Source organism: Oncorhynchus tshawytscha, linkage group LG22 (genome assembly GCF_018296145.1).
Source record: "Oncorhynchus tshawytscha isolate Ot180627B linkage group LG22, Otsh_v2.0, whole genome shotgun sequence".
Taxonomy (NCBI): domain Eukaryota; kingdom Metazoa; phylum Chordata; class Actinopteri; order Salmoniformes; family Salmonidae; genus Oncorhynchus; species Oncorhynchus tshawytscha.
Window position 1 is genome coordinate 29,249,495 of NC_056450.1, and position 269,252 is coordinate 29,518,746.

Genomic DNA, 269,252 nt, shown 5'->3' on the forward strand with positions numbered 1-269,252 from the left:
TACTAGCCTAACACTCTAACCACTAGGCTACCCTGCCGCAAGACTTCCAGGAATGCTTGTGAACCAGACTCGGCAAACCCACTGGGCAGACCAGGCCAGGGTTTGGGGTTTGAGAGGTCACCGTTTGAGGGAATCACCTTTGTCAAGTCGGTGACCATCCTTGGAATTGTAACAGATGTGATTAAATTGAGTCCACAAAGTGTCTTACTGTATGGTAACTGATTCCATGTCAGCATCGCTTCAGACTGTAGTGTATTTATTTAATTCTCAACCTTTATGTTGCTTTTGTCAGTAATCATGTAAAAAACAGTGTACAGAAAAGTGTTAGACTATACAGTTCACATAAGTTACTGGGTAAACAATATAAAAAGGATTAGACTATATGTACATCAGTTCACATAAGTTACTGGGTAAACAATATGAAAAGGATTAGACTATATGTACATCAGTTCACATAAGTTACTGGGTAAACAATATGCCAACAATATGCCAAGCCGTATAACGCACTTGGTATTGACCCCATGACTGGTGTCTGGGGTACTTGCTCATTAAGTGACAGTTTTCCAGATACAGAGTAAGCTTCTAAAATGTCCAGTGTAGAAATCCCCTAAAATAACGACCCATCACTAGATCACGGGCAGTGAGAGAAGAGAAAAATTCTTCCTTAGGGATGGATTGAAATTTGCAGAACGGATACCTGGAGGAGAATGAGGGGTGACACTTTTTAAATTTCAGCCATGCGGAGGATTTAGCATTTTAAAATCTAGTGCAGGGGAGGGTCATGTAATTTGTAATTGATGACATTTCAGTATTTCTCAGTGTTTTTGAATTAGTTGCTTATTAAGCTATATATCGATGTGCATCTCTGATTCAGGCTGGGCGCGCAATATCAACTGCACCTATAGAGTATTTAGTGTGGTCTCAATCAAATGATCCATAGCCTATAGTCTATGAAATGCATGTTCGGAGAATCACAGAGCAAAGTTATATTTCTACGACCGCTGCTGAGATGGTGTAAATACAACTGAGCTGCATAACACAATGCAATGGATATTCCAACCCTGAGTCCGGCCTGCTCTTCTCTTGCTGATCAAAAATGTTTTTGTATGCTGTCTAACCAATGGCTGTGCTGTGTAGGCATAAGGCAACAGTTCGGGAGGAGGGTAAAAGGCTTTTTTTATTAGACTTAGTCCAAAAAAATCTTGCGTGTGTACTAGCCTATAGCCTATGTTCTGTTCAGTTTGAGAAGGAGAGTGCGAAGATGAGGAGGACCGGAGGGTCAACTTTGATAGCTTGTTACTACTATAATTGATTTTTATTAAAAATAATATGTTTCTTGCCTATGATGTATTTAGCAGAGTTATTGACCTCACAATAAGCCAGATTCAAGTAACTTTCATTGTGGTGCTGAAACTTGAAGCAGCAGCTGCAGGACACTCAATCAGTAATCGACAGCTCATGGTGATGAAAGGCAAATTCAAGTAGGCATAATTAATTTAAACCGTTTTAATTTTAATTAGACTTTATGTTGGAGCCTATTTCTTCCTATTAAAGAAATAAGAGGCTAAAGGCTGCTATATCAATAGATTTGTCAGTCAATTTCTCCACCCACCATGCACTCTTTAATTAAACAGCCTACCTCATTGTCAGTGAAGGCCTGTCACGTTAAAACCAAGACTTGAATTAAGGGGTATGAGAAGGTATACCATAGGCCTCGCTTTATTAAAGAAAATGGCAAACAGCACAGGCCTACTCCTTGTTAGCCTAAGGTTTTTAAGAAAATAAAACTGATCTGAAATATAAAGTGATCTATAACAGTGCTTTGGTCCTCGATGCTTTATGCTAAAAAACAGCTGTAAAAAACCTGGGAAAGACTTGATACCGATGCATATGGGAATATCATTGTTTAGTTTCTTTGAGATTCAAAGGCTGAGCTACAACCTCCTATTGCCGAGGAGACAAAAACTAGGCTTTGCTTGGGAAGTAATCTAATTCTGTCACTCTCCATTGATTAAGATATTCACTTTCTGTACAATAGAAGATGTATAAACCCAGACATATTTTATGGAAACACTTGTGACCTTATCTCGTTTTACACGTTATTACACCAACCTCGTGACAAACTCAAAAACAACTTTATATCGAAGGAGTGACTTTTATATTTATTGGCCTGCACATGCGCAGTTTGGCGAGACGACCGTTAGACCCGATGGCGTGTTTCTGCGCATGAGGTTAGCTAGGCAACGTCGCCATGACATCGACTACAAGCATGATCGGAATATCTATTGGGGAAGCAGTTTTCTGCCTGTCTTTGATAAAATGCTGTCACGTGGGTGGAATAAATTACCCTAACCAGAAGGCTCGTTCGAGGGCAGCACTTTTGTCAAGTCGGTGACGCCTTTCAAAGTGTGTTGCATTATGCTTAGAAACATTGTCCAACTTGCGACTACATGATCTTTACAAAAATCATGTGACCAAAGGTCATGCACTTTTTGATGAAGTCGCCTTACAGTCGCTGCACTTCTCACCAACTGCACCATGCAGCCATCACCTGCATTGTGGGAGGCAGTATTTGCCAACTAATCATTAGGGTGTTTTTGTTTGACCCATGCTGACGTGGCCAAAGACGTGACAGAAACAGGAATCACCTTTTATGCAATTCTAAAGCTACAAACGAAAGTGATATTTGAGACCTCTCTAACCAATTCATTGTACACACATTATGTTTTCAGTTTGTGAGTGTGTGACATGGGGATATAGAAAGGTTTGAGACATTTATACAGAAAAACGTTTATAGGCAATTGCAGCTATGTTGATCTGAGCCTTATTGTTGGAAAACCATTACCATGGACGACTTTCGTACACTGATACACCTCCCCGACTTCACTCGCCACATTGTATCTACAGTCGGCTTCATTAGGCTTACTGCTTGAACACACCCAGATACTTTTTCATCATCCCAATAGTTAGAGAAAGGACAGTGGAGGCTGCTGGGGGGAGGACGGCTCATAATAATGGCCGGAACGGGGCAAATGGAATTGCATTATACCATTCCGCTCCAGCCATTACCACAAGCCAGTCCTGCTCAATTAAGGTGCCACAACATCCTATGGGTAAGGATCACTGAGGTATAATAAAAACTGAGTCCAAGATGTCCGCTTGTTGTTTTCAACGTAATCTACTCATGTTCGCATACCGAATCATGGACCATCTATATCTGGGTTGCATCCGGTTTATACTGACCAACATGCAAATCGGAACTAGGAAATGTTGACATTTACGACTTGCTAACTAACTGGTTGTAGTTATACACCTGCCATGTCCAATCAGTTAGCAAGTCGAACATGTTAGAGTTTTCTATTCCGACTATCATATTAACATGGCAACAGGGAGCAGCACCATCAGCAACAATGCCTTCTGGTCATCATCCAAAAACATGCTGTGAGTAATTGGGGGAAAAACGGCCTCTGCAACAATTATTTGAATAATTCAATGGATGTTTTGTGGACCAAGGTGATGGCTAAAGTGTCTTATTAGGAATTTTCTAATCTGCCTTCTCTATGAGGCCGTGTATGGAAATAGGCTTTATGGGCCGTGTCAGTACCGAAATAAAACTGTAGGAGCAGTCGAAACTGTGCTTCTAAACGAACTCTGGTCCCTTGGTAAGGATTATGGGTGTGATACTAATCTGATCCTAGACCCGTGGTTTAGTCAACCTATCAGAGAAGAGGGCATCAAGAAAATACGGAAGTAAATGTCATCTCACTCCACCTTCTCTGGTCATGTGACTATATAAACCGCAAAACAACACTGGTGATCGAAATATAAGTCTGTAAATAGTTGTCCTGCACGAAAGAACTTGCTAGATACATTGTTTACACTTTACAGGAAATTATAACTGAATCCACACCTGTCTAACAGGCAGGCCGTTTCAATGCATTACAGAGAACCGAAAACGCTGCGGAGATGGACGCGTACGATTTGTTTACAAGTTGCAGAAAGGGCGACATTTCCAGAGTTAGGTAAATGGAGTCTGTGGAATAGAAATGCGTAGTTCGCTGCAACGGGATATCTAGCTTGTTTAGCTATAAACAAAGACAACCTTGTGGTCAGTAGTAGTGTTACAAATATTTAGCAAATTTGTCAGTGAGCTAACGTTAGTGCCTATGTTAGCATACGCTATGCTATTTGCGTTGGTCTGTTGAAGTCATGCCAGTGGCGATATTGTGTTTGTGTGTTTTGGTATTACTAGGTTCAATTTATGTGCATGAAAGTAGGTTTAGCTAGAAACTATAAATACAACTCTTGTTTATTCTGCGCACATATCTGGCAACTTCCAACCAGGAAACTTTTCATCTTGACCGATATGCAAATTATAAGAATTTGTTCTTAACTGACTTGCCCAGTTAAATAAAGGTTAAAATAAAAATAGGTTTGCTTCCATACTCTTCAATTAGTGAAGAGTGCAATAAAAAACCACTATTCCTCTAAAGTGGGCTATATGGTGTTAACGTATGTTACATCAAACAAGGTAGTGAATTTGGAATACAGTTAGGATTGTACTGTTTGTATGGAATGCGAACATGTGGAGACCAGCATTAAGATGAAGACCGTTTCTGCCATAACCCGTCTTATTAACTGCCTGTATTGGCCTATTGACCTTCCATTTTCCTGTCAAGGTATCTTGTTGAACAGAGAGACGTGGACCTCAATGTAAGAGACAAATGGGACAGCACCCCGTTGTAAGTACAGAGTTAAATTGCAGAATATAACCTGCACACAATATATTTGACAAGATCATTGTTAAGAATGTAATGTAACTTAACAATGTATTCTTCCACAGGTACTATTCTTGCCTCTGTGGCCATGAGGAGCTCGTCCAGTACCTGTTGGCTAATGGTAAAGCTGGAATTTGCCCCAAGGGTCAAAACACATTTACATGGTTTAAAAACAGGGTCTTGTTATATTGCAGCCTTATTCTAAAATGGATTAAATTGTTTTCCCCCGTCAATCTACACACAATACCCCATAATGATGAAGCGAAAACAGGTTTAGACTTTTTTTTATGGATTAAACTGAATATAACATTTACATAAGTATTCAGACCCTTTACTCAGTGATTACAGCCTCAAGTCTTCTTGGGTATGTCGCTACAACCTTGGCACACCTGTATTTGGGGAGTTTCTACCATTCTTCTCTGCAGATGATCTCAACCTCTGTCAGGTTGGATGGGGAGTGTCGCTGCACAGCCATTAAGGTCTCTCCTGAGATGTTCGATTGGGTTCAAGTCCGGGCCACTCAAGGACATTGAGACTTGTCCCGAAGCCACTCCTGCATTGTCTTGGCTGTGTGCTTAGGGTCGTTGTCCTGTTGGAAGGTCTGAGGTCCTGAGCACTCTGGAGCAGGTTTTCATCAAGGATCTCTGTACTTTTCTCCGTTCATCTTACCCTCGATCCTGACTAGTCTCCCAGTCCCTGCCGCTGAAAACATCCTGCCACCACCATGCTTCACCGTAAAGATGGTGCCAGGTTTTCTCCAGATGTGATGCTTGGCATTAAGGCCAATGAGTTCAATCTTGGTTTCATCAGACCAGAGAATCTTGTTTCTCATTGTCTGAGAGTCCTTTAGGTGCCTTTTGGCAAAGTCCAAGTGGGCTGTCATGTGCCTTTTACTGAGGAGTGGCTTCCGTCTGGTCACTCTACCATAACGGCATAATTGGTGGAGTTCTGTGGCGATGGTTGTCTTCTGGAAGGTTCTCTCATCTCCACATCGTGTTGTTGGTCTCCTCCCTGACCAAGGCCCTTTTTAATTTTCTTTATTTAACTAGACAAGTCAGTTAAGAACACTTTCTTTTCATTGACGGCCTAGGAACAGTGGGTTAACTGCCTTGTTCAGGGGCAGAATGACATTTGTACCTTATCAGCTCTGGGATTTGATCTTGCAACCTTTCAGTTACTAGTCCAACGCTCTAACCACTAGGCTACCTGCTCCCCTGATTGCTCAGTTTGGAGCGGCCAGCTCTAAGAACGGTCTTGGTGGTTCCAAACTTCTTCCATTTCAGAATGATGGAGGCCACTGTGTTCTTGGGGACCTTCAATGCTGCAGAAATGTTTTGGTACCCTTCCCCACATCTGGTGCCTTGACACAATCCTGTTTAGGCACTCTACAGACAATTCCTTCAACCTCATGGCTTGGTTTTTGCTCTGACATACACTGTCTACTGTGGGACCTTATATAGACAGGTGTGTGCCTTTCCAAATCATGTCCAATCAATTGAATTTACCACAGGTGGACTCCAATCAAGTTCTAGGAACATCTCAAGGATGATCAAGGGAAACAGGTGCACCCGAGCTCAATCTCATAGCAAACAGTTAGAATACTTATGTAAATAAGGTATTTCAGTTTTTTTATTTTTTTTTATACATTTGCAACAAAAAAAAATCATTTTTTTGCTTTGTCATTATGGGGTATTGTGTGTAGAGTGATGAGGAAAAACAATTATTTAATCTAATTTAAAACAAGGCTGTAAAGTAAGAACATTTTGAAAAAGTCAAGGGGTCTGAATGCTTTCCAAATGCACCGTTAACCTATATGCAATTAATTGTGTCTTGGAGGTGACCTGTACACTGTTCCATTTGGGCTTTCAGGAGCAAAGTGTGAAGCCAACACATTTGATGGAGAGCGATGCATGTATGGGTCTCTGAGTGACTCCATCCGACGTCTCCTAAAAGAGTACAAGTGCATCACAGCCCAAGCCATGCAGAGGGACTATTATGACCACTTCCTTCTCACGTAAGGCGCTGTAACGCTACAATGCATCTTAACTGCATCATAATGTTTTATAGCCGTTAGCTTTGTGTTTTCCTCATTTGGTGTTGCCTGTACTTCTGTTTGTCTGCTTATATTATACAGAAGCAGTGAAACTCTAACATCAACACTCATTTGGCCCTGCTTTCTCCCTGTCCTCCCCTTCTGTCTGTGCTGTCTGTATCTAGGTTACTGGAGCAGGGCCAGTATAGTGACGTCAAGTTCCTGGTTCACGGTGAGACATTTCAGGCTCACCGCTGTGTGCTGAGCGCTCGCTCAGAGTACTTCACAGCCATGTTTGAAACCAAATGGAAAGGAAAGAACTTGATCCCCCTCAAACACCCTTTGGTAGGTGTTGTGTTACACCACCTCTTTCAGATAGGCATGGCAGCAATACGTTGGATTGGACAGGGGACGGGGGACGGGGGGGGTTATCGATTGAAAATGTGTTTACTTTACTTTATTATATGCTATTTACCTTGTTATTGTGTTAGGAGTCATTACACCAAGCACAATTGCAAACCATTTAATACAGGGATTATATGAAGTATGTACTAAAAAGATTGTTTCAGTAAGAATTTCTGTGGAAACAAACTCAATCAGGGCTGTATGCATAAATGCTACCAAAACATTCACTGGGCCAAAAGGGAATCTAAAGTAACAGTGTAAACACAGTAAAAGATCCATATGAATTAAGAAGAAAAACATGTTTCACCCTGTTTCAGATCAACCCAGCAGCCTTTGGTGCCATCCTGCAGTATTTTTACACTGGTGGGTTTCTCTTGGTTGAGGTGTATGAATGCAGAATTAGGCTAAGATCACAAATTAACATAATGGAAGTTGACATATCAGACATGTTGACAATTTAATTAAGATTAGGCAAACATGCAGTATGTAAAATGGCATTTTGCATTCAAAGATGTCTAAGTATGTCATAGTCATCCCAGTGATTGTAAAGGATGCCTGATTGATTGATGACTGATATGTATGTTTCGATCCAGTCAGAAGATTAGGGTATTTTCAGTCTTTTCTTTAAAGAGGTGATGATATGGCATCCATAAAGTCTAACATGATTACATCATAAAGAGCCAGGATACACTGTCTTTCAAAGTTGTGTAGCCTACATTTAGTGTTACAAAGCTATGAGCTAACCGGCTTTCGCTTCCAGGTCGTATGGACATTGATGTGAGCCACGTGGAGGACTGCAAGCGGCTGGCCAAACAGTGCAAAATGGGCGACCTTATTGATGAGTTGGAGAGCAAGTGTAAACAGGTGTATGAGTTTGGTATGCTCCTGCTTCTTAAATCTCCTGAAATTAGGCCTACACGTTTACATTGTTACATGGTGTCTCACCTGTCTCTCTGTGTCTGCCTCCATGCATAGTCTCCAATAAACCAGGGACCTGTGTAAAGGTTCTCACCCTGGAGCCTCACAGCTGTCAGCATCAGGAGGAGATGGCTCAACTGGCCGACTGTGCTCTCCCTGCAGAGTTAAAAGTAAGAACATTACAAACTAGCCTGGTCCCACATCGTTTGGGATTTAGCCAACTCTTCTAACTATCATTGTTAGCATGGCAAGAATAGTCAGAGGTGTTGGCTAAAGCACATCCCAAACAGATGTGGGACCAGCTAATCATATTAAAGGTTGCCACTTATGATTATCCCTTGATGTAAATAAACCTTTTGTTCATAATAAGTGAATTGTCAAGGATCTTTGTCATTTTGTTTTGTTTTTCTGTAGGTGGGATTTGGCGAGCTTCCATTTGACAGAACTGACAACTTCCCTAGCTACCCTGACATTTGCTTCAGGGTTGAAGGTTATGACTTCCTGTGTCATAAGGTGTGCTCCACATACCTCTAACAAAGTACAAAGATGTATGAGTTAATCGTCAGGCTATGACTTTGGAATTAGTCATTATTTATGCATCTCCTCAGTTAATTATTATGGGCTAAAAAGTTGTCTTTATCCCCTCTGGACAGGCATTTTTCTGTGGACGCAGTGACTATTTTAAGGCGCTGCTGCAGGACCACTTCAGTGAGGGAGAGATGATGCAGTCCCAGCCCAGCACCCCAGTCCTCACCATCCACAACATCTCCCACGAGATCTTTATCCGTCTCCTCTATTACGTCTACAGCGACGACACAGAGGTCAGTTCAGACAGAATTCCTGCAGTGATGATATTTCTATGAACTCACCAGTCTTGTCTTTCTCTCCTAATGTATTGTACTACTCTCTCTGCCTGGGTCCAGCTGTCCCCAGAGAATGTGTTTGATGTGCTGTGTGTGGCTGATATGTACCTGCTCCCCGGGCTGAAGCGTCTGTGTGGTAAGACGCTGGCCAAGATGCTGTGTGAGGATAACGTGTTGCACATGTGGAAGACAGCCAAGCTCTTCAGACTGTCTCGTCTGGAGGACCAGTGCACGGAGTACATGGCTAAGATCATAGAGAGGGTGAGTGTCTGTCATTCTAGGCTGTGCAATGATGGTCGTTGCTGTGTCCCATCTGACCTCTTCCCCTCTCCTCAACAGCTGGTAGAGAAGCCTGAGTTTGCTGACATGATCAAGGAGGATGCTGGGGCGGTGGAGGACCGACACGAGACTGACTCCATCCCTCTGGTGGACGACATCCGCTTCCACATCACCAGCAACGTTCAGACCTTCAGTGCCATTGAGGAGGCCAACGTGAAGCTGGACGCCCTGGATCAGCTGCTCTCCACCATCGGTCTGGAATGCTAATGAGAAGGTGTGGTGGTGTGTTAGGGCTAGTACTGGCTAAGCTAGCTGCTAGCCACAACCAGTGGCAAGAAGGACTTGTATTGGACTGTTGAGGGGTATTGGGAGAGACATTAAATAGCTTTCACATTATACACACAAAAATAGTGTTTTTCACCAGCAATGGCTTCAAATAGTTTAAATGCTTCTGGGCCAGACCAGGTGGTGGGCAAAGCACTTTTTTGCGAATAATGTGAAAGCTGATAATGCAATAATTTGTGTATTGGGTACATTCTAGTATTGACCTGAGTTTGGTCTTTGACATTCATGTCGGGACTGGAGGTGTCAAGTTGCTATTGAGTATCTAGACAAGGATAGTGTTGCTGAAGAAGTTGAGGATGATGTTTCATTGGAATGACAGATACAGAAGCCCATGTGATGAGGATGAAGAGTGAGGAATGGAGTGTGGACTCTGATTGTAATATATACTTTCGTTTGCGGTTTTATTTTGAAGTAATGTGTCTTTTTCTTGGAACAAAACAGTTGGGGAATGACAAGTCATCTGACCACAAACATAGTAGACCCAATATCACAGAAGATATTACAGTATGTTGGCTTAGAAATGTAGCTATTAAAGAACCTTCGCATTTGTGTGAAAAATACCCAATTATGAAAATCTCTGTTTTTAAACAAAGAGACTCAGAGAAAGAGCAAATATTTTACTCGTGTGATGAATTAGAATAATTATAGAATTCTGAATGACAGCAAATGTTTCCCCTAACATGGACATCACTCTTATTTTTACTTTCAAATTTTCCTGACTGGTATGAATGTGTTAAACAATGTTTTAGCGGCTTGCTTTTCTTAAGAGGCAAGACATTTTGATTATTTTTCAACTTGCGCTAGTATATTGTAGGCCTAAATGCATGCTGATTTACTCTTGTTGTGTATGCATGATTTATCTTTATAGAATGTAGCTTTTTATTTAGGTGTTAGGAGAGAGGAAACCATAGCTAGTTACATGGCTATGTTAAATATTGTTTAAATCTCAAAAATAATGAAAAGAAATTCAGCCTCATATGACAATGTATTGAAACTTTTTACTGTTAATCATGAGTAAAGTAAAGAATTTGTTTTTCTGATTTAGTTTTGAAAAAATTATGACTGGAGTCAAAGACCCAATAAGAGAATTTACAAAATGTAAGTGTTTTTTTAATTTTTAGTTGGCAATGATTCAGAGATCTCATGACACAACTTGTAATCTACTTGATTTGATAACTAGATATTGAATCCTGTCAGTCACATTCATGCAGCAAATGCATTTAGCCTCAATTTGCATGCAGTGTGGGGAAACCACAGTAAGAAGGAAGTGAGTATTTTCACATACAGCAGTCACAATGATCCTCATTTCCTTAAAGCATACTTGCATGTACAAGCAGACAGACAACTAACCACAAGCAATACAGTGCAATTTTGATTTATTTATTTTGAACTCAATCTAAGTCCCAATATCTCTTATCTTTAACTATGACATTCCACTGCTATGCATATATCACTTTCAAAATACAAATGTATTTTTCATTGTCAACTTTACCACATATACTACTGGATAAGCATAGGATTGTGCTGTAAATAACATTAAACACCTGTACATGCTGAACAGACAAATACATGTTATTTGTTTGTGAAGCTTGTGTGATTGAAGCTTCTTATGCGGACTGTTCTCTAAGAGGATAGCACACGCTATAGTTAGTAATGATTTCCCATTATATGCACAAAGTAGGATCAATCATTTATCCAGTTATTATTTTCCAGAGAACGCATAGAGCCCCCGAGTTGATTATCCATTTTATATCATGGCTATAATTTAGCACATTTACCGCTAGAAATGTGTTCATCATCCACTTAGATAGCTATGCAGCTAGCTAGCTAGTGACGGTAGTTGCCTTGGTAACCAAACAAACGTGCTAGTTTAACTAACCAAACCATCAGTCGTAGTTTGCTATTATGAAAGTCGAATTCTACAATGCCAATGATGTTTTCAATTCGAATTTTGCTTTCAAAAGCAGCTCAAACAGCACATGTAAGAATGAACTATAGCCATTGAATTATACCGTGCAAATATACCATGCGTTATATAGGAAAATAATGCATGTTCTAGAATGCCCTTCAAGTTAATCCAAAACAAGTATTCAACAATGCCATGGTATAATTAACCAATAAAGTCCGAGGGGGTGTGGTATGTGACCAATATACCACGGTTTAGGGCTGTTCTTAAGCATGATGCAACAAGGAGTGCCTGGATACAGCCTTTAGCCGTGGTATATTGGCCATATACCACAAATCCCTGGGGTGACTTGTTGCTATTATAAACTGGTTACAAATGTAATTAGAACAGTGAAAATAAATGTTTTGTCATACCAGTGGTTTACGGTCTGATATACCACGGCTTTCAGCCAATCAGCATTCACAGCTCGAACCACCCGGTTTACAATTGGATATAACTTGTTTTCTCTGGATGTTGACGTGATTGTGTGTGGTAGTAGGATGGTCCATGACAGTGCTTCCAATTTTATTTTTATTTTTTACTGTATTACTGTATTTACTGTATTACTGTATTTAGCTTTTATTTGAAACAAATGTTTTACCATTGTCACATTGTTAGCAATATTGACTCCACATACTTTTTATTTTAAGTGAAATAATATATTATGGACAAAGCTGTCAGTACAATAAAAAGTGAAGAAAAAATGCATTTCCATTGGTGTTTTTGTTCTTTTTGAAAGTTACTTGTACATATTATTAAACACATTTTCCTTAGTCTAAAGATCTGGCCCGCAGGTGATTTAAAAAAAATGTTACATACAGTACATTCGGAAAGTATTCAGACCCCTTGACGTTTTCCACATTTTGTTATGTTACAGTAAAATTGATTAAATTAAACATTTTCCTCAATCTACACACAATACCTCATGAGGACAAAGCAAAAAAAGGTTTTTAGACATTTTTGCAAATGTATAAAAAATGTAAAACGTACCTTTATTTACTTAAGTATTCAAACTCTTCGCTATGAGACTGTTTCCATTAATCATCCTTGATGTTTCTACAACCTGATTGGAGTCCACCTGTGGTAAATGTAAGTAATTGGACATGATTTGGAAAGGCACACACTTGTCCATATAAAGGTCCCACAGTTGACAGTGCATGTCAGAGTAAAAACCAAGCCATAAGGTCGAAGGATTTGTCCGTAGAACTCCACGACAGCATTGTGTTGAGGCACATATCTGGGGAAGGGTACCAAAAAATGTCTGCAGCATTGAAGGTTCCCAAGAACACAGTTGCCTCTGATTCTTAATTGGAAGAAGTTTGGAACCACCAAGAAAGATCCTTCCTAGAGCTGGCCACCCAGCCAAACTGCTCAATCGGGGGAGAAACGCCTTGGTCAGGCAGGTGACCAAGAACCCGATGGTCACTCTGACAGAGCTCCAGAGTTCCTCTGTGGAGATGAGAGAACCTTCCAGAAGGACAACCATCTCTGCAGCACTCCACCAATCAGGCCTTTATGGTAGAGTGGCCAAACGGAAGCCACGCCCCTGGGAAAGGCATATGGAGTTTGCAAAAGGGCACATAAAGGACTTTCAGACCATAAGGAACAAGACTCTCTGGTCTGATGAAACCAATATTGAAGAATGCCAAGCATCACATCTGGAGGAAACCTGGCACCATCTCTACGGTGAAGCATGGTGACAGCATCATGCTGTGAGGATGTTTTTCAGCGGCAGGGAATGGGAGACTAGTCTGGATGGAGAGAAAGATGGAACGGGAAAAAGTACAAAGAGATCCTTGATGAAAACCTGCTCCAGACCGCTCAGGAACTCAGGCTGGGGTGAAGGTTCACCTTCCAACAGGACAACGTAGGAGTGGTTTCGGGACAAGTCTCTGAATGTCCTTGAGTGACCCGAACTTGAACCCGATTGAACATTTCTGGAGAGACCTGAAAATAGCTCTGCAGCGACGCCCCATCCAACCTGACAGAGCTTGAGAGGACCTGCAGAGATGATTGGGGGAAGCAGGTGTGCGCAGCTTGTAGGTTCATACCCAAGAAGACTCAGGGCTGTAATCCCTACCAAAGGTGCCTCAACAAAGTACTGAGTAAAGGGTCTGAATGCTTATGTAAATGTGATATTTCAGTTTTTGTAATAAATTAGCAACATTTTTAAGTTGGGAAATCTCTTCTAAACTATTCCCATGTATAATATAGAGATGTGATTATAAACAAATGTAAGAAAGGTTTTTAAATTATTGTTTTAGTGAAATATTATACCTGTTTGTGCTTTTTTGCAGTCAATTTGCAGTCTACAAATTATTTGTAATAATGTTTCGGCTACCTGACCATCTGCTCAAGAAAAAGTTGGCCCCCTGCTGAATCTATTAGTTGATTATCCCTGTTCTTGAAGATAGAGAATTAAGTGGAATATGAAGTCCTGGTCTGTCAATACTTTCCAACACCCTCAAGGTGGTGCCCTTTCTTCATTCAGATTGTCTGTTGCTCATCAGAGATTGAGCCTTTAGGATAGAAGAGTTGTTTGTCAATTGCCAAGACATATTTTTGGGGGGTGGGAAACAGTAATTTAGGGTAAACATACTGATCTAGCATCCTCATACAATAATGCAAACCATTTATCTTGTTACCAAGGCTCTATACTCCTGGCAATGTTTTCTCTCTGGGTGCACAGCCAGGGACTCTCATAGGGTTCTCTGTCTCCAACCCTCATTTTAATCCCAGTTTATCAGAAGCCCACAAAGGTGCGGAGAAGGTCAAGGGAAAGAGGGATGGTTGTGTGTGTGGTGGCATACCAAGGCCACTGTACCCCCTTCCCTGATTGTGTTTGTGTGTGTGTTCACAAACAGATTGCCCTTGCCTGCAAGTCTCCAGTGTTCTGCCTCCCTTTGTGCATAATCATTCTCATTTGAAAGGGATGCAGAGCTATATGTCACCTTAATGGAGCTCAGTGGTGGCAAAGGTTTTCAGTGGTGGCAGACATAGAATAGGCCAAAGCGCAACAGGGAATAAGTTGTGGGCAAAGCTGTTGTAAAAGCATGTTGAAGTGGGGTACAACCTAAAACTCAACCCATTAGCCAACAAAACCCTTGGCTGGGTTCCCACACATATTGAAAAGACAAAATAAACAATAATTTGTTACTACCCCAGTGAGTTGTCTTCACAGAGGTTTTATAGTTGTTCCTTAGCAACTCAGGGGTTTAGAGGTGATGGGAAAGTTCCCTTTCGGAGACTTTTAGACTAGAATACTCTGTGACAAGTGAATGTTAACAAGGCTTAAGTGTACCGGGATTGCATAATGTTTTTGTTGTACTTATCAGCAAATTACATGACTCAACCTCATGTATAGATCACAGTTATGCATACTGTTGCCCTGTGCAGCGCTCAACTTTTCACCCATAGTCTCTCATGTTATTAATCAAGTGGGGAATTATCTCTTTGTGGGTCATTTTGTGATGTGCAATTTGAAACCTTTGGTTTGTCGTTTTCTTTCTGAGAATAAGGAGGATCCTCATACTGTAGTTTTCTTCAGGGGCTCTCATTTTCAGCAGGAGTGAAACAATTGCCATGGCAACAGGAAGAGAGAATGGGATGTCTGAAGGAGCAAGAACACAGGGACCTCAACAAAATGTCTGCATCATTGCCCTGATATTTCTTATTATAAAGATGATTACTTCTGTACAAATTCTCACTTATACCAGCATATGTTCAATCCAGTGTACTTCATGCCATTTATCATAACAACAAATCATATCATTGATAAACCGAACTGGAATATGTTCCGGGATTCTTCCGATGGCATTGAGGAGTACACCACATCAGTCACTGGCTTCATCAATAAGTGCATTGATGACGTCGTCCCCACAGTCACTGTACGTACATACCCTAACCAGAAGCCATAGATTACAGGCAACATCCTCACTGAGCTAAAGGGTAGAGCTGCCGCTTTCAAGGAGCGGGACTCTAACCCGGAAGCTTATAAGAAATCCCCTATGCCCTCCGACGAACCATCAAACAGGCAAAGTGTCAATACAGGACTAAGATCGAATCGTATTTCACTGGCTCCGATAATCGTCAGATGTGGCAGGGCTTGCAAATTATTACAGACTACAAGGGAAGCACAGCCTCGAGTTGCCCAGTGACACGAGTCTCCCAGATGATCTAAATTACTTCTATGCTCGTTTCAAGGCAAGTAACACTGAAACATGCATGAGAGCATCAGCTGTTCCGGATGACTGTCAATACAGTCACATACGCAGGATTGTAGTACACAAAGTGACTATGTCAAACAAACCGACCATCTGGATGAGCGTTTCAGACAGCGGAGTTACCCAGAGGAATGGCTGCATGACGCAAGGGAATGTTATAAAAAATATTACCCATGATGACAGCCTCACGCCCAAACCTCCCCGCCCTCCTGACCAACGCATTCAATGCATCCTTCAGTACTCCCCACTTGGTAAACAGTTCAAGCACATCATTAAAAAACACTGTTACATCTTGAGTACTGATCCACAACTGGAAAAGACGTTTAAAGAACCCCCATGGGTAGTCTTCAGACGCGCCCCCAGCATCAGTCAAATGGTGGTGAGGTCTGATCTTCCACCAGTGCCACGAAGTATCTTTCTAGACAATGTGCCGGACGGTAACTATAGATGTGGCAGATGCACCCAGTAACTTCACAAACAAAATCACGATGTTCAATCACCCTATTACGGGCAAGGCCATTAAGATTAAGGGCATCATTATATGTTCCACAAAAAAAAAGTTATATACCTTATCAAGTGTATTTGTGGTCTATGCTATGTAGGAAAAACAAAATTAGCTCTAAAAACAAGGATAGAACACAGGAGTAATATCAGGACCCTTGACCAGAGAAGCCCTGTGGCTGCCCATTTTATGGAGGCTTGTCGCAACATTAGCTCTTTGAGATACATTGGCATCGAACATGTTAAGACTCCTAGGAGGGGCGGAGAAACTGATGATCTACTATTGAGAAGATAATTGTCTGATCAGGCCTGATCACTGACAACAACGAGACAGCCTACAGGGAGGAGGTCAGAGACCTGTCCGTGTGGTGCAAGGACTACAACCTCTCCATCAACTTGATCAAGACAAAGGAGATGATTGTGAACTACAGGAAAAAGAGTACCGAACACACCCCCATTCTCATCTACGGGACTGCAGTGGAGCAGGTTGAGAGCTTCCAGTTCCTTGGTCTCCACATCACCAACAAACTAACATGGTCCAAGCACACCATAACAGTCGTGAAGCAGGTAAGACAAAACCTATTCCCCCTCAGGAGACTGAAAATATTTGGCATGGGTCCTCAGATCCACAAAAGGTTCTACAGCTGCACCATTGAGAGCAACCTGACTGGTTGCATCACTGCCTGGTATGGCAACTGCTCTGCCTCCGACATGACTGGGGCCAAGCTTCCTGCCATCCAGGATCTCTATACCAGGCGGTGCCAGAGGAAGACCCTAAAAATGGTCAAAGACTCTAGCCACCCTAGTCATACGATTCTCTCTGCTACCGCACGGCAAGCGGTACCGGAGAGCCAAATCTAGGTCCAAGAGGCTTCTAAACAGCTTCTACCCCCAAGCCATAAGACTCCTGAAAGTCTATTTGCATTGCCCCCCCCTTCTTTTAGCTGCTGCTACTCTCTGTTTATAATCTATACATAGTCACTTTAATAATTCTACCTATGTACATATTACCTCAATTACCTCGATTAACCAGTGCCCCCACACATTGACTCTTTACCGGTACCCCCTGTATATAGCCTCGCTATTGTTATTTTACTGCTGCTCTTTAATTATTTGTTACTTTTATTTCTTATTTTTGTAGGTGTTTTTCTTAAAACTGCATTGTTGGTTAATGGCTTGTAAGTAAGCAGTTCACTGTCAGGTCTACACCTGTTGTATTTGGCGCATGTGACAAATACAATTTGATTTGATTTGATTTAGACACGATTATGCAACAGGATTTACACTATATTAAAGTAATATTTTTTAAATGATTTTTTACCCCAATTTGTCATCTTAAAAAAAGCAGGACAACAAGACTATCGTTCCTAAGTAACATCTGACCACAGCCTTGACCCTGCTCTAAAGACATTGTGTTTTTTTCCTAAACAACAGAATTTAGTTTTCCTCAGTGTGGTCATGAATCATGTTGTCCAATTAGAGAAGCAACTGATGCTCTGTCCTCGTGCATCTCCTCCACTGTTTTAAAGGCCGTTGTTTGCAAGGACAATTTCCACAGTTTTTATGCCCAAAAAACAGGAATAAAAAAGAAAGAACAGAGAGGAACCAAGCAGAGGAGAAGATGAGGATTTATTGCCTACCATGAAAAGGGAGACATGTCAATTGGTGAAATGGGTTGTTGGTTAGTGACTCACAACCCTGACTCACTCAAGAGTTATCTTTCCCGGAGGGCCCTAGGAGCAGAGGAGAGAGAGCTTGGCTGAACCAAGTTGAGGGACAAACAGTTCCTTTAACTCCTGTTTCTTCATACAATGTTCTGTTTCGCTTTAGAACAGAACAAACTATTGGCCTATAGTGCGCCGCTGAGGTATTAAAGTTCGATGCGGAAGTAAGGTGCGGTGTGTAATACAATAGGCCCACACTTCTTGGCTTTGTGACATTAAGCAAATCAAAATGTATTTGTCATGTGCCGAATACAACAGGTGTAGACTTTATAGTGAAATGCTTACTTACGAGCCCCTTCCCAACAATGCAGAGTTAAAAAGTATATTGTAACACAATAACATAACAATAACTAGGCTATAAACAAGGAGTACCAGTACCAAGTCAGTGTGCAGGGGTACGAGGTAGTTGAGGTAATATGTACATGTAGGTAGGGGTAAAAGTGACTAGGCAATCAGGATAGATAACAGAGTAGCAGAAGCGTATGTGAAGAGTGTGAAAGTGTGTCTGTGTGTGTGTGTGTTTCGTCAATATGTGTGTGTGTGTGTGTGTGTGTGTGGTGTGTGTGTGTGTGTGTTTTCGTCAATATGTGTGTGTGTGTGTGTTTCATCAATATGTGTGTGTGTGTGTGTGTGTGTGTGTGTGTGTGTGTGTGTGTGTGTGTGTGTGTGTGTGTGTGTGTGTGTGTGTGTGTGTGTGTGTGTGTGTGTGTGTGTGTGTGTGTGTGTGTGTGTGTGTGTATGTGTGTGTTGAAGTGTCAGTGTAGCATGTGTGAGTGTGTGGGTAGAGTCCAGTGAGTGTGCATAGAGCTGGTGCAACAGTGTCAATGCAAATAAAAAGGGGGTCAGTGCACATAGTCTGGGTAGCCATTTGATTAATAACTGTTCAGCAGTCGTATGGCTTTGGGGTAGAAGCTGTTCAGAGTCCTGTTGGGCCCAGACTTGGCGCTCCGGTATTGCTTGCCAATGCTGTAGCAGGGAGAACCGTTTATGACTTGGGTTGCTGGAGTCTTTGACCATTTTTAGGGCCTACCTCTGACACTGCCTGGTATAGAGGTCATGGATGGCAGGGAGCTCGGCCCGTATGTTCAGGGCCATACTCAGTACCCTCTATAGCGCCTTACGGTCAAATGCCAAGCAGTTGCCATACCAAGCACTGATGCAGCCAGTTAAGAGGCTTTCAATGGTGCAGCTGTATAACTTTTTAAGGATCTGAGGGCTCATTGCAGATCTTTACAGCCTCACAATTGTGTTGGTTTGTTTGAACCATGATAGGTCCTTAGTGATGTGGATACAGAGGAACTTGAAGCTCTCGACCCGCTCCACTACAGCCCCGTCGATGTGAAAGGAGAGGTGTGCTCGGCCCTCCGTTTCTTGTAGTCCACAATCAGCTCCTTTGTCTTGCTGACATTAAGGGAGAGGTTGTTGTCCCGGCACCACACTGCCAGGCCTCTGACATCCTCCCTATATACTGTCTCATCGACATTCTGGGTTAGCCCTATGTGGTTTTGGTTGCAATAACAGAATCTACCCCTTGACAACAGTGCCAGAAAACATTCACTGGTGGAAATTTACTACCGTTCTCTTTCTCTCATGTCTGCAGTCCCTCCTCAGAACAGTACGTGGGAGAAGAGAGAGGTGTTTTTTTTTTAGTTCAGCTACATTTCTTCACTCTTAAGCAATATATACTTTGTGACTTCAGTTGCCATGGCTTGTGTTTGGAGGACATGCAGTGCTGTTCCATACAGTACATAGTCTACCATCTGTCTGCTTCGTGTGCCACGGAACAGCTCTGCTAGTTTTAATATACATGTAACACACAATTAGTTTATATGGAAACTTCAATAGATACCAAACAGATGCACAGTGCTGCCGATGGTCCTGGAGTTAAATATGGTAAGGTTAGTGAAGCAGCATATGTGTTGGACATGAAAAGCAGACTTCAGAGCATTACGAGTAACACTGCTGTCCCTGTAGCAAATTGCTGGGATACAGCTGTCAATGTGTTTAATTTGAGTACAATTATGTGTTCAGTAAAGACAATATTACAGTATAAACTAGAGTAAAGGACATAAAGAACATCCTGGCCTGTGTTCTTGTCTTGGTGTTTGTCTGTCCTCCCAGGAGACAAAGGGACAGACCGCTGCTGTCACTGCCAATGTCCTAATTTTCTATTAGTTACGGATTACCACCAAAGAGAAAGAGTGGTAAGCCCCCATACTTAGCCAGAGACTGACCTGGAAATCTCTCTCTCTTTCTTTACTCTGTCCCTCACCCTCTCTCTCTTTCTCCCTCTCTCTTTCTTAAGTCTGTCCCTCACCCTCTCGCTCTCCCTCTCTTTTTTTACTGTCCCTCATGTCTCTCCTTTCTCTCTCCCTTTACTCTGTCCCTCTCTGGTTCAATCTCTGTCTCTCTGTTTGATTACTCTTGCTGTCTATCTCTCACCTATCTCTTGCTCTCTCCCTCTTCCTCTCTCTATCATAAATCTGTCTCATCTCGTTCTCTCTTTTATTCAATTCAAGGGTCTTTATTGGCATGGGAAACATATGTTAACATTGCCAAAGTAAGTGAGGTAGATAATATACAAAAGTGAAATAAACAATAAAAATAAACAGTCAACATTACACTCACAGAAGTTCCAAAATAATAAAGACATTACAATGTTATATTATGTATATATACCGTGTTGTAACAATGTACAAATGGTTAAAGTACAAAAGGGAAAATAAATAAGCATAAATACGGGTTATATTTACAATGGTGTTTGTTCTTCCCTGGTTGACCTTTTCTTGTGGCAACAGGTCACAAATCTTGCTGCTGTGATGGAACACGGTGGTATTTCACCCAGTAGATATGGGAGTTTATGGGTCCAGGGATTATATAATAAAGGGTACTGTTTAGACTGTACATGCCCTGACAAAGTTGAGCTAAGCTTTTGCCAAGAGGATCACATTACAAGATTGTGTCCAGAAAGGCGAGGGATTTAGGCCCTGGTGTGGGAGTCCTTTCATGCTCTTCCTTTCCCCTTCCCCAATGTCAAACCATGACCAAGCCCACGCTGAAGCTAAAGATGAGTATAACACGTCATTAACAGTGATTATAGTGCAGGAGGCTTATCTAATAGGAATTCTGTTTATCTCCGTGCTCTGCGTTGAGGCTCCTCTTGGCAGTGTGTGAGAGTCAGATGCTTACACTTCACATGACTTATTAGCCCAAGCAATATGGGATGAAACCTTGCATGCTCAATTAAAGCATTAGCCACCAAAACACAGACGGGGGGAGTTAAAGTGTGTCCTCCACGTATATAAGGGACATCAGGCTCCTCATATTGCAGAACACAACTAGTGCATGCGAGCGACAGTGTATGGTTGTGTGTCTCTGCTAGACATCTCTGTGTATGTTTGTAAGTGTATTTGTATGTCTCTGCTCTCATACGCATGTATAGATATTTGGCTATGGGGCTACATTTTGTGTGTGTGCTGTGTACTGTATGTGCCATTAATGTATGTGTGTGCATTTATGGCTGTGTGTGTTTGTGTGTGTGTGTGTGTACATGCTCCCTTTGAAGTGAGTGACAAGGTTGACAGTGGTGGAACAGGCCGGCTGGCTGTGGACAAATACTCAGACAGCAAATCGTCTGCATGTGAGAGAGAAAGAGGATTACACCGTCACCATGTGACCGCCATCAGACAGACCTCTAACAATAGACAGGCTGAGGAGGACCTATCCAGGACAGGAACCTATAGGACCTTGCTGGTAAACACATCCATGGAAAATCACTGGAAAACATCCCTCCGTACACTACCGTCACAGTCAGATAAGGTCTTGTTTTGCAAAGATTTGGATTAGAAAGTGCTTGTTGTCATCAGTTAACCCATCAGTCCCAAGACCCCAGCAGAAAGCAGCTTTTCATTTATCAGATTTGTATTTATTTGCATGTCCAGCCCTTATATTTAGTTTTACAATTAAGTATTTTACAATTTTCCTTTCAGGACAACCAGGGATAAAAGTAGAACACATAACAACTTGACATAAACAGTTGCATTCCCGAGTTTCATTGGACAAATATCAATAAAAGAATAAGGTCAGCCAAAGCAAAAACCTGATCAAAATGAATTCATATGAATTTCATTTATTTATTTATTTATTTTCACCTTTATTTTACCAGGTAGGCCAGTTGAGAACAAGTTCTCATTTACAACTGTGACCTGGCCAAGATAAAGCAAAGCAGTGCGACACAAACAACAACACAGAGTTACACATGGAATAAACAAACGTAATAGAAAAGTCTATATACAGTGTGTGCAAATTAAGAAAGATTAGGGAGGTAAGGCAATAAATAGGCCATAGTGGCGAAATAATTACAATATAGCAATTAAACACTGGACTGAAAGATGAAAAGAAGATGAATGTGCAAGTAGAGATACTGGGGTGCAAAGGAGAAAAATACATCAATAAATAATAGTATGGGGATGAGGTAGTTGGGTGGGCTATTTACAGATGGGCTATGTATAGGTGCAATGATCTGTGAGCTCTGACAGCTCTGACAGCTGTTGCTTAAAGTTACTGAGGGAGATATGAGTCTCTAGTTTCAGTGATTTTTGCAATTCATTCCAGTCATTAGCAGCAGAGAACTGGAAGGAAAGGCGGCCAAAGGAGGAGTTGGCTTTGGGGGTGACCAGTGAAATATACCTTCTTGAGCGTGTGCTACGTGTGGGTGCTGCTATGGTGATCAGTGAGCTGAGATAAGGCAGGGCTTTACCTAGCAAAGACTTATAGATGAGCCAGTGGGTTTGGCGACGAATATGAAGTGAGGGCCAGCCAACGAAAGCATTCAGGTCGCAGTGATGGGTAGTATATGGGGCTTTGGTGACAAAACGGATGGCACTGTGATAGATTGCATCCAATTCAACACTCTACAATTTGAGTAAAGTGTTGGAGGCTATTTTGTAAATGACATCACTGAAGTCAAGGATCGGCAGGATAGTCAGTTTTATGAGGGTATGTTTGGCAGCATGAGTGAAGGTTGCTTTGTTGAAAAATAGCATGCTGATTCTAGATTTAATTTTGGATTGGAGATGCTTGATGTGAGTCTGGAAGGAGAGTTTACAGTCTAACCAGACACCTAGGTACTTGTAGTTGTCCACATATTCTAAGTCAGAACCGTCCAGAGTAGTGATGCTAGACGGGCGGGCAGGTGCGGGTTGAAGAGCATGCATTTAGCTTTACTTGCATTTAAGAGCAGTTGGAGGCCACGGAAGAAGAATTGTATGGCATTGAAGCTTGTCTGGAGGTTTATTAACACAGTGTCCAAAGAAAGGCCAGAATTATACAGAATGGTGTCGTCTGCGTAGAGGTGGATCAGAGAATCACCAGCAGCAAGAGCGACATCATTGATGTATACAGAGAAGAGAGTCGGCCCGAGAATTGAACCCTGTGGCACCCCCATAGAGACTGCCAGAGGTCCGGACAACAGGCCCTCCGATTTGACACACTGAACTCTGTCTAAGAAGTAGTTGGTGAACAAGGCGAGGCAGTCATTTGAGAAACCAAGGCTGTTGAGTCTGCCGATAATAATGTGGGGATTGACATAGTCGAAAGCCTTGGCCAGGTCGATGAAGATGGCTGTACAGTATTGTCTTTTATCGATGGCGGTTATGATATTGTTTAGCACCTTAAGCGTGGCTGAGGTGCACCCATGACCAGCTTGGAAACCAGATTGCATAGCAGAGAAGGTACGGTGGGATTCGAAATTGTCGGTTATCTGTTTGTTAACTTGGCTTTCGAAGACTTTAGAAAGGCAGGGTAGGATAGATATAGGTCTGTAACAGTTTGGGTCCAGGGTGTCTCCCCCTTTGAAGAGAGGGATGACCGTGGCAGCTTTCCAATCTTTAGGGATCTCAGACGATACGAAAGAGAGGTTGAACAGGCTAGTAATAGGGGTTGCAACACTTGCGGCGGATACTTTTAGAAAGAGAGGTCCCAGATTGTCTAGCCCAGTTGATTTGTAGGGGTCCAGATTTGGCAACTCTTTCAGAACATCAGCTATCTGGATTTGGGTGAAGGAGAAATGTGGGAGGCTTGGGCAAGTTGCTGTGGGGGGTGCAGAGCTGTTGACCAGGGTAGAGGTAGCCAGGTGGAAAGCATGGCTAGTTGTAGAAAAATTCTTATTGAAATTCTCGATTATCGTAGATTTATCGGTGGTGACAGTGTTTCCTAGCCTCAGTGCAGTGGACAGCTGGGAGGAGGTGCTTTTATTCTACATGGATTTGACAGTGTCTCAGTATTTTTTGGAGTTTACGCTACAGGATGCAAATTTCTGTTTGAATAAGCTAGCCTTTGCATATCGTAGGGGTTATTGTTGCATATCGCGGGGGTTATTTGATGCTAATGCAGTACTCCACAGGATATTTTTGTGCTGGTCAAGGGCAGTCAGGTCTGAAGTGAACCAAGGGTCATATTTTCTCTTAGTTCACGTTTCACCTGCACCTGCTTCTCGACTCACAGCGTCATCGTTACACTCAAGGGCACATACAAGAGATTTTTTCACCTGGTCGGCTTGGGGATTCAAACCAGCAACCTTTTAGTTACTGACCCAACACTCTTAAACTAGGCTACCGACTAATGGTTGCTATCTCTGGATGCAGAAGTAATAGACAAATGCAATGGTACAACCCAGAAGTCTCAACCACAATGTTTAATAGGGGCTAGAAGTCCAAAACGCGCCAGCGTTATGGTGGGTTTATCTAATTGTAAGCTATCAATTAAGGAATCAGTAAATTGTATGTAAAGTCTCCGGCTAGATAGTGATCTGGCACATTTTCCTAAGGATGATACTCTAAAAGTTTTCTCTTTCTTGTTATTTCATGCCTTACGCTCAGTATCACACAAAGTTAGAATATTAAAGCTGTTACCATGTATTTCCTATGATAGTGACTAGTATCACTGGAACAGTCAGTCACAGATGACTTTTTGCATGCTTAATTAACCAAGTAAACCTATTGAATAATTGACCAGTTGTGTGACCTGAATAGTTGTATTTAAGCTCACTGTGCTTCTGCCCACAAGAAGTGATGAAGTACATTGGTATAATTGAGTTTTGGTTTGGTTAGAGCACAAGGCTACAGTACAAAAGTCTATGAGCTCAAAAAGTTAAAGATAAGATCAAGACAAGATGGATGCTTGCCTTGATTTGAACTGCCTTTGATTTGAACTGCACTTGATTTGAACTGCCCTTGATTCGAATGCAAATGCAGCTGCTACAAGAAACAGAATTTATGGAATGGGACATTTAGCAAAAAGCCGTGCCTAAAACAAAATGTATTTAAAGCCTGTTGTCTGCCGTTACTGAATTTGCACTGCCTGCACAAGACAGATCCAAGAAACTGTCATTATAAACACCTTGTTACCAAACCTCCAGCATTAAGCTTATTCAGAATAACACCTCCCTTGGCAGTTAGGTAAATAGTGGTCTTGCATAAGGTAGGCTGTTACACAACTATAAGGCTGATATGGAACAACACAGATATGATATCACAAAGCAATCTCATCAGGCGATCAAGATTCCAAATACAGCTTTAGGAGTGTTCCCACCATTTTGTTCATGTCACTGGTGAAAAAAATCCATATTCTCGTTTCATGTAACATGTCCGGCAGCTACTTTAGATGCAAGTTCAGTTGCAGTCGCAGTCACAAACACTAGTCCAAAACAGAGTAGTCTTGAAACAACTTCCTCTTTCTCCTCCATTTCCCATTTCGCTGAGAGAAAATAGTGGGTCCTGCTGACAGAGCATATTGTTCTCTTTGGGGAAATGGGTTCTGAAACTCAGGGGACTGGGCGGCCTGACAACAGTCTTTGCTTTATAAGAGGCACTTTGGCTAAAAGTCTGCGCCAAGGTACCCAGTACAGGCCACCATGGCTGCTGCCCATCTGCACAAACAATAAAGAAAGGATCTTTTTGATTCAATTCTGAAGATGAAGAAAAAACCCTGCATGTAGCCTTGAACCGGCTGCTCAACGTTACACAAGAAATGGGTCATTGTTAGAGTGCCCGAAATCACATAATTTCCAGATTGAGGCATACAGTTTAGCAACAGATAGCATGCTTGGGAGTAAAATATCACTTTCTGTGGTTCAGGTATAGAAATGTAACCTCTCTGTAGAATGCATAGCATTTGGTGTGACTAGTTTCCCCCTGTGGTTTGCTGACTGTTCCCCTTACCCCCTGGCTAGTGTGTCCCACAAAGCTCCGCCATGCCAACACGTGGTCTTGCCATCTGTTTGGGTAAGGTTGGTTGTCTGTCAGCATTGGATTAGTCTACTAAAGTGCAATGAACCAATATGCACTGAGCTGAACAAACATACAAAGTTGTGTTTTCATATTAGGCTACCTTGAAAAATGGGCTAGGCCTGATGTTCTTAGGTTGTGCAATACTGAAGACACATGTGATGGAACTTACATTCAGGACCCTTTTTCCTATTATCAACAAGGTCCTTGCTTATGTTTTAGGTATTATTGTTCATGGCTATGTGGGTTATAGTTATTGTAATGTTTCACTGGTTACCAAGCCTGTGATGAAAACGCCACAGCAGTCCCTCATGTCCTTTGTCCTTTCCATTCCTTTCTTGGCTGAGTTTGTGAGTCCGCATGCGTGCCTTGCTTTGAGACTTGATCGAGCCAGATGAGGTGAGAGCGCCGAGCGATTCAAATTAGCGGGAACCTGTCACTTTAAGAATAAACTCTCCTGTTGCATGGGGAAGCTGGTGATTTTCCACTCAAACTCATATTAAACGAGCACCCGCTCTCAGAAACAAAGGTCAGAGAGAGAGAGAGAGAGAGAGAGAACTCGTGTAATTCATTTCCGATGCAATTGTTTTATTGAGCACTCACAGCACAACACAAGGGACAACTCGAGCTATAAAATTACCTGGCAGGTAATTAAGCATCATCTTTACCCATCAGAGAGATAAGTAATAGCAAGATTGTTGTTTCTATGTTCTTAATGTATAGGCTAATATTCACATTATTTTCATGATATAAGTCATATTATGATTTATATTATCTGAATAGAGCAGCCAATGTATGTTCTGTAACAATTTCTCAAGGTTTTGGACTGAAATATAAATGTTGTTCTTTGATGTTTTCAGATATAAAAATAAGTGTCCTCTTGGGAATCTCTCTCCCTGCTTGATAATGTTTTATTTGAAGTGATGCTAATAATTGCTGTGTGTATAAAACCTAATTATGCGGTGCGTGTGTCTGTGAGCGCACATGATGTGTAGGCTAAAAACACCATAGCTTGGACATCAACCCAAGGGTGCCTTATATTGCTTTTGGACGTCAAACTATTTAATTAAAGCCAATGTTTTTAGGTATATTTGATTTGTCATAAAATTATGACAAAATGCAACATTAAAGTATAGGGATATTTTGGTTGCCATTGCCTTTGTGAGTGCGCTTCCGCGTTTAAAATACTATAAATTAATAGGCAATATTTCCTACACTATAGCATTGCTTTTTTATAATGCGATGCATTCTAAGAGGTCAACTTTTGGGGTTTGGGTGGATGTATTGCCTTCAAGCCTTCGCACTCCTTTACGATGTTACTCTCTGTCTCTCCCACGTGTGCCTTCTTAATCTAACCTAGTCTATATTCGAAGAATTGGTTTTGTCAAAGTGGAACGATGATGAGGACTGTTATTTGAAAGACGATGCTGTTCGTGAATTAGTTGTGACGGTTTAAGATGGTTTTAATACCCATTAACAGGTTGTACATTTTAACCCACTTATTTTGTCTTTACTCTGCCCGACAGAGTCGCAACTCCCGACAGAGAAACAGGCATTGATTGAGATTGAGGCGTGTCCTTTTTGGTACCATATTTTTTAGGAACAACAATGTTGTAGTTTGCCATCCGTTGATGAGAATGGATTGACTCTCGCCCTCCATTGGCTTTTGTTCGACTTTAAAGAGGTGACGTTTTATGAATCAGATAATGACATTTCAAATTTGCTGCTCCTTTTGGATAAATACTTATTGATGTGTTGGTTGAGTCTTTGAGACACTGACACAATAGGCTGTAGTAGGCTAGTCTACAAACTAATGTGTCATAAAGATGAAGATGGCTTGTGTTTTTGTTTTGTGTGTCAAGAGTGGATTATGAAACTAGGCATTGCTCTATTTCCTAAACATTGTCTTGGGTCAGTAGCCAAGCATACACTTACAGTGATGCTGCAAATATGTTACTTTCTCACAGAAGCCTGTTTCCAAAGAATCAAAGGATAATGTGAAATCAATAGATATGTGCATTTTATTTTCATTGTATAACTGCATATTACCATTTTGATTCTTCATCTCATATTGTTTTCATTATATGATCAATCATTATATCTACCCTTTTATTTTTTTAAACTCAAATGAGCCCTTGTTGAAGAAGACATCAAAAGGGGTAACTGTATTGATATTTCTGTCATATGAATGTGTAATACACTGCAGCTATACTGATGTGTGCACCTTATTACTGATCCAGTATGCACTATTCCACACCTATCAAAATAACAGTGCCATGGGGTTAAGCATCAGGCTACATTATCCCACATCTCTGTTATCTGACATACAGTGCATTCGTAATTTATTCAGACCCCTTGACTTTTTCCACATTTTGTTACGTTACAGCCTTATTCTAAAAATGGATTTTCCTCATCAATCTACACACAATACCCCCATAATGACAAAGCAAAAACAGGTTTTTAGAAATGTACATAAATATCACATTTACATAAGTATTCAGACCCTTTACGCAGTACTTTGTTGAAGCACCTTTTGACAACGATTACAGCCTTGAGTCTTCTTGGGTTTGACGCTACAATACATGGGTATTTGGGGAGTTTCTCCCATTCTTCTCTGCAGATCCCCTCAAGGTCTGTCAGGTTGGATGGGAAGTGTCGCTGCACAGCTATTTTCAGATCTCTCCAGAGATGTTCGATTGGGTTCAAGTCTGGGCTCTGGCTGGGCCACTCAACTGCATTCAGAGACTTGTACCGAAGCCACTCCTGCATTGTCTTGGCTGCGTACTTAGGGTCGTTGTCCTGTTGGAAGGTGATCCTTAGCCCCAGTCTGAGGTCCTGAGCGCTCCAAAGCAGGTTTTTATCAAGGATCTCTCTGTACTTTAGTCCGTTCATCTTCCCTCTATCCTGACTAGTCTCCCAGTACCTGCCACTGGAAAACATCCCCACAGCATGATGCTGCCACCACCATGCTTCACCGTAGGGATGGTGCCAGGTTTCCTCCAGATGTGACGCTTGGCATTCAGGCCAATCTTGGTTTCATCAGACAAGAGAATCTTACTTCTCATGGTCTGAGAGTCGTTAGGTGCCTTTTGGCAAACTCCAAGCGGGATGTCATGTGCCTTTTACTGAGAAGTGTTTTCCGTCTGGCCACTCTATCGGGTTCTTGGTCGCCTCCCTGACCAATGCCCTTCTCCCCCACTCAGTTTGGCCGGGTGGCCAGCTCTAGGAAGAGTCTTTGTGGTTCCAGACTTCTTCCATTTAAGAATAATGGAGGCCACTGAATTATTGGGGACCTTCAATGCTGCAGAAATGTTTTGGTACCCTTCCCCAGATCTGTGCCTTGACACAGTCCTGTCTCGGAGCTCTACGGACAATTCCTTCGACCTCATGTCTTGGTTTTTGCTCTGACATGCACTGTCAACTGTTGGACTTTATATAGACAGGTGTGTGCCTTTCCAAATCATGTCCAATCAATTGCATTTACCACAGGTGGACTCCAATCAAGTTGTAGAAAGATCTCAAGGATGATCATTGGAAACAGGATGCACCTGAGCTCAATTTCGAGTCTCATAGCAAAGGGTCTGAATACTTATGTAAATAAGGTATTTCTGTTTTTCTATTTTTAATGCATTTGCAAAAAAAACTTAAACCTGTTGTCATTTTGTCATTATGGAGTATTGTGTGTAGATTGATGAGAAAAAACAGTATTTAATACATTTTAAAACAAGGCTAAATGTAACAAAATGTGGAAAAAGTCAAGGGGTCCGAATACTTTCCGAATGCGCTGTAGCTCTCCCTCCTGATATGTAAAATGGACATTTGTTATTGGATTTTTTTTAACCTTTATTTAACTAGGCAAGTCAGTTAAGAACAAATTCTTATTTTCAATGACGGCCTAGGAATAGTGGGTTAACTGCCTGTTCAGGGGCAGAACGACAGATTTGTACCTTGTCAGCTTGGGGATTTGAACATGAAACCTTTCGGTTACTAGTCCAACGCTCTAACCACTAGGCTACCCTGCCACCCTTTTAATGTATTCCATTTGCTTAAATACAAATGTTGTGCAAGACAAAACCCCAGTTGTTTCCAATGGGAACCGGAGAGCTGCTTTGGGATGCTTGGCTGTTATTTGATGAATGTTTCTCTTTTCTATAATACCATGCTACACGGTAACATCCTGTCATGTTGATATAGAGGGTCCGCCCTCACAGATTAACTTGATTTGAACTTTATCTGCTGAATGTAAAGAGTAAAAAAACAACCTCCCCTTGGACTCTTGTCTCCAGGCAAGCTGCGTCAGTTACATTTGATCTTCTTAGAGCCATCCCAGAATTCGAAGCCAGGACAAGCATTCCAACTCCATAAATCTATTATATTACATAATAACGATTGTGTGCGGTCCACTGTATATCCAAATAAGGGTGGTATGGGGTGGTGTGAGTAGAAATTATAGAAGCAAAGCTACAAGTGAGCCTACATATTAATTGGTTTGGACAACGTTTAATACTCCACTCTATGTATTTGAGGAATGGTTTGGCTGTTATAAAACATGCAGACAAGTCTTCTTTTTTTTCAACCATGCCCAGCGCATGAGGGGCGCATGATTTGTCATAAACAGAAGATATACCTTTGACTAAAGGTCTTATCAAATAATTTGATATTTTACAGTCTTTGATTCTGTCTTTAATGCTTCAGTCTCAGAAGATAATGTCAACAGTCTAAGAACACAATGCAGTGGAATAAAGTAAAATAAACAAAAATCCTTCATCCTCTAATGATATCAAGAAAAGTTAAGGGTCTGCAGTTTCATATAAAAATGTTGCTTGACTTTACATTGACTGACAATTTAAAGCAACTGTATGAAACAGGAGCTCTGTCACACTCCTCCTCCTCTCTTGTCTGCCAATTTGTAACGGAACACAATACAAATCTCAAGGAAACTCATTCACAGTATAACTTTGGTTTCTTTAACCTCTCTGGGATATGTGGGACGGTAGCCTCCCACCTCGTCAACAGCCAGTGAAATTGCGGGGCGCCAAATTCAAAACAACAGAAATCCCATAATTAAAATTCCTCAAACATACAAGTATTTTACACCGTTTTATAGATAAACTTGTTGTAAATCCAGCCACAGTGTCCGATTTCAAAAAGGCTTTACGACGAAAGCACACCAAATGATTATGTTAGGTCAGTACCTAGTCACAGAAAAACACAGCCATTTTTCCTGCCAAAGAGAGGAGTCACAAAAAGCAGAAATACAGATAAAATGTATCACTAATCTTTGATCTTCATGAGATGACACTCATAGAACTTCATATCACACAATACATATATGTTTTGTTCGATAAAGTTCATATTTATATCCAAAAATCTCAGTTGACATTGGCGAGTTATGTTCAGTAGTTCCAAAACATCCGGTGAGAGCCACATCAATTTACAGAAATGCTCATAATCAACATTGATAAAAGATACAATGGTTATGCATGGAATTTTAGATCCACTTCTCCTTAATGCAACTGCTGTGTCAGATTTTTTTTAAACTTTGCGGAAAAAGCACACCATGCAATAATCTGAGTACAGCGCTCAGACAACAAAACAAACCATACAGATATCCACCATGTTGTGTAGTCAACAGAAGTCAGAAATAGCATTATAAATATTCACTTACCTTTGATGATCTTCATCAGAATGCACTCCCATGAATCCAAATTCCACAATAAATGTTTGATTTGTTCGATAAAATCCATTTATGTCCAAATATCTCCTTTTTGTTCATGCGTTTAGTACACAATACAAACACACGAGGCGCGGGCAAGTCCAGACGAATGTTCAGACAAAGTCATATTACAGTTTGTAGAAACATGTCAAACGAAGTATAGAATCAATCTTTAGGATGTTTTTATCATAAATATTCAATAATGTTTCAACCGGAGAATTCCGTTGTCTGTAGAAATGCGATGGAACGCAGCTAACTCTCACGTGAGTGCGTGTGATCAGCTCATGGCACTCTGCCAGAGCTCTGCCACACCTGGCTCATTCAGCTCTCATTAGCCCCCACTTCACAGTAGAAGCCTCAAACAATGTTCTAAAGACTGTTGACATCTAGTGGAAGCCGTAGGAAGTGCAATATGACCCCATAGACACTGTATATTCGATAGGCAATGATTTGAAAAACTACAAACCTCAGATTTCCCACTTCCTGGTTGGATTTTTTCTCAAGTTTTTGCCTGCCATATGAGTTCTGTTATACTCACAGACATCATTCAAACAGTTTTAGAAACTTCAGAGTGTATTCTATCCAAATCTACTAAACATATGCATATATTATCAACTGGGCCTGAGTAGCAGGCAGTTTATTCTGGGCACTTTATTCATCTAAGCTACTCAATACTGCCCCCCAGTCCTTAAGAAGTTTTAACATTATGTAACAGAAAGTTTCTTTGCACTATGCAAAATAATGTGAGTTGTTGTATTTTTCCAGAAGTGGCAAGGATATTTGCAGTTTGGAAATATCATCTGAAGTAACTACTTCTGTCTGTGTGTGTGTGTGTGTGTGTGTGTGTGTGTGTGTGTGTGTGTGTGTGTAAATCCTGTAGTCAAGTTTAACACTGTTTTTTAATTACCGTGCCAGCTATTGTACACGTGAGATCCTTTATGAGTATATTATGGTGTCTAAACAGAACAGGGAAGAATACAGGAACCATCACCTTATTAGGTGTTGTTATAGAGTGTGCTGTACCTGGTTTACGTTTCAGAGATAACCTGGCACACGTCATGTCGAAATGGAGCAGAAGGCTCCCAAATACACCACAGAGAAACTTCCCTGATTATATCCTGCCCCCAATTTTAAGAAAACTATATTTATATTCACAAACAGTTCCCATAGAGATATTTGAACGTTTTTGCTGTGATGTGAAATGACACAGTCATAAGCAGTTATAATAGGAAATGTCCCACATTTCCAATGCTATGTGGAAGTGGGACATTAAGACAGTATTACATGAAAACTTAGCATGGTCAGCCAAGCCAGTCATCAGTCCCTTCCTTCAGTCCCTGTCCAGCCACCACCCCTTACTCACATAATGTTTTAAGAGGGCTTCTTTCTCCTGCCTGGAAGCTGTCCCATGAGGCTTGATTTCCTCTGCATGCTCATGGCCTACTACTCCGCTCACACCCTCCCTCCCTCTTCCTATCCTGTCATCTGTTTCAGTTACATGAATAAGAGGTGCCTGTGACACATGCAGGGCAAAGCATTCAGCCCCAGTCCCTCACTGTGTGTGTGTGTTGTGGGAGGGTGTTGTAAGTGGGAAGTGGAAATTTACAGTCCCGAATCAGTATCTGGAGAGTTGGTCCGCGACTGCGAGGCTGTGCCCAATCTCCACATAGGATTTAATTGTCTTTAGCTGAGGGCGGGACTCGCTGTCAGCTTCACTTCTTGTGAGCAGTGTTGGCATAAAGACATTCAGTACAGAGGAATGGTGACAGCTGAGAGAGAAGCATACTACATATATCCACAGCCATGAAGGAAATGTAAGTCTTTTGGAAATACTCAACTGAAATAATAACATAGCCTTATCTAAATCTTTATGTCAAGTGATTATTAAGTTCTGTTTTTGGATGCTTTTTGTTTAATCTGAATGGACAATTTCATGTAAGTACTTAGAAACCCTCGAATTAGCACATTTTAAACGGCTTTGTTAATGCTTTGTTTGAGTGTGAAAAGGGGGAGCTACTTCACAAAGACTAAGGATTGCATTCAGTCCTTTATTTCCATTTGCCTTTTATCTTTTGCAATGCATGTTTGTTACAGAATCTTTCTTTATGTTTGATTGAATGCTAAGTTGGTGATGTGTCTAATGCGGTGTTTTCAGATAATGACAGTGTGATGTTTTAGAAGGGTTTGAGAATGTCTGGTCAAGGGTGTCTGGGTGAGTCATGTGGCAGATCCCACGGACGGTTTGCCTTAAGTCTGACGGCAGACAGCCTCCCAGCACCCAGCAGGTGAAAGCACATAGAGCAAGAGAGTGATAGAGAGAGGAAGAAAAATAGAGTGCGTGAGAGCTGATACGGTTATGTAATGAGGTTTGAGAGTGGAAAGCAATTCAAGTTGACTTGTCATGCATAACAGAGACAGAGAGAACCTGGAAAATGACAGCGGAATTAGCAGAGCGATGGAGAGGACCTTAACTGGAACTTGATTTAGTAATGAGGGGCTGTGTGGTTGTAGCTCAAACAGCCATTTAAAGGGCAATTTCACATTTTGTCAACTTCATATTCAGCACCACCCCAACATCAACTTATGTGGAAATTTTGCATTTCTATGTGTTGTCGTAAAAAAAGATAGAGGAAGATAAGTGTTTCCAGTGACATCATCAGTGTGCATCGTGTGATTTTTTACCAATTATGAGTAGGCATTGCCCACTAATTGTCTACTAATTAGTTGATGATGTCATTGGAGACACTAATCTGCATATCTTTTTTAATACAAAACATAGAAATGATCCACTTTCACATACGTTGATGTTGGGGTGGTGCTGGAGATTATGAATATGAAGTTAAAATGAAATTTCCCTTTTAATCATTTAATGAACTAATAAGTAGTTATTTAAGACTGCATAACAAGTTAACTTTTTTATCAGACTCTGAAAAACAGAAGCACAGAGCGGTCACTGGTCAATGAGTGCAGCTTTGCATTAGATTTTCACAATGTGGTATTTGTCTGTGAGTAGCTACAATGTGTGTGTTCTATTTCTTAGTCTGCCTGTACAGTGGCTACAGGATGTAACTTTCTGGAGTGCAAGTCACACGACAAGATGAATGAAGATACCTTATGGTTTAAAGACCTATGGCTGCCTTTCAACTGAGAGTAGTTTGGATAGATTGTTCTGTAAACTGGTAATAGATGTATGTACTTGAAAAGCAAAAGCAAAAATTATAACCACAAATGGTACTAAGTGTTAAGTGGCAAGTCCATGCGCTCGTGTAGGTTTGAAAGTTAAAAAGCCTTTAATGTATGGGCTGATATTATTCAAATACACCAATGCGTATAGGCTTACATTTCATCAGGGTGTCTGACAACACTATGTATTGTTGAGAGATCCAACTATAAATCAACTTTGAATTATACTGTTACTTTCAGAGGCTTAAAGAGAAATGTTTACTTATTGGAGAAAGATTTGTTCTCTAGCTATTGTTCTGTGAATCTTTTGGAAACAAAGCACCTAGTCCACTGACTCGTAAGCTTTTGTGAGGCACACAATCTTCAATGACAGATTTCCATTGGAGCCAGCCTTTAATGTTCTCAGTTTCTGTGTTTCTGCCAACTGCATTTCAGTCTGAGCCTGCCTCAAAAGGACAGGAAACCTTACTCTGTTACACTGGTATTATCAGACTTACAATTAATCAGAGCTGCTTTTTTCATTCTTCCTGTTTTATACGACACCATTCATTGTATTCCTGCAGGAAGCTTAAATCCATTTGTGTCTTACCATGTCCAAGGAATTTCTCCTGCCCTGCCATGCTTTGATTGTTTTACAGCCCTTTGGCACAGGCAGGGAAACGGGATACCTGAGACAGTAATTCCAAATCCTGTCTTTCTTGGAAAGGCTGTTTACAGTATAAACATTCAGTGAACTTAAGCTGTGGGATCTTCCAGAACCCGTCCAAGCTTTCAGAATGGACACGGATATAGAAACGGCCTTCAGAAAGTATTCACACCCCTTGAATTTTCCACATTTTGATGTGTTACAGCCTGAATTTAAAATGGATGCGCAATACCCCACAACATCAAAGTAGAATTATGTTTTTAGAAATGTTTACAAATGACAAAAAAATGAAAAGCTGAAATGTCCTGAGCCAATAAGTATTTAACCACTTTCTTATGGCAAGGCTTAATACGTTTGGGGCGGCAGGTAGCCTAGTGATTAGAGCATTGGATCAGTAACCGAAAGGATGCTGATTCAAATCCCCAAGCTGACAAGGTAAAAATCTGCCCCTGAACAAGGCAGTTAACCCATTGTTCCCCAAGAGGCTGTCATTGTAAATAATAATTTGTTCATTTTGTAAAAATGTGCTTAACAAGTCTCATAATAAGTTGCATTAACGGTGGTTAATATTATTTTTTAATGACTACTTCATCTCTGTACCCCACACATACAATTATCTGGAAGGTCCCTCAGTCGAGCAGTGAATTTCAAACACAGATTCAACCACAAAGACCAGGGAGGTTTTCCAACGCCTCGCAAAGAAGGGCACCTATTGGTAGATGGGTAAAAAAAAGCAGACATTGAATATCCCTTGGTGCATGGTGCGGTTATTAATTACACTCTGTACGGTATCAATACACCCAGTCACTACAAAGATACAGGAATCCTTCTTAACTCAGTTGCTGGAAAGGAAGGAAACTACTCAGGGATTTCACCTTGAGGTAAATGGTGACTTTTAAGCAGTTACAGAGTTTAATGGCTGTGATAGGAGAACAGTGAGGATGGATTGTGGGAAGGGTAGGCTGTTGCTTCTCCTTGTATTTGTGTTCGTCATGTATTGTTCGAGCTGCAGTACCAGCAGACCTGTGTGTTTGAGTGGTACTTAAAATACTATTTCTGTGTATTTGAGTATTTTCAAATACACAACCAAAAATAAGTACTTTTATTTGAGTATTTTAATGGTTATTTGTAAAATAGTGTGCCAAATGTTATTTGGCAGTATGTTCAATGCTTATTTCAAATACCGTTTTCAAATACCTGGGTTAAATGCATGGGAGTGTATTTGAGTCAGTGTAAATTCGTTTTTCATATACTTTCCAAGTGTATTTTCAAATATATTAAAATATTAAACTACTTTTCAAATAAAATATATCTGAATACTTACTTTGAAAGTATGTGAAAGCAATTGAGCTATTTGACATATTATTTGAACCCAGGTCTGATTACCAGGACATGTCTCAATATGATGTCCCTGGTTAATTAATGGATACAAAATTATACATAATCAAGATTTCTTATATTATGCACATAGAAATTATATTTGTACAGTGCAAGTGAAGAGATTATTCAACCCAGAGAGATTTGCAATGCAAGATGGAATGTATATCTAATGTAGAGTAAATAAAAGAGAACTGTGGCGAGGAGGAAGCGATACAGTAACTCCTGTAGCAGTTCTCATTGCAGGCTCTATACTGACACATAGCTGTATCACTGTATCACGCCATGGCTGACGATACAGCACGTGAGAGACCCTCATCTTGCTAATGCGACGTCCTATCTCTGCCTTATCCGGCTCACGTCTCTCTCTCTTCCTGTTCATCTCTCTCTCTCTCTCTCTCTCTCTCTCTCTCTCTCTCTCACTTTCTCTAATTCTCTCTCGCTTTCCTTGTCCTTGTCCTCTCTCCTCTCAACCTCTATAGCATGGCACAGAAAGAGAAACTCCAATGTCTGAAGGATTTCCACAAAGACACGCTGAAGCCTTCGCCAGGGAAGAGCCCGGGCACGCGGCCGGAGGACGAGGCAGAGGGCAAGCCCATCCAGAGGGAGAAGTGGGCCAGCAAGCTAGACTTTATCTTGTCCGTGGCCGGAGGCTTTGTTGGTTTAGGGAACGTGTGGCGCTTCCCGTACCTCTGCTATAAGAATGGTGGAGGTAGGCATTCAAATGAACATGGGCCCTTTCTCCATACAGACAGGTCTTAAAGTTGGGGATCACTCAAGTTTGATAATAGTTTTCAGGAACCTATAAAAAAAACTCAAGTCGGAGACTGCAATTACAGGATTTTGATTTGTTTGTGAAATGTCTGTGGGTGAGCACATACTGTAGACCCTGACATTTGTAGGCTAACTGTCTGTTCCCTTTCCCTCTCTCTCTCTTCCTCTCCTCCACCCAGGTGCGTTTCTCATCCCCTACACCATCTTCCTGTTTGGTGGAGGCCTGCCGGTGTTCTTCCTGGAGGTGGCTCTGGGCCAGTATACCTCTGAGGGAGGCATCACCTGCTGGGAAAAACTCTGCCCCATCTTCACTGGTGAGTCACTACACTGCTTCCCATTATCCTAATACCATTCTCCCCTATTGCCATTAAGGCCGGTCGTCATCCGGGAAAGTAGGCAGGGAAAGGAGGTTGTGTAAGCCTTCTTGGACATGTACTGTAGGTGGTAACGTCAGCGACTGACAGAGGGATTAGCGAAGAGCCTAAACACAGTTTCCATTAGCGTTACTCAGGCGAGGCGCCAAACCTGCTTTGTGGCTGCTTAGTGCCTTGTCACATTGCAGAAAAAAATCCCTACTGAAAATAATGATGTTACCAGACCTTGATCTAGCCTCGATGTTATTCACGTCCTGCTTTAAAATGTTAAAATAAACGTATTCCAGTGACAACTACTGCAGTAGTTCTGTTTTTCTGACTGCTCTTACGAAACTCCCTAGCAGCGTCCAACAGCACTGATTGTGCTGTTGGTCTGTGGGTTGCTAGACTCAGTACACAGACATTGAGTTCTGCTGAGGTCTCCCTCCCTGTGTTCTGATGGGTAATTGGACCATAGTTACTTCACATATGGATGTGCTTCAGCCAACTTTCTCTGACTGTGTTTTTGACATGCATAAGGATTTAGCTAAAGCACACAGTGCTGCTGATCTACGAACAGGTTAGTTGTGGATTGCCTCATTTGCATTGGAGCCTAGAGTGGACATAATCAAACACCAAACATTGAACACTCTAAAAGGCGCTGCATGGTCAATCCGATGTCTTCATTGGCCGTGCAGCATTTACGGTGATACTGCCTCTGCAGAAGTCAGGGCATTCATACTTCTTGCGCTTCGCGGAGAAGAGCTGTTGTGAAGGAAGTAGTCAAGGAAGTGAGTTTGTGTTTATACAGGACCTCCCGCCCCCACCTACCGTCAACCAATCATGTCAATGAGGAGGTATACAGAGTTATACGGAGCCCCCAGTATTGTTACAACATTTGGGAGGCACACGGCGATGTAGTACGGAGCTCAATTTGGCCTCTGCTTGCCTCTGGAGGCTCCACAATTGCCACACCCTCCGCAATTGCACACCCTCCATACGGAGCCTTCGACCACATCGGATCAAGCATAAATTGGCTTTTAGACTGGCCTATTTTTTTGTAATGGTGGCAGCTATGTACATACATGCACACGCACATGTATTTTCAGCCTTGGTTGTGTAAAGTAGTGCTGAGTTCTGTGTTACCATGGCAACAGAGAAGGTTAGAGCGAGTTGCCTAGCAATGGGATCTGCCCCAAAATGATAAATATCTCATGCAGTGGATCAGCAAAGAAACACATTTTTTTTCATGAAATGATGGACGGTGTAGATCTTGGCAGCAGGGGGCCACCTGTTTTGTTTCTCAGCACCACGGATATGTTATCGGATATTACTGTGGCATGATGTCGTTATTACCATCCTGGCGTCATGGTTTGGCAATGTAACGTATCTCCTTATCAGTGTCCTGCAATAGGTTTACACTGTGATATGCTACTGGCAGACCAGTTCTAACATGTAGACCAGTAGGTAGAGAAACAGTTCCCAGCCATAAACTGCTATTCCATGAAGCCAGGAGCGGCAGGTAAAAACAGACAGCTGAAGACTGGGCGTGCAGCCAATCGTCAGCATCTGTTGATGAGCTTGAATAATCAAGGAGTGCTGAGGCAGCTGCCTAATTGACTGACGGGTTGTGTGAACTGGCACACACATGCACGTGTGCATGCACGCACACACACACTCACTTGCGCACACACACATACACTCACACGTCCGCACACACACGCGCATGCGCACGCACACGTTTGCTTACCCACATATAGACTAGAGAGTGACAGATGCCCACAGGTGGCCTATAGGCCGGCTGCCATTGTCCCTCTTAGTGTTTTATCACACCGTCAGAAGGCCTGCCCTGCCTCACCCACCACACACACAACCCTGACTGGCGGAGGTAACGCCACTTTACAAATAGATCAGAGGAGTGGAAGTCTACAGGGGATTTCTGCGACTAAAGTCATTATTACCAGAGTTAGTACACTCAAGCCAGGGAAACATCCTCTCTTTGAAATAGGAGTGTGGAGTTGTGAACATCCGAGTCAGTGGATTGGTTTCTAATGATTTTATAGACATAAATGCAGTCAAATGGCACTAGGTCAGTGCTGTTCACTAAAGTGCTTCAGCTCCAATGTTGGCTTTACTTAGTTTAGTGTGCAAGAGGATTCAGTGACACATATTGAAGCCCCTATGGCACTGTTCTGCTACAATAAATGCATTGAAGGGTTTGATTCCAATATACGATAAACGGCAATTGAAATGAATGGTCCTTTTTTCTGTGTATCAATTATGGTTGTTATCATACTTTCAAAACATTTGCTTTAGAATATATATTTTTTTGCATTACAAAATATCCGACACTCTTGTTTCATACGAAAACGTGTTATATCCAGAGCCGTGTTTAGAGAGCAGGGACATTGGTGTTTCTGCATTATGATGTATTTACATGACACTACAACATTTTATTCCATGTTAGCACGCCATTAACATTACGCAAGGAATTGTGAAGAAAAAAAATGCTATGTAGCCTAACTGAATGTCTAGAATTATTTTTAAAAATGCAAAAAGTTAGCCCAACTCTCTAAATATATGGCTCTGGCTAAATCCACTGTCCAGATGTGCTGAACCTTCCAAACTGTTTTTACTGCTGAACAATCATTATCATTATATTTGTCTGTTCAGTCGTAAGTTATTATATGATACTATTATATGTACATTATTATGAAGTGTATATAATCAAACTCAAAATCTTCCCTTGATTTATCCTCACGAAACAAACCTGTAAAAACCCTATAAAATTGTTCCAAAAGTTGCTTAAATGTCCAAAAAGAAAACGTACTTTCCATACATTGTTCACTCTCTGGATACAATAAATTGGATATGAGATAGGGTATTTGCGTAATATAGTTTAAACAAATTAATTATTTTAATATGTGTTTATTTATGTATCGATACTTTATTACATGTGGAGGGCGGCAGGTAGCCTGCCGGTTTAGAGCTTTTGGTTAGTAACCAAATGGTTGCTGGATCAAATCCCTGAGCTGACAAGGTAAAAATCTGTCATTCTTCCCCTGAGCAAGGTAGTTAACCCACTGTTCCCCTGGTGCTGATGATGTGGATGCTGATTAAGGCAGCCACCTCTCTGATTCAGAGAGGTTGGGTTAAATGCAGAAGATGCATTCAGTTGTACAACTGACTAGGTATCCTCTTTTCCCTAATTGTTTAAACCCCCATTTTCATGGTGATTTCATCATGGCTGTGACTTATTCAAAGAACACTAGTTCTCTGTTTACTCCCAAGCTTCTGCACTGGTTTACTGATATAACAAAGAATCAATCCAGTATTGGTTTTAATGAATCATTTCTCTTCTCTGTAGGTATTGGCTATGCCTCTATCGTGATCGTCTCTCTCCTGAACATCTACTACATAGTGATTCTAGCCTGGGGACTCTACTACCTATTCCAGTGCTTTCAACCGGAGCTGCCCTGGGCCAAATGCAATCAGCCGTGGAACACAGACCGGTGTGTGGAGGACACAATCCGCAAGAACAAGACCTTGATGCTGGCTGCCAATATCACCAACTTCACCTCCCCCGTCACTGAGTTCTGGGAGTGAGTACTCACTGTCTGACAGCTGGGTTGACTCTGTACTGACAGACAAACACAAACACTTGCACACACACACACGCACACACACACACACACACACACACACACACACACACACACACACACACACACACACACACACACACACACACACACACACACACACACACACACACACACACACACACACACACACACACACACACACACACACACACACACACACACACACACACACACACACACACACACACACACACACCTTTCATGCATACACACACACGTGAACACAGACAGGTTTACAATGCCAAAAACAAACTCAAATATAAGCAGTGCAGATACTGTGCCTCTTCCTTGTTTGCTGTAAACTTATATTTGAATGGGCAACATTTCCAAGAAATCCCCCCTCTATCATGAGGTTCATTCTATCTTTAAATTGGATAATTTCACTGTACTATATTTGGATTAATTTTTTAAATCCTCTTCAATCAGTGTAGATGAAGGGGAGGAAACAGGTTAAGCCTTGAGACTATTGAGCCATGGATTGTGTATATGTGCCATTCAGAGGGTGAATGGGCAAGACAAAATATTTAAGTGCCTTTGAACGGAGTATGGTAGTCTCACCGGTTTGTGTCAAGAACTGCAACGTGGCTGGGTTTTAATTCTCAACAGTTTCCTGTGTGTATCAATAATAGTCCACCACCCAAAGGACATTCAGCCAACTTGACACAACTATGGGAAGCATTGGCGTCAACATGGGCCAGCATCCTTGTGGAACACTTTTCGTCACCTTGTACACTCCATGCCTCGACGTATTGAGGCTGTTCCACAGAAATCGAACACATAGAATGAAAATAACATTCTGTCATATTCTTTTAAAATTGTCTCACGGCACAGTTCATTCAGGTCCAAGGTGAGCTAGAGCAGAGGAGGGTTGGTGAAAACTAGACATCGCAGACACACTATTACCGTCACATCATGTGGATGTTTGCTTTTCGCTGCTGTGATGTAACCTCTGTTGGCATAAAACCTTGGAATGGACCCACATGAATTATGACATGTCACACTTGCCCTACTTTTTAAAATGTTTTTATAGAGTGGAAAATGTACTGTACTGTATCGTTCAGGGGTCTACATAAGCCTACAGTTCTGTCCCATCAGAACAGTCAATAACCTGGATGCTGTCTGCCCCCTCTCTGCTAAGACGCAATGTGCTGAGCATCTCCTCTGGAATTGATGACATCGGGCCACTGAAGTGGGACCTAGCCCTGTGTCTCCTGGCAGTGTGGATTGTCTGCTTCTTCTGCATTTGGAAGGGAGTCAAGTCCACTGGGAAGGTGAGTAGTAGCACGATGTGGTTGTTATCAGGCTTGTTTGTGGTCTCTTAAAAAGTGTTTGCAGATGTCGGATCTTAATTTGATCAACCCTGTTGCAGGACAACTTTATCACGAAAAATGTATCAACCCCTACAAAAATGTCCATTAATTATAATCCACATAATATTTCACATTTCCTGTTGCTGCAGAATTATTTTCCTGGTGCAAACTGGCTCAAGTTAGTATCCTACATGTGTATGTATACACCCAAAAAAGGGAATGACTTAATATGTATTGTCTGCTCCCTAAGGGCATTAACCTGGGTGCTAGGTGTTTTCTGTTGTAGCCAACTTGTCTCTGTCACTAACAAAGCAGTAACGGTCTGTTGATGATTGCAGAAACAGGCAGGTTGGTTTGTTTGATTAAGGACCGTGAGTTACTGTACTGTACATTAGGTTTTGGCCAGACTCAATGCTGACAGTGTGTTAGTGTGCAGTACAGTACAGCAGATCCTCTCAGAGCTCTGTCTGTCTGTCAATGGAGCGGGACAGTCACTGGGCTGTGTCCAACACTGATTACTGAACCACTTAAAGGACCACTGTGGCTTGTTGGGATACCGATCAACTGTCTATTTGGCGAACTATTACGGAAATACCTAATTTGTGGTTTCAGCTCTGTACAGAACACAGAATGAGCCACTTCCATTATGGTAAACAGTTGCATATCCAGCATTAAATCAAATCAAAGTGTATAGGTCACATACAAATGGTTAGCAGATGTTAATGCGAGTGTAGCGAAATGCTTGTGCCTCTAGTTCCAACAGTGCAGTAATATCTAACAAGTAATATCTAACAATTCCCAACAACTACTTACTGCACACAAATCTAACAAGTAATCTAACAATTTCCCAACAACTACCTAATACACACAAATCTAAAGTAAATGAGAATCTGTACATATAAATATATGGATGAGCGATGGCCAAGCGGCATAGGCAAGGTGCAAAATGGTATAACATACAGTCTTGCCTATGCCGTTCGGCCATCGCTCATCCATATATTTATATGTACATATTTTCATTCACCCCTTTAGATTTGTGTGTATTAGGTAGTTGGTGGTGAATTGTTAGATTACTTGTTAGATTTGTGTGTAGTAGGTAGTTGTTGGGAATTGTTAGATATTACTTGTTAGATATTACTGCACTGTTGGAACTAGAGGCACAAGCATTTCGCTACACTCGCATTAACATCTGCTAACCATTTGTATGTGACCAATACAATTTGATTTGATTTAATGCTGGATATGCAATTGTAAACCTTATTAAAGTGGCATTATTTAAAGTGGAATTGTTTAAAGTGACTAGTGATCCATTTATTAAAGTGTCTAGTGATTGGGTCTGAATGTAGGCAGCAGCCTCTCTGAGTTAGGGATTGCTGTTTAACAGTCTGATGGCCTTGAGATTGAAGCTGTTTTCAGTCTCTCAGTCCCAGCTTTGATGCACCTGTACTGACCTCGCCTTCTGGATGGTAGCGGTGTAAACAGGCAGTGGCTCAGGTGGTTGTTGTCCTTGATGATCTTTTTGGCCTTCCTGTGACATCGGGTGCTGTAGTGTTCATGGATGCGTTGTGCAGTCCGCACCCCCCTCTGGAGAGCCGTGCGGTTGAGGGCGGTGCAGTTGCCATACCAGGCTGTGATATAGCCCAACAGGATAATCTCGATTGTGCATCTGTAAAAGTTTATCAGGTTTTTGGGTGACGAGCCACATTTCTTCAGCCTCCTGAGGTTGAGAAGGCGCTGTTGTGCCTTCTTCACCTCACTGTCTGTGTGGGTGGACCATTGCAGTTTGTCTGTGATGTGTACTCAGAGGAACTTAAAACTTTCCACCTTCTCCACTGCTGTCCCTTCGATGTGCATAGGAGGGTGCTCCCTCTGCTGTTTCCTGAAGTCCATGATCTCCTTTGTTTTGTTGACGTTGAGTTAGAGGTTGTTTTTCTGACACCACACTCAGAGTGCCCTCACCTCCTCTGTGTAGGCTGTCTTGTCGTTGTTCGTAATCAAGCCCACTACTGTTGTGTCGTCTGCAAACTTGATGATTGAGTTGGAGGTGTGCATGGCCACGTAGTTATGGGTGAACAGGGAGTACAGGAGGGGCCTGAGCAAGCACCCTTGTGGGGCCCCAGTGTTGAGGGTCAGCGAAGTGGAGATGTTGTTTCCTACCTTCACTACCTGGGGGCGGCCCATTAGAAAGTCCAGGACCCAATTGCACAGGGCGGTGTTGAGACCCAGGGCCTCCAGCTTGATGAGCTTGGAGGGTAGTATGGTGTTGAATGCTGAGCTGTAGTCAATGATTAACATTCTTACATAGGTATTCCTCTTGTCCAGATGGGATAGGGAACTGTGCAGTGTGATGGAGATTGTATTGTCTGTGGACCTGTTGGGGTGGTATGCAAACTGAAGTGGGTCTAGGGTGACCATTAAGGTGGAGGTGATATGATCCTTGATTAGTCTCTCAAAGCACTTCATGATGACAGAAGTGAGTGCTACAGGACGGTAGTAATTTAGTTCAGTTATCTTTGCCTTCTTGGGTACAGGAACAATGGTGGACATCTTGAAGCATGTGTGGACAGCAGACTGGGATAGGGAGCCATTGAATATGTCCATAAACACACCAGCCAGCTGGTCTGCACATGCTCTGAGGACGCAGCTAGCGATGCCGCCTGGGCCAGCAGCCTTGTGAGGGTTAGGAGAAGGAGGGTGGGGGCGCAGTCCTTGTTAGCGGGCCGCGACCGTGTCACTGTATTATCCTCAAAGCGGGCAAAGGTGTTTAGTTTGTCTGGAAGCATGCCGTCGGTGTCCACGACGTGGCTGGTTTTCTTTTTGTAGTCCGTGATTTCCTGTAGACCCTGCCACATACGTCTCGTGTCTGCGCCGTTGAATTGCGACTCCACTTTGTCCCTATACCTGCATTTCGCTCTTTTGATTGCCTTGCAGAGGGAATAACTACACTGCTTATATTTAGCCATATTCCCAGACCTCTTTCAATGGTTAAATGAGGTGTTCAGCACTTTCAGTTTTGTGCAAATGCTGCCATCCATGCACGGTGTCTGGTTATGGTAGGTTTTAATAGTCACAGTGGGTACAACATCTCCAATGCACTTCTTTCTAAACTCACTCACCGAGCCAGCATGTAGACCGATGTTGTTTTCTGAGGCTGACCGGAGCGTGGATTCCGATTGGTCAGACCAGCGTTGAATGGTTCTAGTCACTGGTACATCTTGATTGATTTGCCGAAGGGAGGGCGGGGGAGGGCTTTGTATCAGTGGTAGCAGTGGTCGAGTGTATTACCTCCGCGTGTGTATTACCTCCGCGTGTAGTGAAATCAATATGCTGATAGAATTTAGGCAGCCTTGTTCTCAAATTTGCTTTGTTAAAATCCCTAGCTACAATAAATGCAATCTCAGGATATATGGTTTCCAGTTTACATAGAGTCTAGTGAAGTTCCTTGAGGGCCGTCTTGGTGTCTGCTTGAGGGGGAATGTATACAGCTGTGACGATAACTGATGACAATTCTCTTGGGAGGTAATATGGCCGGCATTTGATTGTAAGGAATTCTAGGTTGGGTGAGCAGAAGGACTTGAGTTCCTGTATGCCTTTATGGTTACACCATGAGTTGTTAGTCATGAAGCATACACCCCCGCCCTTCCGCTTCCCAGAGATGTGTTTATCTCTGTCGGCGGGATGCATGGAGAGGCACGGTGGCTGAACCGATTCCTACAAAATATCCAGAGAGAGCCATGTTTCTGTGAAACAGAGAATGTTACAATCTTTGATGTCTTTCTGGAAGGCAACACTTGCTTGAATTTCATCTACCTTGTTGTCAAGAGACTGGACATTGGCGAATAGTATACTTGGGAGTGGTGGGCGATGTGCACGTCTACGGAGCCTGACCAGGAGGTCGCTCCGTCTGCCCCTTCTGTGGCGCTGTTGTTTTGGGTCGGCTTCTGGGGTTAGACCCATTGTCCTGAGTGGTGGTCCAAATAGAGGATCCTCTTCGGGAAAGTCGTATTCCTGGTCGTAATGTTGGTAAGTTGATGTCGCTCTTACATTCAATAGTTCTTCCCGGCTATATGTAATAAGACTTAAGATTTCCTGGGGTAACAATGTAAGAAATAATACATAAAAAAACTAAATACTGGGTTGTTTCATAAGGACTCGAAGCGAGGCAACCATCTCTGTCTGCGCCATCTTGAATTGTTCATTACCATATCTTAACAAGGGAGTGGCTTAAATCTACACTGTAAAAGGCTGCCATTATTACCATGTAATACATATTCTTATCCCCACGCACCTAGAGCAAACACAGAGCTCTACAGGTCACCAGGTTATGTTATGGAGGCCACTACTTATAAGACGGCAGCTGTTACTTCAATTAAAAGGGTATTGTAAAGTATATATCCATGCACTCACTCCAGCTTCCCACCCAAACTGAAAACACCTCACACAATGCCATCCACAACAGTCAACTATCTTTGTGCAGTTGTGTCCTTCTGTATATTCCATGCTCCCTTTCCTATTTGTTTAAACCAATTTATTTCCTAGCAAAAAACATTCCATTCTGTAAAATGGCCAACTGCGCCACCTTTTATATTTTGAAACCTTGGCCTCAGTTGATGGGCTATCTCTGGAGCCCTAAGGAATTAACCATTGACACAGGATCAGATATTTCTTCATCCTTTTCCCGTTACTTCCGGCGGCGACAGAGATGGCCGCCTCGCTTCGCGTTCCTAGGAAACTATGCAGTGTTTTGTTTTTTTACGTGTTATTTCTTACATTAGTACCCCAGGTCATCTTAGGTTTCATTACATAAAGTCGAGAAGAACTACTGAATATAAGATCAGCGTCAACTCACCATCAGTACGACCAAGAATATGTTTTTCGCGACGCGGATCCTGTGTTCTGCCTTTCAAACAGGACAACGGAATGGTTCCCATGCAGCGACCCAAAAAAACGACTCCGAAAAAGAGGGAAACGAGGCGGTCTTCTGGTCAGACTCCGGAGATGGGCACATCGTGCACCACTCCCTAGCATACTTCTCGCCAATGTCCAGTCTCTTGACAACAAGGTTGATGAAATCCGAGCAAGGGTAGCATTCCAGAGGGACATCAGAGACTGTAACGTTCTTTGCTTCACGGAAACATGGCTCACTGGAGAGACGCTATCGGAGGCGGTGCAGCCAGCGGGTTTCTCCACGCATCGCGCCGACAGAAACAAACATCTTTCTGGTAAGAAGAGGGGCGGGGGCGTATGCCTTATGGCTAACTAGACATGGTGTGATGAAAGAAACATACAGGAACTCAAATCCTTCTGTTCACCTGATTTAGAATTCCTCACAATCAAATGTAGACCGCATTATCTACCAAGAGAATTCTCTTAGATTATAATCACAGCCGTATATATCCCCCCCCAAGCAGACACATCGATGGCTCTGAACGAACTTTATTTGACTCTTTGCAAACTGGAATCCATTTATCCGGAGGCTGCATTCATTGTAGCTGGGGATTTTAACAAGGCTAATCTGAAAACAAGACTCCCTAAATTTTATCAGCATATCAATTGCGCAACCAGGGGTGGAAAAACCTTGGATCATTGTTACTCTAACTTCCGCGATGCATATAAGGCCCTGCCCCGCCCTCCTTTCGGAAAAGCTGACCACGACTCCATTTTGTTGATCCCTGCCTACAGACAGAAACTAAAACAAGAAGCTCCCACGCTGAGGTCTGTCCAACGTTGGTCCGACCAAGCTGACTCCACACTCCAAGACTGCTTCCATCACGTGGACTGGGAGATGTTTCGTATTGCGTCAGATAACAACATTGATGAATACGCTGATTCGGTGTGCGAGTTCATTAGAACGTGCGTTGAAGATGTCGTTCCCATAGCAACGATTAAAACATTCCCTAACCAGAAACCGTGGATTGATGGCAGCATTCGTGTGAAACTGAAAGCGCGAACCACTGCTTTTAATCAGGGCAAGGTGACTGGTAACATGACCGAATACAAACAGTGCAGCTATTCCCTCCGCAAGTCTATCAAACAAGCTAAGCGTCAGTACAGAGACAAAGTAGAATCTCAATTCAACGGCTCAGACAAAAGAGGTATGTGGCAGGGTCTACAGTCAATCACGGACTACAAGAAGAAATCCAGCCCAGTCACGGACCAGGATGTCTTGCTCCCAGGCAGACTAAATAACTTTTTTGCCCGCTTTGAGGACAATACAGTGCCACTGACACGGCCTGCAACGAAAACATGCGGACTCTCCTTCACTGAAGCCGAGGTGAGTAAGACATTTAAACGTGTTAACCCTTGCAAGGCTGCAGGCCCAGACGGCATCCCCAGCCGCGCCCTCAGAGCATGCGCAGACCAGCTGGCCGGTGTGTTTACGGACATATTCAATCAATCCCTATACCAGTCTGCTGTTCCCACATGCTTCAAGAGGGCCACCATTGTTCCTGTTCCCAAGAAAGCTAAGGTAACTGAGCTAAACGACTACCACTCACTTCCGTCATCATGAAGTGCTTTGAGAGACTAGTCAAGGACCATATCACCTCCACCCTACCTGACACCCTAGACCCACTCCAATTTGCTTACCGCCCAAATAGGTCCACAGACGATGCAATCTCAACCACACTGCACACTGCCCTAACCCATCTGGACAAGAGGAATACCTATGTGAGAATGCTGTTCATCGACTACAGCTCGGCATTCAACACCATAGTACCCTCCAAGCTCGTCATCAAGCTCGAGACCCTGGGTCTCGACCCCGCCCTGTGCAACTGGGTACTGGACTTCCTGACGGGCCGCCCCCAGGTGGTGAGGGTAGGCAACAACATCTCCACCCCGCTGATCCTCAACACTGGGGCCCCACAAGGGTGCGTTCTGAGCCCTCTCCTGTACTCCCTGTTCACCCACGACTGTGTGGCCACGCACGCCTCCAACTCAATCATCAAGTTTGCGGACGACACAACAGTGGTAGGCTTGATTACCAACAACGACGAGATGGCCTACAGGGAGGAGGTGAGGGCCCTCGGAGTGTGGTGTCAGGAAAATAACCTCACACTCAACGTCAACAAAACTAAGGAGATGATTGTGGACTTCAGGAAACAGCAGAGGGAACACCCCCCTATTCACATCGATGGAACAGTAGTGGAGAGGGTAGCAAGTTTTAAGTTCCTCGGCATACACATCACAGACAAACTGAATTGGTCCACTCACACAGACAGCATCGTGAAGAAGGCGCAGCAGCGCCTCTTCAACCTCAGGAGGCTGAAGAAATTCGGCTTGTCACCAAAAGCATTCACAAACTTCTACAGATGCACAATCGAGTGCATCCTGGCGGGCTGTATCACCGCCTGGTACGGCAACTGCTCCGCCCACAACCGTAAGGCTCTCCAGAGGGTAGTGAGGTCTGCACAACGCATCACCGGGGGCAAACTACCTGCCCTCCAGGACACCTACACCACCCAATGTTACAGGAAGGCCATAAAGATCATCAAGGACATCAACCACCCGAGCCACTGCCTGTTCACCCCGCTATCATCCAGAAGGCGAGGTCAGTACAGGTGCATCAAAGCTGGGACCGAGAGACTGAAAAACAGCTTCTATCTCAAGGCCATCAGACTGTTAAACAGCCACCACTAACATTGAGTGGCTGCTGCCAACACACTGACACAACTCCAGCCACTTTAATAATGGGAATTGATGGGAAATGTAAATATATCACTAGCCACTTTAAACAATGCTACCTTATATAATGTTACTTACCCTACATTATTCATCTCATATGCATACGTATATACTGTACTCTATATCATCGACTGCATCCTTATGTAATACATGTATCACTAGCCACTTTAACTATGCCACTTTGTTTACATACTCATCTCATATGTATATACTGTACTCGATACCATCTGCTGTATCTTGCCTATGCTGCTCTGTACCATCACTCATTCATATATCCTTATGTACATATTCTTTATCCCCCTACACTGTGTATAAGACAGTAGTTTTGGAATTGTTAGTTAGATTACTTGTTGGTTATTACTGCATTGTCGGAACTAGAAGCACAAGCATTTCGCTACACTCGCATTAACATCTGCTAACCATGTGTATGTGACAAATAAAATTTGATTTGATTTGATTTGAATTGGGGATATGGTAATCGAATCCTAGATCTGTAGTTGGGGGTAACTTCTACTTCAAGCATCCTCTCCAAGTTCCATTATGTTATGAAACCTTAAATCAGCTCATAAATCTATAATAGCCTCTTATCTGTTTTCTCTAGGTGGTGTATATCACAGCAACTTTCCCTTTCGTCATGCTTATTGTGCTGCTGGTGCGTGGAGTGACTCTGCCAGGGGCATCTGAAGGGATCAAATTCTATCTCTACCCCAACCTGACCCGCCTACAGGACCCAGAGGTAGGAGCCATAACTCTTACCCAAACCCTCACCCCCACCCCTCTACACATCTTCCCTGACTCTGTGCAATCCCCTCTGCCTGCCCCCAATGACATGACTGCACATATCCCCTTTCAGCATCAATGCATATCTGTTTACTTACACGTCTATCAGGGCCTCTCACTGACATCTCTACATCATAAAGTAATCTAGACTGCGGAAAAGGAACCGGTACACAGCCTTGGTTAGGGCTGGTTGAATTATTAGTGACACTATAATCAATGAGAGAACATGTGCTCGCTCACAATGCAAGACTCGCTAGAACTCTCCAACCATCCAGGTTTATGACATGCACCACCTGACTCGTCGAACATCTCATTCAAAAAACATGGGCATTAATGTGGAGTTGGTCCCCCTTTTGCTGCTCTAACAACCTCCTCTCCTTTGGGAAGGCTTTCCACTAGATGTTGGAACATTGCTGTGGGGACTTGCTTCCATTCAGCCACAAGAGCATTAGTGAGGTCAGGCACTGATGTTGGGTGATTAGGCCTGGCTCGCAGTCAGCGTTCCAATTCATCCCAGTCAAGTTCTTCCACACCGATCTTGACAAACCATTTCTGTGTGGACCTCGCTTTGTGCACGGGGGAATTGTCATGCTGAAACAGGAAAGGGCCTTCCCAAAACTGTTGCCATGAAGTTGGAAGCACAGAATCATCTAGAATTCCATTGTATGCTGTGGCGTTAAGATTTCTCTTCACTGGAACTAAGGGGCCTAGCCCGATCCTTGAAATCAGCCCCAGACCATTATTCCTCCTCCACCAAACTTTACAGTAGGAATTATGCATTCAGGCAGGTGGCGTTCTCCTGGCATCCTCCAAACCCAGATTCGTCCATCGAACTGCCAGATGGTGAAGCGTGATTCATCAGTCCAGTCCAATGGCGGCGAGCTTTACACCACTCTAGCCGACGCTTGGCATTGCGCATGGTGATCTTAGACTTGTGTGCGGCTGCTCGGCCATGAAAAAACATTTCATGAAGCTCCTGGAGAAGAGTTGTGCTGAACTTGATTCCAGAGGCAGTTTGGAATTTGGTAGTGAGTGTTGCATCGAGGACAGATGATAATTACGCGCTTTGACACTTAGAGGTTCAGTTAGTTCTGTGAGCTTTTGTGGCCCACAACTTTGCGGGTGAGTCGGTGTTGTTCCTAGACATTTCCACTTCACAATAACAAAGTTGACCAGGGTAGCTCTAGAAGGGCAGAAATTTGATAACTGACTTGTTGGAAAGGTGGCATCCTATGACAGTGCTACGTTGAAAGTCACTGAGCTCTTCAGTAAGGTCATTCTACTGACAATGTTTGTCTATGGAGATTGCATGGTTTTGTGCTCGATTTTATACACCTGTCAGCAACAGTTATGGCTGAAATAGCTAAATCTACTAATTAGATACATACTTTTGTGTATGTAATTCAATTAGCTCACTGCTGGAGTTAAGATGTTGAGTTTTGATGGAAATGTTTCTTTTTATCCCCCAATTTTGAGAGTGCACTGAAGAGCAATTCAGTGCCCTCAATTTGATTTGAGCTCGCAACATGTTTAATCAAGTAGTTATGTGTCTTAGCCTCAGTAGCTTAGTTACTTGTAAGTTTGATCAGACGCAGAAGGAAAAGGTCATAGTAAAATGCCTTAATTGCCAAATCTCATTGCTTATTAGGTTAATCTAACCCAATTATGTCCCAACAAAGATGAAAAGGGTTGCTGGCCATGTGACCAGAAGTGTATGATGAATGGCGAACTGAGCCGCCTGGTATCATGTTGTTGTTGTCTCAGGTGTGGATCGACGCAGGAACCCAGATATTCTTCTCCTACGCCATCTGTCTGGGGGCTATGACATCACTAGGGAGCTACAACAAGTACAAATACAACTGCTACAGGTGAGCTTCATTGTCATGGTGACGGGGGACTGCTGTAGTAGTAGAGAGAGCAACTCGTGTCAAAGGCGGTTGCGTAAGAAAAAAATGGGAACTTCGGTTCCGTCTGTGTAAATTAACATCCTCCATGACATATGTGTGACATAGGGACTGTTTGCTGCTGGGAGGCCTGAACAGCGGTACCAGTTTTGTGTCTGGCTTCGCAATATTTTCCGTCCTGGGCTTCATGGCACAAGAGCAAGGGGTGGACATTGCCGATGTGGCAGAGTCAGGTATGAGGGTCAAAGGTCAACGGTGAACGTAGTAGTGATGGTGGGCACTGCTAACGAACAAAACAGATGATTGGAAAGTTTTTTTTAAACGATTTAGCCAAAAAGACACCCAGATTTGAAAGAGGGAAAAAACTAAAATGCGCCATTTGAAAAGATAAGTTTTGGAAACGACAATGCTGAAATGTAGAGGTATCGGCAATTGGACACTCCTTGAATAAAGGCCTGAAAGAAACAGAATTGTTGCTTTTTCTATGCTGTGTTTTCCACAGCGAATTTGGCTCTGGTTGAGCACTGTGCCGTGTGTCTGAGCTACCATGTAAAGCTGGGTTAAATAAAGAGCCACTCTATAAAACCACACTCATAATCACAGCTATACTCTACCATTCACAGTCACCTGGGCTCAAAGGCACCAGGTGCACCAATGTTCCACTCTAGGGTTTTTAATCTATTTACAATATTTATGTTTATTTAAAAAATCATTACATCTTATGGTGAGGGGTCATCCATAAGTTTGGAAAGTGTGGATTGAATTTATTTAATTAAGAAATTGTTTACAGTCACTATAATGTGCAATAAGCCAAAATAAAATAAGACAATTCTGTTCCAATTAAATTGTTATCATTTATGTTGGGTAATACAGTAGACTGCTCACAACCAGTGAAATAGTTGTGGAAAATGACAGTGCCAAGTATTGCTATGTAACTGTAATGTTAAGTACTGTACTGCAGTGAGCTGTGGATCCCTGAGGTGGCTTTAACTAAGCGGTTCTGTTTCTGCCCACCTTGATATTGTATTTTATGTGGATTCCGAAGGAGATGCATCTTCTTTCAGCATGCTCGCTCTGTCCAGTTCAGTGTTGCTATTGTTCCTTCCTTGACAACAACCTGGTTCAGAGAGAAACTGTTTCCATGTACTTTAACTTGAATTAGTAAGAGGAGATAATTATATTGTACTGTGACTGTTATAGCTGTGTCTGCTGTGTTTGTCAATTGGAATGATTGAAAATCCATGTCTGATTGTTTTTTTATTGTTGCTATAATTCATGCATATTTATTGGAAAATGATTAACTTGAAAAATAGGTCTTATTTTCTTAAGGTTACAGTAAATGTAAATTATTGTGGATAACAGTAAATAATGACAAATGTGAGGTCTAACTAAAGCTGTGCAATACTTTATTGTGTTGGATGGACTTGCAAGAGTTAATGATATATAGTTGGTTGAGTTCAGTTTCCTGTCTGTTTGTATATGTTCAAGTGCCTTTCAGAATCCTGTTGAATTAGCTTATGCTTTTGAGCAAATCGCTATCTGCTTTGTCAGTATTTGTTTAGCAAGTAAACTAATGCAGGATGCTAGAGTCACACAGCATATGAACGGTAGCAGATATTTAGTGGATAGTTCCTCAACCTATCCAGTCCTTACAGAACAGAAACGCATAGCATATACCAAAGGTTTATCACTTAGTCTCTTCCAGTACTGTAACATTAGCATTCCAGATACTTTGAATGTCTTTAGTTTAATGTTTTTATCCCCCCTCATACCGTCCAAGCTCAAATTAGATGGGTTGGTTAATTCTCTTCCCTCTCTTTCTCCCCTTCACCCCCTTCCCCTCCCCTCTTCTCTTCCCCTCCTCCCCCTTCCCCTCTCGTTCCCCCTTCTCCCCCTTCCCCTCTCTTCTCCTCCTTCTAGGTCCTGGCCTGGCCTTTATTGCCTACCCTAAGGCTGTGTCCATGATGCCCTATCCCACGTTCTGGGCCATCCTATTCTTCATCATGCTTCTGCTACTGGGCCTCGACAGTCAGGTCAGTACTAAACCAATAGCTAGCATACATTACTATTGCTGGTGGTACGTACCACAGTACGTGACAGTACATGTCCCTAGATATAAGGACCTTGTAACAATGTATATCTACACTGTAATTACAATACGTTGTTAGTGTATCTACACTGTAATTACAATATGTTAGTATATCTACACTGTAATTACAATATGTGGTTAGTGTATCTACACTGTAATTACAATTTAGTGTATCTACACTGTATTTACAATATAGTGTATCCACACTGTAATTACAATATGTCGTTAGAGTATCTACACTGTAATTACAGTATGTTGTTAGTGTATTTAAACTCTAATTACAATAGGCCTATGTATTTACAGTACCATGTAAATATATAGGAAGTAGGTACACATACAGATGTGTAATGTGGTATCTTTTCGATTGGTATAGTTCCTTTGAGTACCCAGTACAGTATTCAGTTGTGCTCCAAATGGAGCACAGGGCTGCAGTCAGGTCAGACATGGGTATAAAAGAGATCAACATCAACGACCCCTGGTTTCAAAATAACTTCCAGACAAGAAAGGCGACCCAACACGTTTCACAGCAGGCAGTATTTTTAACCAGTGTTTTCCCAGAGTGGACTCTACTGTTAAAAACAGCTGTTACATCTTGAAGGCTTGAACGCAAATAGTAAACAGTTTTTGTAAAAGTGTGTGAAATTAAATGAATCTCTGAACGCATAGTAATTTAGTAGGTAGAACCAAACAATCTAGTCCTATAGCCTTCCTCTGAGGTGTCCCTGCAGCCCAGAGTCCCGGGGCGTTGATTAAGATGAACGGAGGCAAGGCCAGGGAGACAACACAGGAGTGGCATCAGTGGGGTTCTCTCACTATCACATTTCCAGCTTCCAAGTGTAATTTTACTCTGTGCTAAGTCAGCCCTCCTCATGGCCAATGATATATCTCAGCCAAACAGGAGATCAGGATGATGGTCCAAACTTGAAATAAATACTTGTGCTTCTAGCACTACTATTTCCATAGGCAAACTGAGCAGTAGGAGAGTGGCCGTCATTCTTGGCCATACATTTTATGCAGATTAGAGGTGCTGAATAAAGTATTGTTTCATTCCTTGTATGCCATAGTTATGAGGAGTGGGCTTGTTGTAAGATGTGGGGAAAACTGTTTTCAGTGTATGCTGAATAACCAAGTCTATTTCACTAAATCAGAGTAGTGTGACTCCAGATACATTTACCGTGACGACAGCAGTACTGCCTATTAAATAATTCAGCCCATGACAAGACAACTGGAGTAGCTTGAAGTGGAGAGGGTTTCCATGAAGAATAGACTAGAGAAAGAGAGGGAGGGAGGTGGAGGGCGAGAGAGAGGTAGAGACTGGGAGACAGTCAGTGTTGTTTTGCATCAACAAACCAATAGGAGGCCTTCCCAAGAGAAGACTTGTTTAGAATGTCTCATTACTGCACAACAAAGACAGCAGTCATTCTCTAGTCCAGTCTAATCAGTGATTTGAGAAGAAAGAAAAGTGAACATATAGAGAGGCAGACATTACTTTTTGTTAAGCTTTTGACAGACCACTGAGAAATTAAATTGGTTCCAGGCTCCACATTTTTAAAATGTTTCCATATTCCTGTACGCTGACTGTACAAAACATGACCAGATGAAAGCTATTGTCCCTTATTGATGTCACTTGTTAAATCCACTTCAATCGGTGTAGATTAAGGGGAGTGTGAATGGGCAAGACCAAAGAGTTAAGTGCCTTTGCACGGGGTATGGTAGTAGGTGCCACGTGGACCGGTTTGAGTGGGTCAAGAACAGCTGCTGGATTTTTCATGCTCAACAATTTCTCAGGGTATTTGCTCATATGAGATCCAGGGCTATAAATATAGGTTGTTACTTTATAATGTATTTATTTAGTATTCATGTTTTTGTAATGAGGCCTAAAAGCAATATCAATTATAGTGGTAATGGATGTCCGAGTTCTGGTGGGACATTAAGGTTGATATGTTGCTTTCTGTCTCCCCAGTTTGTGGAGGTGGAAGGACAGATCACCTCCCTGGTCGATCTGTATCCAGCCGCCCTAAGGACAGGTTACCGCCGCGAGATCTTTATAGCTGTAATGTGCTGCATAAGCTATCTTTTGGGACTTACCATGGTAACGAAGGTAAGTACACCAACAGCACTTTAACATACAGTGCCTTGCGAAAGTATTCGGCCCCTTGAACTTTGCGACCTTTTGCCACATTTCATGCTTCAAACATAAAGATATAAAACTGTATTTTTTTGTGAAGAATCAACAACAAGTGGGACACAATCATGAAGTGGAACGACATTTATTGGATATGTCAAACTTTTTTAACAAATCAAAAACTGAAAAATGGGGCGTGCAAAATTATTCAGCCCCCTTAAGTTAATACTTTGTAGCGCCACCTTTTGCTGCGATTACAGCTGTAAGTCGCTTGGGGTATGTCTCTATCAGTTTTGCACATCGAGAGACTGAAATTTTTTCCCATTCCTCCTTGCAAAACAGCTCAAGCTCAGTGAGGTTGGATGGAGAGCATTTGTGAACAGCAGTTTTCAGTTCTTTCCACAGATTCTCGATTGGATTCAGGTCTGGACTTTGACTTTGGCCATTCTAACACCTGGATATGTTTATTTTTGAACCATTCCATTGTAGATTTTTCTTTATGTTTTGGATCATTGTCTTGTTGGAAGACACATCTCCGTCCCAGTCTCAGGTCTTTTGCAGACTCCATCAGGTTTTCTTCCAGAATGGTCCTGTATTTGGCTCCATCCATCTTCCCATCAATTTTAACCATCTTCCCTGTCCCTGCTGAAGAAAAGCAGGCCCAAACCATGATGCTGCCACCACCATGTTTGACAGTGGGGATGGTGTGTTCAGGGTGATGAGCTATGTTGCTTTTACGCCAAACATAACGTTTTGCATTGTTGCCAAAAAGTTCAATTTTGGTTTCATCTGACCAGAGCACCTTCTTCCACATGTTTGGTGTGTCTCCCAGGTGGCTTGTGGCAAACTTTAAACGACACTTTTTATGGATATCTTTAAGAAATGGCTTTCTTCTTGCCACTCTTCCATAAAGGCCAGATTTGTGCAATATACGACTGATTGTTGTCCTATGGACAGAGTCTCCCACCTCAGCTGTAGATCTCTGCAGTTCATCCAGAGTGATCATGGGCCTCTTGGCTGCATCTCTGATCAGTCTTCTCCTTGTATGAGCTGAAAGTTTAGAGGGACGACCAGGTCTTGGTAGATTTGCAGTGGTCTGATACTCCTTCCATTTTAATAGTATCGCTTGCACAGTGCTCCTTGGGATGTTTAAAGCTTGGGAAATCTTTTTGTAACCAAATCCAGCTTTAAACTTCTTCACAACAGTATCTCGGACCTGCCTGGTGTGTTCCTTGTTCTTCATGATGCTCTCTGCGCTTTTAACGGACCTCTGAGACTATCACAGTGCAGGTGCATTTATACGGAGACTTGATTACACACAGGTGGATTGTATTTATCATCATTAGTCATTTAGGTCAACATTGGATCATTCAGAGATCCTCACTGAACTTCTGGAGAGAGTTTGCTGCACTGAAAGTAAAGGGGCTGAATAATTTTGCACGCCCAATTTTTCAGTTTTTGATTTGTTAAAAAAGTTTGAAATATCCAATAAATGTCGTTCCACTTCATGATTGTGTCCCACTTGTTGTTGATTCTTCACAAAAAAATACAGTTTTATATCTTTATGTTTGAAGCCTGAAATGTGGCAAAAGGTCGCAAAGTTCAAGGGGGCCGAATACTTTCGCAAGGCACTGTATCTCTATATCTCTAAGACATGTTGTTTTTACCTTACTTGTAAGACACATTGACATACTACGACTAGTGGCAGGTAGCCTAGTGGTAAGAGCATTGGGCCGGTAACCGAAAGGTTGCTGGATCTAAATCCCGGAGCTGACAAGGTAAAAATCTGTTGTTCTGCCACGGAACAAGGCAGTTTACCCAATGTTCCCTGATAGACTGTCATTGTAAATAAGAATTTGTTCTTAACTGACTTGCCTAGTTAAATACAATTTTTTTTAAATCACTTCTGGGACCGTTGTAATTAAATTATGTTCACATACAGAAACATCTCTTCAATATAAGCTAACGATACACACTGTCGTTTCTACTACACACAGTTCAGGTTAACATATAAGATAAGATCACCACAGTTTTTCCACATACTTTGCCGTTGTCACAATTTTGCGACCCAATATGGGGTTTCTACTAACGACCTCTCATATCACATCCTGTGTGCTTGACATCACGAATGGAACAATTTGGAATGCTATGTTCCAGTTAACTTTACTTCAATTATATCTCATATCTCACCACCTGTTGAACTCTCCTTTCATTGGCCCAGCGCCCGCATTCTGATGTATCAACCTCCTCCACTTTTCCCTACCCATGCCCACCCCATCGCTCTCCCTTTCTGTATTTCTCTCTCACTCTCTTTTTGCTATGTGCTTTCTTTTCAGGGTGGCATGTATGTGTTTCAACTCTTTGACTACTATGCAGCCAGTGGTGTGTGCCTTTTGTGGGTTGCATTCTTTGAATGTATTGCTGTAGCCTGGGTATATGGTAAGTTTTTTTTGTTGCCCTTTTTGCCAAATAAAGTGTGTAGCCTACATTTAGGAAACACATGTTAAGATACTGTGTTTTTAAAGTGTTAAACAAAAACAATAACACATGAGTTATGACCTTGCTTGGGGTAAACAATAACCTTGTTTCCTTTCACGCCAATTGTAAATCACTTGAATTGGCTTTTACGCATGGCCCATTGGCTTCTATTGAAGGCAAATTACTAAGAACTATGCCGCCTCATCACAATGACCTTTATAATGAAGAGGTGAACAGGAGCACAATGACCCAGCTGCCATTCCTAGAGGTGTTTTTAGTTACGCTGTTATAGCCCTTATTAAGAGAGCAAGCATGCCGGTATTGCTAAGAATAGCTTATCATGCAATGGCACATAGGCCATAACAGGGGTTGTCTGTCATTGCTGAGTAGAACCTGTTCCTAGTTTTGTAACGGTTAACAGTAAACTAGGGCTGGATTCAATCTGTATCACGGAAGTATCGGAGTATCTGTGTTAAAATGTAAAGGTCATTTCCTATTGAGCTGACATATGCAGCGTTTACCGTGAATGCAGTCTCTGCTAACGTGGGAACATTGCCCTTAAATTTAAATCGAGCAAAAGTGTGGCTCTTCCTTGAAACTTCTGCAATACGGATTGAATCCAGCCCCTACAGAGAGATTGTTTATGCCATAATATGTGACTTCATGGAAAAGCCGACAGGTAGATTAGGGTGTTTATAGAGGCTATGATGGCGCCACATCCTGTACTGTAGCTTTTGTCATTGGTCTAGAGATGAAGAGATACTGATTCTGTTTTAAGTTAATACATCACCCTGATGTTTTACCTCGAGAAAATGCACGTTTAATATGATGGTTACCTTTATTGTATAGGAGACTAGGAGTGTGTCTCTTACAACAAGTCTGTTCTTCTGTATGGTTGACAGGCGCTGATAATTTCTATGATGCAATTGAAGACATGATTGGCTACCGACCAAACCCGTGGATGAAATGGAGCTGGACCTTTATCACTCCCGTCCTCTGTGCGGTGAGTGTTCAACAGCCCGACACTGTTACAGTGTGATCAACAGCCCAACCCTGTTACAAAGTGTTCAACAGCCCGACACTGTTACAGTGTGATCAACAGCCCAACCCTGTTACAAAGTGTTCAACAGCCCAACCCTGTTACAAAGTGTTCAACAGCCCGACATTGTTACAGTGCGATCAACAGCCCAACGCTGTTACAAAGTGTTCAACAGCCCGACACTGTTACAGTGTGTTCAACAGCCCGACACTGTTACAGTGCGATCAACAGCCCAGCGCTGTTACAATGTGTTCAACAGCCCGACACTGTTACAGTGCGATCAACAGCCCAGCGCTGTTACAATGTGTTCAACAGCCCGACATTGTTACAATGTGTTCAACAGCCCGACATTGTTACAATGTGTTCAACAGCCCGACACTGTTACAGTGCGATCAACAGCCCAGCGCTGTTACAATGTGTTCAACAGCCCGACACTGTTACAGTGCGATCAACAGCCCGACACTGTTACAATGTGTTCAACAGCCCGACACTGTTACAGTGCGATCAACAGCCCAGCGCTGTTACAATGTGTTCAACAGCCCGACACTGTTACAGTGCGATCAACAGCCCAGCGCTGTTACAATGTGTTCAACAGCCCGACACTGTTACAGTGCGATCAACAGCCCAGCGCTGTTACAATGTGTTAGCCCAATGTTACAATTGTTCAACAGCCCGACACTGTTACAATGTGTTCAACAGCCCAACGCTGTTACAATGTGTTCAACAGCCCAACCCTGTTACAATGTGTTCAACAGCCCAACCCTGTTACAATGTGTTCAACAGCCCGACACTGTTACAATGTGTTCAACAGCCCGACACTGTTACAGTGCGATCAACAGCCCAACCCTGTTACAATGTGTTCAACAGCCCGACACTGTTACAATGTGTTCAACAGCCCAGCACTGTTACAATGTGTTCAACAGCCCGACATTGTTACAGTGCGATCAACAGCCCGACACTGTTACAATGTGTTCAACAGCCCGACACTGTTACAATGTGTTCAACAGCCCGACACTGTTACAATGTGTTCAACAGCCCAACCCTGTTACAATGTGTTCAACAGCCCGACACTGTTACAATGTGTTCAACAGCCCGACACTGTTACAATGTGTTCACAGCCCGACACTGTGACAATGTGTTCAACAGCCCAACCCTGTTACAATGTGTTCAACAGCCCAACCCTGTTACAATGTGTTCAACAGCCCGACACTGTTACAGTGCGATCAACAGCCCAGCGCTGTTACAATGTGTTCAACAGCCCGACATTGTTACAATGTGTTCAACAGCCCGACATTGTTACAATGTGTTCAACAGCCCGACATTGTTACAGTGTGATCAACAGCCCAACCCTGTTACAATGTGTTCAACAGCCCGACACTGTTACAATGTGTTCAACAGCCCGACACTGTTACAATGTGTTCAACAGCCCAGCACTGTTACAATGTGTTCAACAGCCCAGCGCTGTTACAATGTGTTCAACAGCCCGACACTGTTACAATGTGTTCAACAGCCCGACATTGTTACAGTGCGATCAACAGCCCAGCGCTGTTACAATGTGTTCAACAGCCCGACATTGTTACAGTGTGATCAACAGCCCAACTCTGTTACAAAGTGTTCAACAGCCCGACACTGTTGTGTTGTGGTTCTGAAAACATGAGGAACCTCTTTGATCAGAGTGATGATGTACTGTAGAATGTCTCCGTGAGGGACCATGTCCTAAACCATTTTTCTTGTTGTTCCCAGGGTTGTTTTATCTTCTCATTGGTGAAGTACAAGCCACTGACCTATAACAAGGTGTATGAGTACCCAGACTGGTCCATCGGCCTGGGCTGGTCTCTTGCCCTGGCCTCCATGATCTGCATCCCCATGGTAATGGTCATCAAGATCCTCCAGTCCGATGGCCCGCTCATCGAGGTACGCCAATACAAAGATGATGCTAGATAACCTAGAAGATGTCCCAAGTCATTGATAAAGGGTGTAGCAATTGTGGGAATGGCATGCGGTATGCAATTGCATAACTTGTATTATATGGCACACAAGATATAAGATATTCACATGATACAGTATACCATGTAATATGATTTTATGGCATGATATAAGGATGATTTTCCCTCTCCTCCTCACAGAGGATTAAGGCAGTGGCGGCCCCAGTAAAGGGAGGTGCGAGTTCTCGCCCCAAAGAGTACAGCATGAAGGGCAGCGAGCTGACCCAGCCTCTGGACCCCAATGGGAACGACGGCCTGATCAATCCCACCCACACCATTGTAGAAACAATGATGTGAGCACTCTCTGTGAGAGGACATGCTGATTGACGTGCTTTCTATGTTTTTATCATATATTTGCTAACTTTGATAGTGGTAGAACCAGGTTTACATTGTTCTATATATCCGCACTAGGAATATTCTGGTTTGGTTTCTATGACGATGATGATGATGATGATGATGGTGAAGAGAGCTACATTATATATATTGTCGTTGAGTTGTTGTAGTTTTTTCTCTCTGTATTTTTTTTATGTTGTTGTTACCGTTGTTGTCACCGTTGTTGTCGTTGCTGTAGTGGGTGGTGATCTCAGTTCAGGCAATATTTTGAGATAGAACATGTTGTTCTATGTTAATTAACTTTCTATTGATTGTTGAGAATTGAGAAGGTGTTTGTTCGGAAATACTAGAAAAAAGTAATTTTCACTTATCACAAATAGAGTAAACTAAACGTGTAACATGTTAGGTAGCAAACTATTAAGATAATTTCCTCACATTATTGTGGCAGTATCCTTGTCTGAGGTCATTTTTTATCTGTTGTCGTTGTTGTTTGTTTTGAGATTCAACCGAATTTTTTTTAGTTGCGCTCGTGGACACCAGCCAGTCACATCTGCTAGTAGAGTAGACATCCACACCACCTGAATGTATAGTGACAACATGCAGTGTAAATATAGAAGTTCATACGTCCTTAAGGTTAACTATGGCCATGCCCAAATACTGTACAAAATGTTCCCGGAAGGATCACATGTCCTTAGGAGGGAGGCAGGAAAGGAGGTGGGGAAAATAAGGAGGAAATGAAGGATAAAAGGGAAGAAGCATTTTAAGAGTATTTGTACATTGCCTACAGTCTGCCCCAGTGCATTTATTGAAACCTCTCTTTGCACTTTATACGTTGAGTTTCACCTTTATTGTAGTGATCTCTTATGATAATGGTCCACAGGAGGCTGCTGAGGGGAGGACGGCTCATAATAATGGTTGGAATGGAATGGTATCAACCAAATGGAAACCATGCTGTTAATATATTTGATACCATTCCATTGATTCGGTTCCAGCCATTACTATGAGCCTGTCACCCCCATTAAGGTGCCACCAACCTCCTCTGTAATGGTTGCAAGAACCTACAGTTACATTTGCACCATTTCAAAAGGAAAGTATATAGCTTCAAACCTTTTTGGTATTGTTCACTTTATTATCTATCGGTACAAACAGGAGCATTAGACTCTCACTCACTTGCTATAAATATATCAAATAAAAGGTGGAACATTTCCATCAAACATTCTGTTTCTTTAGGAATAAACCTGTGAGAGTTGTGAGAACCATAACTTGATTGGAGTAAAAAATGTAACCTTAAATATCAAAATGTTTTTTCTAAAAATGTGAAATAATCGTTTTTTTCTCTCCAGTGCACTCATTTTAATATAGCAGCAATGGTCACTAAATATCTGTATCATATGAATCTACTACCAGACTCTGGATTTTATCATGTTCATTTTAGGCAATTGTATTTTAGTATTTTACTTGTTTGTATTTTAGTATTTTACTTGTTTGTAAATCACATATGCCTTTTTGTATTAACCATTTTATACTGTACATCATATGAACATTGTCACTGATGAGGACTGATGTTTTCTGAATACAGTCAGCAATTTGTATTTTAATGTTAAATGTTATGAGCCTGAATTAATATTTGCAGCGTGTAATATTCATCAAAGAAATGGCCTTTACCACTCAAATTATTTGATTTCAATTTGAAAACAGATGTAAAAATACAAAAATTGATATGTGACCAACCTAAAAAATATGAATGTTTAAAGTTCAAGTGAGATTATTTTACCCAATGCATGTACATGAACATCCACAGTACAGTGCTTGGTCAGAAAGATTACTAGTCCAGAGGGCGATAAATAAACCCTGTTGGAAAATCAAGTGTACCAAAGTATTTTTGTCTAACGTCTGTCCTTCTTTAAGATGCTCATTGCATCATCTCTTCCTAGATTGAAAATAAACTTATTTTTCTTTACACGTCTTTGAGTGAATTATTCATTTGTTCTGTGAAGTGCATTTAAGTAACTTTCCCTAGGGTCTACTGGCCTGCTTCTCTCTCATCTTCTCTCTCATACAGACTGCTATGGAAATACTACACACATTCACTTCTAACATGAGGATATTATTCTACATTCTTCCATATTCATATTCCATATTCATATCCTACATTTATATATTGAAAAGGACTTAAAACAAATGCATTCAAATAAGGAGGCTTTAATAACCACGCAATAAAAATTGTATCTTGTGTAATTATCGAATTATGTTGGTGTTAATAGAGTAGACTCATATTTAATTAAACAAATACAATTGTACTGTTGTTATGGTGCTGACAGACACCCTGCAGGAATTGAGTGCCTGGGCTTCTATTTTAAGACTTTTTCCTGTAATCACACACCCTGTCAAAATGACCACTCACAGACCACTTATGCTTGGTCACAACAGTGAAAGTTACTGATGCGCTATAGGATGTGGCAGCTCTGACCCCTCAGATGACCTTGATAGACACATCCTATACGTTCCTCTCAGAATTACTTCACTTTCAACATCAGGTCCAATGCAGCTGTTTTTATCTCAGTATCAAATCCATTATGTGTAACAATTAAAAGCACCTTACTGTAATTGTTTTCAATTCAAATGGTAAAAAAAAAAGGTTCTTAGCAAAGAGCAGTTTCTCAAGCAAAAATTGTCCTAGGACTGTCAGAGTGGTTTGAGTGGGGAGGGGACCAAATAAAAGTAACTGTTATTAGCAGAGAGGTTTGGAACTCTCTTGATGATCTATTAACTAATGCCTGGTGATGTCACCATGTAGGCGAAAACTCCATCCCACCAAAACAGGCAGAGATTTCTGGCAGATTTTCAGTTCTTACACTCGCTCTTACACTAAAAGGGCATTATCATCACGTTCACAGTATTATTCCAACCTCATTGTGTGGAAATATACAAACAATTTTTAGGTATATCTACTACTGGGTCGGACCCCCCCTTTGCCTCCAGAACAGCCTGATTTCTTTGGGGCATGCTAACTTTGCGCAAATGGTCTCAAGGGATCTAACGTTGCCAGGAAAACATTCCCCAGACTATTACACCACCGCCACCAGCCTGTACCGTTGACACCAGGGAGGATGGGGCCATGGACTCTTTCTGCATAAGCCAAATCCTGACTCTGTCATCAGCATGACGCAACAGGAACCGGGATTCGTTGGACCAGACAATGTTTTCCCCCTCCAGTGTTGCTGATCATGTGCCCACTGGAGTTTCTTCTTCTTGTTTTTAGCTGAGAGGAGTGGAACCCGGTGTCGTCGTCTGCTGCAATAACCCATCCGTGACAAGGACCAACTGGTTGTGCGTTCCGAAATGCCGTTCTGCATACCACTGTTGTACTGCCCCGTTATTTGCCTGTTTGTGGCCTGCCTTTTAGCTTGCATGATTCTTGCCATTCTCCTTCGACCTCTCATCACAAGCAGGACTGCCGCTGATTGGATGTTTTTTGTTTGTTGCATCATTCTCAGTAAACCCTAGACACTGCCATGCGTGAAAATCCCAGGAGGCCAGCTGTTTCTGAGATACTGGAACCGGGGCACCCGTCACTGACAATCAGACCATGCTCAAAGTCGCTTAGGCTACTTGTTTGGCCCATTCTAACATTTAATCAAACAGTAACTGAATGCCTCGATGTCTGTCTACCTGGTTTACATAGCAAACCACAGTCACATGAATCAAACCATCTCTGTGAACTGGGTGGTGTACGTAATAAACTGTCCACTGAGTATGTAAAACACAGAAACATTTTGATTGCACTGGGCCTCTAATGTAGCTAGTTTTAGCCAAAATGGTTATTAAAAGGTAGGTGAAACCTTAGAATGGCAGACAGTGGCGTAGTACAGTTGAGAAGTCCCTCTGGTGTTGTGGAAAACTCTGACCCTGTTGCCAGTGACAGAAACATATGGGTGTAGCAGAAGTGGTTCAGTGCACTACGCTCATGTGATGAGTAATGTAATACCTGATTAATACCGAAAGGAATAATATGACTTCATCTCCACCTTGCTGATCAATACTGTTTTGTTCAGCAAGTGCTGCTTCAACAAATCACAACACATCTTGCACCCAACTCCCCAAAATAGCCAACTATATTTATTTGAACTTGAGTCCTACTTTGTCCCCTTGGGTTGGCCCTACGGCAGCCAGTGTGACAGCTCATTGACACTTCTGGTAAACGATCCTAGTTGTCCTCTCTGCCATAAATCCACTGACCGGTGGAAATCATGTGACAACTACACCTCACCCACAAAGACGTGACGTTCACATCTACAGAGAAGTGGGAGTGTGGCAGGTCTGAGACCATTGCAGATTGATGTTCAGCTTGTTACCAGGCATCAACAGTGTGGGGGAGGCTGGCCAAACATGGTTGGAGTAAGGTCTTTCTTTCTAGATATAGTAATGAAATCCTTAATTAACCAAACTATTCAGGACATTATGTTCCTTCTGCAAACGTTCCTTCACTTGATGTCCAATGAGGATCCATGTAGTGTTTGCTCAATACCTAAACTAGCAAAGATCACGGCTCAGCTAGAAGAATTCAAGAAAGAAAAAAAAATACATCCCATCAGTCATATCTTTATTTTCAGAAAAAGCAGGAAATATCTCATTAAAGAATAAAATCATCCATTTCATGTACATCTCACAAAACAAATTCCTTCAAATTGGCTCACTCCACCCCCCCCTACTTAAATAGCAATGATTGGCTGCAGCTGGGGGACCATGTAAACAGAAGAACTGTACAGAGAACAGATACTGCACTCAGTCACATCTTAGATACAGAAACCACACGCAGAATGTCATTACAAATAAAAACATTATACATAGGGAGACCATGTACAGACCGTGTACTGAATAATATTCAGAAGCACCTCAAATAAAATGTATAAAAACAAAATAGTCCTCTGTATCAAATGGGACATTTTTCATGTGTGATGAAATAATCTAAAAACATGGTTTCCTTCCTGAGGATTAAAAAGCAGATAGTTGAGCCCTGAACGGGACAGCATGACTGCAGTCTCACTACATCTCTACACCAGCCGTTACATTAAATTAAACAAATCATCTTATTTCCACTGAGGCAGCTTGGTAAGCAGGCCAGGGCTAGACATGTTATGTAAGAGCTTTATAAAACCATACAATGTCATGATAAAACGGAAACATCTCCGGGGAACATTCTGTCTGACAGAGTAGGAAAGCGATGGCAATTGTACAGCGCAGAAATGTTCCACAATTCCCCCTTGTGAACAATGTGAGCTTTCTACTAGGTGGGGCATTAAATCCTATAACTACATGCTTACCAACATGGGTGGGAGTAACAGCCATGGAGGTTCAGAAAAATACTCTAATCCAAGGCCACACCTTATTGAGTTGGGGCCTTAACGGATACATGAAAATGGTTTTAAAGGAAATCACTCATCTCAATTGAAATGTATTTTATTCCACATTTGGCAGGGGACGTGATCCACTTAAGAGTCTGTTTGTGGGGAAACCACACCCTGGACTCCTGAGAGTTGATAGTCTGGTATAATGCCTTCTGAAACGTGTATACATAGGACTAGAGCCAGGAGCTTTTCCTAGTCAGGACAAACTCCTGGCCTCACATGGGAGATGCTGATATTGAGGGTGAAATCTAAAGAGATGTGACCAGAACAACACAATCAAGTAGTGTGTTTATGATAAGGAACACTCCTTTAGTGGGTGACAAAGCTTTTCAAAATAATGTGACTATCACCAATCGTGGTACAATATAATCTAGTGCACGGATCTGATTTGGGTGAACTACCAGTGCACGGATCTGATTTGGGTGAACTACCAGTGCACGGATCTGATTTGGGTGAACTACCAGTGCACGGATCTGATTTGGGTGAACTACCAGTGCACGGATCTGATTTGGGTGAACTACCAGTGCACGGATCTGATTTGGGTGAACTACCAGTGCACGGATCTGATTTGGGTGAACTACCAGTGCACGGATCTGATTTGGGTGAACTACCAGTGCACGGATCTGATTTGGGTGAACTACCAGTGCACGGATCTGATTTGGGTGAACTACCAGTGCACGGATCTGATTTGGGTGAACTACCAGTGCACGGATCTGAACTGAACTACCAGCATGGATCTGATTTGGGTGAACTACCAGTGCACGGATCTGATTTGGGTGAACTACCAGTGCACGGATCTGATTTGGGTGAACTACCAGTGCATCTGATTTGGGTGAACTACCAGTGCATTTCTGATTTGGGTGAACTACCAGTGCATGGATCTGATTTGGGTGAACTACCAGTGCATGGATCTGATTTGGGTGAACTACCAGTGCATGGATCTGATATGGGTGAACTACCAGTGCATGGATCTCATTTAGGTGAACTACTAGTGCATGGATCTCATTTAGGTGAACTACTAGTGCATGGATCTCATTTAGGTGAACTACTAGTGCATGCTAGCAACAAAAGTGTGGCTTGGTAAAATAAATAGAGAACTTGATTACATAAAACCGTTGACAAGAACCTTGCGAAACAAAAACACTGATCCCAAAAGTATGAATTACACACTTCTGCCCTGTCTATCCAGTAGCTATTAACAGTGTGAGAAATGTAATGAGAAAAAGAAACATTCTGAAATCTAACTTTTGTTGTGGACAAAGTAGAAGGTGTGATAAAACAGTCGTTTGTAAGTATTTGTCCTTCATATGATGGCCATTTAATAACAGGGATAAAGCCTGGACCTGAGTCACCAAGTCCATCTTCACAAACATTTTAGACTTCAGGATAGAGTGGGGGATCTAAAATAGAAATATATGCAATACTTGGCAAGTAAACAGTGAGTGACAGTTCAGCATTCTATCTATTTGGAGGTGCTAGTTAGCTGTTTTTTGCTTGGGGTTGGCAATGTGGGCCAGGAGGGGAAAGAGAAGGCAGCCAGCCAACCCATGGCTTAAATAATAGTCCAGCACAGCATGTGCCCACGTTCGTGTGTCAAGTGTGTGTGTACATGTAACTGCACCAATACCCAGCAAAAGGTCACAGAGCGTCAATTAAACACACAATAAATAAAATAAAAAATAAATGCTGAGGTGGTGTGCCAAACACACCTGCTTCTATGGGATGGAAGTGTTTCTCTAGGATTTCTGCAGAACTGAGCAACGCTAGTGTTGTCATCCAGAAGCTGTTACGTGATGACATGTGTTTTTTCCAGAACAGCCCTAGGAGCCTGACAGAGTCTCCTCTGCTCTGCTCTAGATCACATGATTAGACTGACTAACACTGGTCACACAGTGTGAATGACAGTGTGTCTGTGTGAATATTCACATACAAATGTATGCTCATGTGTGAATGTGGTGGTTGTGTGTGTGTGTGTGTGTGTGTGTGTCTGTACAAGAGATATGAAACTAAATCAGTGTGTGTAATGTGCAGTGCCTATTAATACATAATCTCCCACCTGGACCTTGGTCACAGGGCGATACTGTTGGTCCTGTAATATGGGAAGTCCAACAGTGAATCAGACGGGTCCTCGCAGTCCTGTAGCGGCCCATTATCTGCCTGTGCCAGGGGGTTCCTTCTGATTACCAGGTCCAAGCGGTCTCCTGCTTCAGTGATGAGGGGGACGGTCAGGCAGCAGTCAAAGTCTCTGGTCCTTACTCGGTTCACCTGGAACAGGAGAGGTCAGGTAACATATCACACAGGTGTAGATACTGTAGAAGGGGAACAAATTACATTAGTTGAACAAAGATGTGTACCTGCAGAATGCGGTCATAGGGTTTCAATCCGGCCTGGTCGGCAGGACCATCTGGTCGGATCATGTTGACATAGGCACCCTTCTCCAGGAGGCCGTCTGACACACTGAAGCCGAAGTCTCCACAGTCTGGGTCCTTCCTCAGGGTCACCTAAAGGACAGACAGTAAGGCCCATTCACTTGACTCGTGCAAGTCGCCAAGCTCTCCATTGGGTCCGGCACAGTGTGGGGTGTAAATTTACTTAAAGTCGGAGTGCAACGACTCTGACCCCAAAGGACCTTGCTCGCCGCAACCCTCTTGCGGAGCACAATGCCTCCTCCGTGGAAAAACAATGGCTCTCTCAGTACAATGCTATTCTTGCACAAGTCATGTGAATTGAGCTTTACAGGTTACGCATCTACAGGCTCAGTCACTCATATGTTTTTTTTGCAATGTAAATGATGCAGAACCTAAGATTAATGTGGGATTATGACTGTCAAGGGTAATTAAACCAATATCAACAATTATGTATTCAATCTTCAATGAATGTTTGTTTTTAAGGGCGTTCAGTTTCAAAGTGCTTGTGCCCTTTACTCAACCTACCACCCAAGCCAACAGTACATTACAGCACAACAGAACAGACTTCTATACATATAGCGTTTAGGTCACGTCTGCCATTTCCAAGCAGCAGTCTGAGCCATCAGAAAAGAGTCAGGAGTCAAAGCATCTGGCTCAGCGTGCGGTTTTATGTCTTTATCTATTACCCCACACTTTACAAGTCCTGACTGGCCTGGCATCCACTGGGTCCAGTTAGACCCCAGTCATGGGCAGAGTTGTGTGCAGTGGCATGGTTTCATGGGTGCGAAGGGAAGCCAGGCTTCCACAAAAAATGTTGTTCAATTCGCAAGAGGCTGAATATATCTCACAGGAGAAAGCATCCGATGGAGTGAAACAGCTTCCTTCTGTCTCTCTACATTAAGCACATTATCTGATACTGTCCGGTCCAAACAAGTATGACATTGTTGCCACCTGTAGCGTTAAATGCAAGGGAAGCCAGTGAGCATTTGGTCTCCCTTGACATTCACAGCTCAACTATGAATGGTCCTGGTGAAAGAAATCAAAGAAATAGTGTCAAGGGAAGCTAGTTTGGATTTGGCATCTCTCCTATCAAATTACTTTGAGAGCATAGGTCATTAAACAGCATCTCGTGTTGTCGTCCTCCAGTGGCTAGCTAGCTAAAATTCTCTCTTTCCTAAATTAGCCATGGATAGAGATGGGAATTTGGAGTTGTGGTTTTACTTAATTCTCTGTACTGGCCAATGATTATAATGGCGATTCTGATCCAACCATTAATTCATACATTGTTGTGCCCCTGGCCTGAGATGGAAGTTCATTATGCAGCTAGAGGTGGAAGGGTAATATTAACGAGCTAACGTTGCCCATGAATGGAAGTTAGGCGAGCAAGCATTTTAGCCAGGTAGTCTAGGACAACAAAAAATTAAAGCCTGTACTGTATGACAGCGTGATAGACCGTTTCGTCAACATGAAAGAGAGGATGGCATTGGCATTTCTCTGCAAGTTGGGTGACTCAACATGTTTTTCTACTCAGAACCATGGACAGCCACATATTTTGCTTATGTTGGACTAAATTAAAATAAGATAAATGAAAACAATTCTGGTATCTTTTAGTTGTCACTGTTTTAGACTAAACAGAGGTGATTTGATGTTGAAATGAAGTTGAGATGGTGCTGGAATAGTGGAGGCAACTCCTGTTATTTTGCGACTTGTGGTAACTCTGGTTCTAAATCCATAGTTTTTGTTGTTTTCATTTATTTTATTTTAATTTAGTCCAACATAAGCTAAATATGATGTGGCTGTCCATGGTTTTGATTTCTGTCTGAAAATGTTGGAAATATTAATTTACTTAACCATGCTGTAGGTCATGTAACTTTCTGTTACATGTAATATGCGTCTCAGACTTCACCGGACAGAGGTTGCTATCCGGTTTTGTTACAAAACAAAGGTGTGGTTGAATTTGTTCTGCCATTGTCTTATTGTCTTGGCCTGTAGGCCTATATATCACAGTGGCAAGGCATATGAACTGACAGCAAACAACGCAATTATCAGAACACATACAGTGTAGGTTGTAATATGGTCTTGTGGTGGCTTTACCCACGCACTGCGTGTTAAAACACCATGTTGAGGCCCATACTGAACACTTGGTCACCACCACACGCACACAGCTGATTCCATTAACGTTCTTTATATTGTTGTGTGGTTCTAAAAAGGAAGGAACAATACAAGCATTAGGACCCACTAAACACTAAGAAATAGATATACAATAATAAAAAGACAAAATTGTGGCATAATATGAACATAAACGAATGCAAAGGTATAGCAACACTGTTGAAATGCAATAGGCTACTTATAATATGGCAATACAAATACATGCATTAGCTACAAGCTAACCATAAAACTTCACTCAGAAACACTCAGACTAACAAATAGGCCTTGTCCTGAGTCAGACATTGCACACACCTACACATATTTCACATGTTCAAGAAAAGAAAACAGCATGTTGAAGTCAGTCATTACACAATACTTATTCTTCTCGAGACGGTCGGTGAACAAGCTCTACCAAGAGGTGTGCAGGGCGGAGCCCTGGAGTGCGTCCAAGTGCCCTGATTGGTTGGATGAACAGAGGTGTGAATGGGTGATTGACAGGGCTGCAGGCCAATCAGTTTGAGAGGGGCAGCCTTTTGTATAGCCGCACCTGGATTTCTTTGGGGGTTAAGTCCTGAAAGGGCCTAGTCCTATCCTGCAGGATAGGCAGGAAAGTGAAGGGACCAGGGCAGTGAAGGGTATCCAATTAGGGGACCATAGGGGCCAGGAGGGTGCCGGCACTGGTATACATAAGTGGCTTAGGGAAGGGAGGTGCACAGAGGCGCAGAGACAGCTTTGGGCAGCCCCATGGAACACCACAAGTGTTGCAAAGGACCCTCTAACTCTAGTCCATCTGTTGGCGCTGAGTAAAATGCCAGAGGCTGGTCATGGCTGGAGGTGGTGGCTTGCCTACTGCTGCGGAGGATTGTGGCATGCCGGCCACAACTGTCGTTAGCAGCTCATTGGCTGTTGCTGCTGAGGTTGGTGACTGCCTCACCACTGCTGAAAGCAATGGCACCCATGGTGGAGCAGGTGAGGACCCCTGGGCGAGGCTCATCAGGGATCTGGAGGCAGGGGCAGACTGGGCCCTGAAGACGGGCAGGAGGTTTGGCATGTAGCACTGAGGGATCGGACTGCTTGTCAACTGAGACTGGGGGCTGAGGACTAACTGAGGGCAGAAGCTGCAGACCTAGTGTGGCAAAGAACCTTTAGCCTGGTGGAGCAGTGGACTGAGGGTTGACTAGAGCTGTAGACTTTGAAACTAAAAAATCTTATGGCTGGGAGCCTAGTGCCAATAACTTGGGCCTGACAGGTAAAGTAGCTCTGGATCTAAGAAGGAAAACCCACTCTGGACCTGACAGGGAGACTCTCACACTGACTCTGGACCTGCCAGGGAGAACGACTAATAGCTAGGAGAGCAGTGGAGCTCTGGGCCTACTAGAGGAACTGGTAACTCTGAGCCTAACCGGGTAAAAGCCTGATGACGCACCTGGGCTAGGTACTGAGGGCAGACTTATGCTGGGGAGACAGACCTAGCATGGCGGGAGACTGATGATATAGTGCTAGGGACCGAGAGCTGACAGTCTGGAGACAGTGAGCCGAGTGCAGCAGCACTTGGGGCCTTGCAGGGTAGGAGGCTCTAAGCCTGAACACTTAACACCTTCCAGGTAGGCAGGAAACTGAATCTCTGACCCTACCAGGAGGGAAGGGAACTGGACATCTTGGTCAGGGGGGACACCAGGGGTGACTTCTGGTGGGACACTGGAAGTGTTGTGTGTCGAGTCCCGAAGCGACATCTGGTAGGTCTGGCAGTAGCAGGACCCTTGGGGCTGGAATTAGCATGGTGCTGGCAACCCGGGGTGGATAAGCCTGCACTTAACCTTGCCAGTAGCTGCAGGCTGTGGTTACATACTAGGAGCAGGCATAGCATCCACAGCTTGGCTTGGGATCTGGACCAGGAGGCGTTCCCAGCGCACTGGTAGATACAACATAGGCGGGGCCTCCCGAGTGGCACAGTGGTCTAAGTGGTGTGCACTAGAGATTCTGGGTTCGAGTCCAGGCTCTGTCGCAGCCGGCCCCGACCGGGAGACCCATGGGGCGGCGCACAATTGGCCCAGCATTGTCCGGGTTAGGGGAGGGTTTGGCCGGCAGGGATGTACTTGTCCCATTGCACACTAGCAACTCCTGTGGTGGGCCGGGTGCAGTGCACGCTGACACGGTCACTAGGTGTACGGTGTTTCCTCCGACACATTGGTGCGGCTTGCTTGTGGGTAAATGGGCATTGTGTCAAGAAGTAGCGCGGCTTGGTTGGGTTGTGTTTAGGAGGACGCACGGCTCTCGACCTTCGCCTCTCCCAAGTCCGTACGGTAGTTGCAGCGATGGGACAAGACTAACTACTAATTGGATACCACAAAATTGGGGAGAAAAAGGGATGTAAAAAAATATATATATTATTTTTTTATTTTTTTAAGATACGTAGGCTCCAGCCGGGTAGGGACTGGAGCGACTACGCCTTGTGGGCCACTTCGGAACGTAGTAGAAGTCCCAATGCTCCCATTGAGGTGGTGAACACTCTGGCCCGGGGAGGCCTGGAGTAGAGTCTCTCAGGTAAGCAGCTGGGCTGACTATGGAAGTATCAGCAGTGGTGGTGCTTCTGAGGCCATGACGATGTTTCTAGCCAGGGGGGCCTAGAGCGGTTGCGGTCAGGAGAATAACGGCAGTAATGGTGCTCCCGTGGTGGTGACTCAGGCCGGGAGGACCTAGAGTACGCCCTCCTGAGCTCTTCCTGCTCATAGATCAGTAGTCCCTCTGCAGCTCCTAACCACCTAACCACTGAGAAGGCCTGGAGCAGGGCTTGTAGTAGTCTCTTGGATGAAAAAGTGAGGAAGGCTCAGGTGCGTGACTGCTTCGTATGGCGGGGGTGGGCTGAGGTGGGTGGTGATGGTTGTCTCGTGGTGAGATGCACAAACTCCTCTTTGGTTATCTCAACATCTTAACTGTAGCAGGATAGAATCTGTCTCGATTTTTTTTTAAACTATTGGTAGCTAAATTAAAAATTGGCTAACAGGAGCTCGGCTGTGAATGCCCTCACCCGCTAGTAACTTATGCTGATTGCTTAGGTTCTTCTCACTACAGTGTTGTCCATGCTGAGGCCCATACTGAACATTTGGTCACCACCACGCGCGCACACCGACACAGTTGATTCCATTAATGTTCTTTATATTGTTGTGTGGTTCTAAAAATGGAGAAACAATACAAGCATTAGGATCCACTGAAGAGACTAAGAAATAGAAACACAGTACCAGTCAAAAGTTTGGACACCTACTCATTCCAAGGTTTTTGTACATTGTAAAATAATTGTGGAGACATAACTATGAAATAACACATATGGAATCATGTAGTAACCAAAAAAATGTTAACCAAAAATAGATGTTATATTTGAGATTATTCAAAGTAGCCACCCTTTGCCTTGATGACAGCTTTGCACACTCTTGGCATTCTCTCAACCAGCTTCATGAGGTAGTCACCTGGAATGCATTTCAAGTTAATTTGTGGAATTTCTTAAATTCTTAATCTGTTTCAGCCAATCAGTTTTGTTGTGACAAGGTAGGGGTGGTATACAGAAGATAGCCCTATTTGGTAAAATACCAAGCCCATATTATGGCAAGAAAAGCTCAAATAAGCAAAGAGAAATGACAGTCCATCATTACCTTAAGACAGGAAGTTCAGTCAAGGCGAAAAATGTCAAGAACTTTGAAAGTTTCTTCAAGTGCAGTTGCAAAAACCACCAAGCACTGATGATGAAACGGGTTCTCATGAGCACCACCACAGGAAAGGAAGACCCAAAGTTACCTCTGCTGCAGAGGATAAATTCATTTCTTCAGTTACCAGCATCAAATTTCAGCACAAATAAATGCTTCACAGAGTAACAGACGCAAGTAACAGACGCATTTCAACATCAACTGTTCAGAGGAGACTGAATGAATCAGGCCTTCATAGTCGAATTGCTGCAAAGAAACCTCTACTTAAGGACACCAATAAGAAGAAGAGACTTGCTTGGGCCAAGAAACATGCGCAATGTACATTAGACCTGTGGAAATCTGTCCTTTGGTCTGATGAGTCCAAATTTGAGATTTTTGGTTTCAACCGCCGTGTCTTTGTGACGCAAAGTAGGTGAACTGATGATCTTCGCATGTGTGGTTCCTACCGTGACGCATGGACACTGCCAGTGATTCATTAAGAATTCAAGGCAAACCAGCATGGCTGCTACAGTGCTTAGTGGGACTCATTTGTTTTTCAACAGGACAATGACCGAACACACCTCCAGGCTGTGTAAGGGTTATTTGATCAAAAAGGAGAGTGATGGAGTGCTGCAACAGAAGACCTGGCCTCCACAATCAACCGACCTCAACCCAATTGAGATGGTTTGGGAGGAGTTGGACTGCACAGTGAAGGAAAAGCAGCCAACAAGTGCTCAGCATATGTGGGAACTACTTCAAGACGGTTGGAAAAGCATTCTAGGTGAAGCGAGTTGAGAGTATGCCAAGAGTGTTCAAAGCTGTCATCAAGGCAAACGGTGGCTACTTTGAAGAATCTCAGTTTTGATGTCTTCACTATTATTTCTACAATGTAGAAAATAGTAAAAATAAAGAAAAACCCTTGAATGAGTAGGTGTCCAAACTTTTGACTGGAACTGTACATGCAATACAATAATCCAAAGATAAAATTGTGGCATAATATAAACATGAATGAATGCAAAGTTATAGCAACACATGTAGAAATGCAATAGGCTACTTATAATATGGCAATACAAAGACATGCATGAATAACAATAGCGCTAGCATTAGCTACAAGCTAACCATAACAAACTTCACTCTGAAACAATCAAAGCCTAACAAATAGGCCTCGTCCTGGGTCAGACATTGCTCATCTATACATATTTCACAACACTTACATGTTCGATGGATGCACAACACTTGAAGATAGGCAAACAGCATGTTGAAGTCCGTCATTACAAAATACTTGTTTCTTCTTGAGACGGCAAGTGAACACAATCTAACACAAGGTATGTGGGGCTGGAGCCCTGGAATGTGTCCAAGCGACAGAGGTGAACAGAGGTATGAAGAGTGATTGACAGGGCTGCAGGCCAATCAGATTGAGAAGGCTGGCCTTTTGTACAAGTCTGAAATTCAGATTATTTTTCAGTTCTTGAATAGGAACTTCAATGCACTTCCTAAATTAACGGAATTGAGATGCTGCCTCCAATCCTGCCATGTACCTTAAGTAGTTCCAGGGTTGTAGGGGAGCTGGTCTCCTGGGGCTCCCCTCTCCCCCTGGGTGGTGTGTCCCTGGTCCTGTTTGATCTCTGCAGGTTGCTTTTGGTTTTGGGCTCGTCATGAATGGGACCCCTCTTCACAGGACTGATTCTGCTCTGTAGCACTGAGTCATCCTGGGACCTCGTTTCCTCCAGATACAGGCTGAGAGTGCTGCCAGTCATGGACGCCTGGGAGAAGACAAGAGGATTGTTAAATTACAGGTGTGTGAATAAAATAACATGATATACATGTATAACTGAAGACATGCACACTCACAGCTTGATTTAATAGGGAGGCTTTGTGCCAATGTCTCCAATGATCAAAGTGGCAGCAGGAGTATGGATGGTCTAGACAATCAGGGTTTTATTTATTTGTATTTTATTTAACTAGGCAAGTCAGTTAAGAATAAATTCTTATTTACAATGACGGCCCAGGAGCAGTGGATTAACTGCCTTGTTCAGGGGCAGTACGACAGATTTTTACATTGTCAGCTCGGGGATTCGATTAAGCAACCTTTCAGTTACTGGACCAACGCTCTAACCACTAGGCTACCTGCCGCCCCAATTGGTTATTTTAGTAGCAGATTGGGACAGATAGAGGGAGCTTACCTCCAGCTCCCTGAGTATCTCTGATTGGCCGCAGGTCTCTAGGTCCTGCAGTGCCTGGGACCAGAAGCTATCCTCCTGTTTCCGGGTGCCATGGTAACTAGGGGGGCTGGCGTATCTATGACAATGCAGGAACCAGAACATGAGGAGTCTTGCTGTCCGGAGACTGGGGTGTTTTGAGACTGGTAGCAGCGTGGGTAATGCAGGCAATGGACTGCATGACGTTGAGAGGTCCTTTAAAAACCTTTCAGGCCTCAGTGAGGGCAAGAGTAAACACTCTCTCTAACACAGAACAGTGTAGTCCCTTAGAATAGAAAGAGTCTTCATGCAGATAGTTCATCGTTTAAAAGTTAAGCCACTCAAAAAGCCTTAGGGTGTAGACAGTTTGTGGCAGTGAGGGACACAAAAGTTGAGGAAAAAAATCAAGTGAAGAGTTAAGAGTGAGGCAACAGACAAGGCAGAGGTGTGTCCATGGGGCCTTTGGGTGTTTTAGAGGGGCAAGTTTGGTGAAGACAAAAGCGACAGAAAAATACACGTTTATGTGAAACACCAGGAGCCTCACGTGCAGTTAGTAAAGCAGATGAGAGAGAGAGTACCTGAGAAAGGGAGAAAAAGCACAGATAGGAGCAGATAAAATGGAGGAATGAAACTGTGGTGATTTAGAAAAACATTCTAAAGCCAAATATTTGAGTGACATTGCAGATTTATTGGATTCACTTTCCAAATCAATAGCTCTCAGTGAATCAATACATAGAGTTTTAGACTAAACCAGACTTGAAAGACAGATTTTTTGTACCTCACTTCAACATTTATGATCATTGCTTACATACATGGAGGCATACAGAAGGCATACACATAGATTCAAAGGAAAAAAGAACAACACTGAAAGCCACAGAATGAAACAAATTATTACAACTATCAAATCCATTAGCCAGATCTGTATTATGTGCTTTATGACTTGGAAAAAGCACAAACAGCCCCGGAACCAGGCAGCAGTACCCCATGCTCATTGTAATCATGGTACTGGCACGGACACTGTATATAGCATGCATTCTCGTGTTCTTTCTCTTCATATTTCTCGTGTGTCTCCTTCCTTTATATAATGTCCTCTCACTTTGATACTGAATACTGCTGTTTGCAAGAGCTTGCAAGTAATAATTTCACTGTCTTGTCTTATACTTGCTGTATCCTGTTAGCCTAAAGTAGGCACTCACCCAGCAGCCGTATCCCAGTCATCCTCAGTGTATCTCCCATCGTAGAGGTGGGTAAGGCCGGTAAGGCCAGTGGAGATGGAGTTGGGTTGGGTCCTGGGTGGTTTGGTGCGTCTCCACTCATTAGGCTGGAAAGTCAAATCTGCAGCTCTGTGGAGATACGTTCCTGCACACAAGCGACAATTTTTTTTTAAATAAACATGATAACTTTCTACACACCCAACAACTGATTTCAGGAGAGTCATGTGAGCATATCAATCTAAAGTGACCTAAACTGGTTGTCTAAACTGGTAATGACTACACGTCCATGTTCTGTCCTCACCATGGCTGCCGTAGTCAGCGTCGATCCCGGAGCCGTCCCAGGAGCTCATGGCAGAGTCCATGCTGGGCACGGTGGCAGAGTACACCCCTGAACGTTTACTGGTCTTCTGAGAGTCAGTCAGCTCATCCTCTGTGTCGCTCAGGAACCCTGCCTGCTCCGACATCTGCTGCACATCTGACTCTGCATGGGAACAAAGTCAGTGGAGAGTTAAGTGAGAATCATAACTCAATTATGTAATAAAATACACTGAGGGTACAAAACATCTAGAAAACCTGCTCCTTCCATGACAGACAGACCAGGTGAAAGCTATGATTCCTTATTGATGTCACTTGATAAACCCACTTCAATCAGTGCAGATGAAGAGGAGACAGGCTAAAGGAGGATTTTTAAAGCCTTGAGACAATTGAGACATGGATTGTGTATGTGTGCCATTTAGAGAGGGAATGGGCAAGACAAAAGATTGAAGTGCCTTTGAACGGGGTATGGTAGCAGGTGCCAGGTACATCGGTTTGTGTCAAGAACAGCAACGCTGCTGAGGTTTAAGCTTAACAGTTTCCTGTGTGTTTCAATAATGGTCCACCACCCAAAGGACATCCAGCCAACTTGACACAACTGTGGGAAGCATTGGAGTCAACCTGGACCAGAATCCCTGTGGAACGATTTTGACACCTTGTAAAGTCTATAACCTGATGAATTGAGGCTGTTCTGAGGACAAAAGTGGGGGTGCAACACAATATTAGGAAGGTATTCCTAATGTTTGGTGTACTAAATAAATACACAGACAGTTGAAGTCGGAAGTTTACATACACTTAGGTTGGAGTCAATAAAACTTGTTTTCTCAACCACTCCACAAATTCCTTGTTAACAAACTATAGTTTTGGCAAGTCGGTTAGGACATCTACTGTGTGCATGACATGTAATTTTTCCAACAATTGTTTACAGACAGATTATTTCACTTAAAATTCACTGTATCACAATTCCAGTGGGTCAGAAGTTTACATACACTAAGTTGACTGTGCCTTTAAACAGCTTGTAAAATTCCAGAAAATTATGTCATGGTTTTAGAAGCTTCTGATAGGCTAATTGACCTCATTTGAGTCAATTGGATGTGTACCTGTGAATGTATTTCAAGGCCTACCTTCAAACTCAGTGCCTCTTTGCTTGACCTCATGGGAAAATCAAAAGAAATCAGCCAAGACGTCAGACATTTTTTTGTAGACCTCCAATAATACACATGTATAAACACAATTGTAGACCTCCAAATTGTAGACCTCCAATAGTACGCATGTATAAACACCATGGGACCACGCAGCAGTCATACCGCTCAGGAAGGAGACACGTTCGGTCTTCTGGAGATGAACATACTTCGGTGCAAAAAGCTCAAATTAATCCCAGAACAGCAGCAAAGGACCTTGTTAAGATGATAGAGGAAACAGGTACAAAGGTATCTATATCCACAGTAAAACGTGTCCTATATCGACATAACCTGAAAGGCCGCTCAGCAAGGAAGAAGCCACTGCTCCAAACTGCCATGAAAAAAGCCAGACTACGGTTTGCAACTGCACATGGGGACAAAGATCGTACTTTTTGGAGAAATGTCCTCTGGTCTGATGAAACAAATATAGAACTGTTTGGCCATAATGACCATCGTTATGTTTGGAGGAAAAAGGGGGAGGCTAGCAAACCAAAGAACACCATCCCAAACTCCGAAGCACAGGGGTGGCAGCATCATGTTGTGGGGGTGCTTTGCTGCAGGAGGGACTGGTGCACTTCACAAAATAGATGGCATCATGAGGTAGGAAAATGATGTGGATATATTGAAGCAAAATCTCAAGACATCAGTCAGGAAGTTAAAGCTTGGTCGCAAATGGGTCTTCCAAATGGACAATGACCCCAAGCATACTTCTAAAGTTGTGGCAAAATGGCTTAAGGACAACAAAGTATTGTTGTGGCCATCAAAAAGCCCTGACCTCAATCCAATAGAACATTTGTGGGCAGAACTGAAACAGCTTGTGCGAGCAAGAATGCCTGCAAACCTCACTCAGTAACACCAGCTCTGTCAGGAGGAATGGGCCAAAAATTCACCCAACTTATTGTTGGAAGCTTGTGGAAGGCTACCGAAATGTTTGACCCAAATTGAACAATTTAAAACACAATGCTACCAAATACTAATCTATGTAAACTTCTGACCCACTGACAACGTAATGAAAGAAATAAAAGCTGAAATAAATCTCTCCACTATTATTCTGACATTTCACATTCTTAAAATAAGGTGTTGAGCCTAACTGACCTAAAACAGGGAATATTTACTAGGATTAAATATCAGGAATTGTGAAAAACTGAATTTAAATATATTTGGCTAAGGTGTATGTAAACTTTACTTGTGTCATGCACAAAGTAGATGTCCTAACCGACTTGCCAAAACTATAGTTTGTTAACAAGGAATTTGTGGAGTGGTTGAGAAAACAAGTTTTATTGACTCCAATCTAAGTGTATGAAACTTCCGACTTCAACTGTATATGCAGATGATAGTTTTATACTCAGCTGGTTCCTCCCCGGATTTTGTGGTAAACACTCTACAACAAAGCTTTCTTAGTGTCCAACAAGCTTTCTCTGCCCTTAACCTTGTTCTGAACACCTCCAAAACAAAGGTCTTGTGGTTTGGTGAGAAGAATGCCCCTCTCCCCACCGGTGTGATTACTATCCCTGAGGGTTTGGAGCTTGTGCTAGTAACCTCATACAAGTACTTTGGAGTATGGCTAGACAGTACACTGTCCTTCTCTCAGCACATATCAAAGCTGCAGGCTAAAGTTAAATCTAGACTTGATTTCCTCTATCGTAATCATTCCTCTTTCACCCAAGCTGACAAACTAACCCTGATTCAGATGACCATCCTACCCATGCTAGATTAATGAGATGTAATTTATAGATCGGCAGTTAAGGGTGCTCTCGAGCGGCTAGATGTTCTTTACCATTCGGCCATCAGATTTGCCACCAATGCTCCTTATAGGACACATCACTGCACTCTATAATCCTCTGTAAACTGGTCATCTCTGTATACTTGTTCCAAGACTCACTGGTTGAACCCTCTTAGGCCTAACTCCTCCCTTTCTGAGATATCTACTGCAGCCCTCATTCTCCACATACAACACCCATTCTGCCAGTCACATTCTGTTAAAGGTCCCCAAAGAGCACACATTCTTAGGTCGCTCCACTTTTCAGTTCGCTATTGCAACAAACACTCAAACTGGACAGTTTAATCTCAAATCTCTTAATTCAAAGATTCAATCGTGGACACTCTTACTGACAGTTGTGGCTGTTGTCTCTACCTTCTTGACCTTTGTGCTGTTGACTTTGCCCAATAATGTTTGTACCATGTTTTTGTGCTACTACCATGTTGTGTTGCTACCATGTGGTTGTCATGTGTTGCTACCATGCTGTGTTGTCATGTTTTGCCGCATTATGTTGTCATGTTTTGCCGCATTATGTTGTCGTCTTAGGTCTCTCTTCATGTAGTGTTGTGTCCTACATTTATATTTATAATGTATTTATTTGTATAATTCCAGGCCCCCGTCCCCGCAGAAGGCCTTTTGGTTGGCCGTCATTGTCAATAAGAATGTTCTTAACTGATTTGCCTGGTTAAATAAATAAAAACATATATTTAAAGTTATTTGAATTGTACACGTTTGCAGCTAAAAGCTGAATTGCAGCATACATAGACCTATGTAAGTAAATCAAATACAAATGAAGATCTCGTATACAACATCACAGTCAAGCAGCATTAAGCAACCTCTCAATGTAAGGCATAAGGCTGTTGTAGCATCTGTCAAAGTTCAGTTTGTGACTGGATCAGGTAGATCGGCTAATGACATGGCCTCTCGTCGGAGGCAGCCATATACTGTAATCCTGGGATTATACAAGCGTCTGGGCCAAAGGGTCAGCAGAGGCAGGTGCGGCAGGATTCCAAGGTCTGTAAGCCCAGGTCATTGCATGCAGAGTCGTAGGGGGTATAGGTGGGGCCCATGTTGATTTTGGTTGCACTTCGTTGTCAAATTGGTTGTGACACAGGATTCCAAGGTCTGTAAGCCCAGGTCATTGCATGCAGAGTCGTAGGGGGTGTAGGTGGGGCCCATGTTGATTTTGGTTGCACTTTGTTGTCAAATTGGTTGTGACACATGGGTGCCATACCGGAGCGGTGTACTCGAGCACTGGATGGACAAAGCAGGTGTAGACTGCCAGAAGGTCTTCAGGGGGAGGGTGACGTGGCGAAGACGGTTCATCATGAAGAGCCTCCGGTTCCCTTCGGTGGTAATGGCAGATGTGCTTGTCCCATTTTAGGTTGGAATGTCATGCAGAGCGCTTTGGCAATGGACACCACCTCAAGCGTGGGGCCGGAGATGGAACTCGGAACGGAAAAATGACACTAATTTCTCCACTGTAAAACTGCATATCGGCAGATATATCGGTATAGGTAAGCTTTGTCCCCCCCAATATCTAAATCAGTATGGGACCCCAAAAAAATCATATCGATCCAGCTCTATTTAATTATGTCAATGAAATGCTTCTAACGAGAGAATATTCAGTTTGTCAACATCAAATCCAACGATGGCAGTCTTTCCTTCCATCCAATCAGAGTCTTCAATAAAGGAGGCTTCACATCCCCTTCCATGCATGCTTTTAAAAAATCAATTTAATTAATAAACTTAACAATAACGATACATACCGTCTTGACGTTTTTTTATCTTGAGGGTGACAGTCTCTCCGGCCATCTGGAGCAGATGGATGGCCTCACTCAGTGGTTTCCCCTTCAGACTCACACAGTTAATGGCCAAGACACGGTCCCCTATATGGATGGCACCAGTCCTACAAACATTAGAAGACAATATTTGTATACCTTTGAAGGAGGAGGATGCCACTGAAAACATTGTCATTTCCAAGGGTACAAAACTACAACAAACATATCCAGCATATAATAAACAATAGATAATAAAGCGACACGGTAATTGGTGTCACGACGCGCCCTTTTTGGGTGAGGATCATAGCAGCCCCCCTCTCTCACCACAGGTTTATGACGGACGTAAATACCGGAACTCCCTTCCCCACTCTGCCCAAATGAAGGTGGAGAATCCCTTTGTCACCATAAAGAAAGACTGCAGTATGGTAACGTCAAAAGGTGGACTAATTGAGCAGAATTTCTGTATTCCAAGAAGTTGGAGTGGTCCATGGACACTTCAGGAACAGTCATGAAGAGTTTGTTTCATTTGGTGATGTCATGAAGGACAAGACACACATTACTGTTTGTTTGTATACACTTCCCAATTATGGATCTGAATGTTGTATAAAATAAATGATTGAGTATAGGAATACTTTTGAAAAGATGAAATGTGATGTTAGCCTTCTTAAAGAGAGTACGGGTTTTCATATAAAGTCTTAACTAGTCAGTGGTCACACCCCCGTGAGGACAGACATTATACCCCAAACGTCATGGAACCGCTCTCCAAGACGAGTGCTTATAAAGGACTCCCGACAAAATGTACATTGAGATCAGAAAACATGGAGCTGTCACTACATGCTGAAATGGTTGGTAAACTCTACCAAAGGACAAGACCAGAGAACATTGAGATCATCCCCACGCTGAAATGGTGAAGAAATCTAAAGTTAAATTATTAGTTTAATCGTATAATTAAATTACACAGAGAACTGGTTTCATAATATACAGGCTTCACATTTAATGATTGTCGTAACATTTAATGACTTCGGTAATTGGTTGTTCAAACCACCTAAAACCAAAAGGAAAGTATTAGAATGTTGTAACTACATGTCCTCAACGTGTATGGATGTTACATCTTGTCATCACATGGCATGATGCTATTACATGATGTAATGTCCTCAACGTGTATGGACATCTAGTTAGAACATTCTAAGACTTTTCTGCTTTGTGTGCCAACACTAAGGATATCTAATGCCACAATGCGGAACGCCTATACTGCCTAGGGAAACACGATCAGGGAAATAAGGCTGTTGTGAATATAGGTGATCCTGTTGGAACTTGCAGTCAAACTCCTCTGACGATCATTGTGACGATGCCAATAAGAGTCATGGATTTCATGAATCAAAAACTATTTTCCTGGGCCAGCGTCAATCCACACTTAGGAAGACCACATGATTGAACACACATCCAAACCCACACACAGTTTCTGACGACATTAGAAACAACATAAACATGCACGCACAGTTAAATGATAACCCTGGGTTTAACAGGGAAAACCCTGTAGCTGACCAGTCACTCCTTCACAGCTCTATTCCCATCCCTGAAGCACATGCAGATTTAAACTGGGCTAGGTCTGTGAGAGGTTTTGCTAAGGAAGCAACTTCCTGCTATTCTGGTAACCTCGTGTTTGAGCCCACCAACTGTAATAATAACGTTTTAAAAAGTAACATTTGCCTTTTTCATCCTATTTATTGAAAAAAAATCTGTGGAATTATCGGAAGATATCGATATATTGGTACAAGGCCAATAATATTGGTGAAACAATATATTGGTTGGGCTGTAATGAGAAGGTGATGAAGGCTATCAGAGAGTGCTGATATCTCCCCATCTTAGAGAGTACTGATATCTCCCCAGTTTCATAAGTTTTTCTGTATGGTTGTGACCTTAAAACTGCCTGGCTGTCCAGTTTGACCAGACAGTAATAAAGGGCTGACTGACAAACAACAGACCATACTATTGTTTATTGATATATTTTATATATCACAGTGAGGCTTTGAGGGCTTGCGGTTTCCACAGATATCCACTCTAGTGGGCAACACAGGCCAATGATTGACAGTGAATCAAACTCCCACCATCACAATTGTCTGTAGGGTCCTCCACTCAGCCATACATCACAACCATAACAATAGTCTGTAGGGTCCTCCTCTCAGCCATACATCACAATCATAACAATAGTCTGTAGGGTCGTCCTCTCAGCCATACATCACAAACATAACAATAGTCTGTAGGGTCCTCCTCTCAGCCATACATCACAAACATAACAATAGTCTGTAGGGTCCTCCTCTCAGCCGTAGATAACCATAACAATAGTCTGTAGAGTCCTCCACTCGGCCATACATCACAACCATAACAATAGTCTGTAGAGTCCTCCTCTCAGCCATACATCATAACCATAACAATAGTCTGTAGGGTCCTCCTCTCAGCCATACATCACAACCATAACAATAGTCTGTAGGGTCGTCCTCTCAGCCGTACATCACAACCATAACAATAGTCTGTAGAGTCCTCCTCTCAGCCATACATCATAACCATAACAATAGTCTGTAGGGTCCTCCTCTCAGCCATACATCACAAACATAACAATAGTCTGTAGGGTCCTCCTCTCAGCCATACATCACAAACATAACAATAGTCTGTAGGGTCCTCCTCTCAGCCGTACATCACAAACATAACAATAGTCTGTAGGGTCCTCCTCTCAGCCGTACATCACAAACATAACAATAGTCTGTAGGGTCCTCCTCTCAGCCATACATCACAACCATAACAATGGTCTGTAGGGTCCTCCTCTCAGCCGTACATAACCATAACAATAGTCTGTAGGGTCCTCCTCTCAGCCATACATCACAAACATAACAATAGTCTGTAGAGTCCTCCTCTCAGCCATACATCATAACCATAACAATAGTCTGTAGGGTCCTCCTCTCAGCCATACATCACAAACATAACAATAGTCTGTAGAGTCCTCCTCTCAGCCATACATCATAACCATAACAATAGTCTGTAGGGTCCTCCTCTCAGCCATACATCAAACATAACAATAGTCTGTAGAGTCCACCTCTCAGCCATACATCACAACCATAACAATGGTCTGTAGGGTCCTCCTCTCAGCCGTACATAACCATAACAATAGTCTGTAGGGTCCTCCACTCAGCCTTGGTGAACCAAGTCACCTGGTTCACCAATTACTTTGCAGACAGAGTTCAGTGTGTCAAATCGGAGGGCATGCTGTCCGGTCCTCTGGCAGTCTCTATGGGGGTGCCACAGGGTTCAATTCTCGGGCCGACTCTTTTCTCTGTATATATCAATGATGTTGCTCTTGCTGCGGGCGATTCCCTGATCCACCTCTACGCAGACGACACCATTCTATATACTTTCGGCCCGTCATTGGACACTGTGCTATCTAACCTCCAAACAAGCTTCAATGCCATACAACACTCCTTCCGTGGCCTCCAACTGCTCTTAAACGCTAGTAAAACCAAATGCATGCCTTTCAACCGATCGCTGCCTGCACCCGCATGCCCGACTAGCATCACCACCCTGGATGGTTCCGACCTTGAATATGTGGACATCTGTAAGTACCTAGGTGTCTGGCTAGACTGCAAACTCTCCTTCCAGACTCATATCAAACATCTCCAATCGAAAATCAAATCAAGAGTCGGCTTTCTATTCCGCAACAAAGCCTCCTTCACTCACGCCGCCAAGCTTACCCTAGTAAAACTGACTATCCTACCGATCCTCGACTTCGGCGATGTAATCTACAAAATGGCTTCCAACACTCTACTCAGCAAACTGGATGCAGTCTATCACAGTGCCATCCGTTGTCACTAAAGCACCTTATACCACCCACCACTGTGACTTGTATGCTCTAGTCGGCTGGCCCTCGCTACATATTCGTCGCCAGACCCACTGGCTCCAGGTCATCTACAAGTCCATGCTAGGTAAAGCTCCGCCTTATCGCAGTTCACTGGTCACGATGGCAACACCCATCCGTAGCACGCGCTCCAGCAGGTGTATCTCACTGATCATCCCTAAAGCCAACACCTCATTTGGCCGCCTTTCGTTCCAGTACTCTGCTGCCTGTGACTGGAACGAATTGCAAAAATCGCTGAAGTTGGAGACTTTTATCTCCCTCACCAACTTCAAACATCAGCTATCTGAGCAGCTAACCGATCGCTGCAGCTGTACATAGTCTATTGGTAAATAGCCCACCCATTTTCACCTACCTCATCCCCATACTGTTTTTATTTATTTACTTTTCTGCTCTTTTGCACACCAATATCTCTACCTGTACATGACCATCTGATCATTTATCACTCCAATGTTAATCTGCAAAATTGTAATTATTCGCCTACCTCCTCATGCCTTTTGCACACATTGTATATAGACTCCCCCTTTGTTTTCTACTGTGTTATTGACTTGTTAATTGTTTACTCCATGTGTAACTCTGTGTTGTCTGCTCACACTGCTATGCTTTCTCTTGGCCAGGTCGCAGTTGCAAATGAGAACTTGTTCTCAACTAGCCTACCTGGTGAAATAAAGGTGAAATAAATAAAAATAAATAAAAAGGGTCCTCCTCTCAGCCATACATCACAACCATAACAATAGTCTGTAGGGTCCTCCTCTCAGCCATACATCACAATCATAACAATAGTCTTTAGGGTCCTCCTCTCAGCCATACATCACAATCATAACAATAGTCTGTAGGGTCCTCCTCTCAGCCATACATCATAACCATAACAATAGTCTGTAGGGTCCTCCTCTCAGCCATACATCACAACTATAACAATGGTCTGTAGGATCGTCCTCTCAGCCATACATCACAAACATAACAGGAAAGTGGAGGTGCATCTCAATAGTCCAACAGTCTAAAGAGGCCTCTATCTAAACTGATATTAAATAATTGTATAGAAAACCCAGAGTGAAAGCAGATGCCTGGTAAGTGGGCATCTGCCATATTGCTTTCACCTCTCCATACAGATCAGTACCAATGAAGCAGAGCAGACAAGGCAGGCGCTTTTGACAAATTAAATGTGTACAAAATCCCACCTACGGAGCCAGTCTGTAGTCTCATCACCTTTTTTCCACTCTTATAATAGGAGAGTCAACCTCATGCCCTTGGCACCTCACCTTTCAGCCAGGCCATTCTTGGTGAGGCCTGATATGACGATGGGGTCAAAGGGTTCCTCCGTGCCTGAGATGGTGATACCCAACGGCCCGTTGTAACGCTTCAGCTCCACCGTGTAGATAATGGAACCAGACATCTCCAGCTCATCTGACAGGGACAGAGAGAGCATACACATGAAAAATATGACAATTACATAAAGGGATGAACTAGTCTAGCTCAAATATGTGTCACATCCAAACCGGCTCCCACGCAACACGAGACACAAATAAAACATGTATAAGTAGACATTTTGTTGGACAAATATAGCAGCCACATGACATATACCAAGTCACCATTTAATCGCAGTTATTTCAGATAGAAATACTTGGTGAAATTCTGATGGTGTTGAACATAAAAATATTTGATAAGAGTGGGCATTACAGTACAATCATCCATCACAAATTCTAACTTCCTTATACCAAATGGTATGTAACGCTGTTTATATTAGGTCATTTAAATAGTCTAAATATCTATACATTTCTGTCTATGTTTCTACTGGGGTATTCAACCTAATTGGATAGAAATGTGTTATTGTACATTTTCATTTAATTCATTTAGCAGACGCTCTTATCCAGAGCGACTAACAGGGGCAATTAGGGTAAGTGCCTTTATCAAGGGCACATTGACAAGTTTTTCACCTAGTCATCTCGGGGACTGGCCCAATGCTCTTAATCACTTGGCTACCTGCCGTCCGTCTCTTCTAGACACCTCTCCATGCAAATAAGCTTCAGGACTGCATGTTTATTTTTGAAGCACGACGGTGTTCATCCTACCAGCGTTGTCCTCGTCCTTCTGGATCCGGAGCTTGACCATGTCCTCTGCCTGCTGAAGCACGTGCATAGCATCCTCCATGGTGCAGTTCTCCAGACGCACGTTATCGATGGCCAGCAGCCTGTCCCCTGGCTCCAATGTACCCGTCCTATTAGCAGGCAGGTGAGAGGTGGGCAGGAAATTAAACCACATGAGTTAAACTAAATCTAATAATACTGTGTGTGTTTGTACCTGACATTTGCTTTGCATCTCAAAGCTGCTTATACTTGATTTCAAGGGACTGATAAAAGCATTTGTAAAATATCTTAAATTGATTATGAAGCTCAACTAAGTCACTGAGATTTGTATTTACTCAGAGTCAGATGAACTCAAGGATAACGTCTCTCTGCGTGCAGTTTGAAGGAAGTTGCTAACTAGCACTAGAGCAAATGCTAACTAGTATTAGCGCATTGACTGGACGTCTATGGGTATCTGCTAGCATGTGCTAACGCTAATTAGCATTGGCTTGCCAAACAACCTCTAACTTCATAATGGACAGAGAGAAATAAAAATGGTACCCATGCGGTCATCTGACTCTGGAGAAGTAGATAAAGGGCCTCATTGTCAAAATCTCGAAGTATGCCTTTAACATGATAGATGAAAAATTACAATATCGGTCTCATGACTTGAATGGGATTTGGGCCTCAAACTTTAGCCTGTGGAAACGGTGCCATGGAAACTAAACCAAAGCCTGGATTGCAGTCATACCTTGTCCATAGACTGCTTACAAGGTAAGGAAACCAATAAGTTATTTTGTCATTTGGATGAACTATCATTTTAAGGTCACATGGTTGGGAAACACTCTTGGTTCTCCTCATGACTAGTATCATTTCATACTGACCAGGTGAAACTAACCCCAGACCTGTGGCAGTAAAGCAAGTAATTTGTTTGAGGAATCTCCCCCATGTGATTGGGAGGCTGGACATACCTGTGGGCTATGCTTCCTTTCCTGATATCAGAGATGATCAGAGGTTTGTCAGGTCTCTTGCTTGCTGTTCAGACAGACAGACACCATTAAATTAAACATTAATAACATGCACAGAGACAGACAGGCAGGGAATAAAAATAAGTTGACTGTTGCCCAAATTATTTTTATTTGCTCTGGATCCCTGCATGTTCTACTTTAGTGCACACAGTCCAAAAGCATTGCATGTATCACAAGTCAACTGATGGCCTGCCCTACTAGCTTCAGTATCTGTGACATCACTAACATATTCTATGTAGTACAGAGAGTTACTGTCCTTTATTGCTTTTCCAGGTTCATTAAAGTGTGAAAGAGGTGATAAATGCTTGAGGACCATTATTATTCATCAGACTTAATGAGGCAGTAGCTTTCATGACAGTCTAGGCCACAGTTATGGATCACAGAGCATTGATCCACACAGAGAGAGATATGCAGGCCAAGGGTTGTTATGTTAGGTTGTGTCGCCCCCTGCCGTTTGCATCTGGTAACTCACCACTGATGGTGATGCCAAGTTCCACTCCTCTCCTCTTGGGCAGTTTTACATGGAATGTGCCACTACTGGGAACCACTGATTCTAATGGGTGGGGGTGGGGAGAAAATAAGAGAGAGAAAACAGCTTCTATCACCAGGCCATCCAATTGTTGAACAGCCATCACTACCGAGCTACCTGCCCGGTTCTCTGCCCTGCACCTCGAGACTAATGCTCCATGTATATAGATAGTCATTTTACACTGGTCACCTCATATTCTGGTTTATATACTGTTGTTTACGCACTGTGTATATATACTGTGTTCTCCACATACTGTAGCCCATCCTAATATACAGTTGAAGTCAGAAGTTTACATACACTTAGGTTGGCGTCACTAAAACTAGTTTTTCAACCACTCCACAAATTTCTTGTTAACAAACTATAGTTTTGGTAAGTCGGTTAGGACTATCTACTTTGTGCATGATACAAGTAATTTTCCCAACAATTGTTTTCAGACAGATTATTTCACTGTATCACAATTCCAGTGGGTCAGAAGTTCACAACACTCAGTTAACTGTGCCTTTAAACAGCTTGGAAAGTTCCAGAACATGATGTCATGTCGGAACTAGAAGCACAAGCATTTCGCTACACTCGCATTAACATCTGCTAACCATGTGTATGTGACAAATAAAATTTGATTTGATTTGATTTGATGTCTTTAGAAGCTTCTGAGAGGCTAATTGACATCATGAGTCAATTGGAGCTGTACCTGTGGATGTATTTTAAGGCCTACCTTCAAACTCAGTGCCTCTGCTTGACATCATGAGAAACTCAAAAGAAATCAGCCAAGACCCCCGAAAAAATATTGTAGACCTCCACAAGTCTAGTTCATCCTTGGGAGCAATTTCCAAACTCCTGAAGGTACCACGTTTATCTGTACAAAGAATAGTACGCAAGCATTGACACCATGGGACCACGCAGCCGTCACACCGCTCAGGAAGGAGACGCGTTCTGTCTCCTAGAGATGAACGTACTTGTGCGAAAAGTGCAAATCAATCCCCGAACAGCAAAGGACCTTGTGTAAAATGCTGGAGGAAACGGGTACAAAAGTATCTATATCCACAGTAAAACGAGTCCGATATCGACATAACCTGAAAGGCCGCTCAGAAAGGAAGAAGCCACTGCTCCAAATCAGCCATATAAAAGCCAGACTACGGTGGGGAAGGTAAATGCGGAAGAAAAATGCTGTGGATATATTGAAGCAACATCTCAAGACATCAGTCAGGAAGTTACAGCTTGGTCGCAAATGGGTCTTCCAAATGGATAATGACCCCAAGCATATTTCCAAAGTTCTGGCAAAAGGGCCTAAGGATAACGAAGTCAAGGTATTGGAGCGGCCATCACAAAGCCCTGACCTCAATCCTATAGAACATTTGTGGGCAGAAATGAAAAAGCTTGTGCAAGCAAGGAGGCCTACAAACCTGACTCAGTTACACCAGCTCTGTCAGGACGAATGGGCCAAAATTCACCCAACTTATTGTGGGAAGCTTGTGGAAGGCTACGTTTGACGTAATTTAAACAATTTAAAGGCAATGCTATCAAATACTAATTGAGTGTATGTAAACTTTTGACCCACTGGGAATGTGATGAAAGAAATAAAAGCTGAAGTAAATCATTCTCTACTATTATTCTGACAGTTCACATTCTTAAAATAAAGTGGTGATCCTAACTGACCTGAGACAGGGAATTTTTACTTGGATTAAATGTCAGGAATTGTGAAAAACTTTAAATGTATTTGGCTAAGGTGTATGTAAACTTCCAACTTCAATTGTACCTACTGTACAGTCGTGGCCAAAAGTTGAGAATGACACAAATATTAATTTCCACAAAGTTCGCTGCTTCAGTGTCTTTAGATATTTTTGTCAGATGTTACTATGGAATACTGAAGTATAATTACAAGCATTTCATAAGTATTAAAGGCTTTTATTGACAATTACATGAAGTTGATGCAAAGAGTCAATATTTGCCGTGTTGACTCTTTTTCAAGATCTCTGCAATTCGCCCTGGCATGCTGTCAATTAACTTCTGGGCCACATCCTGACTGATGGCAGCCCATTATTGCATAATCAATGCTTGGAGTTTGTCAGAATTTGTGGGTTTTGGTTTGTCCACCCGCCTCTTGAGGATTGACCACAAGTTCTCAATGGGATTAAGGTCTGGGGAGTTTCCTGGCCATGGACCCAAAATAGACGTTTTGTTCCCCGAGCCACTTAGTTATCACTTTTGCCTTATGGGAAGGTGCTCCATCATGCTGAAAAAGGCATTGTTCGTCACTAAACTGTTCCTGGATGGTTGGGAGAAGTTGCTCTAGGAGGATGTGTTGGTACCATTCTTTATTCATGGCTGTGTTCTTAGGCAATATTGTGAGTGAGCCCACTCCCTTGGCTGAGAAGCAACCCCACACATGAATGGTCTCAGGATGCTTTACTGTTGGCATAACACAGGACTGATGGTAGCGCTCACCTTGTCTTCTCCGGACAAGCTTTTTTCCAGATGCCCCCAACAACCGGAAAGGGGATTCATCAGAGAAAATGACTTTACCCCAGTCCTCACCAGTCCAATCCCTGTACCTTTTGCAGAATATAAGTCTGTCCCTGATGTTTTTCCTGGAGAGAAGTGGCTTCTTTGCTGCCCTTCTTGACACCAGGCCATCCTCCAAAAGTCTTCCCCTCACTTTGCGTGCAGATGCACCCACACCTGCCTGTTGCCATTCCTGAGCAAGCTCTGTACTGGTGGTGCCCCGATCCCGCAGCTGAATCAACTTTAGGAGACGGTCCTGGAGCTTGCTGGACTTTCTTGGGCACCCTGAAGCCTTCTTCACAACAATTGAACCGCTCTCCTTGAAGTTCTTGATGATCCGATAAATGGTTGATTTAGGTGCAATCTTACTGGCAGCAATATCCTTGCCTGTGAAGCCCTTTTTGTGCCAAGCAATGATGACGACACATGTTTCCTTGCAGGTAACCATGTTTGACAGAGGAAGAACAATGATTGCCAAGCACCACCCCCCTTTTGAAGCTTCCAGTCTGTTATTTGAACTCAATCAGCATGACAGAGTGATCTCCAGCCTTGTCCTCATCAACACTCACACCTGTGTTAACGAGAGAATCACTGACATGATGTCAGCTGGTCCTTTTGTGGCAGGGCTGAAATGCAGTGGAAATGTTTTTTTGGGGATTCAATTCATTTGCAAGGCAAAGAGGGACTTTACAATTAATTGCAATTCATCTGATCACTCTTCATAACATTCTGCAGTATATGCAAATTGCAATCATACAAACTGAAGCAGCAGACTTTGTGAAAATTAATATTTGTGTCACTCAACTTTTGCCCACAACTGTACATACCATTTTCCAAATTATATACTGTCTTTACACAGAACACATTTATATTCATGTTCTCAATTCTCACACATGCTCACTAATATATCTACTTTGGATTGTTATTTCTTGATTTGCTGTTTAGATTACTTGTGTATTTGACATTCTACTGCACTGTTGGAGCAAGTAACATAAGCATTTCACTGCACCTGCTGTAACACCTGCAAATCTGCGCACGTGACCAATACATTTTGATTTGAGATGCTATTTCAACTTGGATGAAGGTTAAACTAATTAAAAAGACTATACCTGCTACATCAAACTCAATCTCCAGGGTGACCTTATTGGCCAGAGCAGCGTCACGCAGTAGCTGATTGGCCTCCTCCAGTGTTCCATCCTCTGTAGGGATTCTGTTGATGGACAGGAGTCTGTCCCCCACCTGCAGCAACCCACATCTGATGACACAGCGAATAGTTAGAAGAGTACAATGGAGGGAGAATCTTTTTAATACATAGTAGAGAACAATGAGGGACAATGTGTAATTCTATGTGGCATTCGGCATAATTCTATGTGGCCTTTATACAGTTAGACATTTAACCAAATTGAACGGTTGTTACGAACAGTTTTTCGTAATACTTCTCTCGTTTACATCCCATTTCTCAGATGAAGCCCGCTCAAAAACTGAAGACTATGAGAGTCCTGCTGTAAAACGATAAGAAACCTTATCCGTACTATTACTACCACCACCACCATGAAAGTGTTATATGGAGCATATAAAAATATACACAGCTGTCTGGTTCTCTACTCTCATGACTCTGCTTTAGATTTCAGAGATAGGTGGTTTATGGTGAACATATTTCAACTTCACTTTGACCTCAACTCACTGATAACAATAAACCACTGAGTCAGGACCCTGAAAGGCACAATCCTACCCACAATCAACCCTTGTTGTTAAATTGAACAAAGCTAGACCCTCCTGTTCTGGCTAGAAGCAATGGGAAACATTCAAGTAGATTATTCTATTCTCAGAAAAATGGCTTTGACTCCAGTGACTGTTGAATAATGGATCAATATGCACCAAAGTTGAACAATTGTCAATCACTTCTCTGATAAGAAAATTACTCTTCACCTTGCTTGACCTTAAATAAAGGGCAAGGACCCCCCCCACACACACACACACACACACACACACACACACACACACACTTACTTCCATGATCACATCATTAGGACACACACATAGCAGCACTGTCAACTAGGATTAATTCTCTAAACACTGCAATTCATTAACCTTGCGTTAGTGCTGAGACGAACATCACAATAGGATGTTCTGCTTGAGTCACTCCCTCCCAACGGAGGGAGACTTTAAATGGTATTACACCACCCAGAGGACATGGCCTTCTGTTGTCCATACAGACACAAACATTACTCTTACAAGACAAGGGCAGAGAGCACACATTGGCCTAATCAGGGCTATCCATTTCCTTAATAAATTAACAGATAAATGCTTTTTAGAAGCAAGGCCAGGATAAACTTTTATAAATAAAACGTAGTAAAATGTAATTGATTCACTTGCTTCTCACAGATTCTAATACAACTGAAGTTATTACCATTACCTCAAAGCAAGGTGCCTAATGGAACTGCTAGGACACAGCGGAGCTAAAAGTGTCATCTTCGGATAGGAGACCCAGATTAGTATTCCTCTGATGACACCCTACCGTCCGATGAGTGACTAAGACATGGCCCTAAGGTCAAGGTCACTCCACACTGTACAGTACTTCTCTGTCTGGGAGGCTGTGTGTGTGTGTGTAACCTTTCGGCAGGGCTGTCAGGCTCGATGAAGCGGATGACTGCGGGAACGGTCAGGGTCTCTGTGGCAAAGACACCCCCTTGCAGCTGAACCCCGAACCCTGTGAGTGGATCCCCCCTCACGATGACCTCGCTGGTCTCCACATGAACAACCTGACCCCCAGGGCCCACTGAGCTGGATGCTAGGGACACTGGGTGAGGGGGAAGGGTGGATAGTGTGATACATTGAGAGAAAGGGGAGGAATGAATGGATAGATGGAGAGAGAGAGGGAGAGGGAGTGTGAGTCAGCTATCAGCCTTTCCATCAGTCCATGTCAGTGATCCGTCGTCAGAGCAGTCACCCCTTTAATGAGGGGAGGTAGGTCAATTCTCAAACTATTCTAAAAGCCGGTTATGAATACACATGTTTTTAAAGCAGTACACAATCCACATACGTGAGCTCTTGTGCTCCTTCCTCCTCTGGCGTCTCTTATGTGTGGTGTTACGGGGGCTGGTGGATGGGATGGGGCAGGGTAGGGTGCTGCTGCCCTGGCTACTGCTGTACCCTGAGGTGGCTGTGGAGGAAGGGGAGAAGCCACCACACACCAGAGCTGAAAGGACACATGCTCACAACATCAAATCAATGCAAAAAGAAACCCCTTCAAGGTAGAATAATGCAACTCGTCACTTGACCTGTAACTCCACACTGCACCTAGGCTACATGCAATGCTAATACACAGTTAATGATATCGCAACATTATCATTGGGATCAGAGGATCATAAACTGAAAAAAGACAGATGATCAACAGCAACTTTTAAAATACATACACTTAGCAAGGAAAATTATATATACTGAACTATACCCAGCAGCATATTCACACATTATAACTCACATGTGCAGTGGTCCTGCTGGTTGAGTGGGTGGCTGGGACTGCTCCATGTCTTGCAGTGTTGGGTGTGGCTGTAGTTAACAGTGGGGTCCCAATGGTGAAGGTTGCTCTTCTCCACTTTCACTGCAGCCACAATGAAACAAAACAAAATGTAAAAGTTGTTTATAAGGTTAATTACTCTACTCAGGCACAGCAATGTGCTGCTAAATTCTGCCCATTAAATGCTGCTTTAATCTCCATTTACACCCCAGAGCCTGCAGGATAACAGGCAGAGTCATTGATATTTTGTTTTCTTCATGGTACACTAGATTGAATCCTGTGGCATAATGCATTTTTGTCAACACAGGAAAATCAGTGAGACACATGTAATTGAATGGAGCAAAGAAGGACAGAATGGCTGAGAAATGTTCTTACTTTTACTAACAAGCTTCAACAAAGCTGAATGCAGATTTGAGAACATTTTACAATTTCACTTTGAAGAAAGCAAAAGAAACTAGGTTTGTAAAAACACTGGTAGGTCAGCCAGAACTGACTCACTGAGCTAATACTGCCTTGCGAAGTGAGGACATGCCATGTGAATCTGCCTTCATTGAACACAGCTGAAACCCGAAAGGCTAATTGTAGATGACGCCTCATGGATAAGATATGTCCTGCCTCTCTCCTGATTGGCAGGCCAATTGACCAATTGAGCATGTGAGCTGTCAGTGTCAAACCTGAGGCTTATTCAGTTGTGTGAAAAGTTAATGGGATTGGAGAAAAAGATGCCAGATGACACAGAATAAATACTGATCTGAAATGTTCTACTCTTTGGACTGCATTTACTATGTGATGGCTGTGTCCCCAAATGTTTACCCCCTTTACAAATTATTTATATTCTTTAATGCTGTAAAATGCAGGTTGTAGCCGAAAGATACAGTATTGGCTATTCTATTCTCACACCCACAAACAATGTAGTAAAACCAAATCATTAATGAAACATTCAAGGGAAAACTGTGGAGCTACACTGAACAATTGAATGTGACCAAACCACACAGCTATATTTAACGGGGAGAATTACACACGACAGTAATCCGTAGTGTTCTATTCGTACAGTCTTAATCTGTGACAGTCTCCCTCCTCACATGGATGAAGGATTTGCAAGAAAGCCATGGATGTCTCACAGATCCAGGTCATCTGGTTAAATCCAAGACATTGTAGTATGTCTTATGAAAGCAAGTATTTTTCAAACGTCCACAACGTTCGTCTCAGGCAGAAGTTGTCATTAACCCTTTCGTATCCCCTAGGCCTAACCATAGGATGAGTGACAAGATGTGACCCTTTCTCAGTAGTTAGGGGCAACTTCTATCCACTCCTCCAAATCTTCCATCCCACTCTGTGGTCCTGTAACCATTTGGCTCCTGTAGAGTAGAGCTCTAATTCCTCATTTTACTGAGGAATAGTTTAGAAACAGCTTATCTTTTAGTTGCCATATCAGTCTTATTAAATCCCAGCGAGGATTAGACAAATTGCATTTTATGATCATGTCTAATACCCAAAGGGAATGTATCATTAAAATATAATCTCATCGTTGTGGCATTTCATTTCAATAATGAATCTACATCTAATCCAACTTAGAAGCACATGAAAAATTACAGTAATGTTACAGACACAAATAAAAACCTACCTGAAACACTTTCTTTTCACTATCTTGAGTACATACATAAGTGTGATACAGTGCAATATGATAATCCATGTTCACGATGACAGATAACAATATGTAATTCAACTCCATTGAGTAGTGGGTGTCTCCATAATATAATGACTTAGCCATAAGATCAATATTCTAATGCTGAGACGCCCACCGCAGATAAGACTAAGCCACTGTAGTTGACACTAAGACACAGCGTAGTTGTACCAGACTTCAGGTTTCACAATCTTTCCCAACCTCACATACTAAGAAACAACCTCTGACCAAAGGCTCTGTCAATCAACTGTTAGGTGTTCCTTTCTACCTGTTAATACTTACATGGATCAAACTATTTCAACTAAAGCTGTTTATCATGTACATGACATCAGTGCTTTGTAAATTAATCATATATATATATATATATATATATATATATATATATATATATATATATATATATATATAATATAAAAAATATATAATAATAAATAAAAAGAAACCACCTCAGACTGTTGGCCCAAAAACACACAACAACATGTATGTATGTATGTATGTATGTATGTATGTATGTATGTATGTATGTATGTATGTATGTATGTATGTATGTATGTATGTATGTATGTATGTATGTATGTATGTGTATGTGTGTATGTGTGTATGTGTGTGTGTGTGTGTGTGTGTGTGTGTGTGTGTGTGTGTGTGTGTGTGTGTGTGTGTGTGTGTGTGTGTAGCTTGTCGGGATGCATAAAAGGCCGGCGGTCTACACCAGGGTACAGTGCTCATAACCTCCAGCCCTCTCCACACTTAAGTGATTCACAGCATACGGGAGGAGGCAGCTCACCCTCTGCAGTCCCTTTACAGCAGCAGAGGGAACTATGTAGGTAATATGCTTAAAACACAGTTTATCTGATTTTTTTCTACTGGGTTACATATGCAAATCAAATCAAATTGTATTTGTCACATAAACATATTTAGCAGATGTGATTGCAGATGTAGTGAAATGCTTGTGTTCCTAGCTTCAACAGTGCAGTAGTATCTAACAGTGCAGTAGCATCTAAAAATGATTCACAACAATACCCACAAATATAAAAGTCAATGAATGGAATTAAGAATTATATAAATATTAGATTGAGCAATGTCAGCATGGCACTGACTAACATACAGTAGAATAAAATACATTATATATGTATGAGATGAGTAAAGCAGTATGTAAACATTATTTAAACATTATTCCATTATTAGTGTTCCATTATTAAAGTGGCCAGTGATTCCAAGTCTATGTACAGTGCCTTGCGAAAGTATTCGGCCCCCTTGAACTTTGCGACCTTTTGCCACATTTCAGGCTTCAAACATAAAGATATAAAACTGTATTTTTTTGTGAAGAATCAACAACAAGTGGGACACAATCATGAAGTGGAACGACATTTATTGGATATTTCAAACTTTTTTAACAAATCAAAAACTGAAAAATTGGGCGTGCAAAATTATTCAGCCCCTTTACTTTCAGTGCAGCAAACTCTCTCCAGAAGTTCAGTGAGGATCTCGGAATGATCCAATGTTGACCTAAATGACTAATGATGATAAATACAATCCACCTGTGTGTAATCAAGTCTCCGTATAAATGCACCTGCACTGTGATAGTCTCAGAGGTCCGTTAAAAGCGCAGAGAGCATTATGAAGAACAATGAACACACCAGGCAGGTCCGAGATACTGTTGTGAAGAAGTTTAAAGCCCGGATTTGGTTACAAAAAGATTTCCCAAGCTTTAAACATCCCAAGGAGCACTGTGCAAGCGATAATATTGAAATGGAAGGAGTATCAGGCCACTGCAAATCTACCAAGACCTGGCCGCCCCTCTAAACTTTCAGCTCATACAAGGAGAAGACTGATCAGAGATGCAGCCAAGAGGCCCATGATCACTCTGGATGAACTGCAGAGATCTACAGCTGAGGTGGGAGACTCTGTCCATAGGACAACAATCAGTCGTATATTGCATAAATCTGGCCTTTATGGAAGAGTGGCAAGAAGAAAGCCATTTCTTAAAGATATCCATAAAAAGTGTCATTTAAAGTTTGCCACAAGCCACCTGGGAGACACACCAAACATGTGGAAGAAGGTGCTCTGGTCAGATAAAACCAAAATTGAACTTTTTGGCAACAATGCAAAACGTTATGTTTGGCGTAAAAGCAACACAGCTCATCACCCTGAACACACCATCCCCACTGTCAAACATGGTGGTGGCAGCATCATGGTTTGGGCCTGCTTTTCTTCAGCAGGGACAGGGTAGATGGTTCAAATTGATGGGAAGATGGATGGAGCCAAATACAGGACCATTCTGGAAGAAAACCTGATGGAGTCTGCAAAAGACCTGAGACTGGGACGGAGATTTGTCTTCCAACAAGACAATGATCCAAAACATAAAGCAAAATCTACAATGGAATGGTTCAAAAATAAACATATCCAGGTGTTAGAATGGCCAAGTCAAAGTCCAGACCTGAATCCAATCGAGAATCTGTGGAAAGAACTGAAAACTGCTGTTCACAAATGCTCTCCATCCAACCTTCCATCCAAGGAGGAATGGGAAAAAATGTCAGTCTCTCGATGTGCAAAACTGATAGAGACATACCCCAAGCGACTTACAGGTGTAATTGCAGCAAAAGGTGGCGCTACAAAGTATTAACTTAAGGGGGCTGAATAATTTTGCACGCCCAATTTTTCAGTTTTTTATTTGTTAAAAAAGTTTGAAATATCCAATAAATGTCGTTCCACTTCATGATTGTGTCCCACTTTTTGATTCTTCACAAAAAAATACAGTTTTATATCTTTATGTTTGAAGCCTGAAATGTGGCAAAAGGTCGCAAAGTTCAAGGGGGCCGAATACTTTCGCAAGGCACTGAATACAGGGCAGCAGCCTCTAAGGTGCAGGGTTGCGTAACCCGGTAGAAGCCAGCTAGTGATGGCTATTTAACAGTCTGATGGCCTTAAGATAGAAGCTGTTTTTCAGTGTATCGGTTCCAGCTTTGATGCACCTGTACTGACTTCACCTTCTGGATGATAGCGGGGTGAACAGGTCGTGGCTAGGGTGGTCCTTAATGATCTTTTTGGCCTTCCTGTGACATTAGGTGCTATAAGTGTCCTGGAGGGCAGGTAGTTTGCCCCCGGTGATGCGTTGGGCAGACTGCACCACACTCTGGAGAGCCCTGCAGTTGAGGTGATACAGCCCAACAGGATGCTCTCAATTGTGCATCTGTAAAAGTTTGTGAGGGTTTTAGAGGCCAAGCTAAATTTCTTCAGCCTCCTGAGGTTGGAGTAGTACACCGTGGTAGTCCATGATTGTCTGTAGGCCCTGCCACATACGTCTCATGTCTGAGCCGTTGAATTGCAACCCCACTTTGTCTCTATACTGACGTTTTGCCTGTTTGATTGCCTTACGGAGGGAATAACTTCACTGTTTGTATTCAGCCATATACCCAGTCACCTTGCCATCGCTAAATGCGGTGTATTGTGCATTTAGTTTTGCGCGAATGCTGGCATCTATCCACGGTTTCTGGTTTGGGTAGGTTTTAATAGTCACAGTGGGTACAACATCTCCTATACACTTCCTAATGAACTCAGTCACCATATCCGTGTATTCGTTGATGTTATTCTCAGAGGCTATCAGAGGCTACTGGATGCAGTTTATCACAGTGCCATCCGTTTTGTCACTAAAGCACCTTATACCACCCAACACTGCGACTTGTATGCTCTAGTCGGCTGGCCCTCGCTACATATTCGTCGCCAGACCCACTGGCTCCAGGTCATCTACAAGTCCATGCTAGGTAAAGCTCCGCCTTATCTCAGTTCACTGGTCACGATGGCAACACCCATCCGTAGCACGCGCTCCAGCAGGTGTATCTCACTGATCATCCCTAAAGCCAACACCTCATTTGGCCGCCTTTCGTTCCAGTTCTCTGCTGCCTGTGACTGGAACGAATTGCAAAAATCGCTGAAGTTGGAGACTTTTATCTCCCTCACCAACTTCAAACATCTGCTATCTGAGCAGCTAACCGATCGCTGCAGCTGTACATAGTCTATCGGTAAATAGCCCACCCATTTTTACCTACCTCATCCCCATACTGTTTTTATTTATTTACTTTTCTGCTCTTTTGCACACCAATATCTCTACCTGTACATGACCATCTGATCATTTATCACTCCAGTGTTATTAATCTGCAAAATTGTAATTATTCGCCTACCTCCTCATGCCTTTTGCACACAATGTATATAGACTCCCCTTTTTTTCTACTGTGTTATTGACTTGTTAATTGTTTACTCCATGTGTAACTCTGTGTTGCCTGTTCACACTGCTATGCTTTATCTTGGCCAGGTCGCAGTTGCAAATGAGAACTTGTTCTCAACTAGCCTACCTGGTTAAATAAAGGTGAAATAAAATAAAAATAAAAAAATATCCAGAATATATCCCAGTCCGCGTGATCTAAACAATCTTGAATCATGGATTCCGATTGGTCAGACCAGCATTGAATAGACCTTAGCACGGGTACTTCCTGTTTGAGTTTCTGCCTATAGGAAGGAAGTAGCAAAATGGAGTCGTGATCAGATTTGCTGAAGAGAGGGCGGGGGGGGGCCTTGTAGGGATTTCGAAAAGTTGAGTAGCAGTAGTCCAATGTTTTACCAGCGCGAGTCAATGTGTTGTTAGAACTTTGGTAGCGTTTTCCTCAAATTTGCTTTGTTAAAAACCCCAGCTACAATACATGCAGCCTCAAGATATGTGGTTTCCAGTCTGCATAGAGTCCAGTGTAGTTCTTTGAGGGCCGTCATGGTATCGGCTTGAGGGGGAATATACACGGCTGTGACTATAATCGTAGAGAATTCTCTTGGGAGGTAATACAGTCGGCATTTGATTGTGAGATTTTCTAGGTTGGGTGAACAAGAGGACTTGAGTTTCTGTATGTTATCACAATCACACCATATGGGTTAATCATGAAACATACAACCCTGCCTTTCTTCTTCCGGAGAGTTCTTTATTCCTGTCTGCGTGATGTACTGAGAACCCAGATGGCTGAATGGACGGGGACAGTATATCCCAAGAGAGCCATGTTTCCGTGAAACAGAGTATGTTACAATCCATGATGTCTCTCTGGAAGGAGATCCTCGCCCTGGGCTCCCGAGTGGCGCAGCGGTCTAAGGCACTGCATCTCAGTACTTGAGGCGTCACTACAGACACCCTGGTTTGATTCCAGGTTGTATCACAATCGGTCATGATTGGGAGTCCCATAGGGCGGCGCACAATTGGCCCAGCATCGTCCAGGTTTGGCTGGTGTTGGCCGTCATTGTAAATAAGAATTTGTTCTGATTGCCTAGTTAAATAAAGATGAAATAAAATGAATAAAAAAAAAAATACTTTATTATCCAGAGACTGAACATTAGCAAATAATATACTCGGAAGCGGTGAATGGTATGCATGCCTCCTGAGTCGGACTAGAAGTCCACTTCGAATACCTCCTCTTCTGCCGGAGCAGTCTCTAGAATAAGTTAAATTGCCCTGGGTGGTACGAACAAAGGATCCAATTCTGGAAAGTCATATTCCTGTCCATAATGCTGGTGAGTTACCGCCGCTCTGATATCCAAAAGTTATTTTTGTCTGTATGTAATAACACAAAAACATTTCTGGGCTAATAATGTAAGAAATATCACACAAAAAAACGAAATACTGCAAAGTTGCTTAGGAGCTAGAAGCAGAGCTGCCATATCTGTTGGTGCCATCTTACTAGCCAGAAAACTACCTAAACATTGCATAAACAAAGGACTGTGAAGGGGGAGGAGAGGACGCCTTGGAGAGTGTTGGGATACTGCCCCTCTCCCCACCGGTGTGATTACTATCTCTGAGGGTTTGGAGCTTGAGGTAGTCACCTCATACAAGTACTTGGGAGTATGGCTAGACGGTACACTGTCCTTCTCTCAGCACATATCAAAGCCACAGGTTAAGGTTAAATCTAGACTTGGTTTCCTCTATCGTAATCACTCCTCTTTCACCCAAGCTGACAAACTAACCCTGATTCAGATGACCATCCTACCCATGCTAGATTAATGAGACGTAATTTATAGATCAGCATGCTAGATGTTCTTTGCCATTCGGCCATCAGATTTGCCACCAATGATCCTTATAGGACACATCACTGCACTCTATACTCCTCTGTAAACTGGTCATCTCTGTATACCTGTCCAAGACCCACTGGTGGATGCTTATTTCTAAAACCCTCTTAGGCCTCCACATACAACACCTGTTCTGACAGTCACATTCTGTTAAAGGTCCCCAAAGCACACGCATCTCTGAGTCCCTTCTCTTTTCAGTTCTCTGCAGCTAGCCACTGGAACGAGCTGCAAAAAACACTCCAACTGGGCATTTTTATCTCTTCACTCAAAGACTCTTACTGGCAGTTGTGTCTGCTTTGAGTGATGTATTGTTGTCTCTACCTTCTTGCCCTTTGTGCTGTTGTCTGTGCCCAATAATGTTTGTACCATGTTTTATGCTGCTACCATGTTGTGCTGCTGTCATGTTGTGTTGCTACCCAGCTGTGTTGTTGTAATGTGTTGCTGCCATGCTATGTTGATATCTTAGGTCTCTCTTTATGTGTTGTGTTGTCTCTCTTGTCGTTATGTGTGTTTTGGCCTATATATATATTTTTTTTCCCAGCCCCCGTCCCCGCAGGAGGCCTTTTGCCTTTTGGTAGGCCGTCATTGTAAATAAGAATTTGTTCTGAACTGACTTGACTAGTTAAATAAAGGTTAAATAAATAAAAATATAAAGACCTGTGTCTTGAGGTCTCATGGGAAGTCTGCTCTGATTGGCTGTCAGGATCTCCAATTTAACAATGTCAGAGGTTTGGGCCAACAGCTGCGTGGCTTCCATCAGGGAACAGTGCTCAGTACTGGTCCCATCTATACACAGGAGAAGATCACCTAAATGCAATGCCCCACACCTGAGAGAGAGAGGGGTAGGAAAGGGACAGACAGAGAGGGGTTTGAAAGTAGAAAAGCATATTACATTTAGTATAAAGCTATTTTCATGCAAAATGCAGTATGATCTCTTTGGTATGCAAGTAAAAAAGTTTTACATTGTATGTGACAGGAGGCTTGGCTCACCTCTCCACCACACTGGCCTGTTTGATTTTGTCAATGATGATGACCTGCTTGTTCCTGTACACTGCAGTAGCCAGGCTGACACCCAGGCTGGCTGCAGGACACTTCACTATCTCCACCAGCAGGGGGCCAGAGGCCTGCTGCACAGACTCTGAGAGAAAGATAGACATGCACGGCATTAGGGTGGAATATCCATAGTACTGTAGTGAATTGATGAGGTTGCTTAGTGTTGGTTTAATAAGGTCACTACAGTACAGTGATGAAATCAGTGTCTGAGTACTTAAGAAATGTTATAATTATAATTTCCACATTTACTTTGTCTTCATTATCTCCTCTCTCTAAATTGAAGACCCCATTATTTTATTTCAGGGGACATTTGGTTTGTTAATGATGTTTTCCCACTTTATTCCAAACAAGGATATTCCCATTTACTTCACCTCAACCCACCTCATTTAACATTTAACTCCGGCAGCACAGATGTCAAGCTGTCTCAGCTGATGACATACGGTATGAGACATGCTATCCAGTGATAACGGATGACCTTAGACTTGGGCGAAGATTTACCTTCCAACAGGACAATGACCCCAAGCATATAGCCGAAGAAATGCTGGAATAGCTTTAGAACAAGAATGAAAGTCCTTGAGTGGCCCAGCCAAAGCCCAGATTTGAATCCCATTGAAAATCTGTGGAATGACTTGAAGATTGCTGTTCACCGCCGGTCCCCATCTTACTTAACAGTGCTTGGGAAAATCTACTAGGAAGAATTGGATATCCCCAAATCCAGATGTTCAAAGCTGATACAGACATACCCAAGATGACTCAAATCAAATCAAATCATACTTTATTTGCCACATGCGCTGAATACAACAAGTGTAGACTACCGTGAAAAGCTTACTTGCAAGCCCTTAACCAACAGTGCAGTTCAAGAAGAAGAAAATATTTACTAAGTAGGCTAAAATAAAAAGTAATAATAAAAAGTAACACAATAAGAATAACAGAGCTACAGTATATACAGAGGGCAATGGTACCGAGTCAGTGTGCAGGAGTACAGGCTAGTTGAGGTAATCTGTACATGTAGGTGGGGGCGAACTGACTATGTATAGGAAACAAACAAACAGCGAGTAGCAGCAGTGCATGGGGAGGGGGGTAGAAGCTGTTGAGGAGCCTTTTGGTCCTAGACTTGGTGCTCCGGTACCGCTTGCCATGCGGTAGCAGAGAAGACAGTCTGGCAGGAAGCTTGGCCGTTCGCACTACCCTCTGTAGCGTCTTACGGTCAGATGCCGAGTAGTTTTCATACCAAGCGGTGATGCAACCGGTCAGGATGCTCTCGATGGTGCAGCTGTAGAACCTTTTGAGGATCTAGGGACCCATGCCAAATCTTTTCAGTCTCCTGAGGGGGAAAAGGTTTTGTCGTGCCCTCTTCACGACTGTCTTGGTACGTTTGGACCATGATAGTTTGTTGGTGATGTGGACACCAACAGAGATGCATACAAAGCTCTCCCCCGCCCTACATTTGGCAAATCTGACCGTAATTCTATCTTCCTGATTCCTGCTTACAAACTAAAACTAAAGCAGGAAGTACCAGTGACTCGCTCAATACGGAAGTGGTCAGATGACGCGGATGCTACACTACAGGACTGTTTTGCTAGCACAGACTGGAATATGTTCCAGGATTCATCCAATGGCATTGAGGAATACACCACTTCAGTCACCGGCTTTATCAATAAGTGCATCGATGACGTCGTCCCCACAGTGACTGTACGTACATATCCCAACCAGAAGCCATGGATTACAGGCAACATCTGCATCGAGCTAAAGGCTAGAGCTGCCTCTTTCAAGGAGCGGGAGACTAATCTGGACACTTTTCTCAATCTGGTCTAGGATTTTTTTTCCCTGGTTGCACCTGATATGCTAGTAACATGTTGGTAAAACTGATGTAAGGTTGCCTGCATTAAAGTCCCCGGGCACTTTGGAGCTCCGCTTCTGGGTGAGCATTTTCTTCTTTGCTTATAGCCTTATAGAGTTGGTTGAGAGCGGTCTTAATGCCAGCTTCTCTTTGTGGTAGTAAATAGACGCTACGAATAATACAGATGAGAACTCTCTTGGTAAATAGTGCGGTTGACAGCTTATCATAAGGTTCTCTACCTCAGGAGAGTAATACCTCGAGACATCTGTTAATACCTCTCACCAGCTGTTATTGACATAAATACACCCCCCCCCACCCCTCGTCTTACCAGAGGTAGCGTCTCTGTTCTGCCGGTGCATGGAAAATCCCACCAGCTCTATATTCTCAGACTCATAGCTTTATTCGCCGCTAAATGTGCTTCCACAAAGTATTGACTCAGGTGTGTGAATACCTATGTAAATGAAGTATTTCTGTATTTATTTATTTTTAATCGGAGGAGAACAGACTGAAGGGTTATTTGACATTTGACCGTGCCAAACTGACGCAAGCTCTCGGTCCTCAACATTCTGCACCCTTCTGTGAGGCTCTTTCGGGGGCAGGAACATCTGTCTGTCTAACTGACTGTCTGACTGTCTGACTGACTGTGAAGCACTAGTTCTAATTAGGGTATATAAAAGCCTAGATCTCTGTTTTAGTTTTTTTGCTTCATTTAGAAGAATAAAACCGTTCTATGTAACATGCAAAATTAAAGAAAATAATCCTAAACTTCCGGGTGGTTTGGCTTACTTACATATGGTATAGAGTCGACTTCTATATTAGAATCAGTAGAGTATTTATTGTATGTACCTGCTGTACCATTCCTACTAAGTGTTGACATGTTTTGTAGTCGTGTGAATCCCCAGTGGCGGCTTGTGAGCAACGAACACTCGCTCTAATACATTCTTGTGGAGCGGGCGCATAATTTACCCTCAGAGCGATGTTGCCTTGCCTGCCGTATTCTCACATAATACCCCTCCGACCAGCGTGTGTGTGCTCACCCATGACGGAGACGTCATACTCAATCAGGAACAGGGCTTCCTGGCTACACTGCATCAGCATAGTGAGGGTGTCAGCGTGCTTCTCTCGGTTTAAGGGCATCCCATCCACGCTCAGCACGCGGTCACCAGCCTTCAGTGTGCCCTCTCTTTTAGGGAGACAGAGAGAGAGGTGAGAGAACACTAACCCTTAAGTGTGCATGAAGGAGAGGGCATCGAATGCAGGCACTCTGTCCACACAGACACATCACATGGTCACCATCTTTCTGTTTGCTGTCTCTAGGAATAGAGGAACATTAAAAAGGGAAGAAGGGGGTGTTTTGGACATTGCAGTACAGTCATATTTCGCCACCAAACAGCTCCCAATGTCCTCTCTCTGGTAAAAGATAGATTCTACCTCTGACCTCTCAGGAAATGAATGAACATAAATTAATAAGCATAAATAATATCTATATATTCTCTCATGGTGTACAGTACACTCAACATATCACTGTTTGATGTATATACAATGTATGTTGCCCTTAATCTTCTGAGAAATCCTGGACAGAAACAGTGCAGTACAGCATTCAGCTAGCTAGTCCCTAGCCTTAGGATGAAGCTTGCTCTTTATACTGTTAATGTGGATATAACATTAATGCATGACTGCATTTCCATAGGTCTGGGGGGCACGCATCACTACATCTTTTCAATAGCATTTGCCATTGAAACAAATGGCAAAGAGAAAACCAGGTCCAGCAAGCTGTACAGATTGCACACAGATACATACACTGACTGAAAACAAGGCATTCCAGAGCTTCTTAATTGCTTACTCATGTGAAATTACCCATGAGGGAATAATCACGTGTGTGCACGCACGTGCGCACACACACACACCTATGCATGTCTTTACCTATCAGCAGGACCCCCGGGCCGTACGTAGGTCACTACCAGAGGACGAGACCTGTGCCAGTCTTCATGGAATCCTCCTAGAGAAGCAGAACACACACAATCAGGTTCAATCTTTCATCCTCTGCCACCCTTCATTATACACACTGTACATTCTAGCAGACTGAATGATGCCCACCTCTCATGACGAATCCAAAGCTGTTACCCTCTTTGTATAGGCACACCTCTATGGTCTTAGATATGACACCCGAGGGAGCATTCTGGACTGAAAACAGAAATGGGGAGAGAGAGAGAGAACAACTGTCACATTCATGATTCACATTCAGTGTTTTAACCTCAGTTTGAATTATTTTATGTTAGCATTTTTCCCTTCTCGTTTGCTGTACAGGGTCCTTGGGTTCAGGGTTAGTGTTAACTGCCAATGTGAGTTGCGACCCATTGCTGGGTTGCTGTTTTGGTCCTTATGGGTCAAAACTGGATCATCCAGTGGAGGGAGGACAGCTCATGTCTAGAATGGAAAGGTATCAAAGAAATCAAACACATTCCATTCATTCCATTTGGGCCATCAAATGAACGTGTCTTCAGATTGAAAATGACACTAGCCTCCACTGGGATTCTGATTAGTTTGTTTACTTGCTGGGTCACAGTCCAGAAATAAATTGACAACTACTGTACTGGAATAATGTCCCAGCATGAGAAGACAACAACAGAGATAATTGGATGCTTTTTCAACCAAGAACAAAGGCAAGCTATGTTGACCTTATCTCCACTACTCTATATGTTATTTGAAAATATATGGATATTATAGACCTACTATAATAGATGCAGGACGATACACACTAGAAGTGCTCATACCAAAGGGAGGTAATTCGTACTCCACTTCCAGCACCACACGTTCCCCGATGTTCTTCAGCAGGCTGATGATCTCCTCGTGGCGGAGCTTGGACAGGTTGATGCCGTTCACAGACTTGATGTAGTCTCCCACATTCAGCTGGTCACTCCTACAAGGAGAGATAGAGCTACAATAGAGCACAACCCCAGCAGAGAACATTGAAGACGTTGCTTGATGAGTTTTTCCTGACCATGTCACTTAGCCAGGGAATATCTCTGGATTGGTTGGGTCACATATTTAGGAAAACCTCCTGGCCCCACTAATGATAAACTCAAAAAACAACATATTATCTCCTGATTCATGGCTTCAGAACGTTGTTGTGTATCTTCATCACTGCCCTGTCATGACTAATGTTCGGCATCTTTGTAGCAGAAAGTCTGTATAATTAGAACACAAGCTATGCAAATAGATGCAACCCTAGAATTCTTCAGACAGACAGACAGACAGACAGATAGAGATGAGAGACATGTTTCACATGATGTCTCCCATGTGACATTGTGAGTCAACACGATGCTCATTTGGATGCTAATTAAATAGATGTGCTGCTCTGCTACACCTCTGGGCTACTGCCAATCGCTACAGTGACTCAGGACACACACATCAGCATGAGCCTACCAAACACGGTCATATGCTTTCATCTTAACATAGATATATTGTGTGTATGAGATCAACCGAGTCGACTAGCAAACAGGCCAGTGGTGTAATGGTTATAATAGCAGTGAGATAAGCTGTTAAGTAATATCACGATTGTAATATCTAGTCTGTTGACCACATTCTATACTGAGACACTTTTGTGGTGGCAGAAATAATTTAATTTTCCAGTATTTAATATGAGTGTGTGTGTAATAAATAAAGATGAGAGGCTGCAGTCATATGCCACTTAGTCACTCTGAAGCGTGAGAGAGCTTTCCACTGCGTTTATGGCTGACATAAGGACAAATTATATGAATTTAATGTTTATTCAACTATCTTTACTGAAATAACATGGCTCCACACTCCAAAATATAAACATTAAATCACTATGAATACCAAGTGAATTGGGAGGCAATTAAATAAAGCAGGTAGTCGCTTAAAACAGTTCTCTCCACATTAACTTAATACCAATTAATTCACTGTAGTAAGATGTCATTTAATTTAGTTTGTGTGATAGGGAACATCCATATTTATCTTGTTTATGAACATAGGAGACCCTCTCCTAAACTATGCTCTGGTGGAATATCAGTTCCAGGCTCCACATCACCCAGTAAACAGCTGGTCTCCTGCAGCGTTTATGATCCCCAGGTTAGTGTGAGGCGGTGTGTTACAGTGTAGATGGTGTGGGTAACAGATACAGACAGCTCGCTGCGGTTGCCAGGTTACGGATGTGTCATCTCAGTGGAGATCTCACCTGGCAGCTAGCCCACCTGGCCGTAGGTTGGACACTCTGGGCTTGCCGTCCTTATCGGACCCCCCGGAGATGGTGAGGCCCAGGCTGCTGCCCTCCCTCTTTATTAGGTCCACGGTGGTCACACCCCGGTAGTCTTCTACACACACACAGGGACACACAGGAAGACACACAGGGACACACAAGAACAAACAGGGACACATAGGAACACACAGGGTCACACAGGAACATACAAGGACACACAATAACAAACAGGGACACATAGGAACACACAGGGGCACACAGGAACATACAGGGACACACAGGGATACACAGCGACACAGGGAAAAAACACAGGAGGAACAGTGGATGGACAGAGTCACTGAGTCAGCATCCATCTGGGACACAGAGTCTGTTTGTCTGAACTGTTACAAAAACGGCTTGATTGTCTCTGCCTCTGACGTTCTGTCTCTTTCTCTACCCCTCATTATCTCTCTCTGTCTGACTCACTTTCTATCTCTCCTCTCTCCCCCTCCCTCTACTCTCTGATGATGGATGTTATGGATAGGGGATGGAGTCTACTCCATATAAACTGATGGACGTCATGGATAGGTGATGGGGTCAGCGCCATATAAACTGATGGATGGGGGATAGGGTCAGCTCCATATAAACTGATGGATGGGGGGTTGTGGTCAGCTCCATATAAACTGATAGATGTCATGGATAGGGGATGGGATCAGCTCCATATAAACTGATGGATGTCATGGAGAGGGGATGGGGTCAGCTCCATATAAACTGATAGATGTAATGGATAGGGGATGGGGTCAGCTCCATATAAACTGATGGATGGGGGATGGGGGGTCAGCTCCATATAAACTGATGGATGGGGGATGGGGTCAGCTCCATATAAACTGATGGATGGGGATGGGGTCAGCTCCATATAAACTGATGGAAGGTGGGTGGGGTCAGCTCCATATAAACTGATGGATGGGGGATGGGGTCAGCTCCATATAAACTGATGGATGGGGGATGGGGTCAGCTCCATATAAACTGATGGATGGGGGATGGGGTCAGCTCCATATAAACTGATGGATGTCATGGATAGGGGATGGGGTCAGCTCCATATAAACTGATGGATGTCATGGATGGGGGATGGGGTCAGCTCCATATAAACTGATGGATGGGGGATGGGGTCAGCTCCATATAAACTGATAGATGTCATGGATAGGGGATGGGGTCAGCTCCATATAAACTGATAGATGTCATGGATAGGGGATGGGGTCAGCTCCATATAAACTGATGGATGGGGGTGGGGTCAGCTCCATATAAACTGATGGATGTCATGGAAAGGGGATGGGGTCAGCTCCATATAAACTGATGGATGTCATGGATAGGGGATGGGGTCAGCTCCATATAAACTGATGGATGGGGGATGGGGTCAGCTCCATATAAACTGATGGATGAGGGATGGGGTCAGCTCCATATAAACTGATGGATGGGGGATGTGGTCAGCTCCATATAAACTGATAGATGTCATGGATAGGGGATGGGGTCAGCTCCATATAAATGGATGGATGTCATGGCGAGGGGATGGGGTCAGCTCCATATAAACTGATAGATGTCATGGATAGGGGATGGGGTCAGCTCCATATAAACTGATGGATGGGGGATGGGGTCAGCTCCATATAAACTGATGGATGGGGGATGGGGTCAGCTCCATATAAACTGATAGATGTCATGGATAGGGGATGGGGTCAGCTCCATATAAACTGATGGATGGGCGATGGGGTCAACTCCATATAAACTGATGGATGTCATGGATAGGGTACGGGGTTAGCTCCATATAAACTGATGGATGGGGGATGAGGTCAGCTCCATATAAATTGATAGATGTCATGGATTGGGGTTGGGGTCAGCTCCATATAAACTGATGGATGGGGGATGGGGTCAGCTCCATATAAACTGATGGATGTCATGGATAGGGGATGTGGTCTGCTCCATATAAACTGATGGATAGTGGGGTGGGGTCAGCTCCATTTAAACTCAGTACATTCCCCATAATGGGATGGAATTCCGTGAATTAATTGAAAAAGTACATCTTGACAGAAAAAAGGAAATTATTACAGATTTGTAAATTCAATTTCCTGAACAGAATTGAGGATAAATTGGGCTTGACACTAGCTCTGATGGATATCTAGTTGTAGTGCCTTCAGATGCTGTAGTTTTTTGTGGAGGTTATGTACTTGGTCCCATTCTGTCTCTGGCTCTGGCCACAATGTGCTGTGCTGTTAGATCATGCTAAATTCATGGGGGGAGAGGACTCCTTTTGTCTCCAACGACAGGTATGCTACATAAGCATATTTCCTCCTTATCTAAGCACTACAGCACGAGATATTCATAACAGTGCCACACCTATCAACCAACGCAGCGAAGACATGATGGAACATGTGTGATCAAACAATCACATTGAAAAGATTCACTCCTTCAGATATCCTTACATCTTGGAGAGAGTAAGGCTGTAAATATTGGTCATGGTACCACAGAGGAGAAACAGTGGAATCACTGAAAGTCACAGTAAGGTGTAACCCCACTGTACCTGCAATACTGCGTCTCCTGGAGGCATGGTCGGTCCCTCCAGAGTCCTTGTTGCCCTTAGAGTAGGGCCCGTCATCTGAAACAATGAAAGGAACATTTGGTGAATAATCTGGATGTTTGGAGAACTACTACAGTATGTAAGGAATGTGTCTCGTGAGAGAGGAGAGGGAGGAGGGGGAACCTGACACCAACACATCCCCCATCCATACGCTGCCAGCTGCCAGGGCCTCGTTTAACCCTTTGATCCCCATTAGAGGGAGTGTGGACATTAGAGAGAGGTACAACAGGAAGAAACTCCTCCAACAGGCACTTAGGTAACTCAAACAGAATACTGGCAGGTCAATCTGTGACCCGGAAGGTCATGCTGCTCTGTTTCCACAGTAACATAGTGGGAAGGGTCAAGAGATCAAGACAGCTAGTTTTAGTGTGAGACAGAAGCCACACAGAGAACCCTGTTAGACACATTAGGAGTAAATGGAATTTTCTCCAATAGACGCTGATCTGAAGATAATGTTGCCTTTAGATTTGGATTAGCTGATCCTAGAGTTCTGTCCACAGGCATCTTCTACCTGCAGTGAAACATTATGCACCAAGATGGTGCATACAGCATACGTTAGAGCTGGGAAATACTCTTGAGGGAGCGTGTTGTGGTTAATGGACTGTTCAGGCATGTGGAGAATACAACCACTTTCAGTCATCTACAACAGCTGCTACAGAGGAAACCAGGGAATGCTCTATCTGTTCTTATAGGATCTTCTTTTTACAGTGGGAGCCACAGCAGCACCGGGCCCAGATTAGCAGTGGCCCTGCTTTGCCTGGCTGTTTGAAGCTGGATACAGCAGCGTGGGTATGTCAACATTCGCAATGATGAGAAATCTGACGCTGCACTTCCTAAAATCCAGTCTACTGAGGACTACCTTTTCAACCAAGTGATTTAAACAGCACATTACACACTTAAAGGTCCAATGCAGCCGTTTTATCTCAATATCAAATAATTTCTGGTTACCAATTAAGTACCTTACTGTGACTATAATTAAAAGGGTCAAAAAGAAACAAAAATAGCTCAAGAAAGAATTTTGCCAGGACTGTCTGGGAGTGGTCAGAGAGAAGGGTCTAATTGGAGGAGCCTACTGGGAGGGATGTGTGATCTGAAAACTAGCTGCTTCTGGCAGAGAGGAGGGCAAACTCTTGTTATTGGTCTATTAACTTATATCAGGCAGACCAAACCCCACCCAGCCAAAAAAGCTGACATTTCAGGCAGTCTTTTCAAACAGCTGTTACACTAAAAGTGCATTGTCATAATTTCACAATTCCGTAGTATTTTACCAACCTCATAGTGTGGAAACATATATAAAACACAGGAAAATCACATTTTTGACTGCACTGGCAGATGCCTCACAAGTCCTCAACTGGCAGCTTCATTAAATAGTACCCGCAAAACACCAGGCTCAATGTCAACAGGGAAGAGACGACTCCAGGATGCTGGCCTAGAAGGTCAGCACAACCTAGAAGGCCAGCATCCTGGAGTCACCTTGTCACTGTTGGCATTGAGACTGGTGTTTTGCAGGTACTATTTAATGAAGCTGGCAGTTGAGGACTTGTGAGGCGTCTGTTTCTCAAACTAGACACTCTAATGTACTTGTTCTCTTGCTCAGTTGTGCACCGAGGCATGCCACTCCTCTTTCTATTCTGGTTGGAGACAGTTTGCGCTATTCTGTGAAAGGAGTAGTACACAGTGCTGTTTGAGATCTTCAGTTTTTGGCTTAACTTCTTTAACTTAACAACAGTTTTCAGCTGTGCTAACATAATTGCAAATGGGTTTTCTAATGATCAATTAGCCTTTTAAAATGATAAAATTGGATTAGCTGACACAACGTGCCATTAGAACACAGGAGTGATGGTTGCTGATAATGGGCCTCTATATGTCTATGTTGATATTACATTTAAAAAATCTGTCATTTCCAGCGACACTAGGCTGCCTAGTGGTTAGAGTGTCGGGCCAGTAACCGAAAGGTTGGTGGATCGAATCCCCGAGCTGACAAGGTAAAAATCTGTCGTTCTGCCCCTGAACAAGTCAGTTAACCTACTGTTCCTAGGCTGCCATTGTAAATAAGAATTTGTTCTTAACTGACATGCCTAGTTAAATAAAGGTTAAATAAAAATAAATGCAAAACATTTACAACATTAACAATGTCTACACTGTATTTCTGATCAATTTGATGTTATTTTAATGGACAAAAAATGTGCTTTTCTTTCAAAAACAAGGATATTTCTAAGTGACCCCAAACTTCTGAACGGTAGTGTATAATAATGTAGGACAAAACACACATCACGACAAGAGAGACACCATAACACTACATAAAGAGAGACCTAAGACAACATCACAACATGACAACACAACATGGTAGCAATACAACATGGCAGCAGCACAACATCATAGCAGCACAAACATGGTATGGACACTGTTAGGCACAGACAAAAGCACATATGGCAAATAGGTATCTTTTATAGGATCTCTATGGGTGACACTTCCTTATCTCAATCATTTGCAGCTGTTGATGCCTTTGGACATTTTTGTTCTATCAGCACAAACTAGATTGAGCAATAAAAGCCTTACTCGTTTTTGACAGTATGTATGGAGCACTATACCACGGAGTTGTTAGGAACTCTCTCAAACTTTTATTCCATAGGCTGGGATCTGCACTATTCAGCTGTTGCAAGAGAGCATTTTTCACTGGCTGTCTGTCCACCGGTCCCATTAACAATGATTGATGGACAACTTAGCCTATATTTCTTCAATTCAACCATTATTGGGGTAAAATAGAACTATACATTTGTGAACGGTCATCCATAACAACCACAATGCGTAAGGCGCAAATAATTGAGAGAGCAGCAGTGTGATTCACATATTCCTAATTGCTGTGTTGATATCAGTAGAATAATGGGCCTAAGTGATATCCGTATGGCCCGTAGGCTACACCACTGCTGTCATAATACCTCCAAGCACTTATTCAAGATGGTCATAATATAATAATAGTACAGCAGTCAGATCATTGGAGGACATACTGTAGCTTGCACTGCACTCTACAAAAACCTATTCCTGCTCTTTTCCTGCGATCCATCAAACACATTTGGTGTGTCGTCATAGGCTGCATTTACACAGGCAGCACAATTTTGATAATTTTTTTCGCTATTGGTCTTTTGACAAATCACATCAGATCATTTGACATCAGATCTATTTCAGAGCTGATCTGATTGGTCAAAAGACCAAATCGGGAAATATTTCTCAGAATTGGGCTGCCTGTGTAAATTCTGCCATAGTAGTCTCTGGCTTGTGGTCAGACTTGCTCAGGGCAGAGAGAACAAACTTAAACGTGTGCCTTTTTTCAATGCTGATTTGAATGTCATTGAGAAAACAGAAAGGTATCAAAGTATTTTTTCACAAACATCCTTTCTGCATTTAAAAGTAACCGTAGAAGTAGCCTAATCATCTATATTTTCAAAAGTATCTGTGATCTGATTACAATACTTTTGCTGGTCATGTAACAGATTACAGTTTTTTTGTTTTTGTTACATGTACTCCACAACCCTGGACATGTGTGTGGGTGATATTGCTGTTCGGTGTTGTTTTTTGCACTCAATTAACCCTTCATCCACTTTGGTATCATGACTCTTAATCCATAATATTACATCACCAACTAAACTCACATTCTGAAATATTCAATGGGGCCAGCCTTTGGTCAAAAATGGAAAAATTATGAATTTTCATTATTTGCATGCATTGAACTAATTTGCACAAAGAAAAAATAACATGGGGTGTATCTCACTAGTCTTAAATGGTTATTCTCCTTGCCTGTTTTCTTTCATCTAGTGAAAACTACTACCTGTTACTGGTAGGTAATGTATCAATCATTTTCTTTCAGCTTTCCTATATTTTCAGATGAGTGCATTTGAAGGAAAGAGACTAGGAGAATATATGTCTTCTGAGATGCACTCCATATCATTGTGGAGGTTGATAAAGCCACATGTTAACTATGAAAAATCTGCAGAAATAATATAATAATCCAACATAGTGAGAGTTGACCAAAACAAAGCTCAAGGGCATGCAGGAATATGCATACTATGATCATGTACGACCTTCTATTCACTTCCTTGCAAAAATATCCTGCTCAACAGCCTTAGATCACACACGCACGGTGGCCACTCACGCGTACACATACACACATGCACCAGTTTAGAAACATCATTAGTGATCTTGATAGGCCAATCATAGGCGAAATATGGGACTTATTTAACTGGCTTAATCAATTTAGCAACCAAAACAAACAAGAAAACTGACCTGAGCAACAACAATTAACTGGGTATGGCACGGCATGATTGTGCTGGTAGAAGCATGCTGTCTTGGCAGAGGGAATACTCAACTACTGTCTGTGGCTCAAGGGTCAAGAGCAGAACTGCAATACCATACATTTGAGATCTGCAAACAGGACTGTACTTACAACATTACTGAAAGTGGTGTGCAAAGTAATCAGAAAACTACAGTCAGCCCCATGTATTTCTGGTGAGTCAATTAACTCAATGTAATTCAGGGCACTGTACCTATCTCCCTCAGAACCAATCAGAATGTAGGTTAAATGTGGGGGCCGCTCTGATAATGGCTTTTAAATCAAAATGCTATTTTCAGAGGTACATTTTTTAAATAAACTGGGCTCCAGTAGACCCAGTTTGCATTTTTATATCAGCCCCCACTTCAGACTGCAATCTGGTATTCAGTACTGTCTGGCTTTATTCAAATGGCATTGACGTCTACTGTGCCTCATTAGCTAAATAATAGATATACTGGTGCTTGACAGAGCTGTCATTTTGAAAAGTTGAATAAATATCCACCAATCTGAATAAACTGCAATATAGGAAAAGATAATCACATTCCCAGATGATCAAATAACTTCTAATGACAGAAGGCTGACATCCACAGGTATAACTACAGGTACAAAAGCAGGAAGTTGATGCTCCTCAGTTGAACAGCATGCATCACTACACACTTCATATTCATAAGTAAATACTATTACAGGCGCTAACGATAGTCATAAATCCATTACTATGACAATTACACTACTAGGGTGTAGCACTAGAGTATACTGTTAACCAATCAGCATTCAGGATTACACCCACCCGTTGTATACTGTAGCACATATGACAGACATTACACACTAACTACACAGCTACAGTACATATAGCTAGCTATATCATGTCTGTGATATTCATTCATATGATTCCAGTCAGTGGCAGTCTTACCGATGCTGCTATTCTTCGCCTCTCTCCTCAGACCACACAGCATGTCTGCAGTCCTGTCAAAACATCCGATTTGAGAGGAAAGTAGCTGTTCTGTTGTAGTGGCCAGCGGACCCAGCGAGGTGCCCCTGGGAATACTGTCTGTCCGTCCTCAGAAACCCAGTCTTCTTCTCTTCATATCACTGTTCTACTTAAATCATATCTTTATTTATTGCAAATTACATAACAAATCCTGATCCATGTTTTTGCCCATGAACTGTTTAAACTTGATAACAAACAATTTGCTTGTTGCTGTAATAAGTCATTCCCACAGACAGACGGAAAGCAGGGACACTAAATGATCAAAGCAACAAAGGAATCATCATCTCTCCTTCTTTTCCTCCCAACATGCTGAGGTTCCTTTAAAGGTGTTCCTGGTCACGCTTCCTATTCCAGAGGAATAATCCTCCCCTCGTTCACACACTCACATACCCGCTCACACACATACAAACCGTCAGAAACACTCACACAGCCTCAGTGACTGTGTCGGAGAGGGTCTTTCTCCCTCTCTTTGCCAGAGGGGTGTGATGGAGCAGTCACACCCCCTGCACACACACGCACACACTCCCTACAGTCAAGCGCACAATCAATGCCACCCCCATATCCATTGTCGCTTTGAGCCCATAAAATATCAGCCACACATTTTCCACACTAGTCAGTGACCATCTTATTGTGCCACCATAGTTATCCCACCCACACACACTGGCTAGCTAATGCCTGTGTGCTTTCAATTCTACCTCACATTCCATAGGCTCATCACAATGATTGTTATCTGCTTATACAAGAGCATCACTACCAATAAACGTATATTCATGCTGCGACAAAGCCAAAAGAGACTGTGATTTTCTTTGAACTGCTTGAACTGCTGACCATAGAATTCTGTCTTTTACATCAGCCATTTGGCTGCAATGGATATAAATCGAATCAACGATATGCTTTCTCTCTTTCAATCGGTGGAATCTGTGGAGTGCTGAACATCTCATGTTCCCTTCTCTGGGTGAGAGGGCTCTTTGCCCCACTGCATCTCTGCTGCCATCTGCCATCTGCCCTCCACCCAGACACATACAGAGAGGGGTTAACACGGCCGCTGACTGACTGAGAGCCACACCTGTCTGTCCATTTGTCACCCTCACGCCGTCACCCCCCCATATGTTGCCCTGTATTATGGTCTGACAATCCCCCCCAAAGGAACTTTTGTCATAGTCTGAGAGTAGGGAAATGGCATCAAAGACCACATAAAAGTACTAAACCAGATCTTAGAAAAAAACACTGACAAATATGTCCACAGATGTGAGGATATGCTCAGGTACAAATAAACGAGCTAGTAAATTAAGTCTTTATGTGCCGTGCAAATACATCCTTGAGCCCAATAATGCATAGATTTATAGAGTCTATGATGCATAGCCCTGACCAGAGACACATCAAACAATTACAAACAAACGCTTCCCGTGTTTCTCTTCATTGTAGCATGTCGCCTAATTAGTCGGCTCTTTCCAGTGGACACAATATTCTTTGGCGTAGATCATTTCCTCCGAGAGTTTCGTCCTTAATACCCCATTTACTCTTTGGTGATTCAGAGCGAAACTAATTAATTTATTACGGAATAAAGAGGAACAGGAGACACAGAGCTGTGAGATGGTCTAATAAAAACCCAGGGGAACACACAAGGCAACAGAATTAGGTTAATTATGTATAGCAGTAGAAGCACACCCACTCAGTGTAGTTCTGTAATGTTGAAAGAATTCAACATATAGACCAGAGAGAGAGAACAAATTCAATGTCAATAAACTGATTTAATAGGGAGTCAATATGTTTTTAAATATTATATATTATACTAGGAAGCAATATGCAATCGATTTTAGATTCAACAGACAATTGTTTGTTTAAAAAGGGTATAAAACAGTGCTAATGCCTTATACTTGACACTTTATGATATAATGCTTATTTGGAACTAAGACAAATAAGATGTAACATTTTCTCTTGACAAGTACCCGAGTGAAAGACTAACCTCTCATATAAGAATTGAAAGTACAGTGAAGATATAATATAAAATATTCCCCAACCAAGGCTAGTGCAGTACATTTTATATCACGTAGGTGGTCATACTGCCATCTTATGGCTATTAGCTGTAGTTGCAAATACATCTACCAACTGAATGCAATAGAGATTAAAGAGACTCGAGTCAACACACAGATCACAGGATTACTGACACCATGGGCCAGGGGCGGTGAACATGACTCAGTCATAATTCATGGAGACATGATCACATAACCACAGTACAATGTTCACCTGCAAGGTAGGCCAAACGTCAAACAAAGGTCAAATATGGCTCTATTTGAGGAAAGTCACTTAATATCATGTTTAAAATAGGTTATCCTATTAATAGATTTTGACAAAACAGAATAAACATGAGAAGAGAAATTCGTATGCAAATCCCTAATCAAGTGATTCATAAGTGATCATTCTGCTATTACTCTTAACTACCGGGATCTCGCCCCTATCATTTTAGAGGAAGGTCAGCTCTCACACTTGGCCCACTGTCATTCAAAAAGGTTAATCTCTTTCATTACAAGCAGATACTGGTATACATTAGGCGAATACAATCCTTTCACCCCATCACATGGGAGCTGACTACTGACTAATGTACAGCAGTCGGTGTGCCAGGTTGATAAATCTCCTTGCACCGGTGCACCCTCTCAGGACAGTAATACACTTTTTTTTTTTACCTTAATTTAACTAGGCAAGTCAGTTAAGAACAAATTCTTATTTTCAATGACGGCCTAGGAACAGTGGGTTAACTGCCTGTTCAGGGGCAGAACGACGGATTTGTACCTTGTCAGCTCGGGGATTTGAACTTGCAACCACATCCTCAGGCTGAAGCAGTACACACAATACAATAGCAGTAGATAAAAACCCAATGACCTACGGGCAGTTTGGATTTGATTAAAAAGTATGAAGAAACTATGTATGTGTTCTAATCGCATTACCTTTGGTCCTCCCTCTGATGATTCCGAGTCGACACCGTAGTGAAAAGGAGAACATCCTCCTCTTCCCTCCTCCTTTCCTGATGGAATCTGTCTGAGAGAAGGCCGGGGTGAAGAGCTTTGGGTTGGACGTGCATCCCTTACCACATATCACTCTGCCTGCCATGTTCATTCTCTAGTCACTGGAAGGAAAAACAGAATGATCTTTCTCCTTTCTATTGCTCTCTGTTTACCTCACAGTGTTTCTTCTAGCTCTGTCCTCATGTCTCCACAATCCCCACCCTAACTGGAGCAGTTCCAACATTCTCAGGTGTGTCTGAATCAGCCTTAAAATACCAGATGGAGCACAGGGGGATGCTAGGAAAGATAAAAGATATTGAATTTGCATAAACCTATGCATATTTATGAACCCATCAGTGTCTGTCTCTCTTGCAACACACGTGACATTAAAACTACATGAAAACAAAAAACGGATTCATTCCAGGTATGATAACGTAAATATAATGTCTATTATTGTGTGTGCTTTGGATCAATTTGTTTTACATGAACAGATGGATGGGAGCTAAAGGCTGCAGAGATGGCACAGCCTGCCTGCCAGAACGCAATGGAAACTTTCACCCCAGGAGGCTGGCGGCAGATGACACTGGCTATTTATTCATGCTACCCAAAACATAGCATTTCAGAATTACACAATCTAAACGTGATTGTCAATTTTTGTAATTCTAACAATACCGTATGCAGTTGAGGGTATGAGGCCCACAATACAGCTGTCATACGCAGACAATACATTAAAGTAATTTCTGTGTAGAAGAACTGGTTTGGTTTAATCTAATACATTCAGCAGAAAGCTTCAAAGCTGTGTTAAATCTTCAATTAATTGCCATTTAATCAAGATGAATCTTGATTGGAAAGAATCTGGTTTTGGGCTCTTCAGATGGGCTTTAAACCATTGGCTAAATTGGTTAAATTCAAATCGCATTCATGTTGATCGAGTAGTTTGTTTTGATTGCCGGACATGACAAATTTATTAACATGTTCTTCTTGATATTCAAAGATCCTAAAGAGGATCCAACCATCCATCGTCTGTGATCCTCATAATAAAATCACTGTTGGTAGCATATCAGATGGAAGTTGCAATGTAAAGAATTCTCTAAAAAGTCTCCATTGTTTTTGTTCTAGATCCTGTTGTCAGAACCGGAATAAGGAGCAGCCTGGATCATTGCTGGGTGTTGGCAAGGATGCCAGCATGACAGGCTGAAGTACGACAAACACACTGATGCATGTGCTTGGGCCAAGTACAGTGCTATCCCATAGTTACAGTCTAGACGCTTGTCTAAAATGCCCACTGTGCAGCACAGATTACTGGACTCCAGTGAGATATTGAAATATTCTACAAAACAAATGTGGTCTTACAGTATCTTATTGGGTTGTATTAGAAGACTAGATTCCACTGCTTCCGAGACATTACTTTACCAGATTTACCATATTTTATACAGATACAACCAGGTCTGATCTATAGGACTCTTAACAAGTAGGACTTCATGCAAGATTGGGTGTGAAAGTGTTAGCTGAATAAAAATGTTGAGCTAAACATCATAAGACCTTCATAGCTCCCTTCTCACAAAGGTGCACTGGAATGTTACACCTTCAATTGTTTCAGAGAAATCTCAGAACCAGCAGCAGATGTTAATGCGAGTGTGGCTAACTGCTTGTACTTCAGCAGCAAGAGCTCTGCTACCCGACGGGCCCCAACATATTGTGTTAGGGCCTGTTTTTTCCATCGATAACTAGGGTACGGGCAGGGCTCGGGTATCACATTTTGAAGCTGTGCCCTTTGCTCCGCTGTGAAGTACAGCAATATCTGACTAAGATCATAACATGGTGACAGAAGTGCTTCAACCTCATCAAATATAGAAGACATTGTTTCACAGAAATTGATGTTCCTTGAGTTGGGAGTTTAGTGATGAAAAGTAGCTAACAGCTCTCATGTCTCTTCATTGAGGAGCCCAAGCAGACCTTACTATGATTACTCAGAGCTGTCAAGAGCAGAGTGCATGCAGGGATTGAATGACAGAGTAGCTCATGGATATACTGACAAAGTCATTTCTGATTTGGGGCAGGTCTGGGCCTTACATTTGGCTGAAGCAACCGGGCTTTGGTAGGGCCTGAATGTAGTGCGCATGGGTAGGGGTTAAAATGAATGCCCCTGCAGGGCGCTACCAGTGCTTCATATCTATTTTCTACCCTTGGCTCCAGTGTGAATTCTCCTCATGGATTTTAAAGGGCCTTGGTGTCATGAATCTCACCCACCTTTGCTTTCATCCATTGCTTTCAAATTCTTGAGGGGGGCATAAACAAACACACTATGGGAAAAGGAATAGGTAAGAAATTGTTGAGACAAGAGCACATTTAAACATCTGTTTTATTAAGAAAATAATGTCTGGATCACTCGTTCTCCTCGCTGCGGAGTCTGGCATTGGGGTTGGTGATCTTGATGGCCAGCTGGGCTGCCCTCTCCACAATCAGCTTCCTGTTCTTGGAAGACACGTTGTGGGCGATCTCAGCAGCGTGTGTCCTACGGAGGGGGAGAGGATGGTTAGAGGCGAGATAATTACCAAATACCATACACACTGGAGACAATGGCACAGGGAAAGAAGGAGAGGAATGTTTCAGTGAGACAACATTATGTTGCTATGAGCAGCACAATGCAAGACTTTGCCCTCACAGTTACACTAAGTATCTGTGCATGTGTAGAGGTGTGCTCCACGTTGCTTCAATGTGATAGCTACAGGACAAAAATCTCAGAGAAATCTAACCATGTGCTTCAGCACAGTTGCGAAAAGTGGCACACTGTTGCCGTTTACTTTGTGCATGGCTGACTACCCTCAAACGTTTGTTGTTGTACCAATTAGGTAACGTTTTCATATGTGGGCAACGTTTGGATGTTCAACCACACAAGCACTCTTACATTTGACAAGTAAAGAGAAAAAAAAAGAGACCACAACAACCAAACAGTGTGCTGGAGACTGAAGTAGGCTTAGGCTATATACCGCAGTGTTTCCCAACCATGGTCCCTCAAATTCCCAACAGTACACATTCATTGTAGCCCTGAACAAACACACCTCACTCAGCTCAATGAGGGCTTGTTGATTAGTTTACAAGTTGAATCAGGTGTGCTTGCCCAGGTTTACAATAAAAATGTTTACTGTTAGAGTTACTCGAGGACTAGGGTTGGGAAACAGTGGTATACCATATACTGGGGCATTTGGAAAAAGCTACGGAATGTTTCTTCAATACCGTAGAAACGGAGGTTTTTCAATATATTATAATTTGTAGCTATTTAAAGTAAATACCTGCAGTGAACTTTTGCAATGCGTTAGAATATAAATCCTATCGGTTTCTTATTACACCAGTCACATTATGAAGCTTACTTAGTTCCCCAGAATTTGAGCCAGTCACGTGTTTGTAAATAGCACAAAAGGAGAAAGCAGGAGCAGGTGAGTCCAGCTGTGTATTGACAGGGGTTACATTTTATATATGAAGACAGTGTTTTTTGCTTCAATAGCGTTATCAGGGACATGCAACTATAGTTCTCTGTCACAGAAAATACACGGAAGAAAAATATAAATGAAACAAAGTGTTGGTCCCATGTTTCATGAACTGAAATAAAATAAAGATGAAACAAAGCTTATTTAGCTTAAAAAATTTTTTTTAATTTTTTTAAATGCATCCCTGTTACTGAGCATATTCTTTGCCAAGATAATCCATCCACCTGACAGGTGTGGCATATCAAGAAGATGACTAAACAGCATGTTCATTAAACATGTGCACCTTCTGCTGGGGACAATAAAAGGCCACTAAAATGTGCAGTTGTCACAACACAATTCCACAGATGTCACAGGTTGAGGGAGCCTGCATTTGACATGTTGAATGAAAGCAGGAATGTCCACCACAGCTGTTGCCAGAGAATGGAATGTTCATTTCTCTACCATAAGCCACCTCCAAAATTGTTTGAGAGTTTGGCAGTACGTCCAACGGCCTCCACCGCATGTAACCACGCCAGCCCTGGACTTCCACACCCCGCTTCTTCACCCTTCACTTCTTCGCCACCCAGACTGCTGATAAAATTGTAGATTTGCACAACGGATGACTTTCTGCACAAACGGTCAGAAATCATCTCAGGGAAGCTCATCGTCCTCACCAGGATCTTGACTGGACTGCAAATGCCCACCTTCATTGGCCACTGGCATGCTAGAGAAGTGTGCTCTTCACAGATCCCGTGACGTGATCCTGAGGTCCATTGACATGCCATATATCAGCCACCATCACCTCATGTTTGAGCACAATGCACAGACCCATGTTGCAAGGATCTGTACACAATTCCTGGAAGCTGAAAATGTCCCAGTTTATCCATAGCCTGCATACTCACCAGACATGTCACCCATTGAGCACATTTGGGATGCCCTGGATCGACGTGTACGACAGCGTGTTCCAGTTCCTGCCAATGTCCAGCAATTTCCCACAGCCATTTAAGTGGGACAACATTTCACAGGCCAGAATCAATAGCCTGATCAGCTCTATGCAAAGGAGATGTGTCACGCTGCACGAGGTAAATGGTGGTCACAGCAGATTAGGAGAGGTTCTCTGACCCACGGCGCCTACCTTTTTTTGGGGGCATCTGTGGCCAGGCATGTGAAATCCATAGATAAGATAAGGGTCTAATGAATTTATTTTAATTGACTTATTTCCTCATGGACTCTAACTCAGTAAAATCTTTGAAATTGTTGCATGTTGCGTTTATATTTTGGTTCAGTGTATAAATAAAAAGCATTTTAGATCGGTGTTTAAATAAAAGCAGAAAGATAAGTTTCCTTTATTTCCTGCATGAAAAACAGAATTATGCACTAAGATGACCCCTAGTTTAACATGCTAAGTGGTTGACTTAAGAATCACATTGTGTTTGCTTTCTGCCATGTTTGAGAAGAAAAAGCGGTGGCAGGTAGCCTAGTGGTTAGAGCGTTAGTAACCGAAAAGTTGCAAGATCAAATTAGTTCCTAACTGACTTGCCTAGTTAAATAAAGGTAAAATAAAATTTTAAAAAGTGCCTTTCGTGTTTATCTTTTATATTGACGACGTTATTGTCCGGTTGAAATATTATCGATTATTTAGGCTAAAAACAACCCGAGGATTGAATATAAACATCATTTTAATGTGTTTCTATGAACTTTTTGGATACAATTTGGATTTTTTTGTCTGCCTGTTGTGACTGCACTTGAACCGGTGGATTACTGAAGAAAACGCGCAAACGGAGGTTTTTGGATATAAAGAGACTATCGAACAAAACAAACATTTGAGTAAATTAATGTCTTCTGAGTGCAACCATATGAAGATCAAAGGTAAGTGATTAATTGTATCTCTATTTCTGACTTGTGTAACTCTTCTACTTGGCTGGTTAGTGTTTGTAATGATTTGTCTGCTGTGCGATGTTCTCCAATAATCGTGAGATATGCTTTCGCCGTAAAGCATTTTATAAATCTGACACCGTGGTTGGATTCCCAAGAAATTTATCTTTAAACCTATGTAAAATACTTGTATGTTTTCTGAATTTTTACAATGAGTATTTCTGTATTTGAATTTGGCGCTCTGCAATTTCACTGGATGTTGGCCAGGTGGGACACTAGCTTCCCACATACCCTAGTGAGGTTAACTGACTTGCCTAGTTAAATAAAGGTAAAATAACATTTAAAAAAGCCATTTGGATTCGTTATTTGCATAGCTGCCACTGCCATCTTGATCTCCTTGCTTTTTTTTCTCCTCTCTTCTCCGAGCAGGCAGACCTGTTGCCCTAGCAACTAGACTCCAGACATGCTGGAGTTCAAGCACTGCATGCAGCAGAACTTGTTCATTTGCACAATGTCTGTTGATCACATTCACTTGCAAAAATGACATTCCGGTAGCTCCTACCCATACATATAACTTCACGTGCTAGATTTGCGCATCTTTGTAATTGGTTTATTTTCGTCTGGTATTTAGTCTAGGCTATCACTAAAACTTCTTAGGGATAAGGGGCAGTATTCAGAAGTATGGATGACTGAGGTGCCCAAAGTAAACTGCCTGTTACTCAGGCCCAGAAGCTAGGATATGCATATAATTGGTCGTAATGGATGGAAAACACTGGTTTCCAAAACTGTTAAAATAATGTCTGAGTATAACAGAACTGATATAGCAAGTAAAAACCCAAGGAGAATCCATCCAGATTTTTTGTTTGTTTGAGCTCACCACTTATTGACATGGCTGTCTTTGGGAATATCAATGGAATACCTCCCAGATTGCAGTTCCTTAGGCTTCCAGTAGATAGCAGTCTTTAGAAAGTGTTTCAGGCTTGTTTTTTGAAAAATGAGCTAGAATTTGAAGTTTTTCTAGGTGACTCCCATTTTGGCTGTAGTATTGTTGCACGCGTGGATGAGAGCGTGCACTTTGTTATTTATCTCGGGTAATGAACATACTATTCTCTGTCTTAAATTGTATCGTTTATTTACATATTAATGTATAGGTCATGTGCAGTAGCCAAACGTTCTCCAACGTTGAAGATAGAAAATGCCATGAACGGAGTGAGACGTGATTCCTTATTTTACATGTAAGAGGCGTGTTCGGTCTACATAGAACATTTCTATTTGAATGTTCAAAAACGTTGCGTCCTGCTGAACACACCCCAGTTAACTTTCTGAAACAGGAAGGGGCTTTCTTCCAGGGGTATTAGTACAGGTCTATAACTATGGGTACCCAGGATTAGAAAATCAAAGCAATATACTTGATTTACAAGAGTCTACCCATGGTAGGCACGGTGTATACTTGAGCTTTTCATCATAAGGTGAGTAGAGGTGAATTATAGATCATGTAAATTCTGCTGCAACTTGCTCCTGACCATTGTGGACAGGCATGACAGACGCAATCCTCTTTCCACTAAGACTATGCCCTCTTCTATATTCTTCCCCATGTAGCTTTGCACGTAATGCCCTATGTAGTATGCTTCATGTTGTGGGTGGTATCAGTTAAAATAGGACACCTGGAAATACCCCCATGAGGAATAATATTGCCCTTTAGGTACCGTTAACTTGAAAATAAAAACCAACAAAACTTACTTGTTGCTCATCATGAGGACCTCGAGCTCCTTGATGTTGTGCACCAGGAACTTCCTGAAGCCAGAGGGTAGCATGTGCTTGGTCTTCTTGTTGCTACCATAACCAATGTTTGGCATCAGCATCTGACCCTTAAACCGCCTGCGGACCCTGTTGTCAATACCCCTGGGCTTACGCCAGCTTTTCTAGAGGCAGAAAGGCAAAGACGTTACATAGAATGGAAGTTAGGATCAATGTTCCTTCTAAAAACTATGCTCGAGAGAGAGAGAGATTAATGTCATTTCCCTCCCTGCAAGTGCAATGTTTGAAAAGCCTAGTTTCCGCCACAAATTACATGATATGCAACCTTACAATAATAAAGGGAGCAGTGCCATCTTTGATATGCGTTTAGCAAATGCGCTTACCGTGATCTTGACATATCTGTCAGACTGATGGCGAATGAATTTCTTAACCCTCTTCTTGACAATCTTCGGTTTGGTAAGAGGTCTGAGGGCTGCCATCGTGAACTGAGGAGGAAAGGTCATTTGTTAATATTAAATACACACGGGCAACAATTAAAACTGGCAAAACATCAACAATTACAGCATATCAAATCACCCACAATCAGTTGCTGTGTAACGTTAGTTACCATAACATGACTAGCTAATTCGACCAACACGTCTTGTTAGAAACAAGCTAACTAGCTCCCAGTAGTTGACTCATGCAAGCCATTTCGATTTCCCCTGTATCACAATGACAAGTTATAGGTAACTTAACGGCGTAAACACATGACCGTAAGTGTAAAGATATGAATTTGTAACATGTCAATCCCATTGAAGTAGGCAGCATGTGCGTTCTAAAGCAATCAACATTGTTGGAAGGCATGAGCTTGGGCTAACTAGCGCGACTTAGTTGACTGTGTTGTGTATGGCAATATGATAAATAGCTACGTAGCTAACTAGTTTGTGTGATATGCATTTCAGTACGAGTCTAAAACGTTGGCGTTGGCTATAAAAAAACATGCAAAATCAAAGTGTAAATTATATTTTATTTAACATCTCGGCCCCACTGTATGGACGTAGCTACTAGCAAGATAACTAGAGTTATGATATTGGAAACACCAGTGTGGAAAGGTAGCTAGCTAGCCACTGGGAAAGCAAGCCGTTCAAAACCACGGCATTTGAGGGATTAGAAATGTGCAATGCCTATAATGTTGCGGTAAATTGTAGAACTTGAATTCACATACGTGATTAATGAGCTAGATATATGTTATTACGTCTTCTAAATATGTAGATGGACATAGATTTAGATAACTCACCCGCCTGTATAATTTTAAGGAGACGGCGACAACGGCGGAAAGGAAGAAAAGGGCTTCCGGAAGGACCGCAAAGTGTTATGGGTAGTGAATTAAATTAGATTAGTTACGTACTTTAATTTGTATAGGCACTAGGCTGAATAGCTGTTCTTATGTATGTCAAATTGAGGACATCTCCCTCAAAATTACTCATTGTAATTGTAAATTGTTTCCCATAAACGCTTTCCCTGTTTAAGGCACGCATCATCACTGTCACGGGTTGCTGGTTTCTCAAGAAGCTGATCCGAAATCCGCTTCCAGCACCCAAACAATTGTCATTATCATTGTTAGCAAGAAACCTAAACTGATCCAAGATCAGTGTCCCAAATACCACGGAACTTCCTCAACACGAAACTAAACGAAGAGATAGGTCATAGCTTAGCCTAAATCGAAATTGTGTAAAGTTATTGTTAAGCGGAAATTGTGTTTTTGGTGTTTCATCAGATTTGTTTAAAAAAAGAGGAAGAGTTGCGAGTCATTGAACCACAGACGAAGGGGATTTTTGTGGATGTGTGTTATGATTTACGATAATCTCACATAAATCACATGCAAGGGTGGGAACCTAAAGGGAACCAACTCTCACTTGCATTATTTCTTTGAATGTTGTGAAAGTTTAGGTGGAAATGGAGAGCACCCCGATTTTAAGGTGAGAACGTCATTTGTGTAAAATTCATGTATGTATGGAGATTGGTATTAGGCCTAGCATATATATATATACACTATACTTTTTCAATATATGAGAGCCAATACAGTCCTCTGTGATGATACAATCAAATGCACATCTTGATAGAACGTATAGTCTGTAGCAATTTAAATCTCACATTGCTCTTCTACTTTAACTTTACCTGTTATATCTTCATAGCGGCTATGGGTCTTATGGCACCGCCAATCCTGGATATGCACCAATAGCAGAAGGAAGTCCAGGTAATCTCGTGATTCCATTTCATCGTCTATGTATTATGTTGAATTATTAGCCTATCTACTAGTTGTATTTGCACCTGAAGAATAATAGCCTCTGTCGTGTGAATTCCCACATCATTGTGGGAGTTTTTGAACATTATACAACGTTATAAATTATTTGTTTGTAGACCTGATGCTGTAATGATTCAATTTCAAAATGCCATCTGAAGTGCTCTCTGCAGCTGTGAATGATGACGTCGTGTAATTTCAATTCAAAACAAGTAGATTTATTCGTGGGGGGCTTTTCTCGTCAATTACTCTCTGACGGAAGTTCCTAGGGTGCTATATCTAGAATCGGCGTAAGCTTTTTTTACTTTTTTTTTTTACACCAAACCCACCACTGGTGTGTGTGGCCAAAGAGCTCTATTTTCATGTCATTGGGCCATAGTACCGGCTGGAGTTTTCTAAATAGCATTGGTACTTGGATTGGAACCGGTGCTATGGTCAGATGAGAGGAAAGTAGAGCTCTTTGGCCACGCACATCAGCGATGAGTCTGGTGTTTAGAAACGGAGGCATATGCAGAAAATGACCACATACCTACTGTAAAATATAATGGTGGATCTTTGATTTTATGGGGTTATTTTGCTTCCACCTGTCCTGGGGAACTTTAAGGTCAACGGCATAATGAACTTTACCACATACCAGGACATTTTAGCCAAAAACCTGGTTGCCTCTTCCAGGAGACTGAAACTTGTCTGGAAGTGGATCTTCCAGCAAGACAATAACCTCAAGCTACATAAAAATCCACAAATATAGGGTAAATTGACCACAAAAATAAACATTTTGCAATGGCCATCTCGGTCATGTATCATGGCGCTGGAGAAGATGGCTGACGTTTTACATGCTCCTAACTAACTGTTTTTTTTTGCATTGTTTGTAACTTATTTTTTAACTTATTCTGTACATAATGTTGCTGCTACTGTCTCTTATGACCGAAAAGAACTTCTGAACATCAGAACAGCGATTACTCACCATGAACTGGCAGAAGCTTTTTTTCCCTTTAACAAGCCTGACGTGAAGGACATACTATTTCCCCAAATCCCGTCATGTGCATGAAAAGAGGACAGAGGTCGTGCTGCCTTCTGAGAATTAGTAGGCGATCGAATAAACCCCCACTGCCTTACGTTCTACTAGCTAAAATGCAATCATTGGAAAATAAAATCAACAACCTACGAGGAAAATTAAACTACCAACGGGACATTAAAAACGAATATCTTATGCTTCACGGAGTCATGGCTGAACGACGACTTTATCAACATACAGCTGGCTGGTTATACACTGTATCGGCAGGATGGAACAGAGTCGTTTGGTAAGACAAGGGATGGCGGACTATGTATATTTGTAAACAACAGCTGGTGCACAATATCTAAGGAAGCTTATCATGAGATACTCTATCCACCTTGAGAGTTTATCTGTATTTTTCGTAGCGGTCTACATACCATCACATACCAATGCTGGCTCGAAGACCGCACTCAATGAGCTGTATTCCACCATAAGCAAACAGGAAAAAGCTCATCCAGAGGCAGCGCTCCTAGTGGCTGGGGACTTTAATGCAGGGAAACTTAAATCTGTTTTACCAAATTTCTATCCGCATGTTAAATGTGCAACCAGAGGGAAAAAAACTCTAGACCACCTTTACTCCACACACAGAGACGTGTACAAAGCTCTCCCTCGCCCTCCATTTGGCAAATCTGACCATAATTCTATTCTCCTGATTCCTGCTTACAAGCTAAAATGAAAGCAGGAAGCACCAGTGACTGTCAATAAAAAAAGTGGTCAGATGAAGCAGATGCTAAGCTACAGGACTGTTTTGCTAGCACATAATGGAATATGTTCCGAGATTCTTCCGATGGCATTGAAGAGTACACCACAGTAGTCACTGGCTTCATCAATAATTGCATCAATGACATTGTCCCCACGGTGACTGTACGTACCCCAACCAGAAGCCATTGATTACAGGCTACATCAGCACTGAGGTAAAGGCTAGAGCTGCCACTTTCAAGGAGCGGGACTCTAACCTGGAAGTTTATAAGAAATCCCGCTATGCCCTCTGACAAACCATCAAACAGGCAAAGCGCCAATACAGGACTAAGATCGAATCGTACTACACCGGCTCCGACGCTCGTCTTATGTGGCAGGGCTTGCAAACCTTTACAGACAACAAGGGGAAGTACAGCCGAGAGCTGCCCAGTGACACGAGCCTACCAGACAAGCTAAACTACTCCTCTGCTCACTTCGAGGCAAATAACATTGAAACATGCATGAGAGCACCAGCTATTCTGGACGACTGTGATCACGCTCTCCGTAGCTGATGTGAATAAGACCTTTAAACAGGTCAATATTCACAAGGCAGCTGGGCCAAATGGAGTACTAGGATGTGTACTGCAAGCATGCACTGACCAACTGGCAAGTGTCTTCACTGACTTTTTCAACCTCTCCCTGTCCGAGTCTGTAATACAAACATGTTTTAAGCAGACCACCATAGGTCCCTGTGCCCAAGAACACCAAGGTAACGTGCCTAAATGACTACCGACCCGTGGCACTCACATCTGTAGCCATGAAGTGCTTTGAAAGGCTGGTCATGGCTCACATCAACACCATTATCCCAGAAACCTTAGACTCACTCCAATTTGCATACTGCCTGAACAGATCATGCAATCTCTATTGCACTCCACACTGCCCTTTCCCACCTGGACAAAAGGAACACCTATGTGAGAATGTTATTCATTGACGACAGCTCAGTGTTCCAACACCATAGTTCCCTCAACACATCACTAAGCTAAGGACCCTGGGGCTAAACACCTCCCTCTGCAACTGGATCCTGGACTTCCTGACGGGCCGCTAGCAGGTGGTAAGGGTAGGTAACAACACATCCGCCACACTGATCCTCAACACGGGGGCCCCTCAGGGGTGCTTGCTCAGTCCCCTCCTTTACTCCCTGTTCACTCATGACTGCACGGCCAGGCATGTCTCCAACACCATCATAAAATCTGCCGATGACACAACAGTGGTAGGGCTGATCACCGACAGCCACGAGACAGCCTATAGGGAGGAGGTTAGAGATCTGGCCGTGTGGTGCCAGGACAACAATCTCTCCCTCAACGTGATCAAGACAAAGTAGATGATTGTGGACTACAGGAAAAGGAGGACCGAGCATGCACCCATTCTCATCGACGGGGCTGTAGTGGAGCAGGTTGAGCGCTTCAATTCCCTTGTGTCCACATCACCAATGAAATATCATGGTCCAAACAAACAGAGATTTGTGAATGTAACTGCAATGATGAGATAGATGTTCTTCTTCTTTGTTTTTAGGTCTTGTTATCTAAATGCCATACTGTGTTTAATTGTGTTCGATCTTGCCTATCCATCTTGTCCCAAGTGGACCACAATGGGAAAAAGTCCCAGACTTTGTGTGTTATCCTCAATGATTTTACACATTTTCAAAGACTCCAGCCACGCTAGTCATAGACTGTTCTCTCTGCTACCAAACAGCAAGCGATACCGGAGCGCCAAATCTAGGTCCAAGAGGCTTCTAAACAGCTTCTACCCCCAAGAAATAAGACCCCTGAACATCTTATCAAATTGCTTCCCAGACTCTTTGCATTGCCCCCCTCTTTTACACCGCTGCTACTCTATTATCTATATGCATAATAGTCACTTTAATAACTCTACCTACATGTACATATTACCCTGACTAACCGGTGCCCCCACACATTGACTCTGTACCGGTACCCCCTGTATATAGTCTCGCTATTGTTATTTTACTGCTGCGCTGTAATTCCTTTTATTTCTTATTTGTATTTTTTAAACTGCATTGTTGGTTAGGGGCTTGTAAGTAAGCATTTCACTACACCTGTTGTATTCGGCGTATGTGACTAATAAGATTTGATTGAGTCTCTGGTCTGAGTTTGGGTCGCTTGAATTCCACAGTCTGGTTCCCTTTTTTAGGACAATGTGAACACAAAGCTCCCCAGGTTAGCGTGTCATTATTCCCGCACCACACACTAGACTACTGCAACACTGTTTCTCCTGCCATAACCGCTCACGTTGGTGTCACAAAAGAGATAAGATGATGATGTGCAGGTTTGTGGGAGAGAGAACCGTGCGCTGTTTTTGGATATTTATTAGCGATTCTCAAGGATGCACATAAATACCAAAATATGTGTGGAGTTTTATACTGACATGATGTTCAGATTATTTGTTCGTAATATGTTATCTATAGGCTAAGAGAGCTTCATAGCTCTTTATTTGATTGTTGGGTTTGAATAGTGTGAGAAGAAAACATTTGATGATAATCATGACACACTCTTAAAGGGCAGTAGCCTACATTGTGTGTACAATTTAAATGATTTAATACAGCATTATTTAATCTGCAGTTATTATTTAGCTATTTATTCTGTTACTATTAACAAATATTATTGGTATCTTCTGATTACAATTATTATGCCTCATTTAAAAAAATCTAAATGCTATCTATTAGCTTACAAAATGTAAGTAGGTATATCTAGCTGTCCGATAGCACGTTCAGATGGAATGGCTTGTCCTGCACTTTGTAAAAACCCAGAGTGCATTACGTGAATGTTGGAAAAAGATATTGGTTCCTTTTTAAACACAGCAATGTGAATGCAAAGAGGACTCAGACCACAATATGTGAAGTGGCAAAATAATTGTCTTTATTCAAAGGCAAGGGCAGTGTCAATACAAAGATAACAGTTATTTTGCAATTTCTTTACCCCGGAGTTCACTTTAAAGAGGACTGAGATCGGTTATTTTAAAGAGGACTATATGTGAAAACACCCATCTCTCCCAATGTGTTCTCCAATCTCATAAAACATTTTAGAAAAAGGCTGTGTCGTTATCGTTGCAAGGGGAAAGTGCTGGTGTATTGAAAACGGGTGTTAAACAAAATCTCTTTCGCTGACCAATTGTGTTAGTATAAAATAATGTGATATCTCACTATTTGAATGATTTATTTATCTTTATCAAGGGTGCCAAATATTTTGGAGGTGACGATGTTAAATATGTACAATATTGGAAAGTATTTCCAGTGTTAGATTTCAAAACCATCTGGATATAAAGCTATAGAAAAGTAGATATGTATGTGAATTAGTAACCAAAGCAGTAACATAAAAAATATATATATTTCCAAGGGGACCAAGGGGAGGGGGAAAAAGTGTACATTTGATAAGAAAGGTCAAGGAACTCACAACACTTGTCTGTAGATCTGTAGCCCATACGGACAAAGTGTAAAGCTATTGAAATTTAGACCTATCACAGGAAATATTTATGTAAAATCAGTTAAATAAATATTACTATGGACAGGGGGAGGTCCAAGACTAAAACTCAAAGGGTTTTAGATGTACACTACTGGTTCAAAGTTTTAGAACACCTACTCATTCAGGAATTTTTCTGTATTTTACTATTTTATGAATTGCAGAATAATAGTGAAGACATCAAAACTATGAAATAACACATGGAATCATGTAGTAACAAAAAAAAGTGATAAACAAATCAAAATATATTTTATGTTTGAGATTCTTCAAAAGTAGCCACGTTTGCCTTGATGACAGCATTGCACACTCTTGGCATTCTCTCAACCAGCTTCATGAGGATTTCCCGTGAGGGAAATCTAATAGGCTAGGTCATACATTGTTTATTTGTGTGCCTTGTTAAAAGTTAATTTGTGGAATTTCTTTCCTTCTTTATGTGTTTGAGCCAGTCAGTTGTGTTGTGACAAGGTAGGGGGGTATACAGAAGATAGCCCTATTTGGTATAAGACCAAATCCATATTATGGCAAGAACAGCTCAAATAAGCAAAGAGAAACGACTGTCATCATTATTTTAAGGCATGAAGGTCAGTCAATGCGGAAAATGTCAAGAACTTTGAAAGTTTCTTCAAATGCAGTTGCAAAAACCATCAAGCGATATGATGAAACTGGCTCTCATGAGGACCGCCACGGGAATGGAAGACCCAGAATTACTTCTGCTACAGAGGATAAGTTCATTAATGTTAGCAGCCTCAGAAATTGCAGCCCAAATACATGCTTCACAGAGTTAAAGTAACAGACACATCTCAAAATCAACTTTTCAGAATAGGCTGTGTGCATCAGGCCTTCATGGTCGAATTGCTGCAAAGAAACCAAGAGCTATTTTACCAAGAAGGAGAGTGATGGAGTCAGATGACCTGGGAGCCACAATCCACCGACCTCAACCAAATTGAGATGTTTGGGATGAGTCGGACTGCAGAGTGAAGGAAAAGCAGCCAACGTGCTCAGCATATGTGGGAACTACTTCAAGACTGTTGGAAAAGCATTCCAGGTGAAGCTGGTTGACAGAATAACAAGTGTGTGCAAAGGGTGGCTATTTGAATAATCTAAAATTGTATTTGTTTAACACTTATTTTTTTGGTTACTACATAATTCCATATGCGTTATTTCAAAGTTTTGATGTCTTCACTATTATTCTACAATGTAGAAAATAGTACAAATAAAGAAAAACCCTTGAATGAGTAGGTGTTATAAACGTTTGACTGGTAGTTTATATGCCATTTGAAGTAAAAGCTATTGAAAAATTTGATCTGTACGAGAATGAATAACCACAGCTGTAATGGGAGAAATATTTGTAGAAAATCAAAGGGAGGAATTTTGAAAACATTATCCATCGCACTTGAAACCCATCATACTTGTCCGTAGATCTATAGCTCATGGACAGTGAAATATTCATTTATAATCTGGGAACTTCAAAGTGTGAATTCTAATCTGTGTATCATGGATTAGAGACATCAGTGACGTTGCTACAAGTGATTTTAGCTCTATTGGTCATTCAAGTAGGCTACAGTAGGTTGCATACAAGTGAGAAATAACATTTTTTTATTTAACCTTTTATTTAACTAGGCAAGTCAGTTAAGAACAAATTCTTATTTACAATGACGGCCTACCTCGGCCAAATCCGGACGATGCTGGGCCAATTGTGCGCTGCCCTATGGGACATTGACCTATTTTGGGGGTTTTTGGTTCATATTTTTACATGTAATAAACAAGATACTTTTTTAATATAAATGTTGTGGGAAAATACTAAATTGGTTTAAGATGTAGTTCATAAAAATACAAATAAATAATCTATAAACACCAGGATCGGCTGATTGTTCTTTTAATACGGTCCCTTAGGGTGAGTACTTTACCCACAATTTTTATTTTACCCTTACTTTTCCAGGTATAAAAGGCTCTGCATGGTCAAGCTGACATCTGAAGTGACCATATAGCATTTACTGTGGTGCAGCATCCAGACTAAAGGACTTTCATACTTCTTGCGCTTAGCGGAGCAGAGCTATTGTGAAAGAAGTTGTCAAGGAAGCAAATTTGTCTTTATACAGGACTTTCCACTCTCATCTACCATCATCCAAACATGTCAATCCAGAGCTATGTGGAGCTCTCAAAGCCAATTTATGCTTGATCTGAAATGTGGTTGTAGGCTTCATATGGAGGGTGTGATGCAATTGCGGAGCCTCAGGTGGCATACAGAGGTCAAATCAAGCTCAGTACTGCATCCCCATGCACTTCTAAAAAAAAAAGAACAATGTGGAGAGCTCCATAGCTCTGCATTGACATGATTGGTAGGTGGGGGCGGTACATCCTGTATCAACACAAACTCACTTCTGTTACAACTTCCTTAACAATAGCTCTGCTTTGCTGAGAGCAAAAAGTATGAAAGCCCTGTTGTCTGCGGATGCTGCATCCCAGTAAATGCTGTATGGCCACTTCAGACCAGTCACTTCATTGACCAGCATTGTTACAAAATTTGGGAGGAGGAGCTCAATTTGGCCTCAGAATGAAATTTCATCACACCCTCTATACACCCTCTATAGTCTTTATGGAGACTCCGACCATGTTTCAAGCATAAACTGGCTTGTAAATCACATTTTGACAACCGAACAGAAGGGAGAAGAAAATAAGCTGTAACTTGCTCTCGATCGCCATCTGATTCTAGATATATCATCCTAGTACCTTGATGAACTAACTCAAGAGTATCAACCCAATATACAAACTGAAAACAAATGTACTGCAGTACTTTACGGAATGGGCGCTCCTGCCACACAATTAACTTTTTGACAGCTGAAACCGTAGCTCGGTCTTATAGTTTTAATAAATGTTCTCCCAGGATGAAGTAGACAATCGTTAAATTATCTGCAAATCAATATTTTGAGTATGGACAATACTTTGGAGAGAGGCTAATCAGTCAATGTGCCTTCAAATATGTACAGTGGCAAGAAAAGGTATGTGAACCCTTTTGGAATTATCTGGATTTCTACATAAATTGGTCATAAAATTTGATCTGATCTTCATCTAAATTACAACAGACAAACACAGTCTGCTTAAACTAATAATATATACACACACACACACACACACACGTATTTTTCTTGTTTATATTGAATACATAATTTACACAGTGTAGGTTGGAAAAATAAACCCCTAGGCTAATGACTTCTCTAAAACCTAATTGGAGTCAGCTAATGTGGAGTCCCATCAATGAGACGACATTGGAGATGTTAGTTAGAGCTGCCCAGCCCTTTAAAAAATTCACAAAATGTGAGTTTACTATTCACAAGAAGCATTGTCTGACGTGAAACATGCCTTGAACAAAAGAGATCTCAGAAGACCCAATATTAAGAAATGTTGACTTGCATAAAGCTGGAAAGGGTTAGAGAAGTATCTCTCAAAGCCTTGATGTTCATCACGGTAAGACAAATTGTCAATAAATGGAGAAAGTTCAGCGCTGTTGCTACTCTCTCTAGGAGTGGCCGTCCTGCAAAGATGACTGCAAGAGCACCGCGCCTAATGCCCAATGAGGTTAAGACGAATCCTAGAGTGTCAGCTAAAGACTTACAGAAATCTCTGGAACATGCTAAGATCTCTGTTGAAGAGTTTACGATACTTAAAACACGTAACAAGAATGGTGTTCATAGGAGGACACTGAAGAAGCCACTGCTGTCCAGAAAAAATATTGCTATACATCTGAAGTTTGTAAAATAGCATCTGGATGTTTCACAGTGCTACTGGCAAAATATTATTTGGACATATTAAACTGAAGTTAAGTTGCTTGGAGGGAACACAACACTGTGTGGAGAAAAAATGCACAGCACACTAACATCAAAACCTCTACCTCTAGTATGGTGGAGGGAGCTTCATGGTTTGGGGCTGCATTGCTGCCTCAGGGCCTGGACAGCTTACAATCATCGACGGAAAAATGAATTCCCAAGTTTATCAATACATTTTGTAGGAGAATGTAAGGCTATCTGTCCACCAATTGAAGCTCAACAGAAGTTTGGTGATGCAACAGGACCACGACCTAAAACACAGAAGTAAATCAACAACAGAATGGCTTCAACAGAAGAAAATAGGCCTTCTGGAGTGGCCCAGTCAGAGTCCTGATCTCAACCTGATTGAGATGCTGTGGTATGACATCAAGAGAGCAGTTCACACCAGACATCCCAAGAATATTGCTGAACTGAAACAGTTTTGTAAATAGGAATGGTTCAAAATTCCTCCTGACCATTGTGCAGGTCTGATCCGCAACTACAGAAAACATTTGGTTGAGATTATTGCTGCCAAAGGAGGGTCAATCAGTTATTAATGGGTTCACATACTTTTCCCACCCTGCACTGTGAATGTTTACACGGTGTGTTCAATAAAGACATGAACACATATAATTGTTTGTGTTATTAGTTTAAGCAGACTGTTTGTCTATTGTTGTGATTTAGATGAAGATCAGATCAAATTGTATGACCAATTCATGCAGAAGTCCAGGTAATTCCAAAGGGTTCACATACTTTTTCTTGCCACTGTATGTAGGCTACCTTTTCAACTGTGTCAGAGTGTCACCTAGGAAACAGGTAACAATGTTGTGATGTTCTAAATTTGATTTTGTAGCAACCAATACGTTTGTATGAGGTCTACAACAACTAGGTTTTTCCCCCACCTTTATGCTCTGTCAATGCGGATCAGGGGTCAATTTGATGTTTAGTTCAATAGTCTGGCATGGGGCCACACCAGTAGATATTTTAAGTGAGGTTTTATCATTATTTTAAGCAGTGCTTGACTTGGGCTGGAGCTGTCTGGAACGCCATACCGGCGCTTCTAATTTTTGGAGAATTGAGTGCCAGCTCCTCTATAAAAACAAAGTAGCCTATAGCTATACACACCGTGGCAAACAACTTGATTAAGGCGGGGTCTTCATTGAACATAAATGGAGAGTGGGCATTCATTTCCTGATTCCGATTTGTTCATGTTTATTTGCCTTTAGTCTGTGAATCTGTGAGTGACAGTAGACTTGTCGAGATTGCGCAGATTGAAAATGTCCCAGCTTGAATGGCATGGTGCGCTGTTTCAAATTGTCAAACGAGGGAGGTCATGGAAATTAGTTTAATAATTGTTTTTAATGTAATTCATAAAAGCACACTTCTAAATATGATCAATCAATTATAAAACTGCATATAAGCAATTATCGGAATGGCCCTTCATTGCATGTCCGAGTATGCTCCGTGTACGCCTTTGCCGAAGAAGAGTGCGACATTTCAGCAGCAGGTATAAAATAATGACAGACAAACTAGATCGCCAACTCAAAACATAACTTGTAGCAGTTATCTCGCTAGGTAGCTATAGCTAACTAAGCATTCATTTCGTCGTTGCCTTTCCACCGGCACTGTAGAGCCTAACTAAATCTGCACCGTTGGAAAGCTGGCATTCCCCTCTATTAATTAAACGGTAGCCATGTAATTACGACAACGTAAAAATATAATTAAGAATAGCCTAATGACAATTAGCTTCCTGTGCATAGATCTCCCCTGAAACATTCATATTTGAGCCTTAAATGTAAACATGTCTAGTTGGATACCTTTCTTTGAAGTAGCCTAATTTATCCATTTTGGTCCCTGATTTATTGACTGAGGGAATACTTTTATAAAGACTAAAGTACTTGGTTGTAATGTTGAAAAAGCCATGTCTGCACACCCAGGAGCTCTCCAGATGGAGGGTTGGCAACATGTGACTTACAATGCAGCTTTGTGTGGGGGGCTAAGTGCCTTGATCAAGGGCACAACGGCAGGTGGTAGGTCTACATGGGATCAGACACAGCAGTTTCCCAGTGTCAATAATGCTTACTTTTTCACATAGGCTATAATAGTAATGGACATTTGGTTGAAAGTCATGGGAAAAGTGTATAAACCATTAACAGTGAATAATCATAATAGCATAATGTCATTTGTGAATTTCGGTGAACAAAGTCCAATCGACTGTCTTGGAAAAAGACAGCTCCTGCACTTCTTCCATCCCAAGTCAAGCACTGATTTTTTAAGAGATTTAAGCTGGTTCAAATGACCACAGTTATATGTAAGTGTCTCTTCACCAGGGCAGCGGGACAATTCGAATTAAAGGCAGTCAATTCAGGAAGTGAACTTTAAATAAATCTAAATGAGAAAAAAACAGCATCTTTTCAATAACTTCTCGGTAAGCTTTTTTTTTTTAAATCAATTTTTTTTTGAATTTTTAATTGAAATCACTTCCTGAATCAACTGCCTTCAATTCAAATGGACCCCAGACCTGCTCTTCACTCCTGAATCTGAACTGGTTTGTATTTTTTTTCTCAGCAATGTTTGCCCCGCCTGTGTGCGACTTCCACGGCCCTAGCGCTCCTCCAGCCAGTATGTTTGACACCGTGCCAGGATATGAAGGGACGGTGGCCGGGGGTGAAGGTATGTGACCTGAGATCCATGGTCCTAGGTTTCCTGCCAGTGATATTTAGTTTTATTAGCAAACAAGTCACGTACCACACCAGCGCTGTTCCTTATGTTTGGAAATTCCATATAGAGTAATAACCCCCTAATAACAAACATGTTGAAAGCCCTTCTCATTATGTTTGACTGTTTACTGTAGGTGGATACCTGCCCCCTCCTATGCCATCTTACCCAGCCCCTCAGCCCCAGCCTGGTCCCGCACAATCAAACTGGAAGTAAGTGTAAAATACAATTGCCATAATTTTGTCTCGTCATACACATTTTTCTGCATAGCTGTCCTTGCAAACTACACAGGACACACACACACATGCATATTGACATACATACATACATACATACATACATACATACATACATACATACATACATACATACATACATACATACATACATACATACATACATACATACATACATACATACATACATACATCATCGAGTTCAAGTCGGAAGTTTACATACACTTAGGTTGGAGTCATTAACTTGTTTTTCAACCACTCCACACATTTCTTGTTAATAAACTATAGTTTGGCAAGTCGGTTAGGACATCTACTTTGTGCATGACACAAGTAATTTTTCCAACGATTGTTTATAGACAGATTATTTCACTTAAAATTCACTGTATCACAATTCCAGTGGGTCAGAAGATTACATACACTAAGATGACTGTGCCTTTAAAATTCCAGAAAATGATATCATGGCTTTAGAAGCTTCTGATAGTCTAATTGACATAATTTGAGTCAATTGGAGGTGTACCTGTGGATGTATTTCAAGGCCTACCTTCAAACTCAGTGCCTCTCTGCTTGACATCATGGGAAAATCAAATGAAATCAGCCAAGACCTCAGAAAAACATTTGTAGATCTCCACAAGTCTGGTTCATCCTTGGGAGCAATTTCCAAATGCCTGAAGGTACCATGTTCATCTGTACAAACAATAGTACGCATGTATAAACACCATGGGACCACGCAGCAGTCATACCACTCAGGAAATAGACGCGCTCTGTATCCTCGAGATGAACGTACTTGTGCGAAAAGTGTAAATCAATCCCAGAACAACAGCAAAGAACCTTGTGAAGATGCTGGAGGAAACGGGTACAAAAGTATTTATATCAACAGTATAACGAGTCCTATATCGACATAACCTGAAAGGCCGACTCAGCAAGGAAAAAGAGACTGCTCCAAAACCGCCCTAAAAAAGCCAGACAACAGTTTGCAACTGCAAAAGGGAACAAAGGTTGTACTTTTTGGAGAAATGTCTTCTGGTCTGATGAAACAACAATACAGTGCCTTGCGAAAGTATTCGGCCCCCTTGAACTTTGCGACCTTTTGCCACATTTCAGGCTTCAAACATAAAGATATAAAACTGTATTTTTTTGTGAAGAATCAACAACAAGTGGGACACAATCATGAAGTGGAACAACATTTATTGGATATTTCAAACTTTTTTAACAAATCAAAAACTGAAAAATTGGGCGTGCAAAATTATTCAGCCCCCTTAAGTTAATACTTTGTAGCGCCACCATTTGCTGCGATTACAGCTGTAAGTCGCTTAGGGTATGTCTCTATCAGTTTTGCACATCGAGAGACTGACATTTTTTCCCATTCCTCCTTGCAAAACAGCTTGAGCTCAGTGAGGTTGGATGGAGAGCATTTGTGAACAGCAGTTTTCAGTTCTTTCCACAGATTCTCGATTGGATTCAGGTCTGGACTTTGACTTGGCCATTCTAACACCTGGATATGTTTATTTTTGAACAATTCCATTGTAGATTTTGCTTTATGTTTTGGATCATTGTCTTGTTGGAAGACAAATCTCCGTCCCAGTCTCAGGTCTTTTGCAGACTCCATCAGGTTTTCTTCCAGAATAGTCCTGTATTTGGCTCCATCCATCTTCCCATCAATTTTAACCATCTTCCCTGTCCCTGCTGAAGAAAAGCAGGCCCAAACCATGATGCTGCCACCACCATGTTTGACAGTGGGGATGGTGTGTTCAGGGTGATGAGCTGTGTTGCTTTTACGCCAAACATAACGTTTTGCATTGTTGCCAAAAAGTTCAATTTTGGTTTCATCTGACCAGAGCACCTTCTTCCACATGTTTGGTGTGTCTCCCAGGTGGCTTGTGGCAAACTTTAAACAACACTTTTTATGGATATCTTTAAGAAATGGCTTTCTTCTTGCCACTCTTCCATAAAGGCCAGATTTGTGAAATATACGACTGATTGTTGTCTTATGGCCAGAGTCTCCCACCTCAGCTGTAGATCTCTGCAGTTCATCCAGAGTGATCATGGGCCTCTTGGCTGCATCTCTGATCAGTCTTCTCCTTGTATGAGCTGAAAGTTTAGAGGGACTGCCAGGTCTTGGTAGATTTGCAGTGGTCTGATACTCCTTCTATTTCAATATTATTGCTTGCACAGTTCTCCTTGGGATGTTTAAAGCTTGGGAAATCTTTTTGTATCCAAATCCAACAGTACAACAGTATCTCGGACCTGCCTGGTGTGTTCCTTGTTCTTCATGATGCTCTCTGCGCTTTTAACGGACCTCTGAGACTATCACAGTGCAGGCGCATTTATACGGAGACTTGATTACACACAGGTGGATTGTATTTATCATCATTAGTCATTTAGGTCAACATTGGATCATTCAGAGATCCTCACTGAACTTCTGGAGAGAGTTTGCTGCACTGAAAGTAAAGGGGCTGAATAATTTTGCACGCCCAATTTTTCAGTTTTTGATTTGTTAAAAAAAATGGAAATATCCAATAAATGTCGTTCCACTTCATGATTGTGTCCCACTTGTTGTTGATTCTTCACAAAAAAATACAGTTTTATATCTTTATGTTTGAAGCCTGAAATGTGGCAAAAGGTCGCAAAGTTCAAGGGGGCCGAATACTTTCACAAGGCACTGTAGAACTGTTCGGCCATAATGACCATCGTTATGTTTTGAGGACAAAAGGGGAGGCTAGCAAGCCTAAGAACACCATCCCAACCGTGAAGCATGGGGGTGGCAGCATCATGTTGTGGGGGTGCTTTGCTGCAGGAGGGACTGGTGCACTTCACAAAATAGATGGCATCAGGAAAATTATGTGGATATATTGAAGCAACATCTCAAGACATCAGTCAGGAAGTTAAAGCTTGGTCACAAATGAGTCTTCCAAATGGACAATGACCCCAAACATACTTCCAAAGTTGTGGCAAAATGGCTTAAGGACAACAAAGTCAAGGTGTTGGAGTGGCCATCACAAAGCCCTGACCTCCAATCTTATCGAAAATTTGTGGGCAGAACTGAAAAAGCATGTGCAAGCAAGGAGGCCTACAAACCTGACTCAGTTACACCAGCTCTGTGAGGAGGAATGGGTCAAAATTCACCCATTGTTGGAAGCTTGTGGAAGGCTACCCAAACATTTGACCCAACTTAAACAATTTAAAGGAAATGCTACTAAATACTAATTGAGTGTATGTAAACTTCAGGAATTGTGAAAAACTTGGTATATGTTCCATTTTCAATACATTGACAAAAATGTTATAAAAATACTGTTTTTGCATTGTCGTTATGGGGTATTGTGTGTAGATTGAAGTTTTTAAAAAATGTAATCATTTTTAGAATAAGGCTAACAAAATGTGAGAAAGTCAAGGTCTGAATACTTTCTGAATGCACTGTATGCTGCTGCTGCTTCTCTCTGTTCATAATCTATGCATTGTCACTTTACCACTCGACTAACCCATACTAACCTTTACCTCGACTAACCCGACTAACTATGTATAGAGCTTCATAATTGTTATTTCATTGTGTTTTTATTTTTCCTTTAGTTTATTTTGCACATTTTTCTTTTTTAAAAGTCTGCATTGTTGGTTAAGGGCTCGTAAGTATGCATTTCACGGTAAGGTCTACACCTGTTGTATTTGGCATGTGACAAATAACGATTGATCTGATCAGCAATGATTCTTATCAGAGTTGACCCTTGTATTTTATGTTTGCACTATCTCTGCACACTCACAGGACAAAACACACACATTTATACTGACTCTACACACATGCACACACACTAACATACAATCATAATTTACGCTGCTGATACTCTGTTTATCATATGTCTTGATGCCTAGTCACCTGACCCCTATACATATCTACCTCTATGACTCCAGTATCCCTGCACATTGTAATATGGTATTGGAACTGACCCTGTTTATAGCTTATTACTTTCTTGAACTTCAAACTTGAAAACAGGTTTATCTTAAGTGGTGCTGTACTTACTTAACTAGACTACCCGTGATGACAGTTGAACTGAGACTCAATGTGTACACTTTCAATTGTGTAGTTGTCTGACAAATATGTGGTTGTTTTATCCTCCACAGTATCCCATCTATCACCGAAGACACTGCCCGGGAGGCCTTTAGCCAGTATGCCTCCAGTAAGTGCTGTTACAGTTCAGCACCAGTTAAGGATGGCGTGATAACCAACATGGAGGCATACAATACATACAGGGTAAGATTCATGTTTTTACTCTGCCCTTTCTGAAAATTGAAGGGTCTTACTGTTAGGCTTTTCTGTTTTTTTTCTTCTCCTGCGCTTCAACTTCCTGTTATAATCACACTTTTTTCAGATATTTACAGAATTGATGACCTGAGTGAGGGACAAATGAAAACTATTATTCTGTGAATATTTGATCTTGAGTGTTAATGTTGAATATTGACAGCTGTTTAGTTTGGGGTCGAAACTGACTACCTGTGGCCATCTATAATTGCACTCCATGCTCCCCTTTTTAAAAGGAGTCCCTTTATTTTGATAAAAGAGTGACAGGCCCAAACCAGAGAATGTGAAAAATATACACTAGATGGCTCTAAAGTTTCAAATATAATGTATGTATCACCAACAGTGAAGGAAGGAATTACTCAACTCTTTGTAATATAATATTCCTTCTTTTTTTTGCATTCTCAGTATCGCCTGGAAACCTTTAATGAGTCAAGAACCACTGAATGGAGTCAGCAGCCATACAATGGTAACTAATATTGGTGATTCAAATGATCCTATTTATTTGTGTTATTTAAATGTTCAGTTCCACTGTAGTATCTGCATTTATTTATATCTTATTTTTGTATTATTTTCTTTGGTTTAGGTCAGCCAGTGGATGCCTATACCCAATCACCCCCTGGGCCCTGGGATATCCCTGCCAAAGCCCCCACCTTTTTTCAGGATGACAAACAGGTCATCAAAGTTCCCAACACCTCATCTGTCAAGGTATCTATTTCTCTGTTGATTAAAGCATGACAGAAAATATACTGAAAAAATATATGTTACAGTACCAGTCAAAAGTTTGGACACACCTACTCATTCAAGGGTTTTTCTTTATTATTGACTATTTTCTACATTGTAGAATAATAGTGAAGACATAAACTATGAAATAACACATATGGAATCATGTCGTAATCAAAAAATGATTTTGCCTTTGCCTTGATGACACCTTTGCACAATCTTGGCATTCTCTCAACCAGCTTTTCTAACAGTCTTGAAGGAGTTCCCACATATGCTAAATACTTGTTGGCTGCTTTTCCTTCAGTCTGCAGTTCAACTCATCTCAAACCATCTCAATTGGGTTGAGGGTGGGTGATTGTGGAGGCCAGGTTATCTGATGTGGCACTAAATCACTTTTCTTCTTGGTCAAATAGCCCTAACACAGCCTGGAGGTGTGTTTTGGGTCATTGTCCTGTTGAAAAGAAAATGACAGTCCCACGAAGCACAAACCAGATGGGATGGCTTATCGATGCAGAATGCTGTGGTAGCCATGGTGGTTAAGTGTGCCTTGAATTCTAAATAAATCACTGACAGTGTCACCAGCAAAGCACCGTCACATCTCCTTCTCCATTCTCCACGGTGGGAACTACACATGCGGAGATCGTCTGTTCACCTACTCTGCGTCTCACAAAGATATGGCGGTTGGGAACCAGAAATCTCAAATTTGGACTCATCAGACCAAAGGACAGATTTCCACCGGTCTAATGTCCATTGCTCGTGTTTCTTGGCCCAAGCAAGTCTCTTCTTATTTGTATCCTTTAGTAGTGGTTTCTTTACAGCAATTTGATCATGAAGGCCTGATTTCACGCAGTCTCCTCTGAACAGCTGATGTTGAGATGTCTGTTACTTGAACTCTTATTTGGGCTGCAATCTGAGGTGCTGTTAACTCTAATGAACTTATCCTCTGCAGCAGAGGCAAATCTGGGTCTTCCTTTCCTGTGTTGTCGTCATGACATCCAGTTTCATCATAGTGCTTGAAGGTTTTTGTCACTGCACTTGAAGAAACGTTCAACTTTCTTGAAATTTTCTGCATTGACTGACCTTAATGTCTTGAAGGACTGTTGATCTTTTTGCTTATTTGAGCTGTTCTTGCCATAAAATGGACTTGGTCTTTTACCAAATAGGTCTATTTTCTGTATACAACCTCTACCTTGTCACAACACAAGTGATTGGCTCAAACACATTAAGAAGGAAAGGAATTCCACAAATGAACTTGAAATGCATTCCAGGTGACTACCTCATGAAGCTGGTTGAGAGAATGCCAAGAGTGTGCAAAGCTGTCAAGGCAAAGTGTGGCTATTTTGAAGAATCTCAAATATAAAATATATTTTGATTTGTTTAGCACTTTTTTGGTTACTACATGATTCCATATTTCATAGTTTTGTTGTCTTCAGAAGTATTCTACATTGTAAAAAAAAAAAAAAAAAAAATACCCTTGAATGAGTAGGTGTGTCCAAACGTTTGACTGGTCCTGCATATAAAGTTGAAGTAGAAAGTTTACATACACATTAGCCAAATGCATTTCAACTCAGATTTTCACAATTCCTGACATTTTAATCCTAGTAAAAATTCCCTGTTTTATGTCAGTTAGAATCACCACTTTATTTTAAGAATGTGAAATGTCAGAAAAATAGTAGAGTGATTTATTTCAGCTTTTATTTCTTTCATCACATTCCCAGTGGGTCAGAAGTTTACATACACTCAATTCGTATTTGGTAGCATTGCCTTTAAATTGTTTAACTTGGGTCAAACATTTTGAGTAGCCTTCCACAAGCTTCCCACAATAATTTGGGTGAATTTTGGTCCAGTCCTCCTGACAGAGCTGGTGTAACTGAGTGAGGTTTGTAGGCATCCTTGCTCGCACAAGCTGTTTCAGTTCTGCCCACACGTTTTCTATGGGATTGAGGTCAGGGCTTTGTGATGGCCACTCCAATACCTTGACTTTGATGTCCTTAAGCCAATTTGCCACCACTTTGGAAGTATGTTTGGGGTCATTGTCCATTTGGAAGACCCATTTGTGACCAAGCTTTAACTTCCTGACTGATGTCTTGAGATGTTGCTTCAATATATCCACATAATTTTCCATGATGCCATCTATTTTGTGAAGTGCACCAGTCCCTCCTGCAGCAAAGCACCCCCACAACATGATGCTGCCACCCCCGTGCTTCATGGTTGGGATGGTGTTCTTCGGCTTGCAAGCCTCCCCCCTTTTCCTCTAAACATAACATTATTATGGCCAAACAGTTATATTTTTGTTTCATCAGACCAGAGGACATTTCTCCAAAAAGTACGATCTTTGTCCCCATTTGCAGTTGCAAACCGTTGTCTGTCTTTTTTTATGGCGGTTTTGGAGCATTGGCTTCTTCCTTGCTGGGCAGCCTTTCAGGTTATGTCGATAAAGAACTCATTTCACTGTGGGTATAAATACTTTTGTACCTGTTTCCTCCATTATCTTCACAAGGTCCTTTGCTGTTGTTCTGGGATTGAGTTGCACATTTTGCACCGAAATACGTTCATCTCTAGGACACAGAACGCGTCTCCTTCCTGAGCGGTATGACAGCTGCGTGGTCCCATGGTGTTTATACTTGCGTACTATTGTTTGTACAGATGAACATGGTACCTTCAGGCGTTTGGAAATTGCTCCCAAGGATGAACCAGACTTGTGGAGATCTACAAAAAATAATTCTGATGTCTTGGCTGATTTCTTTAGATTTTCCCATGATGTCAAGCAAAGAGGCACTGAGTTTGAAGGTACGCCTTGAAATACATCCACAAGTACACCTCCAATTGACTCAAATGATGTCAATTAGCCTATCAGAAGCTTCTAAAGCCATAATTTTCTGGAATTTTCCAAGCTGTTTAAAGGCACAGTCAACTTAGTGTATGTAAACGTTGACCCACTGGAATTGTGATACAGTGAAATAATCTGTCTGTAAACAATTTCTGGCAAAATTACTTGTGTCATGCACAAAGTAGATGTCCTAACCAACTTGCCAAAACTATAGTTTGTTAACAAGAAATGTGTGGAGTAGTTGATAAAAAGAGTTTTAAAGACTCCAACCTAAGTGTATGTAAACTTCTGACTTCAACTGTATGAAGTTATCTGATGCCTGTCGTCCGCATTGGAAATACACAGTATTTTCCTAACACATCGTACCATTTGAATTTAGTTTGTATAACCTGTTCTGAATACAATATTAATGTCTGAAATGATTAAATATGCCTTTTTATAAACTGTAATTTCATCAATAGAACTGTCATACCTGTTTGGGGATGGGAAGAACTCCCTGCAAAGAATGTGCCGGAGTTGGTAATGTAAGTGTCAATATTAAGTTAAATAAAAAGTATGAGCTGGCGCACGCACACCTCACCAATAAATCCACTATAATTGAGAATTTCAATAAGCATTTTTCTACGTCTGGCCGTGCTTTCCACCTGGCTACCCCTACCCCGGTCTACAGCTCTGCACTCCCCACAGCAACTCACTCAAGCCTCCCTGATTTCTCCTTCACCCAAATCCAGATAGCTGATGTTCTAAAAGAGCTGCAAAATCTGGACCCCTACAAATCAGCCGGGCTAGACAATCTGGACCCTCTCTCTCTAAAATGACCTGCCGAAATTGTTGCAACCCCTATCACTAGCCTGTTCAACCTCTCTTTCGTATCGTCTGAGATTCCCAAAGATTGGGAAGCTGCCGCGGGAGACACTCTAGACCCTAACTGCTACAGACCTATATCTAATCTTCCCTGCCTTTCTAAGGTCTTCGAAAGCCAAGTTAACAAACAAATTACCGATCATTTTGAATCCCACCATACCTTCTCCGCTATGCAATCTGGTTTCAGAGCTGGTCATGGGTGCACCTCAGCCACGCTCAAGGTCCTAAATGATATCATAACTGCCATGGATAAAATACATTACTGTGCAGCCGTATTCATCGACCTGGCCATGGCTTTCGACTCTGTCAATCACCACATTCTTATGGTGAATTCTTCATCTGGCCGCCTTTCCTTCCAGTTCTCTGCTGCCAATGACTGGAACGAACTGCAAAAATCACTGACGCTGGAGACTAATATCTCCCTCACTAGCTTTACGCACCAGCTGTCAGCACAGCTCACAGATCACTGCACCTGTACATAGCCAATGTGCCCATCCAACTACCTCATCCCCATACTGTATTTATTTATTTATTTATCTTGCTCCTTTGCACCCCAGTATCTCTACTTGCAGTCATCTTCTGCACATCTACCATTCCAGTGTTTAATTGCTATATTGTAATTACTTTAGCCACCATGGCCTATTTATTGCCTTGACTCCCTTATCTTACCTCATTTGCACTCCACTGTATATAGACTTTTTTTCTTCTACTGTATTATTGACTATGTTTCTTTATTCCATGTGTAACTTTGTTGTTGTATATGTCGAACTGCTATGCTTTATCTTGGCCAAGTCACAGTTGCAAATGAGAACTTGTTCTCAACTAGCCTACCTGGTTAAATAAAGGTGAAATAAATAAAAATGTTGGTGAAGGTGCTTACTAACGGTGAGTAAACTATAGGCTATAAAAGATAATAATAAAGGGAGTCCCACACTCTATATACAAACTCCTAGTAATTTAATGGGTAAACCACCAACGATTCGGCGTCACTGTGCATTCTTCAGGTTGATGTCATGAATGCTTGAACCAGGTTATGTAGACAAACATTGCAATTAGTGCAACCAATGACCAATAGTGAGGGATGTCATACACTAGATGACCAAAAGTATATGGATAGTGGACACCTGCTCGTCGAACATCTCATTCCAAAATCATGGGCATTAATATGGAGTTGGTCCCGCCTTTGCTGCTCTTAAAAAAAAAAAAAAAAAAACATCCTAAACTCTTCTGGGAAGGCTTTCCACTAGATGTTGGGACTTTCTTCCATTCAGCCACAAGAGCATTAGTGAAGTCGGGAACTTATGTTAGGTTGTTTATGCCTTGCTCGCAGTCGGCATTCCAATTTGATGGGGTTGAGATCAGGGCTCTGTGTAGGCCAGTCAAGTTCAACCACACCAATCTTGACAAACTATTTCTGTATGGACTTCGCTTTGTGCACGGGGGCATATTCATGCTGAAACAGGAAAGGGCCTTACTGAAACTGTTGCCACAAAGCCATATAGTGTAACTGTTAAAATAATAGTAAAACATAATTAGATATTGTACATAGTATTATCATCAGTATACATTATTTTAATTTCATATACATATTTCATTGTTTTCATTTCATCTTTGTTACATGTAATCTTTTGGTTCAACTGTAATGCACAATTAGTATTATCAACAAAGGGAACATCTTGGGTTTCACGCTGATAAACTGTAGAAAGAATATGTTAATTTAGCAGAATTGTTCATTAAAAATGGGACTAATTCATAAAAATGGGCCTGAGGTCAAAGTCAATTTTCAGACCACTAGGGGTCAGTGTTTTTAGAGAGGAGATCCAGTAGGCCTCACTCTCCTTTTGTCTTGCATGAGAACACCCCTAAGGATTTTTCGGCCTGGGTGTCTGAAAATATATATTTTTGTAGTGCTGTTAAATGGCATATGAGCCACATTTGTAGGTCCCAAGAGTGTCTAAGTGGGCTCGGGGCAGGTCAGATCTCACTAGGCTGTCCCCAATATTGCTGCCATGCTTGTACCAGTGGGGGTTCATTGAATAGGTGTGCAATTCTTTTGTCTGATCGCAGAATATGCCAATGCTTTTTCAGGTTTTCTTTTATCTTAACACTTGGTGATACTTAGACCAAAAGACTGTTGCGTTTTGTTTTTCTTCTTTGGTTTTGTTTTTAGAAATTCCTCTCTTGGTTTTTGGGACATTTGTCATCATTGCATCAAGAGTTTTGTCCTTGTAGCCTCTCATTTCAAATTTGTCTGTCATTTTCTTAGTATTGTTGTCAAAATTTGACTGTTGAGGGGCCTCCCGAGTGGTGCAGTGGTCTATGCAGTGCCACTAGAGATTCTGGGCTCGAGTCCAGGCTCTGTCATAGCCAGCCGCGACCGGGAGACCCATGGGCTGTGCATAATTGGCCCAGCACAATAAGCATCATCATTATTTTATTAGCCCTTCTATGGAAGAGATACATAGATGTTTTTTTGTGCTCTGGGAAGGATTCATTCTAAATTAATTCCAAACGTGGGTAAATGAGATTACTGAATATCTCAATTGCACCCTGCAGACTGATAAGAGAAAAATAAACTATCTGGAACATCAAAGAGAATGATGCATTACATACAAAGCCCACAGACCGCAACACCCTGCTACGCGTGGAGAGTATGCATCCTCTTCCCATGAAGAATGGTTTACCATATAGCCAGTTGTGCAGGATTAAAACACATCTTTGGCCAACAGTCAGATTATTATTTTATATTTTTCCCTATTTCATTGTATCCTCATTTTTAGTTACAGTCTTGTCTCTTCGCAACTCCCGTACAATGCCCGCTTAACCCAGAAGCCAGCCGCACCAATGTGTCGGGGGAAACACTGAACACCTGGCAACTGTGTCAGCATGCACTGCGCCCGGCCCGCCACAGAAGTCGCTAGTGCGCGATGGGACAAGTACATCCCTGCCGGCCAAACCCTCCCCTAACCAGGACTCTAACCAGGATCTCTAGTGGACTCTTTATTTTTATTTTTTTATAGCCGACAATATTAAGTTACAATAATTCACAGTTGCATTGCAGCCTTGGTAACAATGTTAAAAAAAAAGAAGATAATTCAATATTTTGACTACTGAATTAACTGCACCTTCACATTAACTAAACTACTAGTTACTTTCAGTTTGAATGAATGTGATTCTCTCTTTGTTCATTCTAACTGTCACAAACAATAGCCTAAATAATTCATCTGTGGTGTTGTCACTTGGTGCTCTATAAAGTGTGTCAGCTGTGTTATTTCCTTGTTTTATCACCGCTCCCAGAAAATCTGCTGGGTGTGCAATGGAGCTGGTAACCGTATTAGTGGTGATCGATGCCATCATTGCCAAGGGAGGGGAAGGGTCAAGTAAGTATGTTATGCACTCTATTTATCAGCTTTTAAACACAGGTCATTTAAAATCAAATAAAATATGGGGGAAAAAAATTGTGTGTAGCTATAGTACAGTGTTTGTATTTCAATCATTTCCCTATGGCCTCTCAGGGACTTGGGTGGTGTGGTTGACCTGTTGTTTATCTCATCAGTTGCAGCCATTGTCATGGTCAAGGGTCAAGGGAGTGTGAGACCTGTAAAGGCAAACGACAGCTTTTGGTCTTCATCAATCTCAAGGTTATATGGTGAGTGAGTGCTGGTGTTAGCTCAGTATTTTTCAACTGAATAACAGTATGTGTCATACATTAGATGCACTAGATCCAGTAGATATCTGCTTCCTTTGTATGATTAACTAGAAGATTTGTTTATTGCTTATCTTCAACTTTAACTTAATTTCCTCTAATTCTGTATCCACACTTACTAGGACTAATAATCTTGACGACTACATTGTGGAACAGTCGAGTGGTTTGCATGTGGTCAACCTGAGCAAGGTGTCCGGGCAGGAAATGTTTAGGGACGCTCAGTACATGGTAAAAACAAAAGTCATATTTTTATGGGAATATGACATCAGTCTGCATGAAATGAAGATATTTGGTGATGTATGTGAGACAGTGGGTTTTTCCTATCAGTTTTTATCCTCTGTCGTGTAGGTTTATCCAGTGATGGGGTTCCCAGACTCTAATGTGGTGCGTGCTGCAGAGCGTTTAGTGAGGGAGCACCAAGCCAGGTTCTCTCAGACCTCACGCATTCTACAACAGGTACAGACATTTTTTCCCACACCTCATGATTCAAATAACAACTCCTTTACATGAAGTATCTTATTATGCTGGAAGATTGTTTGTGCATTTGCTTGTTCTAAGTTGAAAAGGTTTGTCATGGTATTTGGCTTATTTTAATAACAGAATCCTCTCTCGCACTCGCTCTCCCTTTGCAGCGCCAGACCATTGAGTTGATTCCTGTCACCAAGGTGACCTACAAATGGAAGGGAGACTCACACATTTACTTTGTCTATGGAAATGAGTTCAAAGTCAGCGCTGATAACTACCCAGCTACCTGTTGCTGCACAGTAATGTAACCCAGATTTGCTTCAGAGGAAGACATTGCTTTGATTATATTGAATATGATTCTGTGTTCTAAAGAATGTGATTATAAAGGAGTTTGTGGTTGGCAGACTGTCAATCGGGCAATTTATGTCATTAAACAAATGCATGAATTTTTGGAATATTTGTATTTTCTACTTGCAAAAAAACCTCACACTTTTTGTGAAATAGACATGGATGTAATACAATTTCCACAGGAGTCATTGGGGACCACACAGGCCCTAGGATGAACCTACTGGGCACACACTGGTTGAATCAATGTTGTTTCCACATATTTTCAATGAAATTGAACCAACGTGGAATAAACGTCTGTGCCCAGTGGGAATAAGTGAAGATGGAAGACTGGCTGTAATGTATAATGTACTGAAACCTATGCATTGCGCTATGTGATAGTTCTGTCATTTGTGAACATGTCTGCTAATTTGTACTCTTTTTCATGAATGTATACAACAAATATCTGTGTGATTGATGTTCAATGGAAGGCTGAATATCATTCCCATTGTATGTTATACTATTGTCTTCTAGATATATCACCTTACAAAACAAATATGAACATTGATACAATTTAATGAAATAACCAAATTTGGGGAATAACCGGACATATCTTGAGTGTTTTCTAATCCATTAATATTTGTTGTATAAATAAAGGATTTCATACTGTGTTTTGTGATGATCAAATCTTGGTTTCTCGGCCCTGTTTCCGTCATAAAAAATCGACAGTCGGCGCTAAACTTTGACGTGTAAACGGTCGTCATTGGTTAGCACAGCCACAAAGGCATAAACCCCGCCTCTTTTTCTTTTTTTGTACAATTTCTCTTCTTAAAATCGGACTTTAAACCTAAACTTAACCACACTACAAACCTTATGTATAACCCTTAAATTAAATTAAGACCAAAAAGCAACAAAAGAAAGTATGTATGTTTACGATATATCCAATTTGACTTTGTGGCTGTGGTAACTCGTGACAACCGTGTAGAACGTGTTCGCCATAATAAACCCCGAACAAGGCTGTGCTAAAACAAGTGATAAGGTGCTGTGCGAAGCTGCAGTTTGTATTGTTTTTAACAATACAGGTCTAGCTAGCAAGTGTATGTCGGGATTTTAAAAAGTATTTTTTTGTGGAAGGAATAAGGAAAGCGAGGGAAAATTGAGCATATCAAGGTATGCATTCGCATAACATGCTAATAATGTGTTCGCTAGCTAGCTAGCTACATAGCGTTAGTTAGCCAACAATGCTGTCTCGCACATTAATAACTGTCTACTCTGGGCGGTCTTGTAGCTAGCTCGTGTGCACAATCAATGCAAACAGCAGTTTCTGAACACTGAACTAAGTGTAACTTCGCTTAAACAGATTTTCCAACGTTGTAACTCTATATAGCGAATATCCGTAGCTAGCTATCTAGCTGGTACATTTAGCTAAACGGGGTATTTCACACCTGCAGAGTTTATCTAAGAAATAAGTTAGCTATCGACGTACCGATGACGGTGTTGCTTGTCATCCTGTACAGTAGCTAGCTAACCTTTAGCTATATATTCCGGAGACAGTAACGGTTGCAAGCTGACGTTAGAAATAGGCTAACTAGTAGCTACTACACAGTAACGTTAGATAGCTAATGCTATTGGATGGTTTCTAGCATCATGACCAAATCACCTGTTGACCGTTGGAGTCTCTAGGGACCTATGCAGCCGTCTGACTGGATCTGTTCTGAACTGAAGCCCAAAGAAAGGTCCCCTTTGAGTCACTGGTTGCAACTGGAGAGGAAGTCGTGGTTTGTGTGCATAGATCGATCATGCATTAAATATATTTTATTTCAGGAGTAGGCCAAATAAGTAAGCTAGTGTTAGTGACTATCACTATCCGTCAGTTGCCTGTCATTGTAAATGTTGATACGGGCTAGATTGATTTCCTACCACTTTTCTGTGAACATTCAATGCTTCCATCTTGCTTGCACCAATCCAGTGTTTTGCACATTCTTTCATCATGTGTTTTCTGTGTATTAGGCCACACCATGGCGTCGGCATCTGCCAGCGTGGATTCCAAGGCAGAGCTGACTGCTCTGCTGGAGCATTGGTTGGAGAAGTGGGAGGGGGAGCAGCAGGCTAGCACACCAGACCTGGTTAACATCCTCACCAAGTGAGTGCCTGTGTAATAAAGGAGGATCATGTTTTGTAACACCAGTGGATATTATGGGAAGTTTCAACAACAACAAAAATGCACTTACTTTATTCAGATCACATTACTTGAAGGGATGGATGGATGTTTGTTTGTTTTAAAGCCTCTGGACATTTAGGAATATGTTGTCTATTTTGAATATATCATGGGCTTTTATTTTCCTCTCAGGATCTCAGAGCTGGTGGAGAGGGAGACTGAGGAATATCACAAAGCTGATCCTGATCCTTTTGATGACAGGCACCCTGGTAAGATGTTTTATTTCTGTTGTGTGTAGTCATAGCTATATAATTAACTCTAGCTAGCAAAAGTGATAGTTGACATTTTGTATATTTTTAATTCTCCCCACCTTTTGTCACTTAGGGAGAGCTGATCCAGAATGCGTCTTGGGTCATCTGCTTAAGATCCTGTTCAAAGATGATGACTTCATGAATGCGGTAAGAATGGAAAACAATTATACTTATTTAGTATTATTTGTAAATTGATGATCTGGTGAGTGCATGTTATTTCAACTCCTGTCTTTTTCCAGCTGGTGAATAGCTATGTGATGACCAGCAGAGAGCTCACCCTTAACACGGCAGCCTGTCGCTTGCTGCAGAACATCATGCCTGGGTTGGAGACCGCTGTGGTCTTTCAGGAGAAGGTATGCTACAACCTGCTTCTGTGGAGATGCACTTAAACATGTTTATAGATTTAGTTAGCTAGAATATGCAACCTATTCAATAATCATAATGTTGTGTTTGTGACAGGAGGGCATAGTGGAGAGGCTGTTTAAATGGGCCCAGGAGGCTGAGCAACCCCTGATGATCTATGCTACGGGCCTGCTGGCTGGAGCCATGGAGAACCAGGACATCGCTGCCAACTACAGGGAGGAGAACTCGGTCCTGGTCAGTGCCCAAACCCTATTATGAGGTGTTTTTATTAAGCCTCTGAGAAGGTTTAACAACATGAACATAAGATCTTGTATAAATACTGCAATGTGGGTTCAATTTAATTTGACCTTGTGTTGCCACATGTGGGCGCCATGGTGTCCATCCGTATCTCTGAATGACGCTAGATGCATCTCTCTCGCTCTCTCAGGTGCCTCTAATGCTGCAGCGGCTACGTGAGCTGCAGGCCAAGGACACTGAGAACAGGAAGGAGTTTAAACGGCCCAGTCCCAGGAAGGCCCTGGGGGAACCTCTCCTTCCTCTGGATGAGGAGACTGTTGATGGAGGCTTCGAGGACACCCCGTTCTCCTCTGGGAATAACGGCACAGAGAGGGTGGAGAAGGGACCAGAGGAGGACAGAGAGGAGAACCCCTTCCCCCCAGGGAATAACAGAACAGAGAAGGGACCAGAGGAGGACATAGAGGATAGCCCCTTCCCCAGCAATGAGTCTGACAACTCTTCCCACAAGATCAGCAGCTGCACCAGCTCGTCCATTAAAGGCCTGATGAAACCTGTGTCTGCCCCGCAGTCTCTGTCCCACCGGGACTTCCCAGATGGCAGGGCGGAGGGCAGCAGTCACCTCAAGAGGAGGGCGGAGAGGGAGAATGGACGGAAGGTGAAACAGAAGCTGAACTTCTCCCTGCCGGAGCCGGAGAGGAACTTCAGCGAGCTGTCCAACAGCAGCTGGTCTGAGATGAGCCCCTGGGTGATTGGGAACAACTATCACCTTTACCCTCTGACCCCGGAGATGGAGCAGAGGCTCATCCTACAGTACCTCACCCCTCTGGGGGAGTACCAGGAGGTTAGTGTCTGCTACATAAACCTACCAGCAGATGTCAGTCTTGTCAAACTCTATTATAAGAGCTAGTACTGTACTCGTTGAAGACATTATGCCATAAATAACTGTAGACTGCTAGACAGACGAGTAGTACTCTGCATAAATGTTTCATTTCTCTGTATTTTCTGTCTTTCAGCTGTTGGCTGTCTTCATGCAGATGGGAGCCTGTGAGCTGCTCATCCATTACATGGACCTGAAGCAGACCAACGATGTACAGCTCACCTTTGAGGCTCTCAAGGTAACCTTACTACAACTAGGGCTGTTGCGGTGACCGTATTACGGGCGGTCACGAGTCAGGAAGGCAGCCAATTTCCACGTGACCGTTTAGTCACGCTAATTAGGCTTCTCCAAGCTCAGATGCTGCTGATCATTAGTAGCCTACCAAACTTGCTAACTGCCTGGTATTCGGCACTCTATTGTCCCTCTAATCACTGAAAATCGAATCAAACACTTCATGAGAGCCCATGGGCTAATGTTGCACAACATTTCTATAGGGTATGCAATTGCATGAGAAAAGAGGAGGATCACATCCGCTTTCTATAGGCTAGGCCAACTATATGTATTTCTCAACATTCCTAATATTAAGCACATTGCTCAACCATACAACAGGAGTATAGCCTTAACTGGCTGGCATGAAAATTAATCACTGGAAAAGCATCCTCCATTCTCTATTTAAGTGCATAGATAACATGTTGTTTTTCGTCTGCCCATTTTTCGGGACAGTTGCGTGATAATGGTCCATTCTAAATCAATATAAATTTCACTCACACAGTACCAGTCAAAAGTTTGGACACACCTACTCATTCCAGGGTTTTTCTTTATCTTTACTAATTTTACATTATAGAATAATAGTGAAGACCTCAAAACTATGAAATAACACATGAAATCATGTAGTAGCCAAAAGTGTTAAACAAATCAAAATATATTTGAGATTCTTCAAAGTAGCCACCCTTTGCCTTGACAGCTTTGCACTCTCTTGGCATTCTCTCAACCAGCTTCATGAGGTAGTCACCTGGAATGCATTTCAATTAACAGGTGTGCCTTGTTAATTTGTGGAATTTCAGTTGTGTTGTGACATGGTAGGGGTGGTATACAGAAGATAGCCCTATTTGGTAAAGGAACAAGTTCTTAATATGGCAAGAACTACTCAAATAAGCAAAACGAAAGTCCATCATTACTTTAAGACGTGAAGGCCAGTCAGTCTGGAAAATTTGAAGAACTTTGAAAGTTTCTTCAAGTGCAGTCACAAAAGCCTTCAAGCACTATGATAAAACTGGCTCTCGTGAGGACTGCCACAGGAAAGGAAGACCCAGAGTTACCTCTGCTGCAGAGGATAGGTTCATTAGAGTTAACTGCACCTCAGATTGCAGCCCAAATAAATGCTTCACAGAGTTCAAATAACAGACACAACATCAACATCTCAACATTTCAGAGGAGACTGTGGGAAATCAGGCCTTCATGGTCTAATTGCTGCAAAGAAACCACTACTAATGGGCACCAATAAAAAGAAGAGACTTGCTTGGGCCAAGAAACATGAGCAATGGACTTTAGACCATTGGAAATCTGTCCTTTGGTCTGATGAGTCCAAATTAGAGATTTTTGGTTCCAACCGCCGTGCCTTTGTGGCCTCCACAATCACCTCAACCAAATTGAGATGGTTTGGGATGAGTTGGACAGCAGAGTGAAGGATAAGCAGACAACAAGTGCTCAGCATATGTGGGAACTCCTTCAACACGTTTGGAAAAGCCTTACAGGTGAAGCTGGTTGAGAGAATGCCAAGAGTGTGCAAAGCTGTCATCAAGGCAAAAGGTGACTACTTTGAATAATCTCAAACATGTAAAACATGTAAAACATATTTTGATTCGTTATGTTTTTTTTGGCTACTACATGATTCCATGTTTTCATAGTTTTGATGTCTTCCATTTTTCTACAATGTAAAAATAAAGAAAAACCCCTTGAATGAATAGGTGTCTAAAAACTTTTGACTGATTTTGGATATTTTTTAGTATATGTAAAGGCATGATGAAATCATGAATAGTCTGATGGGTTGTGAATTATATATTATCACTTGTGAATGATGCCCAGCATAAGAAACAGACTTTTTTTTTGGCGACTTTTTCGAATCATAGTCACACACCTCATGTAACCTAGCCCATTTTTAAACATTGATGCTAGTGGTTGTTTTAATTTGGGATCTATTGCGTCCCACAACTGTCACAGACTTTGGAATATTTATTTCTCGCACACAATAGAACAGGTCGACTTTTGTGCTATGTGGGATAGATTGCTTTTGCTGTTTGTTATGCCTACTCATCTTGTTGGCTGACAAAAAGTACATGTGGACCGTTCCTTTAAATCTTCAATATGCACCTCAGAATTGGAGAAGGACATTCGCAGGCGTGTCCCGGATGTGTCGGTCTTCGCTTGTAGTCTGAGAAAGACCCGATCACGGGATGGAGAGTGCGCAGCTCTCAGGGAGAAGGCATGGATTTTTTTTAGGGTGAATTACAGCCAGAAAGGGAATGCCACCATGAAATTTGTTCTTGTCAAATTGTAAATGAGAGACTAATGAATATTGTACAGCCTGCACAAAAAAAACAAAGCAGAGCTAATGCCTTTTCAAGCAACTTTTTTCAAATCATCATTAGTTGCATCATGCAGCCTTAAAATCAATTAAAAATCAAAACATATAGCCCAATGTTTGTAGAACAACTAAAGTTAGATTAATAACTGTAAACTACGCAGAAAGGAGTACTTATCTCTTTGTTAACCGCTCAACACCGAACAGCTGCATGTGTGTGCACAAATTGTTTGGGGAAATATTTCTGTTTTATTCAGCTTTGTTCAATTGTGTTCTTCATACTATAAAATAATGCCATTGAATTCTAAGCAAATCTTGTCTGCTAAATGAACTAGTTTAGCCCACTGGCATTTGGCATAGCCAGATCACGACCAAGCATAAGGACAACTCAGAGTATGCTATTCTGTTCTTCTGAAATAGACTACATTTTCTTCATATCATGTTTCTTTAGACCTGTCTAAAATAAATAATTAATTTATTTTGAAGATGTAGGCTGTATTACATGGATTTATTAGGCTTTCTAAAATGTAGATGTACAGTTGAAGTCAGAAGTTTACATACACTTAGGTTGGAGTCAATAAAACTCGTTATTCAACCACTCCACAAATTTCTTGTTAACAAACTATAGTTTTGGCAAGTCGGTTAGGACATCTACTTGGTGCATGACACAAGTAATTTTTCCAACAATTGTTTACAGACAGATTATTTCACTTATAATTCACTGAATCACAATTCCAGTGGGTCAGAAGGTTTACATGCACTAAGTTGACTGTGCCCTTTAAACAGCTTGGGAAATTCCAGAAAATGGTGTCATGGCTTCAGAACCTTCTGATAGGCTAATTGACATCATTTGAGTCAATTGGAGGTGTACCTGTGGATGTATTTCATGGCCTACCTTCAAACTCAGCGCCTCTTTGCTTGGCGTCATGGTATAATCAAAATAAATCAGCCAAGACCTCAGGAAAAAAAATGTCGGCCTCCACAAGTCTGGTTCATCCTTGGGAGCAATGTCCAAACGCCTGAAAGTACCACGTTCATCTGTACAAACAGTAGTATGCAAGTATAAACACCATGGGACCACACTGCCGTCATACCGCTCAGGAAGGAGACTCCTTCTGTCTCCTAGAGATGAACGTACTTTGGTGCAAAAAGTGCAGAACAACAGAAAAGAACCTTGTGAAGATGCTGGAGGAAACGGGTACAAAAGTATCTTTATCCACAGTAAAACGAGTCCTATATCAACATAACCAGAAAGGCTGCTCAGCAAGGAAGAACGCCTCCAAAACCACCATTAAAAAAAGCCAGACAACGGTTTGCAAATGCACATGGGGACAAAGATCGTACTTTTGAGAGAGATGTCCTCTGGTCTGATGAAACAAAAATATAAGCTTTTGGCCATAATGACCATTGTTATGCTTGGAGGAAAAAGAGGGAGCCTTGCAAGCCGAAGAACACCATTCCAACCGTGAAGCACAGGGGTGGCAGCATCATGTTGTGGGGGTGATTTGCTGCAGGAGGGACTGGTGCACCTCACAAAATAGATGGCATCATGAGTTAGGAAATTTACGTGGATATAATGAAGCAACATCTCAAGCCATCAGTCAGGAAGTTTAAAACTTGGTCGCAAATGGGTCTTCCAAATGGACAATGACCCCAAGCATACTTCCAAAGTTGTGGCAAAATGGCTTACGGACAACAAAGTCCAGGTATTGGTATGGCCATCACAAAGCCCTGACCTCAATCCTATAGAAAATTTGTGGGTAGGACTGAAAAAGCGTGTGCGAGCAAGGAGGCCTACAAACCTGACTCAGTTACACCAGCTCTGTCAGGAGGACTGGGCCAAAATTCACCCAACTTATTGTGGGAAGCTTGTGGAAGGCTACCCAAGTTAAACAATTTAAAGACAATGCTACCAAATACTAATTGAGTGTATGCAAACTTTTGACCCACTGGGAATGTGATGAAATAAATAAAAGCTTAAATAAATCCTCAGCTATTATTCTGACATTTCACATTCTTAAAATAAAGTGGAGATCCTAACTGACCCAAGACAGGGAATTTTTACTAGGATTAAATGTCAGGAATTGTGAAAAGTGAGTTTTTAAATGTATTTGGCTAACGTGTATGTGAACTTCCAACTTCAACTGTAGATGTGTGGAAGCCAGGAGATGCTGAATGTTTGTTAATTAACGGTCAATTACCGTGAGACCCAAGTTATTTGCTTGACAGTCACTGGCTGATGAAGTTTAGTGACTCCCACAGCCCTAGCAGTAACTGACTTAGAATGCGCCTCAATTGTTTAAAGAAGTGCATCCCAGCTTTATCCTAGGATTCCCGTTCTCTACCTGTAGTACCTGGCCTCCCTGCTCCTGCATAAGAAGTTTGCAGCCCAGTTTGTGGCCCATGGAGGAGTTCAGAAGCTTCTGGAGATCCCTAAGCCTTCCATGGCCGCCACAGGGGTGTCTCTGTGCCTCTACTACCTGGCCTACAACCAGGATGCCATGGAGAGGGTAGGGGACCAACACACACCATAAAGATCAACTGTTCCTGTGGTCTGTGTGTGTAACACAGATTTACATTGAAGTAAATTAAGTCCATACAAATTGTGTGTTCACTTCATGTGTTTCTGTTCCCCTTAGGTGTGTATGCTGCCTCACTCCATCCTGTCTGACGTGGTGAGCTACACTCTGTGGCTGTTGGAGTGTTCCCACGCCTCGGGCTGCTGCCACGCCACCATGTTCTTCTCCATTTCCTTCTCCTACCGAGCCGTGCTGGAGCTCTTCGATAGGCAGGACGGCCTCCGACGCCTCGTCAACCTGGTAGGAGGGCCTGTCTGGTTTATTCTTGCTTCTGTTTCCTCTAGCTGTCACTAGGACAGGGTTTTCTAATATTTGTAAAAAATACTGTTTTGCTATTTCTGTCTCTCGATCAGTTCTCTGAACATGCTCACTGTTGCAGTGTGTATTACACTGCTGCTTATTGTGTATAATTCTACTGTCTCCAGATAAGTACGCTGGAGATCTTAAACCCTGAAGATCAGGCGGCCCTGCTGAGTGATGACCAGATCTTCTCCAGCAGGCAGACAGCCAAGCACACCTGCATGGCCCTGCGCAGGTTCTTCGAGGCCCATCTGGCCATCAAGGTGGAGCAGGTCAAGCAATCCCTGCAGCGGACTGAGGGGGGCGCTCCCATTCACCCTCAGCCCTACTACAAGGTAGGCGGAACAGGCCGTCCCATCTGAGTTGGGAGATTGAAGTGATTTTTTGCTCTAAATTGCCAATTTCTTTCTATAGGTGTTTATAAAGTTCCCTTTCTGAATTGACCCCAACCCCCTGGAACCCATCATCACAGATATACCTTGGTGATGTTTTTCCTTCAGAGGTGCCTCATTGTCCTTCTGTTCCCCAGGCGTGCAGCTACACCCATGAGCAGGTGGTGGAGATGATGGAGTTCCTGATCGAGTACGGCCCAGTCAGATTGTACTGGGAGCCAGCTGAGGTGTTCCACAAGCTGTCCTGTGTTCAGCTGCTGCTGCAGCTCATCTCCATTGCTTGTGACTGGAGGACCTACTATGGCAGGTAAGGACAGAAAAGAAATGCAACCTTCCTTCTCTATTGCAAGTACAGATTCCCTTGTGGGAAGTTGGCAGATCGGCTGTGTCGACTGCAGATGACTGCCAAGACGCTTGTTGGGGGTTGTAGAGCAAAACGGAGAACATCATCGTGTTCGTGAGATTCTCATCTTTCCATAAACATAATAGTTTTGTAGGCCAAACTGTTCGGATGCTACAAATGTTTTGGTGAGAATATAATAATTAGCTAATATTGTATTTAATTTGCCTTAGTGGCAATATGTAACTTTTTGGGCGACCTGACCGAATGTATAGATCTCATTCTACTTGAAAGCAAGTCTAAGAAGCGGTAGATCTGTTCATGCTTCCCTTTTTCCTTTTTTTCTTTCTGTTTTATACCAGTTTCAAACAGCTGAAATAATATTTATGGTTCTGGAAAATGTATTTCACAGTGGTTTAGACGGTATGATGATTCTCTACACTACACTAGCTTATTTTGTCACATAAACTGAAATTAGACTAACTGTTATAGTTTTAGCAACCAGGAAATGTCAGAGTGATTTCTGCATAGTGCAACTTCAATATTGCTGGACCCCAGGAAGAGTAGCTGCTGCAAAACTAACCAGTGCCTTATGGGTATCCATAATTAAAATACTCTGCTCTATATTAAAATACATCTCTATTCATTATGGAGAACACTTGTTTATATCTTTTCACAATTTAAGTGAATACCCGAGTAATACTGTGTGACTGTTTCCCTCCGTGTTGTCCCCTAGGAGTGACACAGTGCGTTATGCCCTGGACATACTGAGCATCTTGACGGTGATCCCGAAGACCCAGCTGCTGATGGCTGAGTCTGTGGCTGTGCCAGATGGGGAGGGGGGTAATGCAGTCTCCACCGTGGGTACGTTACCTGTCCTGCCATGGTGTTCTATTGACACCTCCTTATCTATCCAGCAGACCAGGACTGTTTGCTTTGGGGTTTAATCTTAATGTTCAGTTGTTCCTCAGGTATGAGTGTAGTCCTGTTGGTGGCGGAGGGAGAGGTGTTTGTGAACGACGCCGAGATCCAGAAGTCTGCTCTGCAGGTGGTCATCAACTGTGTGTGTGCTCCGGACAAACGCATGTCCAGCATCGGCAAGTTCATCTCGGGCACACCTCGTAGACGCCTGCCCCAGACTACCAAGAGCAGTGAGAGCGTGCTCAGCAAGATGTGGAACGTGGTGCAGTCTAACAACGGCATCAAGGTGAGAGAAGATTATCTTCGGAACTGTCTATTGATAGATATTACGCTGGTATGTTGTTGGGCGCTACTGGTCTCTGATTTGTCTATTCATGAATGGTTTGGGTTACTTTTATGATTTCTCAATACTGTTATTATGCACTCGTAACCATAGCTAGTTCTTCTGCCATCTCCCTGTAGGTGCTCCTGTCCCTGCTGACGGTGAAGATGCCCATCACAGATGCGGATCAAATCCGGGCCCTGGCCTGTAAGGCCCTGGTGGGTCTGTCCCGCTCCAGCTCAGTCAGACAGATTATCAGCAAGCTGCCTCTCTTCAGCAGCGGACACATCCAGCAGCTTATGAAGGAGCCTGTGCTCCAAGACAAACGCAGCGAACACGTCAAATTCTGCAAGTTTGCGGCAGAGCTCATCAAGCGAGTGTCTGGTAAACCCCTCATGATAGGGACGGATGTGTCCCTGGCCTGGCTGCAGAGGGCTAATGTGGTGGCCCAGTCCAGGATCTCCTTCCCTGAGAAGGAGCTACTGCTGTTGATCCGGAACCACCTGGTGGCCAAAGGCCTGCATGACACGGCCACCACACTCACCAAGGAGGCTGACCTCCCCATGGCCATCCTCCCCCACCCATCTTCCTCAGCTTTACTTCCTGTCGTTGTTCCCCCTCCTCCTGCCTCCCCTGCCCCTGCCCTCCCCCGGACCCCTCGGCTGGCCAATGGGGTTGCAGCGCGGTTGGCGAGCCACGGCTCTCATCCGTCCATGCCGTTGTCAGTTCAGCCCCGTCCCTCGACGTCGCAACTCCTCGCACTCCCTCCAGCCGCCCCTCCCCTGTTGACCCCTCACCAAAGCAACGGCTCTCCCCTAATTGGTCGGATCGTGTTCACGCGAGAGCGCCCGTCGCCATGCCCCGTGCCTGCCAGCTGTAAGAAGCCGCGGGTGCTGAGGCAGAAGTCAGATTACGGTGCCTTCAGCCAGAGTCCAGCCATGAAAAAACAGCTGGACAGACACCTGCCCTCTCCCCCCGCCCTGGACAGCATCATCACAGAGTACCTGAGGGAGCAGCACGCACGCTGCAAGAACCCTGTCACCACCTGCCCCCCTTTCTCCCTTTTCACCCCCCACCAGTGCCCCGAACCCAAGCAGAGGCGCCAGGCCCCAACCAACTTCACCTCCCGAAACACACGCAGGGTCGTCTACCCCAAGTATGGAGGGGTGGACGGGGGCTGCTTCGACAGACATCTCATCTTTAGCAGGTATGTTTGGTTCCTAATACACTGGGGACTCAAAGTCCTTTTAATTGGGTTTTTAGATGGACTTCTCTGGGTAACATGTTCCCCTTTTCACCCAGGTTTCTCTGGGTAACATGTTCCCCTTTTCCCCCCAGGTTTCTCTGGGTAACATGTTCCCCTTTTCCCCCCAGGTTTCTCTGGGTAACATGTTCCCCTTTTCCCCCCAGGTTTCTCTGGGTAACATGTTCCCCTTTTCCCCCCAGGTTTCTCTGGGTAACATGTTCCCCTTTCCCCCCAGGTTTCGTCCCATGTCTGTGTTCAGGGAGGCAGATGAGGATGAGAGTGGGTTCATGTGTTGTGCCTTCTCTGCCCGTGAGCGGTTCCTGATGCTGGGGACGTGTACGGGCCAGCTCAAACTCTACAATGTGTTCACAGGCCAGGAGGAGGCGAGCTACAGCTGCCACAGCTCTGCCATCACACACCTAGAGCCATCACGGGTCAGTGGGGACATTTAAAAATCTACATGTATTGTGGATATCTAATACATTAGTTTTTTAGTGAACTTTTGTCTTTTTTTTGTCATCAGGATGGCTCTCTGTTGTTGACGTCGGCATCATGGAGTTATCCTCTGTCTGCACTGTGGGGCATGAAGTCAGTGTTCATCATGAAGTAAGTGTGACACAGGAGACTGACCTTGTCAGATCAATACAGTTGGTTATTTCTTAAAATGGGGATGACTGCTTTACCCATTCCATTTCTATGGTTAATTCTATTGGTTGTGTGTTTATGGTGCTCCCTGCCCAATGGTCCAGCTGTTCAGTGCCAGCAGAGCATGGAACTGCTGAAAGAGACTGACACATTCGTTAAACACACTAACTGAACTGCCTTAGTCCTGGGAATTGCCAGGGACCTTGCAATACAATACTATCACAATACTTAGGTGTTATTCGATATGTATTGTGACTCTCACTATTCAATACTGTAATTTTTATTGTGATTGATGTTCGGAACACTGCTCACTATATGTCTACTGCAGAGAGACGAGAGAACATGAGGAAATTAGTTTTGATCAATCATGGAAATAAAATAACTGAAAACATGTCTCACTATTTAAAAAGATGGCGAACAAGCTATAGGATGAAAAATACCGGAGGGTTAGCGCAGGTACAGCTCTCTAGCACTAGCTAACAAATTACAAATAAAAAATTATACTTGGAGTCAAAGTATCAATATAATATCGTCCAAAATAGTGTTGCAATATGTTACTTTCTATTTTTTTATCCCCATCACTATGTCTTAGGGCTGGAATGTTCACTTCATACAATACACAGTGTAGTTTGGCCTCCTTCTGCCCTCAGTTTAACCAAAGCAACATTGGTGCATCATTACTTAACCTAAATGGCTTATTCTATATGGCCTGAAGTCAGAGGTTGTAAGGAATATTTTCTATTTATCTCTATTCATTCTTCTTTCCAGGCATTCCTTCTTAGATGATCATTATGTGGAGTTCAGCAAACTCTCACAAGACCGAGTTATTGGCACAAAGGAACACATAGCCCACGTAAGTCTTCTTTATAAACATCTAAAGGTTAAACTGAATGACCGGGTACACAAGCTTTGTTTTTTTTGTCCTGATCACCTGATCTTTGGGTCTCAGATCTATGACATCCAGACGGGGCAGAAAACCCTGACCCTCAACTACCCGGACCTGGCCAATAACTACAAGAGGAACTGTGCGACCTTTAACCCCACTGACGACCTGGTGCTGAACGACGGTGTACTGTGGGACGTGCGCTCGGCTCGTGCCATCCACAAGTTTGACAAGTTCAACATGAACATCAGTGGAGTGTTCCACCCCAATGGCCTGGAGGTCATCGTCAACACTGAGATTGTATCCGACTCAGACTGTACAATAGTTATAGTCATATTTGTAGAGTTAATTGGCGGTACTGAGCCTGCATCAGTTTGTCTGATAAGTGATCTAATGTCAAGATGGGACTGTCCCATGCCATCTGTTGAGTACATCTCAATCCCAGAGGTATTAGGTTGAGTAGTCAATATGCTATATTGATAATGTGACAGTGTGATTCCTTAATGGTTGTGTCAGTGGGACCTGCGGACTTTTCACCTCCTCCATACAGTGCCAGCTCTGGACCAGTGTAGGATCGTCTTCAACAACAACGGCACGGTGATCTACGGAGGTAAGGACTATGGGAAATGAAGTAGTGTGAGGTGGTAGCAAGGCTGGTCAAATTTCACCTTATGGTGAAGAGCTAAGACTTTTAGATGTGTGTTGAAAGGTGAATGCTTGTGGGGTTGTGTTTTCACGACATGTGAAAGGTGCATGTAGATGTGTGTGTTTGATGCCACACGGCCCTGCTGAACCATATGGCCGGAAGGCTGTGCCCTGAGCGAGCAGAGGAGTCTAACCAGCTGGTTCACATCTACAGCCACTGGGAGGCCATGATAGATCCACCCACATCAAATCAAATTTATTTATATAGCCCTTCGTACATCAGCTGATATCTCAAAGTGCTGTACAGAAACCCATTCTAAAACTCCAAACAGCAAGCAATGCAGGTGTTGAACCACGTTGGCTAAGAAAAACTCCCTAGAAAGGCCAAAACCTAGGAAGAAACCTAGAGAGGAACCAGGCTATGAGGGGTGGCCAGTCTTCTTCTGGCTGTGCCGGGTGGAGATTATAACAGAACATGGCCAAGATGTTCAAATGTTCATAAATGACCAGCATGGTCAAATAATAGGTCTGGGACAGGTAGAACATCCGGTGAACAGGTCAGGATTCCATAGCCGCAGGCAGAACAGTTGAAAATGAAGCAGCAGCACGGCCAGGTGGACTGGGGACAATCAAGGAGTCATCATGCCAGGTAGTCCTGTAGGCATGGTCCGAGGGCTCAGGTCCTCTGAGAGAGAAAGAAAGAGAATTAGAGAGAGCATACTTAAATTCACACAGGACACCAGATAAGACAGGAGAAGTACTCCAGATATAACAAACTGACATTAGCCCCCCTGACACAAACTATTGCAGCATAAATACTGGAGGCTGAGACAGGAGGGGTCAGGAGACACTGTGGCCCCATCCGATGATACCCCCGGACAGGGCCAAACAGGAAGGATATAACCACACCCACTTTGCCAAAGCACAGCCCCCACACCACTAGAGGGATATCTTCAACCACCAACTTACCATCCTGAGACAAGGCCGACTATAGCCCACAAAGATCTCCACCACGGCACAACCCAAGGGGGGGCGCCAACCCAGACAGGAAGATCACATCAGTGACTCAACCCACTCAAGTGACGCACCCCTCCTAGGGACAGCATGAAAGAACCGGCCAGGCAGAGACAGCAAGGGCAGTTCGTTGCTCCAGAGCCTTTCCATTCACCTTCACACTCCTGGGCCAGACTACACTCAATCATATGACCCACTGAAGAGATGAGTCTTCAGTAAAGACTTAAAGGTTGAGACCGAGTCTGCGTCTCTCACATGTGTAGGCAGACCATTCCATAAAAATGGAGCTCTATAGGAGAAAGCCCTGCCTCCAGCTGTTTGCTTAGAAATTCTAGGGACAATTAGGAGGCCTGCGTCTTGTGACCATAGCGTACATGTAGGTATGTATGGCAGGACCAAATCTGAGAGATAGGTAGGAGCAAGCCCATGTAATGCTTTGTAGGTTAGCAGTAAAACCTTGAAATCAGCCCTTGCCTTGACAGGAAGCCAGTGTAGGGAGGCTAGCACTGGAGTAATATGATCAAATTTTTTGGTTCTAGTCAGGATTCTAGCAGCCGTATTTAGCACTAACTGAAGTTTACACATCCACACCATTCTAACAGCTCAGTAGACCGAGACACTGTGAGGCCATGATAGATCCACCCACAGCAGTGGCACTCTAGCAGCAGTACCACTCTTATCATGAACTCAGCAAAAAAAATATCCCTTTTTCAGGGCCATGTCTTTCAAAGATAATTCGTAAAAATCCAAATAACTTCATTGTAAAGGGTTTAAAAACTGTTTCCCATGCTTGTTCAATGAACCATAAACAATTAATGAACATGCACTAACAGCTTACAGATGGTAGGCAATTAAGGTCACAATTACAAAAACTTAGGGCACTAAAGAAGCCTTTCTATTGACTCTGGAAAAACACCAAAAGAAAGATGCCCAGGGTCCCTGCTCATCTGCGTGAACGTGCCTTAGGCAGGCTGCAAGGAGGCATGAGGACTGCAGATGTGGACAGGGCAACAAATTGCAATGTCCGTACTGAGAGACACCTGAGACAGGACGGACAGCTGATCGTCTTCGCAGTGGCAGACTACGTGTAACAACACCTGCACAGGTTCGGTACATCTGAACATCACACCTGCGTGACAGGTACAGGGTGGCAACAACAACTGTCCGAGCTACATCAGGAACGCAATAGGATGAAAGAGGCTGGACTGAGGGCTTGTCGGCCTGTTGTAAGGCAGGTTCTCACCAGACATCACCGGCAAAAACGTTGCCTATGGGCATAAACCCAACGTTGCTAGACCAAACAGGACTGGCAAAAGTGCTCTTCACTGCCAAGTCACGGTTTTGTCTCTCCAGGGGTGATTGTCGGATTCGATTTTATCGTTGAAGGAATGAGCGTTACACCGAGGCCTGTACTCTGGAGCTGGATCGATTTGGAGGTGGAGGGTCTGTCATGGTCTGGGGCGGTGTGTCACCGCGTCATTGGACTTAGCCTGCAATGACAACAAGCTATCTCAACGCTGTGCGTTACGGGGAAGACATCCTCCTTCCTCATGGTACCCTTCTTGCAGGCTCATCCTGACATTACCCTTCAGCATAACAATGCCACCAGCCATACTGCTCTTTCTGTGCGTGATTTCCTGCAAGAAAGGAATGTCAGTGTTCTGCCATGGCCAGCGAAGAGCCCGGATCTCAATCCCATTGAGCACGTCTGAGACCTGTTGGATCGGAGGGTGAGGGCTAGGGCCATTTCCCCCCCCCCCCAGAAATGTCCAGGAACTTGCAGGTGCCTTGGTGGAAGAGTGGTGTAACATCTCACAGCAAGAACTGGCGAATCTGATGCAAGTCCATGAGGAGGAGATACACTGCAGTACCTAATGCAGCTGGTGGCCACACCAGATACTGACAGTTACTTTTGATTTTGACCACCCCCTTATCTAGGGTCACATTATTCCATTTATGTTAGTCACATGTCTGTGGAACTTGTTCAGTTTATGTCTGTTGTTGAATCTTGTTATGTTCATACAAATATTTACACATGTTCAGTTTGCTGAAAATGAACGCAGTTGACAGTGAGAAGACGTTTCTTTTTTCGCTGAGTTTACTATCGATCTATTCATCCACCCACACTTCTGTTCAGCCAGTATGTGTGCTGTTATTTTGCCATGATGAATCCTCACATTACAGGTACCTGAATTTAACCTTGCCATCCATTTTCAAGGAGGATTTTTCATTTCTTTCATTGGAATTCCAGTTCACTTGACTCAATAGAAATGGAATTGACCCCAATCCTGTTACCCAAAGCCTTGTGGATACCATGAAGGCTCTGCACACCCACACCACACTGATTTAGTAGCCAAAATAATGGGTCAATGTCTATCGATCTGGCCATCTCATCCGGCCACCCATTTTCCTTTCTAAATAAAAAATGGAATCAAACTTTGTCACATGCACCGAATACAACAAGTGTAGACCTTACTGTGAAATGCTTACTTACAAGCCCTTAAACAACAGTGTAGTTCAAGAAGAGTTTAAAAAAATGTTTTTACCAAATAAAATAAAAAATTGATAATAAAAGTTACACAATAACATAAGAATAACAAGGCTATATTACAGGGGTTACAGTGTCAGTGTTAGGGGTTACAGGTTAGTTGAGGTAATTTGTACATGGAGGTAGGGGTGAAGCGACTATAGATAATAGCAGCGAGCAGCCACAGTGTACAAACAAATGGGGTTAATGTAATGGTCTGGTGGCCATTTTTATTAATTGTTCAGCAGTCTTATGGCTTGTGGGTAGAAGCTGTTAAGGAGCCTTTTGGTCCTAGACTTGGCGTTCCGGTACCGCTTGCCGTGCGGTAGCAGAGAAAACAGTCTTACTTGGGTGACTGGAGTCGCTGACAATTTTATAAGCTTTTCTCTGACACTCGCCTATTATATAGGTCCTGGATTGCAGAAAGCTTGGCCTCAGTGACGTACTGGGTCGTACGCACTACCCTCTGTTGCGCCTTAACGGTCAGATCCCGAGCAGTTGCCATACCAGGCGGTGATGCAACCGGTCAGGATGCTCTCTGGTACAGCTGTAGAACTTTTTGTGGATCTGGGGGTCCATGCCAAATCTTTTCACTCTCCTGAGGGGTGAAAGGTTTTGTCGTGCCCTCTTCACGACTGTCTTGGTGTGTTTGGACCATGATAGTTGGTTGGTGATGTGGACACCAAGGAACTTAACTCGCGACCCGCTCCACTTGGCCCGCCTTTTCCTGTAGTCTATGATCAGCTCCTTTGTACTGAGGCAACTGTTACCCTTTGCCTGTAAAAAATAATTGTATCCATCCATACACCTCTCTTGCTTTTTCTCTGTATATGAAGCACAACTATGTATGTGTTCCAGTTGTGGTGTGTAGAGAACCTAACACTGCTGGATTGTTTTTGCAGCGATGCTCCAGGCAGATGATGATGATGACATTATGGAGATGCAGACGAAGACTCCCTTTGGCTCCTCCTTCAGGACGTTCAACGCCACCGACTACAAACCCATTGGTGAGATGGCTCTAAGACCCACACCATCACCAGAGTTTCAAGCCGTTGCATTTATCAGGAATTGACTATCCAGTTTTATACTGTACGACCCTAAACAACCCAGCCATGAGTCACTAGCAACAATTCCTGACCCACCAACTGGGAAACCATAATCTTGGAAGTATTTGGTGTCTATAGCATCTTGCTGTGGAAGTCAATATAATTCATTTTGTTCCGTAAGCGAATAGACTCCATCCAAACAACTTGTTTCTGTATTAACTACTTTAGCTATGGTCAAGTTTGAACTATTGTGACTATTTATTTATTACATGACAATGAAACATACCCCCTCTCCCCCCCCAGCCACCATTGACGTGAAGAGGAATATCTTTGACCTCTGCACAGACACCAAGGACTGCTACCTGGCTGTGATTGAGGTAGGTCTTTTGTCATCTGTAATATAACTTAATAAATCTGAACGGGCTTGAATCCAATGTTACACACTGGTAGAATAGTATTGGGAGACCGCCTCTGACACAACAGTTGTATGTTTCTGACTGCTGCGGTCTCCCATCCAGAACCAGGACTCGGTCAACACAGACACGGTGTGCAGACTGTACGAGGTGGGACGCCAGAGACTGGCTGAAGAGGAGGAGGATGAAGATGATCAGGTAAAGAGAGACAACAAACCCGCTTCCTTCAAAAAGCACAGCTCTATTATGTTGGTAGATAATTAATCAAATCACCAATCACTGACATTAGAACAACCTAAATATAGAGATGTAAGATCTGTGAAACATGTTCCTTACACGGCTGTTCTGGAACACTTGTCCCTATCAGGAGGATGACGATCAAGACGATGACGACGATGATGATGATGACTCTGATGATGACATGGACACGGACCCTCTGATCGCTGAGCTGGATAACGAAAACGGGGAGGATGAGGAAGACGAGGAAGACGGGAACAATGAATTATCTCTCTCCGACGATGAGGTGTCTCGCCTGCTGGAGGGGGATGGAGAGGAGGATGATGATGATGATGATGACGACTCGGATGACGATGAGGAAGATGGGGACCTTGCCCTGGATAACAGTGAGTAACAGTTGTCAGTTTGTCCTTCAGACATTCACTGATAGGTACAGCATGGGATGCAGGACAGGCAAGGTTGAAGTTGTTGGAAACAGTAAACTTAAACCTGTTGTCAGAAGGGCTAGGCTACTTTACACTTTTTAGTAATGACGTAGCCATTTATGTTATTATTTTTGAAAAGCTGTTACTCTACTGCTGTGTGAGGACACTTCCACTTGAGAGGGATTGACAGAATGAAAGGAAAGGGGGAAAAAGATGGACCCTCACACTGTCTGGGGCAATGGAAGACATGTCGTTTCTGCTTTCTGTCATTTTTCTACCACCACAGCAGTGACTTGTACAGTATTCTGTCCCATTTATCCCCCAGATCTCTAAATGTATCTTTGCTGTCTTTCTGTCAACCCAGCAGACAGCTCTGACAACTCTGACCTTGAGGATGACATCATCCTGTCCCTGAATGAGTGAGGAGCCGTCGGTGTCTGGGACAGAAAAACTAGGATGACACGTCCAGACTCCCGGAGAGAGCGCTCCATGTGGATGAACCGTCATAAACAACTGAGACAAGACTATAAGGTACAGTTAGATAAGAGAGAGTTGGGCAGAAAGAAGGATGGGATTTGGGAAGTGAACTGAGAGCGCCAACAGAGCATTGCCAGTTTGGAATTCTGTCCAATGCCCCCACACCACCCAGGTGCAAGTCATCCTGGGAGAAGCTGATGGAAGGAGTCAGTGAAGAGCCAGAAGAGAGATCCACCTTTCAAAATGTTTCTACAGAAATTGAATTAGTGAGAAAAAAAATAGAAGATTTGTATATGATATAGTTTTATATTACACTGTGGGCTTGATGAGTGGAAAACGATGTTTGTACAGACACAACAACAACTGAGGTTATCATTTTTTCATTTTGATTTCATTAAAGCTCTTTCAAAAGTTTACCCTTTGATATGGACTATCCTTTATTTTTTAGAATACTGAATGGCCACTGCTATTTGTAGAATTTTTTTTTTTAGATTGGGAAACTGAAGGGCTGTTTTAGATGGGGAAACTGAATGAAGCTACTTCTGACTGTGGATTGGTAAGGCAGTGTTGGCTGACTCAAACATCCTGTTCTATACTGCATCAATTCCCACGTGGCCTGCTGAAGACTAAGGTGCTGCATGAGGCTTCCACTCTAACATGGTCTATGTGGAGCTAAAGCAGCCATATCCTCAGGTTCATCTCCACTGCACCTTCTACTATACAAACTTGACCAACGACCAAGACGCCACACACAATAGTGCTATCAATGACCAACACCACTGGATTTCACAGCAACAGATCAAACATGGTGCTCTTGATAAATGCTGAAAACTGGTATTTTGTTAGGAACTTCACACATTAGTGAGTGTAAAATGTGGACTACAAATATTGTCCGCACACGATTGATGTAGTTGTATGTCTACAAAATGAGGCCTTCAAGGATGTCTGTCTTTTTCCAAGTATGAATTTGGCTTTGGTTGACATTTTGAATGGTGCTTGATCTCAACCTTGGGTTTTTGCTGCCCACACACAGGTTAGTTTAAGGGAATACATACTTTACATTTGAATTGCATGCAAACATGTTAGGATTTGTTTTGCGTTCATTAGTGGACATTGCTTGTTCAGTTTTTAGTAAGCTATAACCTGTTTACCTTTAATTTTACTCTCATGGAACAACACCAACAGAACTTGACCTGGATTGGAGAATGTTTGCCTACTGTCAATGATGCAGACAGTGTATTTTGACTGAAATGGGCTTGTTTGGATCATCTTTCTGAACTTTCTATGTTGGGTGGCTTTAGAAGCTATTCCTGATAAGTATTCAATTGTGGATAGCTCTATTATTCAGTTGCAACTTCTTTATTAAGACACTCTATTCAAATGTGGATGTGGTCTTGCCTATTGCCAATACATCATGTTTTCTTTACCTAGTTTGATTACATTCTTTACCTTCTGCCTCTTCTCATTTCTTCAAGGAGGCACTCTTGTAAAGATCCATAAAAACATGTTCTGTACAGTATGTATCTAAAAGTATTTTTACTATAAATAAAATGAAAGGTTGAGCTCTTGTCTTTAAGCCTATTCATTGTTGGAAAACTCTGAACCATTGACATTAAGAGACTAAATCACTGGCCTGAACATTGAATATGACATATGCATCATACACCCAACAGCTATTATTCAGTCGCTGTGATGGAAGAGTTTGCTCACATTTCTGCCTACATAGAGCCAGGGGTTATCGGCCAGAACATAAAACAAAGAATATGGAAATAGCATGTGGAGGAGATGTAGTCATTAGTTGTACCCCAATATTAGGGTTGGTCCACCAAGTGATGTTTGAGAAATCTGACTTGGTCCCCCCCACACAATTTTTTTAGTTTGTTTATATTAATAAAAAAATACATTTTCCCATCTCAAAGAGATTAAATTTAAAAAAAGACTAAGTGCCAAATAAAGTATAAAGTAACGGGGTTATCTTAAATCAGCCTTAAATCCCCTTGTGACAGGGGGAATGGAAGCTTGTTGTGTGCAGCAAGGAATGGCCATTGAATCCAAGCTTCACAAAAAAAAAAAAGCTAAAACATTTCTAGCCTGTATATCTATGAGTAACAGGGTTGACGTGTTATGGTTGACCAACTCCGTTTTCCACCACAAAACACCAGCAAACGGCCAAAAAGAGTAGAACCAGCTTACCTGCTTTTACACTGATTTAACTATTCCGATGTTCAATGTTTCTTTTGAAAAATAATAATTCAGTTCACGTAACAGGGTTGACCTTAAAATGAAGGACAGTTGTAAATGAATCACTAATCACATTACATAAATTGACTGTCAAAGCAACAAAATAACTTGGGCTTTACATTAATGGTCAAACGTTTAAATTAAGTAGATTGAAATCTTCCTTGAAGTGACACTGGGTTGACGGAGGGAAATGTCAAAATGCAGTATTTTGGCACTTTAGCAATGCTTTATTCATATACAGTGAGGGGAAAAAAGTATTTGATCCCCTGCTGATTTTGTACATTTGCCCACTGACAGAAATGATCCGTCTATAATTTTAATGGTAGGTTTATTTGAACAGTGAGAGGCAGAATAACAACAAATAAATCCACAAAAACGCATGTCAAAAATGTTATCAATTGATTTGCATTTTAATGGGGGAAATAAGTATTTGACCCCCTCTGCAAAACATGACTTAGTACTTGGTGGCAAAACCCTTCTTGGCAATCACAGAGGTCAGACGTTTCTTGTAGTTGGCCACCAGGTTTGCACACATCTCAGGAGGGATTTTGTCCCACTCCTTTGCAGATCTTCTCCAAGTCATTAAGGTTTCGAGGCTGACGTTTGGCAACTCGTACCTTCAGCTCCCTCCACAGATGTTCTATGGGATTAAGGTCTGGCGACTGACATTTTTTATGTGTTTTTCTGGATTTTTTTGTTATTCTGTCTCTCACTGTTCAAATTAACCTACCATTAAAATGATAGACTGATCATTTCTTTGTCAGTGGGCAAACGTACAAAATCAGCAGGGGATCAAAATACTTTTTTTCCCTCACTGTATATATATGAAGAAAGAAAATCTGATTTATTGAATTTTCCATGTGGTCTATATTAAAGGGCACCACATTTAGCAGGCATTTAAAATGCAATATTGGTGCACAATTTCTACATAACTAGCAAAGGGATGCAAAAAGCACTCTTCGTGGTATGACCCAATCGTAGTGAAATAACCCAGTTCAACACACACACTCACACGCAGCTACTTCAGTTAAATATTTTTGTCGGCCACATACTGTATCGACATACTGTATAAGGGCTATTAGCTACATACAGTTGAAGTTGGAAGTTTACATACACTTAGGTTGGAGTATTTAAAATTCATTTTTCAACCAATCTACCATTTTTTTGATAAACTAGTTTTGGCAAGTCGTTTAGGACATCTACTTTGTGCATGACACAAGTACTTTTTCCAACAATTGTTTACAGATTATTTCACTTATAATTCACTGTATCACAATTCCAGTAGGTCAGAAGTTTACATACACTAAGTTGACTGCCTTTAAACAGCTTGGAATATTCCAGAAAATTATGTCATGGCTTTAGAAGCTTCTGATAGGCTAATTGACATAATTTGAGTGAATTGGAGGTGTACCTGTGGATGTATTTCAAAGCCTACCTTCAAACTCAGTGCCTCTGCTTGACATCATGGGAAAATCTAAAGAAATCAACAGTAAAACGAGTCCTATATCGACATAACCTGAAAGGCCGCTCAGCAAGGAAGAAGCCACTGCTCCAAAACCACCATAAAAAAGCCAGACACCAGTTTGCAACTGCACATGGGGACAAAGATTGTACGTTTTGGAGAAATGTCCTCTGGTCTGATGAAACAAAAATAGAACTGTTTGGCCATAATGACCATCGTTATGTTTGGAGGAAAAAGGGGGATGATTGCAAGCCGAAGAACACCATCCCAAACGTGAAGCACGGGGTGGCAGCGTCATGTTGTGGGGGAGCTTTGCTGCAGGAGGGACTGGAGCACTTCACAAAATAGATGGCATCATGAGGAACGAAAATAATGTGGATATCTTGAAGCAACATCTCAAGACATCAGTCAGGAAGTTAAAGCTTGGTCGCAAATGGGTCTTCCAAATGGACAATGACCCCAAGCATACTTCCAAAGTTGTGGCAAAATGGCTTAAAGACAACAAAGTCAAGGTATGGTAGTGGCCATCACAAAGCCCTGACCTCAATCCTATAGAACATTTGTGGCCAGAACTGAAAAAGCATGTGCGAGCAAGGAGGCCTACAATCCTGACTCAGTTACACCAGCTCTGTTAGGAGGAATGGGCCAAAATCCACCCAACTTATTGTGGGAAGCTTGTGGAAGGCTACCCAAAACGTTTGACCCAAGTTAAACAATTTAAAGGCAATGCTACCAAATACTAATCGAGTGTATGTAAACTTCTGACCCACTGGGAATGTGATGAAAGAAATAAAAGCTGAAATAAATCATTCTCTCTACTATTATTCTGACATTTCACATACTAGGATTAAATGTCAGGAATTGTGAAAAACTGAGTTTAAATGTATTTGGCTAAGGTGGAAGTGAACTTCCGATTTTCCAAAATGTTTAAAGGCACCATCAACCGTCCAGTAAACCTTCTGCCCCACTGGAATTGTGATAAGGTAAATAGTCTGTCTGTAAACAATTGTTGGAAAAATGACGTGTCATACACAAAGTAGATGTCCTAACCGACTTGCCAAAACTATAGTTTAACAAAACATTTGTGGAGTAGTTGAAAAATGATTTTTAATGATTCCAACCTAAGCGTATGTAAACTTCCGACGACAACTGTAAGTATTCAACCCCTTTGCTATGAGACTCGAAATTGAGCTCAGATGCATCCTGTTTCCATTGATCATCCTTGAGATGTTTCTACAACTTGAATGGAGTACACCTTCTGTAAATTAAATTGGTTGGATATAATTTGGTAAGGCACACACCTGTCTATATACTGGCCCACAGTTGACCGTGCATGTCAGAGCAGAAACCAAGCCATGAGGTCGAAGGAATTGTCCGTAGAGCTCCAAGACAGGATTGTGTCAAGGCACCAATCTGGGAAGGTACCAAAACATTTATGCAGCACTGAAGGTCCCCAAGAACACAGTGGCCTTCATCATTCTTAGTTGGAAGAAGTTTGGAACCACCAAGACCCCTAGAGCTGGCCACCCGGCCAAACTGAGCAATCGGGGGAGAAGGGCCGTGGTCACGGAGGTGACCAAGAATCCGATGATCAACCTTGCAGAGCTGCAGAATTCCTCTGTGGAGATGGGAGAACTTTCCAGAAGGTCAACATCTCTGCAGTACTCCACCAATCAGGCATTTATGGTAGAGTGGCCAGACGGAAGCCACTCCTCATTAAAAGGCACATGACAGCCCGCTTGGACTTTGCCAAAAGGCACCTAAATGATTCTCAGACCATGAGAAACAAGATTCCCTGGTCTGATGAAACCCAGATTGAACACTTTGGGCTGAATGCCAAATGTCACCTCTGGAGGAAACCTGCGACCATCCCTACGGTGAAGCATGGTGGTGGCAGCATCATGCTGTGGGGATGTTTTTCAGCGGAGTACAGAGCTTCTTGCTGATAACCTACTCCAGAGCGCTCAGGATCTCAGACTGGGGCACAGATTCACAACCCTAAGCACACAGCAAAGACAACACATGAGTTGCTTCAGGACATGTCTCTGAATGTCCTTGAGTTTCCAAGCCAGAGCCAGGACTTGAACCTGATCGAACATCTCTGGAGAGACCTGAAAATAGCTTTGCAGCAATGCTCCTCATCCAAACTGACAGAGCTTGAGAGGATATGCAGAGAAGAATTGGAGAAACTCTCCAAATACAGGTGTGCCAAGCTTGTAGCATCATACCCGGGGCTGTAATTGCTGAAAAAGGTGTTTCAACAAAGTACTGAGTGAAGAGTCTGAATACTTATGTAAATGTAATTTTTCAGTTAAATATTTATACATTTGCAAAAATGTCTATGGGGTATTGTGTGTACTGTGTAACCCACCCACTTGACAGGTGTGGCATATCAATAAGCTGATTAAACAGCATGATCATTACATAGGTGTACCTTGTGCCGGGGACAAAAGGCCACTTTAAAATGTGCAGTTTTGTCACAGCACAATGCCACAGATGTGGCAAGTTTTGAGGGAGTGTGCAATTGGCATGCTGACTGCAGGAATGTCCACCAGAGCTGTTGCCAGAGAATGGAATGTTCATTTCTCTACCATAAGCCACCTCCAATGTTGTTTTAGATGATTTGGCAGTATGTCCAACTGGCCTCACAACCACTGACCACATGTAACCATGCCAGCACAGGGCCTCCACATCCGGCTTCCTCACCTGCTGGATCGCCCGAGACCAGCCACCCAAAGAGCTGATGGAACTGTGGGTTTGCACAAGCGAAGAATTTCTGCACAAACTGTCAGTAACCGTCTCAGGGAAGCTCATCTGCGTGCTCGTCGTCCTCACAAGGCTCTTGACCTGACTGCAGTTTGGCGTCATAACCAACTTTATTGGACAAATGCTCACCTTCGATGGCCACTGGCACGCTGGAGAAGTGTGATCTTCACGGATGAATCCCAGTCTCAACTGTACCGGGCAGATGGCAGACAGTGTGTATGGCATCGTGTGGGCAAGCGGTTTGCTGATATCAACATTGTGAACAGAGTGCCCCATGGTGGGGTTATGGTATGGGCAGGCAGGCAGGCAGGCAGAAGCTACCCACAACGAACATAATTGCATTTTATCGATCCCAATTTGAATGCACAGAGACACTGTGACAAGATCCTGAAGCCCATTGTCGTGCCATTCATCCGCCACCATCACCTCATGTTTCAGCATGATAATGCACAGCCCCATGTTGCAAGGATCTGTACACAATTGCTGGAAGCTGAAAATGACACAGTTCTTCCATGTCCTGCATACCCACCAGACCTGTCACCCATTGAGCACGTTTGTGATGCTCTGGATCGACGTGTACGACAGTGTGTTCCAGTTCCCGCCAATATCCAGCAACTTTGAACAGCTATTTAAGAGGAGTGGGACAACATTCCACAAGCCACAATCAACAGCCTGGACAACTCGATGCCGAAGGAGATGTGTTGTGCTGCATGAGGCAAATGATGGTCACACTAGATACTGACTGGTTTTCTGATCCACACCCCTACTTTTTTTGTTGGTATTTGTGACCAACAGATGCATATCTGTATTCTCAGTCATGTGAAATTCAGGGCCTAATGAATATATTTCACTTGACTGATTTCCTTATATGAACTGTAACTCAGTAAAATCTTGTAAATTGTTGCATGTTGCATTTTATATTATTATTCAGTGTAGTTTCCTGGACAGAATTCAAAATGTGTGTGTGTGTCTTTTGGTCTGTATGAGAGTGTGTGAGTGGGAGAGCTAGGGTATGTGTGTGAGTCTGTGTTATGCTGAAAACAGGTGGGATAGTGTCTGCCTAAGTGTAGGAGAGGGAGCAGGAATAAATGTATTTTTCTGTCTGTGTGGGTGTTGATGCAAGCAGAGGCTATTTTGTCTGAATGAATATACTTACTGTATGAGAGGAAGAGATGGAGGTCCAATGTATGCATTAGTCTGTGTGTCCATAAGAGAGTAGCATATAGTGTCTGTGCTGTAGGAGCGCAACTTTGGTTTTAGAAGTGGGAGGGGTATTATTTTATATTTTTTATGCAGTCGGATAAACATTCCAAACAGCCTACCCAACCACTCGGAGGCATCCGCATGGTCCTAAAGCACACCGTTGCCTCGTTTTGCATCACATTCCAATGATAAAATTAGGGGGGACAAAAATGCCATTTCGGAATGCCATTCCGTCGCCAGTGAAAGTTGCACCCCTGCTGTGCTGTGTTTGATCAGAGGTGTGTGTGTGTGTGAGAGACATTTTAAACTGGAGGGCAACGCATGATTTGAAGAAGTGTGTGTTGCATGTGTATGAAAGAGAGATGGAGAGCGAGAGCTGAACTGTGTATTTGTGTTAGAGAGAGAGAGCTGCTGTTTGTGTGTGTCATGTGTGTGATTTAATGCTAGTGTGTGTGTGTGTGTGTGTGTGTGCGTGCGTGCGTGCGTGCGTGCGTGCGTGCGTGCGTGCGTGCGTGCGTGCGCGCGCGCGTGTGTGTGTGTGTGTGAGAGAGAGATGGAGAGTTGGAGTGGCTGAAGGTAAATGATTGATGAGGAAGCACTGCATGGTTCTTACTACCTCCTCCTCTGGCTTCCGTGGTATGATGGAATGGGGGGTTTTGAAACTGATATCACCTCTTGCTGTGGTAGGCATTCCCAGTGCCCATAGACCAGTGATCCACACAACCCTCTGGTGTACAGAGTGATAAACATTCCCTCAGCCAAATAGTATTAAACTATACAATAACATCTGTGAAACATATTTCAAGCAAGATGTTCATCAGATGTAGAGCCAGAATATCACATTTCTGAGTTTGGTAATTACCTTATAAATACTTTTACATTGATTGAAGTTCATTTTAATTGAGTTTATTCCCTTGCACCTGTTACTAAAATACCAGGTTTGCTGTTCCCAGATGATGCAGTATACCACTCTCTACCATACCATCCTCTCAGTGACTGTCACTAACCAACATCAATGTTCAACACAATATTATATTTACATTGTGTTCAAATTGAGATTTATTTATACTGCTAATTTTCAGATATGGAATGCAACGCAATGTTCTTCACAGACAGAAACTCATAAAAACAATGACAATCAAATATTTACTACAACAACAAAAAAATATATAGCAATAAAAACTGAACGACTAAAAAGCTACCTAAGGAAAAACAAAGCTAAAAATATGTTTCAAGATCTCTTTTAAATATGTCCACAGTTTCGCCCCCCCCGGGTTCTCTGGCAGAGGCTGTGGGCATAATAACTGAAGGCTGCCTCTCCATGCCTATTGGTCCTAGGCTTTGGGATAGTTAAAAGGCCAGTGCCAGAGGACCTGAGGGAACTACTGGGTACATAAGTTAAAAGCATGTCTGACATGTATTGTAGTGAAGAATCGTGGATTGATTTAAAAACCAATAGAAGAATCTTAAAATGAATTCTAAAACTCACAGGCAGCCAGTGTAATGTGTGCCCTCCATCTGTTCTTGGTCAGTACCCATGCGGCAGCATTCTGTATGTTTTGCAGTTGACCAGTGGCTTTCTTGGGTAGACCAGACAGGACAGTATCCATAAAAGCATGGATGAGTCTCTCTGTATCAGCCTTAGAGAGAAACGGCCACACCTTGGCAATGTTCCTCAGGTGGTAAAAAGGTATTTTGGTCGTATTACTAATGTGTGATTCAATATTGAGTTCAGAATCTAAAATAACACCTAGGTTTTTTACCTGGTGTTTTATCTTTATTGCCCGTGAATTAGCTGGAGGAAGAGTTGAGCCATCCAAGTATTTGACTCACCAATACAGTTGAATAATTTATCTGTGGAGCTAAAATCCTCTGGTGACATGGAAATGCAAAGTTGTGTATCGTCTGTGTAGCAGTGAAAATCAATGAAGTGCTTTCTGATAACGCTGCCAAGGGGTAACATATATAAACTGAACAGTACCGGACCCAAAATTGAACCTTGTGGAATGCCACATGTATTGTCTCTGTAAGGTTCACCAAGGGTGACAAAAAACTCCCAACCGGTTAAATAGGTCCTAAACAAATTTAGAACTAGACCGGAGAGGCCAAACCACCTCTCCAGTCTGTCCAGAATGACATCATGGTAAGCATGGTCAAATGCAGCGCTTGAATCCAAGCGCAAGGACAGAGAGGTGTTTGGTGTTGGCTCTAAGATCATTTGCCAATTTATCTAAGGCTGTCTTGTCTCTGTGCTGTGGTGGGCACGAAAACCAGATTGGATTTTTTTTTTTAAATACAGTTGGCACTTAAAAAGGCATTTAACTGTTTGAAAACCAATTTCTCCAGAATGTTGCTTCCAGAATGTATGTTTGGAGATTGGTCGAAAATTGCTAAAAACTGAAGAATCTAGATTACTTTTCTTCAGAAGGGGTTTCACCATAGCAGTTTTTAGTACAGTGGGGAAAGTGCCTGTGAACAGGGAGTGATTAACAATAGCTTGCACTTCTTCAGATATGCAATTAAAAACTGTTTTGAAGAAGGTGGTGGGGTGGGGATAGGATCGAGAAGGCAGGCAGAAGGCTTAAGTTGTGATATCACTTTCCTGAGTGTCTGTATCAACCAGGGAAAATAAATCCATAGTGCCTTTGCATACTAGGCTAGGGCACATAACTTCTCATCAGGTCTTGTTTGTCTGATACCCAGCCTAATGTTTAATCTTTGAAATATGCTGTAAACTCATCACATTTACACGTTTGCAGTGTTGACATTTTCACATTTTTGTCTATAAGAGTAGAAATCATATGTCAAGCTAGATGTTTACATTTAATTTCTACTCATTTTTATCAGCTAAGACCTGTGCTGTAGTGCTAAACCTGCACACACACTCATCCAGTTTTATGTATGTGATTAAAACACCGCCCACAGTGTTCCACTTGAGATGAAGGACGGATGGGAGTCAGTATGGAGTCTGTGATGAGGACATAGCACTGCACAACACTGCCCTTCCTCCTACTCAGCATCCAACACACTAGTTACTCTATGGAACTGAACATCAGAGATAGATTCATCTGTAATTACAAGACACATTCTGAGACGGTCAATCATCAGATAATAGCGTTCTATAAATCTGTTTATTTACACAGGAAAAAGCTTTATCTAATGTAAAACAAATTAATCAGGAACATATTTTTTTCTCAATATACAGCACTACATTCTGCTGATCATATCATGCTCTGACCCATCACCCAGGACAACGGGATGATGATGTAATACTCCAGGTAGCTGTGTTGGTTTTCAAGGCAGAAATATTAGATTGTTTTCTCTAGAAATATAGTTTCATGAGGATTAGTCTGAGTTGATTTTTAATGGGTTTCAATACTGGCAAGCAGGCAGCATTCTTTAAACCCTTTGCCTTTCTGAATCCACTAAGCAATGCAGTAAGAGCAAGCACTGGAGAGAGGGGCAGACTAGATTCAAGAACCCACTGAGATGTTGGAGGCTATTGAGGGCAACAAGGATCACATTGTACAGCAATGCAGAAGAAGGAACTAGTCTTTAGATTCTGAGAAAAACACAGGCAGATGAATAGACAAAACCGCAGGTGTCATCCTGGGGAGAGGGTCCATTTGGGTATAGGCCTGCATACAGCACAGTAGCATTTTCAACACCCACCTGCAACAGCCAACACTAAGTGCACCATGTTGTATGGCGTTTATCTGTGAGAATGTTACATGCAGGTTACACTATATATCCTTTGGCAAGGGGTTGTTTCTGAATACAACCTAGGCTACCAGTTGATCATAACTTAGGCCTATTCCCTCCAAACCAGAACACATTGCCAATGTGATGGGAGGAATAGCCTACTTTTTTTTAGGTTTTATTGAGTAGGCTATGCACTGTAATTAAGAGCAAGTTCACCTTTTCCATTTTTTATTAATTCATGTGAATTAAACATAGGCCGACATCCAAAATGTATATCCCAAGGAGTATGTTCAGTGTTTATTGGACCAATAGAGGTTCTGCAACCATTTGCTGATGGTGGTTGGCCTATTCTTCTTTAATTATCGGCTAGAAAAGCCTTACCACATCTGTCTTGGTTCCATAACTGATGTAGTCTAATAGCATATGCAGCTTGGTTCAGCAGATTCAATTTTAAGCGCAGTGAAATCAGATGCTGCCGAGGTAGCCCATGACCGTGAAAGCGCAGTTAGTGATAGATGCAATTGCCATCGAGTTACTCACCGACAGTCCAATCTACATTTGCAAATGCTTGACACAGCGGTATTGACAAAACGAGTCGTGATGACCATGAAGATGGCGCATTTTACTGTATATCGCAGTTTTCTGAATTGTTCTTGCACCCCAAGACCAGTTTGGACCGGCGGACAATATCACGACTGCTAATTATCATCTAACGACTCAACTCTACCGCCGGGAGTGGGACCCGATATCCGATTTGGTAGCTGAGCCATAGGCTAATGACTACCTGGGAAATAAATAAATAAACCGTTAAAAAAACTATTCCCGTTCCTATCGAGATGCTGCTGCAATAATAGCGTTCAGAGATTAGATTACCGTGTGTGTTGGGTAGGTGGACACAGAGACTGCATCAGTGTGTGACTAGGAGACGGCGAGCAGAGCAGACCCGGGAGATAAAGAAATCGCGGGTTAAGACATTTGTGGTCCTTTTTATGTTATAGATTTCTATGGAGTTTATCCCGTTCGTATCGAAGGAGTCTGGGATATTCTTATAGATTTCATTTAGCTACATTATCCCACGATATCGACAGAATGAGGCTTGGTCTCCTAGTGGGAAAATAACAAAAAAATCCAAAATGTGGATACCAACAGAAGATGAAAAAATCGGAATTGGTGAGTCCATACTGTATTTATATAGACATTTTTCATTTTTGATTGCTTGTTTTCAATTTCATTGACTTTTCTCATTCAAAGCTGCTTATTTTCTAATGAAGAAGCGTTGTGATGATATCATGTTTGGTCATACAGGTTATTATAGGCTAGGCTACTGTAGGATATTCTCAGCTAACGATCACAATGTCTTTCAATTAATGTTTCATATATCTTTAAATCACGCGAGGCTAATTATAGTTTACAAACCATATAGTTTATCAGCTGTGCTTAATGGCTGAAGATAACTGGTCAAAAATAAGATAATGCAAGCCTAGGTTATTGCGTGGGATGATAGCCTATACCCTCTTAGGGGCTAGATGGGCTACCTCTATTAGACTGTATCACCAGTGTCTATACCCATACAACCTATAAGGCTACAGTATCCTTATCATTCATTCATAGACTGTATTTAATTTTTTGACTTCTGAAAATGCGTCAATCATAGTGTTCTATCCATGTGTTGAAGAGCGGCAGAGCCTACATCGCTGAAAAGGCTATTCGACTGGAAACCACGAGGGGGCAATGAGATAGCGTTCTGCCAACAGGTGTAGCTTACGTTTTAGAGTCTGACTATGCGTAGTCCATATACTTGTCGGCATTTATAACATAGCACCACGACAACTCGCTACTACAATACTTGCTACTTATCATACTACAACGAACGCTACCCTATCCCTCGTCTTCATGCTCGGTCCATGTAGGCCGAATTATTTGGAAAGTGCTAGTAGTGGTGTAAAGTACCCAAGTAATAATACTTGAAAGTACTGCTTAAGTTGTTTTTTTTGGTGGTAACTGCACTTTACTATTCATATTTTTGACAACTTTTACTTCACTACATTCCTAAATAAAATAATTTCGTTTTTACTCTATACATTTTGCCTGACTCCCAAAAGTACTCGCTACATTTTAAATGCTTAGCAGGACAGGAAAAGGGTCCAATTCACACATTTATCAAGAGAACAACCCTGGTCATCCCTACTGTCTCTGATCTGGCGGACTCACTGAACACATGCTGCGTTTGTTAATCATGTCGTTGGAGTGTACCCCTGGCTATCTGTAAATAAAAAGAAAAGAAAAAGAAAATGGTGCGGTCTGGTTTGCTTAATATAAGCAATTTGAAATTACTTTTACTGATACTTAGGTATATTTTAGCAATGACATTTACTTTTGAGACTTAAGTATGTTTAAAACCAAATACTTTTAGACTTTTACTCAAGTAGAATTTTAATGGGTGACTTTTACTTGAGTAATTTTCTATCAAGGTATCTGTACTTTTGATAATTGTGTACTTTTTCCACCACTGGTAACCCTAGAGGTAGGGGTTAATCGCATCAGTAGAATTGGAGAAGTCTGTTCCTGGCAATTTGAATGAGTCATGTTGAATCAGTTCGCTCAAAATACACACACACACACACACACACACACACACACACACACACACACACACACACACACACACACACACACACACACACACACACACACGGCTTTGCATGTTTGTATTACACCGTAGATTCGAAAAATACCCAGACTCCAGAACTATTGATTGGTGTTCAACAAAGAGGAAACAAAGGCTGAAAACTATTGATTTGACATTGGAGGAGGAGAGAAGCAACAGTTTGATGAGAGCACGCAGCGTACTGTATGTAGCCTACCCTTGATGCTTCAAGTTCAACCAGATGCTTTCGATGTCGATGTTCACGGGTCTGAAAATGACACGTAAACCAACTTCTGGCCGAGCCGCGTTTAGCGTTTCGCTGTCCGTGGTGCTGAAAGTGCTGAAATCTGGAAGGCAGAGCATTTAAACCAGAGCCCGTTTCACAAAAGCATTTTAATGCTAAATTCGTTAGGATGCGATGGTTCTAACGAAGCTTTTGGGAAACCGCGTCCAGGTCATTTCCATATAAAATGACCCATGATCACCAACATGTGAAGTTCATAGGATAATTTCAAATTGGGTGTCAAATGAAAACAAGAGTCTATATTTTGGGGAAATGAAGGCATATATATATTTTTCAACCATTTTCCATCTTAAAAAAGTAGGCATATGTAATGGCTTTGATTCCTGGTCAAACAGATGGAAAAGGGATCTACCAGAACATTTAAAAAAAAGTTATTACAAACACAATAATGTTGAAGTAAAATACCCCTGCCAACTAATGTCAACACTTATAATTCATTTTGGATAAATTATTTGCCTTCTGTAAGTTAAAGAAACATTGCCTTGTGCCTTGTTATTCCGTTACCAAAACCCCACATATCTTTAAAATATTTTCAGAATTCTCTCCCTCATAAGGAGGATAATTAAAGTTCACAGAAGTCGAAGTAAAGGGAGACTCACCATTTATTTAAAGTGTTACTGATATCAATTTGGTTTATGAATTATTAAGTGATTCAAATGTGAAATACTGTTACCAAATCGCTAACGGATTTACTGCAATTGAATTGACTACAATGGGAAATCATAGTAGTCACAAACCACAGTTGGGTCACCTGCTACTACCCTTTTTTCAAAGTCAATGTGTCATGTCATAGCAGACATCACATTCTTTCTACAGAAATATTTTCATCTTAATTCAGAACAGATATTTAACAAGAGTTTTTGGAAAATGTGATCGCAGAAACGGAGGGAAATTTTACCGTAATTCTGTTAACAAACTTTGCATCTGCATAGTTATTTGAATAAATGTGTTTTTGTGAAATGTTCTGTGTAAATTGTTAAAAGTATTCCTTGTGCATAGACTTGTATGTTTTGTTAAACTTTTAAATCATTGTTTGTTGTTTGTCATATATTTTAGAGTGAAATATCTGAGTCTGAGTGTAATTCTGTTACCATGGAATTGCCCAGCAGCATTTTTCAATTCCGGTTGCACAATTTTGCTATCACAGCATGGCAGTGCACAGACCTGATTCAGCTAATCAACTGATAGTCACGTGTTAATGGTGTGGTGGGTTAGAACAAAATGTGCAACCCTGTAGGTAGGCCCACTTGACTTGAATTGATAAGCACTGGTGCAGATGATTATGTAGGCTACAGCCCGGAGGCATACACACTGTTAAAAGACCAACTGTGTCCATTTTGTTTTACTGCTCTGAATTTTGCCAGAGTACTCAAAAGCCACATCATATTCTTCATATTGTTGGGCTGATGCTTAGGGTTGATGTTTGAAGCTGTCCTTGTTAAAACAATGTCCCATGTTGAAAGCTACAAACTGAAATTGAGATATCAGATTTGATTGGAAGCATCTCTAAAGAATCTACGGGCTATTTTAACAAACCTAATGCAATGGTAAATATTTACGCGGGCAGTAAGCTGTAGGTCTGGGGGTGTGTCAGAAATATTTTTGCTATTTTCACTGCAGGAATTATGAGTGCAAGAGGTGGCAGTGGTGCGAAAGGGCTGGGTTTTGATGAATAAATTAGTTGTAGGTGTGTCGGGGCATGACTCCTCACTAGCCAATCAGAACATGCTCCATGGCTAAATATGTGGTTGCTTCAAGATGTTTATTTCTGTTTTGTTATGTATTGCATTGACAACAACTCCAATTCAAATGTTATTCCTTATAGCTTAGTATTTTAAATAGCCTACAGAAAGAAATTTTCAAAATGTAACCCTGTCCCATCTTTGCTAAATATGTTTAACATGTTAGCAGTTCACATTGTTCTAAGTAATTGCATGGCTTCAATATGGAATTACAGTTGAAGTCGGAAGTTTACATACACTTAGGTTGGAATCATTAAAACTTATTTTTCAACCACTCCACAAATTTCTTGTTAACAAACTATAGTTTTGGCAAGTCGGTTAGGACATCTACTTGTGCATGACACAAGTAATTTTTCCAACAATTGTTTACAGACAGATTTTTTCACTTATAATTCACTGAATCACACTTCCAGTGGGTCAGAAGGTTTACATACACTAAGTTGACTGTGCCTTTTAACAACTTAGAAAATTCCAGAAAATGATATCATGGCTTTAGATGCTTCTGATTAGGCTAATTGACATACTTTGAGTCAATTGGACTTGTACCTGTGGATTTATTTCAAGACCTACCTTCAAACTCAGTGCCTCTTTGCTTGACATCATGGGAAAATCAAAAGAAATCAGCCAAGACCTCAGAATTTTTTTTTTAAACCTCCACAAGTCTTGTTCATCCTTGGGAGCAATTTCCAAACGCCTGAAGGTACCGCGCTCCTCAGTACAAACAATAGTACGCAAGTATAAACACCATGGGACCACGCAGCCATCATACCACTCTGGAAGGAGACGCGTTCTGTCTCCTAGAGATGAACGTTCTTTGGTGCGAAAAGTGCAAATCAATCCCAGAACAACAGCAAAGGACCTTGTGAAGATGCTAGAGGAAACAGGTACAAAGTATCAATATCCACAGTATAACCTGAAAGGCCGCTCAACAAGGAAGAAGAGACTGCTCCAAAACCGCCATAAAAATGCCAGACTATGGTTTGGGGACAAAGATCGTACTTTTTGGAGAAATGTCCTCTGGTCTGATGAAACAAAAATAGAACTTGTTTGGCCATAATGACCATTGTTATGTTTGGAGGAAAAAGAGGGAAGCCGAAGAACACCATCCCGACCGTGAAGAACAGGGGTGGCGGCATCATGTTGTAGGGGTGCTTTGCTGTAGGAGGGATGGGTGCACTTCACAAAATAGATGGCATCATGAGGTAGGGAAATTATGTGGATATATTGAAGCAACATCTCAAGACATCAGTCAGGAAGTTAAAGCTTGGTCGCGAATGGGTCTTCCAAATGGACAATGACCCCAAGCATACTTCCAAATTGGTAGCAAAATGGCTTAAGGACAACAAAGTCAAGGTATTGGAGTGGCCATCACAAAGCCCTGACCTCAATCCCATGAAATATTTGTGGGCAGAACTGAAAAAGCATGTGCGAGCAAGGAGGCCTACAAACCTGACTCAGTTACACCAGCTCTGTCAGGAGGAATGGGCCAAAATTCACCCAATTTATTGTGGGAAGTTTGTAGAAGGCTACCCAAAACATTTGACGCAAGTTAAACAATTTAAAGACAATGCTACCAATTGAGATTATGTAAACTTCTGACCCACTGGGAATGTGATGAAATAAATAAAAGCTGAAATAAATAATTCTCTCTACTATTATTCTGACATTTTACATTCTTAAAATAAAGTGGTGATCCTAACTGACCTAAGACAGGGAATTCTTACTTGGATTAAATGTCAGGAATAGTGAAAAACTTTAATGTTTAAATGTATTTGGCTAAGGTGTATGTAAGCTTCTGACTGTATATACATAACATTTACACTGATGTAGGCAAAATACTTTTTTTCAAGTTCTAATAAAAACAAAACCACAACTTGTTTTAAGTAGACTGTCTCAGTTAGGCCTACAGGCACCTTAATTGTTGCCCGTGGGCATATAATATTAAGGCAACTTAGACTGAAGGGTTTTACACACATCCAAAGCTTTGACAGAAGCTGGACAAAAATCTAGGAGATGTAAAAATAAATAAATAAATCAGGAAATATCTATATTTATTTTCTACACATACGTATTTACCCCTTCTTTTTTGGGTAGACACAAAATTATCTTCATACTTTCATTCGTTTTTTTAAAGCCGGTACTGGTTACCACAAGAGGAGTCCTATGACAATTGTGTGTGTCATAAAACAAAAAGGAGAACACCATTGTGTTTGGGAGAATCTACCCTTTCCACCGTGGTGTCCCACTAGTAGCCCAAATGGTTCAGACGCTACAAAACAGAAGTTGGCACATCAAAGAGTCTCCTGACAATTGTAGGGGTCGTAGAAACAGAGAACACAATTTCCATAGTGTAGTCATAATAGTTTCTAGGTCAAACTGTTCGGACGTTACAGACATTTACTGAGAAGTCTCATGGTCTGACAAACACCTCTCTAGCTCTGTCACCTTTCGACGCAGATGCAGAAGTGCGACACTGGCCGATGGTAGTGGTGATTTTAGTGGTGCAAACTCCAAATATTTTTTTTAGATGCATGCCAGCAAAGCCACTACACAACACACAACACTAAATTCATGGCACTATAACAGCAACAAGCGGTGCGCACAAACGTTTAGGGCCCCATAAAGCTGTACCAACAGCAGAGCTTTCTTTCCAGGACTAAGATTGAATCCTACTACACCGGTTCTGACACTTGTCAGATGTGGCAGGGCTTGCAAACTATTACGGACTACAAAGGAAAGCCCAGCCACGAGCTGCCCAGTGACATAAGCCTACCAGATGAGCTAAATTACTTATATGTGCACTTCGAGGCAAGCAACACTGAAGCATGCATGAGAGCACCAGCTGTTCTGGATGACTCTGTGATCACGCTCGCCACAGCTGATGCGAGGAAGACCTTTAAACAGGTCAACATTCACAAGGTCACAGGGCCAAACAGATTACCAGGACGTGTACTTTGAGCATACGCTGACCAACTGGCAAGTGTCTTCACTGACATTTTCAACCTGTCCCTGGCCGAGTCTGTAATACTTACATGTTTCAAGCAGACCACCATAGTCCCTGTTCCCAAGAACACAAAGGGAACCTGCCTAAATGACTTCCGATCTGTAGCACTCACATCAGTAGCCATGAAGTGCTTTGAAAGGCTGGTCATGGCTCACATCAACCCCATTGTCACAGCAACCCTAGACCCACTCCAATTTGCATACTGCCCCAACAGATCCACAGATGATGGAATCTCTATTGCACTCAACACTGCCCATTCCCACATGGACAAAAGGAATACCTACATGAGAATGCTATTCATTAACTATAGCTCAGAGTTCAACACCATGGTGCCCTCAAAGCTCATCACTAAGTTAAGGACCCTGGGACTAAACACCTTCGTCTGCAACTGGATTCTGGACTTCCAGAACGTCCCCCAGGTGGTAAGGGTAGGCAACAACACATCTGCCACGCTGATCCTCAACATGTGGGCCCCCCAGGGGTGCATGTTTAGTCCCCTCCTGTACACCCTGTTCACCCATGACTGTGGCCAAGCACGACTCCAACACCATCATTAAGTTTGCAGACGACACAACAGTGGTAGGCCTGATCACCAACAACGATGAGACAGCCTATAGGGAGGAGGTCAGAGACCTGGAAGTGTAGTCCCAGGACAACAACCTCTCCCTCAATGTGATCAAGACAAAGGAGATTCAAACGTCTATTCCCCCCGAGGAGACTGAAAAGATTTGTCATGGGTCCTCAGATCCTCAAAATATATACAGCTGTACCATCAAGAGCATCCTGACTGGTCTTGTCACAGCCTGGTATGGCAACTGCTTGGCCTCCGACCGCAAGGCGCTACAAAGGGTAGCCCAGTACATCACTGCTGGACGGCAGGCAGGCTCAGGGTCAGGATAGGCAGAGGTCAACAATCCAGAGGTGGGGCAAAGGTGCAGGCAGGCTCAGGGTCAGGAGCAGGCAATGTGATCAGGCAGGCTGGCTCAGAGTCAGGACAGGCAAGGGTCAAAACCAGGAGGGCAAGAAAAAGAGAGACTGGAAAAAGCAGGAGCTGATAACAAAAATGCTGATTGACTTGACAAACAAGACAAACAGGCAACAGACAGACAGAGAACACATAAATACACAGGGGATAATGGGGAAGATGGGTGACACCTGGAGGGGGGTGGAGACAATCACAAGGACAGGTGAAACAGATCAGGGTGTGACAGTACCCCCCTCTAGGGTCGCCACCTGGGGTCCCACCTGGGCACATACCTGGTTGACCGGGGTGTTGGTGTTGAAAATCTGCGATGAGGCTTGGGTCCAGGATCTCCCTAGGAGGGACCCAGCACCTCTCCTCCGGGCCATAACCCTCCCAGTCAACCAGGTACTAGAACCCCATGCCCCGAGGTCGAACCTTCAAGAGACGCCTCACCGTATAAGCGTGTTGGCTGTTGATGAGATGGGGGAGATGGGTGGGACATAGCCATAAGTCTGCTGAACAGATAATCAAATGGCTACCGGACTATTTGCATTGACCCCCCCCTTTTTTCACACTCCTTCTACTCACTGCTCATTATCTAATATCTATGCATAGTCACTTTACCCCTACCATGTACATATTAAATCAATTACCTTGACTAACCTGTACCCCCACACATTGACTTGGTATCGGTACCCCCTGTATATAGCTTTGTTATAGTTATTTTATTGTTGCTATTTTATTTTTTACTTTAGTTTATTTAGTAAATCTTTTTCTTAACTCTTATTTTTCTTAAAACTGCATTGTTGGTAAGGTCATTTCACGGTAAGGTCTACACCTGTTGTATTCTACGCATGTGACAAATATAATTTGATTTGATATGGTAGGGGTAAAGATAGCTGTTGATATGGGAGGGGTAGAGATAGCTGTTGATATGGGATGGGTAAAGGTAGCTGTTGATATGGTAGGGATAAAGGTAGCTGTTGATATGGTAGGGGTAAAGGTAGCTGTTGATATGGTAAGGGTAAAGGGAGCTGTTGATATGGTAAGGGTAAAGGGAGCTGTTGATATGGTAGGGGTAAAGATAGCTGTTGATATGGGAGGGGTAGAGATAGCTGTTGATATGGGAGGGGTAGAGATAGCTGTTGATATGGGAGGGGTAAAGGTAGCTGTTGATATGGTAAGGGTAAAGGGAGCTGTTGATATGGTAAGGGTAAAGGGAGCTGTTGATATGGTAAGGGTAAAGGTAGCTGTTGATATGGTGAGGGTAAAGGGAGCTGTTGATATGGTAGGGGTAAAGATAGCTGTTGATATGGGAGGGGTAGAGATAGCTGTTGATATGGTAGGGGTAAAGGTAGCTGTTGATATGGTAAGGGTAAAGGTAGCTGTTGATATGGTAAGGGTAAAGGGAGCTGTTGATATGGTAGGGGTAAAGATAGCTGTTGATATGGGAGGGGTAAAGATAGCTGTTGATATGGTAGGGGTAAAGGTAGCTGTTGATATGGTAGGGGTAAAGGTAGCTGTTGATATGGTAGGGATAAAGATAGCTGTTGATATGGTAGGGGTAAAGGTAGCTGTTGATATGGTAAGGGTAAAGGGAGCTGTTGATATGGTAGGGGTAAAGGGAGCTGTTGATATGGTAGGGGTAAAGATAGCTGTTGATATGGTAGGGGTAAAGAGAGCTGTTGATATGGTAGGGGTAAAGAACACTGTTTATATGGTAGGGGTAAAGAACACTGTTTATATGGTAGGGGTAAAGAACACTGTTTATATGGCAAGGGTAAAGATAGCTGTACACGTACTGTACTGTATGACAGCCACTTCTCACTCTGCCTCAGAATCATCTGCCCCTCGTGGCTCTGACTTTGGTTTGCCCTTGCACCTCCACATGTAATGGCTCAAGTGCAACACAATACAACAATAAACTTGAAAGTCATGGAAATTGGGAGCAATGCCATCTTGGACAATGATTTGGATGGACAGCCATAAGCAAGTACATAATGCAGGACATACAGCTACTTTTCCATTGTGAGGGGGATTACAGAGATTAGAGTACCCTAAGCACCATTTCTTCATGGTTTTAACCCCCAGAGGACACAACCATTGATGCTCTCCACCGCTGCAGGTTGGCCGAGCATCCTTGTGGTCATCTAAAAAGTAATGAAAGGTAACGAGGTCATCATCAAGTAGTCATGTGACCTCCACTGCAGATGGGTGCCATGCTCACTCAGATAGCTGTGGCTGCTGTTCTGGAATCAGATCTGACAGAAGCGCTAGGGCACTCCTGTGGCACAAGGTTAGCTTAGCAGAAACTGCGAACTGCGATGCAATGTGTGTCTGAGTGAGTGAGCGTTCATTCAGGTAATGCTGAACAACATGACTTGTGTCATTTTTTAACTGATCCATGTGGATCTGGGAAATTGTTTCTCAAACTAGGAAAGAAGTACAACTGGAAATTACCAGTATGTGATACAAGGAGTCGATATGTACTGCAATTCTCACGATTCTATATTTGTATTTTATATTGCTCATCATATGTCTTCTGCAGAGAGACGAGAGAAGCATGAGAAAATAAGTTTTGATCAGTCAGGGAAATTTAAGTGCTGAAAACATGTTGGTTCACTATTTAAAAAGAAGATGGTGAACAAGCTATAGGATGAAAAATACAGGAGTTTTGGCGCAGGTACAGCTGACAAACTCTAGCTAAGGTTACCTACAGTAGCAAACGTTTTTAAATAATAATCTGTATATATACACTATATAATAAAAGTATGTGGACACCGCCTTCAAATTAGTGGATTCGGCTATTTCAGCCACACCCATTGCTGACAGGTGTATAAAATTGAGCTAACAGCCATGCAATCTCCATAGACAAACAATTGCAGAAGAATGGCCTTACTGAAGAGCTCAGTGACTTTGGCACCGTCATAGGATGCCACCTTTCCAACAAGTCAGTTTGTCAAATTTCTGCCTTGCAAGAGCTGTCCCGGTCTGTCCTCGGCTGCAACACTCACTACCGAGTTCCAAGCATGCCTTTTGAAGCAAAGCAACATCAGCTCAAGAACTGTTCGTTGGTAGCTTCATGAAATGGGTCTCCATGGCTAAATAGCTGCATACAAGCCTAAGATTCCCATGCGTAATGTCAAGCGTCGGCTGGAGTAGTGTAAAGCTCGTCGCCATTGGACTCTGGAGCAGTGGAAACACGTTCTCTGGAGTAATGAATCACCCTTCACCATCTGGCAGTCTGACAATCAAATCTGGGTTTGGCGGATGCCAGGAGAATCCTACCTGCCCCACTGCATAGTGCCAACTGTAAAGTTTGGTGGAGGACGAATAATGGTCTGGGACTGTTTTTCATGCTTCGGGCCAGGCCCCTTAGATCAAGTGAAGGGAAATCTTAACGCTACAGCATACAATGACGTTTTGGATGAATTGGAATGCCGACTGCGGGCCTAATCACCCAACATCAGTGCCCGAACTCACTAATGCTCTTGTGGCTGAATTGATGCAAGTCCACGCAGCAATGTTCCAACATCTAGTGGAAGCCTTCCCAGAAGAGTGGAGGCTATTACAGTAGCAAAGGGGGGACCAACTCCATATTAATGACCATGATCTTAGAATGAGATGTTCGATGAGCAGGTGTCCACATACTTTAGGTAATGTAGGGTAAATATATATATATATATATATATATATATATATATAGTAAAAATAAAGAAAAACCCTTGAATGAGTCGGTGTGTCCAAACTTTTGACTGGTACTGGTACTGTATGTATACACACAGTACCAGTCAAAGTTTTGACACACCTACTCATTCAAGGGTATTTCTTTATTTTTACTATTTTCTACATTGTAGAATGGTAGTGAAGACATCAAAACTATAAAATAACACAAAGTGTTAAACAAATCAAAATATATTTTATATTTGAGATTCTTCAAAGTAGCCACCCTTTACATTGATGGCAGTTTTGCACCCTCTTGGCATTCTCTCAACCAGCTTCATGATGTCCCTACCTTGTCACCTGTAATGCATTTCAATTAACAGGTGTGCCTTATCAAAAGCTAATTTGTGGAATTTCTGTCCTTAATGCATTTTAGACAATCAGTTGTGTTGTGACAAGGTAGGGATGGTACACACAAGATAGCCCTGTTTGGTAAAAGACCAACTTCATATTATGGCAAGAACAGCTCAAATAAGCAAAGAGAAATGACAGTCCATCATTACTTTAAGACATGAAGGTCAGTCAATACGGAAAATGTCAAGAACTTTTAAAGTTTCTTTAAGTGCAGTCACAAAAACCATCAAGTGCTATGATGAAACTGGCTCTCATGACAACCACCATTGGAAAGGAAGGCCCAGAGTTACCTTTGCTGCAGAGGAATCACATCTGGTTTGCACTTAGTGGGACTATTAATTTGTTTTTCAACATGAAAATGACCCAAAACACACCTCCAGGCTGTGTAAGGGCTATTTGACCAGCAATGAGAATGATGGAGTGCTGCATCAGATGACCTGGCCTCCACAATCACCTGACCTCAAACCAATTGAGATGGTTTGGGATGAGTTGGACCGCAGAGTGAAGGAAAAGCAGGCAACAAGTGCCCATTATATGTGGGAACTCCTTCAAGACTGTTGGAAAAGCATTCCAGGTGAAGCTGGTTGATAGAATGAGTGTGCAAAGCTGTCATCAATGCAAAGGGTGGCTACTTTGAAGAATTTAAAATCTAAAATCTGTTTTGATTTGTTTCACACTTTTATGCATACTACATGATTCCATGTGTTATTTTGTAGTGTTGATGTCTTCAGTATTATTCCACAATGTAGAAAATAGTAAACATAAAGAAAAACCCTTGAATGAGTAGGTGCCCAAACTGTTGACTGGTACTCTATATACGGTATATAAACTCAGCAAAAAAAGAAACGTCCTCTCACTGTCAACTGTGTATATTTTCAGCAAACTTAACATGTGTAAATATTTGTATGAACATAGCAAGATTCAACAACTGAGACATAAACTGAACAAGTTCCACAGACATGTGACTAACATAAATGGAATAATGTGTCCCTGAACAAAATCAAAAGTAACTGTCAGTATCTGGTGTGGCCACCAGCTGCATTAAGTACTGCAGTGTATCTCCTCCTCATGGACTGCACCAGATTTGCCAGTTCTTGCTGTGAGATGTTACCCCACTCTTCCACCAAGGCACCTGCAAGTTCCCATACATTTCTGGGCCCTAGCCCTCACCCTCCGATCCAACAGGTCCCAGACGTGCTCAATGGGATTGAGATCCGGGCTCTTTGCTGGCCATGGCAGAACACTGACATTCCTGTCTTGCAGGAAATCACGTACAGAACGAGCAGTATGGCTGGTGGCATTGCCATGCTGGTGGGTCATGTCAGGATGAGCCTACAGGAAGGGTACCACATGAGGGAGGAAGATGTCTTCCCTGTAACTCACAGTGTTGAGATTGCCTACAATAACAAGCTCAGTCCAATGATGCTGTGACACACCACCCCAGACCATGACGGTCACTTCACCTCAAATTGATCCCGCTCCAGAGTATAGGCCTCGGTGTAACGCTGATTCCTTCGACGATAAACGCAAATCCGACCATCACCCCTGGTGAGACAAAACCGCGACTCGTCAGTGAAGAGCACTTTTTGCCAGTCCTGTTTGATCCAGCAATTGTGGGTTTTTGCCCATAGGCGACGTTGTTGCCGGTGATGTCTGGTGAGGACCTGCCTTACAACAGGCCTACAAGCCCTCAGTCCAGCCTCTCTCAGCCTATTGCAGACAGTCTGAGCACTGATGGAGGGATTGTGCGTTCCAGGTGTAACTCGGGCAGTTGTTGTTGCCATCCTGTACCTGTCCCGCAGGTGTGATGTTCGTAGTATCCGATCCTGTGCAGGTGTTGTTACAAGTGGTCTGCCAAGGCGAGGACGATCTGCTGTCTGTCCTGTCTCCCTGTAGTGCTGTCTTAGGCGTATCACAGTGCGGACATTGCAATTTATTGCCCTGGCCACATCTGCAGTCCTCATGCCTCCTTGCAGCATGCCTAAGGCACGTTCAAGCAGATGAGCAGGGACCCTGGGCATCTTTCTTTTGGTGTTTTTCAGAGACAGTAGAAAGGCCTCTTTAGTGTCCTAAGTTTTCATATTTGTGACCTTAATTGCCTACCGTCTGTAAGCTGTTGGTGTCTTAGCGACTGTTTACATTAATTGTTTATGGTTAATGGGAAACAGTGTTTAAACCCTTTACAATGAAGATCTCTGGGTTTTTACGAATTATCATTGAAAGACACGGTCCTGAAAAAGGGACATTTCTTTTTTTGCTGAGTGTGTGTGTGTGTGTGTGTGTGTGTGTGTATATATATATATATATATTTTTTTTGACATATCGATACCTGCAGTCAAATATCAATATAATATCATCCCAATATCCCCCCCCATCACTACAGAGAAGCAGGACCTCCAAGGTCTGAATGCTTAGTCACAATGCGCTGTATGGTTAGAGGAACTTATTTGGGATCAATCTGGGATAACTGTGATCACCTGCCCTACCAGCGGTGTTTTGCTTTGGCTCTAAAGGACTCAGGAAGCCATTATGATAGCTTCTATTCAATAGAGGACTCATTAACGTGATCTTTCAAGATGTGAATTTCAATATAATTTTAGGTGCTTTGCTAATAAAGATGACACCGCTTAACTTCCGTCTGTTAGCAGGGTTGGTTTAGTTACTTTCTAAATGTAATCCGCTACAGTTAAGTTATCTGTCCAAAATTATAATCAGAGAAAACAGTAATCTAACTCCTGCATTTTCAATAAAGCTGTCTTTACAATGAGTGATGTCTGTCTGTGGTGAAAGAATAGATCATTCTTGGAAGACTGTAAATTCAGTCTGGAGTTCATTATCTATCTAATCACCAGAGTCTACTTTGATTTTCATTTTGATTTATCATTTTGTATTTCACATTTTTTCCACGTTGTGGCATTTTGATGACCACAAAAATGGTTGGATAATAATGATGATTTTGTGCGCTGTGCATATTTAAGTGAAGCTATTTGCATGGTTGATTGAGCCTGGGGACTAAGAGAGTGACACACACTGTAAAGGCCTAGATTCACTGGGTTGAAGAGATAGTCAACTATACAAATGGCTTCGTAGATAGTCAATGTGATAGAAAAGTGAACAGTTCATGCACTGTTTTAAAAAACAAGGATCACCTCAAACTGAGCTTATGTTTTTTTCTCGTTCACTTTACAAACCTAACAAAGGATGACAGATAGGAAGGAGTCTGTAACACCACACCATGAGCTAACTCATTTACAAAGCATCATTGATGTAACCTTGATCTCTGTCTTCCGTGTAACCATGTCTCTCTCTCTCTGTGTTTGTGTGCATGCCCGAGTGTGTGTGTGTGTGTGTGCGTGCCCCTGTTTTTGTGTGTGTGGCTTATTCCGTGTCTGTTTTCACACAGCAGGGAGCACAAAACTGCAGCATCTGCCATCATCGTACATTGTCATGTGGGCCCACTTTACCCTTAAAAAAATAGCTTCAGCTGAATCTCTGCAAAAATAAGCTGTACTGAATTCCAAAGTTGAGGAATTAGGAACAACTCCCAAACACAGTTATGCCATATTCAGACTTAATAGCTTTTGTAACGAGGCTCATGAACTAACACCGGTTGTGGCAAATCATCAACACTGGCACTTCATGCAACCTAATACTCCATAACTTGTTCATCAATATAAATGTTTAGGCTATAAGAAGCCCATTTCGATATCACTGTCTCACTTTATTACTACTTTTACTATAAGACTAACATTTCCTTTATTGTTTGTGTTTTTGTATGAGCAAGCACGGCCTTTACTGTTCTGTTTGTCCTTCTTTTACTCACTCCACTTGATGATTATCATTGTGAAAATGCCTTGTAAGGGCTGCACAATTAATCACATTTTAATCTAAATTTAAATATTATGATGTGCAATATCCACATCGGTTCACTTTTTTTATGCCATGAATGTAACATTCAAATGAAATAAGTGTCCCCGGGGAAACTGACCAACACTTTGGATCCTAACCTGTCACAACAACCTCTACTATACCTGTCTTTTTCATTAGTTGTCATGCCAAACGACACCAACCATAGAAATAAAATGAGTACTCCGATTCTATGATCCCCACAGTGTTTTGATCTAAATTGCAAGTACATTCGCAATAACAATATATGGTAAGTAAAAAATAATATATTATTTGCCCATATCTTGCAGCCCTAATGCCTTGCTCACGACAAGATTAATTAATCACACACCGTAGTGTATCTTATTCACACCATCAACATTTTCAGTAAGCATCTGAACTCTGGCTGAACTCAACTTGTTTGAGTAATTGTGGCACTGCACACTGAGTAAAGTAACTGTACTGTTGGGGTGTTGACGGCCTTGAACTTTGGTGCCACAGACCATGTGATCCATTAAGGTTATGGCCTCTGATCAAAGACCGTGTGTGTTACCAGTAAAGCAGCTTGAGGCAATTATTACAGTACATCATCATATATAGTAGGCCTGTAATAGAAAAGTGAAGTGAGTTCAATACTTTTAAATATTGCAGATTTGTTTGTTTGCTTGTTTTGGGGTCTGTGTCTCAAATGACACTCAATTCCCTATATAGTGAAATACATTTGAGGCACAATATGGGGAAGTGGTGAAATTGGAGATTTGCTTTGGAGATAACTTTGCTCCATATTTCAGAGAGTGAATCAGAGTGAGAGAGTAGTGTCAACATCGTCTGTGAAATAAAACCACACTCTACAATGAAACAGTACCATCTTGTTCTGACATGGGTGTCTCTGTTGAGGTTCTCATAATGGTTCCACTGTAATTTAGCCATTTAAATTAGATAGAGGATGTTAATAGAAGAGGACTTGTAGGTAGAGAATTTAAACAGAGTTTATCCCTGTTTGGTAATAGCCTGAAGCAGAGTTGAAAAAAAAGGTGACAAGCCCTCTTCAAGTCTCTTTCTCTCTTGTCACTTTTAGATGGTTAATGTTCAGATTCTCTCTCTCACACCCTTTCTCCATCTCTGTCTCCATCTGATCTATGCCCTGTACTCATGATTGCATCACATCTATATTCCTGCCATTTTAAAATGCTCAGATCCCTGCAGCAGTTATATGTTGAAGAAACCCCTACAGTGTTGTATGTGATCTGTTGCCATAACTACCGTAGCAGAGGAACTAAGCACTCGTTTCCCACAAACAGAACAGACACCCTGGCCCCTTGCCCCCCTCCCATTGGGTCCCCTGACTGGGACATTAGCATAATGACTCACACAGAACTCTCCTCCAAGGGCCACCATTTGTGGGCTCAATGGAGCCCTGTCATCGTCAAACATGTTTGTCTTATACTGAGGCTTTGTAGACATTACAGCTATGTTCTGCTGTTAAGTTCCTCTGCTACTCGACTGACATACCATTTAGATATATTAAAAGGTATTGTATTGAGGATAAAAACCTGGACTAATATAAGACATTTTCTCCATTCTCCACACTATACTGCCCTATCAAGCAAAAGAGTAGTAACTGCTCAGAGTGAAACTGAATAAAAATTACTTCAATGTTTTTTTTTTTATTGTCCAGCCAAATGAACTGTAAGCTGATCAGAGATGTGGTTGTCTTACTATCAGGTTTTACATTTTTTTATATTGACCGTGACCTTTGACCCTAGACGGCAGTTACTGCCTTCTTGCTTGGTACACCCACTGAATATGTTTCCATGAGGATTTTTTAAAACAAACTTGTGTTCATATATTTATATGTGGCTGTCAGTGTCATAGTTTGATACTTGTATCAGCAAAGAACAGTAAATAATACCAAGGTAAACCGTAGACACTGCAGCACAGAGCTCAGTGAAACCAAGGTTTTCCTTGTGTAACGAGTGCGCTGGGAGTCGGGAAGCAAGTTCAGGGAATGAATCATTTAATAAATGAACGAAACATAATACAAAACAAGAAACACAAACGATGCACGGACAGGAAACAGAAACAATGATGACTGGGTAAGAAACCAAAATAGTCAGGAGCGGACCAGTCACCTCTGCTATGGCGCGGGAACCTGTCGATCCAGCTGAGGTGCGGGAGCATGGCGACCTAGAGCGCAGGAGAGAGCATACGTGACAGTACCACCTCCCCGGCGCAGCTGGCTCCAGCCGCAGGACGCCAACCACAGGGTCAATCTCGGGGATCAGGAAAGGACTGGTCGCCTCCGCTGAGGCGCAGAAACATGATGAACCGGCTGAGGCATGGGAGCCTATCGATCCCACTGAGGTATGGAAACACGTCAAGCCAGCTGAGGCAGGGGAACCCGTCGAAACTACCAAGGCATGGGAATCCAACAAACTGGCTGAGGCCTTCCAGGTAGCTCCGGTTCTGACACCAGGACCCAACAGCACCGCCAAAAAACAAAAACAAAAAAACACTCCCTGATGCTTCCCTTTGGTGAGGCGTCATTCTGTAACGATGTGAGCTGAGAGCCCCTTTGGTGAGGCTTCATTCTGTAACGATGTGAGCTGAGAGCCCCTTTGGTGAGGCTTCATTCTGTAACGATGTGCACTGAGAGCCCCTTTGGTGAGGCGTCATTCTGTAACGATGTTTCACTGAGAGCCCCTTTGGTGAGGCGTCATTCTGTAACGATGTTTCACTGAGAGCCCCTTTGGTGAGGCTTCATTCTGTAACGATGTTTCACTGAGAGCCCCTTTGGTGAGGCGTCATTCTGTAACGATGTTTCACTGAGAGCCCCTTTGGTGAGGCTTCATTCTGTAACGATGTGAGCTGAGAGCCCCTTTGGTGAGGCGTCATTCTGTAACGATGTGAGCTGAGAGCCCCTTTGGTGAGGCTTCATTCTGTAACGATGTGAGCTGAGAGCCCCTTTGGTGAGGCTTCATTCTGTAACGATGTGAGCTGAGAGCCCCTTTGGTGAGGCTTCATTCTGTAACGATGTGAGCTGAGAGCCCCTTTGGTGAGGCTTTATTCTGTAACGATGTGAGCTGAGAGCCCCTTTGGTGAGGCTTCATTCTGTAACGATGTGAGCTGAGAGCCCCTTTGGTGAGGCTTCATTCTGTAACGATGTGAGCTGAGAGCCCCTTTGGTGAGGCTTCATTCTGTAACGATGTGAGCTGAGAGCCCCTTTGGTGAGGCTTCATTCTGTAACGATGTGAGCTGAGAGCCCCTTTGGTGAGGCGTCATTCTGTAACGATGTGAGCTGAGAGCCCCTTTGGTGAGGCGTCATTCTGTAACAATGTGAGCTGAGAGCCCCTTTGGTGAGGCTTCATTCTGTAACGATGTGAGCTGAGAGCCCCTTTGGTGAGGCTTCATTCTGTAACGATGTGAGCTGAGAGCCCCTTTGGTGAGGCGTCATTCTGTAACAATGTGAGCTGAGAGCCGGGAAGCAAGTTCAGAGAGTGAGTGTTTTAATAAATGAATGAAACATAATTCAAAACAAGAAACACGATCAACACACAGACAGGAAACTGAAACAGAAGTATTAACTTAAGGGGGCTGAATAATTTTGCACGCCAATTTTTCAGTTTTTGATTTGTTAAAAAAGTTTGAAATATCCAATAAATGTCTTTCCACTTCATGATTGTGTCCCACTTGTTGTTGATTCTTCACAAAAAATTTCAGTTTTATATCTTTATGTTTAAAGCCTGAAATGTGGCAAAAGGTCGCAAAGTTCAAGGGGACCGAATACTTTCGCAAGGCACTGTACTTGCGTACTATTGTTTGTACAGAAGAACGTGGTACCTTCAGGCATTTCGAAATTGCTCCCAAGGATGAAATAGACTTCTAAAACCATGACATCATTTTCTGGAATTTTCCAAGCTCTTTAAAGCACAGTCAACTTAGTGTATGTAAACTTCTGACCCACTGGAATTGTGATACAGTGAATTATAAGTGAAATAATCTGTCTGTAAACAATTGTTGGAAAAATGACTTGTGTCATGCACAAAGTAAATGTCCTAACTGACTTGCCAAAACTACAGTTTGTTAACAAAAAATTAGGGGAGTGGTTGAAAAATGAGTTTTAATGACTCCATCCTAAGTGTATGTAAACTTCTGACTTCAACTGTTTATAGGGCAGGTAATCAAGGAGGTGATCTAGTCCAGGTGAGTGTCATAATGCGCTGATGCGCATAACGATGGTGACAGGTGTGCGCCATAACGAGCAGCCTGGTGACCTAGATGCCGGAGAGGGAGCACATGTGATACCTTGTTTTCACTGTAACCTTTTGCAGTTACTACAAACATGAACCCCCATTTTCTCCATAGCACAACACAATGGAGGCAGAATATTTGTCCACATGATAAAGCATGTATTTAATGTATAAGAAATGTAAATATTCTGCCAGCAGTACTCTGTATAATTTTAAGGGCATTGGTTGAAATGATGCTGCTGCAAGAACACATTGTCAGCACACAGTTCAATTCAGCACGGAAGATTTATGCAAATAAATATATATGATGGAGGAGCTTTTACCCCTACTACTTAGCAGCAGAATATGTGCTTTGTGTGTGGGGTCTATATTTAGAGACAGTGTAATTAACTTAACATTGCATTAAAATCAGGACTGTTTAATAATGTATTGCCTATTAAAATGCCTACACTCTTAAGGGAGGGGAGCAAGTTTACAGTTCGGTGAGCTGTGTTGTTTAGATGTTTGCACAAAACAGCTTGTTAAAAAAGCTGTGATCACCGCTCAGCGACAAACCAAAACACATGACATTGATGGGGAGGGATGCACCTATCTCATCCTCAGGCTGGGTACCTGTCTACCTGATGTTTCTCTATACGGGAAAGGACAGGGTACTGTATCTCATCCTCAGGCTGGGTACCTGTCTACCTGATGTTTCTGTGTACGGGAAAGGACAGGGTACTGTATCTCATCCTCAGGCTGGGTACCTGTCTACCTGATGTTTCTGTGTACGGGAAAGGACAGGGTACTGTATCTCATCCTCAGGCTGGGTACCTGTCTACCTGATGTTTCTGTTTATAGGGAAAGGACAAGGTACTGTGATCTCATCCTCAGGCTGGGTACCTGTCTACCTGATGTTTCAGGTGTGCGGGAAAGGACAGGGTACTGTATCTCATCCTCAGGCTGGGTACCTGTCTACCTGATGTTTCTTACTACAAAGGACAGGGTACTGTTCTCCATCTCATCCTCAGGCTGGGTACCTGTCTACCTGATGTTTCTGTTAATGGAAAGGACAGGGTAAATATCTCATCCTCAGGCTGGGTACCTGTCTACCTGATGTTTCTCATTGGGAAAGGACAGCTGCTGCATCTCATCCTCAGGCTGGGTACCTGTCTACCTGATGTTTCTGTGTAAATATAAAGGACAGGGTACTGTATCTCATCCTCAGGCTGGGTACCTGTCTACCTGATGTTTCTCTATACGGAAAGGACAGGGTACTGTATCTCATCCTCAGGCTGGGTACCTGTCTACCTGATGTTTCTGTGTACAAAGGACAGGGTACTGTATCTCATCCTCAGGCTGGGTACCTGTCTACCTGATGTTTCTGATGGGGAAAGGATGGGTACTGTATCTCATCCTCAGGCTGGGTACCTGTCTACCTGATGTTTCTGTGTACGGGAAAGGACAGGGTACTGTATCTCATCCTCAGGCTGGGTACCTGTCTACCTGATGTTTCTGTATACGGGAAAGGACAGGGTACTGTATCTCATCCTCAGGCTGGGTACCTGTCTACCTGATGTTTCTCTATATGGGAAAGGACAGGGTACTGTATCTCATCCTCAGGCTGGGTACCTGTCTACCTGATGTTTCTCTATACGGGAAAGGACAGGGTACTGTATCTCATCCTCAGGCTGGGTACCTGTCTACCTGATGTTTCTGTATACGGGAAAGGACAGGGTACTGTATCTCATCCTCAGGCTGGGTACCTGTCTACCTGATGTTTCTGTGTACGGGAAAGGGATATAGTGATGATGAATATAGCTTGGTGTAATTTGAGCTTTGAGAAATCTCCTTTCACTGAAAAATAAACAATTGATCACAAAAAAAACGATGTCACAACTTTACCTTGACAACATGTTGGCTACAGCGGAAACAGAGATAACTTCATGAATGTAACATTGTTGACCCTTTACTTTCTCCTCAGTGATCTGCAACTTCCGGAGCTCAGTATGTCAGGCCCTGGTTCTGGAGATAGGAGAGACTGTGCAGATCCTGGAGAAGACTGAAGGTAAGAGCTGCTGAGTGACCCTTTATAGAGAATACTAGTGAGTAACATTGTAAAGTTTAACCACTTTACCTTAATCTAAAGACAGCACTTTGAGTGTATGTGTATTATGGGTAATAGTTATAGTCCTTGTTCAGCTGGTTGATATGTATCTTTAATCTGTCTTTAGGCTGGTACAGAGGGTTTTCCACCAAGAAGCCTTCCATCAAGGTAAACATATCAATCAATCAATCAATCAATCATATTCTCTTCATTATGCAGAGGGGTCCTTTTAGACCAGGCAGCTATCAGACATTGTTTGTTTGAAGCTATTTATTTACAGCAACTTGATTCCTAAAGAAAACCTCCATACCAGCACAACAACGCTAAGAAAAGTAAGCATGTTTGGGTGCAGCAATTAATATGTGTTGTTAGGTGCAATCAAGCATATTTCGTCTCTCTTTCCTCTATGCAGCAAAGAATACAATACACATTTAGATTTCTGGAGGCGTTGTATTGGACGAGTAGTGGTTAACATACAATAAGAGTTACACAATTTATTTTCTCAGTTCACCACCTTACAGAGCCACCCACATATACTATTAATTTACTAAAGAGCAAGGGCTCGATTTTTGTCTGGTGTTATTCGGTGCCAGTGTCAAATGCAGGTTAGTTTGCAATTTTGTCATGTAAAAACTGGCGCACTGACATTTTCCAACCCTAACGCCAGGTTCGGCAATTTACCTGTCTTAACAGTATATCAGTTCCTGAAAAACGGATATACTGTTCCTATATAGTGTATCCTTAGAAACATGATCCAAAGTGCTAATGTCAGGCAGCGCTGATGTGGATATTTAAGACCAACCAAAAACTGGTTTTAGCGGTAACGCAGTTGGTTATGGCAATGAATTTGGACATCGGAAACACAGCCTATCCAACCGTGACGCACACTGCCCATATGCGTGTAGTGCTTTTGGTGCCTGTATGCTTCTTATTTAGAAACCCATTTCGTTTGATTTGATTAAAAAGCAAGCATAGCCTCCTGTCTTCTCAATGAAGTTTTTTTTGTCTGCCCAATGCAATCGTGAAGTAGTCAAGACTGTCGATAAAGGATGGGGTTGGCTCCTGAGACCGCTTGGAAATACATCTTAATCCCCAAAGCTTTATTAAAATATCAAGTTTGAGAGGAGTGAAACAGTGCGCTGACATTCCCTTTTTATCTATGTATTGTAGGCAGGCCAACATTATTTTTGCCATGCAGGTCCCGTTTTGGACCTGTGTAAAACCCGCTCCATGATGTAGGCTATGTGTCTATGCCCATCATGAAACAAAAGATGAGAACCTCGGTGAATGCCGGTGAACCTGGTAATTAGAAGTTATTTGTAACCTGTCAAAATAGCTTGTTTTCTGTTTCATATGTTCAAAACCCAAGCCCTCCCTTAAACCTACTAGAACAAAGGCTGGTTCATCAGCAACACGTGTCTTTTAGATCCTGGCAACTCTATGATATCATGAGATTTTACATGCATTTCTTGTTGTTGTTGTTAATAAAAAACACAGCTTGTTTTTTGTTTAATTTGATTACAATCTAAACTTATTAGAATGATTCACCTTCCTGATTTTATGGTGACAGTGTCCGTGGCGCACTTGCAATGCAACTCTTGGAGTGTGTGAATGCGATCTGATGTGTAAAATGGTTCCGATTATGTTCAGAAAACAGGCCTATTTGTGAGCAGCATAACGGGGAGTGGACATTCTCACTTTGTTTATATTGGATCTTTGTCCAGCTACTGTGAAAAGTTTGGATGTGCGGAAAACCCTCCATAGTCTGCGTTGTTTTAATGTTATATGCCCAAGAGGAGAAATTATGGTGCCTGTGAGTGAGACATAGCCTATTTAAAACAAGTTGTTTTGTTTAGAATTTTATAAGAATTATTCATTATCTTTTTAGGCCTCATCAATAATTCATGTAATTTTGCTTATTGACAATGTTTGGCTGGTCCCTGCTCAGCAATAATGCAATTTACAATAGGTCTAGGTGCCTCGTAAGGATCCGGAGAAGGCGAGTGGGAAAGCTGCCGTTACCGTCAATATTACTCGGCAACGTACAATCATTGGACAATAAATTAGACGAGGTACGATCACGAATATCCTACCAACAGGACATCAAAAACTGTATCTTATGTTTCACGGAATCGTGGCTGAATGATGACATGAATAATAAGCCAGCAGGATATACGCTGCACCAGCTAGATAGATCAGCACACAGGCCGTGCATATTTGTAAACAACAGCTGGTACACATAATCTGAGGAAGTCTCTAGATTTTGCTCTTCTGAAGTGGAGTATCTTATGATAAACTGTAGACCTCACTATTTGCCAAGAGAGATTTCATCTATAATTTTTATGGCTGTTTACTTACCACCACAGATGGACGCTGGCACTAGACCGCAGACAGGAAACTGCTCGCCCAGAGGCGGAGCTCCTAGTGGCCGGGGACTGTAATGCAGGGAAACTAAAATCAGTTTGACCCATTTTCTATCAACATGTTAAATGCGCAAGCAGAGGAAAACCAATTCTAGATCACCTGTGCTCCACACACAGAGATGCGTACAAAGCTCTCCCCCGCCCTCCATTTGATAAATCTGACCACAATTCTATCCTCCTGATTCCTGCTTACAAGCTAAAATTAAAGCAGGAAGCACTAATGACTCGGTCAATAAAAAGTGGTCAGATGAAGCAGATGCTAAACTACAGGACTGCTTTGCTATCACAGACTGGCACATGTTCCGGGATTCTTCCGATTGCATTGAGGAGGACACCACATCAGTCACTGGTTTATCAATAAGTGCATTGAGGACGTCGTCCCCACAGTGACTGTACGTACATACCCCAAATAGAAGCCATGAATTACAGGCAACATTCGCACTGAGCTAAAGGGTAGAGCTGCTGCTTTCAAGGAGCGGGACTCTAACCCGGAAGCATAAGAAATCCTGCTATACCCTCAGATGAACCATCAAACAGGCAAAGCGCCAATACAGGGCTAAGGTTGAATTGTACTACACCGGCTCCGACGCTCGTCTTATGTGGCAGGACTTGCAAACTATTACAGACTACAAAGGGAAGCACAGACACGAGCTACCCAGTGACACGAGCCTACCAGACGAGCTAAATCACTTCTATGCTCGCTTCGAGGCAAGCAACATTGAGGCATGCATGAGAGCATCAGCTGTTCCGGATGACTGTGTGATCACGCTCTCTTTAGCCGACGTGAGTAAGACCTTTAAAACAGGTCAACATTCACAAGACCGTGGGGCCAGACAGATTACCAGGACGTGTGCTCCGGGCATGTGCTGACCAACTGGCAGGTGTCTTCACTGACATTTTCAACATGTCCCTGATTGAGATTGTAATATTAACATGTTTCAAACAGACCACCATAGGTCCCTGTGCCCAAGAACACTAAGGCAACCTGCCTAAATGACTACAGACCTGCCGCACTCACGTCCGTAGCCATGAATTGCTTTGAAAGGCTGGTAATGTCTCACATCAAAACCATTATCCAAGAAACCCTAGACCCGCTCCAATTTGCATACCGCCCAAACAGATCCACAGATGATGCAATCTCTATTGCACTCCACACTGCCCTTTCCCACCTGGACAAAAGGAACACATATGTGAGAATGCTATTCATTGACTACAGGTCAGCGTTCAACACCATAGTGCCCTCAATGCTCATCACTAAGCTAAGGACCCTGGGACTAAACACCTCCCTCTGCAACTTGATTCCCTCCTGTACTACCTGTTCACCCACGACTGCGTGGCCAGGTACGACTCCAACACCATCATTAAGTTTGCAGACGACACAACAGTGGTAGGCCTGATCACCGACAACAACGAGACAGCCTATAGGGATGAGGTCAGAGACCTGGCCGGGTGGTACCAGAATAACAACCTATCCCTCAACGTAACCAAGACTAAGGAGATGATTGTGGACTACAGGAAAAGGAGGACCGAGCACACCCCCGTTCTCATCGACGAGACTCTAGTGGAGCAGGTTGAGAGCTTCGTGTTCTTTGGTGTCCACATCACCAACAACCTAGAAAGGTCCAAACACACCAAGACAGCCATAAAGAGGGCACAACAAAGCCTTTTCCCCCTCAGGAACTAAAAAGATTCGGCATGGGTCCTCAGATCCTCAAAACATCGAGAGCAACCTGACAACATAGAGAGCATCCTGACTGGTTGCATCACTACCTGGTACGGCAACTGCTCGGCCTCCAACCGCAAGGCACTACAGAGGGTAGTGCGTACGGCCCAGTACATCACTGGGACTAAGCTGCCTACCATCCAGGACCTCTACACCAGGCGGTGTCAGAGGAAGGCCCTAAAAATTGTCGAAGACCCCACCCCAGTCATGGACTGTTCTCGCCAATTCTAGGACCAAAAGGCTTCACAACAGATTTTACCCCCAAGCCATAAGACTCCTGAACAGGTAATCAAATGGCTACCCAGACTATTTGCATTGCCCCCCCCCCCAACCCCTCTTTACACCGCTGCTACACTCTGTTTACCATATATGCATAGTCACTTTAACTATACATTAATGTACATACTACCTCAATTAGCCCGACTAACCGGTGCCCCCGTACATTGGCTACTTGGGCTATCTGCATTGTGTCCCACCACCCAACAACCCCTCTTTTACGCTACTGCTTCTCTCTGTTTACCATATATGCACAGTCACTTTAACCATACCTACATGTACAGTTGAAGTCAGAAGTTTACATACACCTTAGCCAAATACATTTAAAATCAGTTTTTCACAATTTAATCCTACTAAACATTCCCTGTCTTAGGTCAGTTAGGATCACCACTTTATTTTTAGAATGTGAAATGTCAGAATAATAGTAGAGAGAATTATTTATTTCAGCTTTTATTTCTTTCATCACATTCCCAGTGGGTCAGAAGTTTACATACACTCAATTAGTATTTGATAGCATTGCCTTTAAATTGTTTAACTTGGGTCAAACGTTTTGGTTAGCCTCTCACAAGCTTCCCACAATAAGTTGGGTGAATTTTGGCCCATTTCTCCTGACAGAGCTAGTGTAACTGAGTCAGGTTTGTAGGTCTCCTTGCTCGCACACGCTTTTTCAGTTCTGCCCACACATTTTCTATAGGATTGAGGTAATGGCTTTGTGATGGCCACTCCAATACCTTGACTTTGTTGACCTTAAGCCATTTTGCCACAACTTTGGAAGTATGCTTGGGGTCATTGTCCATTTGGAAGACCCATTTGTGACCAAGCTTTAACTTCCTGACTGATGTCTTGAGATGTTGCTTCAATATATCCACATAATTTCCCTACCTCATGATGCCATCTATTTTGTGAAGTGCTCCAGTCCCTCCTGCAGCAAAGCACCCCCACAACATGATGCTGCCATCCCTGTGCTTCATGGTTGGGATGGTGTTCTTTGGCTTGCAAGCCTCCCTCTTTTTCCTTCAAACAGAACAATGGTCATTATGGCCAAACAGTTAAATTTTTGCTTCATCAGACCAGAGGACATTTCTCCAAAAAGTACAATCTTTGCCCCCATGTGCAGTTGCAAACCGTAGTCTGGCTTTTATATGGCAATTTTGGAGCAGTGCCTCCTTCCTTGTTGAGCAGCCTTTCAGGTTATGTCGATATACTGTAGGACTCGTTTTACTGTTGTACCTGTTTCCTCCAGCATCTTCACACGGTCCTTTGCTGTTGTTCTGGGATTGATTTGCACTTTTTGCACCAACGTACGTTCATCTCTAGGAGACAGAACATGTTTCCTTCCTGAGCAGTATGACGGCTGCGTGGTCCCATGGTGTTTGCTCCCAAGGAAGAACCAGACCATTTTTCCTGATGTCTTGGCTGATTTCTTTTGATTTTCCCATGATGTCAAGAAAAGAGGAACTGAGTTTGAAGGTAGACCTTGAAATACATCCACATGTACACCTCCAATTGACTCAAATGATGTCAATTAGCCTATCAGAAGCTTCTAAAGCCATGACATCATTTTCTGGAATTTTCCAAGCTGTTTAAAGGCACAGTCAACTTAGTGTATGTAGACTTCTGACCCACTGGAATTGTATAGCCTCGCTACTGTTATAGCCTCACTACTATATATAGCCTCGCTTCTGTTATTTTTCACTGTCTTTTTACTGTTGTTTTTTATTTCCTTAGTTGTCTATTGTTCACCAAATACCTATTTTCTACTTAAAAATTGTACTGTTGGCTAGGGCTTGTAAGTCAGCATTTCACTGTTGTATTCATCGCACGTGACAAATAATCTTTGATTTGATTTAGCCAATGTGTCAGTGTGAATGCCATGTGATTCCTTAGAACAAATGGGTTACATTTACATTTTGTTATTTCGTTTCTGTATTCTGTAAGCCATTTAAGAAACTATAGACTAACATCTGAAATGGAGTTAATTCCAAGGCAATACATTAAAAGGTACTATAAAATACACAACTTGAAGCAACCACATATTTCGCCATGGAGGACGTTCTGATTGGCCAGTGAGGAGCCAAGCCTTGAAACACCCACAACCCAGCCCTTTTGCGTCAATGCCATGAAGTGCGCAGGTAATTGTGATAGTGAAAATATTTCTGACACACCCCGCTACCTCCTGCACTTAGATGTACCATTGCATTAGGTTGTTAAAATACAGCCACAAGTGTTTCACCGCTCATACAAAGAGGCCTGTGGCATCAAGTCTACTTTTCACCATTCATCTCTCTTCCAATGAGATGAGTATAGGGTTGTTAAATTCCTGGAATTTAAATTTCCTGGTTTTCCCCGAAATCCCAGTTGGATGGTTCCCTGAATCAGGATGGAACATGCATGAATCCCGGAGTCCTACAACCAAGATTTCTGGAAAACCAGGGAATTTATTGAAAATTCCAAGAATTTTGCTACCCTACATGAGTGTAAGAGGAGAATATGTTGGAGCATCTAAGATAAAAGCCTGCAGCAGTTTGTGTTTAGCTGGGAGATGAGAGTTAGAGGGGAGGAGGATGTGGTCTCCTGCCATCCCACCCAGAGAGCCTGCTCAGCTGTTGTTCTGACATGCAGCTCCATGTAAACTGGCACACTTCTCCTCCAGATTGAGCCTGATTAACACAAGCCCTAGATATGTACAGTAAAAAGACAATACTCTTACAGCTGCTAAAATAATCCTATATTTTAATAGCAATGTTTTGATTACTAAGTGTCTCTTTGTCAGGCTGACCACATTACTTTCAAAATCAAAGAGCATTCAAACAGTGTGCAGGTATTCATCTTATTTTTTCTATGGTATCATTACATTTTACATTAACGTTTTAGTCATTTAGAACTGTAGTTCCCAACCGGGGGTACAAGGACCCCTGGGTGTACTTTGCCTATCCACAGGAGGTACAGTACTTAAGAAGACCCTTGAGACCATAGACCTACTGGTAAAATGCACAGGAGGGGATACTTCAGGAATACACCAGTTTGTGCTACAGTAACCAAAAAATGCTGGGATCCACTGATTTAGCAGACGCTCTTATCCAGAGTGACTTACAGTTAGTGCATTCATCATAAGATAGTTAGGTGAGACAACCACATATCACAGTCGTAGTAATACATGTTTTCCTCAAATAAGTTATTAGCAAAGTCAGTGCTAGTAGGAAAAGTCAAGTGCAAGTTTATTTGTTATTTCTCTGGGGTAGTGATAAGACTGAGTTATCTTATTTAAGATACTCGTTGAAGAGGTATGGTTTCAGACATTTTCAGAAGATGGGCAGGGACTTTGTTCGCCTAGCATCAGGGGGAAGCTGTTTCTATCATTGGGGTGCCAGGACAGAGAAGAACTTTGACTGGGCTGAGTGGGAGCTGACCTCCCTTTGGGGTGGGACAGCCAAGAGACCAAAGGTGGTACTGTTCCTTCCTGCAGCTGTGGAAGTTTATTGGATGTGTGTACCTTGCGTACACTATGTTTGAACTAAATATGTACAGTACCTCCAAGCAATGCACCACCATGGCTTCTGCCATTGATCAATATTCTGCACTGCAGTAAATTATTATGAAATATTACTGACACATCCTCTTCCGATCCAATCGATTGTTTAGTAAACCATGTCTATTACCGTACCCGTTCCTCTGGCTTCATATTCCAAATCAAAATGTCTGACATCTGATACCAGTCACTCAGTCAGTATCTTAATAAGCTGGGAAACCAGTGATGCCTTAGCCTGGCCCCGGTCCCCGATCTGTATGTGGTTTACTCATCTACAATGTCATGACAGTGCTGGACAGAGGGATAAGGCACTGATCTACAAATCTGTGACCAGGCTACAGATACCTCTTTTGTCTCATCATTCTTTGAAACCGACCTGAAGTCAAAAGTCAGTAAGATCTAGAGTTATGTCAGATAACATACTGTTCCAGAAAGACACACAAAAACTTCTCACAATCCTGGCAGATCTCTCAAGGTCTTATGTGATGCTAATGCCCGTCCTGCTTTCACTACTTTCATGAGCTATTTACAGTCCCCCACCAACACGCCTCCATTTTGTTATGTACTCTTCCTCCCACACTCCCTCGCTCATACTCTCCCTGAGCTGCCACAATCAGCTGTGCTTACTGTGGCCAATTCATCACACCTGTCAGATTATAGCAAAAAGAGGAACTGCACGGGTGGCAGTTTGCACTGTTCTGTCCTCCCCAGCTCAGCTACAATTGGGCTGGCACTTCTGCATATGCAGCTTGTGTGTGTGTCTGTGTTTGTGTGTGTGCATGCGTGCTAGTGTATGTGTGTGTGTCAGAGAGAGTTAGAGCAGTATTAAAATAGCCACAATCTAAGAGTAGCTTGTTGCTACAGTAGTCTTTCTCTGTCAACACAGCTCTAGTCCTCTAACAACTACTCCACATTACAGTTAACCAAAGCATAACAAGTACAACACAGGACACACATGCAACATGTGGGACATACTGTTTACATGCATGTAGACGACTATGGTCTTCAGTTGCTACTCTCTTTTTAACACTTTTGCCCTATCCATCCAGCAGGGTATATTCCCAGCCAGCTATGTCCACCTGAAGAAATCCACAGTCAGCAACAGAGGGTGAGTCTCTTCCTGTTAAGTCATAAGACCACTGTGATAGATGAGATAAGTGGAACAGGAGCATTGGTTCATGGAAGTCAAAGGAAACGTTGTCTTTCCCACAACATACTGTCATGCTGCCATTGGGCCAGATTCAATGATGGGTGGTGTGTGCATGTCTTGCCCATTTCTGTGGCCTCATTTCCCTCATCACTGATCTGTGAGGATCTATACTTAAACAGCATTAGTTCTGCTTTGCCAGCGAAGCATGCCAACACACACACACACACGCGCACACACACACACACACACACACACACCCTCCAAGGGACACACACGACAGCAGTGGTCATCAGAGCTGTTCAAGGCACAAAAGCTGTTCATGGCAGTGGAAGCAGAGAGCAGGCAGAGCAAAGGCAGGCAGGCAGGCAGGCAAAGGCAGGCAGGCAGAGCAAAGGCAGGCAGGCAGAGCAAAGGCAGGCAGGCAGAGCAAAGGCAGGCAGGCAGAGCAAAGGCAGGCAGGCAGGCAGGCAATCAGGCAGGCAGGCAGCTATTTATCAGCTAGTGTTGATGGAGATTAGGCTAGGATCAGTATCTTTACAGTGTGGACTGGGTGGCTACTTCACAGCGTGGGCACGGAGGATACTTCACAGTGTGGACAGGGAGGATACTTCACAGTGTGGACAGGGAGGATACTTCACAGTGTGGACAGGGAGGATACTTCACAGTGTGGACTGGGAGGATACAACACAGTGTGGACAGGGAGGATACTTCACAGTGTGGACAGGAGGATACTTCACAGTGTGGACTGGGTGGCTACTTCACAGTGTGACAGGGAGGATACTTCAGTGTGGGCACGGAGGATACTTCACAGTGTGGACAGGGAGGATACTTCACAGTGTGGACAGGGAGGATACTTCACAGTGTGGACTGGGTGGCTACTTCACAGTGTGGACAGGGAGGATACTTCACAGTGTGGACAGGGAGGATACTTCACAGTGTGGACAGGGAGGATACTTCACAGTGTGGACAGGGAGGATACTTCACAGTGTGGACAGGGAGGATACTTCACAGTGTGGAATGGGAGGATACTTCACAGTGTGGGCACGGAGGATACTTCACAGTGTGGACAGGGAGGATACTTCACAGTGTGGAATGGGAGGATACTTCACAGTGTGGAATGGGAGGATACTTCACAGTGTGGAATGGGAGGATACTTCACAGTGTGGAATGGGAGGATACTTCACAGTGTGGAATGGGAGGATACTTCAGTGTGGACAGGGAGGATACTTCACAGTGTGGAATGGGAGGATACTTCACAGTGTGGAATGGGAGGATACTTCAGTGTGGGCACGGAGGATACTTCACAGTGTGGACAGGGAGGATACTTCAGTGTGGGCACGGAGGATACTTCACAGTGTGGACAGGGAGGATACTTCACAGTGTGGACAGGGAGGATACTTCACAGTGTGGACAGGGAGGATACTTCACAGTGTGGAATGGGAGGATACTTCACAGTGTGGGCACGGAGGATACTTCACAGTGTAGACAGGGAGGATACTTCAGTGTAGACAGGGAGGATACTTCACAGTGTAGACAGGGAGGATACTTCACAGTGTTGACAGGGAGGATACTTCACAGTGTGGACTGGGAGGATACTTCACAGTGTTGACAGGGAGGATACTTCACAGTGTGGACTGGGAGGATACTTCACAGTGTGGACAGGGAGGATACTTCACAGTGTGGAATGGGAGGATACTTCACAGTGTGGAATGGGAGGATACTTCAGTGTGGACAGGGGAGGATACTTCACAGTGTGGACAGGGAGGATACTTCACAGTGTAGACAGGGAGGATACTTCACAGTGTGGACAGGGAGGATACTTCACAGTGTAGACAGGGAGGATACTTCACAGTGTAGACAGGGAGGATACTTCACAGTGTGGACAGGGAGGATACTTCACAGTGTGGAATGGGAGGATACTTCACAGTGTGGAATGGGAGGATACTTCACAGTGTGGACAGGGAGGATACTTCAGTGTGGAATGGGAGGATACTTCACAGTGTGGAATGGGAGGATACTTCAGTGTGGAATGGGAGGATACTTCACAGTGTGGAATGGGAGGATACTTCACAGTGTGGAATGGGAGGATACTTCAGTGTGGACAGGAGGATACTTCACAGTGTGGAATGGATGGATACTTCAGTGTGGAATGGGAGGATACTTCACAGTGTGGAATGGGAGGATACTTCACAGTGTGGAATGGGAGGATACTTCAGTGTGGACAGGGAGGATACTTCACAGTGTGGAATGGGAGGATACTTCACAGTGTGGAATGGGAGGATACTTCAGTGTGGACAGGGAGGATACTTCACAGTGTGGAATGGGAGGATACTTCACAGTGTGGACAGGGAGGATACTTCAGTGTGGGCACAGGGAGGATACTTCACAGTGTGGAATGGGAGGATACTTCAGTGTGGACAGGGAGGATACTTCACAGTGTGGAATGGGAGGATACTTCACAGTGTGGAATGGGAGGATACTTCAGTGTGGACAGTGTGTGGAATGGATGGATACTATTCAGTGTGGAATGGGAGGATACTTCACAGTGTGGAAGGGAGGATACTTCACAGTGTGGAATGGGAGGATACTTCAGTGTGGACGGAGGATACTTCACAGTGTGGAATGGGAGGATACTTCACATTGTGGACTGGGGGGATACTTCACAGTGTTGACAGGGAGGATACTTCACAGTGTGGACTGGGAGGATACTTCACAGTGTGGGCACAGAGGATACTTCACAGTGTGGACAGGGAGGATACTTCAGTGTGGGCACGGAGGATACTTCACAGTGTGGACAGGGAGGATACTTCAGTGTGGGCAGGGAGGATACTTCACAGTGTGGACAGGGAGGATACTTCACAGTGTGGACAGGGAGGATACTTCACAGTGTGGACAGGGAGGATACTTCACAGTGTGGAATGGGAGGATACTTCACAGTGTGGGCACGGAGGATACTTCACAGTGTAGACAGGGAGGATACTTCAGTGTGGAATGGGAGGATACTTCACAGTGTGGAATGGGAGGATCCTTCACAGTGTGGAGGATACTTCACAGTGTGGACAGGGAGGATACTTCACAGTGTGGAATGGGAGGATCCTTCACAGTGTGGACTGGGAGGATACTTCACATTGTGGAGGGGGGGATACTTCACAGTGTTGACAGGGAGGATACTTCACAGTGTGGACTGGGAGGATACTTCACAGTGTTGACAGGGAGGATACTTCACAGTGTGGACTGGGGGGATACTTCACAGTGTTGACAGGGAGGATACTTCACAGTGTGGACTGGGAGGATACTTCACAGTGTGGACTGGGAGAATACTTCACAGTGTGGACTGGGGGGATACTTCACAGTGTTGACAGGGAGGATACTTCACAGTGTGGACTGGGAGGATACTTCACAGTGTGGACTGGGAGGATACTTCACAGTGTTACACCAACGCCCTCCAGTGCCGCTATAGCACATAGGACCTAGTCAGAGAGCTCTCGTTTGCTTTTAAAACAATGACATTTTAACATTTAAATTCACATTTCTGTAATCTAGCAGACACTCTTATCCAGAGCAATTAGGGTTTAGTGCCTTGCTCAAGGGAACATCGACAGATTTTGTATCTAGTTGACTAGGGGATTCGAACTAGCGACCTTTCAGTTACTTGCCCAATCATCAATTAACGGTGCAGAAGTTGGTATTGTGACACTTCCCCGCTCAGAGTTGCACTTGAGATATGTGCATTGCTGTTCAGTGTGGTTAATGATGTGAAACACCTACAGATGTAGGAACTTAATTTGATCACTCTTTTGTTGCTGAGAACTTTCCTACACAGCATGAAATTGAAACTTGTAGTGTATTCAAGGTTTTAGAAGGCTTCTATATAGTTTGTAATTTCTACTTTAAAATGTCAGACTTGATTTGCCCTAAAGAAAAAGTTATCAAACCCTACAAATAATGTCCATGAATTAGAAGCCAGATAATAATTCACATTTCATGTTGCTGCGAGATTATTTTCCTACTGTGGAAAACTGGCTCAAATTAACATCATGTACATCTGTACGGTTTCTCCTCAGTTCTCCCAATGCATCACATCTATGCTGGAGATATAGAGTATCATTTTAACTTGTTATGTAATGAATGAACTGTCTTATGGTTTTAACTAGACCCATTTTATATAGAACAAAATGTAAAAGGTCAGCAATGCATAGTTGTACATTATGGAATCCAAAACCACAGTGCATAGAACCACATCTCACAACATAACCTGGCTGTCTTCTCTCTGTCTTGCTGAAGGTTTTTCTCTTGTCTTACATTTAGTCTCATGGTTGGCACTCTGAACAATAAATTATGTCTATTGTGTTTTTGCTCTAATGATCCATTGTAATCCTAATTTCACAAAGTGAAAAGCTCATTACTGTGTAATGTTATATTATTTTGAATCATGAGTTATGCCATTACAGTGTCAGCTCAGGGCAGTGATCTAAATGTGTGTGTATGTGTGAGTGAGTGTGTGCATGCATGCTTGAGTGTGTGTATGTATCCATGTGTGTTTGTGCGTCCGTTCAATTATTTCTGTTTTTGTTTCTCTATTTGTTTCCCTCTGTCAAATCTGAATATTTCTGAGTGTCTGACTCTGTTTCTATAACTGTGTGTCTCACCCTAGGCTGTGTGAGACGGTGGTGCCTCTGGAAGATCCTATCATCACTGAGACCACCTCCACCCTGCAGGAATGGGGCGTGCTGTGGAAGCAACTCTATGTGGTGAGTACCGTTTCACCTTTCACTGGGAGACCTCTGTCTAGTGTCGAGGAAACACTGGGTCCGTTTAGATGCAATGTGCAGGGTTAGAAGATCATCAGAAAGGGAACAAGAAATAGGAGCTGCATCCATCCATGCATTACATACTCAGCTCAAGGGATTTGATGAGAGACATTTTTACCTACAGTATGCAGTTTCCATCCACCTCATTCAATACCTGAAAAGCCCATGTCTATTTGCAAGATACTGTGGGATAGTAAGAAACCATTGGGGTTGAACACACTGTACTGCAAATACAGCCCCTTCCCATGAATCCCCATAACATGTCCTAAAGGCTGTCACTCCACTCTATGTCTTCATATTACTGTAAAACCAAAAATAGTCATTGGCCATGAATAATGTCCTAGATAGCTAGATGTCATAGGCAATTTCACTGTATGTCACTCTGCTGTTACCACAGCTCTTTGTCTAGCCTCGTCCCAGATCTCTATGTGCAGTAGCCAACTCCTCTATCGTTGGCATGCCATTCATACCAATGATAGTCAGAAGAGATAGCTAAAGCCCACACAGATCTGGCCCAGGCTAATGTTTACCTGTCATGGTCTATTATAACATCAACTTAAAACCCAATACAGTTCTGTACATTCAGCCAGCATCCTCATCCTCCTCTCACTTTATAAATGTTCCATGAGACCTAAATAAACCCTTATCATGCTAAGTGTAGAGGGGGCAGGAGCCAGGAGGATGTAGCTAGAGAATGTAGCTGCAGCCTGAGCTGAGAGGAGGGAGATGTTGTCGAGCTGGCAGTGTGTTTTTACGTAACCTCTCACTGAGGACTGCTCATGCTCAGAGGAGCCAAGGAGCCTGGGGCGGCACTGTGGTGATGTAACTTCCTGTCAAGCACGACTAATACAAACCATTGATTTAACACTGCACTCATTCTGCCCCTCTGTTTGGTAGCCAGTGTAGCCAGTCACCACCACAGTTACCATCCATAAAAAGCAGGATGTATCATTGGCTAGATGTTGACAAGTTTATTAGATTTTTCCTTGAATGTTTTGCCCTCGAGGTGTTTTGCTGCCAATTAGAATTCATAGTGCTACTTCAGGGAGCGATGGCTTGAGCATTAATGTGTATCTGTTGTAATGTACATAATTAGACCTTACAGAACAGCCGTCCGAGATGCCTCATCAACTCTGACTAAAATCTTTGTTTTCCTACAGCCATGAGCAGTTTGAGAACATGGAATGTTTACCCTCATTAAATGTACATGAACGTTGTGGATGCGCTTAATCTTTGCACTTATTTAAACAAACCTGGGAAGTAGTGTGCGCTGCTCAATTAAAAGTGATGTCCTTGGTCATGGAGAAAAGTTTGTTTCCATGAAGCTGTGGCTGATGAAACCCTGTATCACCTGTAGGTCAACTGAGTAGGACTTAAAAAATATTATTTTCCTAATTAATTATGTTAGAACTCATATGGTAACTAGGTAGCCTCCAATGGAACTCGTATGGTAACTAGGTAGCCTCCAATGGAACTCGTATGGTAACTAGTTAGCCTCCAGTAGAACTCATATGGTAACTAGGTAGCCTCCAATGGAACTCATATGGTAACTAGGTAGCCTCCAATGGAACTCGTATGGTAACTAGGTAGCCTCCAAAGGAACTCGTATGGTAACTAGGTAGCCTCCAGTGGAACTCATATGGTAACTAGGCAGCCGTCAGTGGATCTCGTATGGTAACTAGTTAGCCTCCAATGGAACTCGTATGGTAACTAGGCAGCCGCCAGTCGAACTCATGGTAACTAGGTAGCCTCCAGTAGAACTCATATGGTAACTGGGTAGCCTCCAGTAGAACTCATATGGTAACTAGTTAGCCTCCAATGGAACTCATATGGTAACTAGGTAGCCTCCAGTGGAACTCATATGGTAACTAGGCAGCCGTCAGTGGAACTCGTACGGTAACTAGGCAGCCTCCAGTAGAACTCATATGGTAACTAGGCAGCCTCCAGTAGAACTCATATGGTAACTAGGCAGCCGCCAGTAGAACTTATATGGTGACTAGGCAGCCTCCAGTAGAACTCATATGGTAACTAGGCAGCCACCAGTGGAACTCATATGGTGACTAGGCAGCCTCCAGTAGAACTCATATGGTAACTAGGCAGCCTCCAGTAGAACTCATATGGTAACGAGGCAGCCGCCAGTGGAACGCATATGGTAACTAGGCAGCCTCCAGTAGAACGCATATGGTAACTGGGTATTCTCCAGTAGAACTCATATGGTAACTGGATAGCCTCCAGTAGAACTCACATGGTATCTAGGTAGCCTCCAGTAGAACGCATATGGTAACTAGGCAGCCTCCAGTATAACCACTAGGCAGCCTCCAGTGGAACTCATATGGTAACTAGGTAGGACTTGTATTTTTTTTTAAATCTTCTTAATTAATTATACGAGTATTTTAGCTCTGTCATATGGTATCATATGTAACCTCCAGTAGAAAAGAAAGATCCTTGTTGGTTGTTAATAACAGAGAAACAGGCTTCACTGAACCATTTTCCTTAATAGCTGCATAATTCCGGCATAATTATTTCATGACACAGCCATGTCACAGTGTGTTTTATTAACACTCATTACACTTTCATAACCCTGACCTTCTTCTGTCAGGAGGAACACCTGCACTCTGACAGTATCTAGTTGGTTAGCTGTGTGTTTCATAATGGAAGTATATTTAAAACCAGGGATCGAATCATGAGGCTGCCTGGAGCTGGAGGTACTGGGTTCTCCCATAGCAGACCAGGGAACTCTCATCAACATAGGGGTACTAACATGGAAACGTCATTGTTCAGACCAATATACAGTAGGCATACTATAGTGTGGGAGTCTCCAAGACTCAATGTGTATTGAACCATCTAATGTCATATGCAATGTTCTATGTTTTGATCATATTGTTGTGTATGTGATCCACACAGAAGCACAAGGTGGACCTGTTCCACAAACTGCGTCATGTGATGAATGAGCTCATCGACCTGCGCCGGCAGCTCATCCAGGGTCACCTGGCCCAAGACCAGACCAGAGAGATCAAACGCCACATCACTGTGCGCCTGGACTGGGGCAACGAGTGAGTTTACTGTACTGTATCGCATGGGCAAGAGACCATATTGAGTGTGACCGCGTGTGTGTGTGTGTGTATAACACTGTATCATGTTACAGTATATAATGTAGATGTAATGTAATGACACAGTCATTTAGCAGATGCGTCTATCCGAAGAGGCTTCTAGTACTTATTAGAGTACTTATGCAATACTCTATAGTTGGCCCCAAGGGGAATGAATTGATCCCAGGTCCTTGGTGTTGCCAGCACCATGCTCTATCCCTCCTACGGGTGCTCCTATGTTGTGCTCCTATCTTTTTAAAGTTTGGAGCACCAGTGCTACCAAGGAAAATTGTAATTTAGAGCCCTGGACATGATGCTGTGCTGTTGATGAGAACATTGTCAACATCAGATATAAATTCCCGCTGTGCCCATAGAAGAGGAAGCCATGTGAATTATATTGTGCTTACTGAATAAATTAATGTGAGCTATCCTTACTGATTGATCCTAAGTTATCAACTAGATTAGTAGCCACCCGTAGAGAGAGCTCTCTGGGCTTCGTCCTCATCATCCAAGGAAGAGCTTAAAATGAAAAGGCCATATGTTGGGTCAACTTGAACTTTTCCCTTAATCTTAGTTAAATGGATTTGGGTGAACTTTAGATACTTAAAAAATATGTATATTTAGCTAAACTGCATACAACATAAAAACACGGTTTAGTTGGGAAGTTGTATGAATGCTAACGTGCTGCCAATGAGCTAATTAGTTGTTCAGACAGTGCTTATTAATGAGGAAATGCTTTCTGAATGTCAGTTGTGTTTTCTTGGATGGTTAATGTTATGATTTGTGGACTCCCCATCTCTCTCTATCTCTCTCTCTCTCTCTCTCTCAATAGGCACCTTGGCTTGGACCTTGTTCCTAGAAAGGAGTTTGAAATGGTGGATCAGGATCATATCAGTGTATCTGAACTCTACAAATTGGTACTGTGAACATATGAAACTTTTTCTGTAATTGGTGCATTCTGTACATGGCCATATTATGTGGGTGTTATGTGTGAATGCAAATGTATTACACATCGTTATCCCTGTCAACCCCCAGGCAATTATCGTTATCCCTGTTAACCCCCTAGCCATTATCGTTAACTCTGTCAACCCCCTGGCCATTATCATTAGCCCTGTCAAAATCCTGGCCATTATTGTTATCTCTGTCACCCCCTTGGCCGTTTTTGTTATCTCTGTCAACCCCCTGGCCATTATCATTAACTGTGTCAACCCCCTGGCCATTATCGTTACATCTGTCAACCCCCTGGCCATTAAGAAAACGGTGACCCTCAAGATGCAGGTCATGAATCTTGTTCTAGAGGCAGCTCTGGTCACTAGCTGGCACAGACACAAAGTCATCAATTATTATTATTATTATTTTTAAAACCTAACCACGCTGTTAACCTTAATGCCTAACCCTAACCTTAAATTAAGACCAAAAAGCACTTTTTTTTTTTCATGGATTTTTACAATATAGCCAATTTTGGCTTTGCAGCTCAGTTCTGCCTCTAGGACAAGACTCATCCCAATTCAAGTCAACCTGCCCTCAAGATGTGCATTTTCTATGCATTATTATACATGCATAGTGTTCTTCCACAGATATTATACATGCATAGTGTACTTCCACAGATATTATACACTGCTCAAAAACATAAAGGGAACACTAAAATAACACATCCTAGATCTGATTTAATGAAATATTCTTATTAAATACTTTTTTCTTTACATAGTTGAATGTGCTGACAACAAAATCACACAACAATTATCAATGGAAATCAAATTTATCAACCCATGGAGGTCTGGATTTGGAGTTACACTCAAAATTAAAGTGGAAAACCACACTACAGGCTGATCCAACTTTGTTGTAATGTCCTTAAAACAAGTCAAAATGAGGCTCAGTAGTGTGTGTGGCCTCCACGTGCCTGTATGACCTCCCTACAACGCCTGGGCATGCTCCTGATGAGGTGGCGGATGATCTCCTGAGGGATCTCCTCCCAGACCTGGACTAAAGCATCCGCCAACTCCTGGACAGTCTGTGGTGCAACATGGCGTTGGTGGATGGAGCGAGACATGATGTCCCAGATGTGCTCAATTGGATTCAGGTCTGGGGAACGGGCGGGCCAGTCCATAGCATCAATGCCTTCCTCTTGCAGGAACTGCTGACACACTCCAGCCACATGAGGTCTAGCATTGTCTTGCATTAGGAGGAACCCAGGACAAACCGCACCAGGCCGATCTCATCTCGGTACCTAATGGCAGTCAGGCTACCTCTGGCGAGCACATGGAGGGCTGTGCGGGCCCCCAAAGAAATGCCACCCCTCACCATGACTGACCCACCGCCAAACCGGTCATGCTGGAGGATGTTGCAGGCAGCAGAACGTTCTCCACGGCGTCTCCAGACTGTAACATGTGCTCAGTGTGAACCTGCTTTCATCTGTGAAGAGCACAGGGCACCAGTGGCGAATTTGCCAATCTTGGTGTTCTCTGGCAAATGCCAAACGTCCTGCACGGTGTTGGGCTGTAAGCACAACCCCCACCTGTGGACATCGGGCCCTCATACCACCTTCATGGAGTCTGTGCAGTGCTCCTCCTGCTCCTCCTTGCACAAAGGCGGAGGTAGCGGTCCTGCTGCTGGGTTGTTGCCCTCCTACGGCCTCCTCCTCATCTCCTGATGTACTGGCCTGTCTCCTGGTAGTGCCTCCATGCTCTGGACACTACGCTGACAGACACAGCAAACCTTCTTGCCACAGCTCGCATTGATGTGCCATCCTGGATGAGCTGCACTACCTGAGCCACTTGTGTGGGTTGTAGACTGTCTCATGCTACCACTAGAGTGAAAGCACCACCAGCATTCAAAAGTGACCAAAACATCAGCAAGGAAGCATAGGAACTGAGAAGTGGTCTGTGGTTATCACCTGCAGAACCACTCCTTTATTGGGGGTGTCTTGCTAATTGCCTATAATTTCCACCTGTTGTCTATTCCATTTGCACAACAGCATGTAAAATGTATTGTCAGTGTTGCTTCCTAAGTGGACAGTTTGATTTCACAGAAGTGTGATTGACTTGGAGTTACATTGTGTTGTATAAGTGTTCCCTTTATTTTTTGAGCAGTGTACATGCGTAGTGTAATTCCACAGATATTATACATGCGTAGTGTACTTCCACAGATATTATACATGCATAGTGTACTTCCACAGATATTATACATGCATAGTGTTCTTCCACAGATATTATACATGCATAGTGTACTTCCACAGATATTATACATGCATAGAGTACTTCCACATATATGACTCTTGTGTGTGATAGTATTCTAATAGAAGTGTGTGGGTGTTAGTTATTTATTTGTATGGTACACTGACACAGAGATAGTGTTTATGCAAATTAATGTTGGATTCTGTTTGCGTGTTTGTGTGTGCATGTACGTGTGCGTGTGAGTGTGTGTGTGCATATGCCTGTGTGCTATATGATTTTGCGTGTGTCTGCCTTCTTATGAACGTGTAAATGTGTGTGTGTGTGTCTTGTATGCATTTTCTGAGTGAGGGTGTTTTGGAGTGCGTGTGCATGTGTGTGTGTGTGTTAGGGAATTTGCCGATTATCAAATCATCCATAGGAAGGTGATTCATGAGAGGCGCGACTCCGCTGTTGTGGATCTAACCATTTCATCCCCTCTATTCTTTAAGCGCACGCTGCTGTCATATTGAGTTTGTCCCTCTCCCAGCACGCACGTGACTCTCACAAGCGAGAATGCGCTGTGACAACCTAGAAGAGGTTTTGTAAAAACACACACGTTGGGTTATTGTAAATTAATTACATGTTACAGTCTGGGTTACGTAAACTAATCCCATCTCCAGTTAAGAAATAATAAATAAGTTATATCCTAAATGTTCTCTTGGGATTTTCAATAAGCTGTAGTAACGTAGGAGGGAGTTCTAAGCTGTACTAATGTAGGAGGGAGTTCTAAGCTATAGTAACGTAGGAGGGAGTTCTAAGCTATAGTAATGTAGGAGGGAGTTCTAAACTATAGTAATGTAGGAGGGAGTTCTAAACTATAGTAATGTAGGAGGGAGTTCTAAACTATAGTAATGTAGGAGGGAGTTCTAAACTATAGTAATGTAGGAGGGAGTTCTAAACTATAGTAACATTGGAGGGAGTTCTAAACTATAGTAACGTAGGAGGGAGTTCTAAACTATAGTAATGTAGGAGGGACATTTAAACTATAGTAATGTAGGAGGGAGTTCTAAACTATAGTAATGTAGGAGGGAGTTCTAAACTGTAGTAACGTAGGGTAGGGTGGAGTTCTAAACTGTAGAAACTTAGGGTAGGAGGGAGTTCTAAACTGTAATAATGTAGGGTAGGAGGGAGTTCTAAACTGTAGTAATGTAGGAGGGAGATCTAAACTATAGTAATGTAGGAGGGAGTTCTAAACTGTAGTAACGTAGGGTAGGAGGGAGTTCTAAACTGTAGTAATGTAGGAGGAAGTTCTAAACTATAGTAATGTAGGAGGGAGTTCTAAACTGTAGTAACATAGGGTAGGAGGGAATTCTAAACTATAGTAATGTAGGAGGGAGTTCTAAACTGTAGTAACGTAGGGTAGGAGTGAGTTCTAAGCTATAGTAATGTAGGAGGGAGTTCTAAGCTATAGTAATGTAGGAGGGAGTTCTAAGCTATAGTAATGTAGGAGGGAGTTCTAAACTGTAGTAACATAGGGTAGGAGGGAATTCTAAAATGTAGTAACGTATGGTAGGAGGGAGTTCTACACTATAGTAATGTAGGAGGGAGTTCTAAGCGAAGTTTACACCTCCAGTGAAAGAATACTCAGCCCGACCCAGAATTAGCTAAGTGTAGTCACTGCTCAGAGTAGATAGATAGATGCCCATGTCATGTTTTGGGGGAAGCCATCTTGGAAATGGTAGACCCAGTCTGACCAATAGTCCAACTTCCCAGCGGTCGCCTATTATACCTGTGCCGTTTGTTGCGGCTTTGCAGGAAGATTGTTAGTGCAGTAAGTGCTTGGCCCAGAAACAACAGCGTGGCGCATCCCTGCCAAAAAGCCTCCTCACTCTGTCGATGAAACTGAGCTTGTTTTTGGCAGGATACACAGGCCTTGGCGCCTCTTCAGGCAGGAGTAAAGGAGATCTCTAAGGTTGCAGAGCACAGAGGTGTGTGTGTGTGTGATTATGTGTGTGTGTAGGTGATACAGGCTTTGTCCTCTTGTCTCCCACGGGCTAACTTTGTACCTCGTGGGCTTATTTTAGGGATACAGCTCACTGAAGCAGCCTCTTGGCAAAATTGGTGGGCGCCTTTTTATCAGATTTCATGCATCTATTGCACTGTACTATACAACAGGTGTGGGTTCTTTGTGAGGCCCGATTTGAGGTGTACAAACCAAACGAGTTTATTGATCATGAGTAAGAAGGCAATAAAATGGGTTGACTAAACTGAAATCTCTCTCTTTCCCTCTGTGTACCCCACAGCATGCATCCAGCCGACACAGTGGCCAGCCAAGCACAAACCAGGTATGACCTCAATTAAATCTACGACGCTAGATAACCAGTTGAGATACAGTATATGAGAACTTGACACGCCACCATTTTTTATGATTACCAACACTTTGTCCCTCATTTAATTGAAAATATAATTTTACTGGTAAAACACATGGCACCATTTTGAATGATCAACTTTGCCATCAACACTACCATAAACACAAACCCAAATCCATTCAATGTGAACGATCACCTAGCTTGCAAACCACATCCACTATAATGTCTACTACACAGTGACAACCTTCACAGAATAGATATACAGTGGGGCAAAAAAGTATTTAGTCAGCCACCAATTGTGCAAGTTCTCCCACTTAAAAAGACGAGAGAGGCCTGTAATTTTAATCATATGTAGACTTCAACTATGACAGACAAAATGAGAAAAAAAAATCCAGAAAATCACATTGTAGGATTTTTTATGAATTTATTTGCAAATTATGGTGGAAAATAAATATTTGGTCACCTACAAACAAGCAAGATTTCTGGCTCTCACAGACCTGTAACTTCTTCTTTAAGATGCTCCTCTGTCCTCCACTCATTACCTGTATTAATGGCACCTGTTTGAACTTGTTATCAGTATAAAAGACACCTGTCCACAACCTCAAACAGTCACACTCCAAACTCCACTATGGCCAAGACCAAAGAGCTGTCAAAGGACACCAGAAACAAAATTGTAGACCTGCACCAGGCTGGGAAGACTGAATCTGCAATAGGTAAGCAGCTTGGTTTGAAGAAATCAACTGTGGGAGCAATTATTAGGAAATGGAAGACATACAAGACCACTGATATTCTCCCTCGATCTGGGGCTCCACGCAAGATCTCACCCCGTGGGGTCAAAATGATCACAAGAACTGTGAGCAAAAATCCCAGAACTACACGGGGGGACCTAGTGAATGACCTGCAGAGAGCTGGGACCAAAGTAACAAAGCCTACCATCAGTAACACACTACGCTGCCAGGGACTCAAATCTTTCAGCATGTATTGATCCCAAACACACCGCCCAGGCAACGAAGGAGTGACTTCGTAAGAAGCATTTCAAGGTCCTGGAGTGGCCTAGCCAGTCTCCAGATCTCAACCCCTTAGAAAATCTTTGGATGGAGTTGAAAGTCCGTGTTGTCCAGCAACAGCCCCAAAACATCACTGCTCTAGAGGAGATCTGCATGGAGGAATGGGCCAAAATACCAGCAACAGTGTGTGAAAACCTTGTGAAGACTTACAGAAAACATTTGACCTCTGTCATTGCCAACAAAGGGTATATAACAAAGTATTGAGATAAACTTTTGTTATTGACCAAATACTTATTTTCCACCATAATTTGCAAATAAATTCATTTTTCTCATTTTGTCTGTCATAGTTGAAGTGTACCTATGATGAAAATTACAGGCCTCTCTCATCTTTTTAAGTGGGAGAACTTGCACAATTGGTGGCTGACTAAATACTTTTTTGCCTCACTGTACATAGCATGTGTGCAGCGCAGTCGGAGCTTTGCCCCACAGTAAGGACCTGTCTTGTTAGTGTTCGTCGTCCGTTCGTTCTCAGGGCGACAACATGCGTCAGCGTCATGGAGATGGTTGCCAAGTTCCGGTGCAGCACCACCTCTTCATCAACTTGAAGAGCTTCACCTATAACACCATCAGCGAGGACGCAGATGTCTTCTTCTCCCTCTACGACACCCGCGACAACAAACAGATCAGGTTGCTACACGCACAGTCAACACTCTATACTCACACAGGACACACACAAAAAGGACACATTCACACACAGGACATATTCCCACAACCTCTACATGAACACGTGAAAGAACATGCTGGTCAGGTACTTGAGGGAGGACCACAGGACACACATGTGGACAACTTTTCCCTCTATGATGCACATGACAATAAGCAGACTACTGGAGGGAGGGCTGCAGGACACACACACACATGTAAACATACAGGCAGGGGCATCATGCACCCATTATTTTAGAGAGGGCATGAATTTCACAAGGGTGGGGGGGTGATAGGAAATCAGAGAATTTTGAATTTTTCAAACAAATGAAACAGCTTTTTCTAGCACTCTAACGCCATAATCATTGTGGCTAATTCTATGTAAAAAATATATATAGCATACCTCTTTGCCTGTTCAATTGTCATTTTATTTTATCAATCAAATTGATTCTTTAAGAACTTGTATGCCTAGGAGTTTGCTACAACTGCCACCCTTGTATGTAGTCTCATAACCCAATAATTAAAGCAATTTTTGTATTTTCTAAAGTCTAGCAACCTTGCCAGCAGGCATGGCAGCTAAGATAGTTAGACAAGCTACTCTAACTTGATTGATAGTCTGAAATGGCTTGATAAGTAGTTATGAGATAGGTTCCCAATCTCCCAATCTGGACTAGCTAAAGCCACGAGGCTAGTATTATAGAGAGACAACCAAACATTTTAATTTGATTTATTCATCAAGAAGGTGTCATTGAAATATCTGAAATATCTGAAAATATCCCATATCTGAAAATTCTTGCGACCCCATCCATGTGAAAGAAATTATGTAATAATAGCTGGTATTTACTTGTTTATTTGGGGCTATGGCAGCCAATTGAAAAACATTCTAACAGTATTTCTGATTTTCCCAACTCATACTCACATACTTTTAAATGTTGGACAGTTAATTGCAAATTAGTCTGACATAATGTCTGTTATCTCACCACCACTAATGAGATGGGTGTGTTGAATGCGTGTCGCATCTGAGCTTCTCAAAGTCAGGAGGTGTGGTCGACAATGTGCACCTCATCTCTGCTGTCACATCCAGCCTGGATCAATATTGGGTATTAATGCAGACGAGAGCACTGAATCCAGCTTCACACAGATATGAGCTGGCAAAGAGTAGCCTACCATTGTATTTTTTATTTTATTATTATATATTTTTTCTCCCTAATTTCGTGATAGCCAATTCGTAGTTAGGCTTATCCCATCGCTGCATCTCCCCTACAGACTTGGGAGAGGAGAAGGTCGAGCGTCATGGGTCCTCCGAAACACGACCCTACCAAGTTGCGCTGCTTCTTGACACACTGCTCACTCAACCCGGAAGCCAGCAGCAAGAATGTGTCGGAGGAAACACCAGCTTGCAGGCGCCCGACCTGCCACAAGGAGTCGCTAGAGTGCGATGGGATAAGGAAATCCCGGCCGGCCAGACACTCCCCTAACCCGGACAATGCTGGGCCAATTGTGCGCCGCCTCATTGGTCTCCCGGTCACGGCCAGCTGTGACACAGCCTGGGATCGAACCCGGGTCTGTAGTGACGCCTCAAGCACTGCCATGGCTTACCATGAATTTTATGGTTCTTTCAAGACAATTGGGAAAATATGAGGCCAAAGCATGACATCAGGTATCTTTAGGTCGGAAAGTCAGAACTCTAGAAAGAGGTACGTGTTCCTGAGTTGGAATTCCGAGTTGGGTGACTGTTCAAAAGGATTTTCTTTCCCAGGTCCCAGTGGTCTCAAGTGCACTGAAGTCAGAAGTCAGATGTTTTCTAGTTTCCAGGTTCTTTTTGAACACTATTTATTCCTTTTGGGTCAGGAATTGAAAATCCTCCGTAGTGACCCATGACTGCGTTTTCTGCAGCATTCGGTCAAATGACAGCTCGATCATCTGTTCGATTTCACTTACAGGCATGTCAACTGAGCCAGGATCACAGTGAAACGGATTGGGAAGTAGGTCCATCCCAAAGTGCTCTTCAAAGCGTTGGATTTGAGCATCATACTGATACTGGTTTCTGTTATTTTCTATTCATTACACAGAAAGTCAACCAAGTCTGTTTTTTTATATCCATTGTGAGTAACAACTGCTCCTCTCTCAATGTAAAAAATATTTTCATCACTCCCCCTCAATAACCACCAAGCCTCAGTGTGAAATAGAACATCATCATGCTCTGATCCCACGTTTCCACATAGTTTCATGAACAGGCATGTGCTCAGTGGATGTGGTTTGATATAGTTTACAATCAAAGTTACCTGCTGTAGTATATCTCCCAGTTCTGTGCTCACAGCTCTTTTGCCGCCAGTTGCTCTCGGTGGATCATAAAATGCGTCCATATGGGAGAACTTGAGTGCAGAGGACTGGCCGCTCTCCCGTGATAAATGGAACCCCATCTGTGTAAAAGCCCACCATTCGATCCCATATGGAATCAGTTTTTCGTCAATATAGCCAACCAGCACACTGAAAATCCCATATGCGTTTCCTGCTCGGGAATCCTGATGCAAAACAATATCTCCTTGTGAAAAGCATCCCGTGACATGTACAGTGCCTTCGGAAAGTATTCAGACCCCTCCTAAAATGGTTAAAATAAAACCATTTCCTCTGCAATATATACACAATACCCCGTAATAACAAAGAAAAAACACATGTTTTTTTACAGAAGTATTCAGACCCTTTGCTATGAGACTCGAAATTGAGCTCAGGTGCATCCTGTTTCCATTGATCATCTTTGAGATGTTGCTACAACTTGGTGTCCACAGGTGGTAAACTCAATTACTTGGACATGATTTGGAAAGACACACACCTGTCTATATAAGGTCCCACAGTTGACAGTGCATGTCAGAGCAAAAACCAAGCCATGAGGTCGAAGGAATTGTCCGTAGAACTCAGAGACAGGATTCTGTCGAGGCACAAACATGGGGAAGTGTACCCAAACATATCTGCAGCATTTAAGGTCCCATAGGACACAGTGGCCTCCATCATTCTTAAATGGAAGAAGTTTGGAACCACCAAGACTCTTCCTAAAGCTGGCCCCCCGGCCAAACTGAGCAATCGGTGGAGAAGGGCCTTGGTCAGATAAGTGACCAAGAACTCGGTGGTCTCTCTGACCGAGCTCTAGAGTTCCTCTGTGGAGATGGAAGAACCTTCCAGAAGGACAATCCATCACTGCACCACTCCACCAATTAGGCCTTTATGGTAGAGTGGCCAGATGGAATCTACTCTTCAGTAAAAGGCACATGACAGCCCACTTGGTGTTTGCCAAAAGGCACCTTAAGACTATCAGACCATGAGAAACAAGATTCTCTGGTGTGATGAAACCAAGATTGAACTCTTTGGCCTGAATGACCAGCGTCACGTCTGGAGGAAACCTGGAACCATTCCTACGGTGAAGCATGGTGGCGGCAGCATCATCATCATGCTGTGGGAATGTTTTTCAGTGGCAAGGACTGGAAGACTAGTCAGGATCGAGGCAAAGATGAACGGCGCAAAGAACAGAGAGTTTCTTGATGAAAACCTGCTGCACAGCGCTCAGGACCTCAGACTGGGACAAAGGTTCACCTTTCAACAGGACAACAAACCTAAGCACACAGCCAAGAAAACGCAGGAGTGGCTTCGGGACAAGTCTCTGAATGTCCTTGAGTGGCCCAGCCAGAGCCCGGACTTGAACCATTTACTTACTATTTACTTATGTTAATGTGATATTTCAGTTTTATTGCTTTTTTAAATGATCAAAAAATTCTAGGTATGGGTGTATTGTGTTTCTTTACATTTTTAAATTTTTATTTCACCTTTATTTAACCAGGTAGGCTAGTTGAGAACAGGTTTTCATTTACAACTGTGACCTGGCCAAGATAAAGCAAAGAACAACACAGAGTTACACATGGAATAAACAAGCGTAGAGTCAATAACACAATAGAAGACAGAAACCCAGCCTAAAACCCCAAACAGCAAGCAATGCAGGTGTAGAAGCACGGTGGCTAGGAAAAACTCCCTAGAAAGGCCAAAACCTAGGAAGGAACCTAGAGAGGAACCAGGCTATGAGGGGTGGCCAGTCCTCTTCTGGCTGTGCCGGGTGGAGATTATAACAGAATATACAAATATGTTGACATCCCTGTTAGTTTACATTTCTCCTTTGCCAAAATAATCCATCAACCTGACATGTGTTGCATATAAAGAAACTGATTAAACAGCATGATCATTACACAGGTGCACCTTGTGTTAAGTGTTATAAGTGTTATTTTAGAGTCTTCAAAGTAGCCACCCTTTGCCTTGATGACAGCTTTGCACACACTTGGCATTCTCTCAACCAGCTTCATGAGGTAGTCACCTGGAATGCATTTCAATTAACAGGTGTGCCTTGTTCAATGTACATTTTTGGAATTTCTTTCCTTCTTAATGCCTTTCAGCCAATCAGTTGTGTTGTGACAAGGTAGGGATGGTATACAGAAGATAGCCCTATTTGTACACACACCCCCCACTCACAACATGTCACCCTTAGCGCAAGGTCACTTCGCTCATGTGTCCTATTTACACACGATACAGGACTGCTCAGGGTTCCTTTCACGTTGTAAATAGATTATTTATCTCAATGGGACTTCCTGGTTTTAATAAGGATTCAAGTAAAAACAATGTGCCTTAATTCATGTTATGTTCTGTATGTTGTATCTCCCTTCTTAGTGAGAAGTTTATGGTGAGACTAAACAAAAATGGAGGGCCAAAGAACCCAGAGAAAGTGGACCGTCTGTGCGCTCTCTTCACGGTAACTCTTCGCTCTCCGCACTCACATGATGCCACTAATAAACACTCATAGGATTTTAGCTTTGGATTAGCTATTCATGGATTATGTGATTCAACAGCAATAACAAATAATGTAGTTACCTAATGTGGAAACATCCATGCACTGTAAGTCGGCTACAGTGTTTTGTGTTAATGGTTGTTTTGTCCTTAGGATCTGAGCAGTAAGGACTTGAAGAGAGACCTGTACATTGTGACACATGTCATACGAACTGGTGAGCCTATGTGAAACGGAGTAACAGAAATATCACAATGTGATTTCCAGGAAAGCTATTACTCATATGGAGCTAATGCATTGTTGTTTTTGTTGTTGTGGTATCCAGGTCGTATGTTGTTGAATGACTCAAAGAAGGGTCTGCCCCACGTGCAGTACAGGAGACCGTACGGCTGTGCTGTCCTGGCCATGAGTGACGTATTCCACACCATCACTGACCTCAAAGAGGAGAAGGACTTTGTACTCAAAGTTTACACGTGAGTCACAGTCTACATTTTATCCAGAGTGATTTACAATTAACCAACGTTTTTCTAAATACATAAAGCAATATTTAGCTGACACCACATACTACATGTAGCTGGAGTCCTGGTAAATATGGAGGCCATCTAAATGGATGTTAGTAGCCAGAATAACTGACTACTAACAATGTAATGTGTCATCAGCCTTTTACAAAGATATCTCCATTAAAATGACTGTGAAAAAGACTCCAGAGACAGCACCATTGGTTGGAATTCCACTGTGTTTACTGAGGCATGATGTTCTACCAATGTTCTGTGAATGTTCCCAACCAAGGGCTTGACTGTGTTGATGCGCTTTGTTTTTGGACCAGAATGATAATGAAGTGTCCTCTGGAAAATCAATATCTGTTCAACCAGGGCCTAAGATTGTGCTCCTGGCGTGATGGGAATCTGGCTCACTCTGTTAGGCACCATGCAAGAGACACTCCTGTAACCCGCCAAGCAATGAAGGCATGAGTGAGCGACAGAGAGAGAGAGAGAGAGAGAAAGAGAGTGTGAGAGTGCAAGTCAGAGAGATAGACAGAGAGAGAGTGTGTGTGTATGAGAAAGGAGGGAGATGACACTTAGACAAATGCACTTAGACAAAGTTAGAGGACAAAGTTTGAGGAGTAGTAGAAGGGAAAATAACACTGAGCTAAGCATTCTGAGGCAGTGACTCAACAGATAGCTATAACGCATGTGCGTCCTCCTATCCTTCTTCTCTCTTTCCCCTCTCCTCCTCCTCTCCTCCCCCTCTTCCTCAGCATTCGGCCTCCTCTGTCAGGACTCTGTCAGGGCTTTTGGATGTGGTCTAGATAGCCCGACGCTACTGTTTTCTACTGTTTTCGATGCCCTTTTATCCACATTGCAGAAGGACATCTAAAGGAGCTTGCTCTACACTAAATGAATTATAGAAATGAATTTCAGTATAACGTTAACTATTGTTATGATGATGATTATTATCAGCCCTATGCACGTCTCCTCAGAGGAAAAAGCGAGCAGCGTTTTGAGTGTAGAGCAGAGCTGCCACTAAACTGTCTTCACCTATAAGGGGTTCCCGAGTTGCGCAGCGGTTTAGGCACTGCATCTCAGTGCAAGAGGCGTCACTATAGTCCCTGGTTCGAATCCAGGCTGTATCATATCCAGTCGTGATTGGGAGTACCATAGGGCGGCGCACAATTGGCCCAGCGTCATCTGGGTTTGGCCGGGGTAGGCCATCACTGTAAATAAGAATTTGTTCTTAACTGACTTGCCTAGTTAAATAAAGGTTAAATAAAAAATACAAATAAATAAGGCTCCAGCCTGTGCTTTCCCCCCATTCCTCTTCCAGGAGCCCACTGGCCTACAGTAATGAAAAAGCCTGGTGGAGAGGGCGTAGAGGAGGAAAGGAGAGAAGAGAGAGCTGACTGTCAGCTCAGCTTAGAGGCCTGTGCTTTTGGGGTAATGTGCTGCTTGATAGCATGTCCCCCCACTGGTATCTTTTCGCTTCAGGGACACAACCGTCCCCATCTCCCCATCTCTCCCCCTCTAATGTGTGTGTCATTAATGCTTCTCTCTATCTTTCTTCTCTGTATCTTCTCTGTATCTTCTCTCTTTTTTCTCTGTACCTTCTCTTTCTTCTCGGTATCTTCTCTCTTTCTCTGTATCTCTCTTTCTCTGTATCTTCTCTGTATCTTCTCTCTATCATCTCTCTATCATCTCTCTGTCTTCCCTCTTTTTCTCCAGATGTAATAATGAGAACGAGTGGTTTCAGATCCACGAGAACATCATACGGAAGTCCAGCACAAAGTACTCAGCCCCTAGCACCAACTATGGTACATATGATGATCATTCATCCTCTGGGGCCAGGGTTTTGGTCCGTTCCATTTCAATGGCAATCAATTCAGGAAGTAATTGGAATTCCATTTCAAGAACTTGAGAAATCCTCATTGAAGAAAAATGGTTTTCCATTTTTTTTATTGAAATGGCAATTAGTCTCCTAAATTGACTGAATTGAAATGGACTTCTAGGACATTACATGTTAAAGGATATGAATAACCAACTGACAAAGAAGGTAAAGTATATAGAACGTTTAGTTTCACCTTTGAGACAGACGTTACCGGCCATATCTGTCTTAGAGGTCCTCCAAGGTTAAATCAGATATTCATTGTCATAATGGCGTATTGATCACCAAGACTATGTCAATCAGCATTAAGGATAAGCTGAAGGAAAGGGCTCTCATTATTGACGTTTCACTGCACATGTACTGGATACATCCACAATGTGATGATGCAGAGGAAATGTGTTCTGTGGTTCCACATGTCAGTTGAAACAGACCTCCATTTTATTTAGACTGATAGAATGTCTGTATTGCATGCATCTTCATGTTGCTCAGTATTGTCTTTCTAGTGCTTCACACTGGTATATTTCTGTAGCATAATATGAGTCACTGAATTCCATCATCTTGTCTTGTTCCATACCCTTCTCTCTTTTTCTATTCCTAATGCCACCCCACCTTTTTTTTCTCTCCTTTCCTCGCTGTGACTTTATCTCTCCATCCATGCTCCTGTCTGTCTCTTCCTCCCCCGCACTCTGACTAATGTCCCTTAAATACCCCTCTATTCCTCCCTCCCCTCTTTCTCTCTCTTTCATTCTCTCTCTCCTCTCTCTTTCTCTATCCCTTATCCTTCTCCTCCCTCTCCCTTCTCTTCCTCTTTCCCATACCTCCCTCCCTCCCGCCCTCCCTCCATCCCTCCCTCCCACCCTCCATCCCTTCCCTCCCCCTCCCTCCCTCCCTCCCTCCCTCCCTCCCTCCCTCCCTCCCTCCCTCCCTCCCTCCCTCCCTCCCTCCCTCCCTCCCTCCCTCCCTCCCTATCCCTTCACTTCCTCCCTCCCTCCCTCCCTCCCCCTATCCCTATCACCTTCACTCCCTCCCTCCCTCCCTATCCCTTCACTCCCTCCCTCTCTTCCCTCCCTCCCTCCCTTCACTCCCTCCCTCTCCATCCCCTCCTTCACTCCCTCCCTCCATCCCTTCACTCCCTCCCTCCATCCCTCTCTCCCTCCCTCTCCATCACTTCCCAGGCCTCATCATCTCTCTACAGCTGCTGCGGGGGGAGCTGGATCAGATCAGGAGGGAGAACCAGGCTGTGTTCAGCAGGGCTCTGGCCATCACACGCAAACTGGGCTTCCCTGATGTCATCATGCCAGGTGAGGGGTAGGGGATAGGGAGTAGAGGGTAGGGTGTAGGGTGTAGGGAGTAGAGGGTAGGGTGTAGGGGATAGGGTGTAGGGGATAGAGAGTAGAGAGTAGAGAGTAGGGGATAGGGGATAGGGTGTAGGGAGTAGAGGGTAGGGAGTAGAGGGTAGGGAGTAGGGGATAGGGAGTAGAGGGTAGGGAATAGGGAGTAGTTGGTAGGGTATAGAGGATAGGGAGTAGAGGTTAGGGTGTAGGGGATAGGGAGTAGTTGGTAGGAGATAGGGGGTAGAGGGTAGGGGGTAGGGGGTAGAGGGTAGGGGGTAGGGAGTAGAGGGTAGGGTGTATGGGATAGGGATTAGAGGGTAGGGTGTAGGGAGTAGAGGGTAGGGGATAGGGAGTAGAGGGTAGGGGATAGGGAGTAGAGGGTAGAGGGTAGGGTGTAGGGGGTAGGGGGGTAGAGGGTAGGGGGTAGGGAGTAGAGGGTAGGGTGTATGGGATAGGGATTAGAGGGTAGGGAGTAGAGGGTAGGGGATAGGGAGTAGAGGGTAGGGGATAGGGAGTAGAGGGTAGGGGATAGAGGGTAGGGTGTAGGGAGTAGAGTGTAGGGTGTAGGGAGTAGAGGGTAGGGTGTAGGGGATAGGGAGTAGAGGGTAGGGTGTAGGGGATAGGGAGTAGTTGGTAGGGGATAGGGAGTAGGGGATAGGGAGTAGATGGTAGGGTGTAGAGGATAGGGAGTAGTTGGTAGGGGATAGGGAGTAGAGGGTAGGGTGTAGGGAGTAGAGGGTAGGGTGTAGGGAGTAGAGGGTAGGGGATAGGGAGTAGAGGGTAGGGGATAGGGAGTAGAGGGTAGAGGATAGGGAGTAGAGGGTAGGGAGTAGGGAGTAGTTGGTAGGATATAGGGGATAGGGAGTAGAGGGTAGGGTGTAGCGAGTAGAGGGTAGGGTGTAGGGGATAGGGAGTAGAGGGTAGGGTGTAGGGGATAGGGAGTAGAGGGTAGGGGATAGGGAGTAGAGGGTAGGGAGTAGTTGGTAGGGTGTAGGGGATAGGGAGTAGATGGTAGGGTGTAGGGGATAGGGAGTGGATGGTAGGGTGTAGGGGATAGGGAGTAGTTGGTAGGAGATAGGGATTAGAGGGTAGGGGTTAGGGAGTAGAGGGTAGGGTGTAGGGGATAGGGAGTAGAGGGTAGGGTGTAGGGAGTAGAGGGTAGGGGATAGGGAGTAGAGGGTAGTGTGTAGGGGTAGAGGGTAGGGGTAGGGGTAGGGGATATGGAGTAGAGGGTAGGGATATGGAGTAGAGGGTAGGGGGTAGGGAGTAGTTGGTAGGGGATAAGGAGTAGTTGGTAGGGGATAGGGAGTAGAGGGTCGGAGATAGGGATTAGAGGGTAGGGTGTAGGGAGTAGATGGTAGGGTGTAGGGGATAGGGAGTAGAGGGTAGGGTGTAGGGGATAGGGAGTAGAGGGTAGGGAGTAGGGAGTAGATGGTAGGGTGTAGGGGATAGGGATTAGGGGTAGGGTGTAGGGAGTAGAGGGTAGGGGATAGGGAGTAGAGGGTAGGGGATAGGGAGTAGAGGGTAGGGGATAGAGGGTAGGGTGTAGGGAGTAGAGTGTAGGGTGTAGGGAGTAGAGGGTAGGGTGTAGGGGGTAGGGGGTAGAGGGTAGGGGGTAGGGAGTAGAGGGTAGGGTGTATGGGATAGGGATTAGAGGGTAGGGTGTAGGGAGTAGAGGGTAGGGGATAGGGAGTAGAGGGTAGGGGATAGGGAGTAGAGGGTAGGGGATAGAGGGTAGGGTGTAGGGAGTAGAGTGTAGGGTGTAGGGAGTAGAGGGTAGGGTGTAGGGGATAGGGAGTAGTTGGTAGGGGATAGGGAGTAGGGGATAGGGAGTAGATGGTAGGGTGTAGAGGATAGGGAGTAGTTGGTAGGGGATAGGGAGTAGAGGGTAGGGTGTAGGGAGTAGAGGGTAGGGTGTAGGGAGTAGAGGGTAGGGGATAGGGAGTAGAGGGTAGAGGATAGGGAGTAGAGGGTAGGGAGTAGGGAGTAGGGAGTAGTTGGTAGGATATAGGGGATAGGGAGTAGAGGGTAGGGTGTAGCGAGGAGGGTAGGGTGTAGGGGATAGGGAGTAGAGGGTAGGGTGTAGGGGATAGGGAGTAGAGGGTAGGGGATAGGGAGTAGAGGGTAGGGAGTAGTTGGTAGGGTGTAGGGGATAGGGAGTAGATGGTAGGGTGTAGGGGATAGGGAGTAGAGGGTAGGGAGTAGGGAGTAGTTGGTAGGGTGTAGGGGATAGGGAGTGGATGGTAGGGTGTAGGGGATAGGGAGTAGTTGGTAGGAGATAGGGATTAGAGGGTAGGGGATAGGGAGTAGAGGGTAGGGTGTAGGGGATAGGGAGTAGAGGGTAGGGTGTAGGGAGTAGAGGGTAGGGGATAGGGGTAGAGGGTAGTGTGTAGGGGGTAGAGGGTAGGGGATATGGAGAGGGTAGGGGATATGGAGTAGAGGGTAGGGGATATGGAGTAGAGGGTAGGGGTAGGGAGTAGTTGGTAGGGGATAAGGAGTAGTTGGTAGGGGATAGGGAGTAGGGGTAGGAGATAGGGATTAGAGGGTAGGGTGTAGGGAGTAGATGGTAGGGTGTAGGGGATAGGGAGTAGAGGGTAGGGAGTAGGGAGTAGATGGTAGGGTGTAGGGGATAGGGAGTAGTTGGTAGGAGATAGGGATTAGAGGGTAGGGTGTAGGGAGTAGAGGGTAGGGTGTAGGGGATAGGGAGTAGAGGGTAGGGTGTAGGGAGTAGAGGGTAGGGGATAGGGAGTAGAGGGTAGGGTGTAGAGGATAGGGAGTAGAGGGTAGGGGATAGGGAGTAGAGGGTAGGGTGTAGGGTGTAGGGGGTATGGTGTAGGGAGTAGAGGGTAGGGGGTAGGGGGTAGGGAGTAGAGGGTTGGGGATAGGGAGTAGACGGTAGGGAGAAAGGAGGAGTTCCAGAAAATAGGGCTTGTGTTTCATTCAAGGGAAGTTATTCTTTAAGGGGGGATAAGCAGATGTTCAGAAGGACACCAGTTTCATTGACACAGTTGGAAACCAGTCTCAGTCCAAAATGCTCAAAATCAGATGTTTCACTTGAAATACACCCTCAGCAGGAGCTAGGCCTCTACTGAAGAGAATGTAGGCTAGGTGTTTCCTACTTTCGACAACATTTGGGTCATAGGCTTAAAGAGATTCTCTGGTGCTTTTGTATACTTTTTAGCCAGTCGTTGTGACAGTAGCACCCACGAGCCAAAAGTGGTCTCCGAAAATTGCGTACTATGTCACATATATTTAAGATATGTTCTCTCTCTTTCGCTCTCTCTCAATTAAATTTGCTTTATTGGCATGACGTAACAATGTACATATTGCCAAAGCTTATTTTGGATATTTACAATATTAAGATAATAAGAATCAAAATTGTCAATAAGACAACAGTAACAACAATAACCAAGGATCAAAATAACCATACATTGAACAATAACAATAAGCATACAATAGAGGACATGTGCAGGTTGATTGGTCTGTCAGACACTGTCCCTCATCTTATGGCTGGCAGCTCTCTCTCTCTCTCTGCTGTGTCCATTGAGCCGTTGGGCCTGCCCTGCAACCTCATTGGATAACGCTGGGCAGGCCTCTTGGTAACTGTCATTCAAATTCTGTCACTCATTGGCTATAACTCAAATTACTAGGGGGCTGGCCCACGTGGGGGGGAACGTAGGGAAATGGCGTGGCACAGCTTTGGGAAATCAGTTGCTTTCAAACTAGGGATTTTGTGGCTAAATGAGGTAAGACAGTAATTATTCTCATAGATTATGCATGTAGGAACAACACATTGACACATCCAGGAGATAAAAAAAATGATTTCTTAGTCGCCAAAGTACCAGAGCATGTTTTTAAACTGTGACCATTTGTAAACAAACAACAGAGATCTTCAAAGATTCTGTCAAAGGAGTGAAGGGCCATAAAGTGTGTGTTTGTTTCATCATTTGGCATCACTCTTTTAGGGTTCCATTGAGATGAATACTACAGTGTACACGCACACACACACACACACACACACACACACACACACCACACACACACACCCCTCCACTTCCTTTCACTCCGATTTAAAATACCTCCCAATACCCCTGTCAGTGACTCATCTGTCCCCAAGGAAATGAGAAAGATATAAATAACAGTAATCTGATCTTATAAATAACTGCAATATCTTCTTTCACTGTAGTCATTGATATCTTTTCCATTAAGCACTGACTCACATGGGGTGCTGAGACAGTTATTATGAGCTACTGTGTATATTAGAACAGGAGGGCCATTTTTTATTGACAAGAACAATAATGTTTGGTGTCAGCGCCGCATCCTAATTCATAATGTCCACACTTATCTGAGCTACCCAGGATCCCTTAGTTTTTCGAGCCAGATGGCTTACTTCCGCAATCTTTGACTGCTGTAGTTTAAGACGTTGCCTATAGGCATACGTAGCTCCACGTTCTGGGATATCCCAGACTTAGGATCACTTGAGGCTGAGGTAAATTATAGAAGACAAAAACCACAGAGTATAAAGTAAAGATAAACTAACAATTCCGTGCACATGAAACATTAATTTGGTTCTGTCCTAGGCTTCGAACTTGTAGAGATGTTATTGTCTCGTGGGCATTCTAAGGCCTGTTCCTCTGAACTGTAGGGACACTGTAGAAAGAGAATTCTCTAGAACAGAACTCTGTCATGGCTTGACTGTATGTCCTTATCCTAGGTGACACTCGTAATGACCTGTACCTGACCCTGGAGCGTGGGGACTTTGAGAGGGGGGGCAAGAGTGTCCAGAAAAATATTGAGGTCACTGTGTATGTACTTTACGCCGATGGGGACACACTCAAGGTAACAGAGAACATTTCTGTTGGTTTGTCGTAATTGATTTGGATTTCATGATTTCAACCATTTGACAGACCATTATACCATTATCCATCTATCTATCCATCCATCCACCCATCCATCCATCCACCCATCCATCCATCCACCCATCCATTCACCCACCCATCCATCCATCCATCCATCCATCCATTCATCTATCCATCCATTCATCCATTCTAAAGAGTGCCTGTCCTTTCTCTATTCCCCACATCAGGACTGTATCAGTCTGGGTAGTGGGGAGCCCAACACCAGTGAACACCGCTCTTTTGTCCTGTACCACAACAACAGCCCTCGCTGGAGTGAGATGATTAAACTACCCATCCCCATAGACCGCTTCAGAGGATCACATCTGCGCTTTGAGTTCAGACACTGTTCCAGTATGTCAACAACACCTTGACAGGATTTAGAAATAAAGTTATTATTGTTATCATTATTAACTTGATAGCAATGCAGAATTGTGTCTGGTATTGTTTATGCTGTGTAGATGGCATAAACTATACAGTAATTCCTTTGTGTCTCTCCTCAGCTAAAGACAAAGGGGAGAAGAAGCTGTTTGGTTTTTCCTTCACTCCTCTGATGAGGGAGGATGGGACCACGCTGTCAGACGAGAGCCATGAGCTCTATGTCTATAAGGTGCGGTCATAGACGACACAGACATGCACATCCAGGCTTACATATTCTACATTATTCTCTGTCATTTCTATCTAACACGTTTCTCTGTTGTATTCTCAGTGTGATGAGAATACAACATTCAGTAACCAGGGCCTGTACCTGAGCATGCCCTGCTGTAAAGAGGACTTCAATAGCTGCCCCAACCTGCCCTCCACCCTGCCCTTCCAGAGGAACCCCAAGGAGACCTTCTGGGTCTCCACACAGCTCTGCTCCACCAAGCTCACTCAGAACGGTAAGGCCAGCTCACTACACTGTTTTGTACATCTCATCTCATTCACAAGCCTAGCCCCGATCTTTACCCAGAGCTTCACACATGTTTTTGTGTCTGTTCTGCTCTTTTTCCAGTGGACCTCCTAGCTCTGCTGAACTGGAAAGCCCACCCTGACAAGGTGTTAGATATCTTGGGTCAACTACGCCACATCAACGGAGAGGAGATTGTCAAGGTAACACTCTTATTCAATCAATACATCTAGGAAAGACTCCTCTTTGTTGTTTGGCCAAACACTAACAGATCTGTGACTAGCCTATGTTATTGGGTTTGGGGAACTATGATGGTGTAATGCACGTGTCAAACTCATTCCATGGATGGCCGAGTGTCTGCGGGTGTTTGCTCCTCCCTTGTACGTGATTGATGAATTAAGGTCACTAATTTGTAAGTAACTCCCCTCACCTGGTTGTCTAGGCCTTAATTGAGAGGAAAAAACAAAAACCTGTGGACGCTAGGGCCTCCATGGAATGAGCCTGACACCCCTGGTTTAATGATTGAGCTGGCTCTTCTCCCCTGCAGTTCCTACGAGATGTCCTGGATACACTATTTTGTCTCCTGGATGACAACACAGATAAATACGGACCACTGGTTTTCCAGTCATTGGTATGTCAAGATGGAGAGACCAACCTCATTTAATGTAATGGAATGTAGTGTGTGTGTGTTTATGTCTGTGTGTGACTCACATGTGTGAGAGTGTGCACACATGCGTGAATGCATGCATGACTGCATGTGGTGTGGCTGCAGCATACTCACATTTTCTCCAGTATGGCTAAACCCTATCGTATGTTTTCCCGTCTGTCTGTCTGTCTTTGTGCACTCAGGTGTTTATCATCAACCTACTCAGGGACAGTCGTTTCTACCACTTCCGCCCTGTTATGGAGGCATACATACAGAACCACTTTGCAGGAGCTCTGGCCTACAAGTAATGAACCACTTACGGTCAGGTCCAAAATGATTGGCACCCTTGATAAAGACAAACAAATAAGACTGTATAAAATAAATAAATAATATACTGAGCTATAGTGCATTCGGAAAGTATTCAGACCCCCTTGACTTTTTCCACATTTTGTTACATTACAGCCTTATTCTAAAATGGAGTAAATTGTTTTTTTTTTCTCATCAGTCTACACACAATACCCCATAATGACAAAGCAAAAACAGGTTTAGATATTTTTGAAAATTTACAAAAACATTTTTTTTGATAATATCACATTTACTTAAGTATTCAGTCTGTTGACAGACCCTTTACTCAGGACTTTGTGAAGCACCTTTCGCAGTGATTACAGCTTCGAGTTTTCTTGGGTATGACGCTACAAGCTTGGCACACCTGTATTTGGGGAGAGCCCAATAACATCAAATATCCAACACCATATTTTACAGTAGGTATGGGGATGTTTTCTGCTCATGCGTTCTCATTTCGATGCCTTACCCCCCCACCCCCCCACCCCACCCACCACCACACACAGGGCACAGACGTCCATTCAATGTCTATTCCACATTGGTTCAACGCAATTTCATTAAAATGACGTTGAAATAACATTGATTCAACCAGTGTGTTCCCAGTGTCATCTAACAAATATAAATGCCTGGAGTTTGCTAAAAGGTATTGGCACTTGGATTGGAAGCGGTGCGTGCTATAGTCAGATGATATGAAAATAGAGCTCTTTGCCTGTGCACACCAGTGGTGGGTTTGGCGTCAACATGAGAATGCATGAGCAGAAAATACCCCCATACCTACTTTAAAATATGGTGGTGGATCTTTGATGTTATGGGGCTATTTTGCTTTTTAAGGTCACAAACTTTACTCTGTACCAGGACAAAAACCTGGTTACCTCTGCCAGGAGGCTAAAACCTGGCCGCAATTGGATCTTCCAGCAAGACAATAACCCCAAGCACACATCAAAATCCACAAAGAAATGGTTCATTGGCCAGAAAAATAACATTTATAATGGCAATTTCAGTCTCCGGACTTGAAACCCCTTGAAAACCTGCGGTTTAAATTGAAGAAGGCAGCCGGAGGAAATCAAGGATCTGGAAGGATTCTGTATGGAGGGAGGGTCTAAGGTCCCTCCCAATGTGTTCTCCAACTCATAAAACTTTAGACAATATAATCTAAAGCCACAGTGGATCAGGGGAGGTTTCCAGATGGATGAAGACTAGAGATATCTTATGACAGGGAATCATCAATATGTATTGATATGTTTGCATTGCAGAATACTGACATGAATTATGATACCAAGGTTTGCTCTTTGATGCTGTAGTGGTCATGTAAAGGTATATTGTATTACAAGGCCTAAAGAAAGGACACAACCAAACTCAAACCACACTACACATAATATATAATAATATCTTTATCAAGGGTGCCAATAATCTTGGACCTGACTATGACACCAGTGTACATTTTCTTTGTCTTATATGGCCATGGAATACCCCATGTTTAACACTCTTTACTCTGTGTTCTTGTAGAGAGCTGATTCGCTGTCTGAAGTGGTACATGGACCGCTCTGCTGAGGTTGTTAGACAGGATCACATCCAGGAGGCCATGAGGGTAAGGCTCACATCACATCTGTTGTCAGACAGGATCACATCCAGGAGGCCATGATGGTAAGGCTCACATTACATCTGAGGTTGCCAGACAGGATCACATCCAGGAGGCCATGATGGTAAGGCTCACATTACATCTGAGGTTGCCAGACAGGATCACATCCAGGAGGCCATGATGGTAAGGCTCACATCAGATCTCATCTGAGGTTGTCAGACAGGACCACATCCAGGAGGCCATGATGGTAAGGCTCACATCACATCTCATCTGAGGTTGTCAGACAGGACCACGTCCAGGAGGTCATGAGGGTAAAGCTCACATCACATCTCATCTGAGGTTGTCAGACAGGACCACATCCAGGAGGTCATGAGGGTAAAGCTCACGTCACATCAGGACATGAGAGGTTTGGACAAACAGAGTGAACCCACACACTGTTAGACACTCCCAACATGCATTTCTTTACCAAACATGGAACGTTTAGACCTCACGCCTATAGATGAAAGGAAATATGACATGAATGTCAAATAGTATAATCTAAAGCCATGGTAGATCAGGGGAGGTTTCCAGAATGGATGAAGACTAGAGATATCTTATGACAGGGAATCATCAATATGTATTGATATGTTTGCATTGCAGAATACTGACATGAATTATGATACCAAGGTTTGCTCTTTGATGCTGTAATGGTCATGTAAAGGTATATTGTATTACAAGGCCTAAAGAAAGAAACATAACCCAACTCAAACCACCACACTACACATAATATAAAGATAATTGTATCCTATTTCGTCCTCTGTCCACCCTGCAGGCTCTGGAGTACCTGTTGAAGTTTATCGTCCAGTCTCGGATCCTGTACTCGCGAGCGACCTGTGGTATGGAGGAGGAGCTGTTCAGGGCCAGCATCCAGGAGCTCTTCCAGTCCATCCGCTTTGTGTTGAGTCTGGACAGCCGCAGCTCAGAGACCCTCGTCTTCACACAGGTCAGAACATCAGCACTTCCGGTCTGTCTCTAACTTGTCTTTATCCCAGAAGGGATAACTACTTAGACAGATCAGTACATTTTGACTGGACTATTATGAGCTTATCGGCTCCTTTGTTCTTTGAGCTTTGATTCAATTGACATTCATTTATCAATAATTTGTCATTGATTTCATATATTGTTTCATTTCTTTGTTGCTTTCCTGTAAAGCACTTTAAATCTGTGAACGAAAAACGGTCCGCCTCTTTCTCCAATTGTATTTATGTATTTTGTAAGAAAAAAAAAAAACCTCTTCTCATGATAGCCAATTAAATCTGGTCTCATCACTGCAACTCCCCAACGGGCTTGGGAGAAGCAAAGGTCGAGTCAGTCATCCGAAACATGACCCGCCTAACAGCGCTTCTTAACACCCACCTGCACCAATTTGTTTGAGGAAACACCGTTCAACTGACAACTGAAATCAGCCTGCAGGCGCCCGGCCCGCCAAATCGAGTCGCTAGAGCGCGAAGAGCCAAGTAAAACCCCCCCGGCCAAACCCTCCCCTAACATGGACGACGCTGGGCCAATTGTGCTCCGCCCTATGGGGATCTTGGACACGGCCGATTGTGACACAGCCTGGGATCAAACCCAGGTCAAGCACCTCGATGCGGTGCCTTGAGCCACTCAGGAAGCCCCTCTTTCTCAATTTTCAAACAGAAATGGGGTGTGCCTTTGCCTATGCTATGATCAACATAGCTTGTTCGTTATCTACCCTAGCCACTGTAGCTAGCCAGTAACTCCTCCAATATGTGTTGTCATTTCACAGGATTTATTTTTGAACAGAAGCTGTAGAGATCGGTAATACATGGCACTTCTGTAGCCATATATCTTATTCCTCTTTTTTTAAAGCATTAAATTACCTGGTATAATGGTGCACTGATCAGTTACAGTTTAAAGCTATTATTTTGGAATTTTTGCCCAAAGTAGACCTTTAATGCATACAGTGCCTTGCGAAAGTATTCGGCCCCCTTGAACTTTGCGACCTTTTGCCACATTTCAGGCTTCAAACAAAGATATAAAACTATTTTTTTGTGAAGAATCAACAACAAGTGGGACACAATCATGAAGTGGAACGACATTTATTGGATATTTCAAACTTTTTTAACAAATCAAAAACTGAAAAATTGGGCGTGCAAAATTATTCAGCCCCTTTACTTTCAGTGCAGCAAACTCTCTCCAGAAGTTCAGTGAGGATCTCTGAATGATCCAATGTTGACCTAAATGACTAATGATGATAAATACAATCCACCTGTGTGTAATCAAGTCTCCGTATAAATGCACCTGCACTGTGATAGTCTCAGAGGTCTGTTAAAAGCGCAGAGAGCATCATGAAGAACAAGGAACACAGGCAGGTCCGAGATACTGTTGTGAAGAAGTTTAAAGCCCGGAATTGGTTACAAAAAGATTTCCCAAGCTTTAAACATCCCAAGGAGCATTGTGCAAGCGATAATATTGAAATGGAAGGAGTATCCAACCACTGCAAATCTACCAAGACCTGGCCGTCCCTCTAAACTTTCAGCTCATACAAGGAGAAGACTGATCAGAGATGCAGCCAAGAGGCCCATGATCACTCTGGATGAACTGCAGAGCTCTACAGCTGAGGTGGGAGACTCTGTCCATAGGACAACAATCAGTCGTATATTGCACAAATCTGGCCTTTATGGAAGAGTGGCAAGAAGAAAGCCATTTCTTAAAGATATCCATAAAGTGTCATTTAAAGTTTGCCACAAGCCACCTGGGAGACACACCAAACATGTGGAAGGTGCTCTGGTCAGATGAAACCAAAATTGAACTTTCTGGCAACAATGCAAAACGTTATGTTTGGCGTAAAAGCAACACAGCTCATCACCCTGAACACACCATCCCCAATGTCAAACATGGTGGTGGCAGCATCATGGTTTGGGGCTGCTTTTCTTCAGCAGGGACAGGGAAGATGGTTAAAATTGATGGGAAGATGGATGGAGCCAAATACAGGACTATTCTGGAAGAACCTGATGGAGTCTGCAAAAGACCTGAGACTGGGACGGAGATTTGTCTTCCAACAAGACAATGATCCAAAACATAAAGCAAAATCTACAATGGAATGGTTCAAAAATAAACATATCCAGGTGTTAGAATGGCCAAGTCAAAGTCCAGACCTGAACCCAATCGAGAATCTGTGGAAAGAACTGAAAACTGCTGTTCACAAATGCTCTCCATCCAACCTCACTGAGCTCGAGCTGTTTTGCAAGGAGGAATGGGAAAAAATGTCAGTCTCTCGATGTGCAAAACTGATAGAGACATACCCCAAGCAACTTACAGCTGTAATCGCAGGAAAAGGTGGCGCTACAAAGTATTAACTTAAGGGGGCTGAATAATTTTGCACGCCCAATTTCAGTTTTTGATTTGTTAAAAAAGTTTGAAATATCCAATAAATGTCGTTCCACTTCATGATTGTGTCCCACTCGTTGTTGATTCTTCACAAAAAATACAGTTTTATATCTTTATGTTTGAAGCCTGAAATGTGGCAAAAGGTCGCAAAGTTCAAAGGGGCCGAATACTTTCACAAGGCACTGTATATAATTCAGTGGAGGCTGGTGGGAGGAGAGATAGGACTGGCTCATTGTAATTGCTGAAATGGAATAAATGGAACAGTATCACACAATTGTCACAGGCCTGCTCATAGCCTGTGGCAAAAATGAGGGGACGCGAACAACAGGTATAGGCCAATTAAAAAATGTTCTTTAAAGTTAGTTTTGTTTACAATAAACTAAGAAAAAGGAATGAGGTGTGGAAGTATCATAATGTAAGGTGTATGTAAAGTGCATGGATGCGTGAATCTGTGTGTGTGAATGACTGAGTGAAAACTATGCAAAACTACAAAAAAACAGGTTCATACCTGGAGGAGCGGAGAGAGGTGATTAGTGAGTTTAAATACTCTGATCCCAGGTGACTCCAATCACTAACGACCCTCCTCTGCCTGCAGGAGGAACCGCCCCTGCAATGCAGAGGAGCCGTGACACCCCCCTCCTTAAAATGAGGGTCCCACCCTCAACCCACATTCCTCCAACATATTCAAAACAATTCAAATCCCCACCCCTCAAAAAAAAGGTCCCAGCTCCTAGTAGTAGCCCCGTGTCCCCCCAACTGACTGTCCACCCCTCAAACTCGGCAGCCCTGATACCTGGGGAGCAATTTAAGAGGAAAGAGGCGCAGACAGCCTGTAGGGGTCAGCAGATAGAATATACAAACTAGGTTAAAGGAGCATGGGACAGAGCATCAGAAATGATAATATCCTTACCACTAATGTGTCTAATATCAAGGTTGAAAGGTTGCAAGAACGAAACCCAACGCATCAGGCGCTGGTCGGGATTTTGCAGGGACCTCAGACAAGTGGGTTTGAGATGGAGTGTCAGAAAACAAAACAGGGCAGTTTCTAATAAGAGCTACCAATTCATCACGTTTCTCAGAGTTTAAATGATCTACCAAAACCAAGGTTTGCAAAGTCTGGGAGTTTTTCAACCGACCTTGTAAGACCTCATCTGAAACCCTAACGTCCTCCTCTTGTCCCCCTCCACCAAATTAAAGCCACAAGATGCAGTGACTGGAGCAGCAGTCAACACTGACCTCACCGCTGGAGTGCCTTCAACTTTGCTTAGATCACAGGAGTGATAACATTTTAACAGGTTCACATGGCATAATTTAGAGGACTTCCTATGACCAGGGGTTTCAATAAGATAGATTTGAACTGACACTTTACGCAACACAATGAAAGGACCACAATATTTTGCCTGAAAAGGTGAACTTACAAGAGGCAGAAGAGCAAGTACACGATCACCAGGACTAAACTCACGCAGCTCAGCCTGTCCGTCATATTTCAGTTTCTTTTTCCGTTGAGAAGATTTTAGTTTCTTTCGCCAGTTCATCAGCCCTATACAACTTCAACCTAAAACCATTTACATAGTCAATAAGGTTCTGAGATGATTCCTCAGACAAACAACCATCCTGCAACACTGCTAAAGGCCCACGCACCTTATGACCAAACACTAAGTCATTTGGGCTAAACCCTGTGCTTTCCTGCACTACTTCACGAGCAGCTAGTAACAGCCAAGGTAACCCCTCCTCCCAACCTGCAGACAGTTCTGTACAGTATGCACGGAGCAAGGATTTTAAAGTTTGATGAAAACATTCCAAAGCTCCCTGGCTCTGGGCATGGAACGCAGTAGACTTGTTGTGTCTAACTTTAAGCTGTTTGAGAACCTGAGCAAATAAATGGGAGGTAAAGTTAGACCCCAGATCCGACTGGATGATTTTTGGTATCCCAAATGTTGAAATATATTGAGTTAACGCTTTAACTACTGATTTTGAATTTATGGTACGCAAGGAAAAAGCTGCCTGATATCTGGTTGCTTGACACAACAGTTAATAAGTAGCTATGACCTGACTTGGACCTTGGTAAAGGCCCAACACAATCAATAATAAGATGCTCAAAAGGTTGCCCTATGGCTGGTATTGGATACAAAGGTGCTGGCTTTACAACCTAGTTTGGCTTGCTTGTGCGCTGACACGTATCACAAGTTTCAATAAACTGAGATACATCCCGCTTTAAACGTGGCCAGAAAAAATAACGAAGTATGCGATCATTAGTTCTACGATCACCCATATGACCTGCCACATCATCATGTGAAGTTCGCAACACTTTATTTCGCAAAGTAGTAGGTACAACTATTTGAAAGATTGGTTCTCCTAGACCCTGATCATAGTGTGGAACCCATTTCCTGACCAACAGCCCATCCAGAAGAAAATAACACTGAGCACTATTCCTCACCACTGAATCAGGAATAACTTTATCAAACAGATCAGCCAAGTTAGTATCGGCCTTTTGCTCAACCATCAATGAATCTCTAGAACTAGTCATCTGTTCTGTCTGGAGTTTGACTAGCAACTCAAGACTTTCTGGCTTACTCTCAATCTCCTTACGAGAGGCCGTGCGGGTAACCGCACAAACTGGAAATACCTCAGGAGACAGTTTTGATCTGGAGATTTCCTTGCAGGTGACACTGAAGGTTGCTTCTTACAGATGTTTAGTTTGCCATCTGCCCACACCTTACTACCTGCCAAGTCATTCCCCAAAATCATGTGGACTCCCTCTACTGGCAACTGGGGTCTAACCCCAACATCTACATCACCCTCTACCAGACCATATTTTAGGGTAACTTCATGTAAAGGACAAGAGAATGGAACGAAACCCATACCACATACCATTACACAACTGCCAGTATCAGACTCTTTAGAGAATGGCAAAACAGATTCCAGAATAAAATAATCTAAAGCTCCAGTGTCTCTTCAGATCTTGATTGAAACATTTTGGTTGCCATCTACCAGGGACACTACACCATCTGAAATAAAGGCTGAAAAATCAGTGGGAAGACAGAATCAAACTCAACGAGTGGCTGAAAAAGCTCACCCTGGTGGTCAGAGGCTGCAACAGGACTTGCCATCACAGCAGGTTTAACTTGACCTGACTTTTTTGATTTAAGCAGAGGACAATCTTTCTTCCAATGTCCTTCAACTAAACAGCAGCGACAGTTATTAGCATTAACCGGTGCTTTAAGTCCTCCAGACCCAAACGTCTGCTGAGGTCTTTGGAAAGAAGCCCCAGAAAAAGGTGACCTACTATTCCTAGGAGTAAAGTTATTTTTATGGTAAATGTCACAGTTTGACTCAAAATGGCTTTTATGTGATAGCCTGTACTCACTTGCAATGATTGCTGCATCACTTGGAGACTTTACATGAATGAATGTAAAGTTTGTAGCAACCTGGTCAGACAGAACTTTTGAACTGTTCTAACACAATCAAATTAGACAGACCCTCAAAAGTACTAACTTCAGAAGCTGTACACCAACGATTAAATGCAGAAGTCAAATCACGAACAAACTCAGAATAGGTTTGTGAATCTAACTTTTTCCTGTAACGAAAACGTTGACAATATGCCTCTGGCACAAGCTCATAGACCTTCAGAACTGCTGATTTAACTTTAGCAAAAACTTTACTGTCAGCTACACTCAGTGCTGTAAAAGCCTCACATGCTTTTCCTGTAAGTACACATTGCAACAACAGGCATGTCCAAATCTGACCAAGCTCTAGCTTCCGCAATATGCTCAAATAAAGCAAAGTATGTGTCTGGATCTGACTCAAATTTAGGCAACAAACAAAGATTCTGTGAAACATCAAACTGTGGTAGTCCTTCTGGTCTATTAGAGCAATTGAGAAATGCTATCTCTAACTGCATTTGCAACACCTCCCTTTGCTGCTCAAAAGTTAATGAAGGGCTAGACTGAAAACCTGCACCCCCACTACTAGCAGACTGACCCAAAAAAACACCCATTTCTCCAAGACCCTGCTTTAATCTAGTTAACAGTCTTTAATTTTTTTTAAACAATCTCAATCTGATAATGTTCAGCAATTTCAATTAACTGCTCCTTAGTACACAACTCTAAGGCTACCTCCGAAGGAGCTTGAACAAAACTACTCAAAATGGAAGACATTTTCCTCAACCAATACAACTATTACAAATGCTCAAAAAAAAAAACACAACTCACTTTCTGTCAGTCTGGGTTCAAGGACAGGAGCCACACCCCACTATCCTCCAAAAACAACTGGCCCTGGTCTCCGTGCAGTCACATGTGGTGGGGTTTTATGCACACAAAACCAGTGGAGTGGAAAAGAACCCCCCCCATAACCACGGAGGTGCTCCCGAGCCGATGTAAGGGACAAGGGAAAGGGATGCTCTAACCACATTCACTGCCACCTAAAACAAAAACACCACGAGCCTCCTATTGACACTCGCTGATAAGCCTGAACATGAGGACTCCCACCTGAACAAAACCCAGAAAAACCCAGAGTGAATTGCTAACCAAATTTAGCTACCAAGCTAACTGAACCAAAAGAACACATGGCTCTCAATGCTCTCTCCAATATTGGCCCAACCAAAACATCCCCTCCAACAAAAAAATTTGGCAATCTGAACTAAACTAACCCAAGTTACCTACAAAACAATAATCAAATAAGCCAAATTACAAATAAACAAACATATCAATAATAAGACAAGAACAATCTAGACAAAACCTTAACCAACTATAACAAAATGTTAAAGTAAACTAAAATACTAAAGACTAAAGTACAATTAACTTTAACTTACGAGCCCCCACTTGTCACAATCCCCCTCATAGCCTGTGGCAAAAATGAGGGGACGCGAACAACAGGTATAGGTCAATTAAAACATGTTCTTTATTATAAACAAAACTATTAGCAGAGAGAGAAGTGATTAGTGACAGTTTAAATACTCTGATCCCAGGTGACTCCAATCACTAACGACCCTCCTCTGCCTGCAGGAGGAACCGCCCCTGCAATGCAGAGGAGGAGCCATGACACATGGAAACCACATGTTTGACTCTGTTCCATCAATTCCATTTCAGCCATTACAATGAGCCTGTCCTCCTACAGCTTCTCCCACCAGCCTCCGCTGATATACTTTGTATCACTTTATTTTTATTCTGATCCCTCTTTTTACTGTTGTGATCAACTGCATGCTTTTCTATGGTAGACATGCTCCAAGTCTCTCTCGTCTCAGTTAGTCACAGCGCCACATTGTGTTGGTCACCCAGTGCAGCAGTTGCTCTCTGTCAGCTGTCAACCTCCCTCGATAAGATATGTGTTACCCTGCCCTGTTTTGGTTTACGTTCTTCTTATGGTCCTTTTGTATCCCTGTATGGATGTTACAGTCCTAAAACTCCCTTATGGCATAGTGTCATTTACAAATGATCTAGACCTGCTTCTCCCCGTCTCTCTGCTCTTCTCTCTTTGCCTCTCTGTCTCCCTCTGTCTGTCTGTCTGTCTGTTCTCCTTTTCTCTCCCTCCCTTCTTGTCTCTTCTCCTTGACCCTGTCAGGCGGCGTTATTGAACAGTTTCCCAGACATCTTTGACGAGCTGCTGCAGATGTTCACAGTGCAGGAGGTGGCTGAGTATGTCCGGGGCACGCTGGGGAGCATGCCCAGTACGGTGGACATCGGTCAGTCTATGGACGTGGTCAAACTGCAGTCTATCGCCCGCACCGTCGAGAGCAGGCTCTTCTTCTTCCCTGGTAAGACTGAAGACTACAGGACAGCTTTACTAACACCAAATGAAACTGTGAACACTGTTAGATGCTCCTAAAGTGGGAATGTAATAGATTGTTTTACCTGTAACTGGTTCTTTGTCAGGACAAAGAATCTAAAAGGCAAAGGCTAAAGCTGGTTGAAATCTTTCTACAATTGATCCTTCACTCTCTCCCCTTCTTCCTCTCACTCCGTACCCCTCCCATTCTCTTCCCCTCTTCCTCTCTCTCCCCCTCTCAGAGTCTCGTAGTATTTTGCTGCCGGTCGTCCTGCATCACATCCACCTGCACCTGCGCCAGCAGAGGGAGCTGCTGATCTGCTCAGGAATCCTCACTAGCATTTTCTCCATCATCAATACCAGCGCTATGGTACATCACATCACCACTGAATCTACTGCAGTAGAAGAGATTGGAGTTGAAGTTGTCCTAATCATCATCATTAGGAGGATGAAATTATATCTGACCCTGTACCAGTGGTTAGGGGCTACTTCTCTGTAACAAAAGCTGGTACCATATCTGGTTACTAGACCACCTACAGTAGTGTATCTATAGTATCCCAGCTAAACATTCTTTTCACATTTCTTGTATCAAATGGAATTAAAGATGGGATGACAGACTAGTTGGTAAAACTTTATACACTGCCAAGACTGGTTAAGGCAATTATAATACCATGTCATTGTTCAGACATTATTGTCAAGACAATATTTTGTAGGCCACTTTACGTTGAGTGCTGAATTAATATTTTAATTGGTCTGTCGAGCGGCTTATACAAATTAATGAATTATTCATTAAATTCCTTCTCACTCGATCTCCCTCTCTCTTTCCTCCTCTTCTCTACTTCTCTCTATCTCTCTCTCTGCCCCTCCCACTCTATCCTTCCTATTTCCTCACCTCTCCCCATCATTTCTCTCTCCCCCTCTTCCTAGGAGTCTTCTGTTCAGGAGGAGGTAGAGATGATGGTGGAGAGCCTGTTGGATGTTCTGCTCCAGACTCTGTTGTCCATCATGTCCAAGTCTCAGTCTCTGGAGACAGCTAGGGGGCAGCGCTGTCCCCAGTGCACGGCTGAGATCACGGTCAGAGACTCTCCTCTCCTACACTACATGAAAAAGATCAGGTTTTGTAATGCATGGAACCTCACTGATATGGAAGTGTTTCTGCCTGTCCAGGGGGAGTATGTGTCCACTCTGCTGTCTCTACTTAGACAGATGACAGAGGTCCACTTCCACCACCTGCTCAACAACTTCCACAGCAAAGAGGAACTCAAGGTGAGAGCTACAGTCTCAGTCTGATTTAGGAACCTGGGGCTGAGGTATAATATGTAGATGATAATGTACACAATACTCACTACCTCCATTGACTTCCAGGAGTTCCTGTTGAAGATCTTCTGTGTGTTCCGGAACCTGATGAAGCTCACCATCTTCCCCCGAGACTGGAGTGTCATGAGACTTCTGACCAGCCAGTAAGTCTGACTCGCATTAGCTGTAACACTGCCTTCATATGGCCTCCTATAGGAGAGAAGGGAAAATATGCAGCTATGAGATGAAAGTCCTTACGCTGATAGCACGTGACATTTGTGTAGACGTTGCATCGTCTTTTCTATCCTAACGTTTTGCTGTGACTTCTTCTGCAGTGTCATTGTGGTGACAACACAGTACCTGTCCCCAGCGTTACACAAGAACTTCTCTGAGGCGGATTTTGACTTTAAGGTGCGTGCCTCTGTAGAGAAACGAGACGTGTCATGTTGAACAACAGCAGTAAACAATAGAGCCTTATAAATATCCCGGAGAAGTCGACCCAGAACCTGCTGTTCTCTCCTTGTCGTTCTCTGTTCACAAAGGACTCTGTTTTTCTCTCCATGGTTTCCTAACAACATTATGCTGTCATTCTGTGTTGCACCTGTTTCCACTCTTTTGTGTCTGAGTTGGTTCAACCTGGATTTATGACTGCAGAGAAACTATGGAAATGCATAACCGGATGGTGAAATGTATAAAGTGACAACATTGCTAAGACGTAGGCCTACATGGATAGATAGATAAACAGATAGATAGATCTTTGCCGTTAAAGGGAATTTGAACACGTGTCTGATGTGCATGTTCTCTCTCAGGTGTGGAACTCTTTCTTCAGCCTGACGGTCCTGTACATCAACCAGCCCAGTCTGCAGCTGGAGCCCCTCACACAGGCCAAGAGGAAGAAAGTCCTGGACAAGTAAGAACCTCTCCATCACGTGTGTGTGTGCATTTATCTGTGTGTGTGGTCAGTAGTTCTACGTTTTCTACATTACCCCCCCCCACCTCGTCCTTCCTCTGTAGGTATGGAGACATGAGAGTGATGATGGCCTATGAGCTCTTCAGCATGTGGCAGAAGCTTGGTGAGATAAAATGACATTCAGATGCTTTGTTGTCATTCTAGCCTTCATGGGTAATGTCATGTGTGTTTCTATAACATCTGTGTTGTGCCCTCTCTGTGTGCTCCAGGTGAGAATAAGCCCCACTTTATCCCTGGAATGATGGGTCCATTCCTGGGAGTGACGCTCGTGCCTCAGAGCGAGGTCCGGAATATCATGATTCCCATCTTCCATGACATGATGGACTGGGAGCAGAGGCAGAACGGCAACTTCAAACTGGTCAGTGCTGTCTGTCACCTGCTGTGTGCCACCACTCATCCTCTGTTGGCCTTGTTTAACTTCATGTTATAACCCAATATCATATCTATGTTATGGATCTATGATTTTAGTGCTACTGTAGAAGTGTGGTGGTTGGTTCCTTATGCACTAACCTATTTCTGTCTGTCTGTCTGTCTGTCTGTCTGTCTGTCTGTCTGTCTGTCTGTCTGTCTGTCTGTCTGTCTGTCTGTCTGTCTGTCTGTCTGTCTGTCTGTCTGTCTGTCTGTCTGTCTGTCTGTCTGTCTGTCTGTCTCTGTCTGTCTGTCTGTCTGTCTGTCTGTCTGTCTGTCTGTCTGTCTGTCTGTCTCTGTCTGTCTGTCTGTCTGTCTGTCTGTCTGTCTGTCTGTCTGTCTGTCTGTCTGTCTGTCTGTCTGTCTGTGTAGGTGGAAGCAGAGTTGATGGACAAGCTGGAGAGTATGGTGTCAGATGGGAAAGGGGATGGCAATCACAGAGAGCTTTTTGGTCTGCTGTAAGAACCAACAACCTCAGTCTTCTATTCATACACAATGTTACCTGAGTCTGTGTGCTGTAGTACAGATGTAGGATCTTCAGTTGAGTCAGTTTGCTACAGCAGGAAAATTATCTTGCAGCAACAGTGTATTATAATTAATGGCATTTTTGTAAGGGTTGATACTTTTTCGTTAGGGCAAATCAGGTCTGAGATTTCAAAGTGGAAATTACAACATTTAGAAGCCTTTTTAAACATTGAATACACAAAGTTTGCATTTCCTTCTGTGTAGGAAAATTCTCCAAAACAAAAGAGTGATCAAATTAAGATCCTACATCTTTAATGTTCTTTTGTATGCTCCTGACTTGTTGTGTCTTTTTCTGCTGCGTCTTTCAGGACCCAGTTGTTTGGGCCTTACCCCAGGTAAGATATCCGTTTCCCCACAGCCCAAGCTTTTAGCTCTACCACTATCATGATCCTCAAATAAATAAGTATTTATGGTTTTACTGTCCTTAATGTGCACGTGTAACATAGAACTTGTTTGTCTGTAGCCTACTTGAGAAAATTGAGCAGGAGACGTGGAGAGAGACGGGCATCTCATTTGTCACCTCCGTCACGAGACTGATGGAGCGGCTGCTAGATTACAGGTAGATTGGATTACTCATTACAAGCAACATGTTAATATCATAACATTGACTATTGATACATGGATGTACTGTAGAGATTGGAGAGACATTAAAACCCTGCTCTACTTTTAGGGAGTGTATGAAAGGAGATGAAATGGAGAACAAGAAAATTGGTGGCTCTTCCAACCTCAT

General features: G+C 42.8%; 8 protein-coding genes across 19 annotated transcripts in view; 6 read left to right on the forward strand and 2 right to left on the reverse strand.

Moving 5' to 3' along the window:
- The first annotated feature begins 3,778 nt into the window (after positions 1–3,778).
- Positions 3,779–11,207, forward strand: abtb1 (ankyrin repeat and BTB (POZ) domain containing 1). Its single transcript, XM_024385054.2, has 12 exons — positions 3,779–4,022; positions 4,680–4,742; positions 4,844–4,899; positions 6,648–6,792; positions 6,996–7,155; positions 7,533–7,578; positions 7,976–8,092; positions 8,191–8,303; positions 8,548–8,646; positions 8,787–8,954; positions 9,057–9,257; positions 9,336–11,207. The coding sequence occupies exons 1-12, from the start codon at positions 3,967–3,969 to the stop codon at positions 9,540–9,542; spliced, it is 1,431 nt and encodes a 476-aa protein (XP_024240822.1). The 5' UTR covers positions 3,779–3,966; the 3' UTR covers positions 9,543–11,207.
- Positions 11,208–26,790: 15,583 nt separating this feature from the next.
- slc6a6a (solute carrier family 6 member 6a) lies at positions 26,791–65,698 on the forward strand. 3 transcript variants are annotated; one of them, XM_024385047.2, is made up of 14 exons: positions 26,791–26,945; positions 37,703–37,932; positions 38,174–38,308; positions 41,715–41,949; positions 43,151–43,283; positions 51,607–51,741; positions 53,550–53,653; positions 53,798–53,922; positions 55,610–55,722; positions 57,742–57,879; positions 60,240–60,342; positions 61,284–61,384; positions 63,164–63,334; positions 63,547–65,698. In XM_024385047.2, the coding sequence occupies exons 2-14, from the start codon at positions 37,704–37,706 to the stop codon at positions 63,700–63,702; spliced, it is 1,878 nt and encodes a 625-aa protein (XP_024240815.1). In that variant the 5' UTR covers positions 26,791–26,945; position 37,703; the 3' UTR covers positions 63,703–65,698. The 3 variants fall into 3 exon arrangements, with proteins under 3 accessions (XP_024240815.1, XP_024240816.1, XP_024240814.1); XM_024385048.2 differs by having other exon boundaries at positions 26,795–26,981; XM_024385046.2 differs by lacking the exon at positions 26,791–26,945 and adding an exon at positions 32,884–33,828.
- Positions 61,391–63,157, forward strand: LOC121840456. Of its 2 annotated transcripts, none has more exons than XM_042304054.1 (2): positions 61,391–62,060; positions 62,221–63,157. In XM_042304054.1, the coding sequence occupies exons 1-2, from the start codon at positions 61,779–61,781 to the stop codon at positions 63,067–63,069; spliced, it is 1,131 nt and encodes a 376-aa protein (XP_042159988.1). In that variant the 5' UTR covers positions 61,391–61,778; the 3' UTR covers positions 63,070–63,157. The 2 variants fall into 2 exon arrangements, with proteins under 2 accessions (XP_042159988.1, XP_042159989.1); XM_042304055.1 differs by having other exon boundaries at positions 62,333–63,157.
- Positions 65,699–70,001: 4,303 nt separating the features above from the next.
- Positions 70,002–125,449, reverse strand: grip2a (glutamate receptor interacting protein 2a). 4 transcript variants are annotated; one of them, XM_024385038.2, is made up of 24 exons: positions 125,128–125,417; positions 116,811–116,885; positions 114,239–114,374; positions 112,815–112,960; positions 112,138–112,224; positions 111,964–112,039; positions 111,078–111,223; positions 108,138–108,285; positions 107,805–107,974; positions 99,332–99,451; positions 98,894–99,013; positions 98,464–98,650; positions 96,960–97,105; positions 93,295–93,375; positions 92,766–92,829; positions 91,801–91,946; positions 90,991–91,135; positions 85,816–85,955; positions 81,093–81,272; positions 80,774–80,936; positions 79,563–79,677; positions 78,918–79,142; positions 71,501–71,647; positions 70,002–71,411 (listed from the first exon to the last, which is right to left on the reverse strand). In XM_024385038.2, the coding sequence occupies exons 1-24, from the start codon at positions 125,294–125,296 to the stop codon at positions 71,214–71,216; spliced, it is 3,330 nt and encodes a 1,109-aa protein (XP_024240806.2). In that variant the 5' UTR covers positions 125,297–125,417; the 3' UTR covers positions 70,002–71,213. The 4 variants fall into 4 exon arrangements, with proteins under 4 accessions (XP_024240806.2, XP_024240805.2, XP_024240807.2 ...); XM_024385037.2 differs by having other exon boundaries at positions 98,894–99,049; positions 125,128–125,416; XM_024385039.2 differs by lacking the exon at positions 125,128–125,417 and adding an exon at positions 122,105–122,605 and having other exon boundaries at positions 98,894–99,049.
- A 2,079-nt stretch (positions 125,450–127,528) lies between these two features.
- Positions 127,529–133,696, reverse strand: LOC112222294 (60S ribosomal protein L32). The gene is made up of 4 exons (XM_024385057.2): positions 133,561–133,696; positions 132,668–132,769; positions 132,267–132,448; positions 127,529–127,699 (listed from the first exon to the last, which is right to left on the reverse strand). The coding sequence occupies exons 2-4, from the start codon at positions 132,761–132,763 to the stop codon at positions 127,570–127,572; spliced, it is 408 nt and encodes a 135-aa protein (XP_024240825.1). The 5' UTR covers positions 132,764–132,769; positions 133,561–133,696; the 3' UTR covers positions 127,529–127,569.
- A 192-nt stretch (positions 133,697–133,888) lies between these two features.
- Positions 133,889–160,455, forward strand: ssuh2rs1 (ssu-2 homolog, related sequence 1). The gene is made up of 13 exons (XM_024385058.2): positions 133,889–134,242; positions 134,459–134,520; positions 146,202–146,306; positions 146,488–146,563; positions 150,698–150,827; positions 151,281–151,341; positions 151,459–151,580; positions 154,887–154,949; positions 158,587–158,669; positions 158,846–158,938; positions 159,118–159,223; positions 159,344–159,451; positions 159,628–160,455. Exons 1-13 carry the CDS (start codon positions 134,220–134,222, stop codon positions 159,766–159,768), a joined length of 1,173 nt encoding a protein of 390 aa, XP_024240826.2. The 5' UTR covers positions 133,889–134,219; the 3' UTR covers positions 159,769–160,455.
- Positions 160,456–160,617: 162 nt separating this feature from the next.
- On the forward strand, positions 160,618–182,285 carry LOC112222284 (DDB1- and CUL4-associated factor 1). Of its 4 annotated transcripts, XM_024385034.1 has the most exons (26): positions 160,618–160,954; positions 161,428–161,562; positions 161,795–161,927; positions 162,135–162,211; positions 162,327–162,400; positions 162,493–162,606; positions 162,713–162,850; positions 163,044–163,694; positions 163,867–163,968; positions 168,663–168,821; positions 168,951–169,130; positions 169,316–169,525; positions 169,720–169,889; positions 170,659–170,786; positions 170,894–171,129; positions 171,306–172,372; positions 172,647–172,845; positions 172,935–173,017; positions 173,825–173,909; positions 174,006–174,239; positions 174,456–174,549; positions 179,028–179,132; positions 179,475–179,548; positions 179,690–179,782; positions 179,952–180,207; positions 180,611–182,285. In XM_024385034.1, exons 3-26 carry the CDS (start codon positions 161,803–161,805, stop codon positions 180,667–180,669), a joined length of 4,713 nt encoding a protein of 1,570 aa, XP_024240802.1. In that variant the 5' UTR covers positions 160,618–160,954; positions 161,428–161,562; positions 161,795–161,802; the 3' UTR covers positions 180,670–182,285. The 4 variants fall into 4 exon arrangements, with proteins under 4 accessions (XP_024240802.1, XP_024240803.1, XP_024240801.1 ...); XM_024385035.1 differs by lacking the exon at positions 161,428–161,562 and having other exon boundaries at positions 160,618–160,823; XM_024385033.2 differs by lacking the exon at positions 161,428–161,562 and having other exon boundaries at positions 160,619–160,954.
- A 10,281-nt stretch (positions 182,286–192,566) lies between these two features.
- The window catches only part of LOC112221324 (dedicator of cytokinesis protein 3-like), an 87,204-nt gene continuing 10,518 nt past the window's right edge, over positions 192,567–269,252 (forward strand). For all 3 annotated transcript variants that reach the window (XM_042304057.1, XM_042304058.1, XM_042304059.1), the window contains exons 1-36: positions 192,567–193,267; positions 214,934–215,017; positions 215,184–215,224; positions 224,057–224,115; positions 228,812–228,908; positions 231,873–232,021; positions 232,890–232,974; positions 237,513–237,554; positions 239,094–239,272; positions 243,992–244,073; positions 244,263–244,323; positions 244,432–244,579; positions 246,326–246,414; positions 247,661–247,786; positions 252,534–252,658; positions 252,906–253,068; positions 253,218–253,324; positions 253,424–253,595; positions 253,709–253,806; positions 254,151–254,234; positions 254,453–254,553; positions 256,098–256,179; positions 256,982–257,152; positions 265,120–265,312; positions 265,566–265,693; positions 266,251–266,397; positions 266,491–266,589; positions 266,689–266,783; positions 266,955–267,030; positions 267,429–267,529; positions 267,634–267,692; positions 267,799–267,947; positions 268,370–268,455; positions 268,831–268,857; positions 268,986–269,081; positions 269,193–269,252. The exon at positions 269,193–269,252 is cut by the window's right edge and continues 1 nt beyond it. In XM_042304057.1, coding sequence (XP_042159991.1) covers positions 193,231–193,267; positions 214,934–215,017; positions 215,184–215,224; positions 224,057–224,115; positions 228,812–228,908; positions 231,873–232,021; positions 232,890–232,974; positions 237,513–237,554; positions 239,094–239,272; positions 243,992–244,073; positions 244,263–244,323; positions 244,432–244,579; positions 246,326–246,414; positions 247,661–247,786; positions 252,534–252,658; positions 252,906–253,068; positions 253,218–253,324; positions 253,424–253,595; positions 253,709–253,806; positions 254,151–254,234; positions 254,453–254,553; positions 256,098–256,179; positions 256,982–257,152; positions 265,120–265,312; positions 265,566–265,693; positions 266,251–266,397; positions 266,491–266,589; positions 266,689–266,783; positions 266,955–267,030; positions 267,429–267,529; positions 267,634–267,692; positions 267,799–267,947; positions 268,370–268,455; positions 268,831–268,857; positions 268,986–269,081; positions 269,193–269,252 — 3,698 coding nt within the window. In that variant the 5' untranslated portion in view covers positions 192,567–193,230. The remainder of the gene's footprint in view (positions 193,268–214,933; positions 215,018–215,183; positions 215,225–224,056; positions 224,116–228,811; positions 228,909–231,872; positions 232,022–232,889; positions 232,975–237,512; positions 237,555–239,093; positions 239,273–243,991; positions 244,074–244,262; positions 244,324–244,431; positions 244,580–246,325; positions 246,415–247,660; positions 247,787–252,533; positions 252,659–252,905; positions 253,069–253,217; positions 253,325–253,423; positions 253,596–253,708; positions 253,807–254,150; positions 254,235–254,452; positions 254,554–256,097; positions 256,180–256,981; positions 257,153–265,119; positions 265,313–265,565; positions 265,694–266,250; positions 266,398–266,490; positions 266,590–266,688; positions 266,784–266,954; positions 267,031–267,428; positions 267,530–267,633; positions 267,693–267,798; positions 267,948–268,369; positions 268,456–268,830; positions 268,858–268,985; positions 269,082–269,192) is intronic.

What these genes read in the sequence shown, in the direction of transcription:
- abtb1 (XM_024385054.2), top strand. Translation starts at nt 3,967, where the DNA reads ATGGACGCGTACGATTTGTTTACAAGTTGCAGAAAGGGCGACATTTCC. An exon ending in GGCGACATTTCCAGAGTTAG is followed by an intron (nt 4,023 to 4,679) that starts GTAAATGGAGTC and finishes TTTCCTGTCAAG; the next exon opens with GTATCTTGTTGAACAGAGAG. An exon ending in TAAACAGGTGTATGAGTTTG is followed by an intron (nt 8,093 to 8,190) that starts GTATGCTCCTGC and finishes CTCCATGCATAG; the next exon opens with TCTCCAATAAACCAGGGACC.
- slc6a6a (XM_024385046.2), top strand. An exon ending in ACTCTGCCCCATCTTCACTG is followed by an intron (nt 38,309 to 41,714) that starts GTGAGTCACTAC and finishes TCTTCTCTGTAG; the next exon opens with GTATTGGCTATGCCTCTATC. An exon ending in TACAAATACAACTGCTACAG is followed by an intron (nt 53,654 to 53,797) that starts GTGAGCTTCATT and finishes TGTGTGACATAG; the next exon opens with GGACTGTTTGCTGCTGGGAG.
- LOC121840456 (XM_042304054.1), top strand. Translation starts at nt 61,779, where the DNA reads ATGTGTTCAACAGCCCGACACTGTTACAGTGCGATCAACAGCCCAGCG. An exon ending in CAGCCCAGCGCTGTTACAAT is followed by an intron (nt 62,061 to 62,220) that starts GTGTTAGCCCAA and finishes CACTGTTACAAT; the next exon opens with GTGTTCAACAGCCCGACACT.
- grip2a (XM_024385037.2), bottom strand. Translation starts at nt 125,296, where the DNA reads ATGAACATGGCAGGCAGAGTGATATGTGGTAAGGGATGCACGTCCAAC. An exon ending in GATTGAGTTTGATGTAGCAG is followed by an intron (nt 93,376 to 96,959) that starts GTATAGTCTTTT and finishes CCCACCCATTAG; the next exon opens with AATCAGTGGTTCCCAGTAGT. An exon ending in CAACCCTGGAACTACTTAAG is followed by an intron (nt 71,648 to 78,917) that starts GTACATGGCAGG and finishes TCTGTCCTTTAG; the next exon opens with GTGACCCTGAGGAAGGACCC.
- LOC112222294 (XM_024385057.2), bottom strand. Translation starts at nt 132,763, where the DNA reads ATGGCAGCCCTCAGACCTCTTACCAAACCGAAGATTGTCAAGAAGAGG. An exon ending in ACAGATATGTCAAGATCACG is followed by an intron (nt 132,449 to 132,667) that starts GTAAGCGCATTT and finishes TTCTGCCTCTAG; the next exon opens with AAAAGCTGGCGTAAGCCCAG. An exon ending in GTCCTCATGATGAGCAACAA is followed by an intron (nt 127,700 to 132,266) that starts GTAAGTTTTGTT and finishes CCCCCTCCGTAG; the next exon opens with GACACACGCTGCTGAGATCG.
- ssuh2rs1 (XM_024385058.2), top strand. Translation starts at nt 134,220, where the DNA reads ATGGAGAGCACCCCGATTTTAAG. An exon ending in CCCGCACAATCAAACTGGAA is followed by an intron (nt 146,564 to 150,697) that starts GTAAGTGTAAAA and finishes TATCCTCCACAG; the next exon opens with TATCCCATCTATCACCGAAG. An exon ending in CAAGGGAGGGGAAGGGTCAA is followed by an intron (nt 158,670 to 158,845) that starts GTAAGTATGTTA and finishes TTATCTCATCAG; the next exon opens with TTGCAGCCATTGTCATGGTC.
- LOC112222284 (XM_024385034.1), top strand. Translation starts at nt 161,803, where the DNA reads ATGGCGTCGGCATCTGCCAGCGTGGATTCCAAGGCAGAGCTGACTGCT. An exon ending in TTTTGATGACAGGCACCCTG is followed by an intron (nt 162,212 to 162,326) that starts GTAAGATGTTTT and finishes TTTGTCACTTAG; the next exon opens with GGAGAGCTGATCCAGAATGC. An exon ending in CACCGACTACAAACCCATTG is followed by an intron (nt 179,133 to 179,474) that starts GTGAGATGGCTC and finishes CTCCCCCCCCAG; the next exon opens with CCACCATTGACGTGAAGAGG.